Source organism: Lutra lutra, chromosome 9, assembly GCF_902655055.1.
Source record: "Lutra lutra chromosome 9, mLutLut1.2, whole genome shotgun sequence".
Lineage (NCBI taxonomy): Eukaryota > Metazoa > Chordata > Mammalia > Carnivora > Mustelidae > Lutra > Lutra lutra.
In genome coordinates, this window is record NC_062286.1 from 123,411,615 (window position 1) to 123,696,225 (window position 284,611).

Sequence of the window (284,611 nt, forward strand, 5' to 3'; positions counted from 1 at the left end):
TGCTATGTTATTTCAACAGGGTATGTTGTTATGTTACGACCATGACCGTGACATGGGCTTCTCTGGGGCTGTGCCCTGTGTGGGTTTCTTTTTGCCAGTATTTGAGAGTCTGTGTGTGCTAGCTACTGCAAACTGAGTTACTGTGTGTGTGTGTCTGTGTGTGTGCACACACACACAAAACCGTCTTGCTGTGCAACTTTATTGTATGATGTGTGGTTATGTCCCCATAAGATTCAAGTGTTTTTTTTATGTGCAGTGACAATTCGTGTGCCGGATGTTGAGATGGAATGTCCCTGCGTGTGATTGGGTGGTGCACCGTGAGACGTCTCTTCTGCTTGCACACGTACTGTAAGACTTCCCTGAGCCCGTACGTAGCTACGCTGTGCCATCTGGTCACATACAAATGTACTTGAACAATGCTGTGACTGCATGTAACTCTGTGAACTGGGTGTTGGGCTACATCCTGTGAGGTCAGGTTGCCACCATGAGACAGTGTTTTTGTAGGATGCTTTATTGAGATTGCTGGTGCGAACAGAAGGATTGAAATCTCTGATTTCCCTTCCCAGTGGACCAGGGACCGCCCCAAGGAGCAGATGGCCCAATGTGGCTGATGTGAATGGATGCTCAACAGGGTGGGGCACCTCCTCTCCTCAACTGTTGTGTATAAGTCCAAGCCCCAAATCCTGGGAAGGATCAGGCAACAGCAAAGGCAACACCCAAGAGGCAGCCAACCCAGTAGTTGAATGAGGGAAAAAAGAATCTGGGGACAAGCCAGGCAGTCAGACAATGGCCACCAAACCCTAGGAGGCAGTGGCCAGGGTTTGGGGGGAAGGGCAGGGCCCGAAGATTCTGGAACTGACCAGCAAATCCGTTGCTGCCGTGATGAAGTGGTGTTAGACTAGGAAGTTCTACACACAGCAGAATCGCTTAGGATATTTATTTCCAAAGGTTCGGATTCAGGAAGCCCGGCAGGGCCCTGGTGTCTACATTTTTTTTTTAAAGATTTTATTTATTTATTTGACAGAGATCATAAGTAGATAGAGAGGCAGGCAGAGAGAAAGGAAGGGAAGCAGGCTCCCCGCTGAGCAGAGAGCCTGATGCGGGGCTCAATCCCAGGACCCTGGGATCATGACCTGAGCTGAAGACAGAGGCTTTAACCCACTGAGCCACCCAGGCGCCCCTGGTGTCTACATTTTTAACAAGAATCCTGGGTAGTCAGGACTACACTTTAAGAAACCCTGGATTCCAGGAACCCTAGGAAAAGATGCTGAGAACATGAGGTACAGAAAGGGTCTAGAGGGGAGGAGGAAAGCAAGAGGAGACAAGAAGGGAGGGGTGGAGAACTGAAGACCATGGCTTAGCAGGTGTCCTTGGTCCCTGCGTCTATCTCCCAAGCCCTTCCCTGGTCCAGTCTGTGCCTAGTCCCATGGGCTTTTCATCTGAGCCTGTGCACTGGGCAGCCCTCAACCCAGGATGCACCAGACTGTCTCCTTCATCCCTCAAGTGGTACAGTCAGGCGAGTTCTTCTCTGTCTCCCAGAGGTCCCCAGTGAGATTGAACTGCATTGTCCACAGCAAAACCTGCTCACTGACCACCTCTCCCCTTTCTTCAGGGCTCTTTTCCCTTCCCACTGTCTCTTGTTCTGTGGGTGCTTCCTGGAATCACTTGCCATGTAAACTACTAACACCCACATTCCTTAACTCAGGGTTGGCTTCTTAGGGATTTCAACCTAAGACAGGGGAGGGGAAGAAACCCCAGAGTTCCTCAGCATGAAGAATCAAGGGGTGCTAGATGGAGCTAACCAGGTGGGAGAGGGGGAGGGGAGTCCCTGGCTTCCTCTACCACCTACATTTGAGACCCTCCCCTGCTTTTGAAGGGACCCAAAGCTGCCCCCTCATGAATGAGTGATGATCAGCCCTGCTGAGGAATGAGTGAAGGTTCTCTCAGTGTAGCAGCTTCCTTCTGGTCTTTGATGTGCCTGATCAATTTGATGGCTCCTTGAAAATCTCTACTTCCCAAAAGTTGTTGCTGAGGCCACAGGTTGTGACACCCCAGCAGTTCCAATCAAGGGCACCTTCCAGGGCCACTCTCTTAGCCCCTGGCCTGGGGAGGCAGCGCCGGGCCTGGCAGGATCTGCTGATCGAGATCCGGCTTCTTTCCAGCTCCATCTGGATGGCATTCCTCCACACGACAGCTTGGAAGCTGTGTCCATATTCTCAGATGCTGCTGCTCTTTGGTAAACCCAGACTGTCTCCCTTGGGCAGCCCCACCATCTGCTTTGGCAATTTCCTGCAGGAATGTACTGCGTGAAGAGACCCCCACCCCACTGATGAGACCCAGCTGCCCAAAGGTCAGTCCCTCTGCATAGAGTGTTTGGGCTTTGTTCTGGGGTCAATTCAATGCCCAGTACTTCTTAGTATACATGGTACCTTTCCAGCCTTTCCCCAGTGCTGGAAAATGGGGGCTCAGGGTGTGACCTGCAGGTCCATGGGTCTTCTCTGGAAGAACAAGTATGTTTCCTTGTGAATGCCACCTGATGAACAGCTGGCTGCCCAGGGCACCATGGTGAGACAGAGTCCGAAGCTGTGTCTGGGCTCAAAAGAGGGTGGTGGAGCGGATTGCTGATGGCCTGGAATGGGAAATGCTAGAAGGCTGTTGATGCCTTGTCCTACCTTTCCTCTGCAACCTCCAAGCTCATGTCCAGCTTTGGTGGCTGGTTTCTGGGCCTGCTAGCAGTTTCCCATCTCTTGACCAAAAAGCCAACTCCAAGCTGAAGATGGAGGGTGAGATATCCATCAACCAGCAGTGGTTGGGCAGAGGGGTGCCAACTGTAGACTCCCAGACTACCTCACTCTGGTCATCTGCTTTGAGCTTGCTGCCAGTTCTTCAGCCCAGAAGCACTCCAGGCCTTAAGCACATAGCAGCTTCCTGGAGGCTCTTTAATTCTCCTCTTGTGTTCAAGCCAAGCTCCCAACAGTTGATGCAGGAAGGACTCCCATAGCTCTGGCTTTGACTGGATAAACTCACCCTGGTACCCTCTGGGCCCATGTCTGGTTTCTACTTTGAGGTCCTGAGTTTGCTTCTAATACCAGAGGTGTTACTTAACCTGGAGCATCCACCTCCAACCCAGGGAAGCATGAAAAAAGCATGACCAGGACATACATGATCCCCTCCTATACCCAGAACAGACATCACTAGCTGATCAGATAACCCTTCCCACTGAGTACACACAAAGCTTCAGAGTCCTTGGCTCCTGCAAACCACTGCCAAATGGTTGGAAAATCCATTTGCCTTCAAGGAAAGGTCTTTGGGCCCAGGGAACAGCAATGACAATGATGATGCTGATGCTGATGATGGTGATAACAATGATGGTGATGGTGGTGATGGTGATGATGATGTTGATGGTAATGACGATTTTGGTGGTGATGACAATGATGGTGGTGATGATCTTATTCACAGACATTCATTGTGGCTTGAGGCTTACAAAGTACTATCAGCAACTTTACTTCCATAGCTTACCCCTTCAATCTTCAGAGATAGGTCATTGTTTTATTCAGGATTCTTTTTTTAAGATTTTGTTTATTTATTATTTAACAGAGAGAGACACAACAAGAGAGGAAACACAAGCAAGGGGAGTGGGAGAGGGAGAAGCAGCTTTCCTGCTCAGCAGGGAGCCCGACTGGGGCCTGATCCCAGGACCCTGAGATCATGACCTGAGCTGAAGGCAGACACTTAACGACTGAGACACCCAGGTGCCCCTATTCAGGATTCTTTAGGTTGTCACTACCAGAGGGTTTTTTTTTTTCCCTCCAACATGCTTGAAAAAAAGCTCCACAGAGAATGCTGATGTCTAGGCCCAGATCAGGGTCCACAGGGTGGACCAATATTGTTTGTACTGAGAAGGATGATTCTGAAATGGGGAGGAAAGCAGGTAATTCTCCAAAAGAATGGATACTGGAGGTACAAAGAGCACAGGTCCACAGGAGCAAGATTGTCAACCCCCACCCCATTTCCCAGAGGAGGACATGGATGCTCCGATGGCAGATGCCTTGCCCAAAGTCACGTGGACAGAGGGTAGAAGCACCAGTATGAAAACCCAGGGTCTTAAACCTCTGAATCCAGGATGCTTTTTCCTTCACTCCTCACAGGTTAAAGTGAAGTGACTCTTACTACCTTCAAGAAACTCCCCAGACACAGTATAGCCTGAGGCCACCTTTCGTCTCGTTGGCCAGGACCACACATGGACAGAAGGTGCCTCTAGTCTGTCATGATCCCTCCCCACATGGCTGGGCATGGATTTGGAGGGGACGGTTGGGGCAGGATGAGCAGGGACACTTCCCAACAGTCGCATACCCCTGGCCCAGGTGGAGCCATCCTGCCTCCCCCATCCAGGAGGCAGCAGGCAGCCAAATAGGCAATTAATTACTGCCTGGCGGCTGCAGGCTCCCCTTCCCACTCTGTTCAGCCAAGTGTGTAATGGAAATGGGACTAGAACAGACTCCCCTGCCCAGAGGGACCCTGATCTGCTCAGCAGAGGATGAACTCCGGGGAGCCAGGGAAGGGGCTGGGACACAGAGGTGAGTTTATTAAAGCAATGAGCTTCTCCTGATTCCTCCTTCCTCCCTGTCTCGGGCTCTCGGCTGCAGGCACAACCTTCTTAGGGCCCTGCTCAGAAGCGGTCCATTCCTGGCAGCCTGAATACAGGACTGTTGTTAGTATTAGTCTCTGATAATACTACCCGCAGTATATTGAGTGATGTCCTACATCCTTTACAAGCATTCTCTCTTCAAATGTTCAAGAAAGTCTTTAATGGAATTTTTTAATCCCTCTTTTACAGCTGGGATATCCCTGTTTTATAGCTAAGAAAGGTTGAGGTCCAGAGAAGTGAAGTGGGCTCTCGAGGGGCAGGGATATTGTCGTGGTTAGAGCACAGGCTCCAGAGGGCTGACCCATTCTTGTCCCTCACTACTCATTTGTCCTGGGCCAGTGACTCACCCTCTCTGTGCCTCATCTACGAAGGAGTGATGATGGTCACACCTGCCTCATAGGGCTGCTAGGACAGCACTTGAGGGGAAGCATTTAATAAATGGGGGCTGCGTGGCTTGAGAAGGTAGACGCTCTTATACCTTGTTCTGGGCAAACTTTAAAATAGCAAATACATTAGATGCACAGTGTGGGCTGTAATACATGTATGACAGACACGAGAAACTCAAGAACTTGTCATTCACAAGATTTCAGCGATGTTCTGAATCTTCTCTCTGACTTGTTTATTATCACTCACCAGCCAACCCCTCACTTGGCTCTCATTTCCTGCGCTTTATACTAAGAACATAATGGGAATTTTTGTCTGTTCCCAGATGAGCTACGTCAATTCGTTTTTTTTAAATATTTTATTTATTTGACAGAGAGAGAAAGAGAGCACAAGCAAGGGGAGTGTCAGGCAGAGGGAGAGGGAGAAGCAAGCTCCCCGCTGAGCAGGAACCCTCCCCTGCCCCACCATGTGGGGCTTTTTCCCAGGACCCCGGGGATCATGATCTGAGCTAAAGGCAGACGCTTAACACACTGAGCCACCAAGGTGCCCCCAGCCACGTAAATTCTTTTGGTGAATTTGCTTTTAGTAAACTTCTACACACATTCCTGCTACAGATTCTTAGAAATCGCCAAACCTGGTTGACAAATGATTGCTCCAGAGCAAGGGAAATTGGCTCCCATGGATGTCCAGATGGGCAGCCTGGTGAGCCCAGGGCCATGGTTCAGTCAAGGGAAGAAAAGACCAAAGCCCAGTCCAGATCAACGCTCATAGAGAGAAGTCACACACAACTGAAGTGAGCCAGGGATTGTCCCATCCTGCCATGCACAGCTTGCTGGGGGTGTCCTGGCTTCCTCAGGCTTGGAGCCCTGGGATAGGGGGGCGTTGAGAGCACTCGCTCAAGTCACCCCAGCACCCGGCATGAGGCCCAGCACTGAACAGGCAGTCCGTGAATGCCGAATAAAGGAACAAATGGATGAATGGAAAAAAGAATGAGTGGCATATCTATTCAGGGGAAGCTGTAAAGTATCAAGAAAAGAGGGAAGGAGAAATGATTCAACAATGCTGTCTATTCTCGGCTCCTTTAGAATACTGCATAATCTCTATATTCTGATATGAAAGCTCTCCAAAGACAAATTAGATGAAAAAAACCAATGCACACAACAGAATGTAGAATATGTTCCTTCTGTGCTTCATAAAGGGGAATAAGGGGGCGCCTGGGTGGCTCAGTGGGTTAAAGCCTCTGCCTTTGTCTCAGGTCATGACCCCAGGGTCCTGGGATCGAGCCCCACATCAGACTCTCTGCTCCGTGGGGAGTCTGCATCCCCTCCTCTCTCTGTCTGCCTCTCTGCCTACTTGTGATCTCTGCCTGTCAAATAAATAAATAAAATCTTAAAAAAAGGGGGGAAGACAATAAGAACACATATTTGTACTTGTTTATATACTTGTACATGTTGTACAGGCAAATGGAAGGGTATTTAGGAAACCAGTAACAGTGGTTTGGGAGAATTGGAAAGTGGGTAGGTGGGTGACAGGATCTTCAGGGGCACTTTTCATTATATATGTACACATATATGTATATATACACACAAGCATACATGTATACACACAATACATATATACACATATATAACGCATATAACACTTATAACATATATCCATTTCTTTCTGAGCCATGTGGAAAAAAATCAAGGAAAAGAAAAAGAAAAAAAGAAAATTTCTGCTCCAAGAAAACACAAGAGTCACCCCTTGCTTCACGTCAGGGGAGGCAAGCGATGCCTAGTTTTCTTCTCAAGGACTTCGTTTAATTAAGGACTTAGAGATCTCCTAACCTATTGATTTTGGACCAGAAAGCATTAGGTGAATTCCCAGGAGCTCCAGGCTTTCTGAAATCATTTTCCTACACTCCACATCTCTCTTGTAGCCTCCTCTCCCTTCCGTGTCTGTGGAGGGGTGGCGCTGGTGGCAGCCTCTGGGGCAACAGGTGGCAGGAAAGAATTCTTGGGGGGTCCAGAGGCCTCCTCCTGGTGAGGAGGAAGGGGAGAAGTGCAAAACCTGAATACAAGAGGCCCAGGAGCAAAAAGAAGGAAGCTTTGTTCCTGCCTTCACTGCACGCCTCCCCACACCCACCTGCTGGGCCTCAGGAAAGATCTACCAGCCGTGGAATTAGGGCTGGGGCAGTCCTGGGTGGGCATCCTTTCCTGGATCTCCAGGGGCAGGGAACACTCTGCTGATGTCAGGGCTACATTTATAATAGTCCAATGTGGAAGTAGCACAAATGCTTTATTTTTTTTTTAAAGATTTTCTTTATTTATTTATTTGACAGAGATTACAAGTAGGCAGAGAGGCAGGCAGAGAGAGATAGGGGGAAGCAGGCTCCCTGCTGAGCAGAGAGCCCGATGCAGGGCTCCATCCCAGGACCCTGAGATCATGACCTGAGCAGAAGGTAGAGGCTTAACTCACTGAGCCACGCAGGCACCCATAAATGCTTTCTCTTAAAAATTTTTTTATTATGTTACGTTAGTCACCATACAGTGCACCATTAGTTTTTGATGCATTACTCCATGATTCATTGTTTATGCACAACACCCAGTGCTCCACGAAATCTGCGTCTTCCTTAATACCCATCCCCCCACCCCCACTCCCCTCTAAAACCCTCAGTTTGTTTCTTGGAGTCCACAGTCTCTCATGGTTCCTCTCCCCCTCTGATTAATGCTTCTATGCAGCATTAAGCACTGAAGGCCCCAGAGGCTGAGCCCACCACCATGAGCTGGGAGAAGGGGGGCAGGGGGAGTCTGCAGCACCCATACCTGGGCTCAGATTGATTCAGGAGCTAAAGGAAGGAAGCCAGCAGCTGGGTCTGTCTGTCCCAGGACCAGGATCTTTCCATGTCTATGGGACCTAGACTCGGGGACCTCACGGAGAGAACCTCTTGTCTCAAGAAGTCATGTGGCCTTGGGATTTCTGACACAGACAGATACCCTCTACTAGAAGCCCTTTGGTAAGCACATTCATTTTACATCTTTGCTTGGAGGAGGCCTCCTGACCCTTCAGTGACCTTCAGTGACACTTCATGTTGATGCCACAACCCAGGCTGTGAGTCCCTAAGAGGAAAACCCCAGCCCTTGTCTGCAGCTGGAAGGATCGAAGCCAGCCACAGGAGGTCTCCAGCAGGCTCCCTGAGAGCCCCATCCTTCGAACTGCCCTGGGTTTAGGGCAGTGTTTCAGAGAAGAGTTTGTTACTCCTCAGAACAAACCCACATGGGGTAGCTCCAGCCTCACAGACCCACCTGGAAGGGTCACATCCCTGGAAGCTGAGCGGGGCGCACACTGGTGATTGTGTCGCAACTAACAGCAACCACACCAAGGCTAACCCCAGCTGCCATTTTCTGAGCCCTTCCTAAAAGACACGGGATTTCCCTCCTGCCACCCCACCGAAACCTCACATCAACCTCAGGAGGAAGGCAGGCATATGTGTCCAGCTGCTTGGGAATTTTCAAGCTAAACATCAAGTCGGCAGCCAGTCCCTCTGTGGTAAGGACCGCTAGGATGTGGTGGACAGAGGAGCTGTGGGCAGTCATGTTTCCCTCAGCATGGAGGGTCAGTCCTAGCACAAAGGCGACCTGCAGAGGACACAGATGTGGGAATCAGAGAGGGCCCTCCACCCCAGCTCTCCTAAGGACCTGATGTTTCCCACCCCTCCTTCCTTACCTGAGACCGCAGCATGCCCCCTTGAACCTAAGATAGGGGCTGAGGTTGAGGATAAATGAGATAACATGTTTAGCCCCTTTGATGGGAAAAATAAGCCCCTGCTAAATGGTGGCTATTATCACTCTGATTATGAGGACATGGACTCCCCCAGAGAGGGGGCCTGTGTCAGGGCCCGGGGGCAGGGTCTGAGAGCGGGGTCGTCCCATGACAGACTTGGGAGCGGAAGAGCACGGTGGAAGGTGCTCCCACATGGGGGGCTGTCCAGGCAAAGGTCTGGGGACTGGCATGGGGAGACGGGGAGGCTGAAGCATACGGCAAGGATGTTTGGGGACTCAGCCCCACCGTCCCTCCTCCAGGCTCTTGGGGACCAGGGGTGCTTGGCATCCTCATGTGGTCCTGGCTGTCAGCACAGTGGTTTGTCCAGATGCCTGTGAGGAACACTGTCCACGACAGTCTCTGTGCTGAGCCCCAGGATACAAGGACAAGTAAGACACAGTCACATCTGCATGTATGTGCAGAAGGCCAGGGCCAAGTACAGAGGGGTTAGGAATACCCGGGAGGGACAAACCCAGTCTTGGGGAATCAAAGAGGGATTCCAGGAGGAGGTGACACTGAAACCTAAGAATGCATGATAATTCGAGCTGATATCCGCGAAGGATGTATTATACGCAAGATCTTTTAGATGCTTTATATCCTTTGAGGTAATCCTTTCTGCCACCCCTAGAGGGAGGGCTGATTATCCCCATGAAAAAGATGAGGCTCTGTTCGGCGAGTGAATCCCCTGGTCACATAGCTACAGAACCGTGGATATTGGATTTGAATTTGGCCCTGCCTGATTCAAGTGTGGGTTCTGAACCCCAGAAACAAGGCTGAGCAGGGTGGGAAGCAGGTCCCTCCCTGTAGCAGGAGCAAAGAGATCCCACTGACCTGCTGGATAGGTGGCGGCCCAGGCGGGCCTGGGCTCAGAGCTCACAGGGCCTCGTAGACTGTGAGTGCCCATGAGGGCAGCTGGATGGTGGAGAAGACTAGACTTGGCCTTAGACCTCTGCCAGGAGAGCATCCGGCCCATAGAGGAGCCTTCAGTGACTAGGGATGGCAGTGGCTAAGCCTGAGGGCAGCTTCCTTCTCAGAGGGCACAGCCTCCTTCTGAGCCCAGCCTTCAGAGCCTTTTGGGAGCTTGGGGCCCCGCACTGGGGGACTGTTTTTCCAGCAGCTGAGGGATTGGTTTTCCAGCAGCCTTCTGAAGACCCTCTTCATCTCCAGTGAGAAAAGAGCTGGTGCTTCTCAGCCAATCACCAAGCCCTCTCCCCCAAATGAGCCATAATGACTCCTGATTGCTCCTTTGTCGCTGGGCTGGCTTTCAATGCCATTTCTATCTGAGGCTGTGGGGAGGAGGAAATGGGGGCCATGCCATGCGGACCAATTTGCTCTGCTGGTTTTCTATTTTAGGATAAATGCGTGTTGTGGACGGGGGGGGGGGGGGGGGGGGGGGGGGGGGGGGGAGGGTTGAGCCGCCCCCCCCCCCAGGCTCTCAGATCTAAGTGCCAGGCACAGACTAGTGGAGGTGAAGGTGGAGACTGACAGAACCAGTTCGCACAGTGGGCAGGAGTTCACAGTTTACAAGGCACATCTCTGACCGTGCGGTAGGATCATATCCGTAGGGGATTAATGAGCACCCGAGGCTCAAGGAGGGGTTAGTGTAAACTCACAGATTGTAAAGCGTGGAACCAAGTGAGGTTTCATTCATTATCAGTCCGCCCACACTCATTGGGCACCTACTCTGTGTCAGGCACTGTGCTAGGTGCTAAATATAAACCCAGAGCTTTTCCAGTTGTGACAACAACAATTAGAATAGCTAGCTTTGGGCACCTGCGTGGTTCCAACGGTCTGCCTCCAGCTTGGGTCGTGGTCCCAGGGTCCTGGGGTGGAGTCTGCATCCTTATCAGGCTCCCTGCTCGCTGGGGAGCCTGCTTCTCCCTCTACCTCTGCCCCTCCCCATGCTTATGCGCCTGCACACACGTGAGCACATGTGCTGACGTGCGCTCTCTCTCTCTCTCAAATAAATAAATAAAATCTTAAAAAAAAATAACTAGCATTTACTGAACACTTACTATGTGCCAGGTGCTTTACTGCCTACTTATCAGGTTACAGTTCACCCATCTTCCCACCAACACTGGTGAGGAAGGCTTGACAGGCACTTGCATGGAGAAGAAAGTGTTTCTTTCCCTCTCCATCCTGAAACCTGGCACAGGCCAAAGATGGTTCAGAAATAGGAGCATCTGGAGAGAACAAAGACTGAGGGCCCGAGGAGATAAGAGAGAGTTTCCAAAGGGGAGGAGGCATCTCAGGTGGATGGCCACACAGAGGATTCCAGGAGATCTGATCAAAGAACTCTTTCAGGGGAGCCTGGGTGGCTCAGTGGGTTAAGCCTCTGCCTTTGGCTCAGGTCATGATCTCAGGATCCTGGGATCTAGGCTGCATTGGGCTCTCTGCTCAGCAGGGAGCCTGCTTTCTCCTCTCTCTCTCCGCCTGCCTCTCTGCATACTTGTGATCTCTCTCTCTGTCAAATAAATAAATAAAATCTTAAAAAAAAAAAAAAGAACTCCTTCAACCATCAGAAAGAATGAAGTCTTGTCCTTTGCAACCATGTGGACGGAGCTAGAATGTATTAGGCTAAAAGAAATAAGTCAGTTGCTGAAAGACAGATAACCATATAATTTCATTCATATGTGGAATTTAAGAAACAAAACAGATGAACATATGGGAAAGGGGTAAAGAGAAAAAGGAGAGAGGAAAACGAGGCATAAGAGACTCTTAATGCTAGAGAACAAACAGGGTTGATGGAGGGAGGTGGGTGGGGGATGGACTGAATGGGTGATGGGTATTAAGGAGGGTACTTGCTACGATGAGTGCTGAGTATTGTACGGAAGTGGTGAATCATAAATTCTACTCCTGAAATCAATATTACTCTATATGTTAACTAACTAAAGTTTAAATAAAAACTTGAAACACTTAAAAAAAAAAGGAACTGTCCTGCAGAGCCTAGGCAAGCTGAGAATAGCGCACACACACACACACACACACACACACACCCAGCCACAGATTGTGTTGAATGAAGTTAATCCTACTTGAAAACATAGTGAAAGCCTCATCCACATCTTCCTCTGGACTCCGTGCGCATTTCTGAGCCGACCAGTATAACAGTGACTGGGTCACCCCTTCTTCCCACTGCCAGGATATAGTTCTAGGACATTTGTTTTTATCCCTGTTTATAGATGGGTAAACTGAGGCTGAGAGACCCTGAACCACCTGCCCAGGGTTACTCAACCAGGAGTGGCAGAGGGGACTCTGAACCAACATCCTCCTTAACAGTCCCTGGACCCATTGATCCTAAGACCACCGTGGGTGCCCCCATACATAGCAGGCAGGGGAGATCAGCCTCAGCTGGCTGTAGAGCAGCAAGTCCCCTCCCCCTCCTCTCGCCCCTCCTCCCCGTGGCCCAGCTCAGCTCAGAGCTATTAACCAGGTCACGCTGGCTTGTCCCAGTCCAATAGTTCCCTTAATTGCCTTTTTATAGCACGTCGTACAACTGTTCATTACGCTGTCATATTTCCCCTTGAAGGCAGCAGTGGGGAGCCAAAAGGAGGATGGGGACCCGTCCAGGTGGCAGGGGCTGTGTGTGGGGCACCAATGTGCGAAGCTTATTTTCTACTTGGTCAGAATGAATTAAATGCATGCCGCTCACACTTGAATCATACACGAGCCACTTTGAAAGGGGGAAAAAAATCACAGCCCCTTCCCAACAATTGATGAGTTATCTTTATTACAATTTTACTGAAATGTGTACAAACATAAAGGTAGGTAGAAATCCTTATCCTTTTAGCTCTGTACAACAAGAAAAGCTAAGACAGTGTGCCGATGGGATACAAACAAAGCTACCAAATAAAAAGACTCAAAATAACACAATTAATTTAATGTGATGGATGATGTATGCTGAAATTAAATTGCCACTTGCACAATGAGTATGGTTCGGTATGCTTCAGCATTTAGCCCCCCTCTGGTCTTTTGTCATGAGACCTATGACAATTACGGCAGTTTGGTCTTCCAGGAGACTCAGAATCTGCTGGTAGATTTTTTAAATATAAAATAATATAACATAGGGGCAGCTGGCTGGCTCAGTGGGTAGAGTGTGTGACTCTTGATCTCAGGGTGGTGAGCTGGAGCTCCATCTTGGGTGTAGAGATTATTTAAAAGTAAAATCTTGGGGCGCCTGTTTGGCTCAGTCATTGGGCATCTGCCTTCAGCTCAAGTCATGATCCCAAGGGTCTTGGGATGGAGCTCCATGTCTGGCTCTGCTCAGCGGGACCTGCTTCTACCTCTCCCTGCCGCTCTCCCTGCTTGTACTCTCTCTCTCTCTCTCTCTGTGTCAAATAAATAAAATCTTTAAAAATTAAAAAAAAGTAACATCTTAAAAAAATAATAATATAAAATGAACCAATTCTGGGTGAGGGCTCACACATCCCAGGTTAGGAAACAACTGACGTCCCAGGAGACATTATCAACTGTGCTGGGCTAAGGCATCCTGTGGAGGTAACAGTCACGTTCTCTTGAGGATGGAAAGCCCAGAACACACAGAGTGCAGCCCCCTGAGGCCAGACTGTACCCAGACGTTAATGAAACTCACAAGTTCTTCTGAGCACTCACTATGTGCCTGCCTGCTATGTGCCTCCCCATCTCTCTGTCCCAGAGGAATTGCCTGTATAATCGGGAGGAAGAAGACGGTGCCCAGAGTAGACATATATACCAGTCAATGCCTGGAGAGCTATCTGGCCAGTGGGAGCCAGATCTAGACTGTAGCCCATCCCCAGAGCCCAGGGTCCAAGCCCTACCACGAGGACACACCTAGAGAGCTGAGGGTTGGTTTAAGGATAGCTCTGAACCTGGGTTTGAATCCTGGATCCACCACAACCTAGCTTGAGACCTGGGGCAAGTTACTTAGTTTCTTTGTACTCCGCTGTCCTCATCCTGTAAATGGACATGAAACCAATCCAAGCTCACATGGACGCTGTAAGGCAATGACGAAAGAGCATGCGTGGAATAAACACTTGTTAATAGTAACGTGGACATTTCACCCAGCTATGACTCTCAGCGCAACTGGAAGCAAGAGAAATTTACAGGTTGGGCTCTTAACTTGGAGATCACGGAGTCATCTTGGACAGGTTATAGAGGATTTGAAACTCGGTGTAACATGTGTATGCATCTGGAAAGAGGACCTTCAGCCTCATCAGATGTCCAAAGGCATTGTGACCTAGAAAAATCTTTGCCCACTATCCTAGTGCTAGGAGGGGCTGGCAGAGACACTCAGTGTCTTAGTCAGTTGGAGCGCCTTAACAAAACACCACAGACTGGGTGGCTTACCCAAGGGACAGTCACTGTCTCGGAGTTCCAGGCGCTCAAGTGTCAGATCAAGGTCTGGCAGGGTCGGTTTCTGGGGAGCACTCTTCCTGGCCTGCAGATGGCCACCTTGTCACTGTGCTCTCATACAGCAGAGAGAACAAGCAAGGTTTGAGAGTCCAGGAGGCCAGATGGCCTCCCAGCCCCTTTGCACCCCTGGAGCCCAGGGTTCTTGACACAGAGCTCACCAGTCAGAGCCTCCCCTACCGTTGTCTTTCCCAGTCGCTACAACCAGGGACCCACAGATTCCTAGGGGTGCTGAGTGCTCTCAAAAGGAGTCCCTGAAAGCGTGTAAACCTGGTGATTCACAGACCTGTACCCCTGGGGATAAAAATATATTATATGTTTATAAAAAATAAAATTTAAAAAAAAAGGAGTCCCTGAATCTAAGTGTGTACCCCAAGCCCATTCTGAACAAAGATCACATCTTGCACGTGTATGCATGACTCCCTTTTAACCCGGCAGGTGATGTGGGTATAAAAAAACAAATCTGTTTAGAGGGGCAACGGAACTCAAAATTCAGAGCTGGATTTTGGTCAATGTGTATGTGTGTTTCCTCAGCCAGTTATACTAAAAGTTCAGGGGTCAAATGGTTTTGTGATATCGATTTTTTTTATTTTTTATTTTTTTAGATTTTGTTTATTTATTTGACCGAGAGACAGTGAGAGAGGGAATACAACGAGGGCGAGTGGGAGAGGGAGAAGCAGGCTTCCGGCGGAGCAGGGAGCCCATTGCTTGGCTGGATCCCAGGACCCTGGGATCATGACCTATGTAGAAGGCAGACGCTTAACAACTGAGCCACCCAAGGCATGCCGTGTGATATCGATTTAATTCAACCCCACCCATGTTTTTTTTCGAGTCTACCGTGTGCTGGGGACCCAGTGGGGAGTGAGGTTACTGTGACCCCTGCCTCCCAGAATAACAAAAGACTGTTCTCAGAAAGGGGTAGAAACCATTGCTCTAACCCACCAAGTCTGTTCCAGCATGCCTTTGTCCGTTGTAGGCAGCCTTTTCTGGTTTCCAAGGCTGCTGAGGGCTAGGCCTGGGTCCCTATGTCCCTATGTCCCTGGCCTTTTCTCAGAGCCATCTGCACAGAGGCTTGAATCTAGAAGTCCAGAAATTATGAAACACAGCCTTCCATACCCTGAGACAGGACTGCCCTGGACATTGTCCCTGATAGACATCCAGCCTCTGCCTGCTTACCTCCAGAGATGGGAGGCTCATTTAGCAAGGAAAACCACTCATATTTAGTCATTAATATATTTTAATATGTTGTACCCTGAGCTATTGGAGGCAGCACGCACCCCCCCCCCGGCCCCCCGATTTGTCACACCAAAGGAGGGAAGACTCAGGGTCTTTGTTCCAGGCATGGGCTGCCTACTTGGAACCCTCTGCCCTGCTGCCCCCTCTCCTCCCTTGTGCCCACAGATATGGTATCAGGAAATTGAGCTCTGGTTTGCGGCAAGGTAGGCATGGCTTCTTCCAGCTGCAGGACAAACCTCACCATTGCCCCAGCTTGACGGAGGGAGAATGAGGTGTAGAGCCAGCATCTGTCCCCTCAGCAGGAAAAGGCTCACTGACAGAACTTGCTCTGGAAAAGGAAGGGGAGGGGGGGTCTGTCTGTGATCATTCAGCCCCAAAATGACGCTCATGATGTTGCCTTTCCAGGCCATTAATTCAAGGGCTCCCTGCCCCATCCCCCATGTTGCTGCCTGCTCTGGGAGATAAGCCCAGTTCTATTTAACCCTATTTATTCTCCCCAAAAGTGGCCTCCATCTCCGTTTGCCAGGCGTTTAACCCCTTGGGTACTGAAAGCATCAAAACCAGAAAGGGATCTCATGTTGCAAGAGGGGTGCTCTTTCCAGCTGATCCCAGACTGCAGGACTGATCCAGAAAACCATCCTCGCTTCACTTGGCAGGATTCCTGGGATACCCCTAAGCCCCTCAAGACCATGGGATTTTGTGTGGTCCTGAGAGGAGAGCCCCCGCCTGGACTCCCAGGATGGGCAGCAGGGGTGGCTCCTGCTCCCTTCCCACACACCCTCCCAAGTTCCCATTTTCTTGGTCCCAGGGCTGGGTTCTGGCATGAGCCAAGAGGAAGGCCATGGAAACTCTCTCTTTTGTGCCCTGCTGGCTGGTGCCTCTGCCTGGCATGCCCTTCTCTGTCTCCCTCTTCCCTCTTGTAGCATGTTTCTTTTTATGTCTCCTTTGCCCCTTTTCCTCCCTTTGTTCTCCCCTCTTTTCCCCTTCAGTAACCCTATAGGGGTGTTCTTGTACTCGGGGTTGCCTGACTATGGGTCTGGGTGTGAGTGTGTATGTGTGGTCCGTGTTGGGGTGTCTGTCAGTGCGTGTACAACTCTCCATGTACATGCTTGTCCTGTGCTGCTGTGTGTCTGTCATCTGGGTGACAGTACCCTGGACCCATGGGGCTCGATCTAGGGGTTGTCTATCCTGGTTTCTCTGTGTGCCGGGCAGTCTCAGTCCAGATCTTCTGTATGTCCATGTGCTGGCCCATCCTTGCTTGACCTATGTGCACTGCCCAGTGTAAACCTGCCAGTTGTCCTTGAATCTGGGCTCCAGTCCTAGCTTCTTTGTCCACCTGTCAGTTATCTTGTCATTCGCTGTGTGGGAGTGCATGTGTGTTTGTGTGCGCTGTGTTTCAGCGCAGGGGGCCACGCTGCTGCAAATTCCTCTCCAGAGGGTGCCCCTAGAGGAGCTTATCAGGAGAATCTGGAGGCTGATGGCTCCTCTAGAGCACGCCCAGCTCATTACCAGCTAGGCAGGTTGTCCTGTTTGCCTCCTGGGGCTGCCTGCCAGGTCCCCTGCCCTCTGCCCAATTCCTGACCTCCATTCCTTTCCCTGGAAGGGGTGAGGAGGGGGAGGCGAGGCAAAGACAGAAGAGTGCACATACCAACTCACCCTGGCTTTCACATACATCACGGGTATTTTCTTGCACACTCGCTTTCCCTGAACAATGAGACATGGCCATTCCATATGGCAGCAGCAACAATGACAGAATAATTGCTACCACGTACCAGGCACTGAGCATTCACAGGTAGGCATTTTATATACAAGACTCACCGGATCCTTCCAAGAACTGAACAAGGCTGTTATTATTATTATTATTTTCATGTTTCAGTGATGAGGAAGTAGAAGCTAAGAGAAGTTAAGTAAGTAGTCCAATGTCACACAGCTGGTATACGAGGGAGCAAAATTTTCCAGTAAGGGAAGGCTGCTTGGGAGCTTGCCACCCTGGCCTGGGAAGAGTTATTTGTGGCAATTAGCAGGAAAAGAGTGATACAGAGGCTTTTCTCCTCCAACTGCTGACATCTGATGACTGCTAGAGGGATGGGTGTCTGTTTCAAATGTCATCTCTTGACAGTGTGGTGGCCAAACCCCGAACAGCCAGGGAGAGGAGATGGAAGGACAGACAAGGTCATGGAAGGGAAGGTGCAGGAGGAGCATCAGGATTCCTGGGGCCTAGCCTGGCTCTACCCTGGACTCTGGGTGACCTTGAGCAGGACATCTCACTGGGTGTGCTTATCTGTGAACGAAGGGGTGTTTCAGGGATGGCTTAAGCATTGCAGAAAGGATGATTGGACTGAATGCTCTCCAATGTCCCCACAGACCCAAGAATTGTGGTGGGTGACCTAGAAAAGGACCATCCTCACATTGTCCTGGTGGTTCCCACAATAGTGGGAAGACAGTCATGTGCACGGTAGGGCAGGGAAAAGGTTTGCTGAATGAATGAATGAATGACCCCATTTCTAACTAATGAAAGACCTTCACAGTCCCCCTTTGGTCTTAGACAGCAGCAAACATCATAAGGGGAAAGGAAAGAGAGGGTAAGCATTTTGGATCCTTATAAAATCCACACATAAATCAACAATGACCAACTGATACATATACAGCATTGTTTTACTTGTCAAAGAAGGCATCGGTGGCTGTCTTCAGGTGTGGGTGTGTATGGGCTGGAGGTAGGCAATAGGGACCCCTAGTTTCTGCCCAGATTACCTAGTGTGGAACTAAAGAATTTTGCCAGGAACAGAAAAGGTGGCTTGAGGATTAGGAGGTAAAGACCTTTGTCTGTAGGAGTCTAGGGAAAGTGATCTCTCCCCCATCCTCTGGGGATGGGGATGGAGGAGGGTCTCTGTATAGAGCAAATCTCTGGGATGGGAGATCAGTTCTATTCCAAGCCTCTCTAGAGGAGACAATCTGTGTTGGGGGAGGAAGGTTTTCCGTTCTCTTTGTTCTGAGTCCTATCACGACTTGCAGGGTCTGTGTTTGGGGTCAGGCTCTATGGAAAGGTTTTCTTGTCATAGCAGCTGGTGTAGGGGAATGGATTCTTCGGGTTACTTACAAGGGTGGGTATCTGCCTTGGTTTCTGGCAAGCAGGCTCCTGGAATTTAAGGGGGTACCTAGGGAGAGATCAAGGGCATCTCAGCCCATTCTGGCGGAGGTTTCCTATCTCGAGAGGAGCTTGCGGAAGACTGTGAGGCGCTGAGAGGGGGTGGGGGGGACAAGAAATAGGGGCCGGTCCTGGCAGCTCCAACTGGCTGATCAGAGCCCTCAGGCCGCCCTACTTGTGCGCTGACGTGAACTAATCTAAAAATACTACAGGGGAGGGGGAGACTGGGGTTCTCGCAGAGACAGAGCCTTGAGAGGGGGAGATAGGGGACCCCTTTCTTTTCATTTACTTCAATTTCTCCCTACCCCTACCCCCACCCTAGTCATAGTCGCCAGTCCTCCTCCACCTAGGCCAGGTCGCAAAGCTGCTGTTTACTGCTCAGGTTCAAGAGGAGTGTCAGCGGGAGCCCAGCTGGGAACAGTCAGGGACCCATACCGAGCGGTGGACCCTCAGAGAGACACAACCACAAAAGGGCTTACACAGGCAACCCACACGGGAACACTTATCCACACAATCCAACACACACAAGCTCGGCGCACGCACAGGCTCAAACGCGCACGAAACCACACATTTACAGAATAAACACGATTACCAAATCTCACCCTTGGAGTCCACTTAGATTCGGCCCGTAGCCGTATCTGATAACAATATCGGTCTTTGTCTCGGGCTCGCTCTCTTATTCAGCGCGCACACACACGCACCCCACTCAACAGAAAAGGTCTAGGTTTTCACCACCGCCGAGAGCGCACCGTGCACCTCCGCGCTCGGGGAGGGTGGCGAGCCCGGCTTTCCCCCGGGCGGGACTCCGGGTGCGCCCCTCTGCGGCGTGGACATTCGCAGACCCTCCACGAAGCTGTCGAGAGATGCCCGCACGAAGTCCTGCCTCCTTCCAGACTCCCAAACGAAAAGAAAGTGAAAGGCCAACCTTTCGTCTCCATTCTGCACACGTTTGGAGAGCGGTCGGTGGCGAGCGAGCCGCAGAATCGCTTCCATCGCGGCGTCCCTGGACGAGTTGAGACAGCCCAGTGACCGAGGCCGGGCTGAGCATTCTTGAGAGAGGTCCAGGACGGACACTTCTGCCTCCGAGGGGGGCTTGCGGCCAGGTCTCAGTGTGAGTAATGGGTACAGATCGACGCCCGCGCCGCCTGAAACAGGTAACTGTCCTGCTGCCTTTCCGGACGTCCAGACCAGTCCATGGCCAGAGGCTCCTGGACCGGAAGGCTCCCGGCCTCTGGAGGGGGTAGTCGCGGCCGCCAGACCGCGACAATCAGCAGGCTCCGGCCCCCTCCCTCCCTGTGGCGTCGAGGTGGGAAGGGCTAGGATCAGAGCTTAGCGCCTCCCCCAGAAATGCAGCACTGCAGCCCCCACTGCGCCCTCAGAGCCCCCTCCCTTGTGCGCTCCCTCACGGTGCCATCCGGCAGGCGCCTTTCCCCGGCCCCCATCTCAATTCTCCGGAGTCCCTTCGCGCCCCCGGTCTCTTCTCGCAGCCCTCCTCCCCCTACCCCCCACCGCCTCCAGGTGTTTCCCCTTCCCCAACGCCCGCCCCCCGCCTGATTTCGAGGGGCGGGAGCGCCTGGGGCTGCGCACGGGTGGGGGCGCCGCACCAGCCTCGCGTAGCAGCTCTGACGCCGCTGCCGCCGCCGCCGCCCTCCGCAGCCCAGCGCGCGCCCCGCGGCAGCTCCGCAGTGCACTCGCAGCCGCCGCTCCGCCAGCCCCGCTGCCCGCCCGCAGGGTGGGCTCCGAGCGAGCCTCAGACGCCAGCCGAGGGGGTCATGAGCCAGAGCGCCCTGGGGCTCCGCGGGGAAAGCAAGCGAAGATAGCGGCCTCGCGTCCCCCTGGCCCTCGCCTCCTTGCCGCGCGTCGCCCGCGTCCCCAGCCCCTTCTGTCCTTTCCACGGACCCCGCAGCCGCCATGGCCACCCTTCTTCGCAGCAAGCTGTCCAACGTGGCCACATCCGTGTCCAACAAGTCCCAGGCGAAGGTGAGCGGCATGTTCGCCAGGATGGGTTTTCAAGCGGCCACCGACGAGGAAGCAGTGGGTTTTGCTCACTGTGACGACCTCGACTTTGAGCACCGTCAGGGTTTGCAGATGGACATCCTGAAAACCGAGGGTGAGCCCTGCGGGGACGAGGGCGCCGAACCGCCCGTCGAGGGAGACATCCATTACCAGCGCGGCGGTGGCGCGCCCCTGCCGCCCTCCGGCTCCAAAGACCAGAATCTGGGGGCTGGTGGAGAATTCGGGGGCCACGACAAACCCAAGATCACCGCGTGGGAGGCGGGCTGGAACGTGACCAACGCTATCCAGGTGAGCTCGGGATTCCGTGCTCTGTCTGCCCCCACCCTCCCCCTCCTCCCGCTCTGGAGCATCAGGCTCTACTCCCCCCCCCCCCATCCAGGTCCCCCCCAGGTCCTCCCCGCCCCGCAACCTCTGCTGAGAAATCCCCTCCCGTACCCAGGATCTCACCTTCCCCCACTCCTCCCAGCCCTGAGGAAGGGTGCTGGGGGGGGGGGTGGGGGATGCGTCTACAACACTACAAGCGGTGTCTCCCGCTCTGATCCGCACTCCCTCCCGCTTCTCCAGGCGCCTGACTGTTAGGCTGAGGTTTGGTCCTGGTCACTTGCCCTAAGACCCTGCAAACGGGAGGGAACCGGGAGGAGGGGAGCGGGGAGGGGAGAGGGAGAAAGAAAATCAGGATTGGAGGGAACAGTGTTTCTGGGGACTCCGGAATGGATTTACAGCTCCATGTTCAGGAGGAAAGGAGAGAGGGAAATTGCTGAGCTGGGAGTCCTCTCCCTTAACACAGGCATAGACGCACTTGCTCATATCCCCCTCCCCCACAAACAAATGCCCGTCCAGGTGCACACGACGTGCATCTATATATAGACCACAGGATTATCCTCAAACATAACTTCACACCCCCCCACACAAGCGCATACCTGTACATACCAGACACACACGAACCTTGAACATACACCTGTACACAAGTACAGATTCATGCAAACAGGATCTAGCCCACTTTCCCAAGTGCAGCCCTACTAGGGACATGCAGGTGTACGCAAACATAAGCACATAGGTGATGTACCAATTACCACAATAAGTTTGTGGTACCTCCGTGCTCCCTGTGCACAGACTCACCCTTTTCGCCCGAAATCCCGGCTACGCCGCAAAGAGGCGACCAGCTTCTCCGCGTGTGACCCTGGAGAAGCCGCCTCCGGTTGTTCCGAACAGCCCTTGGTCTCCAGGCCAGCCACCCCTTCACCCTACTCGCAACTCCCCACTCCCCACCAGGAGGCGCCGGACTCCGCCGGGAGCGGGTTTGGAGTCTGCACAACGACCCCAGGACCTGGCGAAGGCGGGCAGGCGGCGGCCTGAGGGGAGGAGGAGGACCCAGCCCAAGGAGCCCCCGGGCCCTGAGGCTTGGTCCCCCAGGCGTCCCCGGAGCCCGCCGTCGTTGGGGCGCACAACAGGGATCTCCCGGGAGCGAAAGGCCTAGGAGGGTTTGCTTTGCGGACCCAGGCCGCTCAGGGCACTGCGCACTAAGTGGTCCGACCCGAGGCGCCTCCCGCTCCTGGGCCCTGCGAGGCGGCTGTGCGGAACCACGGGCAAGTGACCGCGGCCACCTGCTTGCCACCCTCGCCTTCGCCGGGGGCGTCTTTGAAGACCCCCGTTCCGTAGGCCCGGAGGGAGGCCAGGGAGGGAACCTGGAGGCCAGGAGGCCGCGGGAACCCTGGATTTCGTTAGCTTTTCTTCCCTTTGTAGAGTCTAAACCCTCTTTCCACAGTCCGCCCTCTGGAGTTCGCCGCTTGACTCCTTGATTTAGATTCTCAGCCACTCGTGTCCCCCCACCCCCCCGCCCCGGGCCCCTTATCCTGCTTGTCTCTACCACTCTCAGCCCCTTTCTTAGGCCCCAGCGTCTCCCACCCTACCGAGGCCTTGCCCTAGGACTCCCACTCCGCGCGCCTCTGGCCTCACTTCCCCAAAGCCTTGGCGAGCATCCTCCATACCCTCCGTTCTTGCCTCCCTCTGCTTCGCGTTCGCGCACCCCCAGCCCCTCTCCCGTCCTACCCTAGCTCTTTTCCCTCCCACTGCCGCTTTCGTGTTCCCTTCTCCAGTCGGCCACAGGCCCTCATTAGCTTCCCTGTACCTCATTCCAGCCCCACCTTAAATCCCGTGCCCCTTCTTCTTAATGGCTCAGGTCCAGCTCTCTACCTTTCTCGGAGCCCTTTTCTGGCCACGACCGCTCTGGCCCCTTCTCCATATACCAGGCCCTCTTTGTGGCTTGACCCCACACTCAGCCTCCTCCGCACCTCCCAGCCGCAGGCACACCTTTCCCTTTCAGTTGCGGCCTTGAACATCTCCCTCTCCATCTCTGACTCGACTCCCAGGCTTCTCCTATTAGGCCTCGGTGCACCCCCATTCCAGCCTACTCTTAACATCTCCTCCCCGCGGCTTAAGCCCAGATGTCGCTCCCTTTAGCGCCCCCTTGCGGCTACAGCCTTAAGCCACGCCCCCAGGTCCCCTCCGGCATTCCGGCGGTCGCTGAGCACCCGGGTCTCGCTGCCTTTCCGCTCCGCAGGGCATGTTCGTGCTGGGCCTGCCCTACGCCATCCTGCACGGCGGCTACCTGGGCTTGTTCCTCATCATCTTCGCCGCCGTGGTGTGCTGCTACACTGGCAAGATCCTCATCGCCTGCCTGTACGAAGAGAACGAGGACGGCGAGGTGGTGCGGGTGCGGGACTCGTACGTGGCCATAGCCAACGCGTGCTGCGCCCCGCGCTTCCCCACTCTGGGAGGCCGCGTGGTGAACGTAGCGCAGATCATCGAGCTGGTGATGACTTGCATCCTGTACGTTGTGGTCAGCGGCAACCTCATGTACAACAGCTTCCCAGGGCTGCCCGTGTCGCAGAAGTCCTGGTCCATCATCGCCACCGCCGTGCTGCTGCCCTGCGCCTTCCTTAAGAACCTCAAGGCGGTGTCCAAGTTCAGCCTGCTGTGCACTTTGGCTCACTTCGTCATCAATATCCTGGTCATCGCCTACTGCCTCTCGCGGGCACGCGACTGGGCCTGGGAGAAGGTCAAGTTCTACATCGATGTCAAGAAGTTTCCCATCTCCATCGGCATCATCGTGTTCAGCTACACGTCCCAGATCTTCCTGCCTTCGCTGGAGGGCAACATGCAGCAGCCCAGCGAGTTCCACTGCATGATGAACTGGACACACATCGCCGCCTGCGTGCTCAAAGGCCTCTTCGCCCTGGTCGCCTACCTCACCTGGGCCGACGAGACCAAGGAAGTCATCACGGATAACTTGCCTGGCTCCATCCGTGCCGTGGTGAACATCTTCCTGGTGGCCAAAGCGCTGTTGTCCTACCCGCTGCCCTTCTTCGCTGCTGTCGAGGTGCTGGAGAAGTCGCTCTTCCAGGAAGGCAGCCGCGCGTTCTTCCCCGCCTGCTACGGCGGCGACGGGCGCCTCAAATCGTGGGGGCTGACGCTGCGCTGTGCGCTCGTCGTCTTCACGCTGCTCATGGCCATCTACGTGCCGCACTTCGCGCTGCTCATGGGCCTCACTGGCAGTCTCACCGGCGCCGGGCTCTGCTTCCTGCTGCCCAGCCTCTTCCACCTGCGCCTGCTCTGGCGCAAGCTGCTGTGGCACCAAGTCTTCTTCGATGTCGCCATCTTCGTCATCGGTGGCATCTGCAGTGTGTCCGGCTTCGTGCACTCGCTGGAGGGCCTCATCGAGGCCTACCGAACCAACGCGGAGGACTAGGGCGCCCGGTCTCCGGTTCTCCCGCGCTCTTCCCACCCTCCCCTCCCACCCCCACCAGCCCTGTGCGCCCTGCCGCGGCGCTTGGGAAGCCGAGCTTTAAACATCTCTGGTTCCTAGTTTCTGATTATCGGGGATGGGGGTGGGAGGGAGGGGATAGGAATCCACAATCCATCGCGTCTGCGTTTCTGTTGTCCTTTCCTTTCCACAACACCCTAGTTTCTGGGGGAGGCCGGGGCGAATTTGTGGGCCAGGCTCTCTGTCCTTCCCACGGGGACCCTGACTCTTCAGTCCCTGACACCGAAGCGGGTAGGGAAGGGAGGGAGAGGGGTCGCAGCTCTCAGGCGCAGAAACTTGACCTTGGGGGGACATTTCACAGCCATCCAGTGCTCGGAATCTGCAGCGTCCAGCCATTTCCAGCAAGAGCGCTTCCCATTCCAGAGACATTTCAACCCTGCGGAGGGAAAGGCTGGCCGGGAAATCCGTTTCGGGTGGGCAATTTCCTTCGGCAAAGCAGGGAGGCGAGAAGCCCAGGCAGGGCCGGCTTGCCTGCTGGTTTTCAGGAATCCAAACTCATCTTGTGCAATTTATCAGGTTGTGGAACTGTTCTACTGTGCGTGTGGTGTGCTCGTGGTGAATAAGATGAAATGTATATCAGAAAAAAAAATCTATCTCTAATTTAGAGTGCGGTACATAATTATATCCGCAAATAAAGAAGAAACAAAGGCGCTCCCGCGTTGCGTCCGTTCTGCATTTTTGCGCTGCCGGAGATCCCAAAGCCCTGGACCTCGGGGGAGCTGGCTCTGGCCAGGCTGGGTGAAGCAGGTGTGGGTGGAGGAGCACCTGTCATTAAAGGGTTCTGGGAGAGCCTGGCGGAGTGAGGAGGATGGTCTTCACTAAGAGGAAGCTCTCCAGGTGTTTGTGGGAGGCAGGGGAAGGAGCATGAGGAGCTCCCAGCGGTTTCAGTGTGGTCTCAGCGGTGCAGCCACCAGCACAAGATTTGTTCTGAATCCCTCCTGGGGGTTGGATCCGTCTGAGAATTCAGGGGACTCTCTCAACCTCCAATTCCTGGAGTGGAGGGAGAGACAATTAACAAGGGCATGCAGAAATCTACACTTGGCTGTGACTTTAAAGAGAGCTATAAGGGAAATCAGCAGCAGATTGTGTATTTCCTTGGGCTCCCAGGGCCAGGGGCCAACCTGGCCTCCCAGGCATCTCTCACCCGGGAGAACCTTGCTCAAGTCCAACCAAGCTGAGGTTTACACAGCCACAGTGAAGAAATCTGGCTGTTTAGAATCAACAGTCTGAGTAGTTTGGGTCCCAATCTTCCCTCTTCTTGAGCAGCCTGTTTGAGATTTTTTTTTTTTTTAACTACCTAGAGGATCCAGTCCTTTTTTTGGTCCCCATCCTGACTTTAGGGCGTCAGTCCCAGACCCTTTGGAGAGGGTCGTAGTTAGACTTAATAGATGAGGTCAAGGGGCGCCTCGGTGGCTCAGTGGGTTAAGCCTCTGCCTTCAGCTCAGGTCATGATCTCGGGGTCCTGGGATCGAGCCCCACATCGGGCTCTCTGCTCAGCAGGGAGTTTGCTTCCTCCTCTCTCTTCCTGCCTCTCTGCATACTTGTGATTTCTATCTGTCAAATAAATAAATAAATAAATAAAAATCTTTAAAAAAAAATAGATGGGGTCAAGGAATGCAGGAAGGCTGGGCCATTCCTAGGGTCCTCAAGGTGAGAGAAGCCACATGAGAGGTTTTTGGTCCCCACCATCAAGGCAGAGGACTAGCTCTGAATAATTTCTCTAGATGTGATCTGTGCACAAGGAAGAACTGTGAGAATGCCTAAGAACAATGTCCATTCTCCCAACCCCCCTGCAACAGCTGTGTGTGCGCATGTGTAGGAGATATAAAGATCTGCATGTGGGGTGGGGGGGAAGGCTATATCTGTGTCTTGTGAGAGCCTTGATGAATGTGTGTGTGTGTGTGTGTGTGTGTGTGTGTGTCTCCACCTGGGGCTGCAGTCCTGGAGTGAAGAGGGGGTAAGATCCAGTCCTGTCTGCTGTCTGAGGTTCTGACGATTTAATCGGGTCATTTGAGATGTCCGGCTGTCACATGCCTGACTCCCCATTGCCACTATTGTTTGTTACCCAGGATCCAGACTGGCCAGAGAATCCTCAGTTTCCAGCTTCCCTAGGCTTTCTGATGTCTCCTAGGCCTGGAAGCTGACCCTCCCCCTTGCCCAGCCTGCCACTTCTCCTGGGCCAGTGCACGGACCCTGGGATGTGCTGAGTCTCAGGGCAGTCAGTAGTCTTTAGAAAAAGCCACGGCTGCAGTGGAAGGCAAAATGGGAGTGTCACGTGCACCAGCTCCATCTTTCCCGTCTTTAGAAGGACAAATGAGACAGTAGGAAGGTTCTGGACGCAGTGGCTGCCCCCTCCATGGACTTGCCTAGATCCATGCCCCTGCGTCCTGCTCCCAGCTTTGTGCTCAGCTTGCAGGAGCCCTGGTCACCCTGCGCGAGTCCTAAGGCTGACAGGGCAGGAGAACCAGCCTCCTAGGTGCACCCTCCTGGGTAGTACCTCCATTCCAGACTCACATTCAGGTTGCCAGGAGAAATAGGGAGCAAGTAGCTGGGACGGATCGCCACACCCCTGCCCCCAACACAGCAATGTGCGTGGGTGGAAGTTGAAATGAAGGACTCCAGTTGTGCTTCGGGTCCGCAGGTCGGGCACTGTCTGCATCTGAGGGAGCCCCAGTCTGAGTCTGAGTCTGAGTCTGAGGCTTGGCCTAATGAATCCTCAGTAGGGGGTCGAATTGAGAAGGGGGTGAGGGGAATCCCCTTCTGCTCACCCCCCCACCCCCAGGGTGCCCATTAGTTCCCACCAGTTCTTAGCATGGATCCTGATGAACAGCCCCCTGCCCCCCCTACCCCTGCCCAGTCTTGGACGCTGAGCGTCGATGTACCTGGCTAAAGGAAGGCCTTGGGCCCCTGGCCTGGAACCAAGACCCTTGTCCCCAGAGGAACCCAGGAGTTGCTGCACCCAGTCCAGAGATGGCCCTGCCTTGCCCCCCAGCGGTGAGAACGCAAGCTGCAAGCCCTCAAAGAAAGCTCTCCACTTTTAAGCTCTTGCCTGCAGAGGCCAGTTTTCTAAATGTTTCTCCCCTCTCCACCATCCCCACTCCCCCACACCCAGTTGATAATCACTCTTTATCTCTAGTGCTTTATTTTCATGTCCTCTGTACTTCAAAATGGGCTTTTGATAAATTTCCCCTCAAATATAGAAGGATGCTCTGTTATGGAACATGTTTCATTAAATGACATGTCTTATCCCAGGGACTGATCTGTTCCTGCCTTAGGGACTTGGGAGGGAGGGAGCCAACCAGGCTCATAGGGACCAGTCAGGAATTTGAGAAGATCCTTGATTTTCTGTTGGTGGGAAGGAAGGATCTCAAGGGCAAGGGCCAGAGAGAGGCTTCAGTCAAAGAGGGGGCAGACCAGCTAGAGGGCTTAGTCCTCACTGCCAGGGAGGATGTGATGGGAAACCCAGACCTGGACATCCAGGGATTCAGGAGAAGGAGCTGGTTTGACCCCAGAGAGCCAACCTTGGGTGTCCTTCTCCCTGCTTTTATTTTTTTTCCTTTTCAACATTGTGACAAATTTCAAGCATACAGAAAAGGTAAAAAAATTCTACACTGATAGCCCACATGCCCACCACCTAGACTGAACAATTAACACCTTTATAATGCTGAAATAGCCATCCCTACCTATCCGTTTATCCATCTAGCAATCTACCTTTAAAAAAAAACCCAAAGTTCAAAGTTGCAGACATCAGTGTGTGTCCCTATTGCTGAAGCAGGCAGGATTAGTAACAGTGATGTTCAGAGAGCACAGGACCCGTAGCAGCACAGCGCTCAGCCATGCTGAGTCTGAAGCAAAAGACAGTATCGGCAATGATCCAGTCTTGAGTTCAAATTTTATTATTTTGTTCATGTCATTTTGAACATTATAGTTCAGTTTTGAATTTTGATCTTGAAGAGTTTAGTTTAAAAGTTTAAAAGTTTAGTTTTAGTTTAGTTTAAACTTTGAGTTTAAAAGTTAAGATAATTTATTAACTATCTTATTGAATTTTTTGCACCTTCTTAAATTTTGTTCTCTGAGCAAATGCTAATCTCAGTGAGGTAGGGGCTTGGGAGATGAGCTCTTCTTCCTAGAGGTTTGGATTGAGTCTGATCAAGGGCCTGGCTGCGACTGATCCCACAGTGATGTTGTGGTTGCCATCTCTGCCAGTTGTGAGGGCCAGGAAGGACGAGGACAGAATAGGCCTCTAGCCAGAAACACCCAGCAGGATAGTCCAGCAGTGCTGAGGGCCAAGCTCAAGGTAAGTGGTGGTGGCAGGCAAGGGCCGGGTGCGGGGGTTGCGGGGAGATTTAGACTTCCAGCAACTCCCAACAAAACTCTGTGGGTGGGATGGAAACAGAGTATACAGATGTTATTAGTTATGATAAGGTCATACTGAAGTGGGATGGGCCCTTAATCCAATATGACTGGTGTCCTTGTAAGAGGAAGAAAAGACATACACACAGAGGGAGAATGTCATGTGGCAGTGGAGGCAAAGAGGGGAGTGATGTGTGTACAAGCCGAGGACTACAAGCAGCACCAGAATATAAGATAAAGGCATGGAACAGATTTTCCCTTGGAGTCTTCAGAGAGAGCAAGGCTCTGCCAACACCTTGAATTGGGACTTCTGGCATCCAGAACTACGAAAGAACAAATTTCTTTTGTTTACAGCCATTCCAGCTAGTGGTACCTTATTGTACCAGCCCTAGGAAACTAACACAGTAGGCTTCTGATCATTTTCTTCTAGTCATTGCCATGGGCAAATAATCACAGCCATAGATTTTTTTTTTTCATTAGACATTCTTGTTTTATTTTTTTAAAATTTTTAAAAATTTTTTTAAATTTTTTAAATTAACATATAATGTATTATTAGCCCCAGGGGTACAGGTCTGTGAATCGCCAGGTTTACACACTTTATAGCACTCACCATAGCACATACCTTCCCCAATGTTCATAACCCAACCACCCTCTCCCACCCCCCTCCCCCCAGCAACCCTCAGTTTGTTTTGTGAGATTAAGAGTCACTTATGGTTTGTCTCCCTCCCAATCCCATCTTGTTTCATTTATTCCTCCCCTACCCCCCAAACCCCCCACGTTGCCTTTCAACTTCCTCATATCAGGGAGATCATATGATAATTGTCTTTCTCTGATTGACTTATTTCACTAAGCATAATATCCTCTAGTTCCATCCACGTCGTTGCAAATGGCAAGATTTCATTTCTTTTGGTGGCTGTATAGTATTCCGTTGAACATATATACCACATCTTCTTTATCCATTTATCTGTTGATAGACATCTAGGTTCTTTCCATAGTTTGGCTATTGTGGACATTGTTGTACCCAAGTTTTCGCATCCGAGAGACCACCAAGGAGCCAACACCATTGCAATCACATGAGGGTTTATACGACAAGCTTAAGCTTGGGCCCAAGTATACCCAACACAGCGGAGTAGGGACTTGGACCCCAAGCTTAGTTAAGGCAGGGGTATTTATGGGTTCCTATTACTAAAGCAGGGTGGGGCTTCCTGTTACTAAAGCAGGGTGGGGGTCTCTGGAACCAAAGCAGGGTGGGGGTCCTTAGAATTAAAGTAAAGTAGGGGAAAGTTCAGCCCTTGGGCACGGGGTCTGAGATGGCTGCTGGAGCTAAGATGGCTGTACTTATGCTAAGGCTAAACCTGAGGTGGGATGGCCTTAATTTTTCTCAGCCTCCACAGACATTACAGCCATAGATTTTTGACTAGTGCTATGTTGTGCAACAGAGTAGCCCCTAGCTACCTATGGTTATTTAAATTTAAATGTAAGTTAAAATTAAATAAAAGAAAAAAATCAGCTCCTCACAGTTGCACCACTCACATGTGGCTCATGCATTAGATGCTGGAGACTGTAGGACATTTCCATCATGGCCAGAAAGTAGTATTGGACAGCATAGGTCTAGTGTAGCTGTCAGTGTTCTCCTGCAATAATGCTGCATAGTAACCCAGAATTTCAGTGGATGATAAGGACATTTGTGTTGTTGCTGTTCATGGGTCCACAGAGCAGGTCAACTTTAGGCTGCAGGTCAGAGCTGGACTTGGCTCCAGGTTGCAGTTTGATTTCCGGGCTGTTCCAGGGGTCTTCCATCCTCTTTAGACTCAGGGCATGTTCTTCTCATGACTGACAGCAGGAGTGCAAGAGGGAGGCTAAACCACAAAGAACATTTAAAGCCTCTGCTCAGATGACATTTGATTATCCTTGGCTAAACGCAAGCCACATGACCAAGCCCAGCACCAACCCATAGTGAGGCCCTACAAAGTTACATGGCAGATGGTATGGATTCTAATCCTGTTTTAATATGGGTGTGAAGAACTGGGATCAAGAGTCCAGTCTACCTTACTTATATGTAGTGTTGTGTTTTTCCCTGAAAAAGTAATTCATTCACATGGCTAAAAATGTGTTAAAGTATGCAGTGAAAAAATTTCCCACACCTGATCCTCCCACCTTGGCTCCTCCCTTTACGAGTTAACTCACATTAGTTTCCTCTCTATCTGTATGAAAATACAAGCAAAACCATAAGTATTTGTCCCCTCTCGTAAAGGGAGTTCACTATACACTGTACTGCCTTCACTTATTTCTTTTTTTTTATTTTTAAAAAATATTTTATTTATTTATTTGACACACAGAGAGAGATCACAAGTAGACAGAGAGGCAGGCAGAGGGAGAGGGGGAAGCAAGCTCCCTGCTGAGCACAGAGCCTGATGCAGGGCTGGATCCCAGGACCCTGAGATCATGACCTGAGCGGAAGGCAGAGGCTTAACCCACTGAGCCACACAGGTGCCCCCACTTCTTTCTTTTAAAAATAAATCTTGACTATGTGTCCATGTTAGCTTACATAGATGTAACTCTTAAACTTACATTCACTTATATTTATTGTTCTCTGTCTTCTGCTTATTCCTGCTTTCACAGGTCAAGGATGGGTATTTTCAGATACCTGAGACAATGGGTTTGTGTTGGAAAGCAATGCCCTTAATCTGATTTTGCCACAAGGCTCTAGGTTCTCAATCTGGCCTAGAGGGGTTTCAGAGATTTTGAGAAAGTTTTAAGGTCTTATCTTTTGCTAAAAGTGTTTATTCAGAGCCATTTTTTAAAAAGATTTTATTTATTTACTTGACAGAGATCACAAGTAGGCAGAGAAGCAGGCAGAGAGAAAGGAAGGGAAGCAGGCTCCCCACTCAGCAGAGAGCCTGATGCGGGGCTCTATCCCAGGACCCTGGGATCATGACCTGAGCTGAAGGCAGAGGCTTTAACCCACTGAGCCACCCAGGCGCCCCCAGAGCCATTTTTATAATTAACTTGCTTTTTTCTGTCAAAGTTACATGTTCCAGAACTGGAAGCGTAGAGTCAAGATAGCTGCTCTAAACCTTTGTTATCCCTCTATCTGGGGGAAACTGGGTGGAGGAGAGCTTGTCATTACTTTCAGAGCTAAAACTGGGAGGGGCGTGTCACATTATCGACGCTCCCACCCCCCATGGCCAGAATTTAGTCAAAGAGTCGTACTAGATTCTTTGGGAGTCATACTCCCTTGCCTGGGAGTTACACCACTAAACGGAAGAGAGAATATTCCATATAGAGAATCATTTAGTCCTTTTCTCAGTCTTTGAGGTCTCAGTGAGAGAGCACCATCTGTGGGAGTTAATAAATAACAAATAATTTATTTAATAATAATAAAGCTATGAAGACACTTTATGTGGGTACAAAACATTACCCACAGGAAAGCGCACTAAGCCTAAGCGGGCAGTCTGATGACTTTTCACAAAGTGAGAGCACTTAGCAATATCTCTGATCAAGAAATTGAACACCGGGGACGCCTGGGTGGCTCAGTTGGTTAAGCAGCTGCCTTCGGCTCAGGTCATGATCCCAGCGTCCTGGGATCGAGTCCCACATCGGGCTCCTTGCTTGGTGGGGAGCCTGCTTCTCCCTCTGCCTCTGCCTGCCATTCTGTCTGCCTGTGCTCGCTCGCTCTCCTCTCTCTCTGACAAATAAATAAAAAATCTTAAAAAAAAAAAAAAAAGAAAGAAAGAAATTGAACACCGTCAATACCCCAGACAGCCGGGCTATGAGCGTCCAAACCCTGTGGAGGAGGAGCCAAGGGCGGTTGAAGACGAGTTACCCGAAAAATGGGGTGTGGCTAGGCGAAAAGGCGGGCCTGGCGTAGTTTAGCGCCCAGTTCTGGAGGTCGGGAAAGGGCGGAGCCTGGTGTTACGCATATGGGGCGGGGCTTACGAGCCGGCGTCCCGGCTAGAGCGAAGGGGCGTGGCCAGATCGGATAGTGGGGCAAAGTTAAGCGAAGGCGGGACTTCGAGGCCAGGCCGGGCGGGGCTTGGCGATCTCAAAGGCGACCTGGGTTGCGAGGGACGGATCACGCAAAAAGGCTCGCCAGGCGTAGCGAGGGGAGGTGGCTTTGGGAGGTTCTCTGCACGCACCGGGCAGGGTCTCGTGCCGTCGTTGCCGGTGCTACGGTGGGGGGCGGGGCTTTGCGCCGTCCTGGCGGGCGCTGCGGCTAGGGGCGGGGCTTCGCGCCGTCTGGGAGGGCACTACGGCGAGGGGCGGGCACAGCGTGCGCGCTCCAAAATGGCGGCGGCCGGTGCGGTCGGGCCGGTGGCGAACGTCTTCCCGTTTCGCGATGCCCGCGCCGCGCCAGACCCTGTGCTGGAGGCCGGCCCGGGTGCTCTCGGCCCACTGCCGGTGCCACTCGTGCTGGACAACGGGTCGTTCCAGGCCCGCGCCGGCTGGGCATGCCCCGGACCGGACCCGGGCCCCGAGCCGCGCCTGCAGTTCCGCTCCGTGTGCGCCCGCGGGCGTGGCGGGGCTCGGGGCGGGGCGGGCCCGCAGGTGGGCAACGCGCTGGGCAGCCTGGAGCCGCTGCGCTGGATGCTGCGCTCACCCTTCGACCGCAACGTACCGGTCAACCTGGAGCTGCAGGAGCTGCTGCTGGACTACAGCTTCCAGCACCTGGGTGTCTCCTCACAGGTGAAGCGGGGGGAAGGTGGGTTGGGCTTGAGGGGAGGGGTGAGGTCGCAGCTCCCCGCACCCCGCTTTGGGAGAGGACGTAGGCACTATGGTAGTTCTCCTTGTCATTTAGTCATTCAGCCAGCCAGTCGAATAAATCTTAAGCGCCCAACGTGTGTAAGCTCTGGGCTAGGCTCTTGGGAGTACAGCAGTGAACAATAAACAATGCTCCTTCTCTCTTGCCGCGTACATTTGGGCAGAGGTGCTCGTTTGTTATCAAATTCATTTATTAACTAAACTGTATTGAGCACCTTCTCCGTGTCAGGCACTTTGCTAGACTACATCCGTGAATGTAACAAAATTTCCTGTGCTGTGGATCTAGAAAGGAAAGACATTCTAGTATGAAAAGGCAGACTAATAAGCGGTAGAATTAAGTAGTAGATTCTAAGACATGGTAGGAGAGGAGAGGATTGCATTTTTTCAGATGGTCAGGGTAGGGTAGGCCTCAGGGAGAGGGTGAGGTTCCAGCAAGGATTGAAAGAGATGTTTGAGGGAGTAAGCCATGTGAATGTCTGAGTGAATAGTATTCCAGAGGGAACAGCCAGTGAAAAGGCCCGAGGCAGGAGTGTGCCTTAATCCTAAGAGCAGCCAGGGTGAGGGGAGAGTAGTAATTGGAGGAGGAAGTTAGAGAGGGGATGGAGCAAATCCCATTTGGCTTTTAATTTTGTGAAAGAGGAACGATTAGTAAAGGAAGGACATGACTTCTGTTCCAAAAGGATCACTATGAAGTGATGCTTTTGGAAGCATGCTATGAAGATTGGACTGGCATGGGTCATAGGGTAGAACCAGAAGACCAGTAAGGTGGCTATTGCAATAACCCAAGTGAGAGGTGGTAGTGACTTACGTGAAGGAGATGGGGGAGGGGGATCTGGTAGAAGCAAATGGATTCTGGAGGTAAAGTGAAGATGGAGCCAACATGATTTGCTGACAGTTTGGATGGGGCTTGACTTAATAACCTTCAATTGACCCTACTTTCATATTTTCTAAAACAGCTTCCAATAAAGATGAGATGAGTGTTTTATAGTTGCTTCTGGTCGGTTTTTGATTGGAGACCAAAAGCAAATTCAGTAAGACTTTGGTTTCTTTTATGCTTTAAAAAGAGTATTCTTTTGTTACTCTTTGTTCTCCCTTTTCTTTCAAAGTAGGGCTGTGTTGATCATCCCATAGTTTTGACAGAAGCTGTGTGCAACCCACTGTATTCTCGACAAATGATGTCTGAGCTTCTTTTTGAGTGCTATGGGATTCCTAAGGTTGCGTATGGAATAGACAGCCTCTTCAGCTTCTACCACAATAAGCCAAAGAACTTGATTTCCAGTGGCCTCATCATTTCCTCTGGATACCAGTGTACACACATTTTACCCATCTTAGAAGGGAGGTGAGTAACACTGACAGCATTTGAGTGCTATTTTGAGAAGCATTCAGGAAACATTTATTGGGTGCCCGCTTGAAAGGTGAAATGGAAAGAACAGGTATTGAACTGTGAACTGGCCTCCAGACTTGGTTCAGTTGAGTCAATTCACCTTCCATCCTTTGTGACCTCCTGGAAGGAGTTGCAGTAGATGGTCTTTGAGGTCCAAATCCATAACTCTAGAATTTTTGCTATTTTGAATTATGGCCAAAATAGCTAACATATAGTGGGTGCTCCATAAAATGTTTTGAATAAATTATTTGAATAATTTAGGGGCACCTGGGTGGCTCAGTTGGTTAAGTGTCTGCCGTCGGCTCAGGTCATGATCTCGGGGTCCTGGGATCGAGCCCCACACCGGGCTTACCTGCTTAGTGGGGAGTCTCTTCTCCCTCTGCATCTCCCACTCACTCATGCTCACTCTCTCAAATAAATAAATCTTTTTAAAAAATTATTTGAATAATTTAAACAGTCTTTGTGTTCTGGAGTCACTTTTTTATTAAGAGGTTGTTTTTTTGTTTAAAGCACTTTAATCATGACTGTTTAGACCTTTTTTTTTCAGGTACAGTGCCTGGCACATAATAGAGGTACTTATTAAGTATTTCCAAGATAGATAAAAGGTGAAAGTAGTTTCTCTCATTTTTTTTTTAAGATTTTATTTATTTATTTGACAGACAGATCACAAGTAGGCAGAGAGGCAGGCAGAGAGAGAGGAGGAAGCAGGCTCCCCGCCGAGCAGAGATCCCAGGACCCTGAGCCAAAGGCAGAGGTTTAACCCACTGGGCTACCCAGGTGCACCAATTTCTGTCATTTTTAAACCTTTTTTCTTTCTTTCTTTCTTTTTTTTTTTTTTTTTAAGATTTTATTTATTTGACAAAGAGAGAGCAGGGGGAGTGGGAGAGGGAGAATCAGGCTTCCCATGGAGCAGGGAGCCTGATGCAGGGTTTAGTCCCAGGACCCTGGGATTGTGACCCCGGCTGAGGGCAGACGCTTAACTGACTTAGCCACCAGTTGCCTCTAAACATGTTTTCATTTAGTAGTTGGACTTTCATTGTCTGAGAAGAGACTTGGCCAGTATCGTACTCTCCTGAGATGATTTCTTATTGCATAAAGAGGGTGTGTAAGTAGGGAGCGGACCCTTGGCTTTAGAATCCAATGCCTGAGTTTGCAGCTCTGCTGAGGATGAGGTTATTTGCCCTCTTCACTTAGCTTCTTAACATGTAAAATGGGGGGGAAAACCGATTTTTCGGGGTTACCCTGAGCATGAAATGAGATAATGGAGGTGATGGCATTTTGTGAACTATAAAAGAGTTTGAATGTTTAAGTCAAAATAAATGTTGAATTCATTGAGACTTAGGGTGGTCATTTTTCTTAAAGTTTCTACAGAAATTTATGAAGATAATACTTCTTTTATACATTACTGAATACTCCTGGTATACGGAATTTTCTATTTTATATAAACAGAATATGTGGAAATTAAAAATAACATGTTAGTTTTATAGCATATTGAGAGAAAAGTATTTTACCTGAAAGCTAAGAAATGATCACAGTGGAGCCTATCCTGTTCTGTACTGGCATCTGCTGGTGAGCTGTGGTATCACAGCAGCCTGTCTGTGCAGCAAGATACTCGTGCTCCGCTCCTCTCAATTTCTCACACTGAGAAGAATGTCATTCTGGTTCTCTTCCCTTTCACATCACGTGAGAGGAACCTGGTCCTTTTAGGAGATCACAGTAAGCCAGTGTATGCCTGCTTACTTAATGTGGATAAATCATAGAAGCGGAGTGTCTAGGGGAGGGGTTTCTCCAACTTCAGCCTGTGCTACGCTTACCTGGAAAGCTCGTTAAGATGTGTATTCCCAGGCCTACCCCAAAGGAAATGAGTCCTGAGAATTTGGCATGTTTAACATTTCCCCCAGCTAATTCTACAAGGACCACAGTTAGGAGAAATGCCTGACAGGTGACGTAAGAGCCTGAATTCGGAGCGCACAATCTTCCCAGTGAACCTTGTTTCCTTCTGAGACTCTTTCCGGAAGTTAGATGCCAATGAGTCTGGGTGTGGACTAGGACTTCCTGCATTGTCTAAGAGGACCCTTTTATTGTCCCTTCATCTGTAGAGTTTTCTGTTCCCTCAGTGGGTTTTTTTCTTCTTTGTTCATCTGGATTGTTATCCTTCCCCCGAACTCCCCACAAAATGTTTCCTGTTCTTTCTTCCACGTTGGAAATGCCCAAATGTCAGTGCTGTTTTCCATTCCTTGATTGTAGGTTAGATGCTAAAAACTGCAAACGCATCAATCTGGGAGGAAGCCAAGCAGCTGGCTACCTCCAGCGCCTCCTGCAGCTGAAGTATCCTGGGCACCTGGCAGCCATCACTCTGAGCCGCATGGAGGAGATCCTGCACGAGCACAGCTACGTTGCTGAAGATTATGTGGAAGGTAACGAAGAGGGCATTTGCCTGGGGCTTGTAGATACTGTACATGGAGGGTGTTGCTTAAATTGTTCCCATGATGACTCTTCTGCCTTTTAGTATCCCCTCTTTTTGGATTTGCTTAAACTGTTCAGTAAACTGATAACTGCGTATGTGGGTTCTTTTTCAATAGGCCTTTGGCTATTTTACTTCCTTTGCCTTTCCATATAGATGTTAGGATTAGCTTGTTCATATCTACAAAAATGTTCTGTCGGGGAGCGCCTGGGTGGCTCAGTGGGTTAAGCCTCTGCCTTCAGCTCAGGTCATGGTCTCAGGGTCCTGGGATCAAGCCCCGCATCAGACTCTCTGCTCAGCAGGGAGCCTGCTTCCTCCTCTCTCCCTGCCTGCCTCTCTGCCTACTTGTGAGCTCTCTCTCTGTCAAATTAAAAAAAAAAATGTTCTCGGGATTTTGATTGAAAGTATATGAAATCTGTGGATTAGATTGGATATGAAACAACATTTTAATTAAAAATCCAAAAACAGTATTAAATCAAGATCTAATATTAAATCTAGACTGGGGAGAAGTGACATTTTGTACTATATGGAATCTTCTAATCCATGAATGTAGTAGGTCTTTCCATTTCCTTAGGTCTTTATGGATTTCTTTCTTTAGCAGTTTTTGACATATTAATCCTGTACACGTTCTGTTAGACTTACGCCTCCGCCTTTCTTTGCTTGTTTCATTTCAGTTTCCACTCGCCCGTTGTTCATGTATAGAAATAGAGTTAATTTTTATATGTTGACCTTCTATCCTTTGTCCTTGCTAAATTTATTTTAGTTTTTTGTGGATTCCTTGAGAATTTTTGTATAGACATATCATCTGTGAACCAGGACAGTTGTATTTCTACCTTCTCCATCTGTTTGCTTTTTTTTTTCTTTGTCTTGCCTTATTTTACTGGCTGGGACTTGCAGTACAGTGGTGAATAGAGTGGTGATAGTGGGCATCCTTGTCTTGTGCCCAGAGCCTGTTTTTGAAGTGGTGGAGGACATAGTCTTTCACTATTAAGTATATGATGTCAGTGAGAAGTTTTTTTTGTTTTTTTTTTTTAAAGATTTTATTGATATCTTTGAACAGAGAGAGAGAGAGAGAGATCACAAGTAGGCAGAGAGGCAGGCAGAGAGAGAGGGGAAGCAGGCTCCCCGCTGAGCAGAGAGCCCCATGTAAGGCTCGATCCCACGATCTAGAGATCATGACCTGAGCTGAAGGCAGAGGCTTTAACTCACTGAGCCATCCAGGGGCCCCCCAGTGAGAAGTTTTTTGCAGATGTCCTTTATCAAGCTGTGGAAAGTCCCTTCTGTTCCTAGTTTTACTAAGTTTTTTTTTTTTTTTAAGATTTTATTTATTTATTTGACAGAGATCACAAGTAGGCAGAGAAGCAGGCAGAGAGAGAGAGGAGGAAGCAGGTTCCCCGCTGAGCAGAGAGCCCAATGCGGGGCTCGATCCCAGGACCCCAGGACCATGACCTGAGCTGAAGGCGGAGGCTTTAACCCACTGAGCCACCCAGGCGCCCCTTTACTAAGTATTTTTATCATGAATGGATTTTGAATTTTGTGAAATGTATTTTCTACACCAATTGATAGGATCCTATGGTGTTTCTACTTTGGACTATTCATGTGGAAGATTATAATGGTTGATTTTGGATGTTGAACTAGTCTTGATTGGGTGGGATGATAGATCCCACTTATTCAGGTGTATTATTCTTTTTATATGTTGCTTTATTTGAGTTGTTAATATTTTATGGGGTTTTATGTCTACATTCATGTTGATCTATAGTTATCTTATGTGATCTTTGTCTGGTCTTGGTATCATGGTAATGCTGGTCTTGTTAAATTAGCTGGAAAGTGTTCCCTCTTCTTCTTTTTTAAAAATTTTTAATTAATTTTGGTGGAGAAGGGGCAGTAGGAGAGAGAATCTTAAGGAGGCTTTGTGCTCAGCTCTTGAGCCCAACACAACCCTGAGATCATAATCTGAGTCGAAACCAAGAGTCTGATGCTTAACTGACTGTGCCACCCAGACCCCCTTAACCCCCGCCACTTTTTCTACTTTCTGAAGAAGATTGTGTAGGTAATTGATATATATTTTTTTTCTTTAAATGTTTGATAGAATTCTCCAGTGGAACCATTTGAGCCTGGGGATTTCTTTTTCTGAAGACTTAACTATGTAGGACTATTTAGGTAATCTCATTGATGTCTTTTTATTATTTCTTACCTTCTACTTGCTTTAGGTTTAGTTTGCTCTCTTTTTTCCTAGATTATTAAGGTAGAAGTTCAGATTATCATGAGATCATTCTTCTTTGTAATATAAACATTTAATGCTGCAAATTTCCCCTTCAACATTGCTTTATCTACATTCGATAGATTTTGATATATTTGATTTGATATATTTGATATATTTGATATATTTTCATTTTTATTGAATTCAGATATTTTCTAATTTCCCTCAAGATTTCTTTTTATGAACCATTGATTATTTAGAAATGTGTTGTTTTAAGTTCTGCACAGTGAAGGAAACAGTCAACAAAACTAGAAGACAAGCTGTGGAATGGGAGAAGGTATTTGTAAATGACACATCCAATGAAGGGTTAGTATCCAAAATATATAAAGAACTGATACAACTCAACACCCAGAAAACAAATAATCCGATTAAAATTGGGCAGAAGGCATGAGCAAGCATTTCTCTAAAGAAGACATACAGATGGTCTAGAGACATGTGAAAAGATGCTCAACATCACCATCAAGGAAATGCAGATCAAAACCACAAGGAGATACCATCTCATGCCTCTCAGAATGGCTAAAATAAAAAACACAAGAAACAATTGTTGGCTAGGATATGGAGAAAAAGGAACCCTCCTACACTGCTGGTGGGAAAGCATACTGGTATAGCCACTCTGCAAAACAGCATAGAGGTTCCTCAAAAAGTTAATAGAACCACCAGTGATTCAGTAATCACACTACTAGGTATTTATCCCAAGAATACAAAAACACTAATTCAAAGGGATATGTGCACCCTGTGTTTATAGCAGCATTGTTTACAATAGCCAAATTATGGAAGCAGCCCAAGTGTCCGCTGATAGATGAAGGGATAAAGAAGACGTGTATATATACACACACACACACACAATAGAATACTATCAGCCATAAAAATGAATGAAATCATGTCATTTGCAATGACATGCATTGAGCTAGAGTATTATGCTAAGTGAAATAAGAGAAAGATAAATCGTTATTTCATTCATATGTAGAATTTTAGAAACAAAACTAAATTGAACAAAGGCAAAAAAAAAAAAAAGGGAGGCAAACTAAGAAGCAGACTCTCAAGAACAAATGGATGGTTACCAGAGGGCAGGAAGGCGGGGGGGATGGGTGAAATAGGTGATGGGGATTAAGGAGCACACTTGCATGAGCACCGGGTGTTGTGTAGAACTGTTGAATCACTATATTGTACACCTGGAACTAATGCTGTATGTTAACTATACTGGAATTAAAATTAAAAATTTAATTAAAAAATAACACCTTTAGGTTTTAAGGGTTAAATCCAACTTGATATTTTAATAAATAGTTGATGTAGAAAGCTAAAAGGTAAAAAAAGTAAGTAAGGTGTTGTTTTATTTTTTAAAGATTCCATCCATTTATTTGAGAGGGAGAGTGAGCGTGCACAAATGGGGAATGCAGAAGGAGAGGGAGAAACAGACTCCCAGCTGAGCAGGGAGCCCCATGTAGGGCTCGATCCCAGCACCCTGGGATCATGCATCATGACCTAAATCGAAGGCAGACGCCCAACCGACTCTGCCACCTAGCTGCCCTTAGAAAGGTGTTGTTTTATAGCCAAGCATTTGGAGTTACTTCTGTTGTATTTCTGTGACTTATTTCTAGTTTAATTTCATTATGTCATATCAGTGGAACTTGTAAAGCTTTGTTTTATGACCGTGGCATGGTCTCCTTTGGCAAATGTTCCATTTATCCTTGAAAAGAACATGGACTCTGCTATTGAGTGGAATATTCTGTGATGTTGTTTAGGTTCACTGGTTGATGGTGGTGGTCAGCTCTTCTATGTCCCTGTTCCTTTTCCATGCTATAGCTCTCTGTTAAGAGTTTTGAAATCTCAAGGGGTAATTGTAAATTTTTTATTTCTCCTTTCATATTTGTCAGTTTTTGCTTTTAAGTATCTAAAACACTTTCGTTAGGTAATTTAATCTAATATTTAGAATTCTTAGGTTATCTTGACGAGTTGACCTTTTATCATTATACAGTATCATTATACAGTATCTCTTTTTATCCCTTGTAGTTTTCTTGGCTTTGATCTCTACTTGGACATTAATACAGCCACTCCAACTTGATTTTGCTGAGTGCTTGCATGGAATGGTCTTTCCATCTTTTTAATCTACTTGTATCATTATATTCAGAATGAGTTTCTTAATAGTTGGGTTGTTTTTTTTTTTAACCCATTGTGTCAGATTTTATCTTTTAACTAGTTTGGTAAGGCCATTTAAAATTAATTATTCATATGTTGGATTTAGTTCTTTTGGGTTATTTGAATATTTAAAAATTTTGTTTTGGTATTGGTATTTTAATTTACCTATTGTGTTTTTACTGTATCTCTCTGTGTAATTTTTTAGTGGTTGCCCTGAGATGATTATTATTTATTTATTTATTTTTATTTGACAGAGAGAGAAATCACAAGTAGGCAGAAGTAGGCAGAGAGGCAGGCAGAGAGAGAGGAAGAAGTAGGCTCCCTGCTGAGCAGAGAACCTGATGTGGGGCTGGATCCCAGGACCCTGGGATCATGACCTGAGCTGAAGACAGAGGCTTAACCTACTGAGCCACCCAGGCACTGCTGCCCTGAGATTATAATCAGTAGACTTTTCGCACTGTTTTTATTTTTATTTATTTATTTTAAAAGAATATTTATTTATTTATTTGACGGGGGGAGGAGAGAGAGAGATCACAAGTAGGCAGAGAGGCAGGCAGAGAGAGAGAGGGGAAGCAAGCTCCCTGCTGAGCAGAGAGCCCAATGTGGGGCTCGATCCCAGGACCCCGAGATCATGACCTGAGCTGAAGGCAGAGGCTTAACCCTGAGCCACCCAGGTGCCCCTTTCACTGTTTTTAGAATCTCTCGTTTATTACTTCAAGTGGCATGTGGCAGTGTTAGCACCCCAGAGGCTCTTTTCTCCATTATGCTGGGTTGTCTTATGTATCACATGTACAAATGTTGGAGACATTGTGATGGTTTTTTACTTTGAATTGTCAAACATATTTTAAAGAACTCAAGAGGAGGTTAGTCGAACACATTGAACGAGATTTTCATCTTTTCTATTGCTCTTCTTTCTGAGTTTTTTTTTTTTTTTTTTGTTCTGAGTTTACTTCTGCTATCGTGGCTGTTGGGCGAACTTTATGTCACAGTTCTTTGAGAACAGATCTGTGGGCATCATGTCCTGGTGGCGCAGCTGCATTTTGTCCACGGGGTGCAGTCAGAGATTGGGTGGCTTGGGCTTTCTCCACCTTACCTGCGTCTAGAACCCTGGTATTGACTTTCTAATTTCTGTGCTAATAGTGTTTCCATTTCATAACTTCCAAAATTATTTCTTTGAAGAACTGCAGAAATGGCAGTGCCCTGACTATTACGAAAACAACGTCCACAAGATGCAGCTCCCGTTTTCCAACAAGCTCCTGGGCAGCACTCTGAGCTCGGAGGAGAAGCAGGAAAGGCGGCAGCAGCAGCTGCGGCGCTTGCAGGAGCTCAATGCCCGCCGGCGGGAGGAGAAGCTGCAGCTGGACCAGGAGCGGCTGGACAGACTGCTCTATGTGCAGGTACGTGCGTGTCCCGGCAGGGGGCTCCGGCCCTTGCATGAGGCAGTCCCAGAAAGGTGTCTTCCTAGATCTTCTCCTCCGCCAGGAAATGTGGTGACTGATTCCCCCTTGGGGTCAAGAAGGAGCTGAGGGTGCTCAGTGTGGAGCTCTTCAGCACAGGGGACCCAGACTGTGCACTGAGCAGCAGGTGTCTCTGAGACAGTTGTGGCCTTTGGCTTCACTGATTTATTTTGGCCTTATCATCTCCTTTGTTTTATAAATTTTTAATTGAAGTGTAGCATGCATGCTATAAAGTGCACTGATCTCAAGTGTGTAGCTCAATGGATTTTCACAACATGAAACACCCCGTGTGTCTGCCATTCAGAGCACTCCTACCATCCCAAAAACCTCCCGCGTGTCCCCTCTTAGCCAGTAACCTTCCCATGTCCCCCCCCCCCCCCCCCCCCGCAAAAGGTAATGACTGACACCTGTCATTTTAGATTAGTTTTGCCAACTCAGGTGGTGCTGAGACTATGCTCCAGTGCAGCCTAGAGACAGTTGGGGAGGAGGGCGGTGTGTGAACTTGGGGTGGGAGGTGAGATTTTGTGGAGGGGAAGGCTAGGGGAGTTCTGGGAGCCGCGTCCTGCTGTACTATTTCCGTGTGGCTTCCAAGCTACTTCTCTTTCCTTCCCGTTGATGATTGCGCTGTCATCTTTGAAGATGAGAATTGCGACTGCTTGGGTTTCAGGAACTTCTAGAGGACGGCCAGATGGATCAGTTTCACAAAGCTCTGGTGGAGCTGAACATGGACTCCCCAGAAGAGCTGCAGTCCTACATCCAGAAGCTTAGCTCGGCGGTGGAGCAGGCGAAGCAGAAGATCCTCCAGGCAGAAGTCACCCTCGAGGTGGATGTGGTGGACAGCAAGCCAGAGGTGCCAAGGGGCTTTGGGAGGAGGGTCTCACAGGGTCATTTAGCCTGAGGGTGGGAGGGGTGCCTGGAGAAGGCTGACATCAGAAAGTGACCGCACTTGGGAAGGCAGCACAGCGAGTGCCATCCACATGCACGTGGACAGGGAGGAGATGGCACTGACTTCATCCTGACCTGAGAGCTTTTATCCTGTAGACCTCTGGCCCCCCTTGGGATGGGGAACTGTGCGTGTAGAGTAGAAAGAACAGTCCCGCACCTGCCATGTGCTGCCATCTTGAATCTGAATATTCTCCTTCAATCATTATTTGGGGTCAGTCACACACTCCCTTCTACTTTTTTCTGATATTTGCTTAAATATATTGTGGTTGATGTTTCACTTACTTCTTTTCCATCTTGTTGTCCCCTAAGGACAGGGATCATGCTTTGTAATAGTTGATGGATTTTTTTTTACAGCAACTAGGAGACGAGCTTAATAAAATATCTGTGCGTTGATTAAGATCAGCCTTTTAGGACTAAAAGTAACTGTTGGATAAGCTCTTTGGTGTTCTGTCTTTCCTTCTCACTTCCCCGCCAGTGGCCTGTTAATAAGTGCTGATGTGGTGTAAAGGCAGGTGGCAGGGCCGTGTTAGGGCCCCAGGTGATGCACTCCTTTACACTGGGCTCTGCACACCCATACTCACGAGTTGGGTTGCGGGCTTTAGAACTGGAAGAAAGTGTTAACAAGTGTGTGCGTGGTTCGTGAATCTGTCCGCTCTGGAGTTCTAAGACGAAGGACTTGTTCATTGTCTTGTGACACTTCTGGGCCGGGATTAACCAGGTTGGCTAGGTGGCTTTTTGTTTTTCAATCAACTTTCTTTAAATTCTAAAACCTATACTTTTAGAAAGAAGCAGTCCCATGGGAAAACCCAATTTGGTGTTGGGTGTGGCTCGGCTGCTGGCCGCTGACTTCAGGCTCAGCAGGAGGTGTGTTCTTGCCCAGCTCGCAGCTGGAGCCCCGCTCACACCCTTGGCACTGTCAGCATCCATCTCCAGCTCTCCCACAGCTGAGACTCCCGGAGGCCAGCAGCCGGCCAGGGCATACGTGTCAGAGTAGACCCCAAGTCAGGCTTCCTGGACTTGGCTTCCGAGATGGCTGATGTGGGGGTGAGGGGCCTTGACTGCTTTCTTACTCTTGTGTGCCACCCCAGGTCAGCCTCGCAGAGCTCGTGTGCCTGGCTTCGCTCGCCTCTCCCAGTTTCCCGCTTGTGCTTCGGATCTCAGCTGTTTTTTGGGATCCAGACCCATGTTGCCTTTATTGTCTATTCATCCGTGTTCACTTCTCGTCGTGCTTAACACACTGGTCGGACATCAGCATCTTTATGCCAGATATATGCCGCTAAGCCACGGGCAGGCGAGGGATTTCAGATTTAAAAAGAAAAGCCCAAGGACTATAAAATGTGATTCCCGAGCAGCTGAGGAGTAGTTTTCCCTTTGTTCACTTTTCGTGCATTTGTTACAGGCTGTGATTTAGCTACTCCTTCATACATTTAGCAGGTAATTATTAAATCCCTGCTTCATTCTGTGCTCTAGGAATATGTATTCTCTCTGGGCTTGGGGAGGTTTGGAAATGTTGGACTTTCAGTAGTTTTTCTATATCCAGTGAATTGGATGAGTTGATCTGTCCCCAAAGCGTTGAGGGTCAGTCAGCATTGACTGAGGGTGATTGTTATTGATCAGGGTCGGTTACAGTGATTTTCGTGGGATAAATGTGACCACAACACTAGCCGGCTAGTTCTGCCTTTCCAAAAGTATTTATAGTGTTTTCCAGCAGTGTAGTTCATTTAGAATGGAGGGAATTGATTTATGTGGATCAAAGTTCATATTGAAATGCCGTCCAAGTGGTCATGGCCAAATTGGATTAATCCGGCAAAGTTTTTAACTTACAGGGTTTCCAAAAATCCATTTTTCCCCCCACAGACTAGGCCGTCCCAGTCCTTGCTATTCTGTAAGTATTGTGGTGAGGATGTTGTAAAGGAACAGGCTTTGTCAGCATTCCTAAGGAAGTACTTAGACTAGAGGATGTTGGCCTTCGTCACTGTAAGCATAGCAGTGGCCGGCGGGGGTGGGGTGGGGGCACAGTTTTAGAGCACCATCACTTGTTGGAGAACACAATGAGCCTAACATAGAAAGTTCTCTTGCCTGATTAGCCAAGATCAGAGCTGGCCTCTGCTTGTTCTTTTTTGTTGTTGTTGTTCTGGTTTTTTTAAGATTTTATTTATTTACTTGACAGAGAGAATGAGCAAGGGAGTGGCAGAGGGAGAAGTAGGAGAAGCAGACTCCCCACTAGGCAGGGAACCCAGTATGGAGCTTGATCCCAAGACCCCGGGATCATGACCTGAGCCGGAGGCAGATGCTTAACCGCCTCAGCCCCGCAGGCGCCCCTGGCCTCTGCTTGTTCTTAGGCCGCTCAGTCAAGATTGTTCCAGGGAGCCATGCTGAATCTTCTCTGATGTGCTTTGGCAAACTATCATTCTGTTCAGTTCCAAAAGAATGCCTGTTTGTTTTCCTGAACGCCACACAGTGCATGTGGAGACTCTGGCAAACCGTAGAGGGAGAGAAGCCAGCTGGTAGAGGACTCTCTTCTCTATAGAATCTCTGTAGCCCATTGTTGGCTTTGAAGGTAGTAGCTTCATTTCTCTGTGAATCCTATGAATTAGGATAAGTAGAATATCTTTCTGTCTTTTTTATTTTTTTTTAAGATTTTATTCATTTGACGGATAGAGATCACAAGTAGGCAGAGAGGCAGGCAGAGAGAGAGGAGTAAGCAGGCTCCCTGCTGAGCAGAGAGCCCAATGCGGGGCTCGATCCCAGGACCCTGAGATCATGACCTGAGCCGAAGGCAGAGGCTTTAACCCACTGAGCCACCCAGGCGCCTCCCCCTTTCTGTCATTTTTAGTGGCGCTTAGAAGTTACGTTTAAGGGGGCATGCTTCTGAGTACAGCTAGGTGAAGGTGAGTGATGCTGGTTTTGCTGTAGCTGAGGAAGCCTGTTGAAACTTGAGCATTTTACAGTCCTCTGTTCCAGGGAAATTGGAGGGTGTGTCCCAGGGCTCAGCACTCAGTGGTAGGCGTGGTATGCTAGGGACTAGCATGCCATTAAGGTACGTTTCCTGCACTCCTTGGTACCTAACAAAATAAGGCTATCGAATCCTATGTAGCTGCTAATGAAGCTTGTCTGGTGGGATGGTAGATGTGTGTGGGAATTTAGGTGAAGTTTTGAGGAAGGATTGGGATATGTGAGTTGGGCCCTGAAGGGTGATACGGTTTCAGTAGGTAGCAGGCAAGCAGGGACGGACATTATGGACGGAGATGTGTAGATGCAAAGCAGCACGCGTGCAGGGATTACCGTAGGTTGGGTGTGCAGTACGGGGAATGGGACAGGGCAGGGAGGCAGGGCCAGCCTACAGCGGTCTTTGTCAGTCCGCCTGGGTATTGGCCTTCAGACAGCACCTGCCAAGGCTGTCTGGCAAGGAAAGAATCCAAGGAGACTTGATATTAGGAAAAGAGCTGGTGGCAGTTAGGATGATGGGTTTAGGGAGAGGTGAGGCTGGGCGTGGGAAGGCGGGGTATAGATGTGTGGCAGCAATCTGGGGGAGAGCTGATGGAGGGGGTGGGAGAGGAGCCGGGGGATGGGGTGGAGGAGACGCTTCAGAGGGGGCAGCCAAGGATTTGGGTGCCACTTAGGGGCAGTGGTGACAGGAGTGGCAGTGGCTGTTAATAGAACGTGTGACATGTGCCAGACCCTGAGCTGAGCATTTCTGCAAGCGTCATCTCGATGAGTTTTCACAGTTCTGTAAGTACGATATTTCCATTGGGCAGATAAGGAAACTGAGGTTTAAGAGAATGAAGAAATTTGCCCAGGGTTGCACAGCTAGAGGTAGTGCTGAGGATCAGACCCAAGCAACCCAATTACAGGTTCACTGTGGTCCCGCTGAGGTCCCATGGAGGTGCTCCTGAAAGGCTGAGGCTGGAGGAGTGCTTTTGGTTTGAGCACCTTATCTTCAAAGTCTCTGTGGGACTTCAGGTGGAATTTGCCAGGACCCAGCTATGGAAGGAACTAGAATCGCATGGGGAGTGAGAAAAGAAAGATGATTGGGGAGTCCAATGCTTAGGGGTCCAGGGGCCAAGGGAGAGGAGAGATGAGAGAGCAGCAGGGTTTATGGGAGTGTTTTAAGAGCAGGGGTGGCAGGCTTAGCCTCGGATGGGCAATGGCACAGGAACACGGAAGGACAGGAGGATAGGTAAAGAGGTGGGATACAGGAGAAATAGAAGCACCTGAGACGAGCTGCTGAGAACTGTCAGTGGTGACTAGAAGGGGGGCTGAGAAGTGCTGGGAGGGGTTGCGGACACCTGCTCTAGGGCGTGCACAGGGGAGCAGAAGAGAACCACAGGCCCGCCAGCGGCAGCTGGGACTTTCTCCACTCTTGCTCATGCCCATGAGAAGCCTAGTTCACTTACCCATTGCCATGTGGAAAAGCACTCCAAACTTAGCATAAAAAAATGATCATTCTGTTGGTGCTCATGAATTTGACGGGTCAGGAATTCAGACAGAGTGTGGCAGGGATCTCCGCTCTGTGCTGCCTGGGGTCTCAGCTGGCAAGACTTGGACATCTGGGGACTGGGAGCCCTAGAGGGCTTTTCACTTTCCTGGCTCCTGGACTGAGATGACTCAAAGGCCATGCCTAGTGAGATGGTGGACCCTAGCACCCACACGTGGCCTGTCCATGTGCCATGGGCTTCTCAGCATGGCAACTGGTTTCCAGGAGGGAGCTCCCAAGGGAGAGGAGCCAGAGAGCCAATGTTTCAAGAGGTCACAGTGAAGGGAGCTGTGTGGCCTTGTATGACCTTACGTTGGAAGTCTCATGACACTGCATGTACCATACTCTATCGGCTGGAGTTTCACAGGTCTCTGCTAAGATTCAAGGGAGGAACTAAACCCTACCTCTTTATGGGGGAGTGCCAAAGTCCCCTTTGAGAAAGAGCATGTTGGATGGAAGATGTCTTGTGACTGTTTTTGAAAAATACAATCTACCCCAGAGCAGAAGTGGAAAGAGCATTGGGTGGTGCCCTTTAGGATTTGAGAGTGGCTGTTGGAGCAGCAGAGCGGGTAAAGTAGAGGTGGAGGGTGGCAGTTGTGATTGGGCTCCTGGGTGGGTAGAGGAAGGTGTGTGTGCACAAGGGAGGTCAGAGAGGTCAGAGCAGTGGAGGTTGGGATGAGGATGAGTAAGATGGGGGTTTGGGGAGTAGAGCAGAAGGTAGGCGAGAACCCCATGGAGCCCAAGGCTTGCCTTTACCCGTTACTATTTGGGGGAAGGACCCACAAGCTTTGCCTCTAGTTACTTTAAATACACAGGTGACATTCTTATGCCACCAGCCTGGTATTATAAAAATTACTTAAAGGGCCAAGATGAATGCCTGGTTAGAAGAAGAGTTCGGTTCTCACCCCACCACTGCCCCAGGGGTGCGCCCTACTCACAGAGGAGGAAGTGGGCTCAGACTGCCACTGTGACCCTCTGGTTGCCATTCAGCACTGGACTGATGTGACCCTAAAGCCTCGCCTCTTTCTGTAACACCACACCGCTCCTGGTTGCTTGTTGTCCTAGAGGACAAGCCACCAAATGAGACCGAGTTTTCATAATCTGTTTCTGATCCTCTCTTGGAACCCTGGAGTTCAGTGCCAAGCCAGAACAGGCACAGGCTCTCCGAGGGTTGGGGCTTCTTTCTGGGAGATGAGAATCTTCCAGATTAGAGACCACAGACCTCCTGGGGAGCACTCCTTCCCACGCGCTCTGCGGCCCCTGCCAGGGCAGAGAAGTCTGTCATTTCTCTCAGTTGGCCTTGTTGCCGCCTGCACATCTTCTGTTCTCCTCTTGTTCACCCTGACCTCGGGTAGCTCTTCCATCCCCGCAGAGCCCAGTTGTCTTGCTGCACTCAGACTCAGTGATGTATAGGATTCGGCTTGAGGCAGTGCAAAGACTTCAGAGCTAGGCCATCTGTCTTGTTCTGAGTTTCTACCACTTACTAGTGTGACATGATCTTGGGCAAGTCTCAATCTCCTGATGAGCCCATTTCCTTCTCCATGAAATACAGAAGTCATCTGTGCAGGGAGGATCGTGAAGTAGCGGGTTGCCTGCTCCTGAATTAGATTCGGTATTCAGATGGCTCTCGCCTCTTTGAGAGCAGGGTCCATGGATTCTTGCCTCCCATCCCACCTCCTTTCCTCCTTAAATTACCTATGTCCAAAACAGTCCCTCTCTTCCTGCTCTCTAGTCTCAGATGAAGGAGTGTTCCTTGTCCTTTCCAGGGTTTATTCTCTCCTTAAATACAGTAGAATCCTCTTTATTGAACAGAATTTAGGATACATTGTCCCCCATTCTTTTTTTTTAAATTAAGATTTTTATATTTATTTATATGACAGGGAGAGATAGTGAGAGAGGGAACACAAGCAGGGGGAGTGGGAGAGGGAGAAGCAGGCTTCCCCACTGAGCAGGGAGGCTGCATGGGGCCCAGTCCCAGGACCCCGGGATCATGACCTGAGCCAAAGGCAGATGCTTAACTACTGAGCCACCCAGGCACCCCTAATTTCTCCCATTCTATAAGCCATATATGCGTATAACTGTTGTGGTGTGTGTGTGCTAGAGGACTGTTGAAGGGCACTGCTGAGTTTAAGAATGAGTTTGAAGGCCATCTGGGTGGCTCAGTCGGTTGATCTCAGGATCCTAAGATTGAACCCTGTGTTGGGCTCCACAGTGAACGTGGAGCTTGCTCGGGATTCTTTCTGTCTTCCTCTCCCTCTGCCCCTCCCCACTCATGTGCACTCTCTTTTTCTCTCTCTAAAAATAAAAACAAAAAAACCTTTTAAAAAAGGGAGGTTGAGTGCTAATTTACATTGGCAATATGTTATGTTCTAGAGAATTGTATTTAAGTGCTCTGAATTATATGGGTAATTTATATATGTCACAGACTCCAAGGATAAGGCCAGACTCAGAGGATACATACTCTACTCAGGGACCTCCCCTTGGGCATGCCAGGTGGATAGTCCTGAGTCAGCTTGGGTCCTCTTAAGACACTGTCTCCTAAGACAGTCCTTTCTGCGACAGCTGTCATTGTTAGAGCGTTCTTGCATAGAATTTCTTCCTGTAACTTCTTCCCCTTGAGTCTAGAAGGTAGAACTCTGCCTTTCACATGGCAGAACGACAGATGGCTAGAGGTGTCACCTAGAACCACACCATCCCCCTGCCCAAATTATTTCGTCCAGGTCAAAATTACAGTATACCCTAAGCCCTCTACTGGAGGTGATGTCACATGTGTAGGCTCCACCCAGGTTGGCTGTGGCTGAAGAGGAAAGCCTGTTCTGTGGGGCACCATAGTCCCAAAGCCCTCTGCCACCTCAGCAGCTCTTAGTCATGTCTCCACCACAGTGGACTGGCAGATAAGGGACTACTTATTAAAGCCCATCAGTGTTGGCACTTGAATTGATTAAACGTTAAGAGATTTATTTGATTTTGCTGGTGGCTGGGCCACTCTGTAGGATACCAGCTCTTGCTCTGTCTCCCCCAGAGTTGCATGTGTGGTCTTGGGCCTAACGCAGGCAGCATGTGGCCGCTACCACCCCACCCCCGCCCTGGGCCCACCCGAGGGCTCCAGGGAGAAGGTGGGAGTTGAGGTTTATGTGCCGTGGGGGACCGGAGCAAAAAGCCCTTGTCTGGCTTTTTAGGCTTTTAATCCTTGTGTTCACATGTCTTCTTCTTCTTTTTAATAGTTCAGAAATTTTTTTACAGTTTTTATATAAACTTCTAGGACATGGATTGAAGCACGAGTTCTTATTCATGACTGTGAGCTATTAGAGTGAAGGCCTCATGAAGTTACAGGTGCTGTTTTGTTCTGTTTCTTCTGTTCTTAGACCCCTGACCTGGAGCAGCTAGAACCGTCTCTGGAAGATGTGGAAAGCATCAATGATTTTGAACCCTTGTTTTCAGAGGAAACCCCAGAAGTGGAGAAGCCAGTCACCACTGTCCAGGTCAGGCACCTGGAGCCCGCACCAAGCTTCTGCTTTGAAACTGTTGGCATAGATGACCAGTCTGGCCTAGTCTGCTTCTTCAGGAATATTTTTGCAAAAAAAAAAAAAAAAAAATTCCAGCTGTATTTTCTAGAAAGGTGGGGGGCTGGGGTACTAATACTAAAATATCTGAAGTCAGGGCTTTTCCTACTGATGGACTGGGGTTCCAGCACTAAGATTGTGAACCTGTGGGGAACAGTCCGCCTTGGTAGACATATTTAGGCAAGTAATTGAGGACTTTAGACCCGAAGCCTAGCTTTACTGGTTTCATTTAAATTTAAACATTGTAATTGTGCTTAATCCTCTTTTGGGCCTGCATTTCTGTCACAGCAAATGGCAGCCAGACAGACTGAGCTGAGTCTGGGGCTCACTCGGGAGAGCGCTTTTCCAGCCGTGCAGGGTCCAGGCTGCTGAGCTGGGTGCTGGCGGGAGGCTTGGTCTGGCAGTGCTGGGCCTTCCCGCTGCTGCTCTTCCCCAGTTGTCTTTCCCTGCAACACGGGGACCATTTCCTGATGCAAAGTTGAAGGTATCTGTAATGCAGAGGTGGGAGAAAGGCAGGAAATGGCGTTCTCCTATCAGGAGAGTTGGGGAGAGGTTATTCTAGAAGGAACAGAAGGACAGAAGCTCTGTTGGCACAAGAAATACAGTTTGAGGGAACTGGCAACTGGAATGTTTGTCACTGTGGCCTAAAAATATCTTCTAAACCTTGGGTGTTTAAAGCCCGTGTTTAACCTGGCAGCCTATCATCAGCTGTTTGTCGGGACAGAAAGAATTCGAGCTCCAGAAATTATCTTCCAGCCGTCCCTCATAGGGGAGGAGCAGGCTGGGATAGCTGAGACCCTTCAGTACATCCTGGACAGGTGAGGCTGAGCCTTCTTTTCCTTTGGATTTTCCAGAACCGTTTCCTCAGATTTTGCAATGAATGGTAGATGAGATGGTCGGGTTATTTGAAAATCTGCCCTACACCCTCCTTTTCATTGACTTGCTGTGTTCAGATGGTATTCTTTATCTCTCCCCAGCCCTGGCACATCATGGAGGTTCTGTAATTCTTTTCTTTTCTTTTTAAAAAGATTTTATTTATTTATTTGAGAGAGAGAGAGCACGCATGTGCACACAAGCCGGGTGGGGGTTCGGTAGAGGGAGAAGCAGACTCCCTAGTGAGCAAGGAGCCTGATGCGGGACTTGGTCCGAGGGCTCCAGGATCATGACCTGAGCCAAAGGCAGACGCTTAACTGACTGAGCCACCCAGGTGCCCTGTGATTCTTTTCTAAAAATGTAAATGCTCAGTTGATTTGAGGAGCTTTAAGAAATGCTTTGATGTTTAAGCAGCACAACAAGATATGCGTGGTGGCTGGCTTTCATATAAACCTTGACATTATTGAAGACTGGTGATATTTAAATATCCTAAAAGTATGCAGAGCTTATAAAAGTTTCTTTCCTCCTTGCAGACGTTTTATTTAAGAGTTTGCACTTCCATAAACTACTCCTCCCCCATCCCATTTATACAGGCGTTTTCCTGTGGTGTGAGTTTTCGTAGTTCAAGCTGGACAAGTCGGGAGCCTGATTTGTAGTGGCTCTGGCTGCTCTCGGTTGAAACAGGATGAAAACTGGCACCTAGCAAGGAAGAAAAGCTATTGCGGCCAGTGTTTGAGTGGCTTTAAGCTTTGTTTTAATGGGAAAGTGCTCAAACATGTATAAGATAAAGCTGTTATTTAAGAAAAAAAAAAAAAGAAAAGCACACAGCTGGAAAGGTGGGCCAGCAAAAGGGAGGCAGGACTTTTTGGGGTGATGGAAATGTTCTGTTTCTTGATTGTGGTGATGGACCTCATCAAAATGTTCGGAATCAGTCCTCCATAAAGTCAGTTTCTTTTTTTTTTTTTTAAAGTGTGTTAAGAGGAGGGTGTCTGGGTGGCTCAGTGGGTTAAGCTGCTGCCTTCGGCTCGGGTCATGATCTCGGGGTCCTGGGATCGAGCCCCGCGTCGGGCTCTCTGCTCAGCGGGGAGCCTGCTTCCCCTGTTTCTCTGCCTGCCTCTCTGCCTGCTGTGATCTCTGTCTGTCAAATAAATAAATAAAATCTTTTAAAAAAAGAAAAAAAAAAGTGTGTTAAGAGACACCAGACTTCTAATCCTGCTAAGGAAATGAATCCTATGAAGTCATAAGTGAAAAATGGAAGGTTGATTTTTTTTTTTTTTGAGATTAGTTTGTTTATTTTAGAGGAAGAGGGGGGAAGAGAGAATCTCAAGCAGGCTTCACGCCTAGTATGGAGCCCAACATGGGGCTCGGTCTCATGACCCTGAGGTCATGACCTGAGTTGAAATCAAGAGTTGGATGCTTAGCTGACTAAGCCACCCAGGTACCCCTGGAAGTTTTTTTAAAGACACTCTGTGCAGATGTTTTCTGTTTTGTGCCAAAACCTTAGGTTGGTTGGTTGGTTTCTTTCTTTTTATTTAATATTTTATTTATTTATTTGAGAGAGAGAGAGATGGTGAGAGAGAGCATGAGCAAGGAGAAGGTCAGAAGGAGAAGCAGACTCCCCGTGGAGCTGGGAGCCTGGTACAGGACTTCGGGATCATGACCTAAGCCAAAGGCAGTTACTTAACCAACTCAGTCACCCAGGCACCCAAAAAAACCTTAGGTGTCTACATCGGCATTCTCCTCTGATCCTATGTTGGTAGGACCATGCCAAAAGGAATCTTCTCTGTCCTAGGTACTCAAAGGACATTCAGGACCTGCTTGTTCAGAACGTTTTCCTCACTGGTGGAAACATGATGTACCCTGGGATGAAAGGTAGAATCGAGAAGGAGCTGTTGGAGATGAGGCCCTTCCAGTCTGCTTTTAAGGTACTGCTTATTCAGGTAACCAGCTGTTGTGTAAAGAGCATTAAGTATTCGTTTTCAGATTGCAGAAGTCAGAAATACAGCATAGGGGAGGGCAATTACTTTCTGTTCCAACATCCAGAAATATCCACTGTAAACATTTCTGGGGCTTTTCTTCTGGTCTTTGATACATGTTGAATTTTTGAAGCAGAATGGGAATCATGTTTTATGTATTTCTCTGTGTTTTTTTTTTTTTTTTTTTTTTTAACTGAAAAAAGATACAAATCTAGTAAAATTCAGGGACTACAAGGAGTACACACTGAGAGTATACTGTCATTCTCTTCACCCACCCCTCATTCTAAGGGTGAAGCTTCTCTTGCACAGATTCTCTGTATGTGAGTGTAACCTGCCTTGTAACCTGCATTTCTTAACGTGCCATGAGTGTTTTCCCATGTCATTGTTCTTTCAAAACACATTTTTTCCTTCTGTATGGTATGGGTGCCTCATAGTGTGTCTATTGAATCCCTGATCTCTAAGAAATGTGCTCTCAGCCCCTATCGAGGACCAGGCACCTCGCAGATGCTGAGATGTCCTAGACCCAACCTCTAGCCGTAAGGAACTTGCTACCTGAGGGGCAGTAGCGGATTAAATAGGCCATGATAGCCCAGAATGTGATGGGTATCCAGGCATGGACGCCTGTCCATCTCGGAGTTTAGGAAAGTCTTCATGGAACTGAGTCTTCCTAGAATGAGGAGGTGTGTGCCATCTAGACATTGTGGGGTGGGGTGGGGTGGCGGGAGCAATGGAGAGAGGGATTAGCTTGAGGAAAGGCCCAGAGGCCAGAGGCCTGCTGAGGGAGTGAGCTGCCCTTGAGTGTGGCTGGAGCACGGGGTTGCTCAAGAGGAGAGGAGGGGCTCTGGAGAGAGAAGCAGGCCCCACGCGTCCTGCTGAGAGGCTGACCTTGGTCCCCTGTGCTGCATGATGTATTACACACCCATGGCATGGTCTCTGGGCTCTGGTCCTCACTCCACCACCGCCGTTACAGGATTTTGCCAAGCCTTCGTTTTGTCAGTGGTACAGAGGGGCATTCAGAACCGTGCTGGCTCCCTGTGCTGGTGCAGGTCAAGTGCTCAGCATAGGGCCTGCACACAATGAACACTTACACATTAGCTGTTGTATGGGGGGGGTCCCTGGGACCACCCCGGGTTCCATGATTTCACAGGACTCATGGATATACAATATAATCACGTATCGTACTCACTTGTAATCCTACTCATGGCTACAGTTTGAAAGGAAACAAAGCAAAATGAGTACAGAGAAAAATTGCATGGTGTGACGTCCAGGGGAAGGCAGGTACAAGCACCCAGAGTCCTCACCCAGCAGAGTCACACAGGACAAATTTAATTCTCCCAGCAGTGGGCTGTGACAATACATGTGAAATGTCACCAACCAGGGAAGCTCATGAGAGACTCAGTGCTGAGGGTTTTTATTGGGAGCCGATCATGCAGGCACCCCCTGCCTGATACGTACCCGAATTCCAGACTCCCGGAAGGAAGCAGGTGTTCAGCATAAGCTGCACGATTTACGTGGACATCAGGAACAGTGAGAGCTGCTTTTGCCAGTCGGCGGTAGAGGCCTGCCGGAAGTCCAGGTTCGCAGGGGCCAGCCAAGGACAGCCTTATAAGCCGTCAGGCCTGTGGGTTACTCTTTCCTGCACGGCTGTTCTTTTAGGTCCCATGGGACCGTGAAGGAGTCTAATCATGGGAATCATTTCATTCAGTTTGAATATTAGGAAGCTATTTGACTGTTGTGGAAAATGGCGTATCGGGAGAAATACTGGAAGCAGGAGGCCAGTTAGGAAGCTCCCAGGCTTTAGGATTGAGTCTTCACTCGACCAGTTTGCAGTATCTCCTGTGATCTGACCTTGAATACTCCAGCATTACCTCTCATCACTTCCCCTTCCACCCTATACTTTGTTCCCCAGTATGCCATGTTTTCTCACCTCAGGGCGTTTGCACCTGCTAGTTCTTTTTGTCTGGAATACCCTTTCCAGCTGGATACTCATGTTTCCCTTGGCTGGCTTAGATGTCACATCTGCCAGAAGCCTTCCCTCTCCTTACCTGTATTCCTTACTAGACCCACCTCCATTAGCGAAGGATGGACTGTCTTGTGAATTGTCGTGCCCTAGGTCTTGGCTCAGTGTCACTGGGTGACTATGCAGGAAGTAAGCCGTGGGCATTGGGAGAGGGCAGGAGGGAGTTCATGTGCCGGAGCTTAAGGGAGTGAAGTTGTGAGAACTGAGTAATAGGCTGGACTGGGGAGAAAAGTGTGGGACCCAAAACAATTCCCAGGCCCTAGATTGGGCAGTTGGTGGGACAAATACGACATTCCCTGGACTAGGAATTGGGAGAGGAAGAGCAGAGGGTGCAGAATGTGTTCCACTTCGGGGGTGGGTTGAGTTGGGTTTCCAGTGGGATGTCCACAAAGCAGTGACTCATAGCCTGCTGCTGAGCGCTCCAGAGAAAGGCAGAGGGTGGACTCGGATCCTCTAGCGTAATGGTGGTGTTAGTGGGCACCGTTTGGAGGATAGGTGATGTCCATGATTACGCCTTACATAACATCAGCATTTAAGGGCCTTGGGAGGCTGGGTGTGCCCATGAAGGAGGCTGAGAAAGAGGTGGTGGGTGGGAGAGGCAGGAGGAGGGTCAGACAGGGCAGAGTGGGGGTGGGGTGACAGTATGGAAGGGGAGCGCAGGTGCACGCTGGTGGGCTTGACTTGTGATGACGCATCGTATTATGGGATGTTTAAGATCTGTTTCTTGATCATTGCAAAAGCCTATCCTGTGAATTATTTTGTGACCATTAGCTGTAGGAATGCTGCCAGATTACTCTTCCCAGCTGTCTTTTAGCTGGTTTGGCCTCATGGTACAGCCTCAGCCTCCGTGCCTTCCACCGTTGCCTCTCCTTTTCAGTTGCAGATGTGATAAGTGCATGTCAGGCCAGAATTAACCTGATACTCAGCATTTAGGGTATGTATTCAGCAGTTCAGACGTGAACAATTTAAGACCCTGAGATGTGTACATGTACATACTTTCCTTAAGTTTCTGTTGGTTTATTTAAACAGCAGAGCGTTTTAATATTCAATTATAGTCATGTTTTAAAAGTGAAATGAAGAATAAACTCAATGTAAGTCCAAAAGATCCCAGCAAAACATTTAAAAACATTACTGAAATCTCAGACAATTTAAATAAGCCAAAATGAGGATAGAAAAAAAATCAGAACACTTGTGGTGCAGCCACTGTGAGTTATATATATACATTTGGTTCATTTTCTTCTCTTGTGTTTGATTTTAGCAAAAAAAAAAAAAAATTTTTTTTGATAGCTTGTTTTGTGACCTGTGTTTTTCTTTTTTTTTCTTTTCTTTTTTTTTTTTTTAACTTTTCAAATTACTGTTTCTCTGTGCAAGGAGGTTCATGTCCAGGCCTCCTTCCATGTGGGTGTGTGGTGTTCCATTGTAGTCCGTGCATCTTACTGCTTTTTCAGTGTGAATGATGCTAACTGAATACTTAGTCTGAGTATCCCACTGCCTTACCCTCATTCTCCCTGGCTCCAGCCAGAGCTTAAAGGCTCTTGTCCCAATTTATTGACAGTTCCCTTCTTACAAGTCCCTCCCACGTCAGCCCCTTCAGTCGGTCTCCTGAGGTCCGTGCGGGTGTCTCTGCTTCATCTGCCTCCCTCTGTGCTTGCTGACTCTACTTTACGTCGTCTGCCCATATCTTCAGAAAGTTCTGAAACCCCTGCTCCGGCCTGGAGCTCCTGGGTTGGGGAAGGGAGGTGGGAGGGGCCTGGGAAGGCAGGTGGTGACTCTGGGAAACAGGAAGCCTGGTTTGAGCTACAGAGGATGTTCGCAGCTCCGGTCAGGTCAGCTGAGGTGAGGGGCTCCCTCGGGGCTGCTGACCATGGCCTTGCTCTGATAATAAGCAAAGGAAACAGCCCTGGCAGCATCCTGGACAACGCCCCAGGCCCTCCTCTCTGCTCCCTGCTCCTGAGGCTCATTGGTCACGGTGGCCAGACCCACCTCGTGTCAGCCCCTGCTTCTCTCTGCTCACAAAGTGGGCTTCAGGGCGGGAAGGCCTTTCCTCCAGGTGGAGCACCTGCTCCGCTTCCTCTCTCCAGCTGGCCGCTTGTGGTCCACAGCGTTGGCCCCACAGTGGCAGGTCTGGTGTTCGGAAAATGACTGGCAGCCATGAGTGCTGTGAAGTCGAGTCGGGCGTGCTCGGCATTCTGCGTGTTCCCCTGGGGAGTCTGCAGCGTCCCAGCTCAGCGGTACTTCGAGGGTGCAGTTACTCACCAGGGCCCTCCCGTGTGTGTATTTCTGGGGATACCACGCAGGGGGCTGCGGCGGGGCCGGCTGAGCACTCACTCCTGGAGCCCCGGGTGGGGAGACGGCCCTCTGCTGAGTGCTCTTTATGTTTCAGGTTCGGCTTGCTTCCAACCCCGTGCTAGACGCCTGGTATGGCGCTCGGGACTGGGCCTTGGACCACCTGGACGATGACGAAGTCTGGATTACCAGGAAAGAGTATGAAGAGAAGGGAGGAGAGTACCTCAAGGAACACTGTGCGTCCAACATCTACGTCCCCATCCGCCTGCCCAAGCAGGCCTCACGCTTCTCAGACACACAGGCCCCCGGCAAGGGCTCCGGGGCCAGTGGGGGCAGTGCTGGCGAGCAGGCGTAGCTGGCACCCCCAGGACCTGGGGCTGTAATGGCCATTGTGGAGGATGGTGGCTGTGCTAGCTGGGTCTGCCCTGAGCCTGCTGGCAGCACTGGGCTGCAAGGTGGATTTCTCCTGGGGAGAACAGTAAGGACCCTGGAAGTTACCCTCCTGAACTGCATTCACCTGGGGGCTCCTGCCGTGAAGAGACTTTCTGGTCTTTGCTGAACCAAGGATGAGCGGTGACCTCAGCTTCCCGCAGCAGTAAATGAAGACAGAATGGAGGGCAGGGCTGTACAAGATGTAAAAAGTTTATTTCTTCATTTAAAAAATCCTTCAAAACTTATATTTTCCGCATAGCTATTTTTCTGACTCTATTCAGAAATTGTGTGAACGTCCAGCAGGTGGAGACCTTTCACATGTGAATAAGGAAAAGGTAATGTTGGTATAACAAAGCAATCACCCATGAGATCTCAGAAGCTGGAAATGTTTTCCTTCTATTATTTCCTCTTAAAATAAGTAAAAAGGGCCCAAAGAGGGTAACCAAACTGCACAAAGTTTCTCCATCAGGTACATGCTTTGTGCCCATTTCTGAATGGGCAGAAATGAGGCCTTAGCCTAATGTTTGTTCATCCTTTCTGTGCTGAAAATTCTTGTACCCTATGAGGCCTTCCTGCAGATTTTTTCTATACCCACAAGTTTGATGGCTACTTAACCTCTTCGACCTTTCAGAAGAAAGAGTCTGGAAAAGTGAATCCTGTAGCTGCCTCGGTTTTGCCATAAACTTCCATTCCCTGTACCCATGCAGCTTCATCTTAAATGGACAAATGACTCCTCTCTCTTGTAGAGATTGCTCGGGGTGAACTGTAACTCTGGAACATCTCTGGTCATTGAGCCCAGAGGCCCCTGAGGTGCTAGTGACCTGTCACAGAATCTATCCACTTACATGCCATGGAGCCTCTAGCCGATCCCTCTTGTGAGGCCGCCTCAGAAGCTGTTGGCTCGTGCAGCTTTCCAGGGGTGATCTCCTGGATCTGCAGCCCTTGGAGGTTAGGAACTAAAGACCCAGTGGTGGTGGTAGAGACGGAAGAAGACTTGGGCCAACCCAGGGTCTCCAGAGCCCGAGGACCGAGGAGACGGTGATAGGCGTGAGCTGTGAAGAAAGGCTAGTTGCTGGGAAGGTGAGGGAGGTTTTCCTGTCCTGTCACCAGGAAGAGGAAGCATGCTAACTGCTAGTAGGCCTGGGGGTCTCTCTCCCAGAGTCAGCAGTTTCAATAGCCTAAGCAACGGTGGTGAGGTCAGCAAGACTGCAGAGGCTGAACCCTGCGGGGGCGGGGGTGGGGGGCGTGAGGTGGGCAGGGAAGCCCCGACAGTTACGTAGCTGGGCCTACTCAGGGCTCCTGGAGACCAGAAGACAGGAGGTGTGGGGCTGCGGTGAAGGGCGGGCCGAGGGGCTGAGCCTTGGGCTCTCCAGCTTCATCTCTCACCCCTCACATTAAGCATGCCATGACCTTCCACAGCTGCCTTAGGGGTTACGGGTCTCCTCACAGTCGCTGCTCCTTCCTCCCCAGCACGCTGGGCAGGCCTGTGCTACCTGTGTGTTCCCTCAGCCTTGCACAGACCACCTGCAGAGCGCTTGCCACATGCCTTGGGCTTTGTCTCTCCCCCAGGACGGTCTCCTCTGAAGTAAAGTGTTTCCAAGAGCCGGAAGTGTTCCCTTTGGTGTGGAGTATCCACAGCGGAGTCCTGGACCTGGAGGGTGCTGAGGGCTCACCGGATTTCCAAAGGACAACGAGATCTGTGACCAGAGAACATTGGAGAGTAGCCTGTCCACTCTGTTGAGAGGAACAGGTCAAGAGTCCACACTGAGGACTTGCTCTCAGCCGTACTGAGGCATCTGATGTTCCCCTCCAACCCCGCTGCGGTTGTTCCTGGAGAAGTGGGCATGACTACAGCTGAATGTGAAAAACAGACCAGCTTAGGGCCCTTGTGTTCTTGTGGCAGGAGGAAACAGCCTGGGCAAGGGGTTGTCCTGGGTCTCTAGGACCACCCAGCTCTGGATTTGAGTTACGGCAGCTCTCAAGGTTGGGCGGCCACAAAGAGTGATCGGGGGCCTCCCCTCTCTGGCTAAGGTGGTAGGAGTAACTCCGTTGCCTGCTTGTGCCGCGTCTGCCTCCTGGTGGCGTCTCTGGAAACAAGCAGTTTTTCCAAAGGAACCAACAAAGAAGGGAAAAAGATAAGAAAGTGCAGCAAGAGTGCATAAGTGTTCAGAGATGTGTAGACGAGGCCAAACCAAGAAACAGAGAAACCAGATTCATACAAATATAATACACAAAGATCATTTTATGCCTACCTAAGGGACTAAGTGAATAAAGTGACATCTTTCATTAGAGAACTTTGCCATTAAATCTGTCCAAGAAAATTAGAAAATGCTAGGATGCCAGAGGATTCAAAAGTGTAAGCAGAGATCCTGCCTGTGTACAAAGTATATTCTCCCTCCTGGGCCCACGGCTGCACATTCCCCAGCCTCCCTTGCGATCGTTCTTTTGGCCATCTGAGTTCTGGATGGTGGAATATGGGCAGAAGGACACCTGTTATTTCCAGAGCTGGCTTCTATAAACCTCTCTTTCCTCCTTCCCTGACTACTGGCTGAATGGGGAGCCATCTAAGTCTCATGAAGTGTGCAGAGCCACGAAGAGGAAGGAACTGGGTCCCTAAACGACTTCCTGGAGTAGAGGCCCTATAAATTCTATCCCCTGTGAGGAAATAGGCTCTCAGTGTGTTAAGCTGCAGAGTTCTTAGGCCTCATCTGTTAACAGCAACGAGCATTTTTCCAATGAAAATTTCAGGTTACAAATAATGTCATTAACTTTGTATTAAACAGGGATTTGGTAGGAAAATGAAAAACAGTATGAAATGAGAATAGTGTGACAGTTACTCCTTCATTTAGGAAATGGCAATGATCATTTCTTTCATCCTGTAAGAGGAGTAAATGAGATAATAAATGAAATCACCTAAGGATTTCCACCCAACACGGCAGACCTCTGATTCAGAAGAACCCCTGCCCCCAACCTGCTACAGAGTTAGGCAGAAAGTTAAAAGTATAACTACACAAAAAGTTGTAATGCTGAGCCTGAAAGAGAAAATCATAGCTGTCATAGAAAATCATAGACATCAGAAATGAATAAAAAAATCAAGGCCAGAATGGTAACCAAAAGTAGGCACAGAGGCAAACCAGAGCTTTCAGACCGAGATGAGCCCTGGGAGTGGACAGGGACTGCTGAGCCCTGGGAAATTGCACAGGTAGACTGACCTCCCTGCATTCCCTTTCTGTTTCTTCTTTCCATGACATCCTCCTTTATTCTCCCAATGCCGCTTATGTCTGTGAGCAACCACCAAGACCCAAGCACTCTTCCCTCTGCCCCTCACCCATCAGGGCTCCTCTTCCTTTCCTAGGCCCAGGGGCTCAGGAGGCATTTCCCAAAGCACACATTCTCCCTGACCAAAGTCACCATGAGGTCAAGATGACTCTGTCTATAGGGAAGTTCAAGGTGATGCAGTTGTGGGTTGAATTGTGTCCCCTCAGAGGACAGGTCCATGCCGTAACCCAGTGTCTGTGAATGTGACCTTATTTGGAAATAGGTTCCTTGCAGATGGAATTAAGGATCTGTACGGGAGATCAACCTGGATTTAGGGTGGGCCCTCCGTCCAATGACTGGTGTCCTTATGAAAGAAATGACCCAGGGAAGAAGGCCATGTGAAGACAGAGGCAGGGACTGGAGTAAGGCAGCCAAAAGCCAGGGAACACCAGGAGCCAACAGAAGCTAGAAGAGGGCCGGGAAGGATTCTCCCCTAGAGCCTTCATAGGGAGTATGGCCCGATGACACCTTGATTTGGTATCCAGAACTTGGAGAGAATACATTTCTGTTGCATTAGGTACCATGTTTGCGGTCATTTGTTACAGACACCGATGCCCAGGTTAAATCTGGGAAGGAATCTGGGTATGGGTGAGAAGCTTTTAAGCCATTAGGAAGCAGATAACTTGCCCACAAGATCAAGGAGTCCTAGCCTTAGCAGGACCCAGATAACAAAGGCTTATCCCTGGATAAGGTGGCTCTGGCAATGAAGGAGAAGGGAGGAGGGGTTTGGAAAGTGCACAGGACCAGAGCTGACAGTCCTGTAAAGGCTCCCTTTCTGGCAATGAGGGAGGCCCCCAGGCAGTCCAAGGTGGTAAAGGGGAAGCGTGGAAGGAGCTGGCACCTGGAGACTCAGCGACAGAGGATGGAGGAAGCTTGATGCGCTAGGGTGCCAAATACTGGAGAATCAGCCTCACTGTAGCACCAGGAGGAGGAGCCCCTGAGAGACTTGGAGACCCACCGAAACCCTCTCCCTGCCCTGCTCCTCACGCATACCCTCCTGCTAACAGTTGCTCAGGTAAATCTAACGTGCCCAAATATGAACATTAATAAAACCAGCGCCCAAATGGGGATACTGCAAGAAAAGACCAAAACCAGAAAATTCAAAATTAAACTTGTGAGCAGAGAAAACACAGGGGAGAAAGAGCCAGAAGAAAATTGTAATGCAGCATTCCAACAGGAATTAAAATAATTAGACAAGCAAATGCAGTTGTCATGACACCACAAAACAAATGAGAAGCTTTGAGTACAAAGGACCAAGCGGATGTGAAATGGGCACTGACAGGACCCAGGAAAGAAACTGAATGTAAAAGAAAAATGATCTCAGTAACCTAAATCCAAGATGCGCAAAGGGGAGAGATATTCCCCTGGAAAGAAAAAAAGGAAAAACCAAATGAAAGAAAATAAGAGAAAGTTACAGATAAGGAAAAGAGGCAAAGGAAATCTAATCAAGTTGAATGTAGTTGAAGAAAATGGACATACTGAATTTTATATTGTAAAGAAGAAAAACAATGGAGCAAAAATTCATATTTAAAATGGTAATTGGATAATATTTTCCCCTAAAGAGAAAGTGCTAGAATACAAGTGCCATAAAGACACACTGTGTGTGAGGGCGCCTGCGTGGCTCAGTGGGTTAGGCCTCTGCCTTCAGCTCAGGTCATGATCTCAGGGTCCTGGGATTGAGTCCCGCATCGGGCTCTCTGCTCGGCGGGGAGCCTGCTTCCTCCTCTCTCTCTCTCTGCCTGCCTCTCTGCCTACTTGTGATCCCTCTCTGTCAAATAAATAAAATCTTTAAAAAAAAAAAGAAAAAAGACACTGCGTGCATTTGGTAAGGACTCAGAAGAGTCAACTCTAAGAAAATCCTAGGCAAATAAATCCTCTGGACCTCAAGTCAAAAAGACGCAATGGCTTGCACTATCAAGAAAATTAGATGTCATCAGACTTTCTAACAACACTGTGTAATTTATTACCAGAAAGTTGACCAAAGATATTGAATAATAAAAAAACAAAAATGATAAAATAAGCTTATTTGAAAAAAAATTTAAGAAATACTAGAAAACCTGCTAGAAAAAGTCCAACAACAATTTAAGACTACTGGAAAGTAGGATAGAGAAAGAATACACTAAATAATAAGGAAATAATTATTAAAATGAGAAAAATCATAGCTACCCTGTATAACTCTTTGCAAATACATTTGAAAATATAGGTAATGATCATTTTTTTTAGGAAAATGGAATTTACCAGAACTGACCCTAATAGGGATATATATAGTCTAAACAGACCCATTTCCATACAGAAACTAAAGATCATTGTCACAGAGCTGCCCCTCAAGAAAACTCCAGGTCCCATTAAGTGCACAGAATTTTATTAGCCTTTAAAGACGATACTTCATGGACACCTGAGTGGCTCAGCCATTAAGTGTCTGCCCTCGGCTCAGGTCATGATCCCAAGGTCATGGGATTGAGCCCTACATTGTCTCCCTGCTCAGCGGGAAGCCTGCTTCTTCCTCTCCTACTTCCCCTGCTTGTATTCCCTCTCCTGTTGTCTCTCTCTGTCAAATAAATAAATGAAGATCTTAAAAATAAATAAATAAATAAAGACCGGATACTTCCAATGTCCCTTAAACTTTTTCAGAGCACAGAAAACAGAAGAAATCTTCTAAATTATTTTTATGCATAACTGCTATCAAAATCTGATTGATTGCGCATAGGCACACAAAACTATAGCTAGCCCACTCTTACTTAAAAATATCAGTAAAGTAAACACAAGTCAATTATTTACAAACAGAACCCACTAGGGGCGCCTGGGTGGCTCAGTCTGTTGGGCGGCTGCCTTCTGCTCAGGTAATGATCTCGGGGTCCTGGGATAAGCCCCACTTTGGGTTCTCTGGTCAGCAGGGGGGTCTGCTTCTCCTTCGCCTCCTCCCACTTGTGCGCTCTCTCTCTAATAAATAAAACTTTTATTGTTTTTTAAGATTTTATTTATTTATTTGAGAGAGAGAACATGAGCTGGGGAGAGAGACAGAGAGAGAGGGACACGCAGACTCCCCATGACTACTCAGTAGTCTTTGGAGAAATCTAAAAAGATCATCTTTTACCTACACGTTGACTCTTTCTGGTCAAGAAGGTGGGGGTGGGAGGACATTTTCTTGGCATTAGTGCTTGTACATTCTTCTCAGGAATGCTAACGGGATGGGGGAGGGGCTTCCCTCTGGCTGGTGCCTAGCTAAACAGCCTTTTGGACACCTTCCAAAGGAAATGCAGTGGGATTCTCCCTCCAGCCATTCTTCAACCTGGACAACAAGAATTGTCTGGAAGATGAATTCACCTCCTCGGCTCTTTCCAGCCTGCGTCACATTTTGATGACCACCTGGCTGGGAGTGGGCAGTATTGGATCCTGCCTGCCCTTTCCCAGCCTGGGCAACCATCTGGGGATTGCCTGGGAGTCAAGTTGATGATTCCTTAGTCTAGAGGAACTTCTTGAAACTTTTTGACTTTAGCTGTGGGAGGAGGAGTTGACCAGCTAATCATTCCCCAGCTTGGGACACCAGCAATACTTTGGACTGGGTTTCATATAAGTATTGTTAAATCTAGAAGACTTTATAATTGGGCCAGCAATATCCATGCCCTGGTCACTATTCATCGTAGAGGACATTCCAAGAGTATGAACTAAGGAAGTCCTTTTGTTGGAGGTGATTCTGTCTGCCTTTGTCTGCCTTTAGCCATTGTGAGGAGATATACCTGATTGCTAAAATACAGAAATAAGAATCTGAATAAAATCGACCAGAATATATGCAAAGGCCCCCAAGGAGGAGGAAGATCTGCTCTCTTCTCTTTGACAGCTTTACCCACATTCTGGGTCTAACAGTAGGGGAGCTCTTACAGGATTATTGAGGTGCACTGGGAAATTTGGGGACCTGCCAACTACACCCAGTGAATCCTGGCATCCGCTCTGTGTGTGCCGAGCATGAGTTCTGGAAACAGGATGAGTGAACAGACCGTTTGGTGCCTCAAAGTCGTGCCCCCCTCTTTGGGGGTGCACCAAAGAAGACATGAATGCAAAACACTCCACAGTTTCTTTTCTGAATTCAGGGCCATTTTGGAGAAGGACCAAAATCAAAAGTGCTTCCAAAGGAGCCTGCTTGAGTGAAGAAGATAAGAGCAGAGCGGTTAGCTGGGGAAGGTAAAGTACCCTGGCCTTGGCCACTTGTAAGCTCTGGGAACAGAATGCGAAAAGTTCTCAATCCTCTTTTCCTTTGCACATTTTGAGTTGGCGTTCCCAGGCCTGCTGTTCTCACTCTCTACTGTCTGATGGGATTCCAGGGCTTGGCCTTGAGCATGGAGAGCCTCCTTACTGACAATTTCTAGTGAAAAGAATCTCAGAAAAGAAGGAAGTGTTTCCTCTTGCCCTGAAAGTTTGGAAAAGCAGACACTCTCCGGAGAACAGCAGAAAGCCCTTTCCAAGAGCCTGTTCGGAGAAAATGTGGGACTCCTGCTCTAATTTTGCCTGCAAATGTTACTTGAAACAAAGGACTCTTTAAAGTCATCTGGGGGGCGCCTGGGTGGCTCAGTGGGTTAAGCCGCTGCCTTCGGCTCAGGTCATGATCTCAGGGTCCTGGGATCGAGCCCCGCGTCGGGCTCTCTGCTCAGCAGGGAGCCTGCTTCCTCCTCTCTCTCTGCCTGCCTCTCTGCCTACTTGTGATTTCTCTCTGTCAGATAAATAAATAAAATCTTAAAAAAAAAAAAAAGTCATCTGGGTTTCAGAGAGATGTAATCATATGCTGTAAAAAAAAAAATCTTTTAAAAAGGTGGCATCTCTAAAATAAAAAAAATTAATCCGTAGCTTTGCTTAATTGTGTATTGCCTAAGTAATAACATTTCATTTGACATTTCTGTTTTAAAAATGAAGGTTCAACTAACTCTTTTTCTGTTTGTATTGGCCAGAGGAGCTTTGCAATTTCCCTCTTCTTTCTCCTATGACTGTGACTTTAAATGAACAGCATACGATACAATGTACAAATATTGTATATTGGGCTTTGGAATTGTATATATGTTATATGCAATTATAAAACAAGATTTTATTCAAAATAAGAGCACAGTCCTTAAAAACCAAAGGCAAAGTGAAACAAGTGAACCTAATTATCAGTTTGGTAGCTTACTTGCACAGAGAGGTCTTATTTTACATCTCGAATGAATTGACTTTAATTAGGTGATTTTTTTTTAAAGATTTTACTTATTTATTTGACAGAGAGAGATCACAAGTAGATGGAGAGGCAGGCAGAGAGAGAGAGAGGGAAGCAGGATCTCCGCTGAGCAGAGAACCCGATGCGGGACTCGATCCCAGGACCCTGAGGTCATGACCCGAGCCGAAGGCAGCGGCTTAACCCACTGAGCCACCCAGCTGCCCCTAATTAGGTGATTTTATTTCAAGTGACTTTTTTCATAGTAGTGAGGAAAGAAACCAGTAGTTGAATGTACATCTTTCGTGGGATATAGCCCAAGAACAAAAAAGGACTGTAAAGAAATCCTGCTGTTTTCAGCAATTATGTTGTCAGTAATGGGATTGGTATGGGTATTCTGAAGATATATATCTATAAATATGCAAGCAATTATGTTACTGTTGTTAGAAACCAGGATTTCCAGCATAAGAGACAAGATCTAAAAATATAAAATCAGAGGGCACCTGGGTGGCTCAGTTGGTTACACGTCCAAGTCTTGATTTTGGCTCAAGTCATGATCTCAGGGTCGCGAGATCGAGCCCTGCATCAGGCTCTGTGCTGGGGCATGGAGCCTACTTAAGATTCCCTCTCTCTACTTAAGATCCCCTCCCCCACTGTGCGTTTACTCACTAAGTTAAAAAAAATATATATATATATACACACACACACACACATATACATATATAAAATATATATATAAAATACATATATATATATGTACATAAAATCAAAAATTAAAAGTCCTGTAATTCTAAATTTGGGTCATAAGTATCAGTGTGAACACATGATATATTTTCTCTCTGAAAGTATTAATTTTTTAGCAGAAATATGATCTGAAAATAAGGAACAGCCCAAGGGCCCCTGGGTGGGGTTAAGGCCTCTGCCTTCAGTTCAGGTCGTGATCTCAGGGTCCTGGGATCGAGCCCCACATCGGGCTCCCTGCTCAGCGGGGAGCCTGCTTCCCCCTCCCTCTCGCTGCCTGCCTTTCCGCCTACTTGTGATCTCTGTCTGTCAAATAAATAAATAAAATCTTAAAAAATATATATAAGGAACAGCCCAGTATCAAGGATGCCCCTAGTGTGGCTTCTCATTTAAAGGAACCAGGGCTCATTAAAAGGAACAGTTTCTCATTCAAAGGAACCAGGGCTCCTTGGAGAAATGGCTGTGTCAGTTCTGGGGCAGGAAATAGACAAAATGAACCTGAATTATCTAGTTGCATCAGAAAGCAAGGAAATCAGCAAAGACTCCCAAAGACTCCTAGGATCATATTGAAAGAACTCTGGAGCCGACTTGAAGTGGATCCCACTGGCCGAGAAGTGAGATCATTAGAGCATCAGAAAGAATAAAAATGAAGGGTTCAAGCACATCAGATATTAAGATCCACAAAATCTTCATTGGTTACCTTTGGAGGAACCAGCCCATAATTCTGCAAATGATATAAAGTGAAAGAAGTAGACATCCATCCAGCCTGTCCTGTACCAGCTGTATCCTACGGTAAACAAGTAGATGATAAGGAAATTTTTCTTTATAGAGGATTTCCAGCTAATATATGAAGAAAGAATGATAGAATACCACCACTGTCTAACTCCTGATAACCGCAACGGGCCATGATCATCAACCCCTGCTAGAAACCATTAGGTGCAAATCTGAAGGTGTCTTTATAATGGACGGATATTATGTGTCTTCTGATGCGATACAGTGTAACATATTGAACACCATTTGTGAAATACTCTTACAAAAAACTTTTAATCTGAATCTGATCAGGCCTCCAGATTTAACTGCCAGTTTCCTGGAAATACTGGGAGCAGAGAAACATTGTATAAATTAGGGTCCCAGCAGGAAGCAGATGGTGAACTCCGATTAGGAAAATTCCAAGAGAGGTTATTTATCCAAGGGAAGGCAGCATAGAAAGAATTAGTGGGATGAGGGGCAGAGAAGCCTTCACCAGTAGAAAGAAAAATTGCCAGAGCCTAGAAAGTGGGGGAGCTAGGTCTTGAGAGGAACAGTTACCTTCAGTCAAGAACCACAGCCAACTTAAAGTGGCCTTGCAGGGAGGGGGCCAAGGAAATGAACCCTCCGACCTCACTCTTCTCCTTCCCTCCCATTCCTACCAGGGCTCCCTATTGGCCAAACCCTGGAGCCAGAGGGGGAGCGAGCCTGGTGGATGTCATCCGTAAAAGTCAGCCTTCAGGGGCAAAGACCAGCGTGGAGAAGGGTGGAAGGAGGGCCCGAGTGGGACAGGTGAATAAAATCGGTCACAAACATGCTAACACCATGGGGAGGCAATCAGAAAAATTCAGAATGCAGAGAATTCTCCAGAACAAACTATCATCATCATCATCTTCTTCTCCTTCTCCTTCTTCTTCTCTTTTTTTTTTCTTCCAACAAATAAATTGCAAAGAGGGGAAAAAAAAGAGGCCCAGTGGGGAAGCCTATAAATTAACCTTCCCCCCTGCCCCCAACAAATAAACTGCAAAGGGGATAAAAGGAAGGAGGAAGACCTGTAAATTAAAAGACATGTGGAACCAAACACAAATACAAAGTTTGGACCTTGTTGGAATCCTGACTATAATGAATCAACTGTTGAAACAAAACTGTTAAACTTCTGGAAAAAAATGTGGGAAATGTACACACTGGATAGTCGATGATATGAAAGAATTCTTGTGATGTTTTTATTTTCCGATGTGCTTGCTATGCTGAGGGAGGGGTGGGGAGGCTTACTGGGAGACCTACTAAAATATTTGCAGGTGACATAATGTGTCTGGGATTTGCTCCAGAGTAATCAAGTGGGGTGCAGGGGTGTGGCGGGTGGGTACAGAGGAAAAGTGGCCATCTGTTGGGGAGGATAGGCACACCCCTGCTCATTATTGCTCTTTCTCTACTTTTGCATGTGTTTGAAGTTTCCCATTTAAAGAAGTAAAATACTCGTGCTCCCCTTTGGCCTGACTGTGTTTGTCATGCAGCAGTAGTATCGGATACGACACAGCATCACTGCATATGGGGCGGCTTCTCTCCCATCTTTGAAAAGCATATGTGCATGTGTATGTGCCACAGACATGATCAACAACTCCACGAGACTGTGATCTGCATATCCAAGCCATAGATAGACGCTTTTCCTACAAGTAGAGCAGATGATACACTGTACAGCGGTGTATCTTGGCGGTCACAGTGAACCAATACAAAGAGGGTGTCCACATTCTCTTTTTTTCCTTTGTTCTTATGTTTAACAGAAAGTACATTCACAAGATTCTGAAAACCACCCTCCAGTCCCTTGCTCTTTCATACGGAGAAATGTGGTAATAATTCCAACTGGTTTCCTGTCATGGGTGTTTGTCATTAGACTTTGTTGGCTGTTTTTCTGTGCAAAATTCCTTAGGGTCTCAAATCAAGCAATTTTTAAAAATTGCTTTTGGGTTTTATCTCCTACTTAGCAAAGCCTTACTCTGAGATAATGAAAAAGAAATCTTACATTTTTCTTTCCACATATTTAAATCTTTTAAACCTTTAAAAAAAAAGATTTAGTTATTTGAGAAAGAGTGAGTGGGAGGGAGAGGGAGAGAGAATCTGAAGCAGACTTCACTGAGTGCAGAGCCTGACATGGGGCTGTATTCAGTGTTCGATCCCACGACCGCAAGATCACGACCTGAGCTGAAACCAAGAGCCTGATGCTTAACCCACTGAGCCACCCAGGTGCCTCTTTAAAACCTTTTTATGTAAAATAATAATAATAATAATAATAATAATAATAAGGGGCACCTGGGTGGCTCAGTGGGTTAAAGCCTCTGCCTTTAGCTCAGGTCACGATCCCAGGAGTCTGGGATCGAGCCCCGCGTGGGGCTCTCTGCTCGGCAGGGAACCTGCTTCCTTCTCTCTCTCTGCCTGCCTCTCTGCCTACTTGTGATCTCTGTCTGTCAAATAAATAAATGAAATCTTAAAAAAATAATATAAATGATGGCATAAAATAGAAGTGCACAATGTAATGTTTTATAAAATGAGCACCTGTGACATCATGGTGGTTGAGAAACTGAACATTGCTACTCTGAGCCCCCTCCCCGGGAACCCCCAGCATAATCTTCCCTGATCAAAATCTGCTCCTTTCCCCTGGTAAGAAGCCACTGTACCGACTTCTAGAGTATTCCTTCCAGTGCTCTTTATAGTTTTATTGCAGAATTCTACATCCCTAAACATGGTCTCTAAGCTCCGTCCCTGTTACGTGTGGTTCTGCATTCATGCCCGTTGCTCCGTAGTATTTTATTGCCGCGTGTGCCGTGATTGTTTATCTAGTTGGGATTTATGTTGGTGTAGGTTTATGGTAGAGCTCCAGCTGAATTACTTTTCAGACAACTAGCCCATTGTACCAGCAGTATTTATTAAGTAATCCATCTCTTCTCTACTGATTTAAACGCCACCTTTATTATTTATTAAATGACCGTATATTTTTGGCCTAGTTCCAGACTCACTCATCTGCTCTATTCATCTCTCTGTCTATTCCTGAATTCATAATGAACTATTACTCTCACTTTGTTGCACACTTTAAAATGCAGCAGAGTCTGTCTCCCCAAGATTTGGTCTCTCTCTCTTTTTAAGGGCTTATTTCTATATTCCTGCATGATCCTGGGAATCAGTTAGGGAAGTTCCAGAGTAATCCTGTCGGAATATTTGTTTGCATCCTATTAAAGTTATGGATTAAACAATGAAAGATGGGTTCTTTCCTTTATTGAATCTTCTATCCCCACATGGAGAAGTGCCCTTTTCCTTTATTCAGGTCTCACATCACACAGTAGACTTCAAAAGTTTTATTCATGTATTTCCTGCCCATTTTTTTTTTTTTTGTGAAATAAACTCATTCATTCAAACATTTGGGTAGTATCCCACGATGTTCCATGTCACGATTTATTTAATTATTCCACTCCTGATAGCATTTGGGTAGATCTGTTTCTAGATTTCTTCTGTTACAAATAATGCTGCAGCAAGTATCTCTACACACACACAAATATTTGGAAAGGATTCACTCTGCAAATGAAATGGCTAGACCAAAGGATTTTTTTTTTTAAAGATTTTATTTATTCATCTGACAGACAGAGATCACAAGTAGGCAGAGAGAGAGAGGTGGAAGCAGGCTCCCTGCTGTGCAGAGAGCCCAATGTGGGGCTCAATCCCAGGACCCTGGGATCATGACCTGAGCCGAAGGCAGAGGCTTTAACCCACTGAGCCACCCAAGTGCCCCCCAAAGGATGTTTTATACGTTGACAGATGTTGTCAAATTACTGTCCAAAATGATACCAATTTATACTCTTTCTATAGTTACCCACCCATTTTCCACACTTTGATAGATCCTGCATATTTACAACTTCTAAATATTTTTCTAGTGCTCAGTAAATTATATCTCCCTGTGGTTTTAGTGAATACTTCTTTGGTTTCTGGTCATTTGTGTTTCTTCTGAGTCTTTCCCACTCATATCCTTTACCTAGTTTGATGTGGGATGTACATCTTTTTCATATAGATTTTGTATATGCTCTTTATTTCGTGTGTATACCTTTTACTTTATTAAAGTATGAAACATTTAGTTCTTCTTCAGCGTCTGGCATTCTGGTTTTCTAATTTTCTCCATAAAGATCTTATGCAGCTTTACTGTTCTGAGAAGCCTCTTACCTTTTTTTGCTGTTGTAAACGGCATCTTTTTTTTTAAAGAGGATATTTTCTACTTGTTGCTGGTATAAAGCGACAGCACTGATTTGTATCAGTGATATTTTTCAGCGATGCTAGCTAGATCTCACAGCCCCAAAGAGCTCTCTTATTAGTGCTCATGACCTGAATGAGGATCTGTTGGATTTTTAAAAAATTTTTTATTTTTTAATAAACATATAATGTATTATTATTCCCAGGAGTGCAGGTCTGTGAATAGCCAGGTTTACACACTTCACAGCACTCATCATAGTACATACCCTCCCCAATGTCCATCACCCCACCACCCTCTCCCGACCGCCCTCCCCCAAGCAACCCTCAGTTTGTTTTGTGAGATTAAGAGTATCTTATGGTTTGTCTCCCTCCCAATCCCATCTTGTTTCATTTATTCTTTTCCTACCCCCCAAGCCCCCCATGTTGCGTCTCTACTTCCTCATATCAGGGAGATCATATGATAGTTGTCTTTCTCCGATTGACTTATTTCGCTAAGCATGATACCCTCTAGCTCCATCCACATCGTCGCAAATGGCAAGATTTCATTTCTTTTGATGGCTGCATAGTATTCCATTGTGTATATATACCACATCTTCTTTATCCATTCGTCTGTTGATGGACATCTAGGTTCTTTCCATAGTTTGGCTGTTATGGACATTGCCACTATAAACATTTGCCTGCACGTGCCCCTTCGGATCACTATGTTTGTATCTTTAGGGTAAATACCCAGTAGTGCAATTGCTGGGTCATTGGGTAGCTCTATTTTCAACTTTTTGAGGAACCTCCAGGCTGTTTTCCAGAGTGGTTGCACCAGCTTGCATTCCCACCAGGATCTGTTGGATTTTTAAATGCAGAAAATCATAAACCTTTTTTAGGGTCATGTGGTCAACAGGTAATTAAGCAGATGTAGAATCCAGAAAGTGGGGAGAGGGAGACAGCCCTGCAGAGGCTAGAGGAGAGTAAGGAAGCAGGACAGGAAAGAGACGGTCAAGAGAGACTGAAGGGCTGGGCAGACGGGGAAGTCTGACGGGTGTGTGTGTGTGTGTGTGTGCAGGAAGCAGCTGGTGGAGAAACCAGGGTTTGAGTAGGTGTTCATGGTAACTGCGTACCTATATCCCCTTCGTGGAGTTTGAAAAATAAGAGTGGGGTTCTGTGTAACATTCTTGGGGGACCGTACTGTGCTTGCATGACTACAGCAGTGTGATGGGACTGGACACCTGGGATCCTGGCTCGTTCCTGCTGCAGCCATGCACAGACCAAGCATGAGACCGCATGCTGGGAGTGAAGGGACTAAAGAAGAAAGAAAACAGGAAAGCTCTATTAATATAATAGAATAAAAAACTGGGCCACAAAGAAGCAGCATCACTAATTAAAGAATAGTGTTCTGTCCTGAAAAAAATAACGACTATGGCAATAAACATACATCAAATAAAGTTAAAATCTATAAGGTCCTTGATATTAAGTAGAGGATTATAGCCAAAAAAGTAAAATAAAATATTTATTAATTATATTTTTAATTTATTATATTATTATTATATTTATTTATTAATTATTATTGTGGTGCTGCTGTTGTAGCTTTCTAGATGGACAGACCTGGGCTGGGATTCTGGGTCCTCCACTCACAAGCTGTGTGAACTTGGGCCAAGAAAGGCAGTCCCTGAGATTGATAAGTCAGCGAAGAAGGCAAATGTGGGACACAAACGTGCGCACTGGCTTATGATCACCGACCACTGGCTTATGGGACCTCTGAGACAAGTCTGGTGGCCGGGTCCTTCTCAGGCCCTGGTCTCTCATCCTCGGGTCGGCTCCGGTTTTGTGCACCAGGTGGCAGTGTTCCAAGAGAGCCAGGCTTGTGCACACTGCCTTTGGAGCTCCTGCTTGCATTACGTTTGCTGTTGTCCCACTGGCCACAGCAAGTCACTCAGATGAGTCACAATTCTGTGTGGGAGGGGGCCGCACAAACTCATGGATTTCGAGAGGTGTGGTTCATGGGGGACCCTTAATGTGATAACATTACAATGGAATGGACAACGTCATGTGCAAGGCATGCTTGGCCCTCAGCCCCTTCTCACAAGCCCAGCTGAGACCCTCCCTGGAGCCACCAGAGCACAAGCAGGTGGGACCGGCAGATGGGGCCGCTGCTGGTGCAGTCCGAATTATTGCAGGGGACCGTTGCTTTGATAGGAGGGTTGAAGCAGGGGTGGGGCAGTCCAGAGGAGGCCATCAGAGGCCCAGTAGGGCAAGAGGTGACAAACACAGGTTCTAGAACAGGCAGACCTGAGTTCAGGTCTTGACTTTGCCATTTATTTGTTCACAGCTCTGGGCTAGGACCTTCCCCATCTTGGCCTCTTCATCTGTAAAACTGACCTCACAGGTTGTTATAAGGGTTAAATGAGATGAGTAGAACTTAGCTTGGCACAAAGGAGTGGTCGATGAACAGGAGTGATTTGTGGTCAGTGTGGAAAGAGTGGCTGTGAATAGAATGATGGTCAGTGATGACTGGGGACAGAGGTCAGGAATGGTCTGGTTGAGCAGTGGGCTCTGGACGGGTGAATGAGAGTGGCCTCCTAGAGCAGGGGCAGGTGAGGGCACGCCAGGCAGATGAAACAGCCTGTTCACAGTCATGGGGGTAGGGTGAGCCTAATGGACTTAACAAACTGGGATGCTGTTGGAGCAACTGGAGGCGGGGGACATGCAGACTCTGTTTTCCCAAGATGGCCATAGGACTCTCCCATCCCACATGCTCTTCTGACAGTGTGGCTGTTATGGGCTGAATTGAGGTCCCACCCCACCTCCCCGTTCATATGTGGAAGCCCTAACCCTAGTACTTCGGAATGTGGAGAGAAGGTCTTTAAAAAGGTGAGTAGAGGGGCACCTGGGTGGCTCAGTGGGTTAAAGCCTCTGCCTTCGGCTTGGGTCATGATCCCAGGGTCCTGGGATCGAGCGCCGCATCGGGCTCTCTGCTCGGCGGGGAGCCTGCTTCCTCCTCTCTCTCTGCCTGCCTCTCTGCTGCTTGTGATCTCTGTCAGTCAAATAGATGAATAAAATCTTTAAAAAAATTAAAAAAAAAAAAAGGTGATTAGGGGCTCCTGGGTGGCTCAGTCGTTTAAGCCTCTGCCTTTGGTTTAGGTCATGATCTTGGGGTCCTGGAATCGAGCCCCACATCGGGCTCTCTGCTCAGCCGGGAGCCCCTCTCTCTGCCTGCTTCTCTGCCTACTTGTGATCTCTCTGTCAAATTAATAAATAAAATCTTTTTAAAAAAGTGATTAAATTAAAATGAGCATGTTAGTGTGGACCTTAATCCAGTCTGACTGGTGTGCTAAGAGGAAATCTGGACACACAGAGACCAGGGGTAGGCACACAGAGGGGAGACCAGGTGAGAACAGAGCAAAAGGGCCACCATCTGCAAACTAAAAGGAGAAGCCCCAGGAGAAACCAAACCTTCTGACACCTGGACCTTGGACTTTTAGTCTCCAGAACTATAGGAAATACATTTTTATTGTTTAAGCCACTCGGTCTGTGGTGTATTATTGTGGCAGCCTTAGTCAGTTACTACAATGACCTTGACATTCCTCCCATAGTGGAGGTCCATGTTCTCTCCCCTTGAAGCTGGGTGGGAACATTCACACTTGAGCCAAGCTGCCATGCTGGCAGGAAGCCCACATGGAGGGACCACATGGAGAGACCCTATGTAGATGTTCTGTTGATGACCTCACTGAGGTCCCAGCTGACAGCCAGCGCCAGTCAGCACACATGTGAGTGAAGACGCTTCCAGATGATCCCAGCTCCCAGCTGTTGAGTCACCGCAACCCCGAGTCTTCCCAGCTGATGCCCCAGATAGGTGGAACAGAGACAAGCTGTCCCTACTGTGCTCTTTCCAAATTTGGGACCTACAGAATATGTGAGCATAATAAAATTGTTGTTTACCTCATTAAATCTTTAGGTAGTCTGTTACACAGCACCATGAGTTCCCAAAGGCTCTTCTAGATCAGCTACCACGGGCCTCGCTCTCTCCCATGAAGGCAAGGACCCCCCCCCCCCACCTCTCTATCCAGTGCACGCCCCAGCCTTGATGCGGAGCTGTTGCTGCCACCTGGTGGCCAATGGAAAGAACGCAAGACCCACTCTTCTCCCATTTTTGTTTGTATGTGTGTATGTGTGTATGTATGTATGTATTTTAAATTTTACTTAATTAACATACAGTGCAATATTGGTTTCTGGAGTAGAATTCAGTGATTCATCACTACATACAGCACCCAGTGCTCATCACAACAAATGTCCTCTTTAATACCCATCAGCCATCTAGCCCATCTCCCACCCATCTCCCTCCAATATCCTTAGTTTGTTCTCTATCATTAAGAGTCTCTTGGGCGCCTGGGTGGCTCAGTTGGTTAAGCGTCTGACTCTTGATTTCAACGCAGGTCTTAGTCTCGGGTGGTGAGTTCAGGTCCCACATTGGGCTCCATGCTGGGTGTGGAGCCTGCTTTAAAAAAAAGTCTTGGGGCACCTGGGTGGCTCAGTCATTAAGTGTCTGCCTTCGGCTCAGGTCAGGATCCCGGGGTGCTGGGATCGAGCCCCGCATCGGGCTCCCTGCTCGGCAGAAGCCTGCTTCTCCCTCTCCCACTCCCCCTGCTTGCATTCCCTCTCTCTGTGTGTCTCTCTCTGTCAAATAAATAAAATCTTTAAAAAACAAAAAAGTCATTTATGGCTTATTTTCCTCTCTCCTTTATTTCTTTTTCCTTCCCATATGTTCATCTGTTTTCTTTATTAAATTCCACGTATGAGTGAGATCATATGGTATTTGTCTTTCTCTGACTGACTTATTTCACTTAGCATAGTACCCTCTAGTCTCAGCCACGTCATTGCAAATAACAAGATTTCATTCTCTTTTTTTTTTTAAGATTTCATTTATTTATTTGACAGAGATCACAAGTAGGCAGAGAGGCAGGCAGAGAGAGAGAGGAAGGGAAGCAGGCTCCCTGCTGAGCAGAGAGCCCGATGTGTGGCTCCATCCCAGGACCATGACCTGAGCTGAAGGCAGAGGCTCTAACCCCCTGAGCCACCCGTGTCCCAGGATTTCATTCTTTCTGATGGCTGAGTAATATTCCATTGTGTATCTGTAACATGACTTCTTTATGCATTCATCAGTCGATGGATATTTGGGCTCTCTCCAGAGTTCGGCTATTGTTCATAATGCTCCCTTTCTTTTTAAGAGAAGATTATTCTCCCACATTCTCTCATTCCACAGACATTCACAATCCCTGATGGTGCTGGATAAAGTATAGTTTTAATAAAAAGCATGATTTCATTTCCAGGTCCTCAATCCCTTAAACTTTCTTCTAAAATCCCAAAGTCTCTGAAAACTGAAAGGTTTTCATGGTATAAAAGCTTGCTCATTAGCTAGGCCTAATACGAACTAACATGAGGCTATGTCTCCTCTCTCATTAACATTTCACAGCAGATATATTCATGTTTGAATATGGACTGATACCCTAGACTCCTCTAGGGGTGTTATATAATAGAGAGCACTGGTTCTCAAAGTGTGGTCCCCAGACCAGCAGCATCAGTGTCCACCAGGAACTTGTTAAACATGGAAGTTCTCAGGCCCCATCCCAGACCTACTGAAACAAAAACTGTGGGTTGGGGTCTAACCATCTGTGCTTTAATGACCCCTAATGGTGATTCTGGTTCTTGTTTAAGTTTGAGAATCACTGATCTAAAGTCTGTGCATCACACTGCATTTATAAAACCCCAAAGCCTGAATTCCAAAGTGCATTTGGTCCACATGGTTTCAGATAAGAGATTCCTTGCAGACCCGTATTTTGAAATTTGAAGTCATGTTAGAGGAAGCCATGAGATTTCTACGTTTAAGAGGGCAGTGGGGACGCCTGGGTGGCTCAGTTGGTGAAGGTTGAATGTCTGCCCTCAGCTCAGGTCATGATCTCCAGGTCCTGGGATTGAGCCTCGCGTCAGTCTCCCTGCTTAGTGGGGAGTCTGCTTCTTCCTCTCCCTCTGCTCCTCCCCGTCTCGCTCGTACTCTCTCTTTCTCTCAAATAAATAAATAAATAAATAAAATCTTTAAAAAAAAGAAGAAAGAAAGAGGGCAGAGGTTCCTTGTAGGCACTGAGAAGGGGTGAGTAATAATGATAAAAGCTAACTTCTCTTCAGTGTTTTTTTTTTTAAATTTTTTACAAAAAGATTTTATTTATTTATTTGTCAGAGAGAGAGAGAGAGAGAGCGCGCACAGGCAGGGGGAGCATCAGGCAGAGGGAGAGCAGGGAGCCCAATGCGGGACTCAATCCTGGGACTCCGGGATCATGACTTGAGCTGAAGGCAGATGCTTAACTGACTGAGCCACCCAGGCATCCCGTCTCCTGAGTGTTTATAACCTACCAGGCACTGTGCCAAGTACCTATGTTCACCAAGTCCACCCAGTGAACTTGGAAAGTGGACATTTTTACCATCCCCATCTTATAATGGGAAAACTGATGCCAGGGGAGTGAGCAACTACCAAAGTATAGAGAGGGCCACCAACAGGAGCTGTGGCCTCCAGTAGAGGGACACAGCCAACCCACATGGCCTTGTTTCTTCAGCACTCTGAATCCTGCTGGTACCTCCCTTTGGCTAAACTCTACAAAGAAGCCAGAGGACAAGGGAATCCCTATAGCTTAACCTGCAGTGGTGCAGAGCAGGGCGAAAGATGGAGAATAGGGACCACGGTTCATATTTCTATCACATGGGTCTGTATCCTAACTGGATGCTACTGTGTTTTTAAATATGAAAGTGTCACATTGTAAGTATCCATTTGCAACTTGCTTTTTTTCCCCCTTACTCCCATTTTGTTTTCCAGATTTATCTATATTGATACAGGTAGTTTATTTTAGCTCATTTTCTCTGCTGTTTAGCATTCCATCATATTCAAATAGCTTTTCACTTATTGGTATCAATTCCCCTCTCAGTGGAGAGTTAGAATGTTGCCCATCTTTTGCTATTACAAATAAAACTACAATAAATAGTCTTAGACTTATTTTTCCTACACAGATGGAAGTCTGTCTGCAGGCCAGGTGCTCCTGAAAGTGGAGTTGCTGGGGTCCAGGACATCGACATGCACATCCAACTTTTCCAAATGATGCTAAACTTCGAAATGGTTGTGACAGTGTTTGGTTCCGCCCACTCCAAGGGATTCCTGTCACATCCCTGGCCTGTCCTTCATTTGAAGGGACTTTCTTTGCCTTTGTTAAACTTTTCTCTCCTGGGTGTTTTACTTGCATTTCCCCAAGAATTCCGAAGCTGAGCACCTCTCTAGCCAATCTCCTTTTTTTTTTTTTTTAAGATTTTATTTATTTATTTGTCAGAGAAAGAGAGAGAGCACAGGTAGACAGAGTAGCAGGCAGAGGCTGAGGGAGAAGCAGGCTCCCTGCCGAGCAAGGAGCCTGATGTGGGACTCGATCCCAGGACGCTGGGATCATGACCTGACCTGAAGGCAGCTGAGGCACCCAGGCATCCCTCCTGCCAATCTCTTATATGGGGATAAGCATTTTGCCTTCTCACTCAGGCTGTGCCTCTTCATCTTCCAAGCCTGGATTTCTAGAATTCCAAAAGCCCTTTCCTCTCTTATCCGAGGCAGTAACACATGAAAAGTACGACCCAGGCTGTGGGTGTCACACTTGGGACAACCCTTTGTTTGCTCTGCGTGGTATCTGTCCTTCCTCAGAGGCAAAGAGCGACAGCAGCCAGATGGGCACAGAGCTGAGCGCACCAACAGTAACAACAACAAAACAAAAATCATGGGGAAGAAAACCTAAACCTGTTCACTTTCCAAAATACTGCTGTATTTCCCAGAGCCGTTTATTGAACCCTAGGGCATGGTGGGACCGGTCTCTGCAAACCCCTCCAACATCTTGTAAAGCAGGATTACTTCCTCCATGCCACAGATCCTCCCTGTGCTCCCTCTACTCCCAGCAAAGCTCCTGGGCTTTGTTAGGCCCTGGGAATTCGGTGGCGGCAGACAGAACAGACTTGGACCCTGATCTGCGGTACTCACCATCTACATCACTTGTCAGGCCTGCCATGACAAGATTGAAGGGGGGGGAGCTGCTGAAACAACAGAAGCTCTTTTTCTCATGGTTCTGGGGGATGGAAGTTCAAGATCAAGGTTCTTCTGAGGCCTCTTGGACTTGTAGCTGGCTGTCTTCTCCCTTTGTCTTTTTTATTTTTTCTTTTAAAAAATCTTTATTTATTTATTTGAGAAAGAGAGAAAGGGAATGCAGGAGCCAAGGGGAAGGGAGAAGCAGGCTCCTGGCTGAGCAGGGAGCCTTAGCTGGGCTCGATCCCAGGACCCTGGGATCATGACCTGAGCCAAGGGCAGATGCTTAACTGACTGAGCCAACCTGGCACCCCTTGCTGTGTCTTCACAGTGTTTTCTCTGTCTTTAATGTCTAAGGACACCAGCCATATGGGAGGAGGGCCCACCCATATGACCTCATTTACCTTCATCGCCTTTTTCAAGGTCCTATCTGCAAATGTAGTCACATTCTGAGATCCCGAGAGTGAGGACAGCAACATATAAATGGAGGTGGGATGGGAACACAATTCAGCCCATAATACTCTCTCATGGGAGAAGCAGACATTAATCTAGTGGTTACAAAGATAGGTAAAATTATAGCTCTGTTCCCCGGGGGGTTTGACTGAGAGGCTTCTAGGAATCCTTCACTGAGGAAGTGACATTTGGACTGAGACGGGACAGAAGGGTGGGAGTTCACCAGGGAATGAGGGAACAACAGGTCAAGCAGAGGGAAGAGAATGCGTCAAGAGACCCAGGCAGTTCTCTGTAGAGCACTGGAGAAACTGAAAGGCAGCCCGGTTGTTGGAGAGGGATGCCCCCAGGGACAGTGAAGCCCAGCATCAGGTAAAAGTCACCAGGGCACCCCTTAAAAACACAGATCCTGGGCCTCCCTCCAGACCCCCTGAATCTGAATCTCCAAGGGAGATTCCTTCCCACTGTCCAGATTTTGTGGTTTTCAAAAATATCAAACTTGCAGAGAAATTGAAAGCAAATTACACGGAACACTTGGATAGCCTTCGCCTATCCAGCGTTCAGCGGTGAATATTTTGGCACATTTCTGCTTTTCTTTCTTCCTCATTCACCCTCTCCTTGACAGGCATCCCCTAAGAATGAGCGAAGGACCTTTCCTTCATAACCGCAATACCGTAATCATAGCTCAGAGTATTAACGTGGATTCAGTAATGGCATCTAATACAAAAACCAGAGTTAAATTCTCAACGGTCTGCAGAATTTCTTTTATATCTCTTTACTTTTCCGATCCAGGATCCAATCAACATCCACACTATATATATATTTATTTTTTTGTTATGTCCCTTTAATCTCTTTTAATGTAGAATAACGCCCCATCTTTAAAAAAAAATGAACTTTTCAAAAGAGAGTCTAGGCTTGTGGAATGCCCCACATTCTAGATTTGTCTAAATTGTCCTCATGCTTAAAATGAGGTTAAGTATTTTTGGCAGGAATATGACATAGCCGATGTCGCGTACATCACATTACATCACATCAGGGCACGCATACAATGTCACGTTGTCCCATTCTTGGCGATGTTGAGTTTGATCATGTGGCTCGGGTGGGGACTTCTGGATCTCTCTGTTGTAAAGGTACATTTCACTCTCTGGGACAGTGATCATTTGAACCACATGAATATTCTGTTATCCAGCAACTTTTTACTCAGTGCCTCTAGTATCTGTTGATGACCCTTGCCTCCTCAATTGTTATGACATGGGTGACTGCGCAGTACCCCAGGTGATTCTGTTACTCAGGAAATTTGGGAAACTCCGCTTAAGGCAAGGTGAGAGATACAGGAGAGTGAGAGGTCACTGTTCTGGCAACTGGAGGCATTAACCCATTCATAACCCATAAGACCCATTCATTGTTCCCTAGAATTGGTTATATTGCATATCCCGAGGCCCCATAGCACACCTGAGAATGAGGAAGGAGTGCAAAGGACAGGTCTGGGAAGCAGCATTTTAACACTCTCTTCCTCCCCTTCCCCTGGGTAATTCGGTACATGGACTTAGGTAGTCATCCTTAGCCTGGCTGCACATTGCATTTTCAACTTAGCTGGGGAGTTTTTGTGATCTGTGTGGACATGCATGTGTCTAAAGGTAGGAGCCCCACCTCCAGAATCTGATTCAAAGGGCCTGGGGTAGGGCCTGAGCATCAGCCTTTGCCAAAGCCCCCTCCATGATTCCAACGTTCTGCCCAGCTTGACAGCCACTCAGTGGATTCCAAGGGTTCTCTGTAAACTGAATATAAACTTGAAAACCCATCTGTCCCCTCTCCTAGTCACCCTGAAACTCCCAGTGTCGCAGGACTGAGCTCACCTGCTAGCTGAAAACATCCAGGGCTCCCTCCACACCTCTATGGGGCTCCCACTGTGTGCAAACATTTCTGACTGTGCTCTTTGGGAAGCTTACCAAAGAGGTCAACGAAAGGTCACTTCCCTCTAAAGCACGAGGACGTGGGAAAAAAAACACACACAAACACATGCAAGTCTTGTACAAAAGGAGTTTCGCAGACCAGGAAACTGACCCTCTGAAAGGGGAAATGACCGCCCGGTAAGTTCACTGTGGAGCCAGGACCCTTACCCAGCATGCCTTTCTACCACTCCGGCTCATTTTCACCTGAGCCCATGCTGCACTTACTGTCCTTCTGTTGGTTGGGCCTGGCCCACTGCCAACATCTTCCCCAGCCACCTAGCCAGGCTCGCTGGGGGCCAGGCATTGGACTCAGTATTTGTTGAATGAATGAATGTAGCCAGCCCAGCACCTGCCCACTGGCTGGCATTAAGAACCTGTGGCTCAGATAACCTTGAAAATGAATCCTATTGAGCTGGATTAACCCATGTTCCCACAGACTCAGGAGTCCCTGAGTCTTTCTTTTTCCGGAGTCCTCGCTTTACATCAGAACGACCATAAGATGCACCTTAGTTCTATTGTCAGTGTCATTTGTATGTACCGATGAGTTCCCGTGAGCTGTACTCGACCAGTTAGATGAAAGTTATTGTAGATACTGAATTCTATATTTGTAGACACCGATGTTTCGGATTTTATGTATTGGGGCCAATCCATTTATTTTTGGGTCCTTTGACATTTCCAGTCATCTGTTAGAATGCTCCTTAGCCTTGCGCTGTACTCTGATGTCTCACAGACCATTGCTGAACTCAAAATAAAGGGCAGGCCTTTCCTGCTTGGGGGCAGAGGCTTGAAGGACACGGTCAGCGTTGCCATCAAAGGACCAGTTAGCTTCTTTCGGGGAAAACTTCACTGCGATACAATTTATACCGTACAATTCACCCATTTAAAGTGTCCCATTCAGTGGATTCTGGTATATTCATAGTTGGGCCAACCAATCACCACATCAGTTTTAAAACATTTTCATCACTCCCCTCCCCCAAAGAATCTAGTGTCCTTTATCAGTCGTGTTCCACTTGCTCCCCCCTGCCCCCACAAAGCCTCTCCCAACTCTGGACAACTGCTGATCTACTTCCTGTCTCTAGAGATTTGCCTCTTCTGGACATTTCACACCAACGGAGTCATGCACCTGCGGACTTGTGTCTGGCTTCTTCCACGTGGCACAATGTTTTCAAGGTTTATCCATGCTGTGGTACGTGTCAAGGCTCCGTTCCTTTTCATGCCCAAATCATACTGATGGTATAGATATGCTGCATTTCATTTATCCGTTTATCATTTGATGGACATTTAGGTTGTTTCCACTTTGGGGCCAGTGTAAAGGACGCTGCCATGAAGGTTCGTGTCCAAGTTTGTGCGCACGTGTACTTTTATTTCTCTCGGGCGCACACCTACCAGTGGAATTTCTGGACCATCTGGTAGCTCTGTGTGGAGCATTGTGAGGAAGTGGCTGACTGGTTTTGAAAGCGACTACACCATTTTACATTCCCACCAGCCATGTATGGCGTGTCTTGTTTCTTCACGTCCTTGCCATCCCTGATTATGGCTTGTCTTTTTGATTGCAGCCATCCTGTTAAGTTTGAAATTGCGCCTCCTTGTGGTTTTTATTTGCATTTCCTTGATGAGGTTGTGTATCTCCTCATGTACGTGTTGGCCATTTCCGTACCTTCTTCGGAGAAATATCTATTCAGATTCTTGGTTGAAATTTTAATTGAGTTATCTGCCTTTTTAGTATGAGTTGTAAGAGTTCCTTACCTATTTTCGATACAAGACCTTATCAGGTATCAACTTGCAAATATGTCCTCCCCTCTTGTGGGTTATTGTATTAGTTTGCTAGGGCTGCTGAAACCAAAAAGCACATTCTGGGTGGCTCAAAGGGCAGAAATTTCTTTCTCACAGTCCAGGAGGCTAGGAGTCCAAGATCAAGGTGTCTGCAGATATGGTTTCTTCCAAGGTTTTTCTCCTTGGCTTGTAGATACCCACCTCCTCCATGTGTCTTCCCAAGGTCTTCCCTCTCTGTGTACATCCCTGATGTCTTTTCTTCCTCTTATAAGGACACCAGTCCTACTGGATTTAGGCCCTACTCCACGGGGCCTCAGTTTAACTTAATCATCTCTCTAGTGACCTTATTACCAAATAGAGTTACTTTCTGAGGTACTGGGGTTTGGGACTGCCACCTGTGAAATTTGGAGGGGTACAATTCAGCCTATAACAGTTATCTTTTCACTTTCTTGATGGTGTCCCAACTTTTGTAGCACAGAAGTGTTTTTTGTTTTGTTTTGTTTTGTTTTTTATCAAGTCTAACTTATCTATTTTCTCCTGTGTTGCTTGTGCTTTAGGGGCCATATCTAAGAAACCGTTACTTAATCCATGGTCACAATTCATGTTAATGTTTTCTTATGAGTGTTTCACCGTTTTAGCTCTTACATACCTGTCTGGTCTTTTTTTTTTTTTTTTTTTTTAAGATTTATTTATTTGACAGAGAGAGACACAACGAGAGAGGTAACACAAGCAGGGGAGTGGGAGGGGGAGAAGCAGACTTCCAGTTGAGCAGGTAACCGGCTGCGGGGCTCGATCCCAGGACCCTGGGATCATCACCTGAGCCTAAGGCAGATGCTTAATGACTGAGCCACCCAGGTGCCCCAAGTCTGGTCTGTTTTGAGTTAATTTTTGTATATGGTATGAGGTAGGAGTCTGCCCTCCTTCTTTTGCAGGTGGAAATCCATTTGTCCCAGCACCATTTGTTGAAAAGACTATTTTTTTCCTCATTAAATTGTGTTCTCGCTCTTGTTAAAAATCAATTGGTCTTAAGTGTAAGGGTTTATATCTGGACTCTCATTTTATTCCATTAATCAATATGTCTGTTCTTATACCCATACATACTACACTGCCTTGATCACTGTAGCTGGGCAGTAAGTTTTGAAATCAGGAAGCGTGAGTCCTCCATCTTATTCTGAGTGCACTTGAACTTTTGGTATCAAACACGGTGAGATCTGTGAATGAACAGAAGAGCATGGGGATTGGGGCCCATCCTCAAGGCTTCGTGTCAGGAACACAGGCTCCAGGTTCGACACCTGCCTTGGAGAGATGGATTCCCGCCCTCTCAGCCTACGGCTCCTCATGACAAATCAACGGAAACATTCTGCAGAGAACAATGATCCCCTTGGGTTATTTTAAACATCACTTTATGTCTTCCCTACCTGCTCTTCTCCCTAATTGCTCTTACTGAAACAGTGTCATTCACAACTGGATTATTAATGAACTAAGAGGGAACCCAGGGGGTGAATGAGGGAGGGGGCTTTTGGAGGACTTGGGGAGCCTGAGGGCCTGGAATGAGGCCAGCCCTGAGGTTTTCACTTGCTCAAAAAAGGTTACTGAGTTTCCTTAGCAAACAGGAAATCACTAAACTCAGATTATACTGTCCATCTCAAAAGAACATTGCAAGTGTGTGATGACCCAGAGGGATTCTTGAAACCAGACTGCTGGGAATTGAAATAACAATGCAGCACCCCCAAACTCCCCAAACTTAAACCTTGTCTTCACCCTGATGGCTGGCCGTGGGCTGCCTAAGGTTCTAAGCTGAGGCTGAGAAAGCTCAGGAAACAAGGTCCTTTGTGGAGAAGAGAATTCTATTGTTCTAAAGCCAGTGTTCAGGGGGTGTGGATTCCAGAGAATGTTTTGGTATGGGGTTTTTCCCTTTGTTAACTTTCTCTTCTCTTCCTGGGGGGTGGGGAGTAGGGCCCTCTCCGCAGCGACTTAAAAATAGTTAAATCCATTGTCCTGTCAAAAAAGAAAGAAAGACAGACAGACAGACAGATGGTGCTCAGAGGACTGGGGCCTTCAGTGCCAGAAAGAGTGTGGAACTCAAAGATAGAAGGCATCTCGACATCTTTTGCTTTTTCGTTTGCATCTCCGGAGAGCAGCCCGGGTCTGGAACCTGTACAGCTCAAGCTTTGACAGACGTCAGCAGAGGTGCGACCACTTCCTTCTTCCTGAGCTTCACCTCCTTTCTTTCCAGAAAGAGGAAATGATACGCGGCTACGTCGCAGGCCACAGCCCGCAAGCTCCCACTAGTCTCTCCCCCTTCTCAGCTGGGGAACCTGCCCCCGCTAACCTGTCCCCAGGGCAAGGCCTAGTTGGGTTCCTTTACGTCCAAGGAAGCCTTTAGAGTCAGGCGCGCAGGCCCTCAAGGTAGGAGACCTGACTCTCCGCCATTGGTACAGATTCTGGGTGACCTGGGGCAGGTCACTGCTCCCCTCTGGGCTTCATGACGCCCTTCCATTGAACAGGAGCAAGAATACAGTCCTGGGCTTCCCCCTTTCCGCGTTTGGTGGTAGCGAGGCGGGGCGTGGAGAGGGGGCAAGACCATGGGGTAGACTGGCCGTGTCCCATCGCCTTCGATTTCCCGCTGCTCGGAGGAGGGGCCCGCACAGCCCTAGGGCGCCGGGAACCTTGGGCGAGCTCGGTCGCTGGGCACAGGAGCCGGGTGAGCGTGCCCACCCACTTCCCGCGAGCTCGGGCCCCGCCCACGGGGAGGAGCCGAGGGGCGGTGCGGAGGCTGGCGGCCGGGCTCAGCCAGCTTCTGTCGCCGCACGGGCAGCTGCGGCTCGGGGACAGACTGACAGAGCTAGGGCCGGAGCCGCTCGGGGCCGGGCTAGGGAAAGCGGGTGAGTTCCTCCGCGGCGCCGCCCCTCCCTGGCTGGACCCGGCGGGGATGAGGATCGCGGCGGGGAGGTGGTCCCAGCCGCCGAAGGTCTGACTGGGGGTGTGTGGGGCGCGTGGGCCAAGGGCCGGCGGCTGGAGGGAATTGGGGGAGGGGGCACTGGAACGGCGGGTGCCGGGAGCGCAGGCCGGGGAGTCGGGCTGGAGTGGGGGCGTTCTCCGGGTCTGGCGCGCAAACAACGAGGCCGGGGTAGGAGGCGCATCGGCAGGCTGTTGGCTGGGGCCGCCGTGGCCCGGTCTTGGGGCAGCCTGTGGGATTTCGGCTGCTTCTCCCCGGGGACGCAATGCCGGGAAGCGGGAGCCACAACCAAACATCAAACAGCCCGGGTACCCAGCCTCAGGGCCCGGCATGGGGGCGCCGCCCCCTCGCGTGGTGGCGCCAGGTCCCCGCAGAGAGCGCTCCTGCCCGGGCGGGAAAGGTCCCCAGGGCAGGCGTCCCCGCGCGCGGACCCACCCCACCGCCAGTTCCAGCTAACAGCGCCCGCTGGACCTGGGAGACCCCGCGCGCTTCTTCCCGGCGAGAGGTGCACCAGGCCTCTCCAAAGGGCAGCGGTGCGCGGGCTGCTGGGTCCCCCGCGCCAGGAGCGCGCCTCTCCTCCCGAGTCCCGCGCCCCGACTCCTGCCAGAGGAGCGCCCCCGAGCGCCGGGGATGGGCAGAACCCGTGCAGCGCGCCCTGGGGAGGTCGCGCAGAGGGGTCTCCCCAAGGTCATACGGAGCGCCCAGGCTGAGCTTGCCAGACCGCCCCGAGTGGAGAGCAGGGAGGGGAAGGCGCCCGCTACCCGCCTCCTTCCCTGATGCAGACTCCCTTCCCTCCCTCCTCCTCCTCCCGCAGTCCGGACCCGGCTTCGCGGGAGCTGCCGCTGATGCAGCTCCCAGCCCCGAGCGGATGATTGAGCCTAGGCGAGCTTTGAATCCGGTGCTCCCGGGAGGGCCGCGCGCAAAGCCTGGGACCCGGTGCTCGGGGCACCTCGGGAGCGGGGAGAGAGGTGGCTGCATAAGCGCTTCTCAGAACCGAAAGCCGAGCTGCTTGCGCGCCCATGTGATTGGATTCCACATAATGGGCCCCTGTTCTCGCTGTCAGAAGCGCCCACCAGCTCCCCGCGGCCCCGGGCACCAGGTGCCGCCTCTGAATCGCCCTCTGTGGAGGACCCAGGGCCCTGAGGTACCAGGCGCCCTTTCCTGCAGGGCTCTTTCGGGAAGGGGCCTGTCGTTAGCCGCCTGAACCCGCGTGGTACTTTTCTGTGTGCCCTGCCATTTCCTGCGGCGGGAGAGACACAGGGGGAAAACCCTCCATCTGGGAGGTCTTCCCCTAGGCTGGTGATAAAGCCTCTTAGTTCAGCCAGTGACAAGCCCTTCACTGGAGGGGAAGGCACTTGGCCTCTGGGAACCTCAGCGGCCTCTAGGAAATGGGGCTAATAATCAGGCGGTGGGCAGGGGTGGTGAGGGGCCCCATATGAAGTGCTGGCGCAGGGGGCAGGAGGATGGCTCCTAGGTAGATATTGGTGCCTTTCATAATGGTTTTAGTAGGGGCATGTCCCTTCCTTTGGGTAGGAGCAGAAGCCGAGTCTTGGTGGCTGGTTCTGCAGGGGCGGGGGAAGTTTCCATGTCTTCCCTCAGCCCTGGTCATAAAGCTCCAGCCTTCGGGCAGCTTGTGGGCCCTGGTGAGTCCTTTCAGCTCCTGGCCTGCTCACAGGGCAGTCCCACACACATCCTGCCCCAGCCCCACCCCTTCTCTCCCACCTGCCACCAGGCTGTTGGAGGCAAGATGTCACTCAGGCCACTCTGGACATTCAACTTTGCGTCTTCCCGTCCGTTGGCGTCTACACCACTGCAGTGTCCCTTGCCCTGAAACCTTTCTGACCCCTCTCCTGGCCCAGCTTCTGGAGAGCCTCCTCCAGAAAGACGAGCCGCTCCTTCCTCGCCTCTCTCAGTCCCCTTGCACTGGCACGTTCACCTGCGTGTTCTCTGGGTAGTGTGTGTCGGGGCTCCTTGCATCCCGGTGCTCTCTGGACCTCCCCTGCACACACGGAAGGACATGCGGGCAAGGCCGATGTCTGGTACTTGGTGCTAGAGTGAAGGTTAAATTCTGATCCAGCTGCTAAGTCTGTTTGTGAGCCTGAGGGACATGGGGGGAAGAGGATGCTGACACAGGAAGGTGGGATTTCTCCTGAGGCAAGAAACTTGCTGCAGGGTCCCTTTGGACACTTTGGAAACTAGGGCCTCAGGTTCTTCTCAAAACCAATTCCAACCCCAGAGTGACCTTTCTAAGGCCAGCAGAGGTAGCAGCTACAGCCTGGTTTTGCACATAACCGAAGGCATGTTCCTGTATTCATGCGCTGGGCTTGGATCCTTAGGAACCCCACCCAACCTTGCCCCCTCCCCCCAAGTAGCTGCCCCAGCCTGAACCCTGCCTGCACCCAGGACTTGAACTATTTGGTGTGTAGTGGGTCCCACAGGGTATTTTTCCAGAAGAGACCAGGACAGCCCTCTTCCCCTGAGCACATGTTAGAGACCTGCCTCCTACAGAAAACTACAAAGTTGGAAGAGCGAGGACACCAGACAGGTCTAGTTCAAATGATAGCTCTGTGATGCTAGGTAAATTATTTATTCTCTCTGAGTCCTGCTTTTTCTCATCTGTAAAATGGGAGCAATACTAATTTCGGCTTCATGGGGTTGTGAGACTTTTGTGTGACTGTAACGCAGAGAAGGTGCTTACTACAGCGTCCGGCGTGGGCGGGAATGCAGGAAATGATAATCGTCACCAGCACCACTATTTCCTCCTTTGCGCGGGGCTGTCCAAGGTCCCCCCACCTCTAGTCTGGGGGAATCAGATCTCTTCTGCCTCTCCCTCTCAGGACTGGATGGAGCCTCTCAGCCCAGGAGGCCTGATTCCTGGGAACTGGAGTCCAGCATGGGCCTCTCCCCAGGAAGTCTGGGAGTTAGCCTCTTTCATCAGGCAGTCTTTTTTCAGGATTCGTGGATTCATTCAATAGATGTTTACCCAACTCTAGACCGTGTGCTTAGGACACGATTTCATGATGAATCAAGCAGCTCTCAGGGCTCCCCTCTGTGAGGGAGAGGCCGGCCTGGAAACTGAGAGCGAGGACCGTGTGGGAAAATAGCCTCACGGATGAGAAGAGGAGTGGAGAGCAAGAGCGGCGGATGGACAGGTAGCCGGGGCAGGCAAACCCAAGCTTCCCTCCTGCATTGCCACCTTGCTGCTGAGGCGTGATGGGTAGATGCTCAGCTCAGGGCCTTTTAGATATTAATCAGAGTTTTGCACATGTTAGCTGCTATTATTACTAGTCTATGATGACCAATAGCAGGTGGGCAAACTTTGCTGGGGGAGCACAGTTGAAGCTTTTGAGACAATTTTCCAGGTGGCGGGCACTAGAGGGGCATGCAGGCTGAGCAGAGAGACCAGCTTGCACAAATGCACAGGGGCTCAAAAGTGCATGGTGTCTCTGAGAGCAGTGGGCAGGAGTGGCAGCTGGAGTGCCGTCACCATAGGGCGCGATGGAGGCAGGGGCGGCAGGCGAGGCCAGGGAGGTGGGCAGAGGCCATCCTGCCAAGGGGTCCCAAATGATTAAACGCTCACTGATCCGAAGCAGGCAACCTGCGGCCCGTGGAGGGTTGTCTGACTGCACGCCCGGGGAAGTCTAGGATTAACTTCTGCATGGGAGGGAGGGCTGGCCTGGGCTCCTCTGCTGATATGGTAACTGGCCCTTCTTCCTCCTACCGGGAAGGTGGGAGATCCCCTTGTTCCTCCCCAGATAACTTTTACTACTTGTGCACCCGTTTCTCTCTTCCTGGGACTCAGTTTCTTATCTGAAGGAAGGGGATGTGGGTGGAGGATGTGTCGTGATTTGACTCCTTATTGATTATAATACTGAACCAAGTGCTTTCCTGGATGCTGGTCACTGTCCAAGGTCTTTGCTTGCATTGCCATGGAATCCTCATAGTGACTTACTAAAGTGGATGCATTTATCCCTGTTGCACAGAAGGGGACACCGAGACACCGAGCCTGAGGCGATTTGCTAAAGGGCGTGCAGCTCATGAGTGGCAGGAATTCATGTGTGGGGGTCTCCAAAGCTGCTGTGTGCTGTCTGGTACCACTTTCCTCATGTTTCTTTTAACTATCTAAAGCTGACCACGGGACGTCTGGCTTCTTTCGCTGCATACTGTCGGATGCCAGACAGTAGGGACTTGGAGATGGGTCACGGTGGGGTGTGCTCTAGGTACCTGTACAGGGCCCCATTCTCTCACTGCTCTGATTTTTGGGGAGGCTCTGTGTGAAGGCACTTGGCAAAGGGGAGGAGGTGTTCCTGCGTGTCTCAGAGCGTGTTCCTCGGCCCCCAGGACTCCCCAGTGTGCAACTTGATTGATGTGGCAGGTGGTGGTTGAGTTCCACCGTGACCCCCAGGAAGGAATGAGCCTTTTGGGATGGCTGGTCAGAGCATCACATGATCGTACCTGTTTTTAGAAAGAAAAGGCTCGAATTTCCTTTTCTGTAGGAGGCAGATTTTGGGTTCAAGCCTCAGTTCTGCCTTCCACTGGCTTTGGGTCCTCAGGCAATTCATTTCTTCACTTTCTTGAGCCTCAATTTCTTCATCTGCAAACAGAGATCATATATACCTCAAATATATACACCATCCAGCGTTGTCATAAGGATTTGTAACCATACAAACACTTATCTGGCTCCCTTGTCATAGATGACATTGGTGTAATATCCACAACACTGACCTCCATGGTACTTACCGTAATTGTGATGACCTGATTATTTTAGTCTATCTCATCCACTAGAGCAGTGGTTCTGACCTGGGAGCAGTTTGGTCCCCAGGAGTCCTTTGGGAATGTCTGGAGACATTTTTGGTCGCCACACCTGGGGAGGTGCTGAGGGGGAGACTGCTGTTGGCATCTAGTGAGTACAGACCTGGCAAGGATGCCGCTCAATTTCTTATATTGCACTGGATGGCCCCTCGCCACAAAGAACTACATGATCCCAAATGTCAGTAGTGCCAAGGCTGAGAAAATTTGCCCAGGACTATGAGCCCCATAAGGTCAGTGACTGTGTCTAATTCATTCAGCTCTGTGTCCCCAGTTGCCCAGCATGAAGCCAGGCACACGGGAGACAATTGATATGCATTAAAGGGATGAATGAGGACTTGGAAGGCCTCCTATCCCCTGGAGTCCCAGAGGTTTGGCTTGTAGGACATTTTGAATGGGCAGAAGAGATTCAGATGAACCTGAATGATAAATGGCCAATTGGTCATTCAGGCCAAAGAAATCCCGACCAAGCTATTTTCCTTCCCAGGCAGGTGCTGGGGGGCCCCAAGGATCATTGCTGCAGTCGCCAGTACATTCTGGTCATGTGGATAGAGGACCCACCTTTATCTGGACACGCAGGCTGGGGCCGGGGAACATAGGTGCTGACAAGGAACGCCCTGTCAGCTAGGCCCTTGGGATTTGCCAAGCTGGGGCACAGCTGCTGTTGCCTTCCTGTTTTTCCCTTTCTGGTGGAATGAAGGAAACCCACTGAATGGCTGTTTTCCCACTGACATTTACAGCAATGTGATCGGCCTTGGATTAATGAGGTCAAGCTCCAGTGTGAAATCTGCCCGATAACTTGAAGCCTGGCCAACAGGAAGATGTGACTTGTTTTCTTTGGGCCATTTGATGTCTTTGGATGTCTTTGGCCAGGGAAGCAGGGGGTCACAACTCTGTACAAAAGAAGGGAATGTTTTATGCCCCAGAATCATAGAGGCTGGAGTTGTTGTCTCTTTTTCACTTTGCTGGGAAGCTTTATTTTAACGGGGACTCAGAAATAAGTACCTTGATTAGGCAAAGGTTCATTGTAGGCCCCAGCTGGCTGCTGAGCATGGATCTGGGCTAGGAAAGCCTGTTTTTCTGGGGCTCTCTGGGAGTTTGAAGGAAAAGACCAGCCCCAAAGAGTGCTTGGACAGGCTAGAGGAGCACATTAGTTAGAACTTACGCGGATAGGGGAAGGGCTCTTGGACACACACCTCATGCTTGCTCATGAATCATCTTGGGGTTTCTGTAAAATGAGGAATCTTCTTCAGTAAGTTTGTGTCTTGTGAGTCTGTATTTCTAACAGGTTCCCAAGGGGGAGCCATTCTGCCGGCTTGGAAACTGCACTTTGAGTATCAAGGGTCTGGGGAACACCACGTCTACAGGTGAGGGGTCCTTGGTATAAGCCACACGAACACAAAAGGCCCAGCCATCAGCTCTGCCAGCAGGCTTCCTTTCTGTGTGCCCAGGTCTGGGACTCAACATGGAAGTGAGGCTGCTTGTTCCCAAGGGCAGGAACAGGTGTGCAGGACGGCTAGTGCTCCCAGCACTGAGTGTCCAGGGACACGCTGTTCCTCAGTCACCAGATCACCTGGGGCTTGTTAAACATACAGATTCCCGGACCCTCGCCCAACCCCACTGTGACAGAACAGGCCAGGCCCTGGGAATCTGTATTTTTTTTTTAATTTATTTTTATTTTATTTATTTTTTTTTAATTTTTTAATTTTTTTCAGCATAACAGTATTCATTATTTTTGCACCACACCCAGTGCTCCATGCAATCCGTGCCCTCTACAATACCCACCACCTGGTGCCCCCAACCTCCCACCCCCCACCCCTTCAAAATTCTCAGATCGTTTTTCAGAGTCCATAGTCTCTCATGGTTCACCTCCCCTTCCAATTTCCCTCAACTCCCTTCTCCTCTCCATCTCCCCTTGTCCTCCATGCTATTTGTTATGATCCACAAATAAGTGAAACCATATGATAATTGACTCTCTCTGCTTGACTTATTTCACTCAGCATAATCTCTTCCAGTCCCGTCCATGTTGCTACAAAACTTGGGGATTCATCCTTTCTTTCTTTTTTTTTTTTTTTTACAGCTTTATAAACATATATTTTTATCCCCAGGGGTACAGGTCTGCGAATCGCCAGGTTTACACTCTTCACAACACTCACCATAGCACATACCCTCCCCGATATCCATAACCCCACCCCCTCTCCCAACCCCCTCCCCCCATCAACCCTCAGTTTGTTTTGTGAGATTAAGAGTCACTTATGGTTTGTCTCCCTCCCAATCCCATCTTGTTTCATTTACTCTTCTCCTACCCCCTGGGAATCTGTATTTTTAAAAAGTGGGCCAGGTGCTTCTGATTCACAGCCAGGCTGGTGGAGGGGAAGCCGGCAGGAAGCAGTGGCGGTGGCTCGTGCAAGTGCATTGCTCAGCAGGCTCGGCATGGAAGGTTGTAGAGCTGTGCACTGCTTTGTGGCACCCGGCGGAGGGAGGGACCGAAACCTAGCCTGCTCCACTTGCCAAGCTCTGCATCCTGCCTGGTTGCATCTGTCTGGAAGGAAAGGCACCTTTTTCTTAATAGTAATAATAATCATCAACATTTGGTACTGATTATGAGCCAAGTACTGTTTATTGAACCCTTTTAGTCTTCCTGGCAAATCCAAGAGGTGGATTTACGGCTACTCTGATTTTACCATTAAGAAAAGTGAGGCACAGAGAGGTTCAGTGACTTGCCCCAGGCCACATAGCCAATTAAGCACAGGAGTCAGAATTTGAATACAGGACATCTGGCTTCAATGTCCTTGCACTTAAATCATTACGCTCTCTGGCTTTCCTTTGGGCAAAAACGCTGTTGTGTTTTGCGGGGCTGTCCCGTCTCTGGGGGAATGCCTTTTCTGATTTCTTCCCCAGATGGGGGAAAGGCTCTCAGTGACCTTGGCTGCTCCTGGAGTCAGACCTGGGTTTGGTCCCCACCTCTACCTCTACCACTTGCTGTAATCTTGAGCAAGTTACTTGTTCACCTTGCTGAGCCTCAATCTCCTACGTGTGGAGTAAGAATAACCATAGCACGAGATGATGTGGTGAACCATCTAGCTCCACACACAGGATACACTCGATAATATCAGTGATACTTATTACATTAGTATCAGTAAAGGCTGCCCTGGGGGAGCACAGATGGCTTCAGAGCAGAGGGGATAGGTGTGCAGAGCCCCATGTCGTTTATGTCCCTGGAGGCTGAGCTGGGTTTGCTTTGCTCGCCCAGGTCACTTACTTATGTGTATGACTTACCTAGGCATCCCTCACCTTTGTTTCTTGGCCCTGGTTGGAGGCCCCATGTTCATGCCAGCGCGGTGAGTTCTCAGAATTTCTTGGCTTCCAGACTGACTCAGAGTGTCAGTCAGAACTGGCGTCATTTCCTCTCCTCCCAGAACAAGTAAAAGGCATGCAGGCTCACACTTCTTTTCTTCAGGGCTCTTGGCCCTTCACGGTGACTGGTCCAGTGTCCAGGCTCCTTTCTGGAACTCTGTAGACATCACTGGCTCCCCTGTGAGGTGGACAGTGAGCCAATGTTGCTTTATAGAGATTGTCTACTGCCTTATAAAGAAATAGGGAAGATTTCCCCACAAATTTCGTTAGTATTCTTTTTTCACACATCAAGCCAAGCTTTTGTTTTCTTATTGCTGTATTTTATGCTTTTTAATTATAAAAAAGAATACAAAATCATTATCAGCCTCCAAATAGTCCAGAAGTGTGGAAAACGGAAAGGAAAATGTCCCCAGCCGTCATCCCCAGCTCCTCATTTCTTCTATCCAGAAGGAATCCTTGGATTTTTAAAAAAATCTTTCCATAAATTTCTTATATACATACAAACCCATATTCATTTCTGTGTCTATCCTTTTTTCTCTTTAACACTCTTGTGAACCTTCCTTTCTCCGCTGATTTAATTGAAGCCCTCATGAATACATAGTGATACAGAGCTCAGTCTTCAGGGTATTGTGGCAATAAACACGTGTCATAATGGATTTTCTAGTTCCTCATGACAATTAAGATGGTTTCCAGTTTTTCCTACTACAGCTATGGTGCTGCAGTATCCCTCTGGCCCGGAGTATCTCTTTGTCCACTGGCACGGGGTTATCCCTGTGGAAATTTCCCTGTGTTTTTTTTTTTTTTTTTTTTTTTAAGATTTTATTTATTTATTTGACGGAGATCGCAAGTAGGCAGAGAGACAGGCAGAGAGAGGAGGGGAAGCAGGCTCCCTGCAGAACAGAGATCCTGATGTAGGGCTCGATCCCAGGACTCTGGGATCATGACCTGAGCCGAAGGCAGAGGCTTTAACCCACTGAGCCACCCAGGCGCCCCTTCCCTGTGTTTAAACTGCGATGGGCATCATCAGATTGTCCTCCCAAGAGTCCAGGCCACTTTCTCTTCCCTCAACAGTGTGTGCGAATGCCTTTTTCCCCACCCGCTTCTCCAACACCACTTGGTAAGCCACTTTGATTTTTTCCCGGTCTAATAGGAATAAATTGGAAAGAATGTTTCTGAGTCAGGTCCCACATTAATTCAGATTTTATAACCTTTTAGACGGTGCCTACATAAGGTTGGTTAAATATTCAAGAACTACATTTTACCTGGCCTTATGCTTGGAATTAGAGATATAAAATTAAATGAAGCCAGTTTCTGCCCTCAAGTTGATCCCTGTCTCCTGGAGGAAGCAGACACATGGCAAAATCAAAACAAAACAAAACAGTGTGGTTCAGTTGTGCCAGAGGAGTGCAGAAGCTAAGCTAACTCTTGCCCGATGAACTCTATCTTCATGAATATCACAAATGAATTTGTAAAATACAGTATATGTTACATCCTGGGGGGAGAGGGAGTACTTGAAATCCTCAAAAGAAAATGACTTTGGTTTGAAGTAGAAAAATCCTGCAGCTTACCCCTAGTGGGGAGAACAGAAGAGGCGGGCAGTTCGGAAGAGGGGGCGGATAGGTGATTTTCGGAGAGTCCCTTTGGTGGTTTCTGGCTTTACTAATGGAACCCCATCAGTTCAAGGAAGGTGGCACAGAAACCCAGGTGAGTTTGTAGCGGTCTTTATCCATTATCCACCCCAGGCAGATGGGCACGTCAGTCCAGAAACAGTGAGGGTAAAGGAGCAGAAAGCTGGATTTGCACACCCACAATGCTGGGGTTCACAGAGGCGGGCATTGCGTGGCAGGAATAGGTGGTCCCTGCAAGGGTTACGAGGAGGCGAGCTCCAGACGGTGCCTGCTGTAGGGCGGACGCATGGAATGGGTGCTCAGTGAATGAGAGGACATCAACGATATCTGTCTCGTAAAGGGGCCTCCTACTCAAAGAGAACCAATGAGAAAGGGGTACGATCACTTAATCTACCAGCCTGTGGGGAGCCACACCTTAGCCGTACGTTTTCTTTGAGCCACTGTCCCGATATCTCTTCATTCTCTTGGGATGGCTTAAGAACAATAAACACAGGGAGCAGTTGACCAGATCTGAAACTGCACCTTGGGATGAACATAGACATCACTTGACAACAGATCACCTAAATGGGGGCACACAGAGCCCGTCGGGTAGCATGCAGAGTTGAAAAGAGAGAGACCGTGAAGCGCAGGGACAATTCTATGCTGCCATTCCCCCCCCCACCATGGAAGTCAAGGCAGGGGCATGGGAGGTGTGCCCTGGGTCAGGCTCTCTGTATGCCCCCACATCCTCCATCAGCCAGATCTGTTCTGTCTGGTTTGTTCTCCAGCATTGTTTCCAAGCTGGCATCACTCCTTATGACCCAAGGATGGAATAATCTCGGTGAATTTTCAGTCTCTTGGTCTCCTGCCCTTCTGTCCACCGTCTCCCACAGAATACCTACTATGTGCTGGGGTGGCCATGCGGCGGGATGTAAAGGTGGGATGATGTCCATCCCTTGCCTTTTGAGAGTATCTGGTCCTAGGGAGGAGGCGGATCTGAAACTAACACTCACTGCAAAGTCTAGAGTGCCATAGGAGAGATGTGGGCACGTGCCTTGGAACCAGAGAGGAGGAGAAAGAAACCCGTTTGGCACAGGGCAGGTAAAGAACAATCTGGAGGGAAGAAAAGGAACATTATGACAATATTGTGTAAATGAGATAAGGCAAGCGTTGAGTACCTGTGCCTGGAAAGCTCTTAAGGGGTGATATCATCATCCCAGATGATGATACTCAGAGAATGAGGAATTTGCCTGGTAAAGGGAAAGAAGGGTATTGCCATCCCATGGAACAGAATGAATGAAGGGGGAGACTGTATTGTCATGAAAATTGTGTGGGCTTCGTAGCAGAGAAATCTAAGTTTGTGTCTCCCAATCCAGGTTTCTAATTGTGACTTTGGGCATGTCAAGCTGAGCCTTTATGTCCTAATCTACCGATTGGGGATAATCCAATCTGTTTTTAAAGGCTGATTGTGGGGATTAAAGTTAATTTGTGTGTGGTAGCTGGCACATAGCAGAGACTCAGCATATGGGGGCTACCATGGCGGAGGTGTGAAACCAGCAGTCTGGTTCAGCATAGCTGGAAAAAGGAGGATTAACGGGTTGGGGATGGGGAGGGCGGTTGCAATGGCCAGAGAGAAAGCTGAAACGTCAAGGCCAGATACTGGATGGGCTGGACTGTGAGGCTGAGGAATTTAGACCTGACTGTGGACACAATGGGGAGACATTTGAGGCTTCCTTATGAGGGAACTCCTGCAGGATCAGACCTAGTTTCGGAACAGATACTCTGCTAGCAGGGTGTATGGTGGGTTGGAAGGTGAAGAATGGAAGTGAGGGAACCACTTGGGGAAATGCTGCATTCCACGGTCCTGTCTTGGCCACCCATAGCTCCCGTGAGCCCAGAAGAAGTTCTAGTAAGTCCTACAGTCAGGTACTTTCTGGAGAGGCAGATTAGGGCAGTGAGTAAGAGAATGGGCTTTGGTGTCAAGGTCAATGTGGATGTTGCTTACTGGCTGTGTAAACTTGGCAATTACTTAACCCCACCGAGCACCCTTCTGTAAAATGACGGTTAACAGTACCTTCTTCATGGGCTTGTTGTGATGATGAATGAGATGGTGTAGATACAGCTCACAACTTAGCTTTAGAAATCCAGCAGGTGCTCAACAAAAGTTGGTAAATAAAGTTTTTAAAATTACATGTTTGACCGTGAAACCCTTTTCCCACATAACACCAATTAACCATCCCTGGAGTTACTGGTGTTCTGGAGAAAACATCTTGCTTTAGACTTTTCTGGAGAAATAGCAGCCCTTTTTGCTCCAAAAAATAGTGAGGAGCATCACCAAGTTCTAACACAGTGGTTCTTGGATGTACATTAGACCCAACTGGGGAGCTTTGAAAACTGTCAATGCCTTTCTAGACCCGGAACCAACCAAACTAGAGGTGGGACTCATGCATCAGTATTTTTCCTAATTTTAATGATTTATTAAGGTAAAACCAATATAGGAAAGCACATAAGCCTTAAGCGAATGAATCTTTCGCAAACTGAACATGCCCAGGTAGCCCATATCCAGCTCAAAAAACAATATTACTAGTATTCCTGTCACCCCTTTTTTGTCCCTTTCCAGAAGCTCCTCCACCCCCAAACCACAGTCCTGATGAATTTTAGATGCATTTTGCCTGCTGTTGGATTTCACACACGTGGAATCATAGAGTGTGCTTTGTTGTGTGTGTTTGGCTGATTTTGGTTAACGTTGTGAGCGCCCTCCCTACTGATGAGTGAGTAATCGTGAATTGCTCATTGTCTCTGCCGTACAACGTTCCCTTGTGTGGCTGTACCACAGTTCTTTTCCCAGACTGTTGTTGGTGGGCATTTTGGATCGTTTACACACCTCAGTGCAATTACAAACAGTGCTGTTAACATTCTTTTTTTTTTTTTAAGATTTTATTTATTTATTTGACAGAGAGAGAGAGAGAGATCACAAGTAGGCAGAGAGGCAGGCAGAGAAAGGAGGAAGCAGGCTCCCTGCGGAGCAGAGAGCCCAACATGGGGCTCAATCCCAGGACCCTGGGACCATGACCTGAGCTGAAGGCAGAGGTTTTAACCCACTGAGCCACCCAGGTGCCCCACTGTTAACATTCTTATAAATGCCTTTTGGTGAATGTATACAGACATTTCTGTTGCGTATATTTCTAGGAATGAAATCGCTAGATTAAAGCTGCCGAAAAGTTTTTAAAAGTGGTTGTACCAGTTTATATTCCCAGCATATAAGAATGCTTGCCAATTGTTATTTCCTGTCTTAAAAGGTTTTTTTGGCCCTTCTGGTGGAAATATAGTAGTCTTAGTCTATGATCTTAATCCACATTCCTAGTGTCTCCAGGTGATTCCAATGCGTAGCCAAGTTTGTGAACCTCTTTCCTTTTTTTGTTTTCCAAGATTTTATTTTTTTGAGAGAGAGAGTACGAGCCGGGGGAGAGGGAGAAAGAGAAGCAGACTCCCAGCTGAGCAAGGAGCCTGATTTGAGGCTGGATCCCAGAACCCTGGGATCACAACCTGAGCTGAAGGCAGACGCCCAACAGACCGAGCCACCCAGGCATCCCCGCGAACTGCTTTCCTAACAGGATTTGAAAAGGCAAAACAGCGTTTAGTGGAAGTGGATAAAGAAGGGTTACAGTGGCCCATGCCTCCCCATCAACTCCCTCCGATGTCTGTACCCAGAGTTTTGTGTCGACCCGATCTGTGTCATCAGCCAGTGGAGGATGCTTTTGCTGTGGAAGGAGCGTGCAGAGACGCACCAGACCTGGCAGCCTGCCCTTCATTCCTGTGTGCCTGATATGGGCCATGTGGTGCCATCAGGGATGATCTGGAAATGGGAAAGAGGCCATGGAGGGACTTCACTCTCTTCTTCCAATTTAAGACCTGAAAGAGAGGGGGAGGCCTCAAGGAGGGGCTAGTGGTCTACACAGGTGTCAGATGAAAGATCTGGTCTTTGGGACGGGAGTTTAAGATTTTGTGTTGTGTTTTTCTCCTCAAAGCTTGCCCGATACCTGGAAGGTATGCTTGGAAGGTACTCAAAATACTGTCACTGGAGTCAAGACGAGAGAGAACTACATGACTTTCCCAGGGGGAAAGCACAACTCGAGTGGATGCAGAGAAAAGTGTTGGTGGGGATTTAGCAGATCTGATAGTTTTGGTTCTTTCCTTCATCATGTCTGCACTGTGGCCTGTGGATACTTTCTATTTGCGCATTTATTTTCCCTTACGCCCTCGAGCAAAGTTACAATAGCTGCTTTAAATCCTTATCTGTTAACTCCAACATCTGGGGGCGTCTTGGGGTAGATCTCTGTTGATTGCCTCTCATCTTGAGTTCAGATCACCTTTTCCTGCTTGTTTTTGACTTTTTTTCCTAGTGATTCTGGATTACATTCTGAACATTGTGAGTAAGACTCGAAAAGACCGTCGATTTTATTCTGTTCCTCAGAACAGTCATGATTTCCTTTGTTTTATCAGGCAGTTAACGTGACCAAACTCAGGCTCAAAATTCAATCTCCCCCGTGTGGGCAACAGCTCAGAATCTTTGTTCAGTTCCTTTGGACTGAGTTGAGCTGCTGGGAACCTGTCCCATAAATGCACCATTCAGGGAAATTTGGGTGGAATTTATACTCAGAGTTTGGGGCTCCTGCTGTGTGGCTATTTTCTGAGCCACCTCTCCTCACTTGCTGGGTGTAGTTACCGAATTCTGCCCTCTAATTGCTCAGACAGGAAGAGCGAAGCTGTAGCCACCATGCCCATTAACTGGGGCCTGTCCTTGGGGAAAAGCCCATAAAAATATGGAAGTCACCCTTTCTTTCTTTCAAGTGTTGACTCCCCTCTCTTTTCCATATGTTTGTAATTGAACAAACCTAGTGCCTTCTAATAGGTTGTGTGTGTGTGTTTGTGCGTGTGGATGTGTGGGTGTGTTTTATAATAGTTATATGTGAGAGGGTAGGTCCAATAAGAACCTCTCTCCCATTACAAAGCAGAAACTTTCTTCTTTTTTTTTTTTAAAGATTTTATTTACTAATTTGATAGAGATCACAAGTAGGCAGAGAGGCAGGAAGCGAGAGAGAGGAGGAAGCAGGCTCCCTGCCGAGCGGAGAGTCCGATGCGGGGCTCAATCCCAGGACCCTGGGACCATGACCTGAGCTGAAGGCAGAGGCTTTAACCCACTGAGCCACCCAGGCGCCCTAAAAGCAGAAACTTTCTAATCAATGGTTCATTAAGGGACCCACAGAGCTCTGTTATTTTTCTGCCTAACACAGAGTAGATGGCAATAAATATTTATTTGTTTATTGAATAAATGCATGAGGCTTTAAATTAAAAAACAAAATGGAAGTGAATTGGAGAGAAAATTGCCAGAAAAAAAAAAATCCCGAGACCAGCTACCCCTGGATGGCCCCAGGTTTCACATAGGCAGGGTGTTCAGTAATTTGCTGGAAACGATGTTGAGTGGAGGATGGCAGCAGTATTAGGGCCCCGGCTCGCTGAAGATAGACCACAGTGGCTCACAAAGTGAACCTGAGTGTTTAACACAAGGAGACAAGGTCAGCGGTGACAGTAACATCACTTTCATGAGGTTGAGTCCCTGGCTTATGGAGAACTTAAACAGTGTTGAGCGGGAAGACAGCTGGTCAGAGGGGAGGCAGAGGTAAGCCTGGAGTTCTGTGCCCTCCCGAGGAGCTGAGGGGAATGAATCAAAGTGAAGGAACTCTGGCTGGAGATCAAAGAGCAGAGGAAGCGATGTCGAGCCTGTCCCCACTGCAGCTGGCTCCTCTCCGCATGGTGACCTGAGAGGTCACGGACCCAGTATGGAGAGACTTCAAAGACTGCATAATGCACGGAAACGTCTTTTACCAAAACGCACAGTGTCTGGAGACTTCCTGACTTATTCTACTGAATTTCATCTCTGAGGGAGAGTAGAGGAGAGAGGACAGTTGCTGGGATGAGTTTGGCTCAGGAGCCGCTGGGTGAAGTAAAAATGAGAAAAATGCGAAAAAATAGAAGAATGCCTACCCAGAAAGGGAACCTTGAGTCCACAGGGGTTTGGAAGGCAGGTTTTATGAAATTTAAGGGTGAGATTACAGTTGACCCTTGAACAACACGGGTTTGAACGGCATGGGTCTGTGTAACTATGGATTTTTTTTTCCATATGGTACAGCCCTATAAATGTATTTTCTCTTATGACTTTCTTACTAACATGTTTTCTCCAGCTTACTTTATTGCGAGGATACAGGATATAATATAACATCCAGAAAATGTGTTTATATTATGTTATATTAGCAGTAATGCTTCTGGTCAGCAGTGGGCAATTACTAGTTAAGTTTTTGGAGAGTCAGAAGGCGTACATGGATTTTTGACAGTGTGGGGGTTGGCACCCTTACCCCCTGCCTTGCTCAAGGGCCAACTGTACATATATTTCCTGTCCCAGCTTCCAAAAGTAACGACAGCTCCAACAGTCAGGGAACTTATGGCTTTAATCAGTTATCCTCATTCTGCATAGATTTTGTTTTTCCACCTTCGTGGGTTCCTCTTCTTGCTACCAGTCAAGCTTCCGTGGGCCATCTTCCCTGTCTGACATTTTTTTCTCTTCTTTGCCAGTAGGGAAGATATTAAAATACTAAACCATCATGGCACAGTCATAGTCTAATCAGAAGAGAGGCTAACTTCAACAACCAGACTACAGCCAGCTCCTTACCTCTGTATCGCTGTTTTCTGCTCTTTGAAATGGGGACAATACCTCCATTGAAGAGTTGGCACAATGGTCCAGGAGCTGCTTTAGGGAAAGATCAGGACATGTGGGAGGTGTGCTGTGGACAGAAGCTGCCCTTGGCTCCTGGGTGGCTCAGTGGGTTAAAGCCTCTGCCTTCCGCTCAGGTCATGATCTCAGGGTCCTGGAATCGAGCCCCGCGTTGGGCTCTCTGCTCAGTGGGGAGCCTGCTTCCCTTCCTCTCTCTCTGCCTGCCTCTCTGCCTACTTGTGATCTCTGTCTGTCAAATAAATAAATAAAATCTTTAAAAGAAAAAAAAGAAGAAGCTGCCCTTGGTACCCTGCACTCTTTCTCTGGGTTAATTTCATCTATACATTGTATAGCTTTTCTGATTCTACCCCTTAGTTTCATTAAGTCTGTATTTTTTTCCTAAAGATTTTATTTATTTATTTTAGAGATAGAGATGGAGAGAAAGAATGGGAGCAGGGGGAGGAGCAGAGGGAGAGGCACAAACAGACACAGAGCAGAGTCAGATGTAGGGTTCTATCCCACAACCCCGAAATCATGACTGGAGCCAAAACCAAGATTAGGATGCCTAACCGACTGAGCCACCCAGGTGCCTCACGTTAGATCTGTTTTACTGTATACTGACTTCAGTAAGTGAAGTCTTGCATTCCGTGAGGAAGATCTTTTAAAGCAGTTCTTTTAGGGTTTTCGCTAGTGTGTGTAGACTTTGGAATTGAGCAGACCTTGGTTCACATCCCAGCTCCAATGCTTACTGGCTGTGTGGCTCAATGGGTCTGCTCTTCACTCCTCATTCTTTCTTCCTCCAGTGTGGGACATTCTCCTTCAAGTCCCGCACACTGCTTTTTACTGGCCTTGCTTCCTTGGAATATTCTCTAAACTCTCTAAACCTCAATGAGCAAACAATATGAAAAACTCTTTAAAATTCCCATCCCTGCTACTTCCAATTGGCCAACAACACCCCTGGCCCAAGAGGAAGAGAGAGCTTGCTAGTATTGGAAGTGGAGAGAGGGATCTTGTTAGGAAGCAGACCATGGTCCCCTTCCTCCTTTATGTTGGCAGTGGTGTGGGCCCCACAATGCTTGGAACAGACGAGAAAGTGATCCCTGGCTGGTAGGAGTACCTTTGTCCCTCCCCCTTCTAGAATGGACCCCATCCAGTTACCAGGAGAATGTGTATCTCCCCCTCTCCAGGGACAGTTAGCTGCGGGAGCTGCCATCCTTTGTTTAAGGGATTCAGTAATGGAATACAGTTCTTCCTTCTACCCCCTTGAAGTTATTAGAGAATAGAGGGAGTTATTAGAGAAATTCCTACTGGAACCTAAGATAGTCCTGATTCTCATCTACCATGGAGGGCAAGGTGATTTTGTACTGTTGTTTGGATGATATATTGGAACCTTGGGGGCCTTTCCAAACTGATAACTGTCTAGATGTTTGTGTTTAAGACGAGAGGATTTTGAACACTGGGACAAAGGCAAGGATTGAAATCCAAGGTTAGGCAAGCATGATGTAGAGCAGAGTGCCATGCTCAGTATGTATACAAACCCCTCTCCATTGCTCTCTCCAGGGCAGACATTGCTAATCGACCACACTGCTCATTCCTCCTGTCGTCACACACACACACACACACACACACACACACACATGGTCCCACCTCACAGTGCTCCCCTCACAGTGCTCCAGGTAGCCATCACCAACCCAAGAGTTTGGTGCCACAGAGGAAAGCTTGCTTCAAGATGTCACGCCCAAGAGAGAGGCAGAGGACACAGGGGCCACTCTGGGCTTAGCCAGTGTGAATGGCCATCCCCTGTTTGATAAATGCGTAACCCAGGAGGGCATTTCGTGGCCACAGGTGGCCTCTTTTAGAAAATGATACTTCCAGCTGCAAAGGGAGTTTTTTCTCTCCCTGCAGAGAGAGGGGGTGGACCACACTCCCTCAAGCCTGGAGAAACAGTATGTGTAATTTGACTCTTGTTTCCCTGTGCTTAGCTGTTACATAAGCGTCTTTAGAAGGCTGGCTGTTGGGTGTAGCACCGTGACTGACTAATGTTCGTAGACCTCATGTCAGCTCTGTGTGTGCCCTATCCTTGGCACCTTCCCTCCGGCCCCTGCAGCCTCCCCCACACTTGACATTCTTATCGACAAGCGTGTGGGCCTCTCTGTGGGTTCAGGTTCACGGAGAGAAGCTCAGCATGAAAGACTGGTGTGTTCATGGGTTTTCCTTCACCTGCTTGAGCTATGGTTTCCTTTGAAGTTTTCTTGGAGCTGAGCCCGAGAAAGATGTCTCACCATCACAGGCAAGAATGAATCCAAAGCATCATCAACCACTATCTACTTGGAATGGCCCTTACAGGCTAGCTTGCCAGGTGGTTACCAAGTCCTAGGCTGCAAATATGCATGACGGGGTTCTTGTTCCTAATACAGGTGATCTGTCTACCAAGCCAGGACTGGTCTCACTGGGCCAGTCCCACCCACCAGCCCTCACGAGTGGCCTTGGAGTTCCTGGTGGTGGGAACGCCAACATGGTGCCATGGCTGGGCTTTGCACAGTTGTCAGTGTTAGACAGTTTTTTCTCTTGCCGGGCTGATCCCACTTCTTTGTTTGCTTGTCCACGTCCCAGCCCTGCCCTCTAGAGACTTGTGAAATAGCTCATGGCTTTTGTGAAGGCCTGGTCCTATATGGCCAATATGGCACAGCCAGTTCAGTCAGAGGTCCACGGGCTCTGATTATCCCCAATGCTGGACATGATTCTTTTCCCAAGAAAGTTCAAGTCATACTAATTACTTAATCCCTCCTTGTTCTTGCTGAACTTATGGGTTTTGAATCCTAACACCCTCCCCTGTCCAGATCCCCCTCAAAGTCTTGCCAGACTGGGTCATAGTAAATGGGCTTTGAGAGACAGGGATAATTCGGGGGCCAAGTCCACAGCCACCACTCAGAGGTCTGAATGAAGGAGCACAGATGGGAGGGGGAGACTTGAGGAGCAGGCCCTTGGGGACCTGAGTCCCACAACAGATTTGAAACCAGAATGCCTGTGGAGGGTGACTGTGCTTGGAGCCTAGAAGGTACATCCCAACAGGGCTAGGATAGTGAGTCTATAATATCCCTTGCGGATAGGCTTGAGGGTGACAAGGCTAATTTCTAACTCAGATATCTGGAGCACCAAAGGCCCCAGAAGTCTCTCTGCTCATGAGTAAAACATTTTTGTACTCGGGCAGGGGGTTGATGCTGTTCTCCAAAGCAGCGTGTTGTGGGAGGGTGGGGGCGTACATCCTTGAGGAGAGAAAGTGGGTCCCAAGCGAACTCCAAGGAGGAGGGAAAGCCAGTGCTGTTTGTTTTGTTTTCGTCTTGTCCTCGTGCTCAGCGGCACAGGAAGCACGAGGAGAAAGCACTCGCGGTCTTCCTCTAGGGCTGCCAGTATTGTGTGGAAAAGAATAGCTGAAGAACAAGAAAAAAAAATCTTAACATTTTCTTTTGACGGTGTGAACTTGGAGACACTGTCTGACTCATGTTTTAAAGACTCTTCAACTTTTTTTTTTTAAAGATTTTATTTATTTATTTGTCAGAGAGAGAGAGAGGGAGAGAGAGCGAGCACAGGCAGACAGAGTGGCAGGCAGAGGCAGAGGGAGAGGCAGGCTCCCTGATGAGCAAGGAGCCCGATGTGGGACTCGATCCCAGGACGCCAGGATCATGACCTGAGCCGAAGGCAGCTGCTCAACCAACTGAGCCACCCAGGCGTCCCAAGACTCTTCAATTTGAATTCACCTTCCTCCGTGTTGTTTTTCTCAAGGCACTTGGCTCGAGTCCAAAGATGTGTCAAGCAGCGGCTCCCTGGGATTGAGGAGTCTCAAGGTCCTCGGCCCCCTTCTCCCCTCTCAGGGGGCAGGGCTGCTGACAGAACCCAGCTTTGGCCTTCCCACTCTTCCTCAAGGCTGGCCTTCAGCTGGGGCGGGGAGGAAATGGCGGTCTCTGGAACTGTGCCCCAGAAAGAGGCCACTCATCCTGCTTCAGACAACAGTTCCTTCTGGGGCTCCCATTCCTGCATCCCAAAAAGCAGCACTACTGTCTGTTAGGGTCCTTTGAGCTACAGGTAACCAAATTCAATTCAACTGGCTTCAATAATAGACATGATTTTTGTTGGTTTGGATCACAGAAGTCCAGAAGTCCCTAAGTGAAAGGACCCCGTTTTCCCCTCCTCTGACTCCCAGTTACTGGCTTCACCCCAGGGTTGGCTTCCACCTGCCACTGGGGTTCATGCTTCCACTTCAGGGGCAATGGGAAAACGGAGCTATTGACTGGGACCAGTTTAGGTCATGTGCCTCCCGCCAGCCAATCAGCAGGGCTGGGCTGAAGCCTTTGCTGACAGGTTCTGACCAATTAAGGGCCCAGAACAGAGTAACGCTAGGGGAGCTACAAAGACCACCAACAACCTGTGTCTCGCGATGGACTCATGCCTTTCTTCTCTTTCCTGGTTTCCCAGAGGCATACCATTGCCCAACAACACTCCTGTAATGCTCTTCTTTTCATTTTCGAGGAGCAGGGGGTTGGATAGAATGTTCTCCTCAGTCCCTCCTCCAGCCCCAGCACACCTCCTCACCCTTTCCCCTCGAGCGAGGCTCAGCTTTCTGGAGAGTGGCCCCTGCTTCCCTAGATGTGCACTGACTCGGGTTCTCCCTGAGCAGACAGCAAGGGTTAACGGATGCCCCAAGAGGAATCAAGCCCAGACCTGGTCAGACAGGAACAAGAGGCTGAATCAAGGCTCACCCCAAATGCCTGTCCTGCCCCACTGAGGTCAAGTGGCTTGGCCTCAGACCTCTTGCTGCCCACAGCCAGGCTAGTTTGTTCCATCTGCCTGACCTCATACAGCCACTTGTGGGAAAATTAAGTACGCTGCCCTATTTCCCATTGCTTCTGATTTCTCTTCTTGTATCACACACATTTCCTGGATAATTTCACCCCAAACCTGTCCTCTGCAGACCATGTCCACACCTGCCTTGTCAGCCTGGCTTCTCTACTGACACATGGCCCCACATGCCCAGTTCTCTGCAGGATGGTCTGTGCGGATGTTCCCACAAAACACCAGGCTCCATATCTCTCCATGGAGCTGGTCTTCTTCCAAATGAGGTCCTCGCTGGGGATCCACGGTCAGTGATAATGATGTTGATAACCTCTCCCAGGTGCTGATGGTTGGGGCTGTGTCTCTAACGCCATCCAGGGTTTCCTCTGCAAGTGTGGACAGGTGCTCCCAGGTCTCAGAGGGGGCCAGGCCACGGCCCCTGGGAGCCAGGACTTCTGTGGGCTGCCCCAGCATCCAGGCAGGTGCCCTGGCTTGGTGGCCGCCCAGCAGCTGTGTTAGCAGCACGATGGCAATTCTTTAATTAGACCAAGCAGGGTTTTCTCGGACGGGGGTGGGAGGAGGTGTGTGGGTCTATTGGGGGAAACTAGGTCACCTGAAAACCAGCAGTCAAGAGGGAGCTGTCCTGGAGCCCCAGCTCTAGGGAACCCAGAGGGGTGAGGCAGGAGGGACTGGCAGGGAGAGCAAAGTCAGAGGAAAATGTGCTCTGGCCCCTTTTATTGGCCCTTGGGAGGCATTGTCCTCACCTTGCTCTGGGGGGGTTGGGCAACTGCCCTTAATTCCTTCCTCCCAAGCAACGTGCCTTAGTCACGGAGGGCACTGCAGCGAGTGCCTTCTGTCTGCCTGGGGCCTGCTGCCATGGGCCCCGAGGACGGAGTACTGCCCTGGGAATCCGACCCATGGGTTGAGTTGCTGCTCAGTCTCTATCTCCTCAGAGCATGTTCCCCACTTCCTCATTCCTCTGTTCTGTCATCCAGCCAATGATCAGGGATTGTGCCTGTCTTCTGTCCTGCTGTACCCCTAGCCCTTGGCACAGTCCTGGCCTGTACTAGATGCCCAACAGATATTTGTCAGAGGAAACCATGACTTCATACAAACGGTTCCCTTCTGAAATTGTCATTGAGAATCAGTAGCCAGGTGGATTTCCCAAATGCCAATCACTTCCGTCTTTTGCCAACATTAAATCCCATCATTATTTCATTTTTTTTTTGGCTACCAGCTTGCTAGTTTTCCACTGAAGTAGATTTATTCAAAAGGGAAATTTTATACCGCTGCCATAAGTCAACAGTAACTGTGACAACAAATCCACAGAAAATAACAATGTTTTTGGGTTTCTATCCCAGACACCTTGCTTGCCCAAGGCTATGAGCCCGAGGCCCGCCTTCTCTTTGTTTATGAGGGAGAGTGACATGGTTATAACGATGGATGTTTAAAACTCTATTAGTCCCCAAATGACACTTTATTCTGGGGAAAATCCAATAGATTAAAAAAGAAGTGAAAACGTAACTTGCTTTCTGTGAGTCCATGGTATGTGAAATCTTGTTGCATACTTTTGAAAATTCCCTTGGAGGGAATTCTCTTTCCACACTTGGCTGAGATGATGGCTGGAGAGTCCTTAGAAAAGGATTAAGGGCTTTAATTAACAGGGTAAATGATTGGTATTCTGCTTCTTATCTTTAGTCTTGGCAGGATTTTGGTGCCTCCCACCTGGTAGGCAGGTCAGTAAACACTCAACAGTGCAAAAAGGAGTAACGGTGTAGAGAATGTTAGGGCCCAGAGTGATCTTACGGAATTCTCAGGCCGATCTGGCAAAAGTGGAAACGGGGTTCTCTGGGGGCGCGATGGAGAATCTGCCACCTCCTGAGACCACAAGCACCTTGCTGACTTGCTTGCTGGACTGCTCTGGTGGCTAGGTGTCTGTCTTTCAGGTACACAGCCCTGCTACCCTGTACCTGGGTCCTATTCTTCAATGGGGAGATGCATAGACTCTCTTCTCTTTGCAGACTGCTGTCTCATTCTGCCTAAGACAGGGCTTGCAAACTCAGGTGACCACGGGAGCTAGCAAATGATGCCAATTAGGGAAGGACATCAGGTAGGGTAAGGGGGGTATGTGGTGGTGCTAGTGGTGTCCCCACCTGAACGGGACAGTCCTACTTCATATCTGCAGATTGTTGCCACAGGAGCCCAGCATGGCCAGGTGCTGAGATGGTCTAGGAAAACCTGAATATCTGATTTCGGATATTAAAGCTTCAAGGTTATTTTTGTTTGTTTGTTTGTTTTTTAGATTTATTTATTTATTTGACAGGGAGAGAGAGAGTGAGTGTGCACAAGCAGTGGAAGCAGGAGAGGGAGAAGCAGGCTTCCTGCTGAGCAGGGAGCCCAGTGCGGGACTCCATCCCAGGACCCTGGGATCATGACCTGAGCCCAAGGCAGACGCTTAACCGACTGAGCCACGCGGGCACCCCAAAGCTTCAAGTTTTAAATGTTAGCAATACATAATTGTATTATAAAACATGGTGTGGTCCAAAGCCCAACCAACGAAGCAAGCAAACATGATGTGGACCTGTGAGCTTCCAGGTTAAGTCAGGCCCCTAGCTACAGACCGCTCACCGCCACTCCAAAGACTTCTATTCTTGAGGAGGATAGGGCCAAGCGGCCCCATCCTCCTCAAGCCGTTTGTGGGTGTCTGTTCCTAGAATTTCCTTCATGGTAATCAGCCCCTTGGTCTACCTTTGAACATTGGTAAGCTCCCTCTCAGCCCGTGTCTGTCCTTTTTATCTGGCAAATGCCTACTCATCGTTTCAGATTCAATTCAGTTGTCCTCTGCTCTGGAGAGCGTTCCTCATCGCCTCAGGCAGACTGGCCCTTCCATTTTCTGGCTATGACATGATGTTGGGTAAACTGCTTAATCCCTCCATGCCTCAATTTCCTTCTCTGTGAAATGGGGATGATGATACTACCTACCTCATTAGATTGTCAAGAGGAGAAAAAGAATTTGTAGATACATTGATAGACGACAGATGGAGGATTCATAGAAGGCAGAGCGCTAGTCCCTGATCCATTGCTGAATCCAGGCTTGTCACAGAGCAGGAGCTTGTTAAATGTTAGATCACTTGAGGAAGTGGGTAGAAGTAAAAATGTGATCCACTAGTTCCCAGAGGTCTGACTGTCATGATATGATGTGGTTGGGAATTCAACTTTTCCAAACCCCTTACTTTTAAAAAAGGCAACCAAAATATCTGTCTAAATGGCTAAAATGCAAAAACAGTGACACCACCAACTGCTGGCAGAGAAACTAGATCACTCATACATTGCTGGCGAGAACGAAAAATGGTACACTCACCGTGGAAAACAGTTTGACAGTTTTTTATAAAACTAATCAAATAATTGCCAAACGATCCAGCAGTTGTATTCTCGGGCATTTACTCCAAAGAACTGAAAGCTTATGTTCACAGGAAAGCTGCCCGTGAAGGTAAGATCCCCAAACTGGAAACAGCCCAGACATTCCGCAGTGAGTGAATGGTTAAGCAAACTGTGGTACACTCACACAATGGAATACTACTCAGCAATAAAGAAGAATGGGCTATGGATACACACAACAATTTGAATGAATCTCAAGGGAATGATGCTGAGTGAAAAAGTCAATCCCAAATGGTTACCTGCTGTCTGGTTCTATTGATACAACGTTTTTGAAGTGACACAGTTCTAGAGATGGGGATCAGTTGTTTGCCAAGGGCAAGGATAAGAGTGCTTGGAGAGAAGGGCGTTAGGGAATCCTTGTGTGATGGAACTGTTTGTATCTTGACTGTGGTGGTGGATACACAAACCTACACATATGATGCAATTGTGTTAAACTAATACACACACACACACGAGTACATGTAAAATCAGGGACTTCTGAATAGATTGATAGGTTGTGTCAATATTAGGTTCTTGGTTATGATACTGACTATAGTTTTGCAGGATGTTATCCTGGGGACAAACTAGGTAAAAGTTGCATATTATTTGCTATAACTGCGTGTGAATCTACAATGATCTCAAAATAAAACGTGCAATTAATTAATTTAAAAAGCATGAGGGGCACCTGGGTGGCTCAGTGGGTTAAAGCCTCTGCCTTCGGCTCAGGTCATGATCCCAGGGTCCTGGGATCGAGCCCCACATCAGGCTCTCTGCTCCATGGGGAGCCTGCTTCCTCCTCTCTCTCTGCCTGCCTCTCTGCCTACTTGTGATCTCTGTCTGTGAAATAAATAAATAAAATCTTTAAAAAATAAATAAATAAAAAGCATTACAAGGTATCCACAACAAAACAAAATAAAAGCAACCAAAGGCGGCTGGCTTGTTTTGGCTGAGCCTTGCCTTTGGCTTATGTTTACTTTTGAAGTCAGGTTCACTCAGACCCTGAGGACCTTTGCCCTCTGAGCATGGCCAAGCCAACCCCTTCCCCATTTGCTTGTCTGCCCTCCAGTCTCAGAGCTGGGAGGGATGTGAAGAATGATCTGACGCAGTCTGTGCTCCCAGGGGTCACACCAAATCCTGGTCATTAGCCCCTGGAAGACGGGCAGTCCAGGAGTAAAGCAGGGAGCCCAGAAGATCAGCTATCACTTCTTTTTTTTTTTTTTTTTTTTTTTTTAATTTGACAGAGACCACAAGTAGACAGAGAGGCAGGCAGAGAGAGAGAGGGAAGCAGGCTCCCTGCTGAGCAGAGAGCCTGATGCGGGACTCGATCCCAGGACCCCGAGATCATGACCTGAGCCGAAGGCAGCGGCTTAACCCGCTGAGCCACCCAGGCGCCCCAGCTATCACTTCTTGAAACCCAGGGCTGTCCTGACCCCTGGGGACCAGCAGGCATTTCCATATTACCCAAATGCGGAACTGTGCCAGTCTTTCTCTTGCCTAGCACCCCGCAATTCTCCATCAGCCTTGCCTGTGGGGTCCCAGATGGGCTGAGTTTACATGTCCCTACTCTTTTCTCTCCAAGCTGTTTCTCTCTGCTATTAGGTGTATAACATTTTTTGGTCAGCTCTTTTTATTCCTAGCAATTGTGGGAGGTGGAGACAATATTTTATAGGTGGGAAAAGAGGCTTAAATATGTTCAAGTGATCATTCCAGGACCCTTTTCTGGTGTGTCTGAGAGCCCATAGGGTCGGTGCTGAATGAAGACAGGGATTAACTAGCGTTAGACTGAAATTTTGTTGACTTCATATTGTTCAGGAGTCCATGAGAGCAAAAAGTGTGATTAAAAAAAATTTTTTTTTTTAAGGTCAGCCAAAGAAGAAAATTTCAACTAACATTTTCTAGGTCTTAAAAGTTCAGCTATTACCAAACTTCTTTGTCTTAGGACCCCTTTATACTATTAAAATTAAGGATGTCCAAGAGCTTTTATTTATGTGGGTGATATCTGTCAATATTTACCATATAATAAATGAATGCTGAGCAATTTAAGATATGGCATTAATTCCTTTAAAAGAAACAAAAATTCCTTATATGTTATAACAATATAACAAGCCCCTTATATGTTATAACAATATAAAGACCTTATATGAAATAACAATGTAACCTCCCCGCCAAATTAACAATTCTGTGGCATGATGGAGGTGTTAGCCAAGGCTGCAGTGGTAATCCTATTGCCATAGATAAATGTATCAGATCAACACTTTGTATGCCTTAGACTTACACAATGTTATAGGTCAATTTCATCTCAACTTAAATATAATAGAAGCAAGTGTTTGGCACACGGGGCGAGTACCACCCTCAGATCGGAGTTTCGCGCCTGACCCGCGTGTCCATCTGTGTCTCTCTCTCCCCGCACAGGCCCCACCATGAGGCCCCAGCCCCGCAGGAACCCCCGCGCCACCCCGGCACCCGGCGCCCCGCGCTAGCACCACCCCCTCCCCCGCCAGGGTGTGGGGAGGCGCCAAGGCCATGGCCAGCCACGTGGACCTGCTGACCGAGCTGCAGCTGCTGGAGAAGGTGCCCACGCTGGAGCGGCTGCGCGCCGCCCAGAAGCGCCGGGCGCAGCAGCTGAAGAAGTGGGCGCAGTACGAGCAGGACCTGCAGCACCGGAAGCGCAAGCACGAGCGGAAGCGCAGCACGGGCGGCCGGAGGAAGAAGGTGTCCTTCGAGGCCAGCGTGGCCCTGCTGGAGGCCTCCCTGAGGAACGACGCCGAGGAAGGTAGGCCCCTCTGGCCCCAGGTCAGCTCGGGGCCGGTGCCTCCTGCCCCGGCGGTGGGTGGGGATGGGGCCCGGGAGGGTGGGGGGAGCTGGCCGGGTCGGGTCTGCGCCGGGCGCTCCTCGTGCTGCTGGGCTTTCCCGGGCCTCGGCTGTGGCCCTGGACGGTGTAGGGCCTTGGTTAATGGCACGGACCCGCGCGCAGACTGCCCTCGCTTCTGAAACAGGTTTTGTCCGTTCTTCCTGGCGTGACTCTGGCAAGGGAGGCAAGTCACCTCGGTTCCCTGTACCTGAGTGTCCACCTCTGTAACACGGGGGTCAACACTGGCATCCGCCTCAAGGGTTTGCTGGGAGCATTGGGTTAGCAAATCCCGCTAAGTTATTGGGTATGTGTGGTCCGTCGTACTCTGTGAGTGGGTATGAGTATGTTTTATTTTATTGTATGATTCCTATATTTTATTTCATTATATTTATAGAATAAATGTCTGTATACATATTTGTGCATATATATCATATATATCATTTGTATAATATCACATTTGTATCTACATATATATATAACTGCTCATATGTGGAGTGCCCATGAAGTCTGGAAACAGAGGAATATACACAATGTTGTCTAGGACCTTTTCACTCTATTAAGCAAACTAATAAAAAAACATAAATGCAAATACACACTCATAACATCCGTTTCCAGATGTTATGGATACCCTGTACTGGTTACATTTTACTTAATTATGTTATTATATGTCCCCTGATCCAGATATCATGATACCCCAGAGGCAGGTATAATAAGCACCCATTTTACAGATGGGAACACTGAGACCCAGAGAGGTTCAGAACTTTGACTGAGGTGGCAGAGCTGGGACCAGAAACCACGGGATCCAAGCTCTTGTCCCTGGCCTCATGGCCTTGTAGGTTTATTTCCTGATGTATGAATGATTGGAAGATCCATGATTCGACCAGCTTTCTTCTCTGAGGATGCTCTCAGGGGTCATTGCATGGCTGAGGTTTGTGTGTGTGTGTGTGTGTCCTGTGTTCCCCTCGGCAGCCTCCAGTCTCCTTCCAGCATAGGAGTCCTTTCTGGCTGTCCCTGGGGAAGGCCCAGGGGGTCTTTCTGGGGTCCCTCTGGCCTCCTGCCTCCACATACCCTGCGGACGTGCAGCGCTGAGACAGTCATGGATGGAGGGATGGCGCTTCCCGCCCTAGAGGGTGTTGGGTTTTATGCACATTGCTCCTCAGGTTCTACCACCTTCTGAGATGTGCAATTTCCCTTCTGCCCTGGTTGTACAGTGCTCTGGGAACCGAGCAGAAGCATTCCCAGAACTACTCAGCCAGAAGGAGCGCAGCTGAGAGCCTGGGGTGAGCAGCACCTGGGAGAGAGGCATGAAATGTCGGGCTTGGGGGACCGGCCGTGCGAGGCTCCTTCCCACGTGAGGTGCTGGGTGACGTGGCAGACCCCTCCCGCTCAGTGGGCGGCACATCAATGATGTCTAATTTGTGTCGTGGGTGGCGGTTCATCAGCTCTTCTTTGCCACTCATCTTTTCCTCCCTCCTTCCCTGACAAAGCCGTGTTCTGCCCCCTGAAGGGACTCTGCGAGCTGGCTGACAGCTGCTCCAGAACTTCGGTGCCTCCCCAGCCCTGGCGCAGCCCCGCAACCTGCCAGCCTCCCACACAGCCTGGTGGGGAGGAGTGCCAGGCGCGGGGCCAGGACTGCAGGCCCCCTCGGCCCTGCATGTGACCTTGAGCGGCTGGTTTCACTGCTCTGGGTCCAGCTTCTTCTTTTTTTTTTTTTTAAATTTTATTTTTAAATTTTATTTTTTATAAACATATAATATATTTTTATCCCCAGGGGTACAGGTCTGTGAATCGCCAGGTTTACACACTTCACAGTCTGGGTCCAGCTTCTTAGTCTGTAAATGGACTTTTGAACCTTGTCCTCGAGGGGGGGGGTGTGACAAGAATGAGACAAGACCCTAATTGTGACAGCTCGCTGAAAAGTGACCCTGAAGGCTGCACCAGGGTGGTGACCGTTCTAACATACTTTGTATTTAAGAGCCCAAATATACACAAATACGTTTTTCTTGTAAAAATAAGCACAGAAGCATACAGAGGAAAAAGTTCCTCCCTCCACTCCTTCTTTCTGTTAGTTTGATGTGTTTCCTTCTAGGCATTTTCTTTACTTGCCTGTGTATTTGTCTAATTGGAGTTTTTTGGTTTTGTTTTGTTTTTACATAAGCGATGACATGCTGGATACATTACTCTGCAATATTCTCTCCCTTTTCTTTTGCTTTTTTTTTTTTTTCCACCCAACAAGATACCTTGGAGGTGTTTTCATGCCAGTACCGTGCAATTACAGAGCTGTATTATACTTTTTAACTGCTGCATAGTATTCCATAGTAGGGTTTCCCCAGAAGTTTTGAACTGGTTCCTTAGTGATGGGCATGGAGGTTTTCTCAGCAGTTTTGCCTTTGCTCAAGTGGACTTCTTGCGCACACAGGTAGATGTTGATCGAGGACAGATGTGGGCAAATGGAAGAGTTGGATGCAAGCGTATGTGCATTAAATTTGAATGAGAAAAGTGCTGCCCCCTTGGGCCGGTCCCTGGCCTTGGGGCAGCCAAGTGAGGGTGGAGGCCAGAGCACTGTGTGCTGGGGTGGGCCGTAGGATGGGGTGAGAGGTCCCCCTGCAGCCCACAGGTGGCTGGGTTGGGGCTGGGCTGTGAAGCTTCCATCAGTACACGTCAGCAGGCAGTCTGGCGGGACTGTGCTCAGCATCCTGGCAGTAGGACAGAGCCCGCTGCTCCCAGCTGGCAGGGATGGTTTCTGTGGCTGGCGGAGCCGGTGCTGGGGAGGTTGCAGGGGCGTTAGCTCGCAGCGGGATGGGAATGGGGGTGGCAGCTCCCCCGCTCCCTTGAGCTCACAGCAGTGGCTGAGTCAGCCTCCTCCACCTGCCAGGGCAATGTGAGTCGACCCAGAGAAAGGCAGCGCTGGAGAGGGATGCACTATACTTCCTCCTCCGGCTCTGCATTGTCTTCAGGCTAACATCCGGGCACCGGGGATTCTTCTTGGTCTTGGACCTGCCTGAACCCTACCTTCTTGTGCCCCCGGCCTAGCATTGCCCTGTGTTCTAGCCATCTCCAACTCCAGCTTCCTCTCATATGCCCTGCGTTCTCTTACCTCCCTGCCTTTGCATATGCAGTTCCTTCTGTCTGGAACACTCTTTTGCCTGATTCCTATAACGCTAGGAGTTGGGTCTTGAGTGACCTTCTTGGGGAGCAATCTATGAGCCTTTTCTGCACCCCACCCCATCACTAGTTAGAGCAGAAATGCAGTACACAGCTAGCATTTACCGAGAGGCAGTGCAGTGTTGTGGCGAGGAACGTGGACTCTAGGGCTAGTTCTCCAGAATTGAAGTCTCAGCTCTGCCACACACTAGCTGTGCGATGTTGGCAAAGTTACTAAACTTCTCGGGGCCTCAGTTTCCCCATCTGTGAAAATGAGGATGATAGAATACAGCTGCCTCAGAAAGTTGTCGCGGGGTTAAAATGAGTTTTGAATGTTGAAGTGTATGCTAAGGGGTAGATTTATATAAATTGTAGCTTTACATAAATTTATAAATTTATATAAATTGTAGATTTATATAAATTGCTATAAATTGTAGCTCTTCTGCATTATCTATGGTCGACACTTATATAATCTGTACTAGTGTATACACTGATTATCATTGTTACTGTTATTTATTGAGTGCTTACTTTGTATCAAAAGTTATCTCAGTTAATCCTCACGATGACCCTCTGAGGGGCAGTCCAATCTCATTTTTAAAAAAGAGCTCTATTGAAATAGGATTAATTGACATGTCACAAAATTTGCTGATTTTTTAAGTGTGTAATTCAGCGATTTTCGGTAAGCTTACGGAGCGGCACACCCATCACCGCAACCCAATTTTTAAAAGTTGCATCACCCCCAAGAGAAACCTTGTGCCCATTTGTAGTCACTCCTGGTTCCCACCCCTGCCCCCAACCCTAGGCAACCACTAACCTCTTTTCTGCCTCTATATCCTTGCCTTTTCTGGAACGTTCCACTTATAGAGACTCATCCAATATGTGAGCTTTTGCGATCAGCTTCTTTCACTTAGAATAATGTTTCCAAGGTGCATTCAGGTTGCGGCATGTGTCAGGGTTTCATTTCTTTTATTGCGCTGTAGTATTCCATTGTACGGATATGCCACATCTCGTTTATCCATTCACATTTGGATTGCTTCCATTTGGGGTAATGATGAATAATGCTGCTAAGAACATTTTTGAGTAAGTCTTTGTGTGGATGTATGTTTTCATTTCTCTGGGGTGGTTACCTAGGACTGGAATTGCTGGGTCATATGGCAAATTTGGGTTTAACATTTGGGAAGCTGCAAACCTGTTTTCCAAAATGGCAGACCCATTTTGCATTCTCAAACCTCATTGGACAGATGAGAACATCGAAGCTCTGGGAAGAATGTCACCTGCCAAAGATCTCACAGGTTTTTGGCATCAGACCAGGGACTCAAACCCACATCTGATGTCTTTGAAACCTGTGCTTTTAACTGCCAGACAGACCTGGCACCTCGTGCTCTGGATTTTCCCTAGGAAATGAGAGAACCACTCACTCGTGGTTCTGACCTGTGTCTCTTGGGGCCCGACGGCCCTGCTGCTCCTGCCAGCCTCTTGGGCCCTTGGCACTGGTGGTGATGGTGGTGGGGGTCCCTGGATAAGCTCTTCATCCCAAACTATAACCTCTTTCCTTGGCCACATGAGCTAGCCTCAGTTGAAACCACCCAACATTTGTTAAGTTGTCAGGGTTCCTGTTCTTCTCTCTGAATGTTGCAGGATTTTCTTTATGGAAACTCTGTTCACATTCCCAAAAAGAGTTTGAGTGTTTCTTCTATAGCCTAATTTTAACTCTTCAACTGTTATTCTCACGGTAAAGGTTTTCAAAAAAAAAAATTTTTTTTTTTGAGCAGTGGAAACTTTTCTTTATGTGAAATTATGCAGAAACTCAATATGTAAAAAGGGTGAAAGAGCTATTCTGGCTGAGGCTCTGCGGGTGGCGGTGGTGGCCACTGGGCCCTCACCCGCCAGGCACCCAGCGGACCTCTCCCCGGCTCGCAGGTGCTCTGGCGCACACCTGGGCTGCGTATGCCGTGCTTAAACCGTCAGCTCCTCCAAAGGAAACAGAGGTCAGTGGCTGGTGGAGCCGGTACTGGGGACTTTCACTTCTGGTGATTTGGAAAAGGGAAGTTTCTTTTCTCTTAATTATAAAAACCATTCATCCTTGTTGTAGAAAATTGTTAAAGTACAGGAAGAAAAAAACATTAAGAAAATAAAATCACAGCTATGCGCAACGTAAACAGCAACAACTACTGATAATGTTTTGGTTCTATTCTGTGACTCAGGGTCCTGATAGGCAAGAAATGGTGCCCTCACAAGGGGTAGTTTCAGAAAAATTTAATAAAGGGGTCATGTCTAAAGAGCTTAGGGCATCATCCTCAACCTTTTTGGTTTCTGGGCCCCTTTAGATGGTTAGAAACTGAGCACTCTTAAGAGATTTTGTTTCACTGGGCTCGGTATTGATATTTATCACATTGGAAATTAAGGCCGAGGAATTCAAATAAATATGTACTCATTAAAACATAAAAATAGGGACGCCTGGGTGGCTCAGGTCATGATCCCGGAGTCCCGGGATCGAGTCCCACATCGGGCTCCCAGCTCCAGGGGGAGTCTGCTTCTCCCTCTGACCTTCTTCTTGCTCATGCTCTCTCTCACTGTCTCTCTCTCAAATAAATAAATAAAAATCTTTAAAAAAAACATAAAAATAAAGCTGTTATCTGTTGTACTAGTTATCTACTCCTGCATAGCAGAGTCGCTCAACATCGAACCCCTCAAAACAATAAACATTTCCTGTTTTACACAGCTTCTGTAGATCAAGAATCCAGGGGCAGCACGGCCTGGGTGGCTCTAGCTCAGGATCTCTTATAAGGTTGCAAAAATCACCTCACACTTTAACAGGGCTGGAGACTCTGCCTCCGGGATGGCACACTCACGTGGCTCTTGGCCAGAGGCCTCGGGTTCTTGGGCCAGATGAGTGTCTCCTGAACATGGAGGCTAGCTTTCTTCCGAGCGAGTGATCCAAGAGTTTGAGTGAGGAGGAAATCACACTGCTTTTTATGACCTATGCTTTTAAGTCACATATCATCACTTCTGCCATATTCTGTTCATTAGAAACGATTCACAGAGTCTAGCTCCCACTCAAGAGAAGAGGAATTAGACTCACCTCTTGAAGCAAGGAGAATTTGTGGGCGTGTTCTAGAACTACCACACCTGCGAACATAAATATTTTTATGAAAAATACTAATATTTTTCAAGACAAAAAAATATAGACTAGCCTTGTTTTATACTTTTGCAAATCTTTGTTAAGGTCTGACTTTAAAAGAGATGGCTGGATTCTCTCATCTGCTTCTGCATTCAATATGTTGTGATATGTTATTTTGGTTAAAATAAATGAAGAAAAATCTCACACAGATATGCCATTGGAAAAGAGAGGAATCTTTTAATTGCCTTTTCAGATCATTGTGGATATTCCTTGATATTGCAAGCAAATTCAATAGGTGGTCGCTTCTTAAAGGTTAATCTCAATGTGGAACCCAAAACGGTATCAATTTTTAGCTTTTCTTACTTTGTTACATTAAAATCCATTGATGGTCTTGCATTTTAAAAGTTTATTTTACCCATACCTACTTTCTTTCTTTTTTTCAAAGTAATGTATTATCTGTTAGAAAATATTAGCTCACTTTTTATTTTTTTGGATATTACACCAAAAGCACAAGTAACAAAAGGAAAAAATTAACAGGTGGGACTATATCAAACCCAAAAGCTTCTGCACAGCAAAAAAAAAAAAAAAAAAAGTCAGTAAAAAGAGAAGCAAACTACAGAATAGGAGAAAGTGTTCACAAACTATATATCAGATAAGGGGTTAATATACAAAAAATATAAGGCACTCATACAACTCAATAGCAAAAAACCAAATAATCCAATTAAAAATGGGCAAGGTTGGGGCGCCTGGGTGGCTCAGTGGGTTGGGCCGCTGCCTTCGGCTCAGGTCATGATCTCGGGGTCCTGGGATCGAGCCCCGCGTCGGGCTCTCTGCTCAGCAGGGAGCCTGCTTCCTCCTCTCTCTCTGCCTGCCTCTCTGCCTGCTTGTGATCTCTCTCTCTGTCAAATAAATAAATAAAATCTTTAAAAAAAAAAATGGGCAAGGCATCTGAATAGACATTTTCCCAAAGAAGACATACAGATAGCCAACAGGTCTATGAAGAGATGCTCCACATCACTAATCATTAGGGAAATGCAGATCAAAGCCACAATGAGATAACACTTCATTTAAGACCTGGGAGAGCCGTCAGGCTTCTCTCCTGTAGTAATAGCAAGGTAGGTGGAGCAAAGAAACAAACCAAGAGAAAACCCGGGGATGCCTCGGTAGCTCCGTGCTGAGCCAAGAAGAAGAGGACAAAGGAGACCAGTAATCATCTGCCAGGGTAGAAGAAAGATAGCTAGGGTGGTGTGGCATCTCAGAAGCCCAGGGAGGGAGCCATTTTTAGAAGAAAGGTCTGTCTGCTGAGCCAGATGTGGCTTAGAGGTGGACGGTTTTATGTTGTCTTAATATCGTCTTTGCAAAAGAGAGGGTTAATGCCGACTTCCTAGTCCCGTCTGAATGTACCGTGATTGACGTAAACACTCCCCTATGATTGGATTTTCAGGTTGTTTCCAATTTTTGCTACTGAAAGTTATGCCATGGTGATTATCAGTGGACTAAAGTATTTGGCCACAAGGTTTGATTATTTACTTTGGGTAGACTTCTCGAGGCTCAGAGATTTGAGATATAAACATAAGCAAGGCTTTGGTAGAAATTGCTGATTGGTCAGTTTGCACACAAGCCTCACCCCCCAGCCTGTGTGCCAGGCCTGCCTCACCTCTGCCTTGCTTATCGACCCTGCTTGATAACACAGAAAAGCGCAAAGTTGCTGACAGATTCAAGATATGGAAGATAGTCCTGTGGTCTTAATTTACATATAACAGAGACGTTTAAGGTTGAACACCTATTCATAACCTTACTGGGAATTCGTTTCTTTATTTCTCTGAGTTGTCTATTTTTGGGCCCCATTTTTTCTACTAGTTTCTTTTCTTTATTGATTTCAAAGATTGGGTAATGTTTGTGTCAGACAGAGAAGAGACAGAGAGTGCATGAAAATGGAGGGGAGGATGTGAGTTGTTGTCATCTGTGGTGCACATGCTTTCTGCCAACTGTGTGTGTGTGCATGTGTGCACATGTGTGTATGTGTGTGTTTGCTTTACCATTTTGCCAGATCATTTTGATGTAGTTTAATCGGATGATATTTGCTTCTTTCTCCCCTTCATGATTTTGTTCTTTGCTCTTATCTCTCTAAAACAGGGCTTTTAACCCTCTAAAACTATGGTTTGGAGGCCAAATCTTGCCACTACCTGTTTTGTAAATAAAGTTTTATTTGGAATACAGCCTCACCTAATCATTTACATATTGTCTGTGGCTGCCTTCACACTACAGTGACACGGTTAGGCAGTTGCAACAGAAACCATATGACCTATAAAGATGAAAATATTTACTCTCGCCTTTTACAGGAAAAGTTTGCTGACTCTTGCTCTAAAGCATTTCCTCACCCAGTGATGTATTCTTAAAAAACATTTTATTTATCATTTGATAGAATGAGATCACAAGTAGGCAGAGAGGCAGGCAGAGAGAGGGAAGCAGGCACCCCGCTGAGCAGAGAGCCTGATGTGGGGCTCGATCCCAGGACCCAGAGATCATGACCTGAGCGGAAGGCAGAGGCTTAACCCACTGAGCCACCCAGATGCCCTCCACCCAGTGATGTATGTTAACCGACATGCTTTTTCTAGATTTTTTGTGGCCTTATGTAAATAAAGTAAACATGTAATTCTTCTGGAATTCATTTTAGTGTAAAGTAGTCCATGAAAATCTATCTCCATTTTGTTTCGGAAGCATTTTCAATTGTCCAGCTTCCTTCCCTTCCCTGTGAATTTGCGAGGCCACGCTCATCCTCCCAAGCCTCATCTGTGACAAAGGGTAACTTTCTGAGCTGTTCATTTTGTTCTAACAATCTGTTTCTGTGCCAGTTACACACTGTTTTGATCCCAGCTTTCTAATGTGGCTTAGTGTATTATAGAACGAGTCCTTCTTAAATTGCACTTCTTTTGCAAAATGTTCTTGGTTATTTTCAGCTGTTCACGTAACATTTAAGAACTTTTGGTCAGGTTTTCCCTCCAGAGCTCAAAAATAGAGTTCTCCAAAATTGATTAATGTTGTAAATGGGTATAGAGTTTTGGTTTTATAAGATGAAAGGAATTCTGGAGATACATGGCAATGATGGTCGCACAGCTCACAGCATTATGAATATAATAATATTCATAACATTATTAGAATATGTAGATATTTATATACGATATATAATAATAATAATTTGATACCACTGAACTGTACTCTTAAAAATGATTAAGGTGGTAAATTTTATGCATATTTTACCATAATAAAAAGATGAAAAAACAAAAACGACCTCCCAAAATTTAGCCAGGGACCGAGGGAGGAGAGAAAGGGAAGTTACTGTCTGATGGGTATGGATCTTCCATTTGGGAAGATGAGAAGAGTTGGAGATGGATGCTGGTGAGGGTCACATAACAATGGGAATGTAATTAATGCCACTCAACTGTACAGTAAAAAGTGGTTAATATGATAACTTGTATCTTCTGTATATTTTACCACAATTTAAAAAATTAATTGGGGCTCAATGTATATCCTTGTCATGAGTTTTTCTAAGCAGGCAGATGGCACATGTCTCCACTGGGCAGCTATTCCTTTAGTCTTTCGGGAAAGCTACAGGGTTTTTGTTGTTGTTGTTGTCCTTGTGGGTTGGTTTGTTTTTGTTTTTGTTTTTTACCATACAAGTCCTGTTTATTTCTTGAAAGGAAGGCTTTGAGTTCTTATATATTGATTTTGTAGAAAGACATTTTACTCTCATTTTTTTCAGTAGCTTTTTGGGGGGCCTTTGTGTAGAAAATGACATTATTTGCAGATGATAAGGTCGTCTGTTCATTCCGGTGTTTCAGTGAGGCTGTCATGCCTATAACCTATCTTCCCACTTTTTCTTTCTAGGTCAACAACTCCTGTTCCTTCTGCTGACTTTTATAGGACGTGACTTGAGATTCATGAACATACTCTCCTTTGTCTATAACTTTCCCAAAGCTTGATCTGGCTCCCCCGGGGTGAATGGAACTCTCAGTTTCCTCATTCTGGTTGAGTTTATCTGTTAGTATGGCCCAAATTTTCCATTGGCTTTTTGGGCTGCCGCTATTGACTCATCTGGAGTTTATAAGAAACTGAAACCCCCAAGTGGGTGTCCCATTAGTGAACTTACATCTTCCCCAACCTGTTCTTACGCAAGTGATTTAAAAAAAACAAACAACTATCTGTTGAAGTATGTTCTTCAAACGGAAAAGGGCAAAATGGGTTCCACTTTCACATGTCATGGGTGCCTCTGTGACCCAGTACTCACCCTCTGTAACCAGTATATTAGCAGCATCCCAGAAGCTATCCTGGACACACAGGTGATTTTCAGCCCTGAAGTCGAGACCCTAAATTGATCTTGTTGAATTTGAGTCTATTATCTACCTGCTCAAATAATTTGGACTCTGAATGATATATTAAGATTCCTGTGTTAGCAGTAATAGGAACCCAACTTAAAGCGACTGAAGCCCATGTGGATTCAGGGCTACCAAAGTATCTCTGATCACTATTAGCAGCTCAAAGTGTATATTCTATACTTTCAGTAACTGCATTAGGAATAATTCTCTTTCTAATAGTCTTCCAGGTTGAGCGCATCCCAGAATTGAATCTCATTGTCTAAGATGCCTACCTCTGAGCCAATCACAGGGGCTGGGGCAGGGATGCAATGCTATGATTGGTCTGATCCAAGGCATATGCCCACCCCTGAAGTCAGCTCCTCCCAGAACACATGAGCTGACACTTGGAGATATGTTGTACCTGCCCCAAGAGAAATTGGGGTGCGGTTACCAGAAGGATGGAAAATGGATGATGGGCGGGCTATAATGAAATATGTGCATCTCAGATAAAATATTCATCAGCAGCTTCTATTCCATGCCATTCACAAATGCAATTGGCATTTGCCTTCTACTCCAGAGTTGTTCAGTTGAACTTTTTCTGATGATGGAAATACACTGTCCATTATGGTAGCTGCTAGTCATATGTGGTTCTTGAGCATTGAAAATGTGACTAGGAGACTAAGGAGCTCAAGCTTTGCTTTTATTTAATATAAAATCATTTAAGCAGTCACCTGTGGTTAGGCTAGAGGCAGAGTATCAGACAACACGTTCCTGGACACAATCCAGATCCCTAATAAAATTGTTGAACAGGCATTGGCCAAAGACAGAGCCTAGGGGACAACCCCAGGGACCTCCTCTGTGTTAATGTATCCAGTCAGTCAATTACTCATTAGGGATAGTTGTTCAACTGAAAGGAATTTAGCTATACTGTTTTTATAGTTGGTATGTGGAGACAACAGCAAGAATTTCCTATAAAAAAAGAGCCTTCCTGTCCTACATAAACTTGGAAGAAGTTTTCTATCTGAGGATTAAATAACAAAACATGTAAGGGATCAGAGTAGAATTTCATGCACAGACATGGAACACAGTCTGGACATCTTCAGACCAGGACCAGTAGCTCAGTAGTGAACAGGAGACTGGCTCAGACCATAAGGAAGCTCACAGTCTAGAAAGGCAGTTTGAAGAGAACACAGTATTAATATGCTGATGAGTGGATAATGTTATAAAGAGAACCTTGTCAAGAACAGTTGCCTCGAAAAAGGAGGCTAAGAGATCATTGATGAGGGAGGCCATCTAAATCCTGTCCAGGGGAGACATGTGACCATGTGACCAACAACTTTGAAGTTGACCGTCCCTTTCCTAAGAGCATTGTGATTATGGAAAAAGAGACTTCAACCCCTCATGACATAATGCTGCTCATGTGATGACTATGTGATGTTTACGTACTTCCTTACAATCTTCTGACTATAACTTGGCTTCCCAGCCAGGTCTGCCTACAAGCACAGAACAAATTGGCCATGCTTAAGTGAGTGTCTGGTGTGCAAGACAATTCCTTTTCTGAGGTAAGACTGTGTTGTGGTTTTATTCAGCAGCCTCCTAGGCTCAGATTATATGGAACTACTCTGGGACGAAGAAACCACTTGTGGTAGATAAATCATGGTCAATCATGGTAAACCATGGTCAGTCACCAATGAGATGCCATCCTGGGAGACTCAGCCAACTGGAACTCTTCCTGGAAACTCTTCAAACCCAAACACCATGACGTGCAGCCAGCATTTCCCTTCCCTATGTGAGGAGATATGTGAGAAGCTTGTCAAATGCTTACTGGAGTCCTGACAGTCCCTAGCTTTAACATTTCTCAGTCTAGTGACCCTGTTGAGGAGATAGTTGAGATATTTTGGGGCATGACTTATTCTTGCTTGGCTTCTAGGAACCACTGTGTCCTTTATAATGGAGCGAGAAGATGGTCAGTATTTCTGTCAGAGAAACTCAGAGGCTCTTTCAATGAACGTACCATAAGCTCTTCTAAAACAATCACCGAGGCCAAAGTCATTAACTAACCCTGTGGAGGAAGCCTGGGGTTTAGCGAATAGAAGAATATTCCAGAATCTGCTCAAAGTATTAAATTGTCTAGTACATCCATCCATCCCGTGTTTGTCCCAACAAACAGAGCTGACCCCACCACCCCATCCTCTGTCTGTCACTTGGTGGAGGCAGTTGTGTCCAGAACAGAGGTGAAAACTAAGAGAAGAGATACGAAATCTGCTACGTCAGGGAGAGGGAAGTGGTATCTTTATCCTTTACACATGAATAACTAAACCCAAATCTTGGTGGAGGAGTCAGAGTTCCCAGACCTTCAGAAGAAACCTGAGGTCACAGGCTTTTGGCATAAGGATCCACAATTCCCTGGGTGCCACAAAGGTAGTAGTGGCAGTTCTCCAGGTGAGTCATCCTTAAGAACTGGGCTGGATTGGCTATCCATTGTTGCAAAAGAGACCACCCTGAAACCCTTAGTGGCTCAAACCACTTACTTCTCAATGTTCCTTTGGATTGGCTGGGCACTTCTGCCGGTCCTACCAGGGCTCAGTATGAGGTTGTGGTTATTTGCTGGGTCAGCCAGTGTCTGGGCTCGACTGGGATGGCTGGGATTCTCTCTTCAAGTGGTCTTTTGTCCTGGGCTTCCTGCATCATGGTGGACTTGGGGTTCTAAGAAGGCAAGCTCCTGTGCCCAAGCATGTTATCTGGCTCTTTGCCTGCATCATGTTTGCTGATGTTTCATTGGCCAAAGTCAGTCACATGGTCAGCCTCAGCGTCAATGCAGGAGAAGCCCATACACGCCGCTCTGTACCCATGTGCCTGATGCAATGGGTCTCTTACTGTTGCCTTTAGACTTTGCTTTGCTCTAGACCAGAATTCTGGCAACCCAGTGTGATAATCCTAGGCATATTGTTTTGGTCAAATGCTGTGATTGGCTGTTGATATACCTGCAATGTCTGGGATTGTACCAGGTGGGCCAAACCCTGTGGGACCCCAGACCCTGGGTTGAGCGTGCCAAGTATGTGATTTGCATTGACTCCAAAACCATGTGGCAGTCAGAATTGAGCACGGGGGGATGGTTCTTATGCTTATTTAATTTTATTGCTTATTAACTGCATAGCCATGACAGTGATTTATGTGATTTCATAATATTATGTTGAACCCTCAGTAATTGGGGTTAAAGTCTGGATCAATGTTGAAACAGAAGCAGGAACAGAAAAATAATCATCAGCCAGATGGAACGAATTATTAGTTCACAAATGCAGTGTGTTCAATAGATAAAATCTTCCAAAACATGGATGGCATAGGGAAAACGGAATCAAAGGAGGCCATTGGTAGAAAGGTTGGGAAGCTTTGCAGAGAGGTGATAGACCTTGAGAGTTAGCATGGAGTCACGCAAAACTAAGTTTTAATCTCCATTTTGTGTCCTTGGGTGAATGACTTAATTTCTTTGTGCTTAGATTCCTCATCCGTAAAGTGGAAAGAATAGTGACTGTGTGGGTGGGAGCAGTGAAGATTCGTAGAGATAAAATCTGGCCAGGAGATATAGCCCAAGTGGCTATTACTATTCTCTGCCACTAACCTTGGTTACGATGGGCCAGCAGCAAGGTTAACATCTCTTCTGTTTTCTTTCTAATCCTTCTTCCACTCACCCCCACTACCATCACTACCCCATTTCCCCTATCTCCATTTACTCAGTGCCAGCCTTTCTATTAGTCATTCATATAAGAAGATCCTGATTGTAGTCATTTACACTTTAGTATGAAAATGAAAACATTCTACAGCAATTTTCCTTGCAAGTCAGTGGGAAATGAATGGTTGGCACCCCACATGATATAACATTTACAGCCTGTTTACATAAGGGAGACTTTACAGAACCCCTAAATTGAAAGGGCCTGGCCCCTGATGAACTTCTTTTAGACTATTTACTGAGACTGTAGAACTCAAGGTGCCTGGGATCTCCTGGTTTCCGTTTGTCATCTCTCAAGGCAGCCACAAATAAATGTTTTATTTGGCTTGAGCCATTTGAATGTTCAAAACCCATCTATAACTATAAAAGCTCTTTGGAAAGACCCTAAGTAGCTTCTATAAGTGGTTTTCTTTAACCTTTTGGAGTTAATATGATCCATTCCCTTGTCATTAAAAAGTAATGCCCTAGATTATTTCACAAAACTTCTCATATGTTCCTTGGCACCTAACATTTTGTCAAAAAGACATGGTGGCCAACCTTCCTCTGAATGGGCAAGGTTTCTACACAGTCATTCCTTCCGGCTCATGACTTTCTTCTTCATTTGCTGCCCACGGATGCTGAAAATAACTTGTTTTCTGGCAAGCCTGGGATGAGATTCCTTATGATTTAATCAGATCCATAATGAAGCTCTCCTGGCTTTTAGGAGAGAACATCCCAAACTGCAGGGATGGTATGGGCAGGGCCCTGATGAGGGGAAGGAGCCTCTAGTCTTAGCCTCACATCTGCAACCAGGAGAACCACTCTAGAGCCATGATACCCAACCCATCAGGGTCCTCCTGTGCGGCTGGAACTCCTGGCTCTGTCTGCCAGTGTTCCATGCCCTGTACTGTGTGGGCTTTGCCTTTCTGCTCCAGTAGCCCAGACCAAAGGCCTCAAAGATAATAAGCAAGAAACATTCCATTTCTAAACATCAGCTGCTTGGTCCAGGAAGACGTAATTTCCTGCAGAGATATGTATATATAGACCAGGACAGATTTGTCCTGACTAAAGCCAAGATCCCCTTGATTGTTCCAAACTGGTGTGAACTCTAGATAACACAAAGATGCTAGAGAAACTGGGGAGTGGCAGAGTAGCTGGGCGATGAGTGATCATCTGAGTGGGTGGCACAGAGTCGGATAGTGAAGAAACAGCTAAGGTAATGGGAAAGTAGCTGGAGAGAGGGATTAGCTGGGCAGTGAGAGACTAGATAGAGAGAGGGAGTAGCTGGGCAATGAAGGACTAGTTGGAGAATAGAAAAGTAACTGGATAATGAAGGTAAGGTACAAGGTGGGACTTACTGCAGTGGGGAAGTAGAAGAGTCCCAGATCTGGAATAGGGGTCATGCTACCCTGCTCCAAGCACCTCCATTTTGCCTCTTTCTTAGGTCTTCTGGTGAAAAAGAAACTCTAAGTGTGTATCTGTGATCTTGAATCTAGGCGGCTGTAGGCTAGTGGGGGAAGGCTTTCCAGGATTAAGGCAGGTATCGTGGCAGTGGTGCATGAGTGCAATATGGCTGGGCAAGTTTCTTACCTCTAGGGAGGAGCTCTTCCTTCTCTCAGCTCCTTAAAAGATGGGTGAGGTTGCCTGCTAGAGGTCCCAGCAGACCCCACATCTGAACCCCCCCCCCCCGACCCTTCATCACCTTCATCGTTCTACCAGTTTTCACTGGACACTACGTGCCAGGCACGGTGCTGTTAGGTCTTTCCATGCATTGTCTCGTTTCACCCTTTTGACAACTCCATAAAGTAAGTATTATTGAGAGCCCCACTTTACAGGTGGATAAACAGAGGCTTAGAAAGCTCTAGTCCTTTGTCCAGGTGAAAAGCAGAGTGAGCACTGTGTACTCTAAGCCTTATGCCAGTTACGGATTATATCCACACTTGATCTTAGCCAAAAGGCCGAGAAGCGATGATGGATTATATCCATATGGAGCATTTTTCCCTCTTCCAAAGCCCGAGCACTTAGCAAGGTCTGATCCAGAAGTGAAGGCTCAGATAGAGTATCCTATGTGAGTGAGGAACCCCAGAAACAAGCAAAGTGCCCGTGGCCCCCACCTGTGGGTGGGTGCAGCCGCCTGTTAGCTGTGCTCCAAACCCATTCCCAACGAGGCCTGTTAGATAAAGTCACAATTTAGAACCAGTCTTCCCCAGGGTGTACCCACCACAGGCAATCAGACCTCATTTGCACTTAGACATTTATAGTCCGTGGTGAATTTCCATCATCTGCATAGGCTGAGCCATAGAATAAACAGTTCCTGGGCTTGGGGAGTTTGTTCTTCTCTCTTCTGTCTTTTCCAGCTTGTCTTGGGACAGATGCCATGTCAAGGGTCATGCCCCACTTACGTTTTCAAAAACATTTTCTGACACTAAGTGCTTGTAAAACATTATATAGCAATAACTTCAGGCTCCAGAAGCTTGTTTTAATTCAAAAAAGATTTACATTTGGGTCCTGAAGAGCCTGACTGTTCTTATTTCGTGAAAGCAGTGCAGTCTCGTTGTCATAGGTGACGTGGTGCCTTATTGAATAAGCTGCTGATTTCAAGATAAGCCATTCACTGGAGAGGCTCTTGGTTGGTAAGTTGTTTTTCACTAAAAAAAGCTTAAGGTTAAGCTCTAATTAAGGGAGGGGGTTGGATTTTATACAGATAGATCGGTAAGTAGGTTTGAGGACATGTCAAACACACCATCTTTGTCTCTGCAGCTGAAAATATATTCATAAAGCCCACACAACTCTGTAGATTTCTTAAAACTCCATTTTTGGCAAGTATATTCTGGTCTTGGTGTGCTCTGGCTAATAAACAGCTTCTGACTCATGGCACTCAGTAGCTGATTACTGCCTTGACCGAGGTGTCTCCCAGGGCAGAGCCAATGGGTGCCAAAATCCCCCACGTCTTTCCTGGGTGGCCATGGCTTGGAGACCTCAGCCAGGTACTAGGGCTCTGCCTTGGGCTTGGGCTATTGTAGCAAAACACCACAGACCAGGTGGCTTAAACAGTAAAAATGTATTTCCCACCTTTCTGGAGGCTGAAAGTTCAAGATCAAGGAGCCAGCATAGTCAATTTCTGGTGAGAATCACCCTCCTGGTTTATGGATGGCCACCTTCTCACTGTGTCCTTCCATGGCAGAGAGAGAGAGAATGACCAAACCCTCTGGTGTCTCTTCTCATAAGGCCACTAACCCCACTACAAAGGCCCCACCCTCATGATCTCATTTAAATCTAGTGACCTCCTAAAGGCACCATCTCCAAACACATTCATACTGGGGCTTCAGGTTTCAACATATACTTTTGCGGGGGATAGAGTAGTCCACGGCAGGCCCTTTGTGCTGTCAGGCCAGAGGGCCGGCTTCCTTGTTGTTGTGGGGGGTGAATTGCAGTCTGGAGAAACTGGTAGGGAGTCCCCAAGGAGGACGCAAAGGCAGCTTTGTGAAAAGAGGGTTTTCCCAGCAGCTGACCACACTGAAGGGAAGTCTGTTGTTGATTGGAAGAGCTCTGGGATCACCAGATCCTGGCAGACTCGGAATGGATCGTTTTTGGAGGAGAATCCTGGTCTTTGAGAACTTTCTGGCAGAGAGGAAAAGAAAGGGAGGCAGAGGGAAAGATCAAATTGATCTCGTGGGTAAATGAAATGGGCCTGCTAGCTGCCACCCTCTTTACATCATCGGATTTGAGCAGTGGGCTGTGACTGGGGTTTGCAGAGCCATGCAGAGGACCATGAGCTATTGACCAAATCCTTACACCAGAAAGGTGTAAGGAAGTAGAGATGTGGAGGGGAGTTCTATTACCAGGGAGGGACCCCCTCATTCTCTATTGCCATGTAAAAAAAACCACTCCAAAATTTAGTGGTTTAAAACAACCACCATTTTATTATTAAAACAACAAAATTTTACTAATCATTAAAATAATAAAATTCCTCCCACGGGTCAGGAATTCAGATAGATAACAGCAGAGAAATTTCATCTGTGCTGGGGCCTTAGCTAGGATGATGTACATAGTAGGGGCTGGGGCACCTTGGAGCTGGCTATAGGCAGCTCTCTCTCCACGTGGCCTGTCCAACATGGCGGCCTGGCACAGTCAGACTTATGTGGTAGCGCAGGGCTCCCAGAGCACATGTGTCGAGATCCAGGAAGTCAAAGCTGCCCATATCTTGAGTCCTGGAAGAATTACAAAGCCCACTCAGTTTTGAGGAGAAGGGGTGAAGACCCCATGTCCTGATGGCAGGAGTTCGAGGGTCACAGTTTGTGGCCATCTTTAATCTATAATAAAGCACTAACTGCTCTGACATTTTGAAGTTTATCTCTTGCTCCTATAACCATCCAATGTGGGTGTTTATGGGTTACCTAGGGCTGGAGGGGCAGGTAGAGAATAGGGCATGACTGCTAATGGGCACGGGGTTTCTTTTTGGGGTGCTGAAATGTTCTAAAATAGATTGTGGTGATGGTTGTGTAACTCTGAGAGGTCCCCTCAGGTGACTCCTCCATGCGGTGACCCTGTACCCAGGCTCCTTCCATCTGTGGTTCTGCGCCCTTCATCTACATCATCCAATAGAAATATAATGCAAGTCCCATATGACATTTTTAATTGCTAGTAGCACATTCAAAAAGGTGAAAATGAACCAGTGAAATTACTTTTACTAAATTAGTAATAAATTTAAAGGTATATTTTATTCAACTCAGTGTATGCAAAATATTATTTCAACATGCAATCAGTGTAAAAACTTCTTAATGAAATATCTTACATTCTGGGGTCTTTTAATAGAAGCCTTTGAACTCCAGTGTGTGTTGACACATTTGTATGTCAGTTCGGACTGGACACAAGTCAAGTGTTCGTGGCCATGTATAGCTTGTAGCCACCATACTGGGCAGTACAGCTCTAGACTCCTCAGGTCCTGTCCATTCAGGCCAGGAATGGAGAGTTTGTGGGGATTGCAAAGGAGGGTTCCACAGGATTCTACCTACGCCACTCTTGCCCACCTTCCACTGACCAGGACCCAGACTGTGGTCCCGCCTTTGCAAGGGAGATGGGGACAGATATTCTAGCTATGTGCCCAGGAGGATAAGGAGGCGGGGTTTGCTGAACAGATGGTGGCTTCTGCACTAGCAGCCAACAATTTTTGAAGTCCCTACTGTGTGCTGGTGGTCCTGGTCAGCAGCCTTTGCTTAGGTTTGGAGTAAGTGTGAGGAAGCTTTGCTTTATATACTGTTGCCTTTGACTCATAGTCCATACTGCTTAAAGTGGCATCCGGCTTGCTAGCACTTGCTATGTGCCAGACATTTAAAGTGCTCTATACATATTCACCCATTGAATCCTCCTGGCAGCCTTATGAGAGGTTCTGTGATTACCCAGTTTCTGCAGTTGTGGAAACACAGGCACAGAGAAGTTAAGTAACTTGCCCAGAGTCACACAGCGAGTTAGTGGCAGACCTGGGAACTGAGCTCAGACATTCTGGCTTGTGCCCTAATCTCCACACTAAGCTGCCCCCTTTTGTAGCAATCAGAGGCCAGACTGTATGGGGGACAGAGGGGGTCATGGGGCTTCTTCAGCCTGTAAGGACCTCATTACCCCTCTCACGAGGGACCTTCCAGGATCTGGGTGGGCTGGGGCCCTGGAGCAGGGCCAGACAATTGTGCTTCCTCAGTGGGAAGACTGCACTGACAGCTTTGTGGAGAGACAGAGGAGAGGACTGTAACACAGCAGCACCTGGTCAGAGTACCCTGCCGTCCAGCTCAGTTCCCTGGGCCAGTCCCCTGGCCCTCTCCATCAGTCCTCACTTTCATACTCGCCTTCCACCAACGGCCTCTTTACGTCTCACCTCTTGTCCACAGAGAGCCAGCCCCACCCTCAGCTTGCAGACCCCCCAGCAAAATGGAGCCTTGGCCAGCCAGCAGCCACTGCCCCCAGGGTCTTAGGTTACCCTTCACTGGGAGTTCCAGCTTCAGCCAGCTTCCTTAGATTTACGAAGCTCTCCTCGTCCTCCTGGGGCCTGACTCATCCCGGTCTCCTGTAGCTTCATCCAGGAGACTCATTCCACTGATCAGGCCCCAGAGCCCGGGGGTATCCACAGGACACAGGTAGCCAGCTCTGGCGGCAGGATGGTGTTGAGCACTGATCCCAGGGAGCTCATAGGCCAGTGCGATTGAGTCACATCTGAAACCAAGGCTCGGTGACACCCCAGCAGCCTGGCGGGCCACCGCGGGTACACTGTGTGAGATTTTCCCATAGTCAAGAAGCAGGTTAGCAAGTGGTCGAGAGCAAGAGCTTGGCAGTCAGCCAGGCCTGAGGTCTAGATCTGACTTTTCTATGGCCTTGAGCATGTCAGTCCATCTCTCTGAGCCTCAGTTTCACCATCTGTACGTTGGAGACACTGACAGGATGCTGCAAGGTTTAAATAAGGAAATGTATGTCACTTGCACGGGCAGACATCCTGGTACATAGCAAGCCCCTGAGAAACACAGTCCTTAGGACTGTTAGGATATCCCTCTGCCCCTCACCCTGGGCCTTCGAGCTGGTAATCTTTAACCCCCAAGATGTCCCTTTTGCCTTCCGTTTGGACTTTGTTTGGGCTGGTTCCTTCTGTTCTCATTGATGAACTCAGCAGGTTCTGCTAGGTCCTGCCCATGAGCTGGGCTTGCAGCCCTAGATGCCTTGACCCTGAACCAGCCGTGATACATGGCCATGTCCCCACCCCCACACCCGCCTGGACCTCTGAGCCTGGCATTGTGGGGGAGGCGGGAGGCCGCCTCTCCAGAGAGGAGTGCAATGCCCATTGGGGTGGGCTGGGCCATTGGAGGTGAAGACCTTGGTCAGTGACCCAAACAGCACCAGGGTGGGGAGTGTCTGGGGCCTAAATTCACCAGCAGAGATGCAGGTAAGATGTCGGTGCTTCTGGGGGACTCTGAGGGAGTAACAGTCTCTGACCCAGTTTGAGAGCGGCTGGCCCCTCTCAGAGCTGGAGCTGCAGAAATTGATTTGCAGACTGGCACATTCACTTAATTAGCGTGGGCCTCCTTCTGGCTGGGAAAGCACCAGTAAATGGGCTGGGTTGGCCTGAAATCCTGCCAGGGCCCTCAGCCCAGTCCCACAGGGCTCTCTGTCCCTTGGGCTCTGTCCCCTCAGCCAGGCTGGATCCAGAATGACCTGAGTTTCCAATTTGGAGTGTGAGACAAATTCCCCTCTTGTCCAAGCCCAGGAAAGCACCAGGCTCCAACATGGCAAATGTCAGATGGCCCCGGAGCCTGGGGTGTGCACGGACCAGGGGAGGAGAAGCAGAGGCTCCCCCCAGCACACTCTGTCTCCCTGCCCCAGCTCTGACTTCTCCTAGGGCACCTCCCCTGCACCCTGCACAGTGCTGTGTCCTTCCTGTGCATCGCCTGTATGCCTGTAATGTGGGTTCGACTTCACCAAGGAGGTAACAGACTCAGAGAGGTTGTCACCTTGCCCAAAGCTCACACAGCCAGGAAGTAGCAGAGCAGGATTTAGACCAGTTCCATCTGTCCATATCCTGGCTTCTGTGCAACCTTGTTCTGCCTCTGCAGAGCCTGTCTCTAATTTGAAGGCAGCCTCTAGCACCTGTGTTTCAAAATCTTGTGAGTTTTGATCCCCGCTCCTGGTTTTGGAGGGAGAGTAATCACACAGGCTGTAAGCCCCTGAGAGCAGAGGAACCCCCAAACCCTAGGCGCGCTGTCCTCTGTTGGCTGAGCGCGTGTGTGGTTGGAAGAGGGGGGCTCCTGGGAGTTCTACCACTTACGAGCTCAGTGAGCTTCTGCAGGGAGCTTGATCTCTGAGCCCCTGTCCCTCATCTGTGATGGGAGTGACAGCAGCACAAAGCTCACGGTTGTCGTGAGGACGATGTAGGAGGACGTGTAGAGCGTTCGGGATCTGATGAGGGTCCCACGAATGTTGGCAGTTGTCTTACCCGTACCCCTGTTGTGGTTAGCTTCCCAGAACCTGGCCCAAAGGAATCTCTTTGCTCTCCCCTCACCCCATGGACCTCTGGGGTATGAGGCAGAGAAAGTCTTTTCCCATGGAGAGGGCAGCTGGACATGCAGGGGTGGCCTGGGATGGAGGGTGGGCCTCCCTGACCCAGACACAGTTTGCCCCCTGCCCCCGGTTATATCAGGAATCTGGGTCTGCCTGTGGAGTTCAAGTGCCCCAAAGTCTGGAAACTACTGAGTTTTTCTAAAATTTGAAGTGCAACTCACATAGCAAAAAATGAACCATTTCCAAGCGTACAAGTCAGGGGCATCGAGTACATTCACGGTGTTGCGCGGCCTCCACTGCTACCTAGTTCCAGAACATTGTCATCATCCCAAAAGGAAACCTTGTTCCCATTAGCAGTCACTCTCCAGGTCCCCTCTCCTCAGCCCACAGGAAACACCTGTTTGCTTTCTTGATCTGTAGGTTTACTTATTCTGGACAGTCCATGTAAATGGAATCATACAGTATGTGACTTGGATGTCTGACTTCATTCACCTGGCATCAGCCTTTCCAGGTTCGTCCATGTTGTCGCAGGCCTCAGCTCTTGTCTCTTTTTTTATGGTTGGATAATAGTCCTTTCAGTGACTGTGCTGCATTTCGTCTGTCTGTTCATCAGCGGATGGAGAAACTGTTGTTTTGTTTGTTTTCTCTTTGTTTTTGTTTTGAAACTGTTGTTTTTAAAGGACTTGGAGAGGGAGGGCTGGGCCCAAGGGGATGCCCACACACGCACACACACGACAGCCCACCCTAGGGCCCACCCCCTGCAGTGATGGCCAAAGGGCACTGTGGTCATGGGTCCTCGGGCCTCATCAGTGTGTTAATGCTCGAATATTCTACCTGGTGTTGATGGGAGTGACAGAGGGGGTTGGTCCCGGGGGTGGTTAAAGATCCACCAGGCACCCAGCCTGGGAGTCACCAACGTGCATGGGTCAGACCCAGGGCTTTGGAGCGAGACCGTCTGGGCTCCAATCCCAGTTCTGCTGCTTGTTGGGCGATCTTGGGCCCAATCTCTCAGTGCCTCAGTTTCTCTTTTGGCTAGATAGAAAGAATATCACCTACTTAAAAGGGTTGCACCAAGGACAAGATGCTGCCTTGCTTTAGCACAGTGTCGAGCACAGCGGAAGGTTCCAAAGCACGACGGCCATCAGCTGTCATTACTCTTCAACTATGTCAGTTGGCGTTCAGCCATAGATGTGTAGGCTTGTGGGGGTGCTGAGCCCCTGACTTGGCCTGGTCCCTGCCAGGCATCCTCCCCGCGTGGTTCCATCTATTTGAGTGGTAATCTTGTTACCATGCATCCCTGTGACCCCCACCAAGGCGAGGGCTGGGGCCGGTTTGGCTCAGCCCAGTACAGGTGCCTGGCAAGTCTGTGTAGCGGCCGCATACCCACGCAGCTTCTGCCTTTTGTGTCTGGAGTCCAAGACCCTGCCCCAGTGAGCCAAACTCATACCTTTTCATTTTGAGATAATTTAGGTTCGCAGGCAGGTACAAAAATAACAGAGAGATCCCTTCTACCCTTGGCCCAGTTTACCCCGGTGGGAACATCTTAGAAAACTATAACATAGTCTCACAACCAGGAAATTGACATTGATACAACTCATCAAACCTACTGGGTTTTTTGTTTTTGTTTTGTTTTTGTTTTGTTTTGTTTTGTTTTTTTTTTGGCTAGTTTTCATGCACGAGAGAGAGAGAGAGAGAGAAAGAGAGAGAGAGAGAGAGAGTGTGTGTGTGTGTGTGTTTAGTGCTGCAGTTTTTAAAGTCACAGATGGAGATTTGTGTGACCAACACCACAGTCAAGATACAGAATTTAAAAATATTTATGACATGCTGAAATGATAATCTTTTGGATACAGTAGGTTAAATAAAGTATATTATAAAAAATTAAAATATAGTAAGATTAAAATACAGTATTAAGATTAAAACATTAAGATGGAAATATATTGTTACTAAAACCTATTTATTTTGTAGTGTTGCTACTAGAAAATTAAAAAAATACGTATGTGGCCCACATTATATTTCTGAACATCACCATCCCTCCAGAAGTTTCCTTCATGCGCCTCTCCAGCTAGTCCTCTACCCAACCCTTGGCAAGTTCTGTTCTGATGGCTTTTTTTTTTTTTTTAAAGTCTCTACAGGATAGTTGTTTGAGGCGAAATTCACATAACATAAAATTAACCATTTTCAAGTATTCAAGTCTGACATTTAGTACGTTGACAGTCTTGGGTGACCACCACCTCCATGGAGTTCCAGAACATTTCCACCCCTGCCCTCCCCCCACAACAAGGCAGTTCTATACACGTTAAGCAGTCACTTCCCCTTCTCCCCTCCCTGCAGCCCCTGGCAATGGCAGTCTGTTTGCTGTCTGTGGACTTCCCTACTTTGGTGTCTTTTATAAATGGGGTTCTGTGATATGTAAGGAGTCTGGCTTCTTTCATTTTAGCAGAATGTTCATCCCTTTCATCCCTATCATAGCCCATGTCCACACTTCATTCCCTTTTGTGACCAAAGGCAGGTACACACTTAGATTATTTCCACCTTGTGGCTAGTTTTGGCTGTTGTGAATGATGCTGCTGTGAGTACGGGTGCATAAGTATTAGTTTGAGTTCCTGTTTCCAATGATTTGGGGCAGGTACCAAGGTGTGGAATTGCTGGACCATATGGTAATTCTGTTTTTGTTTTTAGGGCACCGTCAGCCTGTTCTCCAGAGCAGCTGCACCATTTTACATCCCCACCAGTGACACCTGAGGGTTCCAATTTTCCCACATCCTCGCCAACACTTGTTTTGTCTGCTTTCTGATTCTAGCCACCCTAGTGGGTGTGAATCACCCAGTTAGTTTTGCTTGTTCTAGAACATCATTCAAGCAGAATAACAGCATGGACTCCTGGTTGGTGGGGGGGTCTTTCTCTCAGCCTACATGTGAAGCTATTTGAGGTGTACGGACTGAATGCCTGAAACACTGGGTCATGGCCCGTGGAGTATGTTGAAGGGAAGAGAAGACTCTTGGAAGGCATAGGTGGCAATTCACTCCCCTGGTCCCCGAAATCCCCTGCTGTGCCTTGGTGGTGGACCATGAGGGAGGCCATTGGGGAAGTTCTCTCCAAGGGCTTTAGGGGACCTGAAGGATGAGAAGGAGCCAACCATGGGGAAAGATAGCTGGGCTAGAGGAGGGCATCCTAGCAGAAACAGTCATATTAGCAAGGACCTTGCCTCAGGCAGGGAAAGATGCTTCAGTGCCAAGTCGGGAAGGGGATAAAACTAGTGGGAACAGGAGGGATGCTCCTGCTGGTGATGGGCCATGGTGTGGGGGCTACAACCTTGTGTTAGCTACAAGTGGGTCCCAGGGCATGAAAGGCCCCACCCCAATGCCAGCTCTCTTGCTGCCTTCCCAGCCCCAAGGGGCAGCTCCTCTAAGACACTGTGGCTCATCCCAGTGCCTTACAGCTCTCAAACTGGAGGACTGGGAGGTGGGGATGGGGAGGGGTGCAGTCAGGGGCTCTGAGTCTGAGATTCCAGGACACAGGCCTGTAATGCCCACAGTGACTCTTGCCCAGTCTCCGAAGCAGGCCTGGAGGCTCAAGTCTTGCTGACCCACCTGCACCCTCATCCTGCCAAACTCATGGGGGATGGGGTTGGGGTTATTGGATGGCTCAGCCCAGTGCTCTCCACTCACTGGAGAGCTTGGCACTAAAGCTCCAAGCCCGGACCCATGCTCTGGCCAGACTTTTGGAGCTTGGAGAACAATTTGTTCTTGCACACAAAGTCCTGACCCCAGGACCTGAGTGCCCCTGAGCTCCATCTACAAGAGGAGAATGGACCCCAGCTCTGACTTACACAAGGCCACCTTTGGAAGTTGGCTTCCTTTGAGATGAAATGGGAAAACTGCACCCAGACAAGTAGGTATGGGAGCTAAATGGGAAGGAAACTCCCTTAGGGTCATCTCTGGGTCAGTCTGCTTCCGAGTGTTGGTTTATTCATTCAGCAAATGGTGTTGGCACCTACTTTGTGCCAGGTCTCACGGTGGGAGCACAAGAGCAGATGGCCTATAAATGTTTGTGGGAAGAAGGAGAGGGGAGGGGCAGAGAGGGAGAAAGCAAAGACGGAAGGAAGAGAGGGGGAAGGAAGAGAGGGAGAGACGGAGAGATGGAGAGATGGAGGGAGGGGCGAAGGAAGGAAGGAGGAAAAGAAGGAAAGAGGGAGGGAAGGAAGAGGGAGGGAAGAAAGAGGGAGGGAAGGGAGAATGGAGGGAGGGAGAGGGGAGGAGGAGAGGGAAGATGGACTGACAGAAATACCCTCCCAGAGCTCACATCTGTGTCCACAGTCATCTGACTAAATGCAGTCCAGCTCAGTGCTGCTCAGAAGGAGGACAATGTGAGCCACACACTTTAAATTTTCCAGTAGCCAAATTAAAGTGGAAAAGGAACAGGTGAAATTAACTTGTATAAAGTATTTTCTTTAACTTGATATATCCTTTCAACATGCAGTCAATACAAAAAATTACTGAGACATTTTCCATATCTTTTTTTTTTCTTTTTTTGGTTTATATCTTCTGAGTCCAATGCCTTTTATGTTCATGGTGCATCTCAGTCTGGATTTTGCGTATATGAGGCTCTCACAGACCCAGAGCACTCACGGCACCTTACGGGCCACTGTGAGGATGACAGAGGCTCTGGCTGAGGTGCACACTGTCTCCTGAGGGCGCCTAAGTCAAGGTCAAGGAAGATTTAGCTGAGGTGGTGCATTCAGTCTTGTATTCATTCACTCATTTAATGTTCAACTCGTGATTCCTGAATGTCTCCTGCAGTGGCCTCAGGGCTGGGCAGGGATTTGGCTGGTGGGATGAAGGGAAGAATATTCTAGACTGTGGGGAGGGCAGATTGCAAGCTGGGGGAGGGTGGAGCCGGTGTCTGTCTTGTTCACTGGTGTGCCCCCACCCCTGACACAGAGCTGGAGCCTGGTGAATATTTGTGGAGGGGAGATGAGGGTGGAGAAGCAGGGTATTTCTAGAACCCAGGAGAGCTAGGAAGGAATGATGGCCGAGGAGGCTCGAATATCCAGATCACTGGGAGGGCTTGTCAAATCATAGATCCCGTAGGTCTGAGGGTAGAACTACAGGATTTACATTTCCAACAGATTCCCTGCTGCTGCTGCTGCTGTTGCTGGGACTCTGTGTGGACCTCTGGGCTTGCCCACGGACACTGTGAAGGCAGTGGGGAGCCATGAGAGGGTTTTGAGCAGGAGAGAAGCACCTTCGGGTCTGTGATTTAGGAAACTCCGGGTGGCCGCTGGGGGCAGGGGCTGGCAATGTCCTTCCCACTTCTCTCAGCCAAGTCAATGGTCCCTTAGCTCAGGAAGGTGCCTCAAGACCTGGTCCCTTCTCACGAAGCAGGGAAGCCTGGGCTGTGCCCCTGCCACAGAGAGACCCAGGTGTGTTTTCAGCCCTGAGGGGTTGTGGGGAATAGAAACCCTAGTCAGCTGTAGGATTTGGCACCGATTTTCCCTGGTTGACTGTGAGGGGTGGGAGGCTCAGGTTGGGGCAGCTGGGTGGCCTGGGTTCTGGCTCAGGGTTTCTCGAGAGATTGTCATCGATTTGTTACCAGAGCTCCTGTCATCTGAGGGTTGGAGTGGGGCGGCAGGTTCTGATTCCACCATGGCTCGCTCACATGGCAGGTGGCAGGAGGCCCCAGTCCTCACTGAGTGGTCTCTCCATAGGGCTGCCTGCATGTCGTCTCCACGTGGCGGCTGCTTCCCCGAGTGAGTGATCCAAGGAGCGAGCCAGAGCCCACCCTCTCTTTTGTGACGCAGCCTCAGAAGCCACACTCCATCCCATAGAGCCACACACCAGTCAGCTCTAGTCAGTGTGCAGCCTATGGCGAAGGCACGTGTGGGCAGCGTTTGGACACTGGCTGCCACACTTGGGCTGCCCCGAGGCTCTATCTTGTGGTCATCCCACAAGAGTGCCAAAAATGCTCACGCCCTAGAGCCACCATTTGGTGGCTGAGAGCTTGAGGACATTCCTGTGGAGGGTTTGTGTCAGGGGAGAGCCACCTAACTCATGTTGTCATGATTGTTATTGTTGTCATCATCATCAATACTCTGTGACCTTCCTGTCAGATAACCTCATGACGTTATAACCCCTATTTTACAGATGGGGGAAACTGAGGCTCAGGTAGAGGAGATGACATGCCTGGCATCAGATCACCGGCTAACAGGGTCTGAGTCCTCAGCCGTGACACCCGTGTCTGCATGCCAGGTGCCATGCTTAGGTGGCTTGCCTGTCCCCCAATGGTACGTTCTGGTGTCCCCACTCCAGACTGAGAATGATTGTAGCAAAGGTCAGACCAGCCCATTCATTCCTCTGGCTCAGAGCCTGGTGTGGGGTGTGCTGGCAGAATAGGAAACAGGAAAGTTCTGGGCTGCAGATCCCCAGCTCTTGAGACCTGGGGTCAGGCTTAGCTCCAAGACATGCATGGTATTCATCCTGGCAGAGCAAGCGTGGAGTTCTAGTGCAGGGCTACTAGAGTCCCTTACCAGCTGAGTGGTTTGACTAGGAAGCTGATTAGACTCGCTGTGCCTCAGTATCCTGGTTATAAAATAGGAGTGACCGGAGAGGCTGCCTCGCTTCTGCCTGGGGCTGTTGTGGGGATTCGGTGAGCTAATTCCTGCTCTGTGCTGGGCACACAGTGAGTGCCCAGTACATGCTCACTCTTGCTATCACCAGCTTGTTAGATGCTGATGTGTTTGCTCCCTGGTCCCACATCTGGCTGAGTCCTGGGGGTAGGATTGTAGAGGACAGTCCATTTTCATCTACTGCTGGGAGCATCAGCAAATGATCCCCAGGTCCTAGGCTGAGGACATTCTCAAGTTCCAGACTTAACTCTGCCTCCAGCAGCGGCCCAGTCCGTCTTCTCCAAGCCAGGCCTTGCTCCAGAAGCTCTGGAAAATCTGCAGAGTTGCTCTCCTCCCAGCCCAGCCAGCTACCCTCTGATTGAGGAGTGGTTTTTCTGTGTTCTACAGCAGAAACGCTCGTGTTCTCCCTGCCCAGCCGGGCGCCCTGGTTTCTGCAAGCTTGCACAGGAGGCTGTGTGTGCTGCAGCCAGAAGAGGACAGAGGACAGGTGGTGGGTGGTGGTCCTGGGTGGCAGGGAGCTGCCCTGTTAGGAGACGGCTTCTGTTCTGATGTGGCCAATGAGCAGGGCCTGTACCAGAAATGACAAAACCAAACACCAGCACATGAAACCCCCCAGCCGTCAAACAGGAAGCAGGGTCAGGATAAAAATACCTTCCTTCCTGCAGCTGCAGTCCCCACCACCCCGGCTTCAGAAGGTCACGCTCTTGACAGGAAGCTCAGCTGCTTGGGGTGGCTGAGCTGGGGCTGGGGGGTGGGGGCGTGCCCGTGGGGAGAGAGGTGAGCAGTGACAGCAGGCTTTCAGGGCTCTGTGCCTGTATTTCTTGGCAGGTGAAGATGTGGAACCTGATCTGCCCACGCCCCTCCTGGCCAGGATGCAACGGTCTATCTCGAATGTATATTGATTTCTTCCTCTCATGTCTGGGACCTCGAAGCTTTTATTGTAGGAGGGAAATGACTGTGTTTTTCAACATGCTTTGTTAGCTCAAAAGTGCTGCACCAGAGATCAGCAAGTTTGCTCTGTAAAGGGCCAGATAAGAACTATCGTAGGCTGTGTGGGCCATCCCGTCTCTGTTCTGATGGCGGAAGCAACCAAAAGCTGTATACGAACTCACGAGCTTGCATTCCGTTTCAGCTTCCTTTACGGACACTGATATCTGGCTTTCACATAATTTCCATGTGTCATGAAATAGGATTCTTCATTGATTTTTTTCCCCCCAACCATTAGAAAAATATAGAAACCATCCTTAACTTGCAAGCAGCTCAAAATTGCACGACTGAGCCATTGGACCAGAGTTTGCCAACCCTTGCTCGACACAAGCAAAGGGATATTATTATTGGTTCTACTTAACTTCCTACCTGACACAGGGGTCTCAGCTTCAGCGTTTGCTTCATGGAGTCAAAGCAGCTTGAGACCCCGTTCTCCCCTAGAAATTTCACCAGAAATGTAGTTCTTACCACTTGGCTGTCATTCGATAGAGGGTTTTTGGTTTTTAGCGGAACGGGAAAATTCTGGTTATGAAGGTAGCACCTACGTATTTTTTTTTTTTAAAGATTTTTTATTTATTTATTTGACAGAGAGAGAGATCACAAGTAGACGGAGAGGCAGGCAGAGAGAGAGAGAGAGAGAGGGAAGCAGGCTTCCTGCTGAGCAGAGAGCCCGATGCGGGACTCGATCCCAGGACCCTGAGATCATGACCTGAGCCGAAGACAGCGGCTTAACCCACTGAGCCACCCAGGCGCCCCGCACCTATGTATTTTTAAATGTTTGGAAAGTTCTGGCCACCATAAAATAAAAAGCACTGATAACCACAGTTCATATCTTAATTTTCTTTTTCCAGTGAGCCGCGTGTGCCTGTGTGGAATGCATTTTTCCTTTCCAAGTGAGATTGCATTGAATGTACAGTTTTGATCCCTGGTTTTCCATTCTACACTATATATCAGGCATTTCCCACATCATTAAAAATTCCTCAAAGACACAAGCTGCAGAATATTCCATCACGTGAATGTTCATAATATACCTAATCAGTCTCCAATTGTGTAGACATTTGGGTTGCTTCTGGCAATTCTCAGTTGTGAACAGTGTATCTAAACAATGCTGCTGTGAGCGTCCTTGTCCGTAAATCTTACCTCCGACCCCTCCTCTTTTCTTTCATGTGGTATGTGCTGGAGATACGGAGGAAAAACTGTATTTTCAACTTACATATGGGCACTTTTTGTTGCACTGGATTTTGCTTTGTGGATTATGTGATTCACGGGGTTTTCTCATGATAATGACTGCATTCTCCCCACCCTACAACTGACCCCTAGCAGCCACTGATCTCCTTTCTGTTTAGGATTTCATTTTGAAATATCTGTTTTTAATCAACCTGACGTTGCTTACCTCCTGTTTTTGCCCTGAATTCCATTCTGCATCATAGTAATGTTGCCACCCCCGCTTTCTTTGTGTTTGCGTTTGGCTGGTTTATATTTGAGCATTCCTTTATTTTTAGTCTGTTATTTTGTTGGGATGTATCTCTTGTAAGCAACACACACTTGACATTTTTTTTTCTTTTTGACAACCAAATCTTCACTGCTTTATAGGGGAGGGTAGATGATTTCATTTATTGTAGTAGATGTTTAGTTTTTTTGGGTCATCTTGCCACAGGCCTTGTGATGTTTGTGTTTCTATGTTCTTTCTTCCATTCTGTGACTTTAATGCAGATGGTGCTTATTTTCTTTGATCTTTTCCATTGATATGGAAAACAGAAATCCCAATTTCAGTTTCTTGGGTGGTTACCTTTAAAATTTTCAAAAATCTTGTTTAATTTTCTCAAGCAGACAGGTGGAAGCCCAGAGTGGGATTTGCCCCTGTCCCTTGCAACACAGCGCTGAATTAGAAGAGCAAGACACAGCGTCTTTAGGAGAAAACTGAGAGCCAGGCAGACAAGCATGGGGGAGGGCAGGGCATGATTTGGGACAGGAGAGTAGAACCGGGGAAAGCAGACAGAATGGTCAGATGGGCAGGCGGGAGCTAAAGGAATCTCCCCCTTCATAGGCAACTTGTTTTCTCTTCCTGAATATGGAATGGGTTTTATTCTTGGTTATATCTGGGTGAGGAATCCCTCGTCACTAGTTATGCCTGACACACCAGTTGTGCCTGTCAATCGACCACTCTAGGATTGGTTCTCAACACATATTAGCTAAGTGAGCTTGAGCAAATCATGTAAGTTCCTTGGTCAACGAGTTGATAACAGCACCTAAGTCATAGGATTATTGCAGGGTTTAACTAGGATGAGACATGTAGCATCTGAGAATAGTGCCTCACTTGGAAAATATTCGGTAAATGTTAGATATTATTACAATGGCCGTGGAGCCATTTTAGTGTTTATGTGTATTCAGCCTCTGCCTTAAGGGTGGGAATATTTTTATCTGTTTCTTGACTGGAGATATAAAATAATTAGACAAATTTTTTAAAAATTGCAGAGAGATAAGTAGACAGAGGAGTGAGGTGAGAGAGACAGGGTCGGGGAAGCAACAGGAGGAAATCAGGAAGAGGAGTGCAGAGCATTTGGGGAGAAGTGGGCCGTTGGGGGGAAACAGCTGGTACCTTGGAGAGTTCCCAGGAGGCCAGGCGCTGCGGGGCAGAAGGGAGATCAGGTTCCTGGATCTCAGGGAAGCTGCAGGGAGAGGTACTGGGAGCATTCTGGAAACAGAATTAGTGAAGAACAGGGATCTGGCACAGCTGGGGTCCAATGTGTTCACAAATGGAATGGGGGAGGTACGAGGGTTGTGTTTCTGGACCAGCAGTGCCCTCGCCTTGAGTTTGAGGTGCAAGGAGGCAGGCTTTGCAGCTCTGGTGGAGAAACCTTACACATATTCTCTTATTAGATGAATTAAGAGCAGTTCTCCCTCCCGCTGAGGAAATTTCGTACAAATGTCCATGATACACTAGGAAGTTATTCTTCTCCCACTCCCACATTTCAGAAAGACTGTGCATTTTTCATGAGCATTGACTGTGGCTTATTTTGTATATAGGTTTCTCCGATTTCTTTCTGTTTGTTTATTTATTTAGACTTTAGTTTTTGAGAAGAGTTGTAGGCTCACAGCAAAAATGAGGGTAGGTACAGAGATTTCGCACACCCCCTGTCACCACATGTGCATAGTTTCCCCCATCATCAGCACCCCTGCCAGAGTGGTGCTTTGGTTACCCCCGATGACCCACTGCTGACGTATCATCGTGCAAAGACCACAGTTTATAGTAGGACCCACTCTTGGGGTTGTGCATTCTGTGGGTTTGGACAAATGTCTAATGATGTGTGTCCATCATTATGGTATCATACAGAGGATTTCCAGGGTCCTAAAAATCCCCTGTGCTCTGCCTATTCATCCCTTTCCCTGCCCAATTCATGGCAACCACTGGTTATTTTTCAGTGTCTCCATAGTTTTGTCTTTTCCAGGATGTCATATAGTTGGAATCATACAATACGTAGACTTTTCAGATTGGCTTCTTTCACCTAGTAATATGCATTTCAGGTTCTTCCATGTCTTTTCATGACCTGATAGCTCATTCCTTTTTAACACTGAATAATATTCCACTGTCTGGAAGTACCATGGTTTGTCTGCTTACCTGCTGAAGGACATCTTGATTACTTCCAAGTGTTGGTGATTTTGAATAAAGCAGTTATAATCATTTGTGTGCAGGTTTTTGTATGGACATAGTTTTCAACTCTTGAGTAGATACTAGGGAATGTGATTACTGGATTGTATGGTAAGAGTATGTTTAGTTTTGTAAGAAGCTATCAAAGGCTTCTATACCACTTTGCTTTCCCACCAGCAATGGATGAGAGTTGGCTGTATTTATGTGGGTCTGTCTCTGGGCTCTCTATTCTGCTCCATTGATCTGTTTGTTTTTCACCCATACCACACTGTCTTGATTACTGTTCCTTTGTAGCAAGTGTTGAGGTCAGGTAGTATCAGTCCTCCAACTTTGTTCTTCTTCAGTGTGATTTTGGGTCTTTTGTCTCTTCATGTAAACCTTAGATTCACTTTGTCAATATTCATGAAATCACTTGCTGAGATTTTGATTGGGATTGCATTGAATCTATAGGTCAAGATGGGAAGAACTAACAAACACTTTGACAATGTTGGATCTTTCTATCCATGAACGTGGAATATTTCTCCATTTATTTTTCTTTGATTTAATTCATTAGGGTTTTGGAACTGTTATAGATAATATATATAATATACATATTTTCCTAGATGTTCCTAGATATTCCTGGTTTCATTTTCTTAGAAGGAATCTTTTATTTGGTAAGTCTCTCAACAAATATTTGTTGAGCTCTTGCTCTAGGTCCTGGATACTCCAGATAAGAAGACAGACAAGATTTGCCTGCATAGAGTTTGCCTTCTAAAGGGTCTGCAGTCACTTTTTCTGTATACATCTAATACCAGATGTAAGTTACACATATGCAGAGGCATCTGATAGCTGATGTGAGTCCCTCTCCACAGCTCCTGTCCAGCACGACCGTGTGTCCCGGGCATGGAGGTTCTGGAAAGGAAAAGATTATAGCTCCATGCCTGGCATGCCCTCAGCCACCTTGTCTTCATAGTTTTGAAGGTATTGGAGATGCTAAGAGAGACACTGACCTCTTTGTAGAAGTCAAGGGATGAAGATTCTCTCTGAGATGGAAATATCTGTGGCCTGGGCCAGGAGGCTTGTCTGGAGGAGGAAGCACAGAACCGCCCAAGAGAGGGTGCTCTGGCCACATCTGAGGCTTGGGTGGAGACTAGGCAGGCTCTGATTACAGCTGTAGTCATCAGATGTTGACCAGGAGCTCAAATCATGTCACTGTAGCTAAAAAATTTATCGTTCCTACAGTTCCACCCCTCCAGGGCTTAAAGTCTAGCAAAGACACTGACAAATCCATACGCAAATACATCACAGCATTAAGTGTTTTGAGAGGGAACAGAAAACACACGAGAAGGGTACCTCACCCAGCCTGGATGATGAATTCACAGAGGAAGTGACATTTACGCTGAGACATTTAACCCAAGACCTGGTTAAGAAATAGCCAGGCTAAGTAAAGACAGAGAAGGGCAGAGGGATAGCTCATGAGAAGGCCTGGAGATTCAAGAGAGAGGGGGGTGCCTGGTGGACCTGGAAGGGTCTGCGGTAGTTAGGAGGGAAGCTACTGGGAGAGGCGGGCAGAGGCCAGATCATGCAGGGCCCTGAAGGGACCAGGTGGCCAGTGGCTTCCTTCTTCCTTCCCCTTACATGAAGTAAGAATTGAACACCTACCGTGTACCAGCTACTGTCCCAGGTGCTATGGGTATAGTAGCGAATGGGACAGATGCTGTGCTGACCTCACAGAACCTGGGACTGGCAGGGGAAAGAACTCTCAGCAGGATGCTCAAGGCCAGCTTAGAGCCCCTTACTTTTTTTTTTTTTTAATTGAGATATCACTCACACACCGTGAAATTTACCTTTAAAGTGTGAATTTGCGGTCTTTAGTATATTCAGAAGGTTGTACAACCATTGCCTCTATCTAGTTCCGGAAAATTTTTCTTATCCCAAATGAACCCCTGTACCCTTTAGCTGTCACACCCCAGGGCCCCCTCCTCTCAGGCCCTGGCAACCAGGAATCACTTTCTATCTTTATGGATTTGCTTATTCTGGAGATTTTATATAAATGGAATCATATGCTGTGTGGCATTTTTGTGTCTGACTTCTTTCTTTCTCTTAGTGAGATGTTTTCAAGGGTCATCTATGGTGTGGCATGTGTCAGCATTTTGTTCTTTTTTGTGGCTGTATAATATTCCACAGTATGAACAAACCACCTTTTTAAAAATTTATTCATCTGTGGATGGGCCCCTGGATGTTTACTCTTTAGGGCCACTATAAATAACGGTACTATAAACATTTGTGTACAAAATTTTGTGTGGATGTTTGTGTTTATTCCTCTTGGGTACATCCCTAGGATCCAAATCCTGGGCCACATGTTAACCCTACATTTACTTTTTGACCTGCCTCCAGACTTTTCCACAGTAGCTGCTCCATTTCACGTGCCCACCAGCAATGTACACAGGTTTCGATGTCCCTTCTTCCTTGCCAATGCTGGTATTTGTCCGACATTTTTCTCCAGATGGACCCTGGAAGGAGGCTCCCCGGGGAAGAGCGAGGCCTGGCTCCTGGGGTTTGTGCCTGGGGATGTGACTTTGAGGGAAGCCTAGGTCCTCCTCGCCCATCCTCCAGCGCAGCTGTGTCATCGCCCCAGATCCTGGGGTGAACTGCCTGGCAGTGGAACGGGCTGCACCAGCCACTGCAGAAGTCACCATCAGACTTGACTGAGTCTCTGCCCCCAGCCACATGCGGCTGGGCTTCCCTGGAAGCAGCTATTTCTAGCTGTTTCTGCTCTAGGGAGGAGCAGTGGTGGGCGGAAAGGTTGAAATTGCTCAGTGGAGTGATTTTGGAGTGGCCGTGCTTGAAGGACCCAGGGCAACGTATCTGAAAGCACTGGTCCTTCTGGCCTTGCCTGAGCAGCAGGGTGGGCCCCCTGCAATCCTGGCCCCCTGGGGAAGGGGAGAGCAGAAGGGCAGGCAGAAGAACTGGTTTGATCAGGCTGTACCTGCAGGACCCTGGGAGACTCTAGGCAAGGCTGACCTGGGACCTGCGGAAGAGGAGGAGGTGGGATCGATGTGGGCAGGGTTTTCCATGGACGGGGAGCAGCCGGGTGGGTGGGGGATGGCAGCTGGTGTCAGGCCAACAGAGTGCCTGGAATCGAGTGGGGCGGGGTCTAGTTGGAGTGGAGGTGCGGCAGGAAGACAGACGGACAGGGCGATGGTACTCAGCCTCCCGTGTCAGCCCCAGAGCTGTGCTCATTCGCCACAGGACCTCAGGCTACGTGTTCACCTCTGTGCCTCACGTCCTCATGTGCAGACTGCACTGACAGGGTCATCGTGATGACTGTCAGTGGTCATTCTCTTGATTACTGAGTCCCGAACGCTGAGTTATCGACAATGATCTTGGCCTTTCTTGCACTTCGTCGTCGCTGTGGCTCTTCTGCGTTCACCCTCCTCCTCTTCCTGCTGCTCATGTTCCCTTTCCAGGCCCTTGTTAGACACCATTTTAGCCAGGTGGTTGAGTGGTCAACCTTTGGAGGCAGCCCGCCGGGGTTAGAAATCCGAATTCTGCTGTTCCCAGACATGGGCCCTTGGGTAAGTCATTTCACTGGTTTAAACCTGAGCCTCAGTTTTCCCATCTGTGGATTGGGACAGTCACAGCAGACGGGTAATAACAGCAGGTCATTAATCCCCAAACTGGATCAGGAGGACTGATGGATGGATAGACAGAGGTCTCAACACAGCGCCGAGCACCGTTAGCACCGGACTGCATGAAGAACAACTAGATGTGTCAGGTGTGGCCTCCTGGCAGGAGGGGAACGAGGGGGTACCTCACTGCCAGCCTGGGAATGGGCCGAAGGGCCGCTGCAGTCAGCTGCCTGATCTGGCTGCACTGCCTGTGGAGGCTAAGAGAGAGAGATTTGCTGCTTCGTTTCTGTATAAAATCCATATTGTTGCTTTTCAGTTCATGAGTCACACGCCATGTGGTGTGTCTGCTGGGCTGTGCCCATGTCCCCACAGTCCTGTGGCCCCAGGAGCAGGCAGCTCTGGGGGCCCCAGCGCATTCTCCCCCCCTTACTTTGTACATTCACGCAATAGATACCGCTTTGTTTTTGTTTTGGAATAAGAATTTTGTGTATTTAAGGTGTATAACAGGGTGTTTATGTGTGTGTGTGTGTGTGTGTGTGTGTGTAGAAATGATGACTCCAGTTAAGCTAATTAACATATCCATCTTTTTAGATAGTTACCTTTTTTTCTGAGATGTTGGTCAAAGTGTTCAAAGCTGTAGTTACACAGGCGCTAATGCACGGCGTGGTGACTATAGCTGACAATCAGTACTACAGTGAGAACTAGAGGTTTGGTGAGAGAGTAGATTTCAGAGGCTACAATAGATAATCCTGAGGCCCTTGTTAGGAGCCAGGCTCCCTCGTGGAACCCAAAACACTAAACAAAGAATTATATAATTACTATATACTAACTAATCACCCCATATTTGTAAACTGGGAGAGGTGCTATTGTGAAGCCAAAATGCAGAAATGTGAGGTGCTATGGGAGAGAGCAACTCAGGCAACTCGGCTGAGATTGGGGTGATCAGGGAAGGCCTCTCAGAGGAGGTGACCTTTCAGCTGGAATCGAAGTTTCAAGAGGAGTTTGCTGGGCTGAGAGTGAGAAGAAAGAGGGCTCCAGGCACAGGAAATGGTGTGTGGGAAAGCCTGGAGGAGCCCAGTTTTTGTTTTGTTTCATTTTGACTTGGGAAATAAAAGAAACCAGTGTGACTGACCCAGTCACCGAGGGATTCAGGAAGGGGCAGAGGTTGGATCAGGCAGTGCCTCGGAAGCAGTGGAAAAGTGGGCTTTGTTGCTGGGTTCTGGGTGGAAGCAGAGGTGAGATGGGGTGGGAGGAGTGTACCCCACAAACATGACTGTGCCAGTCACATGGCCGGGTGACAGCAGCTCGGCCCTCGAGCACCCCTGGCCGGCCGGGATGGACTGATGTCCACCTCCAGGGGGCAGACACCTCTGTCTGACTGTCGCAGGCCTAGAGCAGGACACACACCTGTGATGGTGTGTCCCTGACCAGCTCGAGGTCAGGCAGTCTGCTCTGCAGGGTGGAAGGGGTCAGGTGGCAAAAAATCCCCACAGGCTTATCAGCAGTGATCGCTCCCCGCAGAGGCAGCCCGCCACCCGCTTCCTGCCGGGATGGGTCGGTTCAGCCTCACTCGCTACAGCTGGAGATGGAGGGGAGCAGATGGCCCTGCTTGGCCCAGATTCCAGCCAGATTGTCAGGGAGGTGTGGGCGGAGGGACGGGGTTGGTGCCAGTAGCGGGAATATAGGAGAGGAGGGTGGGAGCTGCCTCCTTGCTGTCTTAGTGGGACTTCGCTCGCGTGGGGGGCAGTGGGGACCACTACATTGTGGTTCTTGAACCAGCAGGTGCTCAGAGCTCTCTAGCAAGAGATGTCTCTGTCCTTTACAGCCAAGGCACGTGCTCTTGGAAACACAGGATGTCAGTGGTTACGTCCCCAGCACCCAGCACCTGGCAGGATCAGGCAGGAGCTTCGTGGTTGTTTTGCATTGGTATTAAAAAATAAATAAATAAATAATGGTAGCAGCTTTCAGGTATTTTCTTACTTAATCCTCATGGCAGCCCCACAAAGGAGCCCCTGCTGTGATCCCCATTTTACAGATGAGGACACTGAGGAACAGAGAGGAGGAGTAAGTTGCTTACAGCCCCAGCTGAACAAATGTGTGAGAGCAGATGGCTCACGCTGACAAACTGATGACCAAGCCTGGGATCTGGGGCTCTGGGATCCACACTGACCTAGGTGTGGGCAGCCACGTGTGAACACGGCTGGCTAGAAGGGAGAGTGTGTCCCTGTTCTGTTTGTGCTCCCTGAGTCCTAGTTAACCCCTGAGACACCCTCAAGCCAGCTTCCTTCATGGTGCAAGGTGCTTGGAGAGCAAGAGATGAGCCTGGAGAGGTATGGAGATGGGACTGCTGGGTACAGCTGATTAAGTTGCACACTGCGCAACTCTAAGGCAAGCCATTCACGTAGACTATGATGAGAGCAATGCCCCCCTGGAATGGGGCAAGGTGGCCACCCTGTAGGGGTGACCCCACCATGCAGGACCTTGAAGATCAGGGTCTGCAAACCTTTCCTATAAAGGGCCAGATAGTAAATATTTTAGGCTCTGTGGGTCACACAGTCTCTGCTATTGTCGGGTGAAAGCAGTCTCAGGCCACGTGTAAAGAAATGAACGTGGATGTGTTGCAGTGAACAACGTGATCTACAGGCACAGGTTGCCTGCCAGATTCAGCCCGTGTAATGTAGTTGGCCAGCCCCACAAAAGGACTGTGGACTTCATTCCAGGAGCAAGGTGGAGCCACGAGAGGGTTTTAAACAGGAAGCTGGAGGAGGCAAGCTCATGTTTAACACAGCCCTGAAAGACCCGACCGCGCCCCCAGGACCTGCGGTGTTCCTTCTGTCCTGTGTGTAGATCCCTGAGCCTGTCTGTCTGCAGGAGGAGGCCCGGCTGGGTCCTGGGGGGCTCCGTTGCTGTGGCTCTGCTCTCTCCCTCCTCCCCACACCAGCTGTCAGGGCTCCTGCCGGGCTGGTTCCTCTCTGGACCTGGGCCTCGGGGTCAGAGCAGAGCAGCCCTGCGGCCACCAGTCTGGCCTTCAGAGTCAGAGCATCTGATTTGCTGTGCATGGTCACGTGTGACTGGGACTCTCTGTCTCTTCTTCTCCACGAAGGGAGTAGCTACAGATGGGGACCCATGAAAGGAGGCCGTGTACATGCACCTGGGTTCAGAGGAAGGGCTCAGTAAGAAAACACTGTGCATGTAGGAATCATTTTCCTTGTGGAACCAGAGGCGGGAAAACCTGATTGTGCCCTGGGTGCAGGCGGTGGGGTCTTTTCTCCCTTGTGTCCAGAGCCAGGCTCCCCACTGGAGCAGAGCCCACATACAAGGGGGCCTTGGCTCCTGCATACGAAGGGCTCTGTAGAGATGGGGTGATTTGTCGCACCTTTGGCTGAAAATAACTGCCCGCCATGGGAGTCATTCCACATCGGGGCCTCCCATGCAGCATGGGGAACACCCTGATAATTACTGTGCACAAATATCGCCTTTAGCAGCTGGTGTTTAATGTCTGCCTCAAAGACTGTCTTCTGGAACAGGAAGCCTGGCCCACCCTCCACGCCCCCGACCATGGGATTTGAACCCTTGCCTCATGTGAGCAGAATCTTCCCCAAGCTCTTCCTACATGGGAACACAGTGCCCACTTCTACTCTCCTGAAGGCCACCAGGGCATTCCCCGTGGCCTGCGGATGGGTGGGCTGGGCCTTGGTGATCTGTGGCTGTGCCATAAATGACCTTACCCAGTGCTGAGGCTGAGACCGGCTACCGGGGCATCTGGGAAGGGCCTGCAGACAGCGCCGCATGGGACTGGTGTGGACCATACCCTCTACAGACTCCTGCCACTCCTAACCCCCGGTCTGCTGGAGATGGCATCTCTTGCTAGAAGCCTGGTGGAGGCCTCAGTCTCGCCTTCGCGTGGACCTCAGTTCTCACTCAGGCCAAGGAAGCCGCGGGGCTGTGGCCCCAGGAACTGGGTCTGGCGAGGATGGGGGCTGAGGGCCCGCGCCCATCCCCCACTGCTCCTGAGACCTTGTCCCCCGCCCCCCACCCCCCAGCACCTGCTGGGGGTGCTGACCCAGTATTGGTCCTGTGGAACGGGTGGTCTTCTCCCCGCCCTTCCCAGCTCACTCCTGGTTTCCCCACAGCAGCTTCCTCGTCCTCCCGTGCCTGTTGTAAAGAGTCAGTAGGATGGTCAGCTTCAGGCCATGGGGGAAAGTGGGTCTCACCCGGCCCCTCGCATCGCCGCGTACTGGTGCGTGACGGGATGCTCACTCCTGTCCCCTCTGTTGCAGTACGCTACTTCCTGAAGAATAAGGTCAGCCCTGATTTGTGCAATGAGGATGGACTCACAGCCCTGCACCAGGTAAGGCCAGGCTCGCTGGGGTCCCCCTATTGCTGCCCCCTACCTGAACAGTTACCCGACCTCCCTGCTTTTTCCTGCCCAGAGCCCTTAGGGAGGAGGGGGGAAGGGGATCCTTGGCTGCCTCATCTGAAAGGCTCTTCTCTCCTCGGGGGAGAGACGTGGGTCTGTTACGAACATGCCCCCGGAGCCCCGGTGCGGAGGCATGCCCAGCACACGCGCGTGCGGCCTCCAGGGACAGGGAGCCTTTGTCCACTGCGTCCTCACTGCCCAACGAGAGGCTTGCAAACAAAGCAAGTTTGTTTTGAGCTTGAAGTTTATGAAGCGTGTCTATTCACACCCACCAAGGCACCCCTCCACCCTGGTGACGGAGGTGATTGACCTGCCTGGGCGTCACACACCATGATGTGTGGCCACGAACCAGGTGCTCTCACAGCAGGGCAAAGGGCTAGCCCCCTCAATGGTCCCCAGCACCCAGCTGCCCTGCCCTGTTTCGCTCTTCGAGCTGTGGCCACAGGGATGCTCAGGTCAAAGTCTCACGTTACTCAAAGCCCTCTGTGTCTTCCCACAAGGCTCCTCAAGGCCTGGCCCCTGACCAGCCGGCCCTCTGGGCTTCCTGGCTCTCCAGACTCCAGCCCTGTGGCCCTTCTGTTCCTTCCACACACTGGCTGCTCCGTACCGCATTTCTCTTGGCATGCGGGCATGCGGGCATGTGGGTATGTGCCCGCTTGGCCCCAGGCGGCAGCGAGGGCTCGGGCGCTGGGGTGCGTGATACGGCATCCTTACCTTCTGAGCGCGCCCTCTGGTGGCCATTTGAGCGGTTAGCTGAACCGTTTGATGTTGGCCTCCCTCTGTCCAGACTCAGCCTCATGAGCGCAGAGCCCGGGTCACTTGTTCATTGGTACGTCCTAGTGTCTTCCCCCACGCTGGCATACAGTGAGTGCTCAATATGTGCATGCTGACTTAAGGAACACACAGAGGCCTCCCTGTGCCCTGGCCCAAGTTTCTGAGCAGGGGGACTTGAATGCAACATGGTGGGTGGGAGGCCAGGCTGCCGGACCCCCGGGCTCGTAAGAGCTTCTCCCTGTCCCCATGAAGGCAGGAAGGGATGGACGACGACTGACCACTGCCCCCATCCAGGAGCCCCAGGAGCAAGCCACACCCCTGGCCATCAGCCCAGTGGCTTCCCATGTGTCCTTTTGGCTGCTTTTCCTGTGCACAGGGTGTCCTGCATCCCCTCATTCTAGCTGTGTGATCTTGGGCAAGGTACTTAAGCTCTCTGTACCTCACTTTCCTCATCTGTGAAATCAGAATAACTAGCGCCCACCTCACTAGGTTGTTGTGAGGATTAAGTGAGTACTCCTAACAGCCCTTCGCGTCTCCCGACACGGCATAAACATGAGATGGTGTTGTTATTATTGAAATCCGTCCCATTGCTCATGTCTGCAGTCACTTCGCTTCTGTGAAGCATAGGGTGAGCCTCACAATAGCCCTTTGAAATCTTATCCCCATTTTATAGCTCAGGAAACTGAGGCTCAGGGATAGCACCGTCCAGTAGAATGTTCTATGATGGTGGGATGTCCTGTGCATCTGCCCCGTGCTGGACGGTGGATGGTAGCCGCTAGCCACACAGGGCTCCGGAGCACTCGGGATGTTGTTCTGAGGAGCGAATGAGGCAGTTCGTGGCCAAAGGCTAGCGAGGTGGTCCCAGGGCTCCTCCACTGCACTCCCAGTGGTTATCGATAACGTGACTGGCGGGGCTGTCGTTACTGTTGTCACTGCCCCTGCATCTGACCAAGGAGCACATTAACAGCTTCGCATGCCTGGCAAAGGAGAGTGGCTCTTCTCCTCTTGGCAGAGGGAGCCTTCGGGGTTTGTAAATTGAGACTGATGGTTTGGTGAGGGTGCAGGGCGTGGGAAGGGGAGCGCCAGGGAGACAGGGAGGTGGTGAAGCTTCACCAGGCAGTGGGCTGGGGGCAGGGACTTAGGAGACGGCATCCCCACGCCTGCTGTTAGATTGAATGTGGGAAGGGAGGGGGCGGGAGGAGTCATCCAACGGCAGGTGCCATTTTCCACCTTGGGGAGTGTGGGGGAGGAGGGCTGCCCACGCCACCACCGACCACTGCAACGTGCACCCCAAGCCCAGCCCTTGCTCTGGCTGTCTTTCAGGCTGGGCATCACTCTCACAAGACTGCAATTCTGGTTGCACAGTCTCCTCCCTTTTCCACCTGAGCTCCCCTGCCACCCCATCCTCACGTTTTCTGGTGCCCCAAGGGTGGGTTTTCTGGCTCTGCTGTCCCCTGACACGGGGGAGGTGGGGCTGAGCCACTTCTCCTTTGGACAGGGGCTTCCTAGACCCACCTCCCAGCGACAGCCAGCCTGGGGCCCCTTGCTGCTACCCACGACCTCACGCCAGTGCTTTTGGCGCCCTCTGCTGGCCATGCAGCAGTGCTGCATGGTTCGCTCAACCCTCCTGAGACAGAGCCACCCTTCCTTGAATCCCCTTTACCCTGAGGTTCTGGAGAGAAGCCCTTAGACCCAGCCAACCCCAGACCGGCCAGAGCAGAGAGAGAACCTGGATCTCTGGCATCATCTGTGTAAACAGCTGCTCCTTTCCCACATGCCCTTCTGGTGCTGAGCCCTGGCTCTGCTGGGGATGGGGTTGGGCACCATGTCCCCCCACCCCATCCCCACACCCAGGGCTTTGGGTTCCCAAAGGTGCCCATGATTCTTCTGCTGACATCCAGTCCCTTCTCCCTCTGCCCACAGATACTCCTGTAGGCCCAGCCGCCATCATCTCCTAACTGGGTGATTTCAACATAGCTTCTCACTGTCCCTCTCCACCCCCAAAAGTGCTTGCACGCAGTCTGTTCTCCACATCCACCCCGAGGGAAGATTAAAAAACAAAATAAAACAAAGCAAAACAAAACAAAAAAACCAAGTCTGATTATGTTGCTTGTCTGAGTATAACTACAGTGTCTCCCACTGCAAGAGGGCTGAGCCCTTACGTGGTTGGGGAGTCCTGAGCCCAGACCCCTGCCTCATCCCCTGCAGCTTCTCCATCCTGGCCTATTAAGTGACTCCTTGTCTTCCCCCTCTGTCCTTGCCTCTCTCTGCTCGTCGGCTTGAAGCCCCTCCATCCCCGTGGAGTCTATCTCTGTCTGTGTCCCTGGAGTGTGAGAGCTCTAACGGCTGTCAGAGCTCTTTGTCTCTCTGAAGGGCTGCTGAGAGCCTGCCCTCTCTCCAGGACCGGCCTACATGTGGACAGGAGGGAGCACAGACATGGCCATGTCCTTTCAGGGATTATATTGGGGTCCCCAGAGCCCTGAGGTGAGGGTGGGTTCTCTGGGGGCGAGGCTTGGTTACTTGGGGCTTCCCCAGGAATGGAGCTCCTGGGTCAGAAGTCCCCAAGTCAGAGGTATCAGACTGTGACCTCGGGCCATGCCTTGGAGGTGACTGACAGGGAGAGGGACTCTCCCAACAGCCCACTTACCCCACCGACACCTACTCCTGCTCCAACTGGAGTCAGCCCTCCCTGCATGTATTCGTTCTCTAACGTAGAGTCGTCCATACAATTTTGTTTGAAGAAGGCCTTCAGGAATTAAAAACGATTTTAAAGTCTCATTCAAAATTTCCTTTCATTTCACCAACACTTGCAAAAGCATCTTACTGCCGCTCCCTTATGTTTTTTATGTCTCACTTATATTTGCGTCTTGAATATTATGAACTTACTCATGGGGAAACTGAGGCTCAGAAAGGTTATGTGGCTTACCCAAGGTCACACAGCATGGAAGTCATACAGCTGGATTCAGACTCAGACACAGTTTGGCTCCACTGTCCTTCTCGTGGCCTCCCGAGGGGAAGCTGGTGTGTCCCCACCCGGGGCCGAGGCCCTGCGGGAGCTGATCCTGCCTGTGTCTCCCCCTCCCCCTCCGCAGTGCTGCATTGACAACTTTGAGGAGATTGTTAAGCTGCTCCTTTCCCATGGTGCCAACGTGAATGCCAAGGACAACGAGCTATGGACGCCCCTGCATGCGGCGGCCACCTGTGGCCACATCAACCTGGTGAAAATCCTCGTTCAGTAGTACGTGGCCCTCTCTCCCCCGGCGGGGCTTCTGCCCTGCCTTCGCTAGCTCTCTGTTGGTTTTGTTTTGTTTCTGCCTTCCTTCTCCCTCCTCTCTCTCCTCTTCCTCTCGGCCACCACTTCCTCTGCCTCTTGTGGTGCCTGATATGTCTCTTTCTCCCCACACCCTCCCTCCACCTCTGTTTCTATGTCTCTCTCTCCTCCTCTGCCCCCACTTCCCTTCCTCCCTCCATCTCTGTGTGCCTTTCCTACTCCTCTTTGTCTCTCTTCATTCTGTCTCTCCCTTTGTGCTCTCCCCTCCCAAACCACCACCCTTGCATTGTCGGAATGGTCCCCATTGGTCTTGGTGTGTAATCCTTTTAATGTGCTGCTGCGATGGGTTTGCTGGTATTTCGTGGAGGACAGTTGCATCCGTGTTCATGAGGGATGTGGGTCTGTAGGTTTCCTTCCGTGTAGGGGCTTGGTCTGGCTTCATATCAGGGTAGCCTTTTCTTTTTTAAAATCTCTTTCTTTCTGTCTCTGTGAATCCATGAGTTTATACTTGTCTTCACTACCCTCTTTATGTCTTGTTGCCATTTTTGGCTAGTTTGCTATTAAAAAAAAAAAAAAAGCAAACATATTTCCTTGGCCCTGTCTCCCAAATGCTATTTACATGCTATTCCTTGGTGGGGTGAGGGGGACTGCTTGGAGGGGCACCATGTAGCAGTGTCTTCCCTAGGAATAAGGCCATTTCTGCATATGCTATTCTGATGGGCTTTTCCAGTCCTCAAATTCCTTCCTGCTCAGGTTCTGAAAACACAGAAAAGACAACATTCCATTTCAAGTGGGTTCTATTGAATTCCCTGATAATTGGTGGGCACTTGAGCTGGGCAGTGGTCTCTTAGGAATGCGGAAGTGCTAGGGGACTGGGCAGGAAACCAGGGGATTTCAGTGCTGGTGCTTAGAGTGGGTCCTGGGAGGCCACAGAGAGCATCTGAGAGCAAGAAGTCAGGGAGAGGGCCCAAGAACAGGTGACCTTTGGCAGAGGTCTCAGCAAAGCAGCAGCTTGTGAGGTGGCCTCAGGGGATGATGGAGGTCACAGCGGAGGATCAGAGGGGAGGATCAGCTTGCCCAAGGGCACGTGGCAGCACAGAGAGGTCTCCCTGCAGGGCCATTGGGCCTGAGGACTTACTGGCGGGGGCCGGTGCCCACAGCTCTGATGAGGACCTGGGTGTGACTCAGTCTTCCAGGAGCACCTGACCGGTGATGGTGCCCAGAGGGAAAGGGGGTGGTGCCAGCCTGGCGCAGCGGGTCCCCAGCGCTGATCTGTACCAGAGTCACGTGGCGTGTGGGTTCACCCCCAGAGGGTGTTTCAGGGGGTCCGGAGTAGAGTCCAGGAAGCTGCCCTGTATTTCAGGGATGCCTGGGTGATTCTTCGGGGCAGCCCAGGACCACACCCACACATGGGAACCACTGGTCCCAAAAGCAGGTTCTGCCAGGGAGCCCCAAGGCTTAGTCTTGCCCCTGGGCTGTTAGCCTTTGGGGATGGGACTTGGAGATGGTGGGGGAGAGCTTAGGGTGTTTCTGCAGGGGGTTGCAGACTGAAACAGAGCCGGGTTTTGAGCCTTGATCCTCCCACGTCCTCACTGTGTGACCTCGGACAACTGGCTATCTGAGTCTCTGTGTCCTCTTGAGTGAGACGGGCTGACAGGAACAGCCCACAAGGACTAGGATGAAGATGAAAGACGATGGTGTGTTTATAGGGCCATTCGTGTTATTTATGTTACGGTCACCAGGGAGGACTTTGACATTTGTCCCCAAGTGCCTGCCTGCTGGCCCAACAGAGCAGGAAGCCGGTGGAGGTCTGCTGGGGCTGCTCTCCTGGGAGAAGCAGAGTCTTGAAGCTGCTGTCCTAGCTGGGGGGCCCCAGCGAGGGGGAGGGGCTGGGGGCGCTGGGGTGCACAGCAGAGCTGCGGGTGAGAGGCTGGAGAGCAGAGGCTTCCAGACCAACCCCAGCCACACTCCCCTGGCCCTCACTCTCACCCTCTCTCTGCAGTGGGGCCGACTTACTCGCTGTCAACTCGGATGGGAACATGCCGTATGACCTCTGCGAGGATGAGCCCACCCTGGATGTCATCGAGACGTGCATGGCGTACCAGGGTAAGGTCAGGGCGGCATGCCCTGGTGTGGGCACAGGTGCGCCAGTGAGCCAGCTACATGCCTGCCTCGTGCCCCAGCGCTCAGAAAAGGGGATGGATCCTCATTACAATGGTTATCCCAGTGATTAGCAAGACGAGGACACAGAAGGACCCTTGGAATGCTGTGCTATGCAGAGGGAGGCATTGTTCTCTGCCGTGTCACCCACACGCGTGGGCGGCCTCAGCTGGCCCTGTCTCCTCTTCGTCAGCTGTGACAATCCAACTCAATAAACATTCACGAGAAAGATATATTTCCATTTGGGAAAATAGTCAAGAGTCAAGAACATTCGCGGGTGCCCGCTCTGTGCCAGGCACCATGCGGGCTGCCAGGGGCTGGGGTAAACAAGCCGTGGGCTGTTCTCGGCTCACAAATGAGCTTCAGAGAGGAAACAAATGTAGCAATCAGAGACCTATCCGCCCCACCACCACAGGGACATATTTCTGAAGGTCTCTGCCAGAAGACAGCTCAACTCCAGACCCTGGGCCACAGTGTAAGGGCCGGCTGGGACCCTGCCCTTGAGTTCCTTCCTAGGGCGCTCTGGTAACCATGATGTGGTCCCTCCATTCCTTGGCATCTGGGCTGCCTGTCCATCTTTGGCCGACGGTCTGCGTGTTTGTACCAGTCTGGTGAATCTCTGGGCCCCTCTTTAGGAATCGTGTTTTCAGGTGCAGTTCTCAGAATCTCAGGATTGATTATAAAGGAACCCAACGATATCAAACTACAGCTACCGAAATATTCCTAAACGTGTTATGAAGAAACTTGATTAATTCAGGAAATAGCAAGGTAGCACGTCAGGAAAGTAGGTGCACTTTCTGTTGGTGTTAAAGTCACAGGCATTTCTTGTCGTGCTGTGGATTTGACTTTTGGCCTCAGGGAACGAAATGCTGCATTTCAGTTCAGGGTTCATGCGAGTGAAATTGTAATTTTTTTTCCCTCCTTTTCAGTTTACAGACCTCCCCCAGATTCTGTCCCAGAATGTTCGATCTAATGGACCTTTGGATAGAACATGTCACTTTCTCTTCCTTAAATACATTTAGTCGCTCCCGGTAACACTCAGACTTGTAGCCAGAGACTCAGGCTACAGAACGTCTGTCCGGGTCCTCCCACTTCCGTTGACTCCACTTCACTATTCAAAAGTTATATGTTTGTCCATTCACTCATTCCCGTAACGGAAATCCATGAAATACCATGCCGCAAACGCAGCCACAGACGGGACGAGGGGAACTAGCAGAGCCCTTGGTCAGCTCGGTGGTCAGGGGAGGTCAGCAAGGGAGGCGATCCCGGCCAGATCTGTGGCCTGAGGCAGAGCCAGCCATTTGAGTGGATGGAGGCAGGTGGATGATGGGGATTTCTGATGTGGAGGAATAGAACATCTCACAGTAAACAGTACTCGTGTAGTGCCTCCTGGGCATCAGGAAGGAATGGCCCCTGCTCTGTGGGCCGGTGCGTGGGTGTGTGTTCACTGGGCCTGGGAGAGAGTGACCCGTGGGCATGGCTGTCTGCTCTCTTGCCCGGCAGCCTTGCCCATCTGCCTTGCATCCCTCCCTGCCTGGGGCCTGGCCCTGCCGGGGTGCTGACTCGGCCCCCTCTCCCCTGTACAGGCATCACCCAAGAGAAAATCAATGAGATGCGGGCGGCCCCCGAGCAGCAGATGATCGCAGACATCCACTGTATGATCGCAGCGGGCCAGGACCTCGACTGGATAGATGCCCAGGGCGCCACGCTGGTGAGCACATGGGCCAGGCGGGTCGGGCTGGGGGCTCAGCACCAGACCAGCTGGGGTGGACCTGCATCTGGTTGAGGTTAAGCTGATACAGTTGGGGCCTGTCTGTGACCTTGGACCTCCTCCAGACTCACTTTGGGGCCAGGGTTGCTCCTGAAATACGGAGAGTTAGCAGAACAGGGCTCAGCGCCTTAGAGAATCTGGCCAGTCTCAGCAGGGGCTGGGGGACAGGAGCCCTGTTGCTCACCAGCCCTGTCTCCCAGTTCCTCCTTCACCTCATGTTCCCAGTGTCCATCCGAGCCCATCACATGGCCTTCCTCCCGTGGTGCCTTCCACGTAAAGACTGGAGCCACCAGCCACCCACTCGTGCATGCCACCTTGCTTTGCACCATCCATTCCCCTGCCTTAGGATCACCTCTCCCATCTCTCTGCCCAGCCTTAGCAGCCTCCCCGAACCTCATGCAACAGCCTGTCCCCTGGGTTCTTTGATTTCTGTGTCCAGACACCCAATCATCCATCCATCCATCCATCCATCGGTTCCTTCCTCCATCCAGGCAACACACACCTGTGTGCCCCAGGCTTCATTAGATCCTGGAGATAGAGAACAAGGGAGCTCTTTCTCTCTCAGGTCTGCCTGATTAGCTCCACTCATCCTTTCAGCTCAACTTTCAGCTCAAGTGTCAGGGATTGGAAGCTTTGACCTCTCTTCGTAGGCTCTCCTACAGGATGGAGCCTGGTATTGGGGATGGTCTGGCTCTGAGGCTTTAAACTGAAAACAGGAGCATGGCCTGGGATGCCCACATACCCACCTTCTCCTCACCGATGGCTGGGCCCTGGCCTCGGCTTGGGGTCCATGCTGGCCAGGAGCACTCAGGAGTCTCAAAATCTTGAGCTTACCCGGTAGGACTCAGCAGTCCCGAGAGCCCTAATTGCCCCTCAGGTCTGACCTGTGGCCCAAAGGTAGTAACTGGCCTTCTGCCACCTGGTTCCTGAGCCCCACCCTCTGCCTCATCCCCTCGTTAACCCATTAATGGGTCCCTGCTCAGCGCAGCCCTCAAAGATAGAGTCACATAGTGAGATGGAACGTTGCTGTTTGAAGGCAAAGCCAGGATGTCCCAGGGCACATGCCCCTTTGGGTCTGTGGCTGGCCCTCTAGACACACAGGTTTCCTCCTCTTGGACTGAGGCTGGCCTCAGGGTGGCCCAGACCACATGGGCCAGGCCCGTACTGGGTCTCAGGTCTTCCCAGTAAAGTGGGGTTTACTATTCGTCCCTTCCCCACCAGGTTGTTGGGAGGAATAAATGGGATTCTGCATGTTAGGTGCGAAGCCCAGAGTCTCTAAACTCTCAGTAGGTATCAGAGGTTCACACTATCATCATTATTATACGCTCTCCCTATCCCAGTCATGCCTTTTTATTCCCCGCCAAGTACAAGGCCACACAGATTGTAATGTCTGCTGGCCCTGCCTGCTGTGTCTCCACAACTGGCAAACATCACACATTTATAAATCAGATGATTATTGTAATTTTCGTGGGTGCCTGCACCAGATCACACCCCGGGCTTCTTCTGCAAATTGAAAAATAAAGGAAAACGTCTGTTTGCCCGAACCTTATAGCAGCTGTACCTCAGGATGAGGCAACGCCTGACCGTCAGGGCTGCGTTCTGAAGGGCTGCTTTCCGGGGCCGAGCCTTCTCTGTCCCACTGCCTGCAGTGCTGTTGCCCCAAATCTCAGCACCCCCAGAGCTCCCTGGTCTCCTCCTAGCCAGCCTTCTGCTGACCTCGTTGGGCTCTCCCCTCTGCCTCCCACCTCGGCTAGGCAGCTGGTGTCTCTTTACCTCATCACCTTCCTCCTTCCTCCATTTCCATGGTGAACCTCGTCAACCCTCACGCCTCTCTGAGAATGTTCATCACTTACTGAGTGTCTGTCACGTGCTAGATGCTTTATGTACTTTCTGGAGATCAAGCAGATGGGACAAGTGAGGTCCCCAGGGTGGTGTCTATCACCAGAGGCCTTGAATGGTGTCAGACAGGAGAGCTGTTACCTCAGCACGAGGCTTTCCTTTATTGGACATACTGATTGCCTATCATGTAACGAACAAACCCAAAACTTAGCCTCTTGAAACAGCGATCAATATTTATCACCTCACATAGTTTCTGTGATTAGGGAATTGGGAACAGCTCAGCTGGGTAGTTGTGCTTGGGGATCTCTCAGGAGGCTGCAGTCATCTGAAGACTGTACTAGGGCTGGAAGATGCACTTCCAAGATGGCGCCCTCATGTGGCTGGCAAGTTAGTGCCGGCTGTCAGCAGGAGGCCTCCATGCCTCACCACCTCACGGCCTCTCTGTACTACGTGATGGCTGCTTTGTCCTCGAGGGATTGATCCCAGAGAGCAGGAGGTAGAAGCAGTGATGCCTCTTATGACCTCACCTCAGAAATCACACACCACCACTTCACAATGTCCTACTTGTTAGAAGTGAGTCACTTGTTCTGGCCCACATTCAAAGCAAGAGAATTAAACTTCCTCTCTTAAGAGAGGTATAGCAAAGAATGTGTAGACATTTTAAAACCACCACGCTAGGCCTCTGAAACCCCTTCCTCCCAGCTCAGCACATGATAGGGACTCAGTAAGTGCTGTTGCCTTAATCACAGGGGCCCTCACACCAACCACAGGATAAAGAGTGGCCTTAATAAGACTTCGCAGTGTGACTAGATTTCTGCTTCCTTCTATTCCATTCTACCGTCCCTGGAAATGAGCTGGGATTTGGGTTGGGAAGAGGGCTATCCTGTCTCTAAAAATGGGACTGGCACCCATAGGGAAGACCCCCTTTCCCCTCCCCTTTAGCTGCACATCGCTGGAGCCAACGGATACCTGCGGGCAGCCGAGCTCCTCCTGGACCACGGAGTGCGTGTGGATGTGAAGGACTGGGATGGCTGGGAGCCCCTGCACGCGGCTGCCTTCTGGGGACAGGTAACGCTCGGCATGCGGGACCCGCCCGCTGTCCTTTGGGCTGGCAGTTGGTTCACAAGACCCACTGAAGGTGTTGACTATAGCTAGTTTGTGGGATAGGAAAAGACCTAGAGAGTTTCCAAAAACATTTGGTAAGTTGTGTTCTAAGAAGACAATAACAAATTTACCAAATTAAGTAATTCTATGCTTCTGATTTGGTCCTTTCTCCCTCTGTTTCCCAGATAGAAAACTCTGATTGCAGCTTTTGCAGTCCCTCCTTAGATGCCTGGCAGTTCTAGATTTACAGCAGACTCCTTCTCCTATCCCTTGGCATGGCCCAGGAATGCTGGAAGAGGTGTCAAGCCCATTGTGTTGCCAGGATTCCTGCCTCCAGGGTGCAGGGCCTTCCCTGCAAACTGGCTTTGCCCCATCACTCTTTATGTCAGATCCTGAGAAATGTGGGGGCACTCTATCTACCTCCCAGGCTTTTTGAGCCCGGGGGGAACGTGGGCTTCTTCCTGTGTTTCAGATGCAGATGGCAGAGCTGTTGGTGTCCCATGGGGCTAGTCTCAGTGCTAGGACATCCATGGATGAAATGCCAATAGGTAAGTCCAGCATAAAATCCAGAACACCCTTAGCTACTCATCGGTGTTTTTAGAGATAGTGAGATAATTGGGTAAAATATAGAGTTGGCTTGATGGTGGGCTGGTGTGTGGATGGGTAGCAAAATGAATGAATAAGTTAATGAAGGGTAGATTGTACAGATGGATAGCTAGATGGATGGATAGATAAATGTATTCATGAGTGGGTGGATGGAAGATGGCTGGATGGTGGATGGCTGGATGAGTGGATGGATGGATGGAGGATGGGTGGATGATGGGTGGATGGATAGATGGATGGGTGGATGGATGGATGAGTGGATGGATGGATGGAGGATGGATGGATGATGGGTGGATGGATGGATGACGGGTGGATAGATGGAGGATGGATGGATGATGAGTGAATGGATGATGGATGATGGGTGGATGGATGGATGATGGGTGGATGGATGGAGGATGGATGGATGATGAGTGAATGGATGGATGGAGAGGATGGATGGATGATGGGTGGATGGATGATGGATGATGGGTGGATGGATGGATGACGGGTGGATGGATGGAGGATGGATGGATGATGAGTGAATGGATGGATGGAGAGGATGGATGGATGATGGGTGGATGGATGATGGATGATGGGTGGATGGATGGATGACGGGTGGATGGATGGAGGATGGATGGATGATGAGTGAATGGATGGATGGAGAGGATGGATGGATGATGGGTGGATGGATGATGGATGATGGATGGATGGATGGATGATGGGTGGGTGGATGGAGGATGGATGGATGGAGGATGGATGGATGGAGGATGGATGGATGACGGGTGGATGGATGGATGGATGGGTGGGTGGATGGATGAATGGATCAATCAGTGGATGGGTGGATAGGGATGAATCTACGGATGGATGGCTGGGTCAGTGACTAGGTGGGTAGAGAAATGAAGGGATTGGTTGGAATGAGCGTGTAGGTATACATGATCCGAGATATTTATAGGTTTTGGCTTGGGCTACCTAGAGTACCTGCTTGTTTTTCTCGATACTTCCTATATCACTGGGGAGTTGATGACTCCTGTTGGAAACTACTGAAGGTGGATGGATCTTTTGGTCATAGCAGAGAACCTTAAGAGCTATGACTATATGGGTCCTGGGTTTCCCATTCTTATCCTCTAAGGATTGGGGTATAGCCCAGGAAGTGAGACCGGCATTGTTTATTCCCCTCTCTGGATGCCCCCCAAAGATGCTGAGAGTTTTCAGTGCATTGGGTGGCAGCTCCCGTGGTCTGGAGGGCTCCTGGGGGCCACCGGTCCTGGCACTGCTCCCCACAACAGCTTCCTCCCCTGCTTCAGACCTGTGTGAGGAGGAGGAGTTCAAAGTCCTGCTGTTGGAGCTAAAACACAAGCATGACGTCATCATGAAGTCACAGCTGAGACACAAGTCATCCTTGAGCCGGAGAACGTCCAGTGCAGGGAGCCGTGGGTGAGTCGGGGCAGGCCGGCCGTGGTCCCTGGGGCACTCCTGCCTGTGGCGCTTGGGCCCAGCCCTCCAGCAGCTCTTCTCTCCCCTCAGGAAGGTGGTGCGTCGAGCCAGCCTGTCGGACAGGACCAACCTGTACAGGAAGGAGTATGAGGGAGAGGCCATACTGTGGCAGCAGCGGAGTGCGGCAGAGGACCAACGGACTGCCACCTACAACGGGGACATCAGGGAGACCAGGACAGACCAAGAGAACAAGGACCCAGTGAGTGGCCTTGCGCCCTGTCTCGGTGTCAGCTGATACTGGGAAGGAGGACAGGGCCCCGGCCTGGTCTTGGCCTCTTCATTTCAGAGCCTTCAGAGGGAGGGCTCCTGGACAGCACCCTTACACCAGCTGGACCCCTTTGGTGCTGGTGGCCCCTGTGCTTCTTGAGGCAGTCCTGGTGTGTGAGAGTCAGAACTGGGAGCCTTGGCAGCCAGGAGGGTCTCCTAACAGAGAAGAAGTCCCTGCTGTGTGCCTGCTGTGCTCTAGCACATCTGGTTCTGGGCTCCCCAAAGGAGAGGCTCAGTATAGCAGTGCCCCTGGGTGCTAACAGCACTAGAACGTTCTGGGGGAGAACATAACAAGATGTGGAGAACTGTGTTTACAGAGCACATCTGGTTGGGAAAAATGTTTGGAAATACTGAGCAGGGTACTGGTTGGAGCCCTAAGAAGCCTGCTCCAAGAGTAGTTGCTGGTCTGGGCGTTGAACTGCTTTCTTAAGGGGATGCCATGTCTGTTTCCTAGTATCGCTGGATCCCATTTCCACAAACTCAGTAGTTCAGATCCCTAGAAGTGTGTTCTGTCACAGTTCTGGAGGCCAGAAGTCGAAAGTCTAAGTGTCAACAGCATTGGTTTCTTCTGTGGGCTCCAAAAGGGAATCTGTTGCGTGCCTCTCTCCTAGCTTCGTGTGGCTCAGGCACGCCCTGGCTTTGTTGGCCAGACTCCAGTCTCTGCTTCTGTGGTCACATGGCTTCTCCCTTGTGTGTGTCTGTGTCTTTGTTTTCTCTTCTTAGACAGCAGTCATTGGATTAGCGCCCACAATCCAGGATGACCCCATTTTAACTTATTATATCTGCAAAGACTCTGCCTCCAACTAAAGTCACATTCAGATACGTGGGGTGACCAGGAATTTTGGGAGGACCCTGTGTTACTCAGTACCAACAGACTTGGGTTTCATGCACGGCTGCTGGCTTGCTGAGTGGGGCCAGCAAGTTTGGGGCCAGAGCAGAATTGCTGGGGACAGAAAGAGAGAGGCTGACTGTCCATAGCAGTGGTCTGCCTTTTTGGTATATCCACCAATGATAAGCAGCTGAAAACATTTCTGGAAAGTATTGCTTTGGTGGAATGAAAAATGATTAGCCCAGAGTACCCGCACATCTCTGTGGAACCTGCCCCCCAGCTGGAACAGAGAGGTCACATGAAGGCTGATCTGAAGCCGGGAAAGGTGCCCACCCAAGGGAATCCAGTCACAGCCCTGGCTGGGGACAGAGAGGGTGCCTCAGAGGCTCTGTTGTGCCTACTTCTAGGGTCGGGGAGAAGAGAGATGCAGACTGAAATTAAATCACATTTATTTAACTTTCCTTTGTGAGTGCAGGGAAGTTATGTTCAGTACATGAATTTGAAATGGGTTTTTCAGTTGAACTTTTATAAACGTGTCCCCTGAGATGAACGCATGGAGCCTTTCCATCACCCCAGAAAGTTCCCAGGTTCCGTGTCAGCAGTCCTCCTGCCCTAAAGGCAGCTGTGTTTACCTTTGAGCACTGAAGAGGAGGTTTGTGCCCACATCTGCGTGTGAATGGCCCCGGCAGTCTGTAGTCTTGTGCGTCTGACTTCCTTGGGGACCCTGAGACTCATCCCTGTGCAGGCACAGAGCCATAGCTCAGTCTTTTCCCTCACTCTGGAGAGTTCTGTTGTTTAAATATGCGACAGCGCATGTGTCCATTCTTCTGCTGGTGGACATTTGGGCTGTTTCAAGTTTGGGGCTACTTTGAATGAAGCTGCTCAAAACATTCTTAGACGAGGTTTTTGGTGGGCATAGGCCCTATTTTCTGTAGGACTGTGTAGCCAGGAATGCAGAACAGCTCATGGGGAGGCTACTAGAGATACTGTCACTCAAGTTTCCAGAGTGACTGTTCCCACCTGCTCTCTGAGCAGCCGCGCTGAGCTCTTCGCGCCGGTCCCCGATGTAACATCGCTCTCCATCTGAGCCGTCCTGGCCGGCTTGCTGCTGCAGCTCGCATTTTATTTATTTATTTATTTATTTATTTATTTATTTATTTATTTTTAAGATTTTATTTATTTATTTATTTGACAGACAGAGATCACAAGCAGGCAGAGAGGCAGGCAGAGAGAGAGAGAGGAGGAAGCAGGTTCCCTGCCAAGCAAAGAGCCCGACGTGGGGCTCGATCCCAGGACCCTGGGATCATGACCTGAGCCAAAGGCAGAGGCTTTAACCCACTGAGCCACCCAGGCGCCCCTGCAGCTCGCATTTTAAATTTGCATCTCCCTGATGGTGGACGATGGAGAACGCCCGTTCATGCGCTTATGGGCCGACCGCGTATCTTCTTTCGTGCAGTGTCTGTTCTTTTGCTCCTTTTCCTTATTGATCTGTGGAAGACACTGGAGATTCTTAAAGAAATCCTCAGGGGGGATTAAAAAAAAAAAAAAGAAATGCTCAGGGAAGCAGCTGCTTCCCCCCGCCCCCACCTGTCCCCGTGTTTGTTCAGCTCTCACAGCCCAGGACTCTGCCAGAAGTCCTCGCCGGTGTGGGGCGGCACAAAGCATCAGCCCTGCAGGGAAGAGGGTGGGAGGATGTGGTCTGAGTTTGTCCTTAACTTCTGCAGCTTTCTCACCAACGCTGTGCTTGGTTTGGGGGTTAGGTGAAGGCAAACAAAGGGCCTGCTTCGCAGAGAAAAAAGAAGGAGCTCTGGCTTTGGGCCAATCACCCAGATGTCCAGTCCCAAGGACACCTGTCAGGGTCCAGGTCCCCAGATCCTGGGGGAAACCAAGATCGCAGGGCATAGCTATGAAGCCCTGAGCTCCTTCCTTTCTCTGACCTATCCCTTTCAAGGCTTTAGGTACTGGCAAGGCTGTGAGAGCCTCTAAGATAGACATTCTCCACGTGGGTCCCTGGACCAGCAGTAGCAGTGCCCCCTGGGAGCGTGTGAGAAAAGCAGACTCTCTGGCCTGCCCTACATGAACTGAACATACACCCTGGGCTCTGGGTTTAACCGGTGCTCTGTGCCCTAACCAGCTCTCCAGGGGATTCAGCGGCACACCAGACCTTGAAAACCCCTCATCTAAGGGAGTGTTTGCTCGGTCTGACCTGCAAGTTGGGTTTCTGCCAAGACTCCACCCAGTTAGCTACCAGGGCTGGCCCCTGCACATACTTTGGCAGAGCTGGTGCCCTGACACGAGGCTCAGGAGGCAGGCAGCAGCCCTGTCTCTTCAGCCAGTGGCTCACAAACTTTACCAGAAAATTCCTTGGGGAAGTGTTTTTGTTTCTGTTTGTTTAAAATCCTGGTGTCAAGGTTGCAACGCAGACTAATTAAATCTGAATCTTTGGGCCTGGGGCCTAGGCTTTGTATTTAGGTACTTTTTAAAAAAAAATCAATAGACTTGATTTTTTGGAGCAGTTGCAGTTTCTGGAAAACATATGTAGGAAGTACCTAAAGTCTCCACACACCCCCTTTATCACGTCTGCTGGTTTCCTCTGGTATGAACATCTTGCCTTAGTGTGGTAGGTGTATTACCATGATGAACCAATATAGATACATGATTGTTAACTGACACCTATAGTTTATGTTAGGGTTTACCCTCGGTGTTCGACATTCTACAGATGTTGACAAATATGTGATGTCATATAGCCATCATTAAAGTTTCATACAGAATACTTTCACTGCCCTAAAAATCCCTGGTGCTCTACCCATCCATCCCTCCCCAAACCCTGGGCAACCACTGACCGTTTTACTGTCTGCATGGTTTTTCCTTTTCCAGAATGTCATAGAGTGGGAATCACACAACGTAGCCTCTTCAGATTGGCACTGTGCAAGTGTTTTTAACTCCCCAGGTGATGTAGTGTGATTTAATTCCCCAGCCTCTGAAGCTGAGAACTAGTGTCTTAAATTCGTGCTCGTCAAAGCACCATGGGGAGTTTGTTAGAAACGCTGGAATTCCAGTTCCAACCCAGAACCCATGATTCAGCAGGGACCCTTTCACAAGAACCCCAGGTGACTCATACACACAAAGAGTTAGAGAAGCGTTGATCTAGACAATGAAAAGCGGTCTTTCCAAGACCAATCTGGAAGTAAAGAAAATAGATACAGAAATTCAAGTTGAAAAAAAAAATGCCACGAATGCGGCATCAGTCTGCCTGCATAGCTCAGAAATGCCATTAAATATGAGAAGAACAGACATACCTACAGGGAAGCTTGCTGTGGAAAGTGCCCTCGCCTTACTGTGTCTTAACCTAATTGTGTATTTCTGGGAGATCTTTCCAGGAAGTGGAGACTCCTGGAATTGCGAGTCAGCACAGGAAGGTTGTCTTTGTTCTTTTCACCAGATATAGAACATTCCAGAACAAGTACTTGCCCTAGTTTCTCACCTGCCTAACGGTGACGTTCAGGCTTTTCTCCCCTAAGGGGACATGTATCTGTGAAATGAAGTCCTCGAAATGGGCTTGCTGGTGCAAAGTATGCATTCTTCCATAAAAACAAACTTTGGGGGGATGGGGAGATGATGTGATGTTGTCCTCCGAAGAGACTATGGCACTTTATGTACCTGCCCGTTTTCCTGCACTCTTGCTAATGCCGAGTCATAACACATTTTTAAAACATTTGTCAGTGTGACAAGTGAAAAGGTATTTTGTTGCTTTAATTTTCATGTCATTAACTATGAGTGAGATTGAATATTTTCTCTTGTGTTTATATGCTATAAATATAATAGCATATGTTTAATAATAATATTATAATTAATAATAATATTATTATTATTAATTATTATTATTATCATTGCCATGAGCTGCACATTAGTCTCCTTTGTTGTTTTTTTTTTCTGTTGGATAGTTGGGCTTTTTATTTATTTTATTTTATTTTTTAATTTTTTAAAAGATTTTATTTATTTATTTGACAAAGATCACAAGTAGACAGAGAGGCAGGCAGAGAGAGAGGAGGAAGCAGGCTCCCTGCTGAGCAGAGCGCCTGATGTGGGGCTCCATCCCAGGACCCTGAGATCATGACTTGAGCCAAAGGCAGAGGCTTTAACCCACTGAGCCACCCAAGCGCCGCTAGTTGGGCTTTTTAAAATGGATTTTTAAGAGTTCTGCTTTATTTGGGAAACTAATCGCTTTTCTGTCATATATGTTGCAGTTTTTTTAATGTGTCTTTTGACTTCATTTATGATGAGTTTAACTATGCTTTACATTTTTGTGTTCACCAAACGTAGCCACATGTTTATAGTTTCTAGGCCACAGCTCCTTTTAAAGCTCTTGTTATCCAGGGATTTCCGGGTTAGAATCTCTGCCTTTCAGAGTGGGTATTTGCTGGGAATACAGAGGAAGGATTATAAGTGACCAAAGACTCAGCTAAGGGGCACCTGGGTGGCTCAGTGGGTTAAGCCACTGCCTTCGGCTCAGGACATGATCTCAGGTCCTGGGATCGAGCCCCGCATCAGGCTCTTTGCTCAGTGGGGAGTCTGCTTCTCTCTCTCTCTCTCTCTGCCTACTTGTGATCTTTCTCCTTCAAATAAATAAATAAAATCTTAAAAAAAAAAAACTCAGCTAAAATCGAGTGACATGAAACAGGAATTTTTCGGCTCGTGTAACTGCAAAGTCTGGGATCCGTTGGGTCCTGGGGCTCTCAGTGCACCCCTTCGGTCTCCCTCCAATGTCAGGTCAACGTCAAGCAGGCTATTTGACGTGCAATCTCCCCAGGCCCCCAGCTTCCAACATTCTCACTACCCTGGAGTTCTGCACACACAGAACTTCTCTTTCTCAAGTGTTCTGGCACACATCCAAGGGCTCAGTTTCATGGACTCCTTTTCAGTCAAAAACCAACTCCTGCAGGGAGTATGTTGATGGGCCAGACCTGGGGTCGTGGTCCAGCCTCTGCAGCAAGGATGGGGATGAGTCAGCTCTCCCAAAAGACAGATTGGTGAGTCCCCCCAAAGCGGAATGCAGGTCCTGTTAGCCCAGTTGGGCAAATGGTGGGAGGACAGGTCCAGACCAGAATGCCCTCCACAGAGGTGCAAGTGGGGAGTGAGTTCAGGTCCTCTAACCGGCTGCTCATGTCCTTCTCCCCCTCAGAACCCCCGGCTGGAGAAACCCGTGCTGCTCTCTGAGTTCTCTACCAAGATCCCGCGAAGTGAAATGGATGGGCCTGTTGAGAACGGCCTCCGGGCTCCGGTCAGCACCTACCAGTATGCGCTGTCCAACGGGGACGTCTGGAAAGTGCACGAGGTGCCCGACTACAACATGGCCTATGGCAGCCCCAGTGTGGCTGATGCCACCCCTCCCTGGAGTGGCTACAAGGAACAGAGCCCCCAGACGCTTCTGGAGCTGAAACGACAGCGGGCTGCCGCCAAGCTGCTCAGCCACCCTTTCCTGAGCACCCACCTGGGCAGCAGCATGGCCAGGACGGGCGAGAGCAGCAGCGAAGGCAAGGCCCCCTTGATCGGAGGCAGAACTTCCCCGTACAGCAGCAATGGCGCCTCGGTCTATTACACCGTCACCAGCGGAGATCCCCCGCTCTTGAAGTTCAAGGCCCCCATGGAGGAGATGGAGGAAAAGGTCCACGGCTGCTGCCGCATCTCCTAGTCTCTGTGTGATGGAGGAGAGAGATGCTTCGGGGAAGGGTCTCTGGGATCCAGGATCCCCCCCCACACCCCCCCCAGCAGCCTTGGCTGGGGAGACATCAGAGGGCAGCTTGCGGGGAGGTGGGCTCTGCTTTCCATGGGAACGCTGACCCCACCTCTCACCCAGCGGCCATAGCATCGCCACGTCCCACGGTTCCGCTTCCTGCTGCATTGTCTGCCATCAGAAACAAGGCCCATCGTGGCTTCCTAACTCTCCCCGCTGTCATATTTGGGAGGGGGGGCTGGGATTCTGGTTCTGTTGTTGGTAAAGGCTTCTCTGGACCAGTACATGCATATCAAATATTGGTGTGCATGTGCTTGTGTGTGCACATGTGCGCGCGCGCGCACACACACACACACTCAACCATGTGTAGGAGTGACACAGCTGGGCTCATGGGAAGCAGGTGGGACTGACAATTTGTGGGCTCTTCCCAAAAGGATTGAGGCTAAGACTCTGTTATGTCACCACTGCCAACATGGCTTTAGCTGGGAACGGGGCCTGCTAAGCTGAGACCCACAGTCCTACCCAGAGTCATACTGGGGCTTGGGCCACCATCCACATCTGGAAGGAGCAGGAGGTCCACTCTTTGATCAGAGGGAGCTATGAGCCGACATGGGTCCATGAGATGGGCAGTGGCCTGCTCCCCAGAGCCTTGCCCATGCCGAGAGCCAGCAGTGTGACCACCCGGAGGATGAGGTGGAGAGCCAGGCTCTTCCTTTCCTGGAATAATCCAAGTCACATTTTACTTCTGGATGGAAGTATCAAAAATTAGAGGGAAGGGGGAACAAATTTAGTGTGTCCAAAAGTGCACTTGATAAAAGAATTCTCTTTGACTGCAGGACTCCAGGTGGGAGATAACTGAACTTGCTTTCTTGCTTTCTTTCCTGGGTAGCATCATGATCACTAGGCTTTCCTGACTAGTGTCGGAAACATGTAGCTTGTGTTGGAAGGGCTTTCGAGGGCAAGGAGTGAGTTGGTGTTAATTTCTGTGAGCATCTCTAGTGGCTGTGACCGAGCCCAGTGCCTTGGGCCATCTTTGTGAATATTCAGGTGGCTTCAGTCCAGCCTCAGTCAGCTAGGCTTCCTCCGCCTGAGCCATCAGAGTGAGCAGTGGGGGACTGCTGGAAGCCCCCAACTCCTCCCAGAGTCAATGCTCAGGACCCCCGGCCCAGCTTTGCCTTTTCTGGAATGCTTGGTAAGACGTCTGCCAGGTGGCCCTTGTGAGATCCTGCCGGGCCCAGGAGCTCCCAGCGTGCTGTCATGGGAGTGGTGACACCGCATGGCTGCAAATCCAAGGTGCCCACGGCCAACACCCTGCCCTGCATTCAGGAGAGCGCTGGTGGGGCTGGAGTTGGACCTTCCCACGTACCAACAGCTTCACAGCCACGATCTCCCTAACACTGGGGAGGGCAGGCTGCCCACCGCCTCTCCTGCATCTTCTCAAGAGCCCCCTTGAAACTGCTGTCCACAGGCTCAGCCAGAACCTACTGGTGTGCTTAATAAGCAGCAGGTTTGTCCCCTGCCCTGCGCCTTTTATTTGTCCTGAAACTACCTCCTTAGAGCTCTGAAGGGGTCCCCTAGTCCTGATTCTGGGATTCAGGGGACCACTCTGGGTTCCTTCTAATCTTCTTCTTTCTGAGCCTATGAGAAATTCTCCCTGAGGGGCCCCTGGGCCAGAGGGAGGGGGCTGAGGCTGGAGGAGCCCCCCCCACACTGGTGCCACAATTCTAGTGATGGGGTCTGCTGTTTATCAGTCCCCATCCCCACTGTGGCCTCCATGGCCCCATAGCCCAGAAAGGGAGCTGGATCCCAGGGGCCTGGCAGATGCTTTACCAGGAGCAGGGCAGCTGGACCAGAGAGCAAAGGGCTCAGTGGCGTCACTGTGCGCTTGGTGGCTCCTGGGTGCAGGGAGGGTCACAACGCCAGGCCAGCCCCATCCCAGCTCCAGGACAGACCCAGTCTAGGGTGGAGGGGCAGCTCAGGAGGCTGCAGACAGGCAGGCACAATGCCTCCTGCGGCCCTGGCATCTGGGGCTGGCTCTCCATCGTGTCAGCCTGGGGCTGGAGCCGGGCAGGGGATAATCCAGAACACACACACCTTTGGCTTTAGAACAGTGTTCAGATTTGACTGACCCTGAATTCCTCTGGAGCAAACATAAGCTGCAAGCAGAAGAAGCCATACACTCCTAGGAGGGGGCCGGGCAGGTTTCCCGATCTGTTTGTTCGAGAGCCGGAGACTGAAGGCGCTTATTACCCATGCTGAGCCCTTCTGGCCATTCCCTCTTTTCCCCTCACTGGTTGCCTCCTGGGCCATTCAGCCCCCACCTGGAAGGCCGGGAATCCTAGCTGATTCCCCGACAGGAGCTGACTACAGACTCCCCGGCATTTCAGCTCTCATTTTCAGTAGGGGTAAGCCATTCCCTATTAGGGCTTCAGGAACCTGGGGAACTTTCCCTAAGGGTCTCCTTGGTGTTGAGGGACAAGGTGGGGTCGGGGTGACTCGTTTATTTGCTGACATAGTTTATGGAGTAGCTGAGACATACCAAGCACTATGTGAGGTTCTGGGGGTAAAGGAGGAACAAGACGGGGTGAGGAGACCCCGTTTTATAGTTTGCATCCCTGGAGGAACACGACTGTCAGCAGCCCCATTCAATTGACTTGAGACGGAGTGACCATATCCTGGTCCAGCTTCAACCCAGCTTCTAGCTCCTAGAATCCCTAGAGTACAAAACCCATCAGCGGGGAAATGGCTGCTGTGGCCATCCCTGGATAACATTTGCTACTAAATGCAGATGCTGGATCTTGAGTTCTAGGGAGACACCTTCCAAGTCTGTCTGGAACTTTCAGGGATAGCTGCCTTTGGGCCAGCATCTTTGGGGCACTGTGTAAGAGCAGTTTGAGGTCAGTATGTAGAAGAACCGAGAGTCTGGGATTTGTTGTCGAGTGCATCTCAGGTTCTGAAACTCTTGTCTCTTGCTCATTTTTGCTTATTTGTTACGGAGTCCCCCTGCCCCACTGATGGATGATGGGAGGCGAGGAACTTCTTTAACACTGAAGCCTTTCCTCGGGTCTGCCTCTCCTCCCGGTGGGTGTGGCTCAAGGAGCTTGAAGAAAGCTAGCAAGGTCTGTGGAGGCTCAACTCCCTCTGAGACCAGGCGGATGAAAGGAGGCTACTTCCAAAGCATGTGCCACGTGGCTCACGGTGGAGCTCTATCCTTTGTTCCCACCCTGTGCCCCCCAAACCACTGAAAACTGGTGGCCATCATCAGGTAGTGAGTTCCTGGCAAGAACGCAGGGAAGTTGAATAAACCCTAGATCCAGCTCTACTGAGGAGTTCAGGATATTATTCTCCATCAAATATGCAGCAGCGATGAAACTGCTCTGCACTGTTTGGTAATTTCAGCGAGTGTAGGAAAGCTCCCAGGGGATGTCCCCTGTCCAGCCCCACCATGGTTTGCTGGCTTTGTGATAACATGAGACCATTTTGGTGACTGGTGTCAGATCCCTTTCGATCTTGAGCTCTCTTTCCCACTTGCTTTCCCAGAGCAGAATACTGGGGCACTTTCCAGAAGGGCAGTTTTTAACGAGCTACCCAGGACTATATTTAACTCTTTCTACTGTGGCCTGGGGACAGCCTCCCCTGCCCTGGTGCACGTAAGAGCAGAGGGTCCTGTGGTCAGTGGCTGACTGCCTAAGTGACCTCCTTTGCCAGAAGCTGTAGTCTTCTCCTTGGCAGGAGACTCTTGGCCAGTTCACCAGAGGGCCTGTTCCCCCGGGCATTGCAAGAGCTGCACTGCGGGGCCTGGCCCCACGCACTGAGGAAAAGTCTGCAGACCCCCAGCCCTCCGCAATAATTCACCAGACCAGAAGCCACTGATGTACAGAGAACATTTAAGAAAAATGTATTTTATGTGAAAAAAGTTAAAACTCTGTATACTGTATCAGCAGCTTTGTGTAAAAATGGCAATCAAGAGAGTCTAATATATTTAAAACTTTTTTTAAAAAAAAATTCCTTGCAGATCTTTGATATTGTATTGAAGTAACTTCCAGGGAGCTCCTTGCCACGTGGCAGTGGTGGGCCTCGATCCGAGACCGTGCCTCAACCACACCCCGAAGGGGCATCCCCTGGAGTTGCTTCCAGCTGCCAAGGCCTGTGACAGAATTCACTGTTGAGAGTTTTTAATTAAGATTATTAAATCCCTTTTAATAACACCTGCTAGCGTTGGCTGTGGTCATTGCTGTGAGCTCGCTTGAATCATGCTGATTTGAATTCGCAAAGAGGTGATCCCTGGACAGAGGGTTGGGGAGGGCTCCTGGTCCCTGTCCCCACCACAGAGGGCTCTCCCGGGAGGGCCCTAAAACAGAGGGAGCTCTGAGGGCTGAGACATGGAGGTGTCTTTCTAGACTGGGGGATGGTGAAAACCAAGGAATTCCAGAAAAGAAGGGTGATTGGGAATGACCTTCGCTTTATCAAATGTTCCCATTGGAATAACACAGAGCCCCATAATGCACACACAGGCACACACACATATTCAACATCCAATATATATACTGGATATTGAATGCCAGAGCAGGAACACATGGATGCAAGGCAACCACACTCAGGCTTGAAAACTTCACAGATAGGTGGGAATGGGGAGGGGATGGGAAAATAGAGGATTTATCTTTGCAGCAATGGGCAATCATCAATTTTAAGTGTTTACTGGTTCTCAAATAATAATGGTAACCTCTCACAATTATGAAGAAGCACTTTAAGGTTGTACGTTTGCTTTCACATTTACACAAAGAAAATGTGGCCTGAAAACTGACTCTTGGATTTAGCGCTGTGGTGGAGTTCCCGATGGTCTTGGTAAGAGGTTTTGGCTGAGAAGTGGAGGCATAGCCTGTTTGGACCAGTTCAGGAAAGAATGGGAGGAAAACTGGGTACAACTGGTTTCAGGTTTTATGCTATAAGAGGAAGCTCTAGAGGAATGTAAGGTCAAGAGAGAGTGGATGTAAGATGAAAAATATTCCGGCATGTTTGGATGCTGGTAGGAAGGGAAAGCGGCGATCCAGGAAAGAATGGCTTTGGGATATAGGTTAGTAGTAGCGGGACTGGCAGCGAATGCCCAAATGGAAGGATTGGTGTTAGCCGCAGGGACAGTTCATTGGTAGTAACAGAAGGACCAGTATGTGGGCAGAGGTGTAGACGGGTAGGTAGAGGTGGGGGGAGCACGTGGGGAGTTCTCTCCGACTGCTTCTATTTTCTGTGAAATAAGAGTAAGAAAGAGAGGAAAAGATAGAATGAATGAGGGAAATGTAGGCTAGCAGGCAACCTTAAGGACCCACTTGAAATCATGAATTTAAGGCATAGGTTGTGTTTTCTTCTCCCCAGCAGGTGGAGAGTGGGGTTTGACTAGGGTTGGGGTTTTGCCAGGCCAAAAAGCTGATGGAATGAGAAAAGGGAGAGCTACCTGAAGGTGTAATCAAAGGAGTAGGGCATATGATGGGCCGGTATTTTTTAAGGAATTTACGAATGATTTCAATGCCGGGGATGAAAGCGGCAGGGTCGGTCACACACCCGAGCTCCGAATGCCCGGGAGCAGCGTGGCCAGCAGGGGGCGTGCTAGGATGGCGGGGTCCGGCCTCTCCGGCTTCAGCTCTGGTTGCGGGCCCTGTGCTGCCGCCGCCCCGGGCAGCACCGCCACTAGGGCTCGGCAACCCCTCTCTAGCTGACCCTGAACCGTTCGGGTCTCCGCAGGCCCGCAGCGGGAACTACGGATCGGAGAAGGCGTGGAGTCTCCCCGCTGAAATTCCACGCAGCGACCCTGGAAGGCGATGAGACTCGCCCCCGGCCCGCAGGCTGCGCGAAGGCGCCGGGGGGTGGGGCCGGGCGGCGGTGCAGCCAATGGCAGGTCAGGGGGCGGAACCGCGGCGGCGTGCGCTGCGCCGGGACTCCGCCGTTAAGGGTGGCAGCCAATGGGAAGGCCGGGACGCGGGCCGGTTAGATTCAAAGGTGCCTATAAAGCGGCCGACACGCCCGCGCTCGCCCGAACCCGGTGCGGTCGGTCCCGTGCGAGCGCAGCTATGGCTCTGCGTCTCGACGGTCTGGACGAGCTGCCCGCCGCCTGCCTGTCGCCGTGCGGGCCGCCCAACCCGGCCGAGCTGTACAGCGAGGCGCGGCGCCTGGCGCTGGAGGAGCTGGTGGCGGGCGGCCCCGACGCCTTCGAGGCCTTCCTGCGGCGCGAGCGCCTGGGCCGCTTCCTGAACCCCGACGAGGTGCGCGCTATCCTGCGGGCGGCCGAGCGGCCCGGCCAGGAGGGCGCTGCGGCGGGGGCCGAGGACTCCTTCGGCTCGTCGCACGACTGCTCGTCTGGCACCTACTTCCCGGAGCAGTCGGACCTGGAGCCGCCGCTGCTGGAGCTCGGCTGGCCCGCCTTCTACCGGGGCGCCTATCGCGGCGCCACGCGCGTCGAGGCGCACTTCCAGCCCCGCGGCGCGGGCACCGGCGGCCCCTACGGCTGTAAGGACGCGCTGCGCCAGCAGCTCCGCTCGGCGCGGGAGGTGAGCCGGCCGCCTCGGGCCCCGGGGCGAACGGGAGGCCCTCTCAAGAACGGGAAACAGGCCGGCTGGCAGCGCGGGCCGGGTGGTCCCGGGAACCCCCGGCTCTTCCCACTCTGCGTGCCTTCCCTCGGATCACAGGGACATCGGGAGAAGCCTCAGCACCCAAGGATGAGAGCTGTGTCCGAGATCCAACTCCTCTGATAGTCACCTCCCCTGGGGGAGGGGGCCAGAAACACTTTTAGTTCCACGTTTCAGTTAAAACCAAACCAGACTGCTAATTTTCCTGGCCATCAGCCAACCCTGGATCCCATGAAAGAGAGGGAGGAATTGCCTTAACCTCTTGCCCAGCTCCACTCTTTATTGGTGGTGAAGGGGCACTGGAGCTGAGGCCAGGGGGAAAACTGTCTATCAAGTCACGTGCTGGCCTTGGAAGGGGCTTGAGGCTGGTGCTCAGACTCCCCTTTGTGCCGGGGGCATTCTGTAATACTGGCGGTCCAAGGTAGGACCTCCTGCCGTGGTCTGTGCGCTAGTCCAGCTACACGCTCATATCTTTAAGATTCTGTATTGGGAACCTGGGCGATTTTAATGGAGAAAGGTGGTACATTACCTTTACATCTCTTTAGCATTTTCGGTATCTCTGCCAGATGCCAAATTGCTTGCTCATTCAGCACCTACTGTGTATCAGGTGCTGTGCCAAGGCCCGGGGCCACAGGTGAAGGACGTGATGCTTACACTTGAGAGTTGACAGTCCGCTGGTGGAATGGATGGGGAGGTTACTACGGACAGCAGGGGAAGAGTTGAAGAAAGAGTCAGGCGAGGCAGTGAACTTGGAGCTGGGTCCAGAAGGATGCCTGGGGCTTGCCAGGCCAGAGGGTAGAGGGTAGAAGGAGGCCACATTAAGCAGAGACCAGGCACTTAACTTGCCCAAGACCACAGTTGGTGGGACGCCCCGCTGGGCTCCAGCCGGCCTGCCTGGCCCCAGAGCCTGCGCTCATAACCGCTGCTGCTTGTGCATTCCCTGCCGTGCGGGAGGACTGGCCCCTTGGCAGGCTTCAACAGGCTGAAGGTTTTTTAAGTTTCTGAAGATTTGGACTGTTTATGTCCATGTCGCCTATCCTATAAACCAGGAAAATGACTAGGGCAGTATTGATACTTCCTGCACTTTTCGGGAAGAAGGCTGGAGTGGTCAGGATACAAGAAACAGGAAACTGGGGTCACTTGGTGCCTGGCGGTGTCTAATCCTAGCTTTGCGGCGCGGACGGCTGGTTTTCGGCTGGGTTTTGTCCTCACCTAGGCCTCTTGCTGCAGGTAGGTGTCTGGCACAGCTGGCGGGGAGGGGCAGGGCAGGCCAGCGGATGACGAAACAGGGCGGGCGATTCCACCTGCCTTTCCACTCAGTGAGTTCTTATCCCAGGGTAGGTGTGCCCGGGGCTGTGCATCTGCAGGCCCTCCATTGGCTCAGTTTCTGGGCGCCTTTCAAAATGTGGGCATCCTGCCACATGAGTGAGGGACAGCGTCTAAAACACGCACGCCGGACGTGCAGCAGGGCTGGTGAACATGGGCTGATTGCTGATCTGGCACCCAGCTGAACTTCGCCACACCTGGGAGAAATTGTGCTCTGGAACTGGAGAACTGAGAAGTTGGCTTCCTAAGGAATTTTGAGAATAATTTTGAACTGAACAGGATTTGTTTCCCGGACACACCTACCCCCGAGTCTTTCCCTGTGCTGCTGTATTTGTCGATGAATCATTTTGGTCTTTGTCTCTGTTGCCCTGCGAATCCGTGTGTGGCTGGGCTCCGGCCCCCACAAGTCAGGCGGGAGTAAAGATCTTCCCTGTGGAAGTGCCTCTTGCCCTTGATTGGTGACGGCTTTCTGCGGTGGCCCTGGGGGTATTTCTAGTGTTTGAATGGGAGTTCACAGGCAAAGCTCATTCTGCCAGGAGGGTCCACACTCCTCAGAGGCATTGTTCTCCCCATCTGCTTCTGTTCTGAAAGAGCTTGTGCTGTGATGCACCCTTGGGCATCCTTTTGATAACTGGGCATTAGTAGAAGCAGGGCTTGTGTTGACAAAGGGTCCTGCCAGGAGGAGTGGCCGCTGAGAAATTGGCTGGAGACCGCTGGCATGCGTGCGGGTGGATCAGAATTAGGGCCCCCTGATCTTGCTTAACGATCCTCTGGTTATGACAGAATCTGTGCTGCGTGATCAGTTCCTGCTCCGGGTGCCCCAGTCAGTCCAGAACAGCCTTCCCCAACATCACTACTGTTGATATTTTGGACCAGGTAATTCTTTGTCCTGGAGGGCTGACCCTGAGCAGTGTCCCTGGACTCCCCCACTAGATACCAGAAGCACACAACCCCCACCCCCAATAGTCAGGACATTCAAAAGTCTCCCAAGGGGAGATAGGGAGCTATGGCTTAAAGGTTACAGAGTTTCTGTTTGGAGTGATGACAAAGTTTTGGAAGCAGATAGTGGTGATGATCACACAACGTTGTGAATGTAATTAATGCCTTTAAAAATACACTTGAAAATAATGAGGGTGGCAGATTTATCATGTATTTTACCAGAATTTAAAGAAATTGCCAAGGGGTACCTGGGTGGCTCAGTCATTAAGCGTCTGCTGAAGCTCAGGTCATGATCTCAGGGTCCTGGGATCGAGGCCTGTGTCAGGCTCCCTGCTCAGTGGGGAGCCTGCTTCTCCCTCTTGCTCTGCCTGCTACTTCTGCTTGTACGTGCATGCGCTCTCTTTCTCTCTGTCAAATAAATATGTGAATAAAATCTTTTAAAAAAAAAGAAAAGAAAGAAAGAAAGAAATCGCCAAATGTCCCTGGGGGAAGGAAATTGCCCCTCGTTGAGAGCCACTGGCTCAGAAGGCCTAGCTGATGTACAATTTTAGGATGTGCCCCACCAGACAGCGTGGCTGCTTTTTCTCTCTTCTTTTGACTTTATGGGTCACGTGAAGGATTTTGGAATTGTCAGCCATTTCTTTTTTTTTTTAAGATTTTTATTTATTTATTTGACAGAGATCACAAGTAGGCAGAGAGGCAGGCAGAGAGAGAGGTGGAAGCAGGCTCCCTGCTGTGCAGAGAGCCCAGTACGGGGGCTCAATCCTAGGACCCTGAGATCATGACCTGAGCCGAAGGCAGAGGCTTTAACCCACTGAGCCCCCCAGGCGCCCCTCTTTCTTTTTTCAAACTGTGGTAAAATACACCACATTTACCACTTTACCGTGAAGTGCCATTAAGTGGAGTCACGTCGTGCAGCCATCGCCACTGTCTACTCAGAACCGTGTCGTCTTCCCATGCTGCAGCTCTGTCCCCATTGCACAGTGACTCGCCCCGCCCCCAGCCCTGCAGCCGCCCTCTGCTCTCTCTGCTGTTCTTCGTTCTTTTCACCTGACGTCCATCATACAGCAGAGGGGCTGCAGGATCTTTCTGGGTCCTTATGGATTGGGATCAGTTCTCTCCCACACAAAAATTACTGGGTATGCGGGCTTTTTAAAAGTCCTGATGAAAATGATAGAACCCGTTGGGGCGGGGGGGCTGGCAGTACCCAGCAGCATTTCACTTGCATTTACCCTTCAACACAACAACTCCACCTCTGTGTGTCTGTCCCAGAGACACGCTGGCAAAAGCCGGAATTGACACGTGCCGTAGGCTGTTTGTTTGAAGCGGATTTACAGTAGCGAGAGACCGGAGGAGCAGAAGTGGCCCTCAGCAGAGGGGGAAGCGCACTGACCCGTCTACAGAGTGGGGTCCCCTGCAGCTCGAAGGAAGGAGCAAGGACCTGTTCTATTTCCTGTGACTAAGTGTCTGGAGCTGCCCCGGCCAGGAAGGTCACCTTTAGCCGTCTGGGGCTGTTTCAGTTTATATGAATTAAAGTGAAATACGAAAAATTCAGTTCCTCTGTCTCATTAGCTGTATTTCAAGTATTGCGTCTGCAGCGGTGGCTAGTGGCTACCACGCGGATGGCACAGAGTGAGAACGTTTCTGTGCCCTCGAAGGTTCTGTTGATCGGCGCTGCTCTAGAGCGCTGTGTATCACATGCTGCTTTTATCGGTCGTTATAGTAAACAGGTGTTACATGTTTACGGCAAAGAAGTGTGTGCCTGTATACATAGGTGTACTTATTTGTATTTAGGAAAGTGGAAGACCATCCGAGAATGGATCAAAATCCTTATCGTAATGGAGAGAGGAGGAAGGGAAAGGAGGCACAAGGGACGAGGATGGGAGCTCGGGGACTCTGAGAGCGCCCTGGTTTGAGAAGTGGACTTTGCACCTGGCTAAATGCTTTACATAAGTATAACAAAAATAACTCAGAACGATAGCCCCCTTCATCCCCCAAACCCTTCTGGATGCTTTTTTTTTCTAAAAGCCCGGATGGCCTAGGTACTTCACGCTGGAACATGACCAAGGAGATACCGCCGCCACCAGGGCCAGCAGGGGGTGGGCACTGCCCCATGCCTTTCCGGACAGGCCTGTGCCATGCTGTAGACCGGGGCTGAAATGGTTATTTGTATGAGAGCAGCTAGGAGATGGAGGGAAAAAAACATGTATGAGCAAACATAGGGTTCCCTGGGGACAGTTTTACTTTTTTGTGTGTGTTGCTAAACCCTGAAGATAATACCAAGTTATTAAAACATTTTTAAGAAATTTCAAGGACGTGATTTCCATTCCATTACAACCTGTAACGAATGGGGAGAAAAGGTGTCTTTTGCTTTGTGAGCAGGAGGGTGTCTGGAAGCCCCCGGCAGGGGCACCAGGGAACTGAAGGAAAAGGGTCTGAGGCTCACGTGGTGGTGTGGGGCGTGCAGCACACGGGCTGTTGGTGACTGCTGGGCAGGCCAAGGCATCTTGGAATGTGCGCAGACCCTAGGTAGAATTCCAGGCATGTTGCACACGTGTCTTGCTTTCTGGCTGTGGATGGGGAGGGAGGGAAGCTGAGGTACAGGAGGAAGGGGTGACGGACGTGAACATTCTACTTCTCACAGGGGACGAGCTGGAATGACTGGCCCCCTGAGGCTCAGGGGCCTGGTCAGGGCCCAGCCCTGCCCGTGGATGGTACGTGAGTCAGACCGCAGAGCTTGAAGGGACCTTGTGTCGGGGCACTGAGCTCAGGTGGAACGACCAGCCCAGGATGGCGGCAGAATGGGGGTCAGACACGCAAGCTGCCGTGGGAGGGCTTCTTGTGTGCAGGGAGCTAACTGGCTATCTCCGGACTGAACCCGCTGCAGACTCTATGGGCCAAGCAGTAGTCTTTGCAGGCATGGAAGGCAGCAGAACTTCGGTAGCTTGCCAGAGGGTCCGTGGTGCTCGAAAGTGGAGGAGCCGGCATCCATGCCCAGGTCCACCCCTGCGGTCTGTCCACATGAGGTCTGTGCCCCCGAGGTTTCCTGACTTAGTCCATTCTGGATTAGTCGGTAGGGCCACCCGCAGAGGGAAGGTATGGATGTGCTAAAGGCGTCACAAGCTTCCTCAACGTTCGTTCTCTGAACTGTTTCATGTTCCTAGGAATCCCCCTCTGATGGGCTTCATCCCGTGCCCTTTGTAAAACACTCTACCGATCCTTTCAGAAGCGTTCCAAGCTCTCGGTCCCTTGGACACTGAAACTTGGACTTGTTTGGAAGACTCTTTCATCTCACGCTCTTCTAATGGGTGGCTCTGGAGTCGCCCGGGCCTGGGCTGAGATTCCAGCTCCCGCGTTGGCTTATGTGTGACACTGGGAACAAGTTACCTAACCACTCCCAGCTTCATTTTTCTCATCAGGAAATCGGAGATAATTACTGGGGTTTTGACATCTCTAGCTATCTCCTCAGAGCTTCTGTGCAAGAAAGCAGATGGAAAAGCTTCCAGATCGTGTGAGAATGAATATAAGCACTCTGTGCTCGTCCCAGAGACCGAGAATAGCACCGCAGCTGCTGCCGCGTAGCTGTGGATTCACTGGGTCCCTCGGTTTACGTCATCAAAGGGCAGTGGGAGTGACAGGGGGAGGGCTGTCACCTTTGAGGATGGCATGGGACTCGACAAAGGTGTGGCTGCTCTAGATGTGGCTGGAGAGACACAGGGACTGTGGGGTACTGGGTGGCAGCTTTTGGCAGCTGGATGTTTCCTCCCTGGGTACCATGTAATGACTGATTTGCACTGAGTTGCAGGTGGGGGTTGACCTTGAAAAGACTCTCAAAAGTCACCTCTTACAGAAATTTCTAGCCCTAAGAGACTGGGCTGGCCCTTTCCAGCACAGGCCAGGATAGGGCAGTGCCCACGGTGACTGTGTGGGGCCTTGGTGGGCATGGGATGCCGCGTTCCAGATGTGTCTCTCCCTTGTGTCATTAAGCATAGTCACATCGCCTCGGAGTGGGAACAATGACCAGTTCCTAGTTGTATCCTTCCAGGGCCCAGTGGCCTACAGGAGGAACACCAGTCCCTGGGATGCGGGTCTGGCCTTGGAAAGCAGGCACTTGGCTGGCCAGTGAAGGAGTCCAGGTCATTGCTGAGCTCAGTGTAGAGACCATCCCTTCAGAAATTGAGAAGCCTCCGGTCTAGTTTAGTCTAGCAGGACTTGATTGCTGGGGGCTAGCGTGGGGAGAGTCTAGGGGCGTGGGGCGGGGTCTCGAAGGCAGGCAGGCTGATCGCTTTCCCACGCAGGCTGTTCCTCCATTGCAAGCCTTCTGCTCTGGCGAGAGAGGAGGGGCTGTTGGGTGCAGGGAAGTTAGAGGAGAAACACCTCCCTCCTCCCTCTAAGCACCTAGCGTTCAAATCCGATTATTTTGCACACACACAGGAAAGGCGATGAAATTAAGAGCAGATGAGATACTTACTCACCAGCTAACAAAGGTGGTGTTTGTACAGTCGTTTTGTGAAGGGGTGAATCAAAGTCTAATTTGGCAGGTGCCTTATACTCTGGCCCTGCTCCTGGGTCCCTGCCTCCAGCAACTCTCTTTTTTAAAATTTTCTTTTTAAAGACTTTATTTATTTGTCAGAAAGAGAGCACAAACAAGGGAAGCAGCAGAGGGAGAGAGAGAAGTAGGTTCCCCATTGAGCAAGGAGCCCGATACAGGACTCGATCCCAGGACCCTGGGATCATGACCTGAGCCTAAAGCAGGCACTTAACTGACTGAGCCACCTAGGTGTCCCCCTCCACCCCTTTCTAAGCCAGCCAGCCTGGCAGTGTTCCTTAGTCTCTTCCACGGGCAACTTGCATGCCAGTCCATCAGCCCTGTCCTACTGGGCATTGCCCGTGTCCCTCACTGGCCTGGGTTTCTTGAGGACAGGGATTGACCCTAGATTTGTCTTCCCATAGCTTTCTCTAGTGAGCTCTGCACACAGTCTTAAGTGAGAACATTCACATCTCCTGTGAAGGCCTCCTGATGCCTTCCCATAGGCTCTCAAGTGCGTTGCTTGGTTCCTGTTTGCGCAGAGGTGAGTGGGCCTCTGCTTCCCCCCAGCGCACCCCCGTCCCCACCTGCATAGCCCATCGCCTGGCTCTTACATGGACCCCTTTCCTTCCCTTTTCTGCAACCCTCATTGCTTCCTTCCTGGCCCGTCGTGGAAGCCTCTGTCACCGATTTTTCTTCCTTCTCCAGTCATTAGCCCTAAACATTGCTGAACCTGAAAAATAATGTCTAAGTGCTTTCTGGGTTGCGGGAGCAGGGACGGATCTCCAACCTACACCAAACTATCTTCTAGCACCCACTTCTGTCCTGTTGGGTTGGCCACTTCAAACTCCTTACTGTACCTTTTTTTTTTTTTTTTTTTTAAGGTAGCGGGATGAGTAGAGGGAGAGGGAGAAAGAGAATCTTAGGGCGGGCATGGACCCTGATGTGGGACTCAATCCCACAACCCTGAGATCATGACCTGAGCTGAAATCAAGAGTCGGCCACTCAATCAGCTGAGCCACCCAGGTGCCCCTGGAACTCCTTAACTCTTCTTGTTCTTTCTTTTTCTTTTTCTTTTTTTTTTAATTTTTATTCATTTGAGAGAGAAAGAGAATGTATGAGAGCGTGAGCAGGGGAGAGAGCAAGAGGGAGAAGCAGACTCCTTGCTGAACAGGGAGCCAAACACAGGGCTTGACCCCTGGGATCATGACCTGAGCCAAAGGCAGACACTTAGCCAACAGCCACCCAGGCGCCTCCTCCTTACTCTTCTTAAACTGCCCCCTCCATTACCCCTGTGGTGGTGACTCTATGGTTGGCCCTCAGGCCCTCCACGACCTGGTTCACATGTGTATGCTTCTCAGCCAGCTCCAGCCACGCTGGCCCCTACCCCGTCATTTCCTGCCTCTTCCTCTGCCACCACCTGGCTTCCTGCTCGAATGCCCTCCTCTTCACTTCTCCCCTTGTCCAAATGGGGTCCTTGTTTGTAGTTCCGCTCAAAGGCCTTTTCCTCCAGGAATCCCCCTGTTCTCTGGTGAATGTTAGAGTGCCTGTAGCACGTCTGCCCAGCAAGGGAGGTCTCCTGCTCTCAATTTCCCCAATGTAAGTGTCTCATCACTCTGCCTGCCTGCATCCCACACCCCACCTCTGCTCGTGAGCTCAGAGCTGGGCTCCGTGCCCAGGCCTTTCTGCCTTTTGCACACTGTGTTAGGCGACCTGCATTAGTGGGATGGCTACAACTCCACGTGGGATGCAGAAAGCCTCATGGGAGCCTGCAAAGTTCTGATGATGCCACCAGTTCCTAGAGAACACTCATTTTTGGGGTGCCTGGCTGGCTCAGTCAGTAGAAAATGTAACTGTCAATCTTAGGGTTGTGAGTTCAAGTCCCACATTGGGCATGGAGCCTACTTTAAAAAAAAAAAGAAAAGAAAAAAGAACACTTATTTTTTAAATTATTGTGTCCAGGGGATTTTAGCCAAACCCTCCCTCAAGAATAGCTCAACAGCTGGGGCTTCATCAACACGGTGGGATTGGGGGGCTTGGAGTAGGGAAGGCAGCCAGAGAGAGAAATTGGTCTTCCCAGACTCCTCATACCAGCGACTTCCTGCGAGCTGGTGTTTCGTGGCCCCTCATCCTGGTAGGTGAGACTGGGGTGTTGGAGAAAGACCGCAGAATCTCCTCTTTGTCTCCGTGTTGCTTCTTGAACACCCACCTCCTTTAAGGGGTCGTGACTGTCAGGTGCTGTCTTGAGTCCTCTGGGACCACAGAGCCAAATCCATCCCATCCCAGGGTCACAACAGAAGTCGTGAGACCCATAAATAAGTTATCTTCACCTTCAGAAAAGGAGTGAATGTGGCCCTGGGAGACACAAGTTCTCACTGTTGAAGTGAGGAGGAGGGAGACCCCCTTCCCACCCAGGCTGCTCCTAACGGTGGCTCAGGAGCTGTGTCCTTTGTTCCAGGCCCCAGCTCTGGCCTGGTTTTCAGGGGCTTGTGCTAAGCCTGCACGTTCTGACACAGGCTGCCGGGACTTCACTCATGTCCCCAGTCTTAAACTGCAGAGGGCATGACAAGAGGCTTGGTACCTGGAGCAGCCTCTCTCCAGCAGGGAGAGCCAGGAGCTGGCAGGTGCCTTCCTGTGTTGAACTGTCTGGACGGCTCCTACTCTGGCCTGAGGAAGGGAATCAATGAAGAGATACTTGAGGGATCTTTTGTACCTTGCACTTCATGTAACCTCATCATGTAGTTCGGGCGACACGCCTTTTCGCAGACTCAGGACCAGACCTTGCAAATGACTGTAATTTGCCTGGGGCTGCATGGCCAAGGCAGCTGTGAACTGTGGTCGGATGCTGAGTGTGGGAAGATTGAACAGCAGGCATGAATGGAGCCGTGCTCTTAGAGAGAAGAACGGACTGGGCCAGGGCAGCACGGAGGACCGTGGCTGGGAGGCAGTCGGGAGGCTCAGCTGGGCCAAGTCCAGATGTGTAGGGTACAGTGGCCCGAGTGTCTTTGGAGATGGAGGCGTCCGTGGTTGGGGGCAAACGGATAGCACAGAAGGAGAAGGGGTGGATTGATCCTTCCCGGGCTCTGGATGGGCTCCCAAGTCTGCACAGCAAGCTGCAAGCTGGTGTTGCCGGGAGCTGACCTCTCGCTCTTCCCTCTGCTGCCTCACTCTGCAGGTGATCGCGGTGGTGATGGATGTTTTCACAGACATCGACATCTTCAGGGACCTGCAGGAAATAAGTCGGAAACAGGGAGTCGCTGTCTACATCCTTCTGGACCAGGCCCTGCTCTCGCAGTTTCTGGACATGTGCATGGATCTGAAAGTGCACCCCGAGCAGGAGAAGGTTTGCGTTATACGTTTCCAGTCTCCCCGCAATCGGCAGTAATGACCGAGCGACCAAGACCCACGTGGTCTGTACGGTGGTGGGCAGGGGATCCCCATGGCAGGAGAGGCAACTGAGGCCATGAGCAAAGCCATTTGCCTAAAGTCTCATGGAAAGGAAATCACAGGAAAGGCAAGCTGGTGCAGTCACTCTGGAAAACTGTATGTAGGTACCTCAAAAAGTTAAAGATAGAGCTACCCTGTGACCCAGCAATTGCACTACTGGGGACATGCCCCCAAAATACAAGTGGAGTGATCCAAAGGGGCACTTGCACCCCAATGTTTATAACAGCAATGTCCACAATAGCCAAACTTTGGAAAGAACTTAGATGTCCATCAGCAGATGAATGGATAAAGAAGATGTGGTAGATACACACACACACACACACACACACACACACACACACACACACAGAGGTGTATTAGCCATCAGAAAGAATGAAATCTTGCCATTTACAACAATGTGGATGGAACTGGAGGGTATTATGTTAAGCGAAATAGATCAATCAGAGAAAGAAAACTATCATATAATTTCACTCATGTGGGATTTAAGAAACAAAACAGAGGAACATAGAGGAAAGGAGGGAAAAATAAGACGAAACCAGAAAGGGAGACAAACCATAAGAGACTCTTAATCACAGGAGACAGACTGAGGGTCGCTGGAGGGGAGTGGGGCAGGGGGATAGGGTGGCTGGGGATGGACATTAAGGAGGACATGATGTGATGCACACTGGGTGTTACGTAAGACTGATGAGTCCTTGACCTCTACCTTTGAAACTAACAATATACTAGCTATTATCCATGTTAATGGAATTTAAATAAATAAAAAAATAAATCACCACCCTGACTAGGGAAAAAATAAAAAGAAACCACAGAGTCAGGACTCAGACCTTGGCTTGCCTCTCGTGTCGTGCTCCCTCCTAAGTGGGAGCTCAACTCTTGGAAGCAGGAGGCTACCTTGAAGGTGCGGCTTTTGTCAGTAGCACCGGCAGCCCCACCGCCGACAGGGCCCCTGCTCTGTCCTGGGCACTGCTCTGTCCTGTCCTAGCCTCCTGACAAATGTGAGGCAACTCAGTCCTCACCGCAGCCCTGTCTCAGCTCCCAGGAGGTGGCACAGAGAGCCCAGAACTCGCCAGTAGAAAGGAGTGGGCCAGGGGTGTGACTCCCCATCAGTGCACCTGCCTGTCCCAGCCGGGCTGCTCCTGATCACCGTCACGTGTTGCCTCTTGGGTGTCATTATTATTTTTTTTTTTCTAAGATTTTATTTCTTTATTAGAGACAGATTGAGAGAGAAAGAGCACAAGCGGGGGCGGAGGCAGAGGGAGAAGCAGACTCCCCACTGAGCAGGGATCCCCACACGGGGCTCAATCCCCGCACTCCGGGATCATGACCTGAGCTACCCAGGTGCCCCTTGGTTCTTGTTCTTATAAGATAAGGCTTTTTATGTCCTTTGCTCTGAGCCTGGAAGTAATTTGAGCTCAAGTATTTAAATGTAAGGTGACATGAGTCAGCTAGCTGATTCTCTGTAGTGGGAGGAGGCAAGAAAAATCCTATTTGTCATTCATCTTTTTAAATCAAGCATCTTAGTGTGAGCCGTGAGCTTTGGGACTTAATTCATCCACTTGGTTAGTCACCTATGTGCAGACCTTGTCTGAGCCACTTACTGTTCTAGGTGCTGGGAAGAAAGCAGTAAACAAACTGAACTAGGAATTTGGGCTTTGGTACCGTAGGCTTCGTGCATAGTGGACATCAGCTTACCACCTTCTTATTATCAAGTCACTTGGTCTACAAAACTTGGCCATTTAACTTCCCCCACAGAGTTCCTGGTGGTGGTTTTCCCTAATGAGGATCAGGATTGGGTTTAATTAGGTAGTTACAAAACACATTCGTGTTGGAGGTAGAATTGGAGTTTGGAGCCAGCCACATGACCCAGCAGCAGCTGAAACAGGAGGTCAGGGAGGCACTGGGTTGCCTTGGGCTGTCATGTCTCCTTAGCATCCTCTCATCTGCAACTGTTCCTCTGTCTTCCTTTGACTTTTATGGTCTTGATGCTTTTGAAGAACACTAGCCAGTTTTCTGTAGAACTTGGGTTTGTCTGATGTTGCCTCATGGCCAAGTTCAGATTATGTGTTTTGGTCAGACCACAGAAGTGATGCTATGTCATACCATAGTGTTTTTGGTTTGGCTTTTGTTTGTATTTTGAAATAATGACAGAGTTACAGAAGCTGCAAAGGTAGATAGAGATTTCCATGTGTCCACCCAGTTTCCCCCCCCCAGTTACATCTTGAGAAACTTAGAGTACAAAATCAAAGCCCGGAAATGGGGATCGTACAATGTGTGTCTGTAGTTCTGTGCCATTTCATTTCACGTGGACATATGTGTACCCACCACTGCCATCACAATACAGAACTGTCCTACTGCCATCGGGATACAGGACTGTTCTGTCACAGTGATCTCCCTCTTGCTACCATTATGGTCCCATCTGCTCCCCTCTCTGTGCCCTCCTCCCGATTTTTAACCCCTGGCAACCAGTAATTTGTTTCCCGTGTCTATAATTTTTTCATTTAGAGCATGGTCTATAAATGGAATCATACAGCGTGTGACTTTTTTTTTTAGATTCATTTATATATTTTAGAGAGAGAAAGCACGCTCGCTCGCACGTGGGCGCAAACAAGACGGGGGAGGGGCAGAAGGTGAGGGAGAGAGAGACCCTGAAGCAGTCTGCCCTCAGCACGGAGCCGGATGTGGGGCTCGATCTCACCACCCTGAGATCATGATCCGCGTCGAAACCAAGGGTTGGCCGCTTAACCGACTGTGCCGCCCAGGCACCTGGTCCATGACCTTTTGAGATTGTCTTTTTTCATGCCACACAACGTCCTTCATATCCGCCCCAATTGTTGTGTGTGACCACAGTTTGTTTTCTCCTGTTGAGTCATGTCATGTGGTATGGCTGTCCCATGGTTTGTTTGACCCATCACCCACTGAAGGGCTTCAGGGCAGTGTCCAGTTTTGTGTTATTATGAAGAAAGTTGCTATGAATCTTTGTGCACAGGTTTCTGTGTGGATGTAGGGTTTTACTCCTAGTCCTTAAAGGTAAGGAACATGCCTGTTATCTGTGTTGTCTCAAGGCTCAGCACATCCTGGGGACTTTGTGGAATGAAGGAGAGAATTGAACCAATATCTTAAGCATTTCATTTGAATCATGTAAGATTTCTTTTTTTTTTTTTAAGATTTTATTTATTAAATAAAATAAGATTTTATTTATTGATTGATAAATAAATAAAGATTTATTTATTTTATTAAGATTTTATTTATTTTATTTATTTTTAAGATTTTATTTTTAAGAGAGTACACAAGCAGGGGGAGCAGCAGGCAGAGGGAGAGGGGGAAGCAGGCGCCCCACTGAGCAGAGTGCCTGATGCGGGACTCGATCCCAGGACCCTGGGATCATGGCCTTAGTGGAAGGCAGATGCTTAGCTGACTGAGAGACCCAGGCACCCTCATGTGAGATTTCTAAAAGTGTATAGTTCACCCAGTGTTGATTTGCCCCAAAGAATGCAGATGCTCTTAGTACTGTACAAACCATTGGATATAGGTTTCCATGTGTCATTTTACAAGGAGAGTTATGCCCACATAGGCACCATGGGGTCCCAGTATACTGGTGCTCTTCTGGTAAATTCGTTCTTATAAGAGATGTGACATTGCTGATTTAGCCCCATGGGATATGCGTGTTTCAGCCTCAGAAGTCCCGTGTTAGAGAAGGCTTGTCCTGTTCTCCTTACTCAGGATGTGGGGTAAGTGAGGGTGGGCTATTACTCATTACCGATGAATAAACCTTTCATTTCATAACTTAACATAACTTCATAAACTTAAATATTTAACTACCATTAAATAAAAGAGTAGGAGAAATAGCAGCCTAGCTTCTTTAAGCCTTTGTTAAAATGACATCTATTACTAGCGTGTTTTCTTTGATGATTTTATCCCCCGCATTTTGTTTCAAAATCATTTCTTGGTTTCTGTTGTGTCCTATCATCAACAGTGAGTCTTCTTTTTGAACACATACATGTGCCCCTGAACCGAGAGTCTCAGAATTCAGTGTGAGCAAAGGGCACACCAGAAAGACGGACTCACTGAGGTCTCATTCCTTGAATCCTGAACGCTGCTGGCTCGAGTGTCTGTATGCTGTTCCCGACGGGGCCTGGGGACCTCTCCTTTGCCAATTAGCGTGCCTGTCTGGGAATCATAAACCAAGCCCTCTTTATCGTTTGCTCACTGGACTGTTTGTTTCCTTTTTCTCCCGTTCCCTGCCGACAGCTGATGACCGTTCGGACCATTACCGGAAATACTTACTATGCAAGGTCGGGAACTAAGATAGTTGGGCAGGTTCACGAGAAGTTCACACTGATTGATGGCATTCGAGTGGCTACAGGCTCCTATAGGTAAGTCTCTAGCCTGTCCACGTATGCTGCTCTAGCCTTTGTAGATGGTGCATGCTATTTAAGATAAAAACCACTTTTTCCTTGCAATGTGAGCCTTGGTAGCCAAGTATCCGAGAGTTGTGCATCTGTGGGTGTGATTACATCAGTCAGAACCTCCTTCTGCAGGAGGTGGTCGGGGTGTGGGCTCACCTCCCCTGCCCTATGGGCCACAAAACCAAAGTGCAGACATTGAAACTTGCTTAGAGATCCCCAGGGAACGAGTCCGTAATTCTAACCTCAGCCAGGTCTTCAGTGGCTGAATCGGGGGTTATCAGTGAGAGGAGCAGACTCAAATCCTGTTCGTTGGGGCCTTTGACCTCCCCCTGTCCCTCATCCCAGCTGCTCATTTGTAGGTAAGGGTGGTCACAGGCCTTGGCGTCAGTGTGGAGGGCAGAGCCGAAGCTCTCACCTTGTGCTTAACGCCTTCACCTTCCTTTAAGCCTTTTAACCTAGTGCTTTAGTCTAGAAAGTCCTGGTCCCTATTTCTGGCCCCACCTTCGGAGTCTCATCTTGGCAGTGGCACCTTATGGTAGGGTGCCGGGATGTTGAAGAGGGTGGAGATGATGAGCAGTTGACATAGATCTCCGGAAGTTAAGCTACACTGTGTTTATTTAGGTGGCCCTGATGGTGGTGTGTCTGTGTGTTAGAATGGTGGTATGCACGAGGTATGTCGTGAGCTTAAAAAAGAGAGACTCCTTTTTGAAGACACATGCATCTCTGGGTGATAATCACGTGTCAGCCCACAGTAAAGTTAGACATGGAAAGGGTTGTGGTAGCCGAAGTGGTCAGATCAAAAAACTCATGATGCCCGTCTTTGCAGACAGTACCATCATTGCTCAGAACAAAACTCGTGCTCTTCCTTGAGACCTCCTTTCATGAGATGTTTATAAATAACTGGAGAAAACTGGATTTTCATCCAAAATAGGTTTCATCTATATTATACAAACTTAGTCTCAAATGGTTTTTGGCTCTTCTAAAACATAAGATATAAAAATTACATGACTCTGTCTAAAAAAAAAAATATGCTACCATTGAGGATAAGGGTGAGGAAGATGGCTTCTATTTATTGAGGACATTTCATAATCCTGGTGTTAGGTAGGTTTCTTATTTGCATGATTGAGGGTTTTCAATATCAACCCTCACAGAGGGTTTCCAAAAGAATCCTTCTTCTCAGACGGCAGTTCTCAAGGTAGAATTTGCATCAGCAGGGATTCTAGGTTACCAGACACAGAGCTGACATTATGTTTTATGATCTCATTTAAAATATCTTGTTCTTGGGATGCCTGGGTGATTCAGTCATTAAGCGTCTGCTTTTGGCTCAGGTCATGATCCCAGGGTCCTGGGATCGAGTCCCACATCTGGCTCAATCAAGCAGGGAGCCTGCATCTCTGCCTGCTGTTCCCCCTGCTTGTGCTCTCTCTCTCTCTCTCTCTCTGGCAAATAAATAAAAGAAATCTTTAGAAAAATTAAAAAAAAAATCCTATTCTTGATACAAACTTCTTTATCAGTGGGGTGACTGCGAGTGCAGAAAGCAGACTCAAACTACTTTATGCAAAATAGAATTATTGAGTCCCATAACTTGGAGGCATAGAAAGGTGCATTGGTTTTTAGCTCGTCTTGATGTGGAGGGCATGTTTATCAGAATATTGTCCCTGGTTCTGCTTTTCTGTAGCTGATCTTTACTCTCAGTCAGGCTCATCCTTTTGGAGGTGAGGATCCAGGCTTCCTTCCGCAGCTGTTAGTAGTTGTCTCCCAAAGAGAGAGCCTTTCTGTTTGCACTGACATCAGTCCTTGAAAAATTACTTGGTCCTCACTAGGTCACGTGCCCACCCTGGGTACATCCCTGACCCAATGTGCTCAGAGCAACAGCATCATCCTTAGAATGACAATACGGTCTCCCTTTGAAAATGGTGGTATCAGAGGAGCAGAGCACCAGCAGTATTTAAGGACGGGGGTCTAGTCTAGGGTCTCCCACTAGCTTTCCACTGTGACATCACTAGCTACTTCCTGCACTTCTAAAATGAGGGCCCTGGCCTAAATATATTTTTTTAAAGGTTTTATTTATTTATTTGACAGAGATCACAAGTAGGCAGAGAGGCAGGCAGAGAGAGAGGGAGAGGGAAGCAGGCTCCCTGCTGAGCTGAGAGCCCGATGTGGGACTCGATCCCAGGACCCTGAGATCATGACCTGCGCCGAAGGCAATGGCTTAACCCACTGAGCCACCCAGGCGCCCCTTCTAGTTTTTAGAAACTCTGAGGCTGCGGAGATGTAGGTCTTAGTGCCTTTTCACGTCTCGTAATGCACACACGTGTTGTACACTGGGGTGAGGCTGGTTGAATTTACACTATGCAGGGGGTATGCTGTCACCAGAGCTATGACTCCTGGACCAGAATATCTGGGCTTTATCGTTCAGTTTGACAGTAAGTAAACAGTAAGGAGCTTGCTCGCCCTTACCAGGTTCTCTGTGTTTGTTTTTAATCCTTAAGTTTTACGTGGACGGATGGCAAATTAAATAGCAGTAACTTGGTCATCCTGTCTGGCCAAGTGGTTGAACACTTTGATCTGGAGTTCCGGATCCTGTATGCACAGTCGAAGCCCATCAGCTCCAAGCTGCTGTCCAACTTCCGGATCAGCGGCAAGTTTGACCATCTGATCGACCCAAAGCCCCTGTCTAAGGAGCTCACGTTGGGCAGCCTGCTGCGCCTGCGGCTGGCCCGGCTCTCAAGCACCCCCAAGAAGGCTGAGCTGGGGTGTGAGGTGCCCGCCGAGGGTGGGGCAGAGGCCAAGCGCCGTGACTCCGAGTCCTCCACCGTCAGTGATGAGAACGACTTCAACAGCTGCAGGGACAAACCAGACAGCAGGATGATGACCGATGCTGTGACTCAGACAGAGCTGGGAGAGGAGACGCCAGCAGAGAGTGTGAGTGATAAGGGGACTCAGGCCAGTGCTCCTATGGCCTGTGCTGGGACCCAGACTGCAGTCACCACCAGAGCGGCGAGCTCCCAAACTGTGGTTCGGTCCATGTCGGCCACCACCCAGACTGATGTGGACGAGAACGTTCTCTTTTCTCAGGGCACCCAGTCTAAAGAAGGTTCACCAGTGTCCAGGATGTCTGTGTCAAGATCTCCCAGTTTAAGGTCTTCCTCCTCTCTGTCCTCCCAAGGCTCCGTGGCAAGCTCCCTGGGCTCCCAGGCGTCCGGCAGAGCCACTGACTTTGTCCCTGCTGGACATGCCAAGTTCTGGGGCACCCCCCACTTGGATCTGGGTTTGAGAGACTCCTTTAGGAACTTGAACCAAGAGCGCCAGTTTCACTTTGCTGGCATCAGGTCCCGGCTCAACCACATGCTGGCCATGCTGTCCAGGAGAACGTTCCTGACTGAGAACTACCTTGGTTTTCATCCCGGGAATGTCACCAGAGCCTCAGTGAATATGCTGGCTGTGAGAGATATTGCACCGTATCCCTCCTACCAGTGACCGCTTGGCATTCAGTGCCTGTGCTCCGAGCACCCTGCTTTGCAGCTTGCTCTCCCGACCTCTGGTCACCTCGATTTTCTCTGAGTTCTAGAAACTTCACATTGTTCTCCATGCCTTTATCTTATTTTCGTCATGTATAAACCAGGTGTTGCTTTTATGGTTGAAACACTACGGGTACAGTTTCTTTGCACGACTTGAGTATTGGTATCTCTTAAAGAGAGCGTTTAGGGGGTCTCAGGCTAATTCAGGTAAGAGAGAAAAATACGTTTTGTGTTTTTCAAGATATGTGTCATCTTCAGTTTTAGAGATTTGAACAACTAGTTTTTATGATCAAAATCCTGTTGAGAAGAAATTTTCTTAAGTCCGTCTCTTTCGGATATCTGTGTTCTTAGCCTTAAATAAATATAAACAACTTTTGTGTGGTGATTGCTCAAGTATTATTTTTCCCCTCTGGCACTTTTCTCTTTAACCCTAGGTGTGTCTCATAAGTAAATGCACAGAATAGCTATTTTTGGAGGTTTTCTTTCTTTTTCCTCCCTCCCTCCCTCCCTCCCTCCCTCCCTCCTTCCTTCCTTTCTTTCTTTTCTTTTCTTTCTTTCGTGTTGGGATGGGGAAGAAGTAGATGATCCAAACTGTTAAAAGAGAAAATATCCACTTAAAAGTTCGAAAACATAAAATAAGTATCAGGGTCGTGGCCTCGTCAGTGATATGAATGTCAGTGTTACTATCTGTGCCGTAAGAAGGAGGGAACTTGCCAGGAACCGCAGGTCTTTTCACATGCTCTGCTTGTCTTTTCTTCAGAGAAAAAGCTTGAGCTATTTAGACCAGGAACTTGGTTCTCTGCTGCTCTGCCAAAGGCGGCCTTCGTGTGCCTTCCGGGATTCATCCCTGGTATTAACTCTGGCGGCCCCATGGGCCTAATTTCATCAGATGGGCGTACTGACAATGATTTCATAATCTCATATCCTAGAGTAGGGGCAGAAGAGGACACTGACAATTATCCCAGATTCCTGGTCTGGGGGCAGGCCATGCAGCTGGTTTCTACACCTTGCTAATCAGGATTGGTATGGCTGTGGAATTGTTTTTGTCCAGTGTCATGTGTACGGACAGACCAGGGCAAGAGCATTAAAGGGTGGCCTCCTCCTGAATTGGCCAAAGCAAGAGTGATCTGTCATGGGGGAGGGTGTCATCTGCTGCTGAGGCACTGTACTGTGAGCATGCCTGTGGCTGTGGGTTTTCATGCATGCGCTGCATGGTCCACAGGCTGGTTATTTGCCGGGTTCGTGCCTTAACCTGGGCTGTGAAGCTGGCCAGACAACTGGTTCATGTCCGGTTCTAAACAAATTGGGCCTAAGCCTCATACAAACGTTCTGTTGGTTGAAACCATTTGCAGATTTAGATCATTTCCTATGTTGTGTCTTTGACCCTCACAACAAGGTCGGGCTGGGACAGCTGTTATTCCCAATAATTGAGCAAAGAAACAGAAGCTCAGATGAAGTGGCATATCATTCCAGGGCATAGCTGGTCGAGATGAGGTCTGAGGACCGACAACCTGCATCAGGATGAGCTGGGTCCTTGTTTACAATGTCTGTTATTGGCCTTGCTCCCAGCAGAGGGGAGGGTGAGTAGGGCAGATTATTTGGTTCAAAAATGTTGGTTGCCCCTTCCCGGGAGAGAATTATTATTTCCTTATATGTCCAATGTCAGACTTAGCCACTGCAAACTGGGCTGTAAATATTTCAGTACGTAGCTGTGAAAGATCGAAACAAAACAAAAAACAACTCACTTTGAAAAACCACCACAACACCATGATCCTACCCAAACAGCTTTAATGAAAATCTCCCAGTATCATCAGATAGTGTTGAAATGCAGTTGTCTCATTTCCTCCCCGCTGATTTGTTTGAATCAAAGATCCAAACAGTGGCCAGGTCAACCCAATCAGACTGCAGGGTCGGCATTCCTTCAAAACACTTGGAGAAGTCACAGCCGGAGAGCTGGTCACCCCACCCCTGTCGGCAGTTGGACTGGGGAGTCTTTTACTGAGGGAACTTGAGGTGACTTACAAGAAAACCCAAGGTACAAGGTCATGTAAAGGAAGAGTTACACGGAAGAAGCCCAAGGACAGAGTGGAATGAAGCTACACGGGCAGGCCACAGCAACCAGCACACTCGCTTTGGTGGACCGCACATTTCTCTTCAAGCTTCTCAGTAGGCGAGGCAGACAAAGCAACCTGATCAGATTCACCATACGCAGTGTCCAGAAGGTTAAATCCAGGTTCAGGAGGAATTCCTGGTACTCAGATCAGGTAATGATTTTTCACAGGGATCCTCCCATTAAGATGATACTGCGGGGGCACCTTGCTGGCTTGGTCAGGAAAGCCCGCACCGCATGACCTTGGGTTGTGATTCGTGTCTCACATTGGGTGTAGAGATTTAAATAAACTTGGAAAGAAAGGTGATACTGTGAGGTATTCAGATGGAAACCTCCTGATGATAAACCCTATGACAAATACTCTGAGGTGAGCCCGGACACTGAACCCACCAGGACAGTTGTCTAAAGCTACAGACTCTGAGCATGGATTGTATACCTTATGTGGAATATGTTCCCATAAATATTATTATGCTAGTTTCACTGGTATCTCACGCCTAGAAAGATGCCCCAGTTTGCCTGGCAGAGTGAGGACCCCGTTTCAGTCAGAGAAGTGTCCTGTTTGAACAATAAAGCACACTATCATCCGATCTTGAAAGCACCTGGCAGGGCTGAGGCCCTCCCCAACTCCTCATCTGCACAGATGGGCCTTGTTCCTCAGACAGACATGACAGAGACTCCCCTGCTAGCTGAGTCTCTCCTGGTGGATCTCCACACCTCTGTACCCAAATCCCTGGAGCTAAGTAACACTTTTGCTTATGCTAATACGTGTGTGAACTTGCTCATTTGTGTGCAAGCCAACAAACCAGACAGGTTTACAGATGTTACAAGTTGCAGAGGGCTACGCCTAGACCCAGGGGGACATCCCAGCATCGTGCAATTCGGCCAAGGACTACCTCTTTGCAGGCTGGAGGCTACTAGTTAGCTCTTTCTCATTTGGCTTCATGGAGGAGACCCAAGGGCAGTTAGGATTCTTCTCAGGAAGCCAAGAGTTCTAGCGCGTGACTCTTGGGAGGGAGGCATGAACATCTGTTATTTTTGCTTCCTTCATTCCACCTCTGCTAACTTCACTCTGAGATTTCCCTCTGAGGAACCATTCTGTTTCCAACTCTTAGTCCACGTCGTTCTGGGGAAGCTGACCACATCTGACTTGGGGTAGAGTGTGTGACCTAGGTTTAAGCCGGTCAGTACATCCTATTCCATGGCCCTGATGATCGCTTCAGGGATGGAGAATATATATATATATATATATATATATATATATATATATATATACACACATGGTCAGATACTTTTGCCAGGGTTTTTTGGAACGAGGCTTAAAGCTAACTAAGGATGTGGTGCGTGAGCTGACAGCCATGTGACACTCATGTCAGGAGAAGGCAGAATGTTACGTTCAGAAGTAAGTCCTGATTATGTCCTATGTGACCTGCTGCAGCTGTGTCTCAAGCCTGAACTACTCTTGGATTTTTTGAATTATATGAGCCACTTTTGCATAAGAGCGAATGCTCTGGGTTTTCTAGCACTTATTGCATAAAAGCCTTAACTAGTACAACGATGAAAACCCCCAAATCCTAGGCCTCCTAAACATGGTCAAGATGGTTGGGCTGGAAATGTTTCAAAGTAGAAAGGAACAATTTACCATAGGCACAGAAAAACTTAACATATTCATGAAACATAATTTTGAGGAGTATTATCTTTCTAAAATACCAATTATCATTCAGAAGTTGAAAAATATAACCCTGTGTAACAAAATGTTCAAACTTTCACGGAATTGTTGGCAATGAAGTAAATAAATTATGCTTGCCATCTCAAGAAACACGTTTTAATTTTAGAGTAGCTATTCAAGGCCAGTCTTTCCAAAAATAGTTAATTAGGAAGGATAAGACAAGTCTATTAAGACCACTCCTAGTTTGTGACAATAAAACCAAAGCATCAGCATCCAGATTATTACTTAGGTGTTTTCTCTAATAAAAGAATGTGAAAGCAAAATGACCCATTAGGGACAGTCAGGCTTTGAGAACTTTCTGAGGCGGATGAACTAATTCTTGTCTAGGAGAGCTAAATAAGCTCTGATGATTTTAAATGGCTTATGTGGGTGAAAAACCATTGGCTTGGGAATTAGAAAGCCTGAATTCTAGTTTCAGTTCTGATACTAACATTAGCTCATTGAGTGTGACCAAGTCCTTTTAATCTCCATGAACCAAAGTTTTTTTCTCCCATAAAACAAGGAATTTAGGCTAGAGATTGACTGAAGTCTCCTCTGGCTTTAAGATTATGATCCAGTAATTTGAGCATGGCCAGTGTACTATCTCTCTGTAAACAGGTAGACTTCTTCACGTAAGTCAGAGTAATTTAGAAAATATAGAAATTATAAAAAGTGGCATTTATTTCATTTTCCCTTGTATTCATGTATAAACCCTATTTTCTATACTTCAGCTATTAGTGAAAATAAGATAAAACAAGGAAGGATCAGTGCCATGCAGAATTAAAACTAAGTAGAAAGCATGGTGTTTTCCTATACATTATTCAACAGGTACTTTGTATTGGGCTCTGAGTACGAATGTGAATTTGTCCTTAAGAAGCTCCCCATGTTAATAGTGGAGGCAGATTAACTATAGTTCAACTAAATGGTACCACAAAAATGAACAAACAGGCTCTGAGTTTGTGTACAGAGGGGGGATGCTTAAGCCAGTGAATTTAGAGTACTCTTAGAGCTGGCCCATATAAAGATATTTTAAAGATGAGTGAAGATTTCTTGGCAGAGAGGTTATCATGTATTGAGCCCTATATTTATTATTATGGAAATAAAGGGGATATTTGGAAAATGAAAGCATCCCGGTAAATTTGATCCCCCCCCCCCCCCCCCCCCGCCCCGTGGATTTGCTCTACTTAAATTAAGGAGAGTTAACATTGACTGAATATGTCTTACACTGTTAGGTGTTTTACATGTTAACTCATTTAAAGAACCTTTGAAGACCTCATTTTACAACTAAGTTTAGATGACAGCTAGGCCTGACGAAATGGCAAAGTTAGGATTCCCAATCACCTCTACTTATCTTCAAGGCTCTTGATCTTTCCAGGGTATGCCATTTCTTACAAGGAATGCAGAATTTTCGTCACAGCTTTAAAAACGCATAAATTCTGAAGCCTCTCCCTTCCAGTTAAGGGCCTACCCATAAAACGTTTCCTCTTTTTGGGGTTAGTGGAATTTTCTCTAGCTCCTTGATTGGAAGAACCATCTGAGCAGCTTCCTAAAATGCAGGTTCCCAGGCCACACCCCTGGAGATTCTGACTCAGGATTGGATCCAGGCTTAGAATCTGTTTTTAATAAGCAACTGGAATCCTAAAAGCAGTCAGACTGCAGGAAACACTGGGTTAGTGCCCTAGCCTAACTGATCTACCCATTTCTTAGACTCTTATTCCAACCCCCCCTCCCCGATTTCCATACCACTTACCAATGTTTTATTCACCGGTGATAATAAATACTACTGTTTCTTGAGCATTTATTCATTTACTATTCAACGTCACCCCCACCTTGGACAGACGCTGCACTAAGAGGCCGAAACTGCAGTACCTGGGCATACAGTGGGCTCCCAACAATTATTTATTGGAGGCAGCCGCTCTTAATATGGAGAAGACTGAAAGAGAAACGGTCAAGCTGGTGCAGCTTGTAACATAATCAGTATTTAGCAGTTCATTTGGGATGTATCATCTCCGCGTGGCCGCCAACCTGCCCAGGCCACGCTGCTGGAAAGACCACCTCCAACCCTCACACACCACACTAAAAAAGCCTGAGAGGGGCACCTGGGTGGCTCAGTGGGTTAAAGCCTCTGCCTTCGGCTCAGATCATGATCCCAGGGTCCTGGGATCGAGCCCCGCATCGGGCTCTCTGCTCAGCAGGGAGCCTGCCTCCCTTCCTCTCTCTGCCTGCCTCTCTGCCTACTTGTGATCTGTCAAATAAATAAATAAAATCTTTAAAAAAAAAAAAAAAAGCCTGAGAACCGCTCCCTTTTCCCCAATATGGCGGGGCCGGTCACGTGGGTCAGCGGGCCGGGTGGAGCGCTCCTGGAAACCTGCCGTAGGTTACGTGAATGGGGGGGGCGGTGGAGACCACGGGGGCGTGGCCGTAACTCCGCCGGAACCGCCGGGGCCGAGACTCCCCGCGGGCCACGCCCCCCGGCCCCTCCGTGGGGGTTCACGCGCAACGGAGGGGTGGAGTCAACCTCGTGACCTTTCACCCCAGCATGGCTGCGCCCGTGGGACCGGTGAAGTTCTGGCGACCCGGTAAGGCCCTTGGAGAAACGCTGGGCAGATGCGGCGGCCTGACTTTGGTCTTGGCCCCGCAGCCGGCGCCCTGGAGCCTGAGGACCTGCTCGCAGGCCTGACCTCGGCGGGCTGGCCACCGGCGCCTCAGAGCTGGTAGGCTCTGCGGCTCGGGCGCCCACCGTGGTCCCGAAAGATTCGGGCGTCCGCCCCCAGCCTGGGCTGAAACTCTCTGTGTGACCTTGTTCGAGTCTCAGCTTCCCCGAGCCTCGTTTTCCTCACGCGTGATGCCTGTCTTGCCCAACGCTGGGGAAGCGCTGGAGCGCCCACGCGTGTCCTGTTACCGCCCGGGGCTGCGCTGTGGCCGGGAGAGCCGTGCTGCTCAGGGCATAGAAGCTCAAGTGTGGAGTCGGGTTACCTGGGTTCGACTTCTCGGCTGTTCCCTATAGTAGCAGAGTTCCTTTGAGCAAGTCACTTAATTTTTCTGAGTCCTAGCCTCCTCCTGTGAAATGGGTAGAGTAATAACTGTCCTGTGGGCTTGAATGACGAGCACGGTGCCATGTCTGACCCAGAGTAAGTGCTCATAGAAAAGGGAAAGTGCCTTATTTTGTTTTAGGGTAATTCTTGCCCATCTTGAGTGCCTACCAGAAAGTGACCGCCCTCCTTCGTATTGGCTGTCACCCACTTTCCCTCTCTCAGGCAAACAGGAATGTGTCACAAAATGCTTTGCCTGATGAGTTTTCGTTTCCTTATTAATCAGGATTTTATTGACTGTGTACTTGCCAGATCCTGCTAGATGCCTTCCTCTCCTTCCATCAGTTTTTTGTGAAAAACAAAAGCTTCTTATCAGTTAATCAGCTTGCCTTTTTCCACCACTTGCACCTCTGCAGGTGTGGGTGTGCAAAGTATATTGCAACAAAAATGAAATGAGATGGAGAAGGTAATACAGGGAAAGCTTTTAAAGGGTATTTTAGAGTGGTGCCCTGAGATGTTAACCATGCATATATGTGGTGTGGGAGATAAGACCAAGCAAGGGATATTAATTCTTTTTAAAAATCTGTAGTTTGTCCCTTAGTGACAATTTTATTCAGTATTTCAAATCATTAGCCAGTTATCCGTCCTGAATTTTATTTTCAGCCAGAACTAAGATTGCATTAGGTAATGAGATACCTTCTATTTTATTTACTCAAGCCTTTAATAACAGGCCAAAGCGTTAAGTATAATAAAGGCGTGAATGAATTGTCGCAAATCAGAACAGAATACTATTTTGGCTAAAGAACATGGGGTTGCTGGAAGAGTTCTGTTCTGTTTTTTTGTTCCTTTGTTGAGGGTATTACGTACTGAACGCCCAACTGAGTGATCAGGAGGCAAATACAGATGACCAGACCGCTGCTCTGCTCTCAAGATTTATTCTCTCTCTCTCTCTCTCAAGTTAGGATGTGAAGTTAGATATCCTTTAGAAGAGGTATTAAAGTGAGGCAGAAGGAAGTGGTGGTAAGGGAGATAAGTTCTATGAGTCAGACTGTAAAGCTATCCTTGACTGCCACTTGCTAACCTGCTGACTTGGCAAACTCACTTAAGTGCGCAGAGTCTCAGTGACTTTATCTGTAAATTGGGCATAACAGCACCTACCCAAAGGATTGTTTTGAGGATTAAATGAGAATGCATGTAAAGCTCTTAGTACTAGATACATGGTAACTATTTTAATTACATAGAGGCATAGAAGAGAGGGAAAGATTCAATGTGTGGATAAGAAATACTTCATAAAGATGGTGATATTTTTGAGGTGAACAGTGAAACACAAATAAGGTTTGTTCCTTGGAAAGGTAGGAGTATGGAGCTCTGGGCAGAGGGTGCAGCATGACCAAGGCAAAGTGGGATGTGTGCATGCCTCAGGAATGTCCAAAAAACCAAAGTAATTGAGTAGCGAGATGGTGTTGAGTGATAGGATATATTTTGGGGTAAAGCAAGAGATAACGCTGTTCTGTTTCTAGTTCATTATTTTTAAAAAATGCTGTTTGTGACCCCTCTACATTCATTCCATAACCCACTAATGAGGCATCACTCAAATTGAAAAACTGAATTGAAAAAATTGAAAGGTGAGGGAATGCTCTGTGGGGGTGGTTGGGGGCTGCTTTTTCCAGCCTTGTTTTGTAGATGGAGAAATGAAGGCATGTGTGCTTTGCAGGATTATGAACTTGTTACTCCCTTACGTATAGAGAATGCTCCTGAGGGAAGGGCAACCATAGGTCATCAGAATGGACTGTGGGATGTACATAGAGGGGAGGCAGTCCTCACTTGCTGAATGAAGTCTTTTGTGAGGAGGAGACATACTCCTTATTGATTGACAGTAGCTCTTGTAAAACATCTCATGACAGAATATACTGAGGAGGACTTGGCTGTAGGGGAGAGCCAGGGAGGGGTAGTGAAGACCCTTGGGTCGATTAAACCCTGGTGTGGGAGCAAGGAAGAGACCTTGCAGGAGCGATGCTAACATGGCTTTAAGACAGCCTGGAAAAGTTTAAAATGTGTTTTAAAAAGGAGGGAATTTGCGACAAAAGCAGTGGATGAGGATGAGGTATTCTTTGCAGTAGTTTTCTTGGGAAAGGGTTATAAGAAATTATTTAGATGTGGCAATAATAAGGGAAGAAAGGAAACCTGCCTCTTTGAGCACAGGCTTTGTTCCAGGTCTTGTTCTATCTTTTATCTTGTTGAAAGGAAGGTCAGCGTTTTGGCAAAAACAATACAGCAGTGCCCCACTTACACGATTTTTGGCACTCTTGGACCTCTGGAACACAACTGTGTTCCTAGAAATAAATGGAGAAGGGATTAGAGATCTGTGACAGTGACTCTAAACTTAGCTCAAGGGGGTTTACAGACCATGAGCATTTTCTATCCCGATACATTACATTCAGGTGTATTTTTCAGGAGAGGGAGTCCATAGCCTTTATTAGATTGTTGAGGGGATTTGGGACCTGCAAAAAATGTAAAAATCAGTTACTGGGACAAAGGTGCTTCTCATAAAGCCCCTGTACTTTCACATGGCATCAGACTCTGAGTTCAGAAGTCCTGGGAGATGATGGTTTTGGATAATCACCCCTGTAGTGCCCCCATGTTTGATCTTCCAGGAAGGGTTTTTATGATTCACAGAGGCATTACACCCCAGTGCTCAAAACTCTAGCCTTTGAAAATAGCTTCCTGTGTCGCATTGAATTCCAAACCCTGTGTCACTTACTACTCTGAGTTCTGTCCAAGGGGTACACACACAAATCAGCACGAAAAGTTCTGGAAACTGACCATAAAAATTGAACCCATGTTCCTCTTAAGGCATTTTCCTTCAAAGGCTAAAATCCATGGTACCTTTAAGAGTTTTACATGATGGGATATGGCCATTTTTCACCATCCTGAGCACCAGTTTGTCATTGTTCTTACCAAGCAGCCATCGTGGAAAGCTGTCATTTAATCTGCTCAGCACAGCGGTTTTTTTGGAATGGCACTTCACGCCCAACCACTCCAGGTCTGTGGTTCAAAATGGGGGCAGCTGTCTCCTGCATCCCATTCCACTGGCCATGGTTGGTTGCATCAGGCTGGGTAGTGGACCTGCACTGGGGGAAGAGGACCCTTCCCCGGACTCCAGACCCCACATACTAGGGACTCCCAGCCCCCCTTGCTGAGTCTTTTACTTTCTCCTTAGCATGTGTTCTGAGAGGAGGAGTAAAAGAAGCAAGTAAGCTGCTCGAGGATAGGGCCTAGCATCGGGAGTGTCCCTGTGGTATCTCTTGCATTTCAGTCCTTGTGGAGTGAGTGAGTGGATGGCCCGGAGTTGTGAGCCTGAGCGGCCTTGATTCCAGCTCCGACCCCGAAGCCAAGTTGAGGGATCTAAAGGAGCTGGTGGAGCGGCGCTGAGATGAGAGAAGGAGCCAGCCCCGCAGCATTTGCATGCCTGGTTCCTCTTGTCCCTCGTCCTTGCCGCCCCACCTGCAGCAGCAGCCCTCTTCCTGCGCCTCAGCCAGTTCCCACTGGGTTTCTGCCGCTTGTATGGGTAGTAATTGGTAGTAACCGGAAAACATTGTCTTCTGGAATACAGTTATGTGTGGCCAATTTGGAGCCCAGTAGGACTCTCCTCTCGGTTCTTGATGCTTCAGTGAAGCTTTTTAGGGAAGATTTTTGTATTCTCTCAGTTCTTCCAAGATGCTCTCCTGAAGTTAAAGTTGAGTATCTTCTAGTGGTTTGAGGTCAAATGCCTTGCTTGTGTTGTATCTTTGCCTTTGAATTTGTAATGTCTGCACATTTTCCTGTCCATTGGTTGCATCAGAGAATCTGAGAAAAGCATTTCTCTTACAGGTACCGAGGGACCAGGTGTCAGCATCTCTGAGGAGAGACAGAGTCTAGCTGAAAACTCTGTAACAACTGTTGTCTACAATCCCTACGCTGCCCTTTCTGTCGAGCAGCAGAGGCAGAAGCTGCCCGTGTTCAAGGTACACCGAATAAGCATGCGCAGTTGGTTGACCCGAAGCAGTGTGCGGTGGCCTCAGACTTCAGACTTGGTACCAAAGTGAATCATGTCCTCTTACTCTTAGCGATTCTGTAGGACACAGTGAGCTCAGAGCCGCCCTTATCTGAGAGGATGAAGCTCAGAATATGTGTGTGTTACTTAACCATATAAATCTTGAAAGTCCTTAATTTTTTTTTTTTGTTAGATATTGTTACAAAATGAAAAACTCGAAGAGATGGAACGACATTCTTTTTCCCCTTCTTTGCTTTCAATTATGGACAGATTCAGCCATATAGAAGAGTAGAGAAAACAGAACAATGAACTGCTGTGCCTCCAGCTTCAACAGATTACTAGCTTATGGCCAATGTTAGCTTTCTTTTTAAAGGCGAATTTCTTTAAACAAGACTCTTTGGATATATGAGGAGGTTTCTGTGGAAGAAGTTAACTCCCACTGACACAGTGACGGGACTTGGGTGGATATTATGTACTGTGTGCACATCCAGCACTTGATTTTATTGGTCTCACGAAATGGACGTATGTTCATTTCACAAGAGACCAAAGCATAAACTAGAATTCAGAATTCGTTTGTTTATAGCCATAGTTCTCCAGTGCAGACACACATGGTCCATGGGCTCGCTTTCTCCCTATTGCCAAGACCACATGGGAAGCCAGATTGTAATCAGGAAGGGAACTGTAGACCAAGAGCCATTTAGATAGAGCTGAAGGATGTTTCTTTCATATAGCCCCCGAGGAAGGGTGATGCGCTCTTGAAGCCTCACGTGATGCCCCTGGAATGACACCAGTAGGTGTGGCCACCAGCACCCATGGCTCGCCGTCTCCTTTTCCTGGACAGTGCTGGGGGAAAGCTCCTAAGTTCTCACACTAAGAGTGTCCCTTTGTCTAGATGGTGTTAATCATTCCTCTTCTCTTAATATGGGCTTTCTCCAAATTGATTTGAAACAGAATCCTTCTTAACTTAGCCAAGTCACCTAGATTAGAGTTTTATGTGGCCCTGAACATTTTAGTCACTCACTGACCTTTCTGGGTTTCTCTCTCAGTTGATTAACTGCATTCAGTATATGTGAAGGTAAACCAGTTTGCCCCTCGGAGATAAGATTATAGGTTCACTGTTGCTGCCTCACTGTTGAGGGACGTAGTTTGAGCTCTGGTGAAGTATCAGGACTCTGGAGCTAGACTTTAGAGCCCAAACCCAAACTTCCTTGTTTTTGTGCTTTCTCACAGCACAAAACACCATCTGAGCTTCTGTGTTGGTATCTGTAATATGGGACTAATAGCACCTCCCTCACAGGATCGTTATGAGGCCCAGATGAGACAATCCACACAGAGCATTTAGCAACGTCTCTGACATATTATGAGTGTTCAAGTACACAGATAATTATTGTTTACCAAGTATTTAATTTTGACCTTTTCTTGAGTGTTCTTCATCCTCCAACTGAACTTACAAGAAACTATAAATAAAACAAATGAAAAAGCAATCAAGGTTTAACATATTGATGAAATTAAAATCGTACGGGTTATTGGTAAAAAGCAAAACAGAAGTTAAGCATAGTTAGGTTCTCATGAGATGTTAAAGATAAATCTAGAAGATGAAAAGGGTAAAAGGGACCCATTCACCAACCCCTCCCCCATTAAAACTAAAAGTAGCTTTAAAAACAGAAATTGGAACTATAAGGGGCAATAAATATAAAGTTACTCCCTTTCCCCTGCTGCCATTACAAGGCGGCCTTCTCGACCGCCTTCTATAGGGTGGTGTTCTTGCTGGGGCCGGATCACTGCTATGCGAGGTGGTCCTCTCACTCCCTTACACGCCACCTCCCGGAAGCTCTGTCCCCTCCTCCGCACCAGCCCTTGTGCATTTCTCTCCTTTCGCCCGTGGGTGCTGCTGTCACTTTTGCAGTCTCCAGACTGGAAATCTTGTCATGTCTCTCTCGAATGTCACATGTTGGACCTTCTCCATGTGGAGCCCATCTTACCTAGTATGTGAAGTGTGAGTTACGGCCTTCAGTTTTCTCCGGCTCGGTCTCATCCGGTACGGCACTGACAGCCCAGGGAAGGTCCAGACTCTAGCTCTGCTAGGGAAGCCGGGACTGTCTGTCTTGTAACTCATTTCCCAACCACACCGCGAGCCTTTTGTGGGCTCTTGATGATGACCCTGGAATAGAGTTTGTATAGTTTGCTTGTTTCCATCTTTTTCCTTTTTCTTATGTTATTTCCCTTTCCTGGAATGCCTTGTCTGTTTCTGTCTGTATTCAGATTGTCTTTCAAGTTTTCCTTGACCATCCACCATCCATCCATCTATCCATCCACCCACCCACTGGTTGGATCTACCATTCACAAAGTACCTGCAAAGATCCCAAACCTTTTGCCTTCCCCTACCCAAAATGAAAGCAAGCCCCAAGTCCAGGCAACTGACAAAAAATGTTTAGACTAATCAAGAGAAACCACCTGTAACAGGATCTGCTGTGCAGGGTTGATAAATGCAGATTCCTGGGCCCCACCCTACTCCTACTGAGTCAGAAACCCTCGGAGTAGGGCTAGGAATCTTCATTTTTAACAAATATCCTAAGAGGATTTCACACTAAAATGTGAGAGCTATATATTTGGACCCCAGATAATGCCAAATTCAAAAACCCCAAGCAGCCAGTACTTCAGTGAGGCAGTTAGGCAGCGTGTTCACTCTCCCAGTCCAACTGCGTTGTCGGGGCCCAGTCAGATGGGCCGAGCAGTAAGGGTGGGGGTCTCGGCAGGGTTCGTGGCCTTCCAGACCAGGTATTTACGGAATACCTTCATGACTTTCCAGGCTGTCAGGTGTGTCTCTCAGCACACGTGGGTACAAAAACACACTCAGAGGCTAAGTAGAGAGGATGTTGGAATCATCTCTTCCGTTTTCTGCTCACAGTGAATGGGTAAAGAAAGGCTCAGTTGAAATACAGGTGTAGCTTTATTACGAACTTGGATTTAGAGGTAGAGGTGAAAGCATATTCTTTTTGTCTTTTTTTCCCCCTCAGTTAATAAATGAAAGAATTTGTAACTAGATAGTATATAACTTGGAGGAAATGTAAAGCTCTCCTTCACACCCTTGCTCCCTGGCCACTCCCTTCTGCTGCTGGAGAGGGTACAATGACCAGTTTTTTGTTTTGTATTATTTCCTGCCAGGATAGCTTGTAGATAGCATGTATGTATCCTTTCTTTAAAAACAAAAACAGTAGAGTATTATTTATACTGTTTTGCACCTTGAGTTGCTCCCGTAACATATCTTGTTGGCCATTCCTTATCAGTGCAAATAAACATTTGTTCTTTTTTAAAATTTATTTATTTTTATTTATTTTTAAAGATTTTTATTTATTTATTTGACAGAGATCACAAGTAGGCAGAGAGGCAGGCAGAGGGGTGGGGAAGCAGGCTCCCTGCTGAGCGGAGAGTCCATGTAGGGCTCGATCCTAGGACCCTGAGATCATGACCTGAGCTGAAGGCAGAGGCTTAATCCACTAAGCCACCCAGGCGCCCCTCTTTTTTTTTTTTTTTTTAAATTCAGTTAATTAACATATGGTGTATTACTAGCTTCAGAGGTAGAGTTCAGTGATTCATCAGTCTTATATAACACCCAGTGCTCATTATATCACATGCCGTCCTTAATGTCCATCACCCAGTTACCCCATCCGCCTGCACCCCTCCCCTCCAGCAACCCTCATTTTGTTTCCAATAGGCATTTGTTCTTTTTAGCACCCAAGGATATTCCATTGTTGGAGTGTTTCATAACTAATTTAACCCTGTTGAACATTTAGACTGAATTTTTGGCTATTATAAAAAACACTTCAGTGAGTATGCTTGTATATATACCTCTTCTTTCATATGTAGTGTTAGTATGTGTAGTATAACTTCTTGTAAGTGAAAAATCTTGAGTTAAAGGGTATCTGCATTGCATACTTTGTTAAGTTACTGCTCTCAGTTGTACTTGTTTCAGCTTATATGGTCACCAGCACTGCAAACTGGGAATCTATTTTGATAGTTCTTTTTAAGATTTACTTTCCTTTGGCAAACAGCTCAAACAACTCATTTAAACATTTATAATGTTTAAATATCTTTGTTTAGGTCTTTTAAGAAAATGTATGGCCCTTTACAATGTATGTTTCTATTTTTCAGCTTAGGAATCATATATTATACTTGGTAGAAAACTATCAGACAGTGGTGATTGTTGGAGAGACGGGATGTGGGAAAAGCACACAGATCCCACAGGTGAGTATATGCTCATATGTGTCTTTGCACTTATATTTGGATGGAAGGGTTTTTTTTTTTTTTTTGCTTTTTTTTTTTTTTTTTTGACAGAGATCACAACTAGGTGGAGAGGGAGGCAGAGAGAGAGGGGGGAAAGCAGGCTCCTCACTGAGCAGAGAGCCCGACATGGGGCTCGATCCCAGGACCCCGGGATCACAATCTGAGCCAAAGGCAGAGGCTTTAACCCACTGAGCCACCCAGGCGCCCTGGATGGAAGGGGTTTATAATTTGAGAACTCTACTATAATTTGCTTTTTAAAGATCTTCTGTCAGAATATATTCAACCCAACTAGATACTTTTTATTCGGCTTTTGGCTCTTGTGATTGATGACCATCGAAGTAACAGTTGTCTTTGATTTATTATAATTCCAAAATAATGATTGAATAGCCATACTCTGAAAGAACAGTGAGGACTCCCTCAAAGAGGTATAATGCCTGGTTTTTGTCCTCAACTAGTTACAGTTGAAGAGGAGGGTGAAATGAATGAATACTGCTCTAGTTGTAAATAAAAATAGACTACCAAAGAATTTCATGATGCTGTGGAAGGCAGCCCCCGTTACGAGGCAAGCCGCTGTCTAGTGTGGACAGAAGTGGACAGGAGGATCGGGAAAGGCTTTGTAAAAGAAATGATATTTGAAGTAGACTTTGAATGACCAGTGGGAGCTGGAAGATGTTTTTATCCAGGAAATACTGTGGCAGAGATACTGGGTTGTGAGAAGTGTCTGGGACTCAGGAAGAGTGGAAAGACAGCCTTGACTTGGAGGGTGAAGAATGAGACGTCAGTGGTCAAGGATGAGAGTCACTGCAGGCTGTTCTTCCCTTTTTAATATAGATTTTTATAGAACTATAAAACTTATATCACAAAGTACTTACATCCTAATTGTACAGCTTGATACACTTTCACAAGTGAATACACACGTGTAACCAGCACCCAGATCAAGAAGCAGAAGAGAACATTACCAGAGCCCCAGAAGTCCTCTGTGTCCCCTTCTGGTCTCCTGCCTTCTCTTCCTGCTTCCTGGGGAACACACAAGGATATCTCTCATTCTGGCTTCTAACCCCACGGATTAGTTCTGTTTTTCAACTTACAGAAGAGATAATACAGCTTCTTTTGCCCAAACCAATAATGGATTTAGGCTGTGGCCCAGACGTAGCTATTTCTTAAAAGGTCCCTGGGTGATCTCCATGGGCAGCTAGGGACAGGTAAGTGGAAGGGAGCAGACAGCAGGAGAGAAAGGACAACAGCACACGGTGGCCTCTAGGCAAAAGAAGCTGTATTATTTCATAAAGGTTTATTTCTTCGTCCTACTCTGTGGTCTTCTTGGGTTGATGACACAGGATGGGAGATGACCCAAGATGGGGCCTGGGAGTCTTGGGGTACATGGCAGGATTAAGAGATGGCTTAGGTTTTAGAACTTGTGACTGGAAGTGGCACTTCTGCTCACGTTTCATTGGACAAGGCAGGTTTCATGGCCGAGTAGTGGTCGGGTGGTGGTACGTGTAACCTGCCTCGGTTGGGGGTGGGGGTGGCAGGTATTTGGATCCGTGATACAGTGCAGCACAACGATCTGGTCATTTCCCCCAGCAAGGCTTAGCTGCCCGGGAACAGAGAGGCCCTGCTGAGGGGTGAGTCCAGGGAAAGAATGGCTTGGAGGCGGAAGAGCAGGGTCTGAGGATCCGGCCTGGGCAATGTGGAGAACAAAGAAAACTTTTTTTTTTAATTTTGGAGAATTATTAATAGGTTCACATGGTTTACAATTTAAGAGACGTGAAAGGACATAAGAAGATTTCTCCTCTGCTCTGCCCTCTGGTGCTCATTTCCTGTATGCGGATACAACTGATGTCATTAGTTTCTCAAGAGATTTTCTTACTGCATTTACAGAGAACTATGTGTGTGTGTATATCCCCTCTTTTAAAAACACAAATAGGTAGCATCTGTCCGTGCTTTAAGGTACCTTGTTTTTTTCCCCCTTAACGTATCATTTTTCATTTGCATAGATCGCACATAATTTATTTTACCAATTCCCAGCTGAGAGGCATTTAGGTTGTTTCCAGCTTTGTATGATCACAGTGATACAGTGAGTCAGTTTGCATGTAATTTAGCACATGTGTGGGTATACTTACAGAATAAATACAGTAGTTAGGGAGTTGCTGGATCAGAGGGCAACTAATTAATTAATTGCTTTTAAGGAACTGTGTTTTCTTGCAAGCACTGTGTTTCTTGAATACATTCCCATGGTGCAGAATTCAAAAAGTACAGAGAATAAATGATGAGGAGTGACTCTCTGAAACTTTGCTGGTGAAATTGATGAATGGGTCCTTGTGTGATAGTTGATTATATTATTGGCCCGGATACCTGCCACCCCTTGTTGTGGAAGGACCATCCCTCTTCCCCGCACCATGCAGTTCTTCTTCCCTGAGACCGCCACAACTCCTGGGGACGCTAATTTGAGTTATGGCCTAGGAAAATTGGACAGGCTGAGGAGCTGAAGGTCACAGCGAAAATGTGGAGCAGGTTTTTCTCAATGCACCGTCTTGCTGGATTTATATAATGTCTTTCCTTGGAAAAGTACCACATGCTAAAGCACCAAGCATCCGTTTGAAATTTCACAAACTATTTGTGGAACCTAGATGATTTTTTTTTCCCCAGAGCTCTGTCAAAACAATGGACGATGAAAACAAGTTCTTTGCTACACTTTTTGTTAGCGCTGTTTTTGATGGAGTGCTTCCTTATCCCACTCCTTAATGAGAACACCAGATTTGGTGACCCTTAAAAAGAGCGAAGATGGAACTCAGCGTGACATCCACTTCCTTTTGATAGCAACACTCTTCCAGCTTTTGCAGCACCTTTAAATTTCCATCTGTCAGCAGTCATAAGCATGCAGAAGTCTGAATCACAGGTGTATCGAGGAGAATGGCTTCATGGGCAGGTTGTTTATTATTATGGAAATTACTTTTCTCTTGCTTTCCACTGTTACTAAGAGATTGACTACAAGTATGTGTGTTTTATTTTGGTTGGTAGAATCGTGTCCTGGTTATGTGGCACGGCCGTGATTTGCCGAGCTTAAATCCCAGCTCTTAGACTTTTATCCAGGTCCTTGGACAAGTTGTATGATCTCTTTGTTTGCTTATCTCCAAATTGTTGATGATGCCATTACCTTCCTCATAGATTTGTGGTGAGGTTGAAACGGGCTTATGCAGGCAAGGTGCTCAGCACAGTGTCTGGCACCTGATAACGGAGTCCGTGAATCTTAGCTGTTTTTTCTTGTAGTTTTGTTTTTGTCTTTGTGTTGATTGGTGTGGCTGGTAGTGTTTTGTTTATGCATTTAATACAAGAGAGAGAAACTTTACAGTTTTTATAGCAAAAACCTACATTATCTAAAACATGTTGTTCCTTACAGTCATTTTTAAAAAACTATTATTTCTAGCTAATTTTGGACGGACAGAACAGTTGCAAAAATAGCACAGAATTCCCTTAAGCCTCTCCCACCACTTCCCCTGGTGCGGTAACCAGAAGCAGGCATCGCCATGGGTACGGCGCAGCCGTCGGGCTGCAGATCTTCGACATCTCTTTAGTGTTCTCACTGGTGTCCTTTTCTAGCTCCAAGGTCCAGGACCTCACTTTGCAGTGAGTTGCTGTGTCTCCCCATCTTCTCTAGGTTGGGACAGTTTCCGCATTCTGTCCTCCTCATCCTTCAGGACCTTGACAGTTCTGAAGCGTGCTGGGCATTTATGTGACAGAACACCTCTCAGTTTGGATTTGTATGATGTTTTCTCATGGTTAGAATGAGGTGGTGCATTTGGGGAAAGAATACCATAGAAATGGTGTGTCCTCCTCACTGCATTGTATCATGGGGTTTGAGATGCTGATGTCTGATCACTGGCCAAGGTTAACCTTGGTTCAGGTGCCAGGTTTTGCCTCCTAAGTTACTGTCTTGCCTTTTGGTAGTTGGTAAATATCTTGGTGGGAGATATTTTCAGACTCCCCTTTCCTTCAAGCTTTTGCCTCCTAATTTTAGCATCCCTCAATGGATCTTGTCTGAGCACTTACTCAGGCATTTGCTTGATGCTTTTCTCTTTCCCCTTTTCCTTCATTAAATGGAATCTTCTCTAAGGAAGAACTATCCTTTCTCCCTCATTTATCTATTCAGTTGTTTCTGTACATCAGTGTGGATTCATGGGAATATATTTTGTTCGATGGCCTAAAATCCAGTACTGTCTTTTTTAGTTTGTTACTGTGATCATTAGGAGCTCCTTTAGTTAGACCCTATGTTCTTTCCTAAAGCCTCTGCCCTTTTTTTTTGAACCTTTCCTTAGTTTCTAGTACTACAGGGCATTTCAGGCTTGTCTTCTATTTTCCCTGCACTAGCCCTGGGATTGAACACTTCTCCAGGGAGTCCTGGTTCCTTTATTGGAGAATGGTGTTTAGAAATCAAGAATTGGGAGGTAGGGTGCTCGTTGCTCTGAGGTGTCATTGCTGTAAGTCTCAGTGGGTTGATTTAGGAAATACAGATGGGACTGCTAATCCCCACACATGAAAACATCTGTATATCTGTATCAGTCTGTATATGTATTAAAAACCATGAATTTATGCTGATACTTCTGATGGTAATCCAATGCCATGGGGCTCATTTTAGCCTTTTCTTGTTTGTAAATTTCTCCTACAGTGAGAAACTCATTCCTCATTATTTTTAATATGTTAACTTATTTGTTGAATTCTAATGTAAACATAAAGTAGTTCTAGAATTACTAACCCGTACTCCCATTTGGTTGTTCACCCACATTTACTAACTAGATCACGGTTCTCTGTCTTTGGCTTTACAGTAGCCAGGCCAGACGGTGTTCTCCAGTTACTTAGGTTGTGTCTTCTCCGCCCCCTTCGGGGTGATCCTGTAATTCATTTTTACTACAGGAAGGCCCATTTGTTAGTGGATTTCCTCCTGGTTTCCCTTCATGTACATCTTGATTGGTTTTGTTTACATCTTGGACACTTGAAGAGCACGTGGAACATGCCTGGGTCTGAGTCAGAGCTCCCCAGAAACCTCGACTCCGAGCATCGTCATTCCCTCTTCATTCCCTGCTGCCCTGTTTCCAGTTCTCCTCCTCCCTTCCCAATGCTCCGTCGACAACCATTCTCTTTAGTTTGTTTTCTCTTTGTTTCTTTTGAACAAGTGAGCAGATACATGTAGTAGGATTTTAAATTTTTGTCCTACTGTAAAATATATGTTCATTGTGAAACAATTTAGACATTATAAAAATGTGTCACTGATAACAGCTGTTACCCACTTTGGAGTTTAAAAATGTATACGATCAAATGGTTATATAACAAATAAGTATATATAGTAAATAAATACATATATAAATACATACATAAATATATAAATAAGTAAATACATAAATCAGATAAATACCATTGAATTTTATGTGTATTGATATAATGGCATATATACACATGTACAAAATCTAGTTATTTTATATAATGAATTTATTTTTTAAAGATTTTATTTATTTATTTGACAGAGAAAGACACAGCTAGAGAGGGAACACAAGCAGGGGGAGTGGGTGAGGGAGAAGCAGGCTTCCTGCCGAGCAAGGAGCCCAATGTGGGGCTTGATCCCAGGACCCTGGGATCATGACCTGAGCCGAAGCCAGATGCTTAATGACTGAGCTAACCAGGCGCCCCCAGTTATTTTTATTTACTCTGACTAAAATGTTTTATATGGTTGATATTTACATTGGCGTGTCTCTGTGAATACTTTAAAATTCTTTGTTCTATAGATTTAGCACTGTTCTGTGTGGCCCGTGGATAGAAGTTTATTCCTTCAGGCAGCTCTGGTACTTGGAAATTTGAAAGATTGAGGAGTCAGAATGTTGAACTTGGGCCTAGGTTCTTCTGATTATCAGCTCTGGTGTGAGCGTAAGCAAGTTACTGAAGATTGCCAAGCCTCTGATCCCTCATTTGCACAATAATTTCCAAAATGTCTACCGGGATAAGAACCATCTGTTACTAACTTTCTCAGTGATTTTAATACAATATAGGGTTATTTTGGAAGAAATTGTTTCTGGAGAAGTGGTGTCAGATGCGTACTTACATGTGGTTTTATTTGCAGTACCTTGCAGAAGCGGGCTGGACCGCCGAAGGAAGAGTGGTGGGAGTGACCCAGCCTCGAAGAGTGGCTGCCGTTACAGTGAGTTTCTTTCCATGTTGCAAAAACTCCATCTGGGTCTTCTGTTTCAGTAACTTCTTTTTTTCTTGTTTCCTCAAAGCCCCAAAATGAATATGGGGTGGCTCTTGAGTGTTTAATTCTTCGGTTGAAAAAGAACTACAAGCTGCTTATTTTTGTAAATTAGTACCAGTACATTACAAATTTTTAAGTAGTAATAATGTACAGGGGAAGTCAAAACAAAGAATAATTAAAATAAATAAAAATGTCACCACCCAGTGAAAATCTTGTGAACATCTGTGGACGTCATTCTGAGCTTTGCGTTTCCGTTCACACGAAGATGGGTGGTAGCGTCGGATGGATAGAAGTAATTCTACAAAAATGGATGCCAGCTCCACGTTTGCTTTTGTTGAATTTCACAAAAGCGGAAACCGAAGTGAAATAGGTGTAGTTACTGAACTTTGGAGAACTATTTGTTCACCACACGAGAACGTGTGGAAGTTTGGAAACTAAGAAACGAGGTTACAGAAAGCTTTACCGTTACTTCTTTTTTGAAACTGTTACAGGTAGTTTCCTGTTACAAAAGAGCAGAGGCCCACTTATTCTTTCTGTATTTTCTCCCCTGTTTGTTATAGATGCAGCGCTATGACTTTCATTTCAAGGGTATAAATACATGTTCTTTTCTGTAGTCATTACTCCCCCAGCTGATTAGCTTTATTTCTAGTTTAAAGAGAGCCAATGTTCATCACTAATTCTTTGCCATGGTTTTGCTGACCTTGAATGGCTCATTTTGCCTTATTTCTGGATTGGGTGAGTTGTACATGCCTGAGAATGTTTGGTTGTGGTCTTTGTTACGAAACTCTTGCGTCGCCCTCTCTTTCCCTGGGAACTGTGCGGACGTTACTCACTGCCTTTTGACAAGACGATCGCTGTGCAGAAGTCTGAGTTTCAGTGGGCTTTTCCCCTCCTTCCTTCCTGGCTCACTTTTTCCTGCTTGGATGCTTGTCAGCTTGTGTTTGTGCCAGGACGTATCTCGATGTTGATTGTCTGATCTCATTTTTTTCTTAATACCGAAGAACTTTGAGTCTTCAGGTTCAAATCTCAGGTTTTCTTCTGTTCTGTCTTGGCGTATATATTCTTTTTACTAAGGGCATCAGATGAGTGTGTATTAGATCTCCTTTGTCCGTTTTGAGTGTTTACCACCATCTCTGGAATCATCTGTTCTTTTCCAGTTTCTTTTGTAAGATGTCTCCAAACCTGTCCACAATATCCATGATTGTTTTTAGTCAAATGTATTCTGTTTTGGTTCCTTTATCTCTCTTCCTGGGTCTCATAATCACCTCTTTGAATTTTTTTTTTTCTTTAAAAGTGAATATCTAGAATGGAAGGAGATAATTGCAATACGTTACAGATTTAAAAAGCTGGTAATATTACAAACATTAAAAAAAATCCAGAAAAATAATGAAACATTTTTATTAACTGCCTGACACATTGCCTTTTTTTTTTTTTTTTTTTTAAGAGACAAGTTTGCATTTATTTTCCCTTCTAGGAAATATACCAAGAGGAACTTATCTGTACAATGGAAAAGATTTAAGCATAAAGAAACTTTTTTTTTTTTTTTTTTTTAAAGAGAGAATGTGTGTGCAGGGGTACACAGAGAGAGAGAATTTAAACAGGCTTAATGCTCAGTGCAGAACCCAGTGCGGGGCTTTATGTCATGACCCCGAAATGACCTGAGCCTAAACCAAGAGTCAGCTATTTAACCTACTGAGTCTCCCAGGCACCCCCTCCCTGGCATATTTCTGTAAATCTTTTTTTTTCCTGCAGTTGTTGGCCACATTCCCCTGGGTCATGTCTTCACATGAGAATGATTTTCTGTTCTTTTCTTATGGAGGGAGTAGAGCAGTATTTTAGTGTTTCCCTAGCATAGTCAATTCAGATTTGCTTTTTACTATTGCCACTGTGGAAAAGTTTCTTCAGCTTTCTAACAGTTCTTTGTAGCATTGTATAAATTTGGGGATTATTCTCAAATTTGAGAAAAGTCTCTCAGGTGTCCGTCATGCCTGAGCTGGTAGGTTTGGGGGACCTCTGCAGACTGGCTTCTGACCTGTGCATTTCAGACCTTGTTTCTCCTTGACCCTCCTTTGACTTTGTCTTTCTGCCTTAAACTGTTTTTAGCTCAAGCTTATGATTTCTTCGAAACTGGATCCCTTTACCTGATTTCTACTTCTTTCTTTGGAAAATACTTTTAAAGTTTCTTTTTAAACTGCAGTTTTGCTTCTGTTCCTGTCTCTCTCCTTCTTGGTCGGCTTTACTGCAGTGGACTGGCTTTAGGGCTCTGATGATAATAACTCATCTTTGAGTTGGACCACAGGTGGCTGCGGAGTCGTGAGGTTGTGCTGGTCTGGTTAGTGCATGGTCTCCCACCGAATCTCTTCGCCTCTTTTGCCGGGGCAGGATGAGGATCTGGAGGTGCTCTCCTTAGACCTCTCCTTGCAGAGGTCTGGAATGGCTAACGATAAATTCTGTGGGCTCTCTGATTTAGGACTTGATTACTTGCTGCCTGACTGCCTGCCTCTCTGTTAAATCTCACTCCCTGGTGATTGTTTGCTATTAGAATGGTTCTCTCTGGAAACATTTCCTGTGTCTTCTGGGCCTGAACACACTGCTGCTTCTTGTCTTCCTAAAGTGAGTGTTGTCCGCCCTGCCTCTTAGGGTGGTGACACCTACGTTGAGAGAGAGCCAGTAGTATGCTGGGCTTGGGAGCAGGCTGGAGCGTCTCTTCCAGAGTCAGACCTCACAGCGTCTGGCAGCTGTGCTGCCTACTTTGTGTGGGCTTGTGTCTGGCTGTTTCCTCCTTTCATCGAAGATGTAGGGTTTGGTTGCTGATATTTTTTATTTCTTGTTTTAAATTAGCTCTCAGAGGAGATGGGGGATGCCTTTATTTTGTCATCCTTACCCGGACAAGAAGTTAATTCTTTGCCTTGAGTTACTTTTGCTCAGTACTGAGTTTTCATTATTATGTAATCCTTTCCCCCAGAGTTCACTTTCTAATTGTCTTCAAGGTAGAAATTACCGATAGGCATTTTCTAAGTCTTGTGTGTGTAAGTAAATATAGAGATAACAGTTGGGAAACTACACTATATAGTGTTTAGACTTAACCTTTTATATCACGGAAAGATGACTCAGTTGCTTAGGAATTAGAGCAATTTTTTCTCTTTGTAATTGGGAATCTTAGCTCTTAATCACTTTGCATTTAGCTCCAAATGTTACTGTGGATAATTTCCATGAAACGCCATGCCTTCTCTGGAAAGAGCAAAGAGTGTATACATTAACGGTGGAGTATTAATAGAGCTGTCAAGTTTGAAATGCTATATCTCAGAGGGTACTTTGTGTGCAGCCTAAACTCTGAAAACAGTCTCAGAGCCCAAGAACAGATGGTGTGAGCCATTGCGTGATCTCCATGAGAGACACCTACTAGCGAGCAAGTTCACTGGGCTCAGAGAGTCGGGGTTTGTCTTCCAGACCAGGCCCTGCCTTGACCTGTGACTCAGGACAAGCTCTCAACCTTTCTTATTTCAGTTTCTTTCTTTGTACCAATGAGGGCCTCTTGCCCGCCTCATGGGCTGCGTACGTATTTAGTGAGATATAGTTTGTGAAAACTTAGAACCTGCAGGCAGAAGTGCTCAGTGAGTGGTTTCTCTTTTTCTCTTCACCTTCCTTTCTCTGTATTTATTTGCCTCTTTCAAATAGATACTATTTATCCAGTCCAACTGAAGAAGTTATGGGAGTAAAACTTAAATAGTAGAGGTAAAAATCTGTTAGAAAGCCGATAGAATATGACCTTTCAAATGTGCTGTGGTGCGATCATACATGAAAGAATAAAAGAGTTTTAAAATAAAATGTATTTTATAGCAAATGTATACAAACAGTGAATTGTAATTGTAAGAATAAATATGTTTGGCTTTTACCTTCTAGACCCATAAAATGATCATATTTTTATAGCGAGGGTTGGTCCATTTATACTCATTGTTACAAGCCTGTTTTCCCATGAGCTCCTCGGAGCTCTGCGTACACATTTTCTATCTGTACCATTTTCTGAGATTTATAGTATAATGTGTGGACTTGGAATTGAAACAGTGACAAAATTTTTGCAGTGAAATCCTGGTTGGCAGGAAGTAGAACCTGCAGGGGTAGAGTAATAATGTAGGATGGATTTCTGATTTCATAAGGTGGTTTCAGAGACTGCGTGGTGTGGACCAGCTGCAGAATGATTGATTCTCTTTTGGCCTACTGGATCTGTAATTCCAAGTCATGAGGCAGAACCCCTTCTAGTCCTCATCTGTTCTTCAGTTTTTTAAATACCAATGGCCAGATAATGCCTAGAAAGCTGAGAGCAGGAAAGCCTTGGGCTCCTGAGCCTGGGGCTGTCACACCAGGGCGGTAGTGGAAAGTGCGTCAGGACACTTCCTGTGCCAGCCCCCGTTTCAGACTCGGGACCCAGAGTCCATGGAGACGTGGCCTCACCTGTGGAAGGGGGGGACTAAGTTTATATCATGAATATTCAACTCTTTAGTTTCTTTTTATTGCTCTTCCACTTTGATTTATTCATCGTTCAAATATTTTGTGTTAATAAGTTGATAACCTTTGAATAGCCTTCTAGGCGTAGTAGTAGACCATGCTTTTGGGTTTTGTTTTCTCTTTCCTCTGTTCACCTTTTATTTGTCATGTATATATCTGTAGTTTGTGGTCTTTGTAATATATTATTATGTATTTTGTTTTCTGCTTTTACTTCATTATGTTAACTTGGATCCTTTATTTACCTTCTCATCCTCTTTTCTGCCCCTTTTCATTGCTTTCATTTTCTTTTTTTTTTTTTAAATATTTTATTTATTTATTTGACAGAGAGAGATCACAAGTAGACGGAGAGGAAGGCAGAGAGAGAGAGAGAGAGAGGGAAGCAGGCTTCTTGCTGAGCAGAGAGCCCCATGTGGGACTCGATCCCAGGACACTGAGATCATGACCTGAGCCGAAGGCAGCGGCTTAACCCACTGAGCCACCCAGGCGCCCCCCCATTTTCTTTATTTCCCCTTTCAGTGCTTTGGGTAGCTGGGGCACTGTTGCAATTGTTTTAGGTTATCTGGCTCAGGTTAAATGTTATTTTGCCTCCAAATAGAAGATGACCTTGGCCCAGTGTTGAATTTGATCATTCCTATTCTCCACCTTCATGGTCCAGTGGAAGGTGCTTTATTTTTTTTATTTTTTAAAGATTTTATTTATTTGACATACAGAGATCACAAGTAGGCAGAGAGGCAGGCAGAGAGAGAGAGGAGGAAGCAGGCTTCCTGCTGAGCAGAGAACCCAATGCGGGGCTCCATCCCAGGACCCTGGGATCATGACCTGAGCCGTAGGCAGAGGCTTTAACCCACTGAGCCACCCAGGCGCCCCTGGAAGGTGCTTTATTTCGAGGCACAAAGATGTGAGAATTTTTCCCCAGCTGGTGTGCTAAAAAAGCTTTACTGTGGTGAGTCTTGTCCTTTCTTCCACTTTTTGCTTTGGCTGCCAGGAAATGTTGTGCTGAATTTGTGGCTCACCTGAAATAATTTTGGCATATCTGTGTTTTAAAATTTTCTCCTTGGCTTTTATCTGCCTTTTCTTTGGTCCTGATCTGTAACATCTTTGTTTGATTTCCATTCATGCTGCTTATTGTTATATGATACTTAATTATAAATTGCCCCAGGTTGGTTGTAGAAGGAGGAGTGAGACACAGAGTAAATAAATCATACTTGTTCTCTAATGACCTGCCCCTTTTCTTCTCATTATCCACTGTGTTCACATACTTATTTTTAAAAAAGTACTAGATTTTCCATAGTATGCGCTCTGTGCAGTAATTTCTGTGTCTCTATTTTTAGCATGATCTTTCTTCTCAAAGGTTGCAGGGAGAGTAGCTGAGGAAAGGGGTGCGGTGCTGGGCCACGAGGTGGGCTACTGCATCCGCTTTGACGACTGCACCGACCCGCTGGCCACGAGAATCAAGGTGAAGTGCTCACACTGCTTTTTCTACTTCGAATCGGGAAGAAGATTCTCTGGGGGCGGAATTAAAAACATGCAGCATCACCGCTGACTGGGGCCCTGTGATACCAGGGCAGAAAGTATATGAAATCACCTTGTCTTGAGGGAGTTTAGTCTGCGGGGAGGTGTGGAGCTCTCTCAGAGAGTCCCTGAACCATGGTCCAGATGGGACCTCAGAAAGAAGGTTGAGCCCTTGGTTCTACAGATGAAGAGCTTGAGGGCCCAGGAGGTTGAATGACTTGCCTGACGTATGTGTCCGTTGGTGACAGAACCAGGACTCGAGGCTGTCCTTTCTTGTATGTCAATCCACATAGCTGTCAAAATATAGAAACCTGCCTCTAAAAGACTGAAAAACAGGGACAGGGTAGTATAAATTGATAAAGTCTAGAATTGACAAATATTTTTTTCAGAAGTTAGAACTTTTTCATGTTCATGTGATAATGGATTTAACTTGCACATTCTTTGACCTAGTTGCTACTGTTGAACTAATTAGCGTCCGTAGTTATCAGTGTTCATCGCCGAGTATCTGCCCTGTGGTGTGGGGCTGGAGTCCTGCTCATCACATGGCTCTGCAGAACAGTGCAATGGAAATTGCTTGATGAGAATCTCAGTTTCCTCTCAATTTCCACAGAGGAAATTTGAAAGTAATCAGATGAACCAGACAAGGTAGTGATTTGTAAAAATAGAGATCTTATTTTCTAAATTTTTGTACTTTGTTACCTTTGAGGTTCATTTTGCTGGGTAAAGAGAATATTCTCCTGTACCATCAAATATATTTGAAGTAGGTAATTTTGAGTGGGCTACAGAACCAAATGGTCATTTTTTACTCTTTCACAAGAAGTGTTTGTATTCCATTTGGTCATCATTTTAGGTGCTCTGCTTGTAACTGGTGCCTGTCATCAGTGGCATGTCCTCCTTCCCACTGCTGTATGTGTGGCAACTGGTACCCGGCCCAAGAAAAATGTGAAGGAAACGTATCCTGTAAAAACACTTAAGCTACAGTGGATGGGGCAGATGGTTACCCTTGTTCAAGTCCTGAGTTATTTTGGATGGCAGTAATAACTACTGCATATTTCTGAAGCATTTTGTAAATATTCATTAACCGTAAATACTAATAGCTAATACTCTTTTTTAAAAAGATTTATTTATTTTAGAGAAAGAGAGGGAGAGGATAACAGAAGGAGAGGGAGAGAGAGACTCTTAGGCAGGCTTCGTGCCCAGCGTGAGGCCTGACATGGGGCTCGATCCCATGACCCTGAGATCATGACCTGAGCAGAAATCAAGAGTTGGCTGCTTAACGGACTGTGCCACCCAGGTACCTCCCTATACTCTGGAACCCTGTGTGTCAGGTCCTGTGCTGAACACTTCCCCTGTACTGTCTCTCTGAAGTCCCGCAGTAACCCTCTGAGGCAGATACTTTATTATTATTTCCATTTTACAAATGAGGACTCAGGCTCAGAGAAAGTAGGTAACTTGCCCAGGCTTCACACAGCTAGTCAAGGCAGAATGAGGATTGGGGCTCCCAGCCCACTGACACCGCAGCCTCTGTTTTTAACCACAGCCCTATCCAGCCTCTCTAAGGTAAAAGCAGTCGAAGCTGAGGTTTAGTAACTGTAAGAGCCTCAGGTCTGCGGTCTTTGGGACATTTTAAGAACAATGATCTCAGACTTGTGGCCTTCCTTTGTGCAGACAAGGTCTGTCTTCACTGCCTGTTTGTCCACAGTACCAGTAGCGCAGGCCCAGAGGAAATGGGGCTGAGCCAATGTTCAGATAGTAAATGCCAGGTTGAATTCTGCTGGAAGATTTGCAGGCCGCAGCTGAAGACCCCATGATTAAAGTCTTGTTTGTGTCTAGTTCCATTGCTTGATCGCTAAAGCGTTGGAGCATTTCCTCATGGTCCTTTGTGGGAATCGTCTTGTACACACACTGGCGAAGACGTTGTACGCATTTGGTTGCACTTGAACTTTTTTTCTTTTTTTACACTTGAACTTTTTGAAAAAATCATTAATGTACAGTGTAAATGAATTATTTCTAAAACTTTGTGTTTTTGTTTTTTAGTTCCTGACTGATGGAATGTTGGTCAGGGAAATGATGGTTGATCCATTGTTAACAAAATATAGGTAAATGTGCTTTTCCTATGATAACTTTCCCGAAGTTTCAAAAAGCACCCAAGTAGTTGTGTTAATAGCTGGGACTTAATGACTGCCTTCAGCTGTCTCACAGCTTTTTTCTTTACCTGCGCTGTTGTGACCTTTGATGCTTTCTCAGAATTTACTAACAGTAAAAAATGGGCACATTAAAATCCCTGTCATTATTGAATAATCTGTCGACTAGTCCTGCTCTTGGCCCTGTTATGTCCCAGGACTGATAGTGACTGCAGATCACAGCACAGAACTGGGCAGTGTTTTGTGTCACGTGATATGCAGAGTCCGGATAGTTAGTTACACCGTCTCCCTCTTTGTGTGTCTTTGTCCATTACTCATGGCATTAACTTTGTGCTACATAGGCTCTGTGGTATTCTGGGGAAGGGCATTAAATTCGAGTCCTGGGCACACACACAGGACACAGCTGTGATCACGTGTCTTTTTGCTGTCCTCTGCAGCTTGAGTCTTTGCGTGGTGGGGCCTTGTTCCGATTTTTTGTGTGCTCTGTGGAGTTATGTGTTATATTATAATTTAAAATCAGATATTAGGTCCCATTGGAATCCACTATGGGTTATAAAGCTCTTTAAAGATAGCAATAAATATACTGTTTTCTTCACCAAGATATGTTGGTGTCACCATTTTTATTAGCTTAATAATTCCCTCCTTGTCAAGGGAGAGTTACTTAGCTCAACTTTTGATACAGGGTGATAGCACGGGGACTGGACACACAGAAGTCCCATTGATGATCTGGGTGGGATTATGTGGGTGGTTTGATTGATGCTCACCAAGGCCTTCCCTTTGCTTCTTAGTGCCATCATGCTGGATGAAGCCCACGAGAGGACCTTGTACACAGACATTGCCATTGGCTTGCTGAAAAAGGTGTGACTTTGCACAAGACTTTTTTGTGTGTGTTTTTGTTTTGTTTTATTGCTTGATTAGGAAAATCATTGTAGAAGTTTGAAAATCCAATCAAATATGAAGGAAGAAATTAAAATGATCTGTAATTGTACCCATTCAGAGAAAATCACTGGTGGAATGTTGCTATGTTTCTTCTTTTTTTGTGTGTGTCTGTGTATGTATGTGCATCTGTTTTGGCATAAGAGGGATTGGACTATATGCACTAATTTGTATCTTGCGTGTTTCTCTTAATATTACATCAAAATCATTTTTCTGTGTCATTAAATATTCCTTGAAGACACTGTATTTAATAATGTCTATACAATCATATGTCTCTACCATAAAGTATTTGACTCTTCCCTTATTCTTAGGCGTTTATATGGCTTCCAAATTTGAAGTGTTTTATTTTATTTATTTATTTTTTAAAGATTTTATTTATTTATTTGATAGAGAGAGAGAGACAGACACAGAGAGAGCACAAACAGGGGGAGCAGCAGAGGGAGAGGAAGACGCATGCTCTCTGCTGAGCAGGGAGCCTGGTGTGGGGCTTGATCGCAGGACCCTGAAATCCTGACCTGAGCCAGAGGCAGATGCTTAACAACTATGCCATTCAGGCACCCCTGAAATATTTTAAATAATGTGGCAATGAGCAACACCTTCATAATGAAATCTGTTGCCTTTTTTTTTTTTTTTTTAAGTTTTTATTCAGACAGAGGGGTCTGATGACCCCTCTATGCTCATTATCTGGATTCAGCTGTTACAACTCATGGCCAGTCTTATTTCAGTCTTACCTTTCCTCCCTTCCTCTATTTTCTGATTGTTTCCTTTGGACATATTCCCAGTCACAGGACTCTAGAAAGAGAGGATAGACCGATTAAAAGCTTAGGCTCTGGGTCAGACTGCCTGGGTTCAGATTCTGACTGCTGAGTTTACTCATCTCTGAAATGGGGATCATAGGAGCTTCTACCTCTGTGCTAGTACACTTCCCTCTATGGCAGCCGCTAGCTGCCTGAGGTAGTCAGTTAATTAAAATAGAATAAAATTAAAAGTACAGTTCCTCTGTCACATTGGCCAAATTTCAAGAGCTCTGTAACCACACATGGCTGGTGGCTAGTGCATCGGACAGGACCTCCCCGTCACTGGAGAGCAGTCTCTTGGACAGAGCTGCTCTAGGTCATCATTTTTTTGTGAGACTTAAATAAGATCGTGTAAACTTCTTTGGATGGTGCCTGGCACAGGGTCACAAATAGACTGAGGTCCCACCTTTGTACAGATTAGAGCAAGATGCCCACACTCAGAGGCTTTCCACAGCTTGGGGAAGGGAGGGTGTTCTGGACTTCTGATGCCCCTAACCTCGTCAGCCAGGCATCTCTGGGCAGCGTATGTACCACGTGGCTGTGTGCATAGACCCAGGAATAGCCCATTACTTACTACGTGTTAGTTGCCATTCTTCTTGTTTTCATGATGTTATTCTTTGGCCAAAGATTTATACTTTTGATACTGATTAGGGATTATCCCACCTGCTTATATTCTCTGGGGAGCAGTATAATAAGATGCTTATTTCACTAAATCTTTGCCAGCCCCGAGTATTAGCCTTAAATCAGTCTTTGGCAGTGCAGTAGATGAAAAAGTAGTATCATACACATATTGTGTATTTTTCCTATCCTTTATATGATCGTTTCTTCTCTGCTTGTTGATCATTTCTTTCTTTGAATAGCCGTTAAGATCTTTTGTCCTTATTTCTGTCTCAGTGTTATCATTCATTGTTTGTTGCTTTTAATGTACTTCAACTGGGGATGCATAGATTCTGACTATCCAGAGATCCAGGTATTGGGAAGAAATGGTTTTACCTTTGGTGAATTCAAATTCAGTTCCTAAAGCTCCTTTAAACTTTCAATAAACATTTTTTAAAATCTTTTTATTTTGGAAAGTTTTACTATTTAAACAATTAGGAAGAATAGTATAACGAACCACCTTTTTACCTATGACTTTAATAGTTACTAACTTGTAGTCAGTCTTATTTCATCGATAGGCTTGACTCCCCAGAAGTACACACTGATTTATGCCGAAGTAAATTGCAGGTACCAGAACATGTCATCTCTACATATCATGCTGTTTCATTGTTTCCTAATTCCTTCTTTTTTAGATTCAGAGAAAGCGAGGGGATCTTCGATTAATTGTAGCTTCAGCCACTCTGGATGCAGAGGTACGAACATTTCCCGCCTCACCCTGCTGTCCCCTGTAAGCATAGGGATTGTTGGACATGTCCTTGGGAAGTTACCTTTAGCGAGAACCTATCTTTGACAGAATGGCCTACCTTCCTTATGGGGCCATCTAATGTCCTAGATTCCAGGTAATCAGAAGATACTCCTTTTTAGCTTGTGGGTGGAAATTAGCCAGTAATTAACCGAGTTCATAATTACATACTTGTCTTGTTTCTCTACATACTTTGTTTCTCCCCACATAGGCAGTTTCCTTTTATTACTTTTTTCAGTATGAGGTTATATTTCTGAAGTATATTTATGATTGTAGCATTGAGGTTTAGATGTTTTGTGTGCAGTTGAAGTTTTCCCTGTGCATATAATAATTTATGTTGTAATTTTTAGTTTATACTGTTTTTCTCTCTTACCTTTAATATTTTAATTCAAAACAACAGTTCAACTCAAATTATATTGACTATTTATTATATAGAAAAATATGTATGGAAATGTATAAATGTAAATATAAATACATAAATATATATACACATGCTCAGCATGGTGCTGGCTACAGGTGCTTTGTAACCCTCCTTGACTTCTTGGGAAGCAGACACAAAAAATAGATCAGTATGTCAAGGTTTTGAGACAGCCAGAGAGGGGCTGCTTAAGGCTAGCTGGCTGGAGAACATCCAGAAGCTTTCACAGAGGTGAGGCATCTAATTTGGTTTCAGAAGATGCACAGAAGTCTGCCGGATGGGCAGGTGTGGGGAAGGGCGCCCTAAACGTGCACAGAACCCCAGGGGCGTGAGACCATGTGCCCGAGGGGCTGGGAGGCAAGTGGACGTGGGGGTCTTACTTTGCCTGTAGGGCCTTGTGAGGGACAGTCTCTGCCCCCCAGTCACCTCTCTTGTCACCTCTCTGACTTCATTTCTGTCCAGTCTCTCCCATTCTCCTTACACTCCGACCTCACTTTGCTGTTCCTCAGAAAAACCCAAGTACGTTTCTACTCCGGGGAGACCCTCTCTCTAGACCATTCTTAACCCACATGTTCTCGCGGCTCTTTGCTCATTTCGGTTCAGTCTCGACCACGTATTACCCTCTCAGAGAGGCCTTTCCTGACCACCCTGATGGAAACAGCACCCTGCTGCTCTCCGTTGTCTTACTCTGCTAGTTTTTCTGTTTAACACTTGTTTCTACCTAGCATTACGTGCATAGCCAAGTGTTTGTTTGTTTTTTTTAAAGATTTGATTTATTTATTTGATACACAGAGATCACAAGTAGGCAGAGAGGCAGGCAGAGAGCGAGAGGAAAAAGCAGGCTTCCCGCTGAGCAGAGAGCCCGATGTGGAGCTCGATCCCAGGACCCTGGGATCGTGACCTGAGCCGAAGTCAGAGGCTTTAACCCACTGAGCCACCCAGGCACCCCGCCAAGTGTTTGTTTATTGTGTGTCTTCTGTAGTGAAATATAAGCTCTGTGAAGATGGGGACTTCGAATGTCTTACTCTTTATTTTACCCTTTCACCTAAAACAGTGTCTGGCACAGAGTAGATGCTCTAGGTTCAGTGATTTTTGATAGAATGGGAAGCAATGGGGGATTAAAATGGAGACGCTGGTAGGCAGCAGATGATGAAAGGCCTCACAGGCCAAGCAAAGGAGGAAGGATCTGCGCTACACCTGGTTGGGAGCCCTGGGATGGCGTGAGGTGTGGCAGTGACTTGATTGTATTTGAGTTCTAGAAAGATCACTCTGGGTGTTGTATAGAAGAGGCAAGAGTAGCTGTGGAGATATCAGTCAGCGGGCCAGTTCTGTCATCCGGCTGAGATCTGAAAAGGGCCTTGGCTCCCTGTGGCTTCAGGGATGCAGAGCAAGTTGAAGAGAAAAAAAAAAACCTCAGCATGGCTGAGCGAGGTGTCTGCGTGTGTAGCCTGGCTGGTTTCTCGGACCTTCTCACAGGCCGTAGGAGCGTGTTGTCTTCAGTCTGCGCATGATGACCTTTGGGTCAAAGCTCTTTGTTGCCCTCTTGAATTACTTTGCGCCCCCCAAGCATGGCACCCACTGGAACGCCGGTTTGAAGGCCCATACCCAGTCTTACCTCCCGCCATCTCCTCCATGCCTATGGGGCCCAGAATGCCTTCCTGTGTTTTACTTTTTACCTTTGTCACCACCCCCCAGCAGTTTTTACTATGTTTGAAAATGACCATGTCCGATTCTTAGAAGTGTTAACATCTGTTGCTTCCGATATCCTTTCATTGTTTTTTGGTGTGGCACAGAGATATAAAAAAAGAGCTTCTTTCCATTCTGCCTGCAACAGTTGGTCTAGATAGACCTTTTGGATTAGTTTTTTCAAGTGGGAAAGTGGCGGGTAGGAAACTTGGCATGGCCTAGGGGTGCTCTGACGCAGGGCATGCTGGGCCTTTAGCAGCCATCAGCTGGGCCTTTGGTGGCTGGGGCATTTACCCCTTCACTCATCCTTGCCCAGCCTGTGTGTATGACGTGAGACCTGGCGGGTAGAGTCCTTCCTGTGTGACTGAGGGCCTGCAGGGGATGGGAGTCCTCATGTGAGAGTAAGAGGATAAGGAGAGAAAGCAGGAGGCTGAGGGGGGCATGAGGGGAGAGTGGAGGTGGCAGGGTATAGCTTTGGACAACATTGGACCTGGAGGCCTGAGCATGCCAGACCCCCTCCCTGGTGCCCCAGCTGCTAGGTCTGTGGGCGACAGACTAATTCCAAGCCCTGCTGCTTGCAGGGATAGATACCCTCTACACTGCTTTCTCTCAGGGCCCAGGGTGACCCAGGCTGGCGGTGAAGACACCAGTGACAGTGGCTGGGAGGCAGAGGCGGAGTACAATGGGGCAGATCACATTGTTGCCTCAATTGAGTTAGCCGCTTCGTTAATGTAAGCCTAACTACGTGAACAGTTACAGAACACGACCAGGTATAATTATGAAGTATTAATTTTTTTAAGACTTTATTTATCTATTTGACAGAGAGTGCACACAAACGGGGGGCTTCAGGCAGAGGGAGAGGGAGAAGCAGGCTCCCTGCTGAGCAAGAAGCCTGATGTGGGGCTCGATCCCAGGATCCTGGGATCATGATCTGAGCCGACAGCAGACACCCAGGCGCCCTAACTATGAAGTATCAACTTGACCGTTGTATCACAAGCTATCGTTTTTCTTTTATTTGCTTCCATCCACATGGCAGAAATAGGGTTGCTGACAGCTCCTACAGTTTTTTGTCATTGGTCCAGTTTCTTAGAGAAAGACTAATTTCTCTTTCCAGATTCCTAGAGAAGGAACTGGGGTCAGCTGGGGTCAGGTACCTGCTCGGGACCAATCTGTGTGGATCGAGGGCTGTTGGCCCAGGGTGGGTGTGTTACGTAGACATGGCTGCTGGGAGCCCACTTCTGTGGGTGAGGTCTGAGCAGCTGCCACGGAAGGAAGACGGCAAATGTCCACATCATTTACATTCTGCTTCATAGACTGTCCTCTTGCTTTTTGTCATTTTACGTTCCTTGCTGTGTGTCTGTCGGTGTGATCCCACCTGTTTAAAACCTGACTCACACTGTCCTTTTCCCGGTGAAATGAACTCGTGTTCATCTCACTCTTGCCTTTTCTTCACTGTCTCATGAGGTGTCTGCTGTTGATGCTAGATTTATTTGCTGGTTAGCCTGTAATTTTCTGTATGTGCGTGTTTTATATTTCTAGGTAAAGATAAAAGGTAAATATCTTGAGGATACAGATCTCATGCTTTCTCAGTAAATGCTGAATTTTATTTCTTGAAAGAGTAACTTCCGATCTGTTCTGTTCAGCACCACATCTTCAGAAATGAGGCGTAGCCATCCTCCCTGTTCTGCCTGCCGACTTGGTAACATTCAGCTCTGTTCAACAAGTTGTTCTTAAAATCTTTCTTCTCTATCTGCCACTTCAGGATACCGCAGTTCTCCCCTCTCTCCTGCTTCCCGGAGGCTTCCCCTTCAGACTCCTTTGCTGGCTGCTCTTCCTTAAGGCTGCCCACCGCCATGGGCCCTGGTTCAGTCGATGTTTTGTGCTTGTGGCCATCCTGATTGTGTTCCTGTGCTCCAGCTGGAGCTGTTAGCAGCTGGCTTATCACCAGCTGCCTAAACTCACAGACTTGTGACTTGCCCTGTGACTGTTGGCTTTTCTCTCGCAGTCCCTCTCTCATCGTGGTCATTCGGGCTCGAGACTTCCTTTGCTTTAGGAAGTATTCTCCCTGGGCTGAGAAGTAACCCGCTCCTCCCCAGCATGCACGTGCGGGCGCTCACAGTCTCCGATTGCCAGGCCCCGTGGCTCATACCTCTGGCACGCTTTGCTTTCACCCGGCCCCTGTCCGGTGTTTGCCTTCATTCTCTCCTCTGAGCTATTCCAGTACCTTCCTGAATTAGCTTGCCTCCAAACTCCTATTGCCCCTGCCTTCCTCCAAAATGGCCACCTGAACCAGGCATCCACAACACAGGTCTGATGATGTCATGCCTGTGCTCAGTGCCCTTGTCTTGCCCATCAAATGAAATGCCTGTGAAGCGTGACATTTGGGCCCCTTCAGAGTGATAATACAATCAATGACTAGGTACACAGTCTAAGCCAGACCGGTGCTGACTGCAGTCGCACCCAGGGTAGATGGCAGTGTGTCCTTTTGTAGACGAGAGGACTAACTCAGAAGAGGGGGGGCCTGCCTTAGACCTTGGGCTCTCTCCTTTGTCGGTGGCCCCTTTATGTCTTAGTCTGCACTCTGCTCTCATCCTGGGACTGGTTGTCCCGTCTCCTTCTGGGCAGGAATAGTCATCTTCATCCATTCAGGCTTTACCAGGGGACACTGCTGCCTCCATAGAGCCTTCCTGAAAGCCACTCAGTGCTGACCTTTTCTCTCTGAGTAACTTGTGGCTTTTTTTTCTGGTCATATGGTCATTCTGCCTTGGTTTGTGTTGGCATTGGTTCTTGGCATGCCCGTCCCCCCTGGATTATTCACTCTTTTGGGGTGCGGGGGAAACTCTCTCTTCTCACTTGTTTGCATCACTTGTAGCGTGCCTGTGCTGTGCACACCATGGGACACAGGAGGGCTGAAGTCACTTGAACCGAACTGAGCCGGGGGGAGTAAAAAATGGTGCCGGGGCTTCCTCAGAGCACAACATGGTTCTTTTGTTGGCATGAGGCACTTTTGCATCTGTGCTTATTCCTTACAACTTTGAGGTCATCCTATTATTCTGTAGTTCAGTCGGTCGACTCTTGTAGAAGTCCGTTCAGTGTACTCGATGCAGCCCTCAGTGCAGTCCGGGTTTCCAGTGTCCAGGAGCGGGCACCAGCAAAGCTACACGGGGAAGTTCGTAAAGCTACACGGGGAAGTAAAGGAGGCAGGACCATGGTCACATAGCCAGACCTCCCAGGATAGTAGGAAGCGATGCCCAGCCAGGCCTGTAGGGGACTGGCGTATCACTGGTGGGACTCAGACGACGTATTCCACCCAGCAGGATTTCCATGTCCCTCCGCCACTGACACAGCAGCTTCCCCCCGGCGCTCATTCCCCTGCCAGCCCCTCTGTGTATCTGGGGTCACATTCCCCGAGAGGCAGTCTTCAGTGGACTCTCCCTGCCTTGTCTTTGGCCAGAGCTCGTGTGCCAGGCCTCCCTGTAGACTGCAAGTCTGGTGGCCAGGTGCCACCAGAGGCACTGAAGGGGACGTAGCCACCTTCCCTGGAGGAGCCGCCAGGAGCTCCTTCTCTGCTGAGGGTACTAGGGAAGTGCCCGAGAAGTGTGTAATGCATGGCCTATCCCGTATGAGATGTTGTGCTAATTCCTACAGGGCAAGGGAAGATGGAGAAGACACTGTCCCTACCTACAGCCTGGGGAACTTATAGTAAATCTATAACTGTGACACTAGGACCATACCTAGTGTTCCCAGAGATAAGAGCTTTTTAAATAAATTGATAACCTTGTATGATCAGATTTGTGCTTTTCAGATTAGAACCACACATCAACCTGATTTAATTTGTATTTAATTTGAATCACACCTTTTGGACCCAATTCGCTCTTAAAATACAGGAGATAAAAATAAGTAATACCACAGCTACATGTTGACCCAGATGCATTAGTGAATAATATGGTTTTAAAATCTAACCTTTGTTATTTTTTTTATTAAACCTTAGTAAAGAGTCTGGCATTGAAATGTGATTCCTCAAATGGTAATAATAAAAGTAGGATTTTTAATAGTTCTTTTGTAACCGCTAATCTGTGTTATATATATCTAGTCTCTGCTACCCACCCCCTGTTCTGCCAGTTTTACATTATTTTCTTTCTTTCAGTGAGTTACCGTGAAACTTTTTTTTTTTTTTGAGAGAAATGAAGTATTGCTTTTCTTTTTTTTTTAATAGAAATTTCGGGATTTCTTTAATCAGAATGAAACCAATGACCCAACGAGGGATACTTGTGTGATCCTTACGGTAGAAGGACGAACATTCCCAGTGGATATCTTTTATCTACAAAGGTTTGATGATACTTGTGTGTGTGTGTGTGTGTGTGTGTGTGTGTGTGTGTTTTCACCTGAATAGTCAGGGAATTTTCACCTGTTTTATTTAGGTTTTCATTTTTTTAAGCTCCAACCAGCAGCTAAATACAATTAGAAACCAATAAGCACTGTTCTACGCCGAAGAAATGGGATCATTCAGATTTACTCCATAAAAGTACGCAGCCCTTAAGGATCTTGCGTTTTTAATGATGGTGATTAGCAAACTGGGCCTGAGTTACGGAATGAGAAGCCCTGAGGGCAATATCCCAGGCTACTGAGAAGAGTCTGTTTTGTGTCTCCTGTCATCGATCGGATGTTCTGGAACCCTGCTCAGTATCACTGCTGAAGGCAGTTGAAAATCTTGACACTGATGTGCAAATTTCTATGAGTCTGTGTTAATAGCTCAGTTGGAAAGAGCAAAATGGTAACAAGATTACAAGGAGGAGGCTTTTGATAGTCTTCAGAACTGGGCTTCTCAAGACTGCCTGTCTAGGAGGTCAGCGTGATGATTTGAATCATTTGGTTTTTACCTCTGTACATCTTAGCGAGAAGGCCTGGTTGACATGGTTGGGAGGAGTCCCCTAAGATAGGAAGAGACTATCCTAATTCCTCTCCCTAGTCACTGGACAAAGACCAGGAGCCTGGTACAGTGCTTGATAAATCCGAAGAGTTGTGGGTGTGACTTGTGAGTTTTTCTTGCTGGAGAGTATATCCATTAGCTCTGAACAGCCGACTCAGACATGCTGTCTGTGGTCAGGAGGGAAAGCGGAAAGGGGGTGGCATCTAGCACCGGGACCGCAGCAACAGATTTTCATCAACCAGGCATCTTCGCATGCTAAAGATAGCACCTTTGTTTGCACGGGTTTTTATTTCTTTGCAAATAAAGCTAAGAATAGGGTATACATGTAATTATGGATTACTTTTGAATGCTGCCTTAAAAAAAAAGGGGGGGGTCGGAGTGAATGTTTGTTTTGTTTATTCATATAATGTTTATCTACCAGGCAGGCCCAAACTAACTTGCATGAAGCTTGGCTGCCAGATTATTAGGGTAATTAATCTCTAATTAATGAGCATGTCCTAGTGATGATTTTATCTCATACATCTTTTCAGTCCTGTTCCAGATTATATAAGATCAACTGTAGAAACTGTGATGAAAATTCACCAGACAGAGGGAGATGGAGACATACTAGCATTTCTGACTGGCCAGGTAATTCCCCTGGAATTTTCTCTAATGAACAGACACGTCAAGACAGCACCAAAATTAAACAGGGGCCTGTTCCTTTACTTAGCCATTCATTTCACGTTTTATTGTAGTTTGTGTTTACTTAATTGCGCAAAAAATTGTTTGGATTGATGTCATTCATTTGTTGACCAGGTTGTCAGGGAATCATTAGTTCCCACCTGTTGTATCTGTAGAGCGTTCAATATATTTTTAAGTTTATTAGTTGAGTCCAAAGTAAATGATGTAGTCACTGGGCTTTTTTGTTTACCATGATGACATATTGCGTTAGGCACATTTTACGCATGTGTTTGCTCCTGCAAGCCTCTTTCCCAGTGATAACCGCCTGTCCTGGAGGTGGTAGGTGGGCACATCTCTGGAAGTACAGCTGAACAAGCCCAAGAGTGCTTTTCAGAACCACCCTCCAGCCGTAATCTTTTCCACTGTCAACACTTTCCATGGTACCGTAATCTCTTCTAGGGAAAGCTTCTGGCGATTTCTTATGTTATGGTTTGTCCATATGTATGACATGCTTTGTTTGCCACAGTACCTGAAAGCTGAGCAGGATAGGCTTTGGTTTTGTTTATCAGGAGCTCTTTTATTCACTGCAGATTTCAGTACTGAATCTGACACCTGCAAATTTTCACCCCAGAGGCACCGCTGTTCAGTAGCATTTGATTAAAAACCACCCCCAAGCAGAATGTGGTCACACTAGAAATCATGAACCTGACCATAATTAAAACTTTGATCCCGACTTTCGTTTTCTTTCAAGTCTGAAAAAATGACACGCTTCGGATTGATCTCAGTTTCTTTGGTTCCTGGTTGGATGTTTTTAGGAAGAGGTGGAAACTGTCGTGTCTATGCTGATTGAGCAGGCTCGGGCGCTAGGTCGAACTGGGATGAAGAGACACCTCCGGGTTCTCCCCATGTATGCAGGACTGCCTTCCTTTGAGCAAATGAAGGTGTTTGAAAGGGTGTCCCGCAGCGTCCGAAAGGTGAGACTAACCCGATAATCAGGGCTGTTTGCAGCCAGTTGTGGTCATGCTGGTGCCCCTTCCCTAGGCACTGGGAAATTTTTTTTTTTTTTTAATTGAAGTGAAACTTGCTAAACTGGGAGGTTTCTTTAAGACTTTAAGGTTCGTGTTTCTGTGCGGTAGATCTAAAAGCACACAATAAATAATACGTTGTAGAGATTTCTAAACCTGCCTCTCAGAGGGGTCACTCTGACAGTAATTCTCAGAGCAAGTGACTTTCCCTTTGCCTTTTCTCTGCCCGCTCAGTATTTCCCCACGGCACAAAAACTGCTCGGCTTAAACGTCTCGGTGAATTGTGATCAGTTGGGAACAATAGATAAGTTACTACAAGTGGTTTCTAAACCATTTGTTTCAGGCATCAGTTAACCTCTAGAGCCAGATTTGAATCAATTTAAGGTGGGGCTTGAAAATATTTAGCCTTGAAAATGGCGTGGGGGAAAGGATGTGGTGAAAAGCACTGGTTGGAAGGAATCAGCAGGCAGCCAGTCTGCCTCCTGCTCATCAGCCCCTGGGCCTTACTCGGCTTTCCTTCCCATTGGACGAGGAAGGCACAGAACTGGCCCGAAGCTGGCTTAGTGGAGCTGTTTATCAGCAAATGGCAGAGAGGACAGTAGGTGAGGAATGGTCTGAGGGTCCACTCCCAATTCAGACCGCTTGGAAGAAGGTGCTCAGCCTCATGGCCATCGGGATGAAGCAACTCGAGTCGGCCCAGTCGGACTGTGGCCACCCAGGCAGGAGGCCTGGATTCTTTGCCTGACTTACTCCATGCCTGGGTGAGTTGCTCAACCTCAAGCCTCGTTTTTTCAGCTGTGAAACATAAATAAGAACCTTTGAGTCAGTGGTTCTCTGGTATAAAATCTTAAATGTCTATCATATAAAAAGGGTAGGAAGATTTCTTTTTTTAAAGATTTTATTTATTTATTTGACAGACAGAGATCACAAGTAGGCAGAGAGTCAGGGGGAAGCAGGCTCCTGCTGAGCAGAGAGCCCAGTTCGGGGCTCGATCCCAGGACCCTGAGATCATGACCTGAGCTGAAGGCAGCGGCTTAATCCACTGAGCCACCCAGGCGCCCCGGTAGGAAGATTTTCATTAGACGATAGATGTTAAAGTGCTTTAAAAAGTTCTCAGTGCTGTCTATGTGTGTTCCTTGTTTCTCGAAACGTCCCAGGGGCGGTGCCCCGTGTGCTTGAAATGAAATGTAAATAGCTCACGGCGGCCCAGAGACAGCACGTGGTCTGGCCCTTGCTGTCCTCCAGCCTCATCTCGTCCTTCCTCGGGATTCTGGCCTCCCGGGATGTTTTTCCTTTCTGTGAACGGTCTCTTCTGCCTGGATCTCTAGGGCCTTGCCTGCCTCTTGTTACTCAGCTCAAAGTCATCTTTTAGAGAGGCTTTCCCTGGCCCTCCAAAGTAGCGCAGCCCACTATTGGAACGTCATGCACAAGGAATGTTTTAAATACTACTTCATGTTCCATTACTGCGCTGTTGCATTTTATTTAAAGTATTGGTCACTCTGAAGCCTCCTGTTTGTTTAATTTCACCACTTCTCCACCCAAACACTTACGCTCGAATGCAGACTCTGGGAGAACGGGGGCCATGTCTTCCTTGTTCACCATACATCCCCAGCACTTCGAACAGTGCCTGCAAAGCCTGACTTTAGAAAATAGTTCAGATGTGAGTGAATGAATGACCGTGTTCATGGTGGTGATGTCCTTTAGCTGTGCAGGAGGCAGAAACTAACATTCGTTGAGTATTTATTACGGACCCAGCACCAGGCTCTAATTGCTTTAGGGGTATTTCACGTTTGAGGACCCCCACAGCCCAGGAGGGGGTGAAATTCTGTGTAAACTGCCTCTTACAGATTCTACACGGTTGGAAATATCTTTAATAAATCCGTTAGGATTTTGAGTAGTTTCTTAAAAGTGAAAAGAACCAAATAACTTCTTTCTACTTTTCTTGCTGCGCGGACTTAGGTGATAGTGGCCACCAATGTGGCCGAAACCTCCATTACAATCAGCGGGATTGTGTATGTGATCGACTGTGGCTTCGTGAAACTCCGAGCCTACAATCCCAGGACGGCCATCGAGTGCTTGGTGGTGGTTCCGGTGTCCCAGGCGTCAGCCAACCAGCGCGCGGGACGTGGTGGCCGCAGCCGCTCTGGAAAATGTTACCGCCTTTATACAGGTTAGTGTGGCGTTCCATCAGGGCTTTTGACTTTCTCGTAGCTAGCCTGAGCACTGGAGAGGATCACAGGTGTTTCTTCCCTTGGGCAGAACTTCACATACAATCCAGACCCCGTCACCAGGCCCTTTGTCCCTTGGCCCCTGCTGCTTTCTTCAGGCTAAATGGAGCACTGCTTTGCTGCTGCTCCCATTGGCCGAGGCTGGCCCATGAGTCCCCAGTTACTGCTATCCCCCTTCCAGCCTAAAGTTTGGGTGTAGACCTCCATGTAGCCTGGGCCACGTGCCTTGGGTCCTTTCATTCTTACCTTTCCCTCAGCTTAATCTGCTGCTTTCTTGTTCTGGGAGGAATCCTAACTCCTCTGAGGCCCTGCAGTGAGTTCCATCTTTGCCTCTGGTTGAGAGCACCTTGTAGCGTGAAAATGGCAGGCTCTGTCCTGAGACCACTGATAGAAAGCAAATAGTTGTTCAGCTCCTGCTGTTTGCCCAGCACTGTGCTAGGCTTTGAAGGAGCAAGATAAAATTCTAATAAAGACTATCCCAGCCCTTCAGGAATTTTCTCTCCAGCTTGAAGGCAGCCATGCCTTCGACAGTGATATGTCCAGAGCGTCTCTCTCTCTCCGCCCCCCGCCCCCCCCCCCCCCCCGCACCTCTATTTGGTAGGTGATGGCACCAAGATTTCTCCTCAGTTGTCTAGACTTAATTTTCCACATCATTTTTGATCCTTTCCTCTGTCCAGCATCCATCTGCGCTCACTTCCCAAATCCGGGGCTTTGTTTTTTGCCTCTTCTTTCCTGCTGGTAACCATCACCCTTGTTCAGTCCCTGATGCTATTCTTTCTTATAGTGAATGTGCCAGGGTTTGGGGATCTCAGGCTAGGTGAGCGTGGTCAGTGGAGGCAGCCCCACAAACAGGTCGGCATGTTACCGTATGATAGGGTTGCCATATCGTAGTGAGCCTTGGAAGCAGAGAGCAGGGAGTTATCCCACAGGGGAGGGCTTCACAACTGAGCATTTGTGCCTGATCTTACTGGCCACCCATGGTTATCCAGGGGAAGGGATAGCACCAGACAGAGGGCATGGACTTTACAGGTACGTGGTGGAGAGGAAGTGGGTAAGGGAAGTGTCAATGGCAGGGGGACGGCGGAGCCTGAGGCCAGAGTGGTAAGCATCTTCCACCACTGAAGGCGCTAAGAAGGAAAGATGGGAGAGTAAAGAGAGAACCGAGGTTAAAAGGCATCTGGAAATTTAGGAAAAGAGTAACCTTCAGGATACTTGAAAACAGATGTATTGGGGTGGAATTCATATCGCATAAATTAACCATTTTATTTTATTTTTTTATTTTTATTTTTTAAAGATTATGTATTTATTTATTTGACAGAAAGAGATCACAAGTAGGCAGAGAGGCAGGCAGAGAGAGGAAAGGAAGCAGGCTCCACACTGAGCAGAGAGCCCGATGCGGGGCTCGATCCCAGGACCCTGGGACCATGACCTGAGCTGAAGGCAGAGGCTTTAACCCACTGAGCCACCCAGGCACCCCAACGTTAACCATTTTAAATCAAACTGTTCAGTGGGATTTAATTACGTCCGCAGTGTGCATTACTGCTTGTCTAGTTTCATAATATTTCCCTCACTCTTTATCCATTAAGCAGTTCCTCCGCACGTCTGCTTGCCTCCTGGTGACCACCAGTCTGTTCTGTCTCCATGGGTTTATCCATTTGGGATGTTTCATATAAATGGGATCATATAATTTGTGACCTTGTGTGTCTGGCTTCTTTCATTTAGTGTAATGAATGCTAAATGTTTTCCTGGTTTATCTTTGTTGTATTAGTACTTCATTCTTTTTTGGGGGGCAGGGATAGGGACAGAAGGAGAGAGAGAATCTCAAGCAGGCTCCCTGTCCAGCACAGAGCCCGACGTGGAGCTCAAGCTCACGACCCTGAGATCATGACCTGAGCTGAAATCAAGAGTTGGATGCTCAACCGACTGAGCCACCCAGGCGCCCCCAGGACTTCATTCTTTTTTATGGCTGAATAATATTCTATGGATGGATATACCACAACTTACCTCTATATCAGTTGATTATATCCACTTTTGGCTTTTGTGAATAGCTGCTGGTATGAATATGTGTGTTTCGAATGCGTGTTTTTAATTGTTTTGAGCAGATACCTGGCAGTGGAATTGTGGGGTCACACAGTAATTCTATGTTGAACTCTTTGAGGGAGTCAGGCTATTTTTAAAGAGGAAATAGACAGCGTTACCTCATGTTCCAAAGAAGCAATGTCACAGAATGCCGACTAAAGACAGGCAGGCCAATTTGGTTGAAAGGTCACTGGCCTCCTTAGCAGGAGCAGTTTAGTGGAGTGGGGTTGGGTAGGGCTTCCCTGACAGTAGTGGGGTGCACTAGCATCCAGCCCGTAGGCTTCCTTGGCTGACTGGCTTCCACATGAGCTTTCACAGAATGGAGTCCTGAGCAGGCTGCTACCTGCTCAGACCCTGGACCGTTTCTCAAAACCCTACAGGACTTTGCCTGGTTTATGTTATCCCACTGTCCACATACATGCCCTGCACTCCATCCCAGCTACACTCTGCCCTCCCTGAACTTAACTTTTCTGTTTTTCCACATCTTGTATCTTTGATACCTTTCCTTGGGCTGTACCTTCTGCCCAACAGATCCCCCTTATCCTTCAGAGCCTCTCTCAGATGACAACTCCCTCTTGAAGTGACCTCACATGCCTTTTTGCAGTGACTGCTTCCTCATTCCCTGAGCCTCCATTCTCCTTCAGGAGGACTGTTCACTGGGACCCAGCCTTGGAGGTGACTGTTTTTGGTCTTGGTCCCAGACCCTTTCATATCACTGAAGCTTCTGGAGGGTGCGCCTGCCACTCCTGGCCCAGGGCCTCACATACTTGGTCTTCAGTAGAGTTTAATTGAATGTCACTAACTCTTGGGCAGCACCTGCTTCCTGTGAGTCACTTCTTAGCAGGGTTGTCCTGGTATCCGAGAACTTTGCTTCTCCCTCTGTCAGCAGTGTGCTTGGAGAGTGTGGCTGTCCTGCTAAAAAGCCATCCCCAAGATGCTCTCGAAAGTCAAGAAACTTCAGGAACTTCTGCGGCGGCCTGTTCTTCAGCACCTCCCAGTTAAACCCACGCCTGTGGCCATTTCTGTCCGTCCATCCTCAGAACACTGGTTGTCTGTTCACTCACAGCCTTTTTTTTTTTTAAAGATTTTATTTATTTATTTGACAGAGAGAAATCACAAGTAGGCAGAGAGGCAGGCAGAGAGAGAGGAGGAAGCAGGCTCCCTGCTGAGCAGAAAGCCCGATGTGGGGCTCGAACCCAGGACCTGGGATCATGACCTGAGCCGAAGGCAGCGGCTTAACCCACTGAGCCACCCAGGTGCCCCACTCACAGCCTTTTTGAAAAAATTCTTCGGTGATAAGTGCTATTTCTTCATGACACCTTTTGTTGTTGTTTCCTTTCTCTAGTTAATGAAAGCTTTACGATCTACGTGGAGGTTGGGCCAGCCTTGTCTTGAGGAGGGTGTGCACAGTTAAAATGTTGACTGATGTGAGAGGGATTTTGTGGGTGGAGCATTCTCTGTCTAAGCCATAGCTTTCTGAATATATACAAAAGTGATTTAATTCCTTCCTCCCTCTCCCTGCCCCCCCCAACTGCCCTGTTTGTCAGGCTTTTATGAAAAGGCCTCCAAGGTCTCTTCCTCCCTATCCTCTCTCCTGCCTCTCCCATCTTGGCACTTATGTGCCTTGTGCTTTTTCCTGTGGGAGGTCGCCTGTTGTTCCTGAGGGGGCCCATGAGCGTCCGTTGATCTGTTGGTAGCAGCATCAGATTCTGAGCGCGATGTGGGACTGGCTCGTTGGTTTTAAAAAAAGTTAGATTTGGACAGTTTTTGCTCTTTGTAAGATTGGCTCATTTGTTGTATTCTGGTTACCATTTTGGTGATTTACTTGAAACTGTTCTTCACTTATGGGTATGGTTCTTGCCTTCTAGACTTGCAGCAGCCCCAAGCAGAGGTTGTGGGACCTGGTGCCCGTTGTGATCCAGCACATACCCGTGGCTTTGATTTCATGTTTTCACAAAAAGCACGTTAAAAAAGCATCCTAAAGTAAAAGAACAGACTTCTGTAAAGATATGTTGTTCATAAAGATAGAAACTGCTAAGGTTAAGGTACTTTTTAAATGGAATGGTCTTTTCGAAATATCTGATATCGAAATATCTGATCCTAGAGTCTTCGAGCCTCTCACTATAGAAGGAAAACTGTCCTGTGGGCATAATGATTGCGTTTGATTGTGGCATTTGACCCCAAGCAGTTTTGATTTCTTATCCTCAGAGGAAGCCTTTGACAAGCTGCCTCAGAGTACCGTCCCTGAGATGCAGCGTAGCAATCTGGCGCCTGTCATCCTCCAGCTGAAAGCGCTCGGGATCGACAACGTCCTCAGGTTCCACTTCATGTCGGTAAGTCCTGCTTCTGTCCGGAGTGCCCACGGGCGAATGTCGGGACATTAGCTAGGATGCATCACTTTCTAAAAAAAATTTTTTTTATTTCTACCTAGCTCATGTGTCGTGTGCCTGCTTTGCACCAGGCCCCGTGCAGGGTATGGGGTTGCAGGGCCAGACAGGGCAGACACACTTCCTGTTCTTGCCTGACGGGGGGTGACAAGTAAGTGGGTAATTGCCGTGGGTGGGTCCAGTGCTCTGAGGGACAAAGGAAGGACCCCCAGCCCGGCTGGTGTTGGGTGGAGTGAGACCTGAAACCCAAGAAGGATTTCACCAGATCAGGAGGTGGGGAGATCTGGGATGGCGAGTGTGCAGAGGCCTACGTGAGGGAGTGTCACCACTGGGGGAGCCAGGAGGGCTGCGGCAGAGCTGCGGTGGACGTCTTCGGGGCTGGTCGCCTTTCTGCTTGTTTCCTGAGGCTCATTCCTGGGAGGGGAATTATTGGGTCAAACAGCCATAGTCGTTTTGGATATCCTTGATGTGTGGCCAAACCGCTGTAAGCTTCAGCAGCACACACTGCCCCATGCACTGTGCCCCTGTCATGCCCTGTTACTTTCTTTTAGAGGCTCGCTAATTTGGTTGATGTCAGGAAAGGAAGGGAGGACAAATATCTGTACCTTATTATTTGATTTCTCGAAAGACAGTTAAAAAAAAAACCCATTTATTGTCCACTTTATATTTCTTCCCAATTGTGAAGCCATTTATCTGTTAGAATTAGTGCTTATTGTGATTTTTAAGAGTCCTTTAATTAACTAGACATTAACCTTTGTCTGTAGTATTTTTTGGAAATGTTTTTCTAGTTTGTTTGTATTTTACTATTTATTTATTTATTTTAACGTGCAGACATTAGAAGTATTTCCATGGTAAAATCTTCCTGTCTCTGTTTCTGTGATTTGTTCTGTTATTCCTGTCCTTATGAAGCACTTCCCCACCTCTAGGTCAGTTAGTAAACATTCAGTCATATTTTCTTCTTGAATTTTTATGATTTGAAGACTAGTATTTTAACTCTTGTTCTCTCCCAATTGCATTGTTACATGGTGTGACGTGCCTGGATTCTCAGATAATAAAGTCCCTCATGTCTTATATGTCATTACGAACTAGGTGAATGAAGGAATAGAAAATGCCAGTCTCTCTCCCAAAGAAAACAACTGTGTGTTTATCATAAGTATGGAAAAAACATACTCTTTGATTATTGGTGTATGCAAGAAATTACAGAGAAGATAAACAGTATATGCAAATTAAAAGCTTAAGAAAAGTCTCCCATCTAAGATGAAAGGAAAACATATAATGGCAAAAATGACATATCAGCATCTTGAAAACTGCAGTTTTTCATGCATCATTTGGAATAAATATCCACTGGAAGAAAGAGCCAAAGGAAAGGAAGCAGCACAAATAGTAAATGAACATTGGAACATGTTTGGCTTCTCCAAAAGAGAAATGAGTGTAGATTGAAATTGCTGAAAGGTACACTTCGCATTAGTTAAGGGATCAAACACGAAGAAAAAGGAGAAAGTCCAAAACTGACATAGTTTGGGAAAGTGGCTTTGTACTCTGCTTTAGTCCCGGAGGGCTTTCTGACATTATTTTATGAGGCATAGGAACTCCTGGTATTTCTTCTCAGGGAAATTTCTCCTGAAAAAATAATTCAAAAGAAGAAAAGAACATGCATAGCATGATTATGTTTATAGTATCATTGTATATTAAATTTTTTTAAAAGATTTTATTTATTTATTTGACAGAGATCACAAGTAGGCAGAGAGGCAGACAGAGAGAGTAGGGGAAGCAGGCTTCCTGCTGAGCAGAGAGCCTGACATGGGACTCCATCCCAGGACCCTGAGATCATGACCTGAGCCGAAGGCAGAGGCTTAACCCACTGAGCCACCCAGGCACCCTGTATATTAAATTTTTAAGTAGAATAGTGAAAATCATAAGCTTTTGGACAACTGAAGAATGAGGAAAATATGTACAAATTCATCTTCATATATTCCCTTCACGTTATTTTCTCCCTGAAACTGTGTGTGTGTGTGTGTTTTTTTTTTTTAACAGCTGAAATGAGAGACACATATAATTTTGTTTACTTAGCAGTATTAGTTCAAGTAGCAAAGAACTGAAAAGGACTGTGTATTTTATGGAGTATGACCTCGTTGGACTACTATGCAGCCATCCCAAGTAATCACTGTGAAGTTCCTCTGGGCTTAAAAAAAACAAAACTCCCCCAGAAAACCATACAGAAAAACAAACTAAAATTATACATATGCAGTCCTTCCAATTGTGTTAAAACAGTGTTCATATATGGTCCCAAATCAGATGAGGCCAGGGAGACATATTAGTCAGTGTGTGTTTAGGTGAAAATACTGGAGCTGTGATTTGGACCAGATAATCACACTGAAGGTCACAGTAGCAGCTTTGCTTAAATAATGTCAGATTGCCTAGCATTCTCTCTTTTCAGAATTCAGATTCCATGTGTGTCAATTGCCCCCTGACGGGGAAGGCCTAGCACCGGGCTCTGGGTGGTGCAGTGTTACCCACCAGGGTTGCTGGAATAGAAGGTTGAGACTGTGAAGGATAAAGTCAGAAGTGTCTGATGAGAGTGTAGGAAAACAGGGAGGTTGTTCAAAGTGGGGACCCATCACTTCTGGTGGAGGGGAGCATGAGGGAGGGCTCCAAGGGGCAGAGTTTAATCAAGCCGAGATTGAAGACCCAGTAGCAGTAAGGATGCTACGAAGGAGAGGAAGGCCATTGCAAGGGCGCCAACATGAATACAAGCATGGAGGCTGGGATATATGGGGGACATAAGAGGGAAGAGTGATTTGAGTAGGAAATTGTCACATTTTATGTCTGTTACTTGAAGAAATTACTTCAGGAGGATTCTTATATTTTTACAGCCCCCCCCAGCCCAGTCGATGGTTCAAGCATTGGAGTTACTCTATGCTCTGGGAGGTATGCCTGTCTATTACATGTTCTCTCATCTGCTTACTATAGATGATATTGGTTTGGTTGTATTCACGGGCTTTTAGTATCTTCAGGGATGGGACTGCTTCTCCCCATATATATAATCCTTTTAACAACCCTTAAGCTTCGTGGATGTAAAAAGGTGGGACCATAATTAGATTAATAGTACATGAAGTCCAGTTATGGCAATGAACTTATAAAGCATGTTGGTACATCAGGAGCTGTTAGAGCCTCACTCCTGAAAGACATCTTGAAGATTCCCTACCGGTATTTTATATGTTACCTCTTCAGGCCTGTTTCTCAGTCCTTCCACCCCATCCTGAAATCTCTGGCTCAGCATTCTCTTTCTGTCCCCCCTCATTCCATTTCTGGAGTTCCCTGTGGAGAATTGGGTTGATGACTAGTCCGTGGAGTTCTTTGGGGCAAGGAAACACCATGCTTTGGAAGAACCTCTATTTTATTGTTTAAAAATGTAGCGTTTACTCTAAGATAGAGAAAACCGTAGCCTTGAATTCATCTGCTCAGGAAATACCTGCCTTCTGTGAATATTGCTCCAAATGAACATATTGTCTGGTTTGGTAGAAAGTTTAGGTAGAGGTTTTGTCCTTTGAGATTGTTTTGTTTGTTTTTAACATCTTTGTGGAGGCATAATTCATATGCCATACAATTTACCCATTTAAAGTGTATAGTTTAGTGGTTTTTAGTATATTCACAGGGTTATATGACCATCATCCCAAATTTAGAACGGTTTCATCACCTAAGAAAGAAACCCTGTACCTATGAGTGCTCCTTCCTTACTCCCTTTCCCCTGCTTCTCTCAACTTCAGGCAACTAGTGATCTAATATATCTCTGTAGACTCGCCTATTATGGACATCTCTCATAAACAGAGTTTTATCATCTGTGGTCTTTTACGACTGCCTTCTCTCCTTCAGCCAATGTTTTCAAGGTTCATCTGTGTTGTAGGTGTGTTGATATTTCATTCCTTTTTATTGAATAATACAGCATTTCTTGGATTGGATATGTCACATAGTATCCTTATCCATTTTGGAGTTAATTTTTTTGTATGGGGTCCATCTTGATTCATTACATTTGTGATACTTCCCCCAAAGGAATAGCCAATTACTGATTTAAAAGATGGATTTAGAAGGCCTTTATGTGGGTCTGGGTCAGGTCAGCCCAGAGTGAGTGTATGCGGAACAGGTTCCCATCCCTATTCTCAGGCATGTCGTAGGACCCTGAAAGCAAGGTTTCCTGGGGTCGTCTGTAATGTGTATGAGAGAACATTGACAACAGAGTAGTTTTTCATTTGGATTGATTTGCCTCTAATGCAACAGAAAGTTAAAATATTTTCTATTTCTTCACTGCCCTAAGTAAGTCGGAGAAGGCAAGGGGAACCACCCAGCTTAATCTCCAGCTACAAGCTGAATTATCACGTTCCAAGAGATGATGATAATGGGAACAGAAGAGAAATTACCTTTCCCGTCTTACTCTGAGCTCTGCAGCGTGTATTTTAATGGCATGCCTTGGGAGTAGCCCGCATGGTAGCAGCTCCGGAATCCCATACCTGAATACTGGCTGGTAGCACAGGGGCAAGGAGGGACGTGGGGAATTGGAGTCCACCCAGTTCAGTGAACTGCCCAGCTGGATGAATAGTCCTGGGGTTGGCACCCAGGAGAGGTCTGGCCACACACTGAGATTTGTAGTCGCTGGCCTTGTAATTGCTCTCGTAATGCGCGAGGAGCGGAGGGTGCGGGCTGCCCTTCTGGGACATCTGCACTCGCACTTGGAAGGAGCAGTCTCCGGGGTGGGGGAGGGGAGTGGGGAGCAGGAGGAGGCCGCAGGGCTGTTCCCTGGGAATGAAGTCCTTGAATAGAAGCTATGCGAAATGTCAGTTTTTCAAAATTGGCTTTTCAGGAGCTCAGAGTGGGTCTTTTCTTCTTTTAATGTAACAGCATTCTGATGTAAGCTTGAGTTTGGTAGCGAGATTCATCTTTTGGACACCTTTTCGTAGCGTCCATCGTCGCTTATCCTCCTGGTAACCGTACATCTTCCAACAGAAGGTACACGCCTTTTGATTTCTGTTGTTCTTACGGCAGGTCTGGACAAAGACTGTCGCCTAACTGAACCTCTTGGCATGAGAATCGCAGAGTTTCCTTTGAACCCCATGTTTGCAAAAATGCTGCTTGCATCAGGTAGGTGGAGACCAGTAGTTCTCACTGATTCTGTCAGGATTAGCTCTTTGAATTTTGTGCACCCTGGGGAAGAGGGCATGATATATTCCGTGTAGTGAAAGAGCTTTCCTCTAACGCTGTCTGACTTGTGCATGTTGTTAACTGGGGAATCTGTGTCAGTCACCATTAATTCATTCAGTAGACACTTTTTGTTTTCCTGGGGGCCTAGAACGGACGCCTGATTTTTTTTTTAAACAGGGAAGTTTTTTTTTTTTTTTAAATTATAAAAAATACATGAAGTGTACCATTTTAAACATTTTTAAGTGTACAATTCTGAGGCATTAAGTATACTCACACTGTCAGTCGGCCCTTATCACCATCCATTGCCAGAACTTTGTCATCTTTTCACACTGAAACTCTGTCCCCATTAAATACCAACTCCCCATTCCCTCCTCCCCGCGGCCCTACAGCCACCCTCCTACTCTGTCTTCATGAATTTGATGATTCTGGGAACTTCCCTTCAGCGGAATCCTATAATATTTGCCCTTTTGTGACAGGTTTATTTCATTTGACGTACTGTCTTCGAAGGTTCATTCATGGTGTAGCCTGTGTCAGAATGCCCCCTTTTAAGGCTGACTAGTATTTCCCTATGTACGCTGTTCACCTGCCGATGGACACTAGTGAATATAAAAGTTGCTTCCACCTTCCAGCTGTTGTGAGTAAGGCTGCTGTGAGCACTGGCATAGAAGCATCTGTTGGAATCCCTGCTTTCCCTTCTTTTGGGTGTGTGCTTCCAGTGGAATTGCTGAATCATCCAGTAATTCTATGTTTAATTTTTGGAGGCCTCACCGTACTATTTTCCCGAGGTCACACCCCTTTCAACTCCCACCATCAGCACACAAGGGGCCCAGCTTCCCTGATGCCTTCAGATGTCTGTGAGGATGGGAGTAAGGGGTGAAAGTTCTGAAGTTAGAGGTCAAGTCAGAATCATCTACCCACCACCTCGACCAGGAAAAGCAATTAGAATTTTTTCTTGCTTTTGGTTAACTTTTATATTCACTAGCAATGTACAGCGCTGTATTTCAGACTAAGCTTGGTGAGGGGTAGCTTTAATTTTGAAACACCCGGATGACCTCAGGCTTAATTGAGAAATGGGACTCTTAAGTTTGGGGTAGGGATGCGTGTCAGTCATGAGGCTGGAAGCTGTTGGGAGGAGGATGGATGGGACAGTTCGCTGTCACCGTCCAGTGTGCCCCGGATGCTGATGGCTGCAGACCCTGTTCCCAGGTGTGAGCAGCTGCTGCCCGAGGAGGGCTGCCCTGGTTTAGGTGTGCCTGGGGCTTGCCAGGTCAGGTGAGCCCTGTCAGGAGGGAGGCCAGCCCTGAGAATGGTCCAGGAAGAGAGATACTGCAGAAGGGACACAACCCATATACTCTCTGCTCCCCCCCCCACCCCCACCCCGCCTCGGATTTTGGCCAGGATCCTAGCTGTTCCATTGAGAGAAGGAACAGGTGTGGAGCGAACCCGCCCTTAGTGACTCGGCTCCTTTGGTCCCACCGTGGTGTGTAGCTGGAGTTCTCAGAACCCTCCTGGGCCTCTGTTCATCTGGGCCACATATGGGACATTACATTCAGAAGGGTAAAGTGTTGACATGTTATGAACTTTAACAATCAAACTGTATATACATATATGACTTTAGTTTGTAGTATGGTGTAAGGAAAATAACGAAATGTCTTTCACTTCTCATTGATAATACATGTTTGAAGTCAAACATGCTTTTTGTTTTATAGGAAATTTTGGCTGTTCTCAGGAAATTCTAAGCATTGCAGCCATGATGCAAATCCAGAATATCTTTGTGGTCCCCTCAAACCAGAAGTCTCAGGCAGTAAGTCTAGCCTTTTCCCCAAGCCATTCATACCAGTCTCTTCGACTGTGGGTTCCCTTGTTGAAACTCTACGGGAACTGCTGACAACAGGGCTGTGCAGATGAGACCCACTTGCATTCTGAGTGTTTGCCATGTGCCTGACCTTGTGCCAGACATTTTATATGCGTCGCGTTCCCTTGTGTCTTCACCATAATCCTGGGAGGTAAACACTGTTCTCATCATCTTTAGAGGTGGAGGCGCAGAAAGGTTATGTAACTCACGTTCGTGATTGCACAGCTGTGGGGCAGTTGCCTTTCATAGTCTGGAGCCCCCAGTCATAACTGTGACCCGTTGATCTCCCCATAAGGGAAATGGGCCTTCATGCCTCTCTGGGAGCAAGCTGGGTGGTGCACTAGCGATGTAAGAAGCAGTGCCTGGGCACGGCAGGCTGATTTTGGTGGCAGTGGAGTGTTACTCCAAACCAGGGAGATGGCAGGGCCCTGCCCGAGGCCCTGGCACCAGACACGGCTGAAGGAGTGCGTGCCAGGGAGATTAGAGAAAACAGGCTACGAAGAGCATCCTGGAGGCGAGGCGCGCTGACAGAGGCAGGCCAGGGTGAAATCGGCTGGTTCCTGCCTGAAGAGTGGGAAGTGGCAGCCTTGCACACGCAGGAGCTGAACTTGGACGTGTGGTGGGGAGAGAGACTTTCTTATGGGTGGTTGTCTTCTTCCCTGACAGTCGTAACATGATAGATTACATTTTCCTGCCTCTGTGCCTGGTGTTGTGTCCATTTTCTCCCTTTTTTGTTTGCTTTTCTGTTATGCTTTCTGATAGTCCTTCCTCAGAGTAGGCAGACTTGTTTTCAAGATGAGGAACCTGAGGTCTTTACCACTGTCTGGAATTACAGTGTTTCTCCTCCCCGGTCCGGCCTCTCCTCTGCTGTGTTCTCCCCTAGGCCTTCTTCCCACCTGCTGTACCATATTTGGCTCGTTTACTTGTTTGGCTTTTGCTCCCACCACTGCTTGAGTCACTGCTATATCCCAAATGCTTAGAAGGTAGGTCCCTGTTAACGAAGGAATGAATGGAAGGCAGGAAGGTGAGTAGGTAGGCTCTAATTATGTGATATTTGATGGAAAGAGAACATTCTAGAGATACTAAGTAAATTTGTTTGCTTACTTATGTATTGTATGTGCTGAGTTCTTGAACTTGTGAGAAGAGGGTGGTGTTGCCTAGGATCATATAGGAAGGAAAACTGAGGGATGGGGTCTGAAAGGATTGCGTGGCTGGTGGTCGCCTCCGAATACAGAGTTGTGTCTCCCATGTGCCAGACAGCTGGCCACCTGCCCTCCCGGAACATGCATTCTTCTAGGGGCTACGGTGGGGGGGCAGGGGTGGGGGTGGGTGGAGGTTCTTCTGAAAGAGATGGTATGGACTAGGTAGGGGAGGAGAGAGAGAAGAACACTGACGCTTCCCTAATACCTCTGGCAGGTATGAGAGTAAATCCTCTTAATCCCGCAGCAGTCTTGATAGGTTTAATAATCCTGATTTTACAGATAAGGAAGCTGAGGCCAAGAAAAGGTATATTACCAGTCTGAGGTTTTAGGGAGCTGGTAGAGTCAGACTGGGTACAGACCGGGTACAGACCGGGTAGAGACCAGGTCTTTCTGACTCTGCAAGCCATGAGCTCTTCTGCTTGTAGTGTTACCACCCAGTACCAGAGGCTCACGGGAGTTGACTTCTAAATGTTGCTTTGTTCTTTCCAGATTCGAGTGCACCGAAAATTTGCTGTGGAAGAGGGTGATCATCTCACGATGCTCAATGTGTATGAAGCGTTTATCAAAGTAAGTACAGCTGCCACTCAAAAGACCCCTCCACCCAACTCAGGGTGATCTAGGAGCGAGGGTTCCAGATTAGTTTATAAAGCGATGGCCGAGAGACCTCGGCATTTCTCTGTTAGATTATTGCCAGTACTTGTAACTCACGGGTGGAGCCCCTGCTTGGGTTTGTGGTGTGATTTTGCCTGGGAGAACATAGGAGTTCTCCCTGGCTGTCCCCAGCCTGGAGATGTGGCCCGCCAGCAGCACGCTGACAGCTCGGCCTGCCCCCTCTCCCTACCGTCTCACACCCACCAGTGCCGCTGGACAGCACTGGCAGACATCTGAGTAGCAAGTCCTGTTCTATTTTCTGCCAAATAAGTGAGGCCAAGAGGGTGTGGTGTGGAGTTGAATTCTTCAAAGCAGTGTCTTTGAGATTGTGTCAGCCGCCACTTCTCCAGCGGGGACCGGCCGTGAGGGACGTGTGGTGAGGACCACATCTGTTCACTCACCCTACCCAGATTTAGCCATAGGCACTGTTAATTTTTATTATGTTTTTCTGTAACATTTTTAACGTTTTGTAAAACTAAGCAAATAATACAGCTTAAGAGTCTTACCAAAAATTGCTGAAAAAGAGCTCTAAAGATGAAAAGTGTAAGAAACCTCTTATGTAGAGGAAAGGGTGGGAGGGGGAATTAAGTATTTCTGATTTTCAGTATCTTGTATTTGTTTCTTAAATACTTCTAGAAGAGGAGAACTACTAGGTTTTTGTTTCACCAGAGATCTAAGGGAGATGATTCAGTTAATGGACAGTCTTCAGAAAAGCCTGATCTCTTACTGAGTTATGAGTTACAGGAGTTAAAATTCATTTGTACGAGCGCAGCTTGCCATCTGCACTCTGAAGCTCGCTCTGCCGTTGGAAGGCAGGCGCACGTCTATACCACATTAGTGTATAGTCGCCTTCTTGGGAAATCTGTGGATGACATTTTCTTATTCAAAATGCTTTCCTTTTTGGCTTGGAGTAGAATTTCAGAGATACATCTCCACAGCAGTAATTTAGTCTAAGACATAATGATCCTACTTAAGAATGTTGAATAAAATTAAGCACTATTGATAGAAAAATTAAATGTTGGGGATAAAGAGTAGTCATTTTCAAATTATTTCTAAATTGGCAAGTGTCATTGTGCGCCTGTAGTCTCCTAGAATAATGAACTCACAGAAAGTTGATTTACAAAGTTAATTTATAAGGACCCACAGGGAGGTGGTTCTTTCTGATAACTTGCCACTTGGGTGGGTATTTCAGATTGAAAGTAACTGTCAGGAAGTTCTCCTTTGCCCTTTGGCACGGGAAGCTAGACGAAAGAGCAGTCTGATGGCATGTGTGGCGGTCAGCATCCATTGAGGAGCATGGGGCAGAATGGGGCCCATTAGGACGGGAAGGTCTTGTCCCACTGAGTAAGCAAAGGGGGGCAGAGGAAACTGTGCACCTTGCAGTGTAGCTGTGGTCGAGAACTTGTCTGCGTTTCTCTCACTCCTCCTCTGTCTGGGTTGCCCTGTAGCACAATAAAAACTCTCAGTGGTGTCAGGAACATTTCCTGAATTACAAGGGTCTTGTCAGAGCGGCAACAGTGCGAGAGCAGTTGAAGAAGCTTCTTGTCAAGTTTCAAGTGCCCAAGAAATCTAGCGAAGGTAAGAGCAAACCTTCACACCCGGCGACACCCCGTTCTGGGCCGTTGACATGTATTTGCAGATGGTCCATGCGAGGCTGGTGCGAGGGCACGGCATGCTCCATACCTCCTCCGGGCAGACACGGAATTGCCCATGTTGGTGCAAAGCTGAGCGTATAAAAGTAGCTTGTTTTTTCCAGGGAGGTCCATTTGTATTTCTTAGGGCTGTTCTTAGTGGGAAAAAAAAAATTGACAAGCCCTGACAAGACTTCAGGATCATTAGCATTCACATCATTGCATGTTACGTACTTATTAATTTCTGCATGTAGGCTTTGCAAGAAAAGTTGCTATTAAGTGCACAGTATTTAGGGCTCTACCATATAAATTAGATTTTACGTTCAAATGCAGACATGACTCATGAAGTCTATGTTTTGAGCCTCAGCAGTCCCTAGGGTAAGACAGGAGTGCTGCATAAGCCTTGGTCACTGGCTTCTGGCTGTGACCGTGACTACCATTGACTGAGGACACGCTTGGTTATACCACGGCAGGTGTAGTGTCACAGGGACACTTTGTGTGGTGTGGGTGATACTTTCCTTAGCTTACAGATGGGTTGTAAAGTCCTAGGGAGAAATTCATTGTGTTCAGGACAGCACAGCTGGTTCAGCTGATCCAGATCTGTGTGGCTTATAACGTGTGCTCTTGAAGGGTGACCCCTCTGCTCATTCACTTGGCCGTTGCCCATCGAGGGCCAGCCACACGCCCGGCGCCCGGTACCCTTGGCACCATGAGTGCCTGCTAGCGTTCCCCAAGTGCTGAGAGCAGGCCGGCCGTGTGCTGAATGTGTCCACTGTGAGTTCATTTAGTGTGCACACCGATCCAGTGACTAGGTGCCGCTCGTATCTCTGTTGATAGATGAGATCAGTGGGCGAAGAGGCAAAGAGAAACTTGCTGAAGGTCACACGCCGAGTTTGTGGTGGAATCGGAAGTTGGACTCGGGCAGTTTCATTCCTGCCGCTTCAGCCTTATTTTTGCCTCTATCCTAACAGCAAGTGATTATAAAATGGCCAAGACATGGTTCTGACTCTCAGAAAACAGTGCAGGGAAGGGAGAGACTGATGTGGGTAGACTGAGTGCTAAGGTGTGAGGTCTTCAGTTCCCTTTTAAGTTAGAGGAGTAGACCCATCAGTGCTTGAGGCAGACAGGTGCGGATGTGATAGGAATGCATGCAGGCGGGAGCCCAGCGGGGCTGGGCCTGGGAGGTCGCATAGCAGGCCTCGAGTGGGGGTCAGGTTCAGTCCAGCAGTGGGGTTGCCCTAGCAAGCACAGGGCAGGGAAGCTGTGGAGACAGGTGCTCGGGGTGATGCTCAGAATTCTGATGAGTGACGACGCTCACAGGAGAGGGGAGAGTTGAAACTGGGTGATTGGGTAAAGTTGGTGTCATTGATAGAAATGGGAAGCTTCCAAAGGCAGCTGATTGGGGGAGAAGCTGATTTAGTGCTTGTCGCCTAGCAGATGACAGCCTTATTTCTCCATCTGTGTTTCTTTCTTTCTTTTTTTTTTAAATTTACCACGTTAACCTTTTTTTTTTTTTTAAAGATTTTATTTATTTATTTGACAGACAGAGATCACAAGTAGGCAGAGAGGCAGGCAGAGAGAGAGAGGAAGGGAAGCAGGCTCCCTGCTGAGCAGAGAGCCCGATGTGGGGCTCGATCCCAGGACCCTGGGATCATGACCTGAGCCGAAGGCAGCGGCTTTAACCCACTGAGCCACCCAGGCGCCCCTCCATCTGTGTTTCTTAACCTGTTTTGCATTATCAGCCTCTCACTCAGGAGAAAAGTGATGTTAAATTTAAATTTCTCTGAATAAGAGAAATTAAACATGAGGGAAAATAAGATTTTGTAAGGTAGGTTTGGGCCTTGCTGGGCCACAGCCATTACAGTATCTACGATCTGTCCCTTCCCTGCACGAGAGCCAGTTTTCATCCCTTTGGAAGCAGTGTTCCCCTAATAAGAATGTGTGTTCTACATAGAAGTTTCTTTGGGGTAGCAGTTAGAGAGAAGAGACTGAATCTTGGATCAGATCTTGGTTAGAAATGTAGATTTGAGATTTATCAGTTCTTTGCTGAGAAACAATAGAGAAAGTCATGGAAACACAGTAAATTATATACAAATTTGAAATTTCTTTTTTTTTTTTTAAAGATTTTATTTATTTATTTGACAGTGATCACAAGTAGGCAGAGAGGCAGGCAGAGAGAGAGGGGGAAGCAGGCTCCCCGCCGAACAGAGCCCGATGTGGGGCTTGATCCCAGGACCCTGAGATCATGACCTGAGCTGAAGGCAGATGCTTAATGACTGAGCCACCCAGGCGCCCCCAAATTTGAAATCTCTAAGATGTTAAAGAAAAAGCAAATAGTAAAAGTATTTTTAGCAGACATAAGAGATGACAAATTAAAAACTCTATCGTAGAATGAGTTCATTTAGCATGCTTAGAAAAAATACTGGTTTCAAAAAAAAAAAAAAGAAAAAAACACACATAGTAATTGATAAATGTGCAGTAGAAGGGGTACCTTTTAGCCAAAACATTGCCAGTAAGAATGCGGTGACACTGACATTCTTGTGTACTGCTGATGGCTTAATAAATTATACTGCCTTTTGGAAACTTATTTACCAACATACTGTATTTCATTGGCTCTAAGATGCCATCATTCGTAAGGCACGCCATTATTTTATGTACCACTAGGAAGAAAGTATTGCCAGTTATAATTAACAAAATGCTGTCTTAATTTCAGTAAGTTAAAGGGGGAAAAAAGGGTGAGTCTTAGAATTGATGGAATGTCCTATGTTGTAAGCCACACACATGGTATTATCCTTTTCATAATCACTTAGAATGTATCCTGTGAAAATCATCTAACAAATGGTTGGGCTCTGTCCTTGGAAGATGTTTACTGTAGCAATACAGACACACCAATTAAAATGGGACATTTGAAAAATTGTAAACAATTACGTGCTGTAGCTTATTACAACAGAAATAATGTTTTAATGTTGTGTCTTATGGAAGAAACATTAAGGTTTTCTCCTAGAAAAGTTCTTGGTGTCACTGGCCAGCTTGTGGTGTGCTGTCTTGGGTTCTGGTGCCTGACCTTGGTCCTGTCACCCTGTGGCCAGGTGGGGTTGGGGCATCCCGAGTTAAAGGAACAGTCTGGCATGCTTCCTTCTACAGCCATAGATGGTGCCAGGGCTGGTGTCCAGCACTGGGAGGTGTGGGACTGGGGCTGGTTCAGGGGAGGTTTGCGAGGTGGTTTGATGCAGCCTGGGCTGGAGCCTCACAGCACCGGTCTGAACATGCAAAACGTAGGGCAGGCCAGGGGCTCACCCATCACTCTGTTTGCCGCCTCGTGCAGGTGATCCAGATCCAGTCCTGAGGTGCATTGTTTCAGGATTCTTTGCGAATGCAGCAAGATTTCATTCTACTGGAGCTTATAGGTAATATGATACTTTATGAAGTCATTTGCTAAAGGAGAAATCTTAAAAATGATCCAAACCCCATAGAAAGCTGATGTGCTGGGAAAGTACAGAAATTAAGTTAAATCGGTTTTCTTTATCTCCTGCCTCCTTGCAAAGATGAGTTGAGGTTAACTACATAGCTTTCAGCATAATATCTTAAGTTGATGGGAATGATTCTCAAATATTCAGCTCATCTGTGTGTTGTGGAAGGATGATAATTACAAGTCCAGAGGCTGGAAATATTTCCATTCTAATAACGGAAGAAGAGAAATGGAAAGGACCATTAGAGATGCTCTTTCCTGGAGAAACAGCCCCGGCTGTTGGCATTTCTTTGTTGGTGTAGAGACCTGTGGAACCTTGTGGCCATAGTTGCTCTCTGGATGTTGGGAAGTGTTTCTTCATGTGCTGGATGTGCTGCCTGCCACAGATCGAAGCCTGTGTCATCCAGTTCCACTTTCTGGGCAGAAAATCCCTGGTCATCCATGCCCTCCTAATAACCTCAGGACTTTGCCTTGTTCTGGTCCAGAGTGTCACCTGAGCCTGTTTAAAAATGCATCTGTTCTTTCATATGGGAGCTGTCCAAAGGCTTCCTCCCCAGCTTTTCTCTGCATTTCCTCCATCTATTATTTTGTCATTAGCCTTTTCCCCTCAGAGAATAATACGTTCCTATTTTCTGAGGGGAAGTCGGCTTCATGGTCAGTCAGTCCCTTTGAGGCAGAAGTTTAGTGTTGATCAGCTCAGGCCACCCGGTGGCACAGCCAGGACCCTGGGGTGCTGGTCTGTCACAGAGCTGGAGATGAGCTCGATCATGGTGCTCGAGGTGCTTCCCTAATGCACCCACAGCAACACCCCATAATTAGGGTTTGGGCAGCAGCATCCTAATCTGTTGCTGCTCTCTTGGATCTGAGCTTACCAGTAGTTGTGTGCTGGGTAATTACTTTTTGATTTAAATTGAATCAAATCTGACTTGACATTTGGAATATTATCTTAGAGAAATGGATAGTCCAATATGGAGCTTTCTTTTTCCCCTATTATTATATCCCCCATAGCCTTTATCTTTACTATTTAATTTTGTTTAATAGGAAAGTTTGTATAGGTAACCTTATGTATTATTTCTGTCCCTAAGGAGATTGTTTTTTTTTTCTTAATTTTTTAAAAAATTTATTTATTTGACAGAGATCACAAGTAGGCAGAGAGGCCGGCAGAGAGAGAGGAAGGGAAGCAGGCTCCCTGCTGAGCAGAGAGCCTGATGTGGGGCTCGATCCCAGACCCTGGGTTCATGATCCAAGCCGAAGGTAGAGGCTTTAACCCACTGAGCCACCCAAGCGCCCCTAAGGAGATAGTTTTGAAAGAGAATGTATGGAAGATAAACATGAACATGGGCAGAGCAGTATATATTTTCCATGTTTTTTTCCTGAATAGCCGCATGCTGTTTTTTTGTATGATTTGTTCTTGACTTCTGAGGTGGCAGTGGGTGAGGGGACATTCAGGGCACTAGAGAAGATGGAGAGAATAGTTTGTTCGATTGAAGTACCACCTGCATGCAGTTTTTGATAATATGAAACACATCTGTGGGAGAGTCCCACTCCAAGTATTTCAGACTGACTTTAGATAAAATTCTTCTCTTTGCAAGGACTATCCGTGACGATCATGAATTACATATCCACCCTGCCTCGGTCCTCTACGCGGAGAAGCCGCCTCGCTGGTAAGCCACCGTCTGCTTCTGAGCCTTGTAACTGCTCAGAAGGCAGGGCCTGGTTCTTGTTCATCCCTGGGTCCTCAGGCCTGGCATGCAGCTGGCATACCCATTTGTCGACTTTGTTATGCTGAGTCATCTACAGAATTTCTGTTCTTATCAGATTTCCTTACGCAAATGGCGATACTCCTGTCTTCACTCATGTACTCAGCAAATTTCATCTTCACCCACAGACTAGGTGCTAAACCCTATACTGGGCACAGCGATGTGGAGGCAGATTGGGGTTCTGGGCTACAGGCCTGATGGAGACACAGATGCAGACACATTCCAGCAGCTCAGGAGAAGGGCCTGCTGAGGGGGCGGGTGTAAGGCACGGGGGCTGCCACGTCACCTGCCAGGGAGAGTCAGCGGTGGCTTCGTGGACGAGATGACATTTGCTTGGGGGCCTGCAGACAGGACTTTTTGGGCAGAAAAGGAGGTGGAGGGAGTACACACTGAGGAAGGGGCAGAAGCGAAGCCACGGGAAGGTGAGGGAACCTCCTGTCTGGGAAGTGGGGAGTCCCTGGTGTGGTGGGCACAGGCCAGCCCGAGGTGGTGGGTGACGGGGTCAAGTCTGGGACTGTGCCTATGAGGGAAGAGAAGTGCACCCAAGAGGAGGCATTTAGACCTTTAATAGGTCAGTTAAGTTTTTGTCCAATTTGATAATAAAAAATTGGAGTCTGTGTTTTATCTGTCTTTTTAGAATCTCATTTTTCTAGTAAATTCATTTGTGTTGTGTTTTAGAAAAATATTGCTCTCAGAGTGGATTGGAAAATTTAAAAACAATAACTGGTTCTTCCCCACAGATCGGTGGAGAAGGCGGAGGAGAGTGAGCGGGCCTAGGAGGGAAGATAATGGTAGAAGCAAGAGAGGGCAGAAAGGTCTGCTGGGAGGTCCTTGGCGCCCTGGAGTAGTGGTTTCCAGAGTGCAGTCTCCAGGCAAACATCAGCATCACCTGGAAGCCCGTGAGAAATGCAGATGTCCAGGCCAGGGCCCAGCCCTTCTGAATCAGAAACTGGGAGTGGGGTCCCGTCTTAACAAGCCCTCCAGGTGGTTCTGATGGGTAGTAAAGTTCGAGACTCTTTCCCCGAGACAAGGGATTAGACTTTATCCTGTAATGCCTGCAGATCCAGAAGCTACTTAGCTGGGCGAGACGTGGTCAGTCAGTTCTGGGTTTAGAAATGTTGCCCTATGTCCCTCAGCATGCAGAGTGATTGGAAGAGGGAAGCAAACCTCAGTTCTAGATCTTTTCCCAAGGGTTTGCCGACTTTGGGTTGACTAATTTGGGAGTTGCATAAGTGGGGAGACTTCTTTTTCCTGCCTCATTCCTAATGAGCCCTGAAGGGCAAAGAGTGTGGCAGAACAGAGCCAGTCGTGAAGCAGCCCCATCACCTCAGGGTGCCAAGGGAGCACCCTTCCCCTCCGGCCTCTGCAGAGGGCCCCTCCCTCTCACTGGGTCCGACCTTCAGCAGCTGATCATTTGCTGGCTTCGCAGAGGGCACAGTGGCAGTGCGGCTGGGTGTTTATCGTTATTAGGGAAGCCCTGTGTCAGCACTTCAGATAGCTCAGAAACCGATGACTGTCTACTGTGTGCACTCGGAAATCTGGGGATTTGACACTGTCTTCTTGGCTTTTTGGTGTCTTTTACCTCAGTTTCAGGCAAGGCCCCCACCCTTCCTGTTTTCCTGTAAGTAGTGGTATAATTCATGTACAGTGAGAGTGTTGACAGCTGTGTACACCCATGTCACCCACACTCCAAGTAAGATGTAGAATATTTCCAACTTTCTAAAAAGTTCCTAGTGGCTCTTTGCAGTTAATTTCCATCCCTTTTCAGAATCAGGCAAGCCTTCGCTTCTCTTTCTACATTTTGTAATAAAGTCAGTGCTCTGTTGAGAGTTCTGTAAATACAGACTGAGAATCCAGAAGGGTCCTGCACCGAGAAGTGAGATGTTCTGGAAGTGATGTCAGGCTGATCTCCCCTGTAAAGTGGGCACATGTTACCCACCAGTCAGTTCACGAGGCGGAAGCGCGTTTGGTACACACAGGAGGTCCCGGGAAAGGGGAAAACTCACCAACTCTGCTTGCTGTGGTTCTGGGTTCTCACCATAAGGTAAAGGAAATTCCTGTTTTCTCCTGCTTTTAGGGTTATCTACAATGAAGTTATACAGACCTCCAAGTATTACATGAGAGACGTGACTGCTATCGAATCCGCTTGGCTGTTGGAGCTGGCTCCCCACTTCTATCAACAAGGAACGGTAGGGTCAATAGAGACTATCCCTCAAAACACCTGTTAGCTGCCTCTTTGTATTTTTAAGTACACAGTTTCATGCCCTCAGTTTCATCCCCCCAATAGCGCGTGGGGTGGGAAGGCCGCTCCCATATCTCTCCCCCATTCTGGGTGAAAGCCCTATGCCATTTGCTCATAGAGAAGTGCATTTAGAAATATATCCTTCCAACTTAAAAGACAAAAAGAAGAATCTATCTTTGGCTCTTCCTCTCCCCTTCTGCTTTTTCTTTCTTCAAAGAAATTGTCACACTTTGGACTATGTTCACAAGGAGTGGCACAGATATTCTCTAATGACGACGACCTCACCAAGCACGTAAGCTGGTGTGCAAGCTTATGCCTGAGGTGGTTTGCACCGCGGTGGGTGCTGCCGCGCGTCGGCGTTCTGTGCATACTATTCCGTGGGAGGCCCTCGTGGGGGACCAGCAGGGTAGTGGAGCCTCGTGGAGGAAATGGATAGTTTGATTTTCTTCATTTTCACAGAAAAAATTGTCTGTTTCTTGGGATGGGTTGGGAAGGCCATACATTGTTCTAACAAGATCTTTAAGTGGTGGTTATATTTGGAAGGCTGGAGTGAAAACAGGTAAATCAGGGCTCACAAACTTCCATTGACTCATTCCGTTTGGTCTGCATCATGTTTTTAATTGGGGTGCTTAGTGCAATCACTCCTAATGCAATTATTGATATGGTCGGATTGAAGTCTGCCGCGTTGCTGGTCGTGTCCTGTACTCTGAATTAGTTCTTTTTTCTTTTTTTACTGCCTGTGCTGTATAATGCCCAGTGCTGGAAAACAGTTGCTTCAGCTACTTTGTTCAGTTTTACGACTGTTTACCCGAGAAAGGGCAGTCCAAACCTCTTACTTCATCAGGGCTTGTAACTAGACTGCAGTGTTTTCAACCCAAAACTTGGATTGATGGGTGCATTTAAAAATTGAGAGATTTCACAGGAAATACAGATTTCGGGTTTCTCTTAAAAGAAATGGTAAGTCTGCCAGCACTAGGGGCGCCTGGGTGGCTCAGTCTGTTAAGCGGCTGACTTCTGCTCAGATCCTCTTCTCAGGGTCCTGGGATCGAGTCCTGCTTCGGGCTCCCTGCTCAGTGAGAGGACTGCGTGTCCCTCTGCCCCTCCCCCTGCTCCTCCTGTGTGTGTGTGTCTCTCTCTCCCTCTCTCTCAAATAAAAAAAAAAAAGAAAGTCTGCCAGCACTGGGCCCACGTTATTGCTTGGCAGCCATCAGCGGGGGCCGGGGAGTGGCTGCTCGCTGTGAGTGATGCTGTCCGGGTGCCGCAGCCCTTTCAGTTGTTAGCTCCTGGAAACATTTGAGTCATGACCCCATAAATGGAAGGCTCTTCTCGTCCCTCCAATGTTAGGGGAAATTGTCTTTTTAAAACCGTCTTAAAGTATTTAAATGGTATCCAATCAAATGAAAAATATTTCAAGCCTGTATGGTTCTTCACGTATCCTCATATAGACGCTTCAGCTGGAAACCAGGTCAGCCGCAGGCACAGAGACACGTTCCAAGTGTGTCTGTCGTCTGTGCTGTGTTGGGCTGACAAGACCACACCCCAAGTGAGAGAGTGTCTTTCCCCCAGAATCTCTCAGGTGGGAAGCAGCGGACTTCCGAAGTCCAGGAGGAGTGAGGGGAACCTCTAGCTAGAAGCCGAGAGACACTGTGGTTTAGGCCGGAGGATGCAAGCATTCAAGAGGGTGGTGAACCCAAAGTTGTCCAGCATCCATTTAGACTCTTGGAGAACAGGATTAACCTAGAAGCTGAGTCATTTTCCCTTCTCATCTCAGAACCGCAGTTCAGGCCCACCAAGTGAGAGCAAATAGCCCCGGAAATCTGAAGAAAATGACAATCCCAGATTTCTGCATTGGTCTCTTCTCTCCAGATATCTGTTGTTCCGCTCATGATCCATTCCGATCACAGCCTGTGATCAGAGTATTTTTATAGATGCCAGGATCTTACAAGTCATCTGGTGCCACAGCTTCACAGGGCGAGGGCCCTCAAACCCCCCAAGAACTTGGCCCCTTCTTACCTAAACAGTCCAAAGGTACTTGTACTGTTAACTTGTCTGGAATGGATGGATTTCCCCAAGAGCCCTGCAGGTCTCCGCTGGCCACCCATGTATGGTAGACGCTCCTTTGTTCAAGCCATGGCCTCCCCCCGCCCACAGAGGGTCCCTGGCGCTGTTCCTGGGACTGCGGGTGACTTTCCATTGCTGTTGTTTTCTGAGTGTCACTCTCTCCCTGTATGGAGGCCTGAAATGGTCCAGAGTCGGCTGTGTTTATACTCTGGATTATTCTAAGGAACGAACACCAAAAATGGCCCTATGCATGGGCACGATGACATCAGCCCCATGCTCAGGTGAGGGCTGGGAGTGCCTAACAGTAGCTGGAGGGGTCCTCTCGGGTAAAGTGCAGGGAGGAGAGAAATGACGGAAATGCCACAAGACTCCCAGCTGGAGGGAACAGGGTGGCCTGCTCAGGAAGTTGCCTTCCAGTCCTTAATCTTGTGTCCTGATTCTCAGAGGTGTCCTTGGGATCTAGACAAAACCCTCTCAGCTGGGGCCTTTGCAAGAAACCGCACTGGTGGTTTCTCCCCAGTGTGGTTGGAAAGGGACTCCACAGCTCACTGAGACATTTGTCCCGTTCCCTCTGTCGGTGGGTACAGGTTCTGGACAGTGTGTTATGTCTCCTGCAGCCTGCGTCCTTCCAGGGCCCATGGTTCGCCATCAGCAGTGGCCTTGCTGTCTCAGCCCATGTGGGTGTGCAGGTTTTGGGTACCGAGCATGTTAGGGACCAGCAGTCAGCTTGGGAGGTCCTCATGTGACGTTCCACTGCATGCTAGGGTACCTCTTGGCTGTTTGCTTGGGATTATGAGAGGGTACTCGGGATACCTTAGTCAGTGAACAGAAGTCCGTTATTAAAAGCTTCTGTTTGCATACTCTGCCTTAAACTTGTGCTTTAGGATTACTAGCACTTCTGGGATTATTTTAGAACATAAAGTATATTTGTATCCCCAAATGGCTATTATCTGATGCCCATGATTATAACGTTATGCATCCTGTGTTCTTTATACTGGGGGGGACGTGATGTTTCTGAAGGGAAAGGGTGGCACTAGGACGTGTTCTTTTCCTTTGTGTCTTCCCTCGCGTGCATTTGCCAGCGGTCTGTGGGGACCAGGGCCCCGAGCACATATGCTTGCACACGGAGGTGCTTGGTGAAATGATGGGTCTCCTTGTTCCTGTGGGGAGGGTACCTTTTCCTTGACCATTTGCAAGAAATTCATAGAAACATGAGGTGACGTCCAGCCTGAGCCTAGTCCCCTGAGCTCAGGGGTTTGGCTGTGATGCTGTCCTAGGGGCTGGTGCAGAGGGAGAGTGTGTCCCACTGACACCTTCCCACAGAGCCCTGGGTGACCAGGGTCGGCCATGCCGGGCTAGGCCTTGAGCTGCTGGGCCTTACCAAAGGCCCATCATCTTTGTTCGTTCCTTGGGCTTTTCCCCTCCACATTGCTTTCTGGGGGGCACGGCATCTGCCCACAATATACGAACCAGAGGGCTGCGCTGGCGTGGTCATTGATGTGGGGGTCCTGCTGAAGTCCAGTCTGTCTGTCTGAGTGACCCTAATGCTGATGGTTTCTCTTCTCTTGCAGCACCTGTCCCTCAAAGCCAAAAGGGCCAAGGTCCAGGACCAGTGAGCAGAGCTCGGCTGCCGCCGCAGGGGACTTTGCACCCTCTCCTCCACACTGTGGTCCCCTGGCCCTGGGTGGCGAGCTGGCCCCAGCTCACGTGGAGTCTCCTGCTGCTCTGAAGTGGGCCGCAGCCCGCTCGTTAGCCCTTTCCTTCTTGTTCCCCTCGGCATCTGTGCTCCTTGCTAGGAGCCCAGGGAGACTGCACAGGGGCAGGCCCCTCCGCCACGCTGCACCCAGGCAGAGCCGGGACAGGCAGGGCCGTGCTGTCTGTTCATGCAGCTCTCCTGCCGACCCAGCATGCCACTTCTGCCTGGCGCTCGGTTCTGGCCCAGCTTCGTGGGGCACGGGAAGGAAGGCTGGCCGCTGCGGCCTGGAGCGCTGTGCGGGGTGTGCGGGGCTGTGCGGGGCTGCCTTCGCTCGCCCTGGTGGGGCCCCAGCCGTGCTGCCGGGTGGAATGAGCAGGAGACTCACAAGGTTTGGTGACCGACAGGCAGTACTCGTGTGAACTGTTCTCGGTTAGCGAAGGATTTCTGTCTCACAAGCGGGCTTCGCTTTCTCCGCGTATGACACCGCATCCCGACGCTGCCACTAGCTGAACGCTGGTGAGCTCTGCTCACCCCCGGTGGGAGCCTTCTGCCGCAGGAATTCACAGGTTTAGAAGCTCTAAGCTTCTGTAGCTCAGGAACATAACTTGTCTATTTTTTGTTTCTTTGCTTGGGTTCGGCGAGAACCCGGGCGCCCTCTCAGCAGGCACTGGTTCCATCGTTGCCCCCAGGTGTCCTCGCGGGGATGATATTTGCATTTCAACACATGACCGATGCAGGTTTCTCCCCTGTTTCAATGAGCTTTATTTCAGAAACACGTGGCTTGAAATTTTATTTTTGTACTGATCTTAGTTCGGATGTGCCACTTTTGGCACCAAACATGTATGTCATTTTTATTTCCATTTTGTAAACATGTAAATAATAGTGATAACTTGTTAATAATAGTAAACCTTTGTACCTCAAGTAAATGTGTTCCCTCCCACCCGTGGTACTCGTGGTCTGTGTGTGAAGATGGCCCGTTGACTTCTGCGAGAGGGCCTGACGTTAGCTAAGAAGCCTCGTGTCCCGGCGCCGCGGCAGCTTTTCAGGCTCCTCGGACGAGATCAGGGCCGCCCGCCCGCCCCTGGGAGCTCATGGAGCAAACCATGGGATGTCGTTTAAATAAAGGCCTAAAGAGGTGCTAATTTTTGCCGGTTTCTGATTGGGATCTTGCCGTAGAGAGGTCAGAAACACTTACTTTTGTAAAGTGTGAATTTAGAACCAGGGCTGATCATGATAAGCTGCTGTGGGAGTGGGAGAAGGAAAAGGTACAGGGTCCACACCCTCTGCAGGGAGACTGGAGATCCCAAACGGGAGAGCGAACAGCTGGTGCTGGGCGACGGGGGCTGCGCACAGACAGGAGGGAGCTTGGTGTCACCTTTGCCCCAGAACCTGGATCCGGCGCGGCACGTTGGCCCCGGCGCCTCCACCTCCTGCAGGCAGCCCTTCTGGGTGGAGAGGGGTCTTCACTCTCCGAGGCTGCAGCCTCTCAGCCCTGGCCTGGCTGAGGCCCCCTTCCTGAGTGTGAACAAGCGCACAGCCTCATCAGCCAGCCACGTCCCGGCCTGGTTCCGCACAGCCGGATCACCTGGCTCCCCAGACTCCCTGCAGAGCTCCGCCAGACCACTTGCCTCAGGCTCCTCGTTGGTTTTCAGGTGTTTTTAGTGAAACTCCGACAGCATTGGGGTGCCTTCGTTTGAAGCCAGGTGCTCCGGTAAGAGGGTGGAGAGGAGCTGGTGTGAAAGCACAGGGGAGGGGAAGGTGGTGGTGTCCTGTAGGTCCGAGATGGAACTTTCTCTGCCAGTAGCTCTTTCCTGTAGCTCGTCTCCCGAGGGTGGGCCAGTGCTGCCCACTCAGTCCATCAGCAAATGCTTGGGCGCCTGGCCTGTCTGCTGGTGACATGTGACCGCACAGGCAGACAAGAACCACCCAGCAGGAGGGACTACAGAGGCCAAGGTGGTGGTTGGAGGCCAGAGCAGCACCCAGAAGAGGCTTCCCCACAACAAGACCCTTTCCTAGTGGATGTAGATCATGCTCATATTCTCCCTCTGTCCTGTCCCTGCTGAACGTTTCCCTTTGGCTGTGAACTTGGTGGGATGCATGGACCCCAGCTCTGTGCTCCTCTGTTGAGGTCCCATGTTAGCACTGCATGTGCTGGGTGCCACTTTCCCTCAGTCTAGGGTCCTCTCGCCTTCTAGCCTGTTCTCAGCTGTGCTTTGCAGGGCCCAGTGCTGATGGGCTGGTCAGTGAGTTCATGGGGGTCATGTGGTGGTGGTGGGGGGGGGCACCACAGCTTACCTGACTACCCTTCAAAGATGAGGAACATACAGTAGTGAGCATTTTGGAAAGCTTAAGTTAGACTGTCAAAGTCTTTCCTTGAGTTTAGTTTTTTTTTTTTTTTTTTTCTTCCCTGGTGCTAAACATTCTTTCTTTTAGAAAATGGTGATGAGGGGCGCCTGGGTGGCTCAGTGGGTTAAGCCGCTGCCTTCGGCTCAGGTCATGATCCCAGGGTCCTGGGATCGAGTCCCACATTGGGCTCTCTGCTCAGCAAGAAGCCTGCTTCCCTCTCTCTCTCTCTGCCTGCCTCTCCGTATACTTGTGATCTCTCTCTGTCAAATAAATAAATAAAATCTTAAAAAAAAAAAAAAAAGAAAGAAAATGGTGATGATAATTAGGTGGTACCTTGGAAATGTTCTCCCTGGAAAAATAGAATTCCAACAATCCTACAACAGCCTCTCCATTAAAACTAATCCAAAACAAAAATGATGAAAACCCGTTGACGAAATCACCAAGGCGGGGAGCCCTCCGCGTTGTGGGCCACACAGACTGGGGCCCTGCTGGTGACAGGAGCACCACGCAGCACAGCTCCCAGTGAGGTGGGGGGCCGTGGGCGTCTTCCTTGCCAAGCAGCTGACTTTCTAGTGAACTCTGCAACAGCTGGGAGACTACCCGCATTTACATAGTTGGAAGGATTCAAGTTAGCGGGACTCAGCCCCCACATCCCTTACCTCACCTTTAGATAAGATCAGATATTTTCCACTCTCCAGTGACTCATCTGGATTTTTCCTCAGCCTTCCAACTCATGCTGAAACAGGGTGTGGAACTCTGGATTCCCTGTCAGTTTCATCTTTCTGCCATTGAACCTGGAAATAGCCAATTCAGTTGTTTCATGTACATACAGCTGGCCACTTGGGGTGAGTAGTCGGAGTGTGCACGGCAGGGCTTGCCCCTGTGTCCTCGTGGTCATCGCTCCCTACGGCAAGGCAGGGTGACGGTCCGCTAGCTGGTGGATGACGGAGCTGTTACCCTGTGCTCTCTTGGGTGGTACTGAGCTTGTTCAAACAGGCTGTCTCCCTGCTTGAAGAAGAGCTCCCAGGGCAGCACTTTTCCCAGGCCCCGGGCCAGACGTGGCCTCGGCCCCCACCTGGGTTCTACGGAAGGCAGTGAGCAAGCCAGGGGGGCCGGGATGTTCACGAGGGAGTCAGTGTGGTGGCAGGGGCCCAGCGGTGGTGCCCCAGAATCTCCAGAGCTGGGCAAAGGCCCGGTGTGGCTCTGCCCAGGGCTGGTCCACTGACCGTGGTCCGGACGGTGGCTCAGAATGCGGATGTCCAGGCCAGGCTGCTCACTGGCCCCAGACTCATGGGACGAACATTTACATGATCTAAAAGTAGCTCAGGTTGCCTGCCTCCTGCCCTTACCTCTGGACCCCAGCGGCGCTGAGGGCAGGATCGGCTATGGACTTTGCAGTCGGCCTTCAGCTGGCTTATTTTAGCCTTTTCTTTAATTCCTGCTTCTTTCTGTTTTGGAGTCCAGTGAGGTTGTCTCAGGATCTGGTGTTACTGGGCTTGCTCTCAGCTCTTGTTGCTTTGTTTCCCCTTGTGCCTGTGCTTTGTCCTTTCAATCTCTACCTCTCTGACTTCTGTATTTTCCCCCCTTTTTACCATGAAATTGGAAAAAGAATACACACATGTTGGATCTGCTTTATTTTCATACTCTTTTTAAGAAGTGTTTTTACCTTGGGGTGCCTGGGTGGCTCAGTGGGTTAAGCCTCTGCCTTCGGCTCAGGTCATGATCTCAGGGTCCTGGGATCAAGCCCCCCATTGGGCTCTCTGCTTGGCAGGGAGCCTCCTTCCCCCCGCCCCGCCTCTGCCTACTTGTGATCTTTCTCTCTGTCAAATAAATAAATAAAATCTTTAAAAAAAAGTGTTTTTACCTTAATCCTGATTTTAACTTCTGATCTTTTGTGTTTTACTGATTTGTTTCTAGCTTTTATTTTGTACTTTCAGGCACAAAAAGGAATCTCAGTTAGGTTTTCGGTTTTGTCCTGTAAATATTTTCTTCCATTATTTTTCTCATTTTAATACTATTCACTTTCAACTCACCCGGACAGTTTGCTTCCTGCTTCATTTCCTGTCCATTACCCACCTTCTGTTGTATCTTAGTCTGCTTAATTTGTTTTTGTGGTTGGCAAGAGGCTTACCTGTAGGTGTGGGAGCGGAGAGAAGGTGTGTGCAGTGGTTGAAATGAAAGGATTAGCTTCCAAGAATATACAAGGAGCCTACACATCAGCAATAGAAAGACAAGCCCAGTAGAAAGAAATGGGTAAAGGGAATGAGCAGTTTATAGAAGCAGACCCCAGAGTCTACCACGTGTGTGAGGAGCTGTTCAAAGTCGGGCATCAGAGGAACAAAAACTAAAGGAACAGTTAGAGAAAGCTTTGCACTTGTCAGCGCCAGATTAGCAAAAATTGCAAAGGCGGGTCTTGCCAGGTGTCAGCAGAGATGGGGGGACTCAGTGCAGTGTTGGTGGAAAACCATGGGGCACTGCTCATTAAATGAAGTCTACGCATGTCCCCCATTCCAGAAATTACACGTCTGGGTGAATGTTCCCAACCAAATGATTGCCTGGGTCCACAAGCAGGCATGTGTGAGGGTGTGAATGTGGTGGGAGGGGTAGCAGTGATGGGGGTGGGGGGAGGAACGTTCAGGGAAAGGTCCGAGGCTGACACCGACGACAGAGTACTACGGAGCCGGTTTCCAGCCACAGACAACACACTTAAAAATAGCTGAGTGAAGAAAGAAAGAAATAGTTGCAACAGTATCATTTACAGACACTAAAGATAAATACGCACAAGAAACAAGACAACATTTGCAAAACCGTGTACAGATGCGCCTTAAAAGGGTTTGCCTGTGGGGGTCGGGGGCTGGGAGTGAGGAATGGGGGTAAAAGAAAATTAACAAGTGAAACAGGGTAGCCTGGAGGAGGGAGCCCCAGGTGTTCCATCTTCCACAGCCCTGGATCTGAGGGCACGTGTCCCTTCGTAGTCAAGGTCAGAGGCAGGTTTACCTGTGGCCCAGACAGGCAGGGGTTATGTGAGGTTGGCCACACCTAAGTGCGTTGATCTCAGCCACCCTGCTGCAGGCTTCCCAGCGTTATTCCTGCAGGAGCCGCTTCTGTCCCAGATGTGATGCTCTGATGAACACCACGATATATGTTGTTGTTGCGATGCCCATTTAACTGATCCCCTGCCTCCCCTGCGGTGTGCTTGCTGGCGGTCCCAAGGCAGCAGCAGTAGCTGGCCTTGTATGACCACTGAGGAATGGGAGGCATGCAGCCCCGTGGTCCCTTTCAGTAGCGGCAAATGAAGTTGCTGGAAAAGCCCTCCCCAGACTTACGCATAGACAGACCACTGGGATGGATGGTGGCTTGTGTGATTTATCTGGGCAGAGCTCATCCATGTCTCTGAGACAGGAACTCGTGGGACAGATTGCATCGTTGGGAGGCCTCCCTGCTGGGCAGCACCCTCAAGATGAAATGTGTGCTTTCAGCCCATGGGGACGGTTGTCCCTTCATTGCAGCTCTTGGCACTCTGCTTCTAGAGCCTTCCTGCTCTCAGAGCTGGCCTGGTTCATTATGAGGCTAAAAAGAACAGGATATGCCAAGGCTTTGAAAAATCCCTTGATCTTTTATCATCCAAGGAGTGTGTAAACTTCAGCTGTGTTTGCTGCCCTGAGGTGTGACTCCTCTCTCCTGACCGTTGGCTTGCTTGTCATTTAGCACCAGTTTCATTAGCACTGGTGTCTGGTTTTCCAAGAATTGCCTTGTAGGGTGTTGGGGGGGCGGCGAGAAATGTGGGCCAGATTAGGAAGGCACAGTGCAAATTCAAAGAGGCCTCCAGGGATCTTATTAAATTTAAGTCTCATTCTAAACTTTTTATGGCTTGGGGAATGGGTGTTATAAATCATCCTGGCTTGGGCTACAGATCCAGAAGGGGGGCAGATTCCGGAATAGTGACCTGTCCCAGTGGTGCGTAGGGTCATGGGGACCCAGCTTCTAGGGAAACAAGGCAGGTCTCCTGTTCCCAAGGTCAGCTCTCCTGAACTGTGACGATGCCTGGCCCAGTTCTGAGTGGGTCCAGGTGGAGTACAGTGTTTACATTTGTTTTTTGCCAATCGATGAGTGCATCGTTCCAGCCAGAGTTGGGATTAAAGGCCCTGCCTCCCAGTGTCCTTTTCTGGCTACTCTCCGGCCTCCCATGCAGGTGGGACTTGGACAGCCCCTGGGTCTGGGGATGATTCTTTTTTTTTTTTTTTTTTTTTTAAGATTTTATTTATTCATTTGACAGAGAGAAATCACAAGTAGGCAGAGAGGCAGGCAGAGAGAGAGGAGGAAGCAGGCTCCCTGCTGAGCAGAAAGCCCGACGTGGGGCTCGAACCCAGGACCTGGGATCATGACCTGAGCCGAAGGCAGCGGCTTAACCCACTGAGCCACCCAGGCGCCCCTCTGGGGATGATTCTTGCAGGAATCACACACCAGTGACAGCACCACTGGATGTCTCCTGAGTGGTGAGGGCGAGAGCCGTGAAATCTGAGTCACAAGACCTGGATTTAAAAAGCAACGATCAAAAACCTTTATTGAAGTATAATTTACATAGGATGAGTGCACTCATTTTAATTGGATATTTCAGTGAATTTTGACCAATACATGTACCCCAAATGACTGCCTAAATTGAGTATAGAACATTTCCATCCAAAAACCTTCCTTATGATCCATCGATGATCTCCTTTCATTCCCTCTACCCCCACTGCAGCCCCCAGCCTCAGGCATTGCTATTCTGCTTTCTTTTTTCTTTTTCTTTCTTTTCTTTTTATTTTTTGGGCTATTCTGCTTTCTGTTAATATGAATGACTTTTGCTTTTCCTAGAATTTCCCATCAGTGGAGTCCTTTGTATCTGGAGCAGACCAGGTTTAAGCTCCAGTCCCACAAAAAAGATAACTAGGGGACCCTTGACAAGACGCAGTTCCCCTCTTCACCTCAGTTTCCTTGTCTGCAAATTGAGGATAATAGTAACTTACAACATTGACTGAATCACGTGTGCCCTGGCTCTGGGCTTAGCTCCGTGTGGTGCTGGGGCCACGGCCCCTCAGTCACAGGGCTTCAGCTCTTCAGTCCCACTATGTCCTATATAGGACCCCCTGCTGCCGATCCTGCCACACCTGTCCTAGCCTCCCTTGATCTCAGGTCCTGCATAGCTTTCAAGAAGAACTCCTTTTATTTCAATGAGAGGTACAAAGACACCCCAGGAAGACTGGGATGAAGTAATGAGGTTCCCCCCTGCCTGGTTGAGTAGAGGCAGTCAGTGCCTGAGCACCTATAAAGAGGTGTCCACAGAGGCCTGGACTGGGTGCTCACTGGCCTTGGCACTGGGACTGTGGGGACACTGGGGCCTCCCTGGAGGAGAGTGTGAGCGAAGACATGCACGCGGGTCCTCAGGACATTTCCAGGTGAGCAGTGACACTGGGGACAGACCTACACACTCGGATCCAACAGGAGCAAACCTGGTGGACACCCCCAGACCCTACATGATAAGGCACACACTCACCTCTGGCACACCCAGAAAAACTTTCAGATCAGACAACTGCACACACACAGGCAGACCCAACATTCAAATGTATATTATTGATCATTTGCATCCCAGGCTCTGGGAGATGCTTTCCTGAACACAACCAAGCCCCTGCTCCCCTGAAGCTCACATTGCTAGAAAATGATCTCACATTTACGATGTTCCCCATCCTTAGCCAGGGGTATGGAGGGTCCTCAGGGTGGCCCTGAGTTCCATCAGGAAACCCAGTCCTGCTCATCTGCTCTGCTTCTGATGCCTCAGAATGTGCCTGCACCGCCCTCTGCTGGTTGTATGGTGGCAGTGACACCCCAGACCAGGCGGTCCCTGTTAAGGTGAAGGGAGGAGGTGCTTTTGGTCCCTTGCTTCTGGGAAGCTGGCATAGCAAATATGGAGGGGTTAGAGACAGTGTGACGAACTCTTCCCCTGCACTCTTTGTAATTTCCTGTGTTCACCTTCCTCTTCCCTCTCAGTACTGTAGCCAGGGCACCGGGGCGTGGGGGCACCTGGCTCTGGGGGACCCAAACAGACCAGGTTTGGCCACTCACTGCTGACCAAATCCAAAGGCAGAGAAATGAGTGGTAGCAGAACAAGAAAGGAATTTGTTTCAGGGAGGCCAACACTAGCAAGACGAGGATTAGTGTCTCAAAGATTATCTCCGAAGTGCTAAAAATACTTTCAGGTTTATATGAAGAAAACTGGGACAGATGTCTGTGGGTCCAGCAGATGGTGAGTGAAGGTCAAGCCCCTCATTGCCTTGGGGTCAGTCCCACTGGTTCTTGCTGGCCCTGGGCAGACCTTCGCTTGAGGGGCTGGTTTCGGTTCCCATGAGGGGACACTTAGCTTGCGGGGTCTTTTGCGTGAGTTAAAAGACAAGCTGGAAAGGAGAACTTAATCAATGAGAAAGTTTGAGGTCAGCATGGAGGTAGTCCAAGTCCTCTTTCAGTGCTTGGATTTGAAAAAAGTTGATCCAAGTCATGATGGTTTTTGAGCTGTCTCCTGCAGCAGTCCCTTCCCACGGCACCATCCTCACGGCCCCCAGCTCTTGCATTTGGTTCGGAGACTCCTTTCTCAGCCGTCTTCCATCCAGCAGACACGGAGGGACCCACATCTTGAATTTGGAGGTGAAATCCAGCTGACCACCCAAGGAGGCCAACTCTCTGAGGCCTGATGCTGGAGGGGCTCCAGCCAGTAGGCCAGTGGAGCCTGGCCTCAGCCATCCCAGTCGGGGGCAAGGATGCACCTGAGATGTCATCTTGAAGGGGATCCTCCAGCCTGAAATAGTCCAGGCCCCAGCCTTTCGAATCATCTGAGCTCAGCTGAGGCCCCAAGCCATCCCCACTGTGCGCTGTCCAAATCCCGGCCCAGGGAATCTGCGGTCATCCTCGTACCACCAAGTTTCGGGGTGGATTATTCTGCCGCACCATGCCAGCTGGCCACGTACCACACAGGCCGCGACACCCAGGCCCCGACAGGCTACACAGGCTTCTGAAGCCGGAGCTGGAAATGAAACCCACTTTGGTAATGCTGTTTCCTTGGAATAATGACCTCCTCCACCTTTTCTAGCTAACCGTCTTGGAGGTCTGGGGGCCTCCATCCCCTGTGATTGCTAGGGAGTGTGTGACATTGACTTGGTCTTTCTGTGTTCAATTTGGACTGGCCAGGCCCCTGTTTATTCTAACAGGAAAGCAATATTTTATGCAATAACCATTTTGCCTGCAGGGTCTGAAGCAGAGGAGTTGGCACATGGGGACTTGGAACTGCACAAAGTGTCAGGCACATGGGATGGGATAGCAGTGGGGTTGGAAGTGGACCCCGAGGGAAGGCAGGGACACTGTCGAGGATGACATTGTGGGGACACTGAGGCTCAAAAGGCCACGGGCCTTGCCCAAGGAGAATACAGTTTGCTGGGTCCACGCCCGCAGGGCAGCCAAGTCCTGGTGGGGGTTGAAGGAGCGCGGTGTCCCGCTGCTGAGTGCAAGCAGCCGGCAGGGGGCACTGGTGCTCTGCGTTTGTGCCACCAAGATAACCCTGTCCAGCTCAGGGGTCCTGTGTGAGGCTAGTGCCCAGAGCCCGCCAGACCCGTGTCCTTTGGGCGCTCACTTGCCACCTGTCCACCAGGCGCACTCCTAGCTGCCCTGGCCCCGGCCTGGGCGCCTCGGAATGGAAGGAGTCTCCCTGCATCGCCCATGACAGCCTCTTCCTATGCCCACTGTGCTCAGGGCTGGGCAAGACCCATCAGGTCCTTCAATCCTGACCACCTCCTGGAGGAAGGCACGAGTCTCCCCAGTTTACCAGTCTGGTATATGATAACAACAACAGAAGTCAAATTATTCCAGCTAAACTTTATGGAGCTCTAATTACTGACTTGGCTGGCCAGGGACCTTCAGGGCAGGTAGCGGAAGGTGTAAAGCCAGCCCCCAGGAGGTGGCCATCCTCATAGCTCCCTGTTCAACCATCAGGATCCCTGTGGACCTGAGGACCTGGGGGGAGGAACAGATGTGCCAGAGTAAATCTGAAGGGCCAGGGGGGATGTTCAGACCCTCTGAGGCTGCCCTGTATCTGCATTTCTGTCCTTTGCAACCATCCTTCCTGTGGCCTTGAGTGGCAGAATGCCTAGGTCACTGCCCAGGAACAGGAGGACAAGCATTGCCCAAGTTCATGGTACTCAGAACTATAGTTTGATCCTGGAGCTGTGTCCATCTGTGCCAGGGCTGTGAGGTTGAGGTCATGGCCACAGCTTGACCCCATCCCAGTTGAGGCCCTGCAGCGAGTGAGCAGCCCCATATGGAAGCAAAGGCCCTGGTGTATGGTAGTGTAGTGTGGTGAAGTGCCTGGTTTGGGAGCCATAAGGCCTGGGTTCAACGCCTGTTGTCACCAATGTACCAGTGGTGGGCCTTGGGCACGATTCTTCAAACCCCTGCTTCTGTTTCCTTGTCTTTAAAATGAAGATGATAATAATAGTGTACCATATCTGTGTTAATCATGCTTTTAATTTTTGGGTTTTAGGATGCACTGACACTCTGAGGCTTTGGAGACCCCGTAGGGACTGTCTCTCCCAGGGCTAGCTGGTTTCTAGAAATAGTGAACAGTTTGCCTGGAGCGTACCTTTCATATGCAAACAGACCAATCCAAGCCCGGATGCCCGCCTTCACCTTCACCTTTTTCTAAGACGTGTAACATCACCTCAGGGGCAGTACCAACTAGGGATAGCGCCGATAGCCTGGAGCCTGCGGGGGTTCCTCAGACTCCGCTGTCCTAAGCTGCTTACCTTGCCTTGCCCATTCCTTCCTGTGAAAACCAGAACAAAGCCTCTGGCCCAGGCTCTGCCCTGTGCTAGCTTCCTGGAGACTCTGCTCTTCTCCAAGGGGCCCTGCTGCCTGGGAATTCCTCTTGGGAATTGTGAGTAAAAGGCTCTTCGTTCAAGGCAGTCGCCTTTGTCATCTTACTCCACCTGATTACGATACAGTCCCGGGTACATTTTCGAACAGTTGTGTAAGATTGTTGCAGGAATGAATGACTTCCCTTTTCTAAAGTGCTTACAGCAGTGCCTGACTCCTGGCGGCTGCTGAACGAGCAGTAGCTCAACTGTGCTGTTTGTACCAGTAGCCTCCCTCTGGGTGACTGAGTGCGCGTGCAGCGTGAGAAGCAGCCAATGCCAGGTGCCCGGACGAAGGTCAG

The 284,611-nt window shown here is 48.4% G+C and overlaps 5 protein-coding genes across 6 annotated transcripts; all 5 read left to right on the forward strand.

Annotated features, from left to right (window-relative positions):
- Positions 1–19,653: 19,653 nt before the first annotated feature.
- Positions 19,654–25,084, forward strand: SLC32A1 (solute carrier family 32 member 1). The gene is made up of 2 exons (XM_047747227.1): positions 19,654–20,906; positions 23,179–25,084. The coding sequence occupies exons 1-2, from the start codon at positions 20,514–20,516 to the stop codon at positions 24,364–24,366; spliced, it is 1,581 nt and encodes a 526-aa protein (XP_047603183.1). The 5' UTR covers positions 19,654–20,513; the 3' UTR covers positions 24,367–25,084.
- Positions 25,085–33,036: 7,952 nt separating this feature from the next.
- ACTR5 (actin related protein 5) lies at positions 33,037–60,073 on the forward strand. Its single transcript, XM_047745887.1, has 9 exons — positions 33,037–33,480; positions 34,665–34,894; positions 37,187–37,356; positions 42,979–43,196; positions 43,924–44,106; positions 52,044–52,160; positions 52,920–53,059; positions 54,907–55,039; positions 59,494–60,073. Exons 1-9 carry the CDS (start codon positions 33,082–33,084, stop codon positions 59,749–59,751), a joined length of 1,848 nt encoding a protein of 615 aa, XP_047601843.1. The 5' UTR covers positions 33,037–33,081; the 3' UTR covers positions 59,752–60,073.
- Positions 60,074–89,079: 29,006 nt separating this feature from the next.
- On the forward strand, positions 89,080–182,588 carry PPP1R16B (protein phosphatase 1 regulatory subunit 16B). Of its 2 annotated transcripts, none has more exons than XM_047744767.1 (11): positions 89,080–89,186; positions 116,462–116,822; positions 158,416–158,486; positions 162,422–162,567; positions 164,603–164,706; positions 166,347–166,471; positions 169,313–169,438; positions 169,947–170,022; positions 171,361–171,490; positions 171,581–171,749; positions 177,829–182,588. In XM_047744767.1, exons 2-11 carry the CDS (start codon positions 116,573–116,575, stop codon positions 178,336–178,338), a joined length of 1,707 nt encoding a protein of 568 aa, XP_047600723.1. In that variant the 5' UTR covers positions 89,080–89,186; positions 116,462–116,572; the 3' UTR covers positions 178,339–182,588. The 2 variants fall into 2 exon arrangements, with proteins under 2 accessions (XP_047600723.1, XP_047600724.1); XM_047744768.1 differs by having other exon boundaries at positions 171,585–171,749; positions 177,829–178,225.
- Positions 182,589–184,393: 1,805 nt separating this feature from the next.
- FAM83D (family with sequence similarity 83 member D) lies at positions 184,394–203,545 on the forward strand. The gene is made up of 4 exons (XM_047746610.1): positions 184,394–184,919; positions 194,966–195,133; positions 199,486–199,610; positions 202,136–203,545. Exons 1-4 carry the CDS (start codon positions 184,443–184,445, stop codon positions 203,121–203,123), a joined length of 1,758 nt encoding a protein of 585 aa, XP_047602566.1. The 5' UTR covers positions 184,394–184,442; the 3' UTR covers positions 203,124–203,545.
- A 5,913-nt stretch (positions 203,546–209,458) lies between these two features.
- DHX35 (DEAH-box helicase 35) lies at positions 209,459–273,973 on the forward strand. The gene is made up of 22 exons (XM_047745693.1): positions 209,459–209,558; positions 213,882–214,015; positions 218,197–218,289; positions 224,438–224,515; positions 230,424–230,528; positions 232,622–232,683; positions 233,517–233,586; positions 235,751–235,810; positions 242,181–242,293; positions 243,425–243,521; positions 244,370–244,528; positions 246,539–246,749; positions 251,095–251,219; positions 254,147–254,201; positions 256,311–256,406; positions 258,176–258,270; positions 260,013–260,090; positions 261,623–261,752; positions 265,131–265,212; positions 266,867–266,938; positions 269,112–269,223; positions 272,909–273,973. Exons 1-22 carry the CDS (start codon positions 209,519–209,521, stop codon positions 272,951–272,953), a joined length of 2,112 nt encoding a protein of 703 aa, XP_047601649.1. The 5' UTR covers positions 209,459–209,518; the 3' UTR covers positions 272,954–273,973.
- Positions 273,974–284,611: the final 10,638 nt, after the last annotated feature.

Bases quoted from the DNA above. Each gene is read 5' to 3' on its own strand.
- DHX35 (XM_047745693.1), top strand. From the start codon at position 209,519: ATGGCTGCGCCCGTGGGACCGGTGAAGTTCTGGCGACCCG. The intron at 246,750-251,094 runs GTTAGTGTGGCG...TCTTATCCTCAG, and splicing joins ATGTTACCGCCTTTATACAG to AGGAAGCCTTTGACAAGCTG. The intron at 256,407-258,175 runs GTAGGTGGAGAC...TTTGTTTTATAG, and splicing joins AAAAATGCTGCTTGCATCAG to GAAATTTTGGCTGTTCTCAG.
- FAM83D (XM_047746610.1), top strand. From the start codon at position 184,443: ATGGCTCTGCGTCTCGACGGTCTGGACGAGCTGCCCGCCGCCTGCCTG. The intron at 195,134-199,485 runs GTTTGCGTTATA...CCCTGCCGACAG, and splicing joins TGCACCCCGAGCAGGAGAAG to CTGATGACCGTTCGGACCAT. The intron at 199,611-202,135 runs GTAAGTCTCTAG...TTAATCCTTAAG, and splicing joins GTGGCTACAGGCTCCTATAG to TTTTACGTGGACGGATGGCA.
- ACTR5 (XM_047745887.1), top strand. From the start codon at position 33,082: ATGGCGGCGGCCGGTGCGGTCGGGCCGGTGGCGAACGTCTTCCCGTTT. The intron at 43,197-43,923 runs GTACGTGCGTGT...CTTGGGTTTCAG, and splicing joins ACAGACTGCTCTATGTGCAG to GAACTTCTAGAGGACGGCCA. The intron at 44,107-52,043 runs GTGCCAAGGGGC...TTCTGTTCTTAG, and splicing joins TGGTGGACAGCAAGCCAGAG to ACCCCTGACCTGGAGCAGCT.
- PPP1R16B (XM_047744767.1), top strand. From the start codon at position 116,573: ATGGCCAGCCACGTGGACCTGCTGACCGAGCTGCAGCTGCTGGAGAAG. The intron at 116,823-158,415 runs GTAGGCCCCTCT...CCTCTGTTGCAG, and splicing joins GAGGAACGACGCCGAGGAAG to TACGCTACTTCCTGAAGAAT. The intron at 169,439-169,946 runs GTAACGCTCGGC...CCTGTGTTTCAG, and splicing joins CGGCTGCCTTCTGGGGACAG to ATGCAGATGGCAGAGCTGTT.
- SLC32A1 (XM_047747227.1), top strand. From the start codon at position 20,514: ATGGCCACCCTTCTTCGCAGCAAGCTGTCCAACGTGGCCACATCCGTG. The intron at 20,907-23,178 runs GTGAGCTCGGGA...TCCGCTCCGCAG, and splicing joins ACGTGACCAACGCTATCCAG to GGCATGTTCGTGCTGGGCCT.